The 263,940-nt window shown below is 36.9% G+C and overlaps 4 protein-coding genes across 6 annotated transcripts; 1 reads left to right on the top strand and 3 right to left on the bottom strand.

Annotated features, from left to right (window-relative positions):
* Window positions 1-10,312: 10,312 nt before the first annotated feature.
* On the bottom strand, window positions 10,313-15,784 carry LOC132543441 (mucin-1-like). Its single transcript, XM_060206941.1, has 5 exons — window positions 15,720-15,784; window positions 14,601-14,987; window positions 12,782-13,184; window positions 11,398-12,678; window positions 10,313-10,498 (listed from the first exon to the last, which is right to left on the bottom strand). The coding sequence occupies exons 1-5, from the start codon at window positions 15,782-15,784 to the stop codon at window positions 10,313-10,315; spliced, it is 2,322 nt and encodes a 773-aa protein (XP_060062924.1).
* Window positions 15,785-16,818: 1,034 nt separating this feature from the next.
* On the bottom strand, window positions 16,819-35,143 carry LOC132543458 (peregrin-like). 3 transcript variants are annotated; one of them, XM_060206959.1, is made up of 17 exons: window positions 34,476-35,143; window positions 33,372-34,234; window positions 32,272-32,310; window positions 30,133-30,286; window positions 29,442-29,573; window positions 28,202-28,330; window positions 27,684-27,872; window positions 26,755-26,872; window positions 26,050-26,142; window positions 25,659-25,772; window positions 24,328-24,564; window positions 23,404-23,979; window positions 22,779-22,874; window positions 20,281-20,862; window positions 19,754-19,860; window positions 19,347-19,489; window positions 16,819-18,904 (listed from the first exon to the last, which is right to left on the bottom strand). In XM_060206959.1, the coding sequence occupies exons 1-17, from the start codon at window positions 35,118-35,120 to the stop codon at window positions 18,694-18,696; spliced, it is 4,428 nt and encodes a 1,475-aa protein (XP_060062942.1). In that variant the 5' UTR covers window positions 35,121-35,143; the 3' UTR covers window positions 16,819-18,693. The 3 variants fall into 3 exon arrangements, with proteins under 3 accessions (XP_060062942.1, XP_060062940.1, XP_060062941.1); XM_060206957.1 differs by lacking the exons at window positions 20,281-20,862; window positions 22,779-22,874; XM_060206958.1 differs by lacking the exons at window positions 20,281-20,862; window positions 22,779-22,874; window positions 32,272-32,310.
* A 25,369-nt stretch (window positions 35,144-60,512) lies between these two features.
* On the top strand, window positions 60,513-214,492 carry LOC132543467 (A disintegrin and metalloproteinase with thrombospondin motifs 9-like). The gene is made up of 40 exons (XM_060206969.1): window positions 60,513-60,621; window positions 60,732-61,069; window positions 68,682-68,847; window positions 106,807-107,033; window positions 110,334-110,417; window positions 132,937-133,061; window positions 162,196-162,236; window positions 169,423-169,528; window positions 172,325-172,471; window positions 172,938-173,094; window positions 173,411-173,521; window positions 177,440-177,582; window positions 178,011-178,074; window positions 178,674-178,788; window positions 178,998-179,134; window positions 180,277-180,403; window positions 180,765-180,860; window positions 181,106-181,272; window positions 182,312-182,435; window positions 184,296-184,431; window positions 184,661-184,868; window positions 185,202-185,366; window positions 185,842-186,006; window positions 187,261-187,674; window positions 187,870-188,037; window positions 188,827-189,057; window positions 189,973-190,131; window positions 190,337-190,513; window positions 204,173-204,337; window positions 204,629-204,802; window positions 205,058-205,228; window positions 205,776-205,967; window positions 206,118-206,253; window positions 206,550-206,641; window positions 207,093-207,187; window positions 207,302-207,441; window positions 207,883-207,977; window positions 208,238-208,342; window positions 209,416-209,522; window positions 209,808-214,492. The coding sequence occupies exons 1-39, from the start codon at window positions 60,513-60,515 to the stop codon at window positions 209,506-209,508; spliced, it is 5,865 nt and encodes a 1,954-aa protein (XP_060062952.1). The 3' UTR covers window positions 209,509-209,522; window positions 209,808-214,492.
* Window positions 214,493-224,117: 9,625 nt separating this feature from the next.
* LOC132543442 (uncharacterized) lies at window positions 224,118-241,344 on the bottom strand. Its single transcript, XM_060206942.1, has 7 exons — window positions 241,077-241,344; window positions 234,924-235,055; window positions 234,375-234,529; window positions 230,362-231,288; window positions 228,599-229,990; window positions 225,710-226,058; window positions 224,118-225,457 (listed from the first exon to the last, which is right to left on the bottom strand). The coding sequence occupies exons 1-7, from the start codon at window positions 241,342-241,344 to the stop codon at window positions 224,118-224,120; spliced, it is 4,563 nt and encodes a 1,520-aa protein (XP_060062925.1).
* Window positions 241,345-263,940: the final 22,596 nt, after the last annotated feature.

Raw genomic sequence — 263,940 nt, forward strand, 5'->3', positions numbered from 1 at the left:
AATTTTAAACATTTCTGCTGAAGGAGCATCATATGATCTGTCTAAAATATGGCGGCACACTTTTGAGCTTTTGACAGTTTGCTTAGAGAAGCTTCTGTACTTCCAGATCAGACTGTGTAACAGTAAATGAAATTAGGAAAAAACCCACAAACATTGTAAAATTTCAAGCGGCCTTCTATTGGTAAAAAACTGGTAATGCGCCGTAGTAACCCTAAACCTTGGTTGATGTTTATCACACTCATTCATTCATCTTTCTGTAGTTTATCACACTCACTCATCTTTCTGTAGTTTATTACACTCACTCATCTTTCTGTAGTTTATCAATCTCACTCATCTTTCTGCAATTCATCACACTTACTCATCTTTCTGTAGTTTATCATATTCACAAAACTTTCAGTAGTTGATCACACTCATTCATCTTTCTGTAGTTTATCACACTCACTCATCTTTCTGTAGTTGATCACATTCACTCATCTTTCTGTAGTTTATCACACTCACTCATCTTTCTCTGATTTATCATACTCACTCATCTTTCTGAAGTTTATCACACTCATCTTTCTCTAGTTTATTACACTCATCTTTCTGTAGTTTATCAAACTTATTCATCTTTCTATAGTTTATTACACTCATTAATCTTTCTGTAGTTTATCACAAACTCATCCTTCTCTAGTTTATCACAAAGACTCGTCTTTCGATAGTTCATCACACTCACTCATCTTTCTGCAATTCATCACACTAACTCATCTTTCTGTAGTTTATCACACTCATCCTTGTGTAGTTTATCACACTCACCCATCTTTCTGCAATTCATCACACTAACTCATCTTTCTGTAGTTTATCACACTCATCTTTCTGTAGTTTTTCACACTCACTCATTTTTCTGTAGTTTATCACACTCACTCATCTTTCTGTAGTTATCACACACTTTCTGTAGTTTAGTTTATAGTTTATCACACACTCATCTTTCTGTAGTTTATCACACTCACTCATCTTTCTGTAGTTTTCAAACTCATCTTTCACTCACACTCATCTTTCTGTAGTTTATCAAACTTATTCATCTTTCTATAGTTTATTACACTCATTAATCTTTCTGTAGTTTATCACACTCATTCATCTTTCTGTAAGTTATTACACTCATCTTTCTGTAGTTTATTACACTCATTCATCTTTCTGTAGTTTACCACAATCACTCATCTTTCTGTAGTTTATCAATCTCACTCATCTTTCTGTAGTTTATCACACTCACTCATCGTTCTGTAGTTTATCACACTCACTCGTCTTTCTGTAGATTATCACACTCACTCGTCTTTCTGTAGTTTATCTCACTCACTCATCTTTCTCTAGTTTACCACAATCATTCATCTTTCTGTAGTTTATCACACTCACTCATCTTTCTGCAATTCATCACACTAACTCATCTTTCTGTAGTTAACACACTCATCCTTGTGTAGTTTATCACACTCACCCATCTTTCTGTAGTTTGTCAGAGTCACATAAATGTCAGTAGTTTATCACACTCATCTTTCTGTAGTTGATCACTCTCACTCATATTTCTATAGTTTATCACACTCATTTTTCTATAGTTTATTACACTCATTAAACTTTCTCTTGTTGATCACACTCTCTCATCTTTCTGTAGTTTATCACAAACTCATCCTTCTCTAGTTTATTCATCTTTCTGTAGTTTATCACAAACTCATCTTTCTGTAGTTTATTACACTCACTTATCTTTCTGTAGTTTATTATACTCACTCATCTTTCTTTAGTTTATCACTCTCACTCATCTTTCTTTAGTTTATCACACTCACTCATCTTTCTTTAGTTTATTACACTCACTCATCTTTCTGTAGTTTATCACAAACTCATCTTTCTGTAGTTGATCACAATCACTCATCTTTCTGCAATTCATCACACTAACTCATCTTTCTGTAGTTAACACACTCATCCTTGTGTAGTTTATCACACTCACTCATCTTTCTGTAGTTTATCACACTCATTCATCTTTCTGTAAGTTATCACACTCAGCTTTCTGTAGTTTATCACAAACTCATCTTTCTGTAGTTTATTACACTCACTTATCTTTCTGTAGTTTATTATACTTACTCATCTTTCTGTAGTTTATCACACTCACTCATCTTTCTGTAGTTTATCATATTCACACAACTTTCAGTAGTTTATCACACTCATCTTTCTGTAGTTTATCACACTCATCTTTCTGTAGTTTATCACACTCACTCATCTTTCTGTAGTTTATCACACTCACTCATCTTTCTGTAGTTTATCACAAACTCATCTTTCTGTAGTTGATCACAATCACTCATCTTTCTGCAATTCATCACACTAACTCATCTTTCTGTAGTTAACACACTCATCCTCACACACATCTTTCTGTAGTTTATCACACTCACTCATCTTTCTGCAATTCATCACACTAACTCATCTTTCTGTAGTTTATCACACTCATCCTTGTGTAGTTTATCACACTCACCCATCTTTCTGTAGTTTATCACACTCATCCTTGTGTAGTTTATCACACTCACCCATCTTTCTGTAGTTTATCACACTCTCATCTTTCTGTAGTTTATCATTCACTTTCAGTTTTCTGTAGTTTGTAGTTTATAACACACTCATCTTTCTGTAGTTTATCACAAACACTCGTCTTTCTGTAGTTTATTATACTAACTCATCTTTCTGTAGTTCATCACACTCACTCATCTTTCTGCAATTCATCAGACTAACTCATCTTTCTGTAGTTTATCACACTCATCTTTCTGTAGTTTATCAAACTTATTCATCTTTCTATAGTTTATTACACTCATTAATCTTTCTGTAGTTTCACATCACTCATCTTTCACACTCATCTTTCTGTAGTTGATCACACTCATCTTTCTGTAGTTTATCACAAACACTCGTCTTTCGATAGTTGATCACACTAACTTATCTTTCTGTAGTTTATCACAATCACTCATCTTTCAGTAGTTTATTATACTCACTCATCTTTCTGTAGTTTATCACACACTCATCTTTCTTTAGTTTATCACACACTCATCTTTCTTTAGTTTATCACACTCACTCGTCTTTCTGTAGATTATCACATTCACTCGTCTTTCTGTAGTTTATCACACTCACTCATCTTTCTGTAGTTTATTACACTCATCTTTCTGTAGTTTCACACTCACTCATCTTTCTGTTTAGTTTATCACTTTCACTCGTCTTTCTGTAGTTTATCACAAACTCATCTTTCTGTAGATTATCACATTCACTCATCTTTCTGTAGTTCATCACACTCACTCATCTTTCTGTAGTTTATCACAAACTCATCTTTCTGTAGTTTATCACATTCACTCATCTTTCTGTAGTTTATCACACTCACTCATCTTTCTGTAGTTTATCATATTCACACAACTTTCAGTAGTTTATCACACTCATCTTTCTGTAGTTTATCAAACTCATTCATCTTTCTGTAGTTTATTACACTCATTCATCTTTCTGTAGTTTATTCACACTTACTCATTTTTCTGTAGTTTATCTCACTCATCTTTCTGTACTCTCACTCATCTTTCTGTAGTTTATTACACTCACTCATCTTTCTGTAGTTTATCATATTCACACAACTTTCAGTAGTTTATCACACTCATCTTTCTGTAGTTTATCATATTCACACAACTTTCAGTAGTTTATCACACTCATCTTTCTGTAGTTGATCACACTCATTCATCTTTCTGTAGTTTATCACACTCACTCATCTTTCTGTAGTTGATCACACTAACTTATCTTTCTGTAGTTTATCACAATCACTCATCTTTCAGTAGTTTATTATACTCACACTCACACTCATCTTTCTGTAGTATTCAGACAACTTTTAGTTTATCACACTCATCTTTCTGTAGTTTATCACACTCATTCATCTTTCTAGTTTATCACTCACTCATCTTTCTGTAGTTTTCATCTCACTCATCTTTCTGTAGTTTATCATATTCACAAAACTTTCAGTAGTTGATCACACTCATTCATCTTTCTGTAGTTTATCACACTCACTCATCTTTCTGTAGTTTATCATATTCACTCATCTTTCTGTAGTTTATCACTCATCTTTCACTCACACTTTCAATGTTTATCACACTCATCTTTCTGTAGTTGATCACTCTCACTCATATTTCTATAGTTTATCACACTCACTCATCTTTCTGTAGTTTATCACACTCACTCATCTTTCTGTAGTTTATCACACTAACTCATCTTTCTGTAGTTGATCAAACTCATTCATCTTTCTGTAGTTTATTACACTCATCTTTCACTCATCTTTCTGTAGTTTTCTGTAGTTAATTACACTCACTTATCTTTCTGTAGTTTATTATACTCACTCATCTTTCTGTAGTTTATCACACTCACTCATCTTTCTGTAGTTTATTACACTCACTCATCTTTCTTTAGTTTATCACTCTCACTCATCTTTCTGTAGTGTATTACACTCACTCATCTTTCTTTAGTTTATCACTCTCACTCATCTTTCTGTAGTCATTCATCTTTCTGTAGTTTACACACTCATCTTTCTGTAGTTTATCACACATCTTTCTGTAGTTTCTTTCTGTAGTTTATCACACTCATTCATCTTTCTGTAGTTTATCACACAGTTATCACACTCATCTTTCTGTAGTTTATCACACACTCATCTTTTCTAGTAGTTTACTCATCTTTCTCTAGTTTATCACAATCATTCATCTTTGTGTTGTTTACCACACTCACTTTTCTTTCTGTACTTTATCACACCCTCTCGTCTTTCTGTAGATTATCACACTCACTCATCTTTCTGTAGTTTATCATACTCACACAACTTTCAGTAGTTTATCACACTCACTCATCTTTCTGTAGTTTATCACACTCACTCATTCATCTTTCTGTAGTTTATCACACTCACTCGTTTATCATCTTTCTGTAGTTTATCACATTCACTCATCTTTCTGTAGTTTATTATACTCACTCATTTTTCTGTAGTTTATCACACTCACTCATCTTTCTGTAGTTTATCACACTCACTCATCTTTCTGTAGTTTATCACACTCACTCATCTTTCTGTAGTTTATCACAAACTCATTCATCTATCTTTCTGTAGTTTATTATACTCACTCATCTTTCTGTAGTTTATTATGCTCACTCATCTTTCTGTAGTTTATTATACTCACACATCTTTCTGTAGTTTATTATGCTCACTCATCTTTCTGTAGTTTATCATATTCACACAACTTTCAGTAGTTTATCACACTCATCTTTCTGTAGTTGATCACTCTCACTCATATTTCTATAGTTTATCACACTCACTCATCTTTCTGTAGTTTATCTCACTGACTCAACTTTCTCTAGTTTACAACAATCATTCATCTTTCTGTAGTTTATCACACTCACTCATCTTTCTGTAGTTTATCACAAACTCATCCTTCTCTAGTTTATTACACTAACTTATCTTTCTGTGATTTTTCACACTCACTCATCTTCCTGAAGTTATCACTTACTCATTTTTCTGCAGTTCATCACACTCACTCGTCTTTTTGTAGTTTATCACACTCACTCATCTTTCTGTAGTTTATCAAACTCATTCATCTTTCTGTAGTTTATCAAACCAAACTCATTCATCATTCTGTAGTTAATCACACTCTCTCATCTTTCTGTAGTTTATCACACTCACTCATCTTTCTGTAGTTTATCACATTCACACAACTTTCAATAGTTTATCACACTCATCTTTCAGTAGTTTATCTCACACAGCTGTCTTTCTGTAGTTTATCACACTCACTCGTCTTTCTGTAGTTTATCACACTCACTCATCTTTCTGTAGTTTATCACACTCACTCATCGTTCTGTAGTTTATCACACTCACTAACCTTTCTGTAATTTTTATCACTCACTCATCTTTCTGTAGTTTATCACACTCACTCATCTTTCTGTAGTTTAGTTTATCATATTCACACAACTTTCAACAGTTTATCACACTCATCTTTCTATAGTTTTTCACAGTCATTCATTTTTCTGTGAGTTATCACACTCATCTTTCTGTAGTTTATCACAAACACTCGTCTTTCGATAGTTCATCACACCCACTCATCTTTCTGTAGTTTATTATACTCACACATCTTTCTGTAGTTTATCACACTCACTCATCTTTCTGTAGTTTATTATACTCACTCATCTTTCTGTAGTTTATCACACTCATTCATCTTTCTGTAAGTTATTACACTCATCTTTCTGTAGTTTATTATACTCACTCATCTTTCTGTAGTTTATCACACTCACTCATCTTTCTGTAGTTTATCACACTCACTCATCTTTCTGTAGTTTATTATACTCACTCATCTTTCTGTAGTTTATCACACTCACACATCTTTCTGTAGTTTATCACACTCATCCTTGTGTAGTTTATCACACTCACCCATCTTTCTGTAGTTTATTACACTCACTCATCTTTCTGTGGTTTATCATATTTACACAACTTGTAGTAGTTTATTACACTCATCTTTCTGTAGTTTATCAAACTTATTCATCTTTCTATAGTTTATTACACTCATTAATCTTTCTGTAGTTTATCACACTCACTCATTTTTCTGTAGTTTATTACACTCACTCATCTTTCTGTAGTTTATTACACTCACTCATCTTTCTGTAGTTTATCACACTCACTCATCTTTCTGTAGTTTATCACACTCACTCATCTTTCTGTAGTTTGTCAAACTCATTAATCTTTCTGTAAGTTATCACACTCATCTTTCTGCAATTGATCACACTCATTCATCTTTCTATAAGTTATAACACTCATCTTTCTGTAGTTTATCACACTAACTTATCTTTCTCTGATTTTTCATACTCACTCATCTTTCTGAAGTTTATCACACATTGTAGTTCATCACATCTTTTGTAGTTTATCACACTCATCTTTCTGTAGTTTATCATTCACTCATCTTTCTGTAGTTTATTATACTCACTCATCTTTCTGTAGTTTATTATACTCACTCATCTTTCTGTAGTTAATCAAACTCATTCATCTTTCATTACACTCATCTTTCTGTAGTTTATTATACTCACTCATCTTTCTGTAGTTTATCACACTCACTCATCTTTCTGTAGTTTATTATACTCACTCATCTTTCTGTAGTTTATCACTCATCTTTCTGTAGTTCATCACACTCACTCATCTTTCTGCAATTCATCAGACTAACTCATCTTTCTGTAGTTTATCACACTCACTCATCTTTCTGTAGTTTATCACACTCACTCATCTTTCTGTAGTTTATTATACTCACTCATCTTTCTGTAGTTTATCACACTCATTCATCTTTCTGTAAGTTATTACACTCACTCATCTTTCTGTAGTTTATTACACTCACTCATCTTTCTGTAGTTTATCACACTCACTCATCTTTTTGTAGTTTATCATAAACTCATCTTTCTGTAGTTTATCACACTCACTCATCTTTCTGTAGTTTATCACACCCATCTTTCTGTAGTTTATTACACTCACTCATCTTTCTGTAGTTTATCATATTCACACAACTTTCAGTAGTTCATCACACTCATCTTTCTGTATTTTATCATATTCACACAACTTTCAATAGTTTATCACACTCATCTTTCTGTAGTTGATCACTCTCACTCATATTTCTATAGTTTATCACACTCACTCATCTTTCTGTAGTTTATCTCACTCACTCAACTTTCTCTAGTTTACCACAATCATTCATCTTTCTGTAGTTTATCACACTCATCCTTGTGTAGTTTATCACATTCACCCATCTTTCTGTAGTTTATTAAACTCACTCATCTTTCTGTAGTTTATCATCATCACTTATCTTTCTGTAGTTTATCACACACTGATCTTTCTTTAGTTGATCACACTCATTCATCTTTCTGTAGTTTATCACAAACTCATTTTCTGTAGTTAATTACACTCACCTATCTTTCTGTAGTTTATTACACTCACTCATCACTCTGTAGTTTATCACACTCATTCATCTTTCTGTAGTTTATTCACACTTACTCATCTTTCTGTAGTTTATCAAACTCACTCATCTTTCTGTAGTTTATCTCAAACACTCATCTTTCTCAAGTTCACCACAATCATTAATCTTTCTGTAGTTTATCACACTCACTCATCTTTCTGCAGTTCATCACACACTCATCTTTCTGTAGTTGATCACACACAGATGTCTTTCTGTAGTTTATCACACTCACTCGTCTTTCTGTAGTTTATCACATTCACTCGTCTTTCTGTAGTTTATCACACTCACTCATCTTTCTGTAGTTTATTACACTCACTCATCTTTCTGTAGTTTATCACAATCACTCATCTTTCTGCAATTGATCGAACTAACTCATCTTTCTGTAGTTTATCTCACTCACTCAACTTTCTCTAGTTAACCACAATCATTTATCTTTCTGTAGTTTATCACAAGCACTCATCTTTCTGCAATTGATCACACTCATTCATCTTTCTATAAGTTATAACACTCATCTTTCTGCAATTGATCACACTCATTTTTTCTGTAGTTTATTATCATCTCATCTTTCTGTAGTTTATCACACACTCATCTTTCTGTAGTTTATCACACTCACTCATCTTTCTGTAGTTTATCAGTTTATCACACTCATCTTTCTGTAGTTGATCACTCTCACTCATATTTCTATAGTTTATCACACTCACTCAACTGTCTCTAGTTTACCACAATCATTCATCTTTCTGCAATTTATCACGCTAACTCATCTTTCTGTAGTTTATCAAACATATTCACACAACTTTCAGTAGTTTATCACACTCATCTTTCTGTAGTTGATCACTCTCACTCATATTTCTATAGTTTATCACACTCACTCAACTGTCTCTAGTTTACCACAATCATTCATCTTTCTGTAGTTTATCACACTCACTCATCTTTCTCTAGTTTATTACACTCACTCATTTTTCTGTAGTTAATCACACTCACTTATCTTTCTGTAGTTAATTACACTCACTCATCTTTCTGTAGTTTATTACAGTCACTCATCTTTCTTTAGTTAATTACACTCACTCATTTTTCTGTAGTTTATTAAACTCACTCATATTTCTGTAGTTTATCATATTCACACAACTTTCAGTAGTTTATCACACTCATCTTTCTGTAGTTTATCACACTCACTCATCTTTCTGTAGTTTATCAGTTTCATCTTTCTCATTTATACTCACTCATCTTTCTGTAGTTTATCACACTCACTCATCTTTCTGTAGTTTATTACACTCACTCATCTTTCTTTAGTTTATCACTCTCACTCATCTTTCTGTAGTTTATTACACTCACTCATCTTTCTGTAGTTTATCACACACTCATCTTTCTGTAGTTTATCACACTAACTCTTCTTTCTGTAGTTTATCACAGTCACACAACTTTCTGTAGTTTATCACACTCATCTTTCTGTAGTTTTTCAAACTTACTCATTTTTATTCAGTTCATCACACTCACTGGTCTTTTTGTAGTTTATCGAACTCACTCATCTTTCTCAAGTTCACCACACTAACTCATCTTTCTTCAGTTGATCACACTCACTCGTCTTTCTGTACTTGATCACACACTCATCTTTCTGCAGCTCATCACACTCACTCGTCTTTCTGTAGTTTATTATGCTCACTCATCTTTCTGTAGTTTATTATACTCACACATCTTTCTGTAGTTTATTATGCTCACTCATCTTTCTGTAGTTTATTAAACTCACTCATCTTTCTGTAGTTTACCACAATCATTCATCTTTCTGTAGTTTATCACAATCACTCATCTTTCTGCAATTGATCGAACTAACTCATCTTTCTGTAGTTTATTATACTCACTCATCTTTCTGTAGTTTATTATGCTCACTCATCTTTCTGTAGTTAATCAAACTCATTCATCTTTATGTAGTTTATTACACTCATTAATCTTTCTGTAAGTTATCACACTCATCTTTCTGTATTTTATCACACTCACTCATCTTTCTGCAATTCATCACACTAACTCATCTTTCTGTAGTTGATCATTCACTCATCTTTCTGTAGTTTATTATACTCACTCATATTTCTGTAGTTTATCACACTCACTCATCTTTCTGTAGTTTATTATACTCACTCATTTTTCTGTAGTTTATCACACTCACTCATCTTTCTGTAGTTTATCACAAACTCATATTTCTGTAGTTTATCACATTCACTCATCTTTCTGTAGTTTATTATACTCACTCATTTTTCTGTAGTTTATCACACTCACTCATCTTTCTGTAGTTTATCACACTCACTCATCTTTCTGTAGTATATCACATTCACTCATCTTTCTGTAGTTGATGATATTGATTCATCTTTCTGTAGTTGATCACACTCACTCATTTTTCTGTTGTTTATCACACTCTGATCTTTCTTCAGTTGATCACACTCACTCGTCTTTCTGTACTTGATCACACACTCATCTTTCTGCAGTTTTTCACACTCTTCATCTTTCTGTAGTTTATCTTTCTGTAAGTTTCACACTCATCTTTTTGTAGTTTATCATAAACTCATCTTTCTGTAGTTTATTATACTCACTCATGTTTCTGTAATTCAGCACACTAACTCATCTTTCTGTAGTTAACACACTCATTCTTGGGTAGTTTATCACACTCACTCATTTTTCCGTAGTTTATTAAAGTCACTCATTTTTCTGTAGTTTTTATCATCTTTCAGTTTATCATCTTTCTGTAGTTTATCACACTCTCATCTTTCTGCAGTTCATCACACTCACTCGTCTTTCTGTAGATTATCACATTCACTCATCTTTCTGTAGTTTATCACACTCACTCGTCTTTCTGTAGATTATCACATTCACTCATCTTTCTGTAGTTTATCAAACTCACTCATCTTTCTCAAATTCCCCACAATCATTAATCTTTGTGTAGTTTATCACACTCATTCATCTTTCTGTAGTTTATCATATTCACAAAACTTTCAGTAGTTGATCACACTCATTCATCTTTCTGTAGTTTATCACACTCACTCATCTTTCTGTAAGTTGTTACACTCATCTTTCTGTAGTTTATTATACTCACTCATCTTTCTGTAGTTTATCACACTGTGTATTCATCTTTCTGTAGTTTATCACACTCACTCATCTTTCTGTAGTTTTCATCAAACTCATCTTTCTGTTTATTTGTTTATCTTTCTCACTCATCTTTCTGTAGTATTATCCCAGTTGGTTAAAGTTTCTTTCTAGTTTATCACACTGTCACTCATCTTTCTGTAGTTTATTAAAGTCATCTTTCTGTAGTTTATCTGTGTATCACTCATCTGTTGTTTACTCTGTGTATCAGGTATCATTAAAGTGGATCTTTCTGTTTACTCTGTGTATCAGGGTCACATCATCTTTCTGTAGTTATTACAGAGTCTTTCTGTTGTTTACTGTGTGTATAAGGTTCAGATGATCCCGGGTTGGTTAAAGTGGGGTCTTTCTGTTGTTTAATCTGTGTATCAGATACAGATGATCCCGGGTTGGTTAAAGTGGAGTCTTTCTGTTGTTTACTCTGTGTATCAGGTACAGATGATCCCGGGTTGGTTAAAGTGGAGTCTTTCTGTTGTTTACTCTGTGTATCAGGTACAGATGATCCCGAGTTGGTTAAAGTGGAGTCTTTCTGTTGTTTACTCTGTGTATCAGGTACAGATGATCCCGGGTTGGTTAAAGTGGAGTCTTTCTGTTGTTTACTCTGTGTATCAGGTACAGATGATCCCGAGTTGGTTAAAGTGAAAGCTTTCTGTAGTTTACTCTGTGTATTATGTAAAGATGATCCCGGGTTGGTTAAAGTGGAGTCTTTCTGTTGTTTACTCTGTGTATCAGGTACAGATGATCCCGGGTTGGTTAAAGTGGAGTCTTTCTGTTGTTTACTCTGTGTATCAGGTACAGATGATCCCGAGTTGGTTAAAGTGGAGTCTTTCTGTTGTTTACTCTGTGTATCAGGTACAGATGATCCCGAGTTGGTTAAAGTGGAGTCTTTCTGTTGTTTACTCTGTGTATCAGGTACAGATGATCCCGAGTTGGTTAAAGTGGAGTCTTTCTGTTGTTTACTCTGTGTATCAGGTACAGATGATCCCGAGTTGGTTAAAGTGGAGTCTTTCTGTTGTTTACTCTGTGTATCAGGTACAGATGATCCCGAGTTGGTTAAAGTGGAGTCTTTCTGTTGTTTACTCTGTGTATCAGGTACAGATGATCCCGGGTTGGTTAAAGTGGAGTCTTTCTGTTGTTTACTCTGTGTATCAGGTACAGATGATCCCGGGTTGGTTAAAGTGGAGTCTTTCTGTTGTTTACTCTGTGTATCAGGTACAGATGATCCCGAGTTGGTTAAAGTGGAGTCTTTCTGTTGTTTACTCTGTGTATTATGTAAAGATGATCCTGAGTTGGTTAAAGTGGAGTCTTTCTGTTGTTTACTCTGTGTATCAGGTACAGATGATCCCGAGTTGGTTAAAGTGGAGTCTTTCTGTTGTTTACTCTGTGTATCAGGTACAGATGATCCCGGGTTGGTTAAAGTGGAGTCTTTCTGTTGTTTACTCTGTGTATCAGGTACAGATGATCCCGAGTTGGTTAAAGTGGAGTCTTTCTGTTGTTTACTCTGTGTATCAGGTACAGATGATCCCGAGTTGGTTAAAGTGGAGTCTTTCTGTTGTTTACTCTGTGTGTAGTTGGTTAAAGTGGTCTTTCTGTTGTTTACTCTGTGATGATCCCGGGTTGGTTAAAGTGGAGTCTTTCTGTTGTTTACTCTGTGTATCAGGTACAGATGATCCCGGGTTGGTTAAAGTGGAGTCTTTCTGTTGTTTACTCTGTGTATCAGGTACAGATGATCCCGAGTTGGTTAAAGTGAAGTCTTTCTGTTGTTTACTCTGTGTATCAGGTACAGATGATCCCGGGTTGGTTAAAGTGAAGTCTTTCTGTTGTTTACTCTGTGTATCAGGTACAGATGATCCCGAGTTGGTTAAAGTGGAGTCTTTCTGTTGTTTACTCTGTGTATCAGGTACAGATGATCCCGAGTTGGTTAAAGTGGAGTCTTTCTGTTGTTTACTCTGTGTATCAGGTACAGATGATCCCGAGTTGGTTAAAGTGGAGTCTTTCTGTTGTTTACTCTGTGTATCAGATACAGATGATCCCGAGTTGGTTAAAGTGGAGTCTTTCTGTTGTTTACTGTGTGTATAAGGTTCAGATGATCCCGGGTTGGTTAAAGTGGAGTCTTTCTGTTGTTTACTCTGTGTATCAGATACAGATGATCCCGGGTTGGTTAGGTCGACTTTGTGAAGGAGTTTGGTGTCGATCTGGGTCGGCGGTGTGAAGGAGTTTGGTGTCGATCAGGGTCGGTTGTGTAAAGGAGTTTTGTGCCGATCTGGGTCGGCTTTTTGAAGGAGTTTGGTGTCGATCAGGGTCGGTTTTGTGAATGCGTTTGGTGCCGATCTTGGTCGACTTTGTGAAGGAGTTTTGTGCCGATCAGGGTCAACGGTGTGAAGGAGTTTTGTGTCGATCTTGGTCAGCTTTATGAAGGAGTTTGGTGTCGATTAGGGTCGGTTTTGTGAAGGAGTTTGGTGCCGATCTTGGTCGGTTTTGTGAAGGAGTTTGGTGCCGATCTTGGTCGACTTTGTGAAGGAGTTTTGTGTCGATCAGGGTCGGCTTTGTGAAGGAGTTTGGTGCCGATCTTGGTCGGCTTTGTGAAGGAGTTTGGTGCCGATCTTGGTCGGTTTTGTGAAGGAGTTTGGTGCCGATCTTGGTCGACTTTGTGAAGGAGTTTTGTGTCGATCAGGGTCGGCTTTGTGAAGGAGTTTGGTGCCGATCTTGGTCGGCTTTGTGAAGGAGTTTGGTGCCGATCTTGGTCGGTTTTGCGAAGGAGTTTGGTGCCGATCTTGGTCGACTTTGTGAAGGAGTTTTGTGTCAATCAGGGTCGGCTTTGTGAAGGAGTTTGGTGCCGATCTTGGTCGGCTTTGTGAAGGAGTTTGGTGCCGATCTTGGTCGGCTTTGTGAAGGAGTTTGGTGCCGATCTTGGTCGACTTTGTGAAGGAGTTTTGTGTCGATCAGGGTCGGCTTTGTGAAGGAGTTTGGTGCCGATCAGGGTCGGCGGTGTGAAGGAGTTTGGTGTCGATCAGTGTCGGTTGTGTGAAGGAGTTTTGTGCCGATCAGGGTCGGCTTTGTGAAGGAGTTTGGTGTCGATCTGGGTCGACTTTGTGAAGGAGTTTGGTGTCGATCTGGGTCGGCGGTGTGAAGGAGTTTGGTGTCGATCAGGGTCGGTTGTGTGAAGGAGTTTTGTGCCGATCTGGGTCGGCTTTTTGAAGGAGTTTGGTGTCGATCAGGGTCGGTTTTGTGAATGCGTTTGGTGCCGATCTTGGTCGTTTTTGTGAAGGAGTTTTGTGCCGATCAGGGTCAACGGTGTGAAGGAGTTTTGTGTCGATCTTGGTCTGCTTTCTGAAGGAGTTTGGTGTCGATTAGGGTCGGTTTTGTGAAGGAGTTTGGTGCCGATCTTGGTCGGTTTTGTGAAGGAGTTTGGTGCCGATCTTGGTCGACTTTGTGAAGGAGTTTTGTGTCGATCAGGGTCGGCTTTGTGAAGGAGTTTGGTGCCGATCTTGGTCGGCTTTGTGAAGGAGTTTGGTGTCGATCTTGGTCGGTTTTGTGAAGGAGTTTGGTGCCGATCTTGGTCGACTTTGTGAAGGAGTTTTGTGTCGATCAGGGTCGGCTTTGTGAAGGAGTTTGGTGCCGATCTTGGTCGGCTTTGTGAAGGAGTTTGGTGCCGATCTTGGTCGGTTTTGCGAAGGAGTTTGGTGCCGATCTTGGTCGACTTTGTGAAGGAGTTTTGTGTCAATCAGGGTCGGCTTTGTGAAGGAGTTTGGTGCCGATCTTGGTCGGCTTTGTGAAGGAGTTTGGTGCCGATCTTGGTCGACTTTGTGAAGGTGTTTTGTGTCGATCAGGGTCGGCTTTGTGAAGGAGTTTGGTGCCGATCTTGGTCGGCTTTGTGAAGGAGTTTGGTGCCGATCTTGGTCGGTTTTGTGAAGGAGTTTGGTGTCGATCAGGGTTGAATTGGTGAATTAAGAAATCTGAAGTCGATCGAGATTGAATTTTTGCAGGAATAAGGTGGACTGGATTGGTTTTGTGAATACAGAAATTTGGTGCCAATTGCGATTGGCTTTATTAATGAATGTGTCTAGATAGGCTATGTGAAATTTAAGATAATGCGGTGCTCTTATAATTTGGTTTTGGGACGGGACACTCTACAAATGGGATTGTCTTCAGAAATGTTGTTCCGGTGGTATCGATTTTTATATGTCGGAATGAGATTCAGACCAAGTAAGGCATTGTTACAGAATGTTATGTCGACAGGATTGGCTTTGCAACCGTAATGTGTTCAGAGAAAAAAATGAGCTTGTCGGCAGGAATATGATGCCACCGGGTCGATCTGTGGTGACCGAATCGTTATTGGCAGAACATGAAAAGCATTTTTAAATCTTGCTTAGATTTGTTTTTAATTTCACAAAAAAAAAAAAAAAAAAAACAACAAAAAAACGTTTTACACCAACTGTAAATTTGTTTTTGAAGTGCCTTTACAATTCGAATAGCATTTTATCAAACACAAATGTTGAAAATATTTCATAACGGAGCTGGCAATCGGTAATCAAAATACATGCATCACAACACAACAATACGGGAAAGGTATTTTAGATAACGTGAAAGAGCTTCATGTACCTCTCTGTAGCACCTAGCGTCTCGTCCTCGTCGAGCGTGTTGCTGCCCGAGACCCCGGGGTCCATGTCCGCCGAGCGACCCAGCAGTATGGTACAGCCCTGATATCTCACTGGCCGATTTCTTTTGTCATATGATTTTCATCGTGTATAACTATCACACTCGGTCCCAACCTTGAACTGACCCAACGTTAGATAGCATATCTGCTGGAATATAAGTCAGCGAAACATGATCCTAGTTTCTCAAGCGTTCATTAATGAATTTTAGGATGCGTTTCCTTTATGGGCTGGTCATCTGTTAAAATCAACAAGACTGATTTCCGATGTAGAAGGTGGTGACTACCTTACCGAACGTCATGTGGAAGCCCGCCACAATTTAACCAAAGGTAGGCCTACAGCGGTTTTTCCAAGGAACGACCACAAGAGCATAGAAAGATCGGTGATCTCAACTAGATGACAAATATAGAGCGCCCCGATTAAGGGTACACAACTAGGATCATCACTTGAGGTTGTAAAGCTCTGGTGCTTTACCAACTGACTTATTGTAGCACCTGGAATTTAGGGAATAGATTAAACATATCCTTGTTTTTAAATACACGACTTTTCTATTCTTGATCCATACACTGAAGATTTTCTACTGGTGTTTGATTATAACCTAGCTGAAATACTAAGTGGACGGGATCCTCTAGGCAAATATTGGTTATCTGAGGCAACCAATTATATCAGTTCTGGATCCCTGCTGTAGACATAAAGTTAGACTACCCTGATGTAATGTTATCCTATCATTATTTAGGAAGATTCTTTTCAATAAATCAGTGTATTCAATGATTATAGACACGAGTTTCTAACCAGGTCACCAAAGATCAACATACATGTACTTGTAGCCAGTATCTCCAGATAACACTGGTTATCTGCCATGACAAATGTGTATGTAATCGTGTGAAATATTAGTCACAGCCTGCGGCTAGATCGATCTAGTCAGCCAGTGGTCTGTGTTTGAATCCTAGTAGTGGAGGCATTGAAATAAATAATGATCACTTCTAGATCTGTGGTTTGTTAATAAATGGCAACAAAATGTCAAACTGAAGACATCAACCAAATAATAATAATAATAATTCAGTATTTATTAGATTTTTCAATATTTTGATACAGGACTTTCATGTACAAATAAAATGATGTTTACAAACTGTAAATATACAGAGTATGTTCAACAGTTGTACATTTGATCAATGATAACTAGGAATTGTGATGTTATACATAGAATTGGGATCAATTTGTTCGCAATGAATGACTAATGAATGGTCCATGTACAGATGTAGTTATGACAACAGTATCTAATATTCTCGCACTTTCCAGCCACAATTTAATTACAACTATTGAACTGTACATCAATATATATATTACTTTTTCTAACAATTAAACAGATGATGGTTTGATAGAACTATGAACACAACAGTTGAAACTTCATAATTAATATTCTCACATATAACAAACATTTAAACAACCACCCAACTGAACAAATGAGAACATATTAACACAAAGACACAATGGTGGAACAATGTTAGCGTTCACCTTCAACAAGACTAGAAACAACATTGGAAAGTATCCCAGTTTCTGTACCCTTACAAAGAAACACGGATTCAATAATACTCACATTGTATGTAATATTGTCATAATCAATTAAATGATTTAATAACCCAACTAGATGACAAGTCATTTCATTAAATTATCAATATATTAACTTTTACAATTTTATTACCATCAAATCTAAATACTATGAAGAAGGCTTTATCAAAGCATTCATCAATGGACAGAAGATGATGTTATTCTGCGAGTACACACCTGTAAACATTCAATTATGCAGATCTTAATATATCTCTACAAAATTTCATTTCTTCAAATTCTGGATTTATCTGTATGTAACTGGGATCCATGAACTATTAAATTCATTTCATTTGCACCTTTCTTGGGCTTATATTGGAAAAAAGGACTTTTTTTACTATTTCTTACAATACCTCAATTTGTATGCACTTCAGCTGCTATTTGAAATTTACTTGTCAGAGTAATTGATTTCAAAGACAAATTATACAAACATTGCAACTATTTCATTTTATTAACAGCATAAAATATGGAAAGAGTCATCTAAAATCATTTATAAAGTGAAATAAGACCTATCTCAACTGATTACAAAATAAATATATAACAATTTACATACAACTGATATCATATCTCGTTACACATTGTGTAATATTTTCCAGACGCTATGGTAAAATTCAATATAAAATAAAGGGTAATAATTTATGTCAACATAGAAAAATGTATCTGAAATACACATAAGCCTTCACTTGTGTTTTGGTGAAATAATAATGAAATCTCACTAAAGTTAAGATAACCTTGACAACTGGATCAAAACCTGAAGAAAACTAAGTGGACAAATGGACAGACACTGATTGCCTCTCCACTATCGGATAATAAACAAATTTTTATAGGCAGTAGATAAATCTGACTTTACGCCAGGACACGAGAAGTATTCTTTATCACAGAGGTAAATATCATTCACCCGGAAACGACAGATATACAACAGAAACATTAAACTAATGACTCAAAATTTATTCAAATATATAGCAGATTTTCCATCAGTGAAACAGAGCCAGTTTCATGACAGGTGTTTATTTCACAATTTTAAGTGAAACCAACCAGGTATTTCATCAACACGAACGACAATCTTACATTAAACTTTCATCTCCATAACATCTATGAATGCTATCAATGTAAACTTCCAACAGTCATTTCATTACCACAAATCACACACAAGTAGTTCTATATTACATCAAACATTTAGCACAGATCTTTTATCGTCAAAATTACCTCATGTTGTTTCTGACCTGCAGTCTTCTATCAAGAGAAGAAGACTATTTATCTCAACCTATCTAGAAACGAATGTAAAAAAATATAAACTGTGACAGCTGATGTTTGCACTATTCAGCAAGCTCTGCAATTTCCTCATTGTCCGAATCTCCAGAGAGTGGGTTTGGCTCCCCAGTCACACTGCACCGATGAAGGATGGCCTTCTCGTAAGCCTTTTGAACAGCCTTGCGCACGTTGGGCTTCCTGTTTTCCAGCAGCTTGGCTTTGTCCAGGCCAGAGTCCACTCCAAGTGGTTCTAACTTGTTTCGAGGTAGCCATTGCCTATTAAACATAAGACTTTCAAATGTAATCCTGATTTTTATTTTCTTTGGTAACAGGTGGTATGTAAATCAAATACTACTGTCTTTCTAACAGCACAGTCAAATATGTCATTTTATTTGCGGATATTATTTTATTTCAGTCTAGATGCAGATAAAATATTTTCTTCTTAACCATATTTCAGTGGTTATAGCACTCAACCTCAAAACTGAATGAAGGACTGTTTTTGTTTTATTCCTGAGACTGAAGTAGCTAGTTTCAAGTCATACCAGGCCACTTGTTGTTAGTGTTAAAATGTCAGGTCACTAAAACTTTATAACTTGGATTTAGAAACATTTCAGCTCATCTATAACACACCCAGTTACATAGCTTGGGGGTAAAATGCATCTTTCAGTGACATTTTACATATCTATGACTTTTTCATGAAATTACTGTCAGAACTGACCATGTGCGTTTGGTGTCAAAGAAGAGAATGAGATAAACTGGCTCATCATATTTGCGCTGCAAGAGAAGGACATCTTCCGGCGGTACAGGAATGGGAACACCGTTGTGAAAATACCCAGTCTTTGGCATTTTTGGATTAATGATCTTAAAACAAAAAAGAAAACAAGCTTATTGGAATCAATCAAATTAATGTTTAAAAATTATTACACAGAAAACATTACACCAATTGTAGCTTCTGTATCAAAATATTGAAGATGCATATTTATCATCATTTATTGTACTGTCTATTTCCCTAAAAGAAATGAAATGTTACAATTTGATGGCATGAAAATAAAAATATACTTCAAATAATTGATTTTGTTCATAACAATTCCATTTGAATTTACATAAGAGAAAAATTCTACATACCAGTGCAGGATACCAAGGGTAGCCTCTACATTTAGCCCAAACAAGGTCCAAGGGTTCTAAAGGAATCAATTCATCGGAGTCCACGCTCGTACTGCGGTGTGCTCGTGCTGTAGGAAGATGAACATATTTTTCCTTCTTTTATTTATGGTAACAGAATGTGTATCATACTGCTGTACTTTCACACATGTAGAGCAGAATGTTTGAAAGTCAATATGTAAGGAAAATTTCACTTTCTGTCCAATATCAATACTCTATTTGAACATTATAGACGTCTTCAACTTTCGCCAGCAAACTTCCAATCCAAGATCTTATCAGAATAGCTCTTCAATTATATACACATCTCGTGGTTAAATAGTTTTCTTTCTGGAGAAAACTTCGAGTGATGTAACTCAACTGAAAAACATGGCCAAACTTCAAACTAACAAAACAGTCAAAACGAGTTAACAAAACACAAACACCACAAACCATACTAAAAAGCCAACCAACAGGATAATAAAATCTAAATCAACAGCATTGTTCATATCTACCTACTATCTGTTTCTTTAAGCCAGTGATACGCTTCCCTGGACCTTTAAACTCATTCCTGTGGACCAGCTTTCCTGAGCAGCCAGCAGCACAAGAGGCTTTAGGCTCTATACATTTGGATCGTCCAACTGAGTCACAAGATCTTAAGTGTCGGACAGATTGGGACGGATGTTTGGTGGCAGGAACATCTGTCTGATGAAGCCTTTTTGGTTTACCAATGGCCGATTTCTCGGCATGACTAGACCTACGGGTAGCTACTCTGCTGCCACAAGTTTGCATCTCATATTGTTTGGATACCAAATAATTACTTTTCTTTTGATTTGATCCCTTTCTTTTCACAATGCCTAAACATTTTTCCTTTTTCGAATCACAAAGAATCCTATTGCCATTTAACTTATCAACTTGAGCATTAGCACTATCATCCAACCCATCAGACAGGCAGAGCTCATGGAAGTTTGCATCCTCAATAAGCAAAGCATGCAGAGAGGTAGTAGAAGCATTATTGGTCTGTAAGCCGCTGGAAGCTGTAGAAGGATTACATGCAGGGGATCTTGGGATACCAGTCAGCATGCTTGCATCAGTAACTGAAGTCCGTCACCAGATACATACATTGAATTATAGGAAATCAGATTAAAACTTCAGACTGCCTTCAGCAACACAAGCATCTGTCATTTATGTTAAAACAAGTAAGAAATGAATGGATTAATAAAATGAAATATTGACAAAGTCCAGGCCCGAGAGACATTGACCATTTATACACCAGCAGTACTTCCAATGACCTGCCAAAAAAGCAGTATTTTATTCTAAAATTGTAACACATTTTGATATCTGTTACTAACAAGTTAATAAAATTTGAGTATAAATAACACTGATCACAAGTCATTTCATAACAAATCCATTCATAATTGAGGTATTGTTTGGAATGTGCACAAAAAAGGAGCAGTGATTTCCCCAGAATATGTCAACAAACAGCCAGCAAAAATGTGGGAAAATCTGTGAATGGAATAAGTTAAATGGCTCTGTATGTTATTGTCTAAAATGACATCCCAACTCTCCCCTTACAAAGATATAAATTCAAATGTGGCTTAGTGTTGTCCACCTGTCTACAGTCGTCTACGAGAACCTGGGGAAAACACTGTAAAGAAAAGTAGACACAATCAGGTAACCCTGTCATCTTCACAGTGGGTTGTGCCATCAATTATCTGGACACCACCCATCACATTATGTGGGGATGAGAGGGTTCACAAAAACAATTGGTTGTGCCAATATGGGATATATTTCCAATTTTCATATAAGCATAGTGTACATATTATAAAGTCAGGTGAAGCAGTGAGAGAAACTTTGATTTAAGATTGACTTGTAGTGATCGTGCCGTGCTAGTCTAGCTCCCTGATACACAGATACATGTGATACAGAGGATCATGATCTGGAGTATTAGTGGGTAGGAGAGAGAAAAAGGAGCTGAAGGCAAAGCCAGGGAAGGACAGAGTGATATTACAGCAGGCTGGGGGAAACACATCTCCTGTCATTTATAATACAGTAAAAGCTATGTAACCTTCATTTGTTTACAATGATTGTAAGGAATCAATCATACTCAATATTTTTCTACTTCAGAGAATTGTGACATTATGACATTAAGTTTTCAACAATCACTAATTAGTTTTTTTCTCATTATTGATAAAAATGCAATCTAATATAACAGAACAAAGAAGAATCCTGGGTGTCCACCATCACAGAATCATTCGAGGAATAGGATCTTATTCTATTTATTTCTCAATGCTGTAAACAACTGATAATTATGTTACTCCATGTTTGGGGACATATTGTGTTTGTTCTTGTTTCTTCCACAAATCCTGCTTTATCAAATTCATACAAAGTTTTATTATTTTGACAGTCTAGGATTCCTGCTTTATAACAGCCATATGAAGGACAAAGTGGAAAATAAAAAAAGGACTTTCAGAAAGATCCTTTAATCTGACTTTAAGATGACTGATCGTTTATGTTTTTACTAGTAGTCTCGAAATGTACATAACTAAGGTCTGAGAATGATCGGAATATTTGTGTCATATAAGTGGAGATATTTTTATAAAGTTGCAAGTAAGACTGAAAATCAATTTTAAAGAACAAGTTGATCTTCATTATTTCCTTTTTATACAGAAAGGAAATCTAGATCAATTCCAACAACTCATAGATTTCATAACTAATCGTCAATTCTAATACTTCAAATTTCATGACAACTTGTGAATTCTACTGACTAATATTTCATGACTAACATAATGGGGAGAAAACAATAAAAGATGACAAATTCCTAAAATAATTTTACAATAAAATAAAAGTCTAGTAAATAAGCAAAGCTTTTTCTTTTAGAAGGTAACTACTACATACACACAATAGCATTATATTACATTAGTGTTCAAATACAGCATTGTTAGAAGCAAAGTCTAAAAACTGTGTTGGTCTAGTGAATACTAGTGGAAGAGATGAGAGGGCAGGCTCATACCTTTTTTCCTTGCAGTGCCATTGGAGCCCGGGGACCCGGAGTACTCACTCTCTGTACCATCTTCTGAAAGCTTTGGCATTCCGTTTGAATTTAACTCTACACACGAACAGCACACAGCAAGGCATGAAAGAAGCAGGCACCAAGCATAAGTTTAACATGCCACAAAAGTGTTTATCATGAATGAAGCAAGCTAACTGTCAACTTTTTAGCACAAATCATATTAACGTTGCTATTTCACCAAAATAAAAAAAAAAATAGTGATAATGTGCAAAGAAGCAAAGAATTGTTTGCAACTAAAATGAATTTTCATTACAATGTAAACACAAATGGAATACATCAAATAATCTGGGTATTAAAGGGGGAAATACGCACAAGTAGATATCAAGTCAAAAGCCATCGTTAACGATATGACGTAAACTGTGGTGGTAGAAGACAGAACCAACAATGAGCAGTCATGGGTCAAAAAGCAGTACACACACAAAAAGTTAAGGTTTCCCCAAAACCAAATACGATGGAATTTGTGACAAAATAAGACACATGCCATATTAAATGTGCAGACACAGATATATTACATCTATATAAAGGTGAGTATGTCTGTACCGCGGAGTGTTAGGTGACTCCTTACCTGATCGACTGTTACTGCTGGAGGTTCCACTCGAGGTCTCAGAGATGGAATCATCACTCGTACTGATCATAGAGGTACTGTCTGATTCTGATGAACTTCTCAGGTTATCAGGACCCCTATATACCATGAAGCTATCTCTCTTTGTCAGGTCTGGTGGCTCAGCAAATTGTGACAAGGGTTCTGTTAGAGAAGAGGTACGTTTGGGAGGTGATGGCCTACCCTCTCGATCTGGTGATGTTATTGCACTGTGTGACCTTTTTCTCGCAGCTGGACTACTCGCACCTCTGCTTCTTGTTGATGGACTCATCGGTTCAAGAACAGGAGGCTGTGGCGAGTCAGACTGATCAATGTTTTTTTGTCTTGGAGGTCTGCCAGCTTTTCCTTGTTTCTTGGGAGGGGTACAAGGACTGCTGGGATTGGAAACATCTTGCTTGCTGCGGAACACCTTCTTACTAAACAATACTGCTGTTCTTCTATTCACCCCACTTGTTGTTGGTTGGGATGAATTACTATCCTCATTTTTTGATGAAACTGATGATTCTGTGGTACGCGAGCTGTCAGATGATCGTCTTTTGTCTACAATGAAACCATTAGTTTGATAATTACCAGTCTTTTTTTGTTTGGATTTAAATTGATAAGAATAAACTGCTCTGTTGTTAAATCTTCTTTAACAGTGGTAGTACAGTAAGCTGTGCTTCCATTGAAATGAATGTTCATTACCTTGACCAGTGAAACAATAGATTCAATATTTCTTTTAGCAGAACATTGTTACAGCTTTGACAGAGTATGATATATATGAGATTAAAATTGACTGTCAGAAGTCAGCAAGTCTAAAGTCACATCAATACAACAGAGAATTACGAAGAGATACAAAACACCGAAGAAATACACGATATCAATAAATTTACCATCTGAATGACACACCTAATTCCTTTCCTAAATGTTTGGGCAGTATCACTGACTCCGACTCAGATTCACTCTTGCTGCGACTTGTGACCCTTCCACGTCCCCTGCCTCTCCCTCGTCCACGCCCTCTACCAGATGGTGTATCTTTAGATGAAGATTTACCAGCTGACTTATCAAGAGAAGAGGATTTTGAACTACGGACGGGGGTCTCTTCTTTTGTTTCTTCAGCCATGGAGTCATCATTTGGCTCTGAGACTGCAAAAGAATTGATTCTAGCAGTGAAGTCTATTTCCTACTACCTAAGGTCTTAGAAACATTCCATTGAATGTTAGAAATTAATACAAAAGCAGAAAGGGTTATGAAAGATTTTTAACAGGAATACACACAAGATAAGTAGCCTGAAAATACAACATTTTACACCGAGAATTATGATAACAATACCATTAATATTGATACAATATTCCATGACTTCCAGCAAAAGTATTTTTACTGCATTCATACAACAACAAATAATTTACATAAATATTAATGTTCCAGCAGATTCAAAATGATGTTAATATGCTGTAATATGGTCAATTTGGATAATGAATATTCATAAGCCAATTTTCATTTCTTGAGACTGCATAATAATATGCCTGTACTATAACACATCTTTTCGATATCCAATGGTATACTTAGTACAAAATACTATTGTTAGAACAGGTCACAAGCCAATCTGAAGCAATGATACGTTCACCAATAGTTTGATTACCCCACTGCACTACAATGGTTAATGAAAATACCATATGTTAGTGTTGGCAATTTGGTTGTATTTTCATGACTGACCATCAGATCATCTGTACTGTTTAATGACTAATCATCAATTTTGGTCAGATAAGAAAGACATATATCTCAATTTATGCTATGATAAATTGATATCATCAAAAATAAAGAATTTAAAAGTTACGAGTGTTATTTACTTCTGCATTTTCTTCTGTAGAAAATCATAAAGAGTGATTAAATTTCTGTCCAATACAAATTGGAAAACAATTTTATTAAGCGCTTCAGCAGCTATGTTGACTTGTCTCCTTCTGCCAGACACTTGATCACTCGTAATGTTCATTGACAGGATAAAGATTCAAGACTTTTTTTCTACTAGGGAAACATGACCGTCACTTTTTATTTTACTGATGATCAATCCGGAAAGATTGTAGTCAATTTATTATTTAATTGGTGTAACCAACACATACATGACAAAGTTGATAAATTGAAACATCACTACCATGTGTGGTCTTACTAGTTTCCTTAACAAATCATTACAAATAAATATCTGAACTATTCGGCAGTAGAGAACCTCTTACAAAACTTACCTGTACCTATGCTGTCATCCAGATCACTCGCCTGTAAGCCTTCCTTTTGAATGGCAAGTTTCTTTCTTACTTTGATAATCTCTTTCTTTATTCTTTTAGCCAGACTAGATTGTCCTGAACAAAGAACAAAACATTTTGCTTACTGATGAAATAAATCAAGGTGAACAAATGTTTTTCTAGCTCATTATTTGGTACACACCAATTTGTAGTAAGTTCAATACAATATAAACAAATTCTTTTCATACTTTTACCAGTTTCTAGATTTCAACACTGTCTCAATTCTTTGTATCTTTAGGAAAATATTATAATCTTTATCTTGTCTAATTATCAATAAGGTACTGTTAATTTTGTAGATCAGTTTCGATCAATACTGAAGAAATCATATGTTTACCTTTTGTATTGTTAGCCATGTCCATTTTATCTAACAGGATACGTAACTGCTCGTCCAATGGAAAACTATCTCTCTTTTCTTGGAAACTATCAACTGCAGAAAATCAAAGATGTCATAAAGTCTCTAAACAAAGACCATGATATGTCATCATAGAACATTCAGAAATATGTACCAACAATTCATTATTGGATTAGTCTTGTGGAGTCATGGAATTCCAAAATTAATCAAAGTAGGTAAGTCAGTACTATTCCCTGCTCTAACTGATCATTATAAACCAATCTACAAATTCTTTAGTTCTCTTGGACCGAGTTTGAGTTACCTCATTTCTCTGTCAGAACATTTGCTGCATTGAAATATCAATTATTGCTATGTAAATATTTTACATTTCTAAGATATAGCCTCACCACTTACAGTCCTCAAAAATGTAAATATTCTACATCTCTAAGATACAGCCTAACCACTTACAGTCCTCCAAAATGTAAATATTCTACATCTCTAAGATATAGCCTCACCACTTACAGTCCTCCAAAATGTAAATATTCTACATCTCTAAGATATAGCCTCACCACTTACAGTCCTCCAAAATGTAAATATTCTACATCTCTAAGATATAGCCTCACCACTTACAGTCCTCCAAAATGTAAATATTCTACATCTCCAAAATGTAAATATTCTACATTTCTAAGATATAGCCTAACCACTTACAGTCCTCCAAAATGACTGGTTCCTTTTCCTGGGGAGGTTTCTCTAGATGAAGTCCTGTGTCAGGGTCGTAACCAACTCTCTCTGCCATTCTTCTTGATGCTCGAATAACCATGCCGCCCTTAAATAGGTTCAACAATATAAACAAAATATTAAAAAATTTTATTTCTGAAATCCTTGCAGTTTATGAATGTATTTCCCATATTTGTTCTGCAAAAGTTCAAGTGTTTTAAAAACAAAAGAAAAACTTCTATCTCAAAGTCCTGTGTTGGGCTCATGATAGGTTCATAAAAGAGCATTGGTTTACTGAGTCAGCAATGATGTGACTGGGTTTATTATCATACATAGACTTATTTCTGAAAAATACAATAGAATTTATTGAAACAAGGACCATAAAAAGTCCCTAAAAATATCTGTGATTGAATGTTGTGGTAGATCTGCTACACAATAGAACTCAACTGTGATGCCCATTTCTAGATTTTAATTTATTTTTGGTGAAGTATAGAAAATATAAACATGGTAATTTTAGGAATTTATCAACCTTTTCTGACAACATAAAACAGCTTGTCTTCAAAACTCAATGTGTGGATATACTGTAGCTTGTTTTAAATAAACATGACTGAACAAATTTCAGGTCATCATATGTGTGGTACAGGTCAGACATGGTTATACACCAGTGTTACTATTTTTAACATTGCACTGCATGATTATCTCCAGAAAACAAATACAAACTGCCAGATGTGATATGACTAAATAACATGTGTGATACATTTCTAAAATAGACCATCTAGTGATGTTACAAACATGTACTTTACAGTGATCTAAAAGTAGTAAATATGTTATTGTTTTTTTTAAAAATATGTTTGGAAACGGAAACCCACCATTACAAATATATTAAGGAGTGTTTTTGTACTATAATTAATAAAATGTACCTGGTCTCGTAAACGTGTAGCTGACCTATAGAACATGGTGTCTTTAGCATTGTACATGAGGCAGTTATTGATGATATTTTCAAAGTCAAGCTCAAATTCATCCATTGTTTTGTACTTGTGACTTTCAACCTTCTTCCTCATTGTTAAGAAATCCATTGGTGTTTGGATGTACTCCAAGTAGTCTGGCACCTTTAAAATAAACATTTCAAAATCTCTACACAAACAAAGAAATAAATCACATTTGTTTTCATTATCTTTATCTATTTACCATTAATTCATTTTCTTATACCAAGTTACATCATTTAAAAGCAACTGGAATGTGGGAAAAAGAAGACAAACAAGATTTTTACAATATAAAGTACACAAAAACTTTGAATTCAAAATAAAAAGCTAAAAGCTAAATTTATCTAGAATAGAAAACTTATCTACATGTGCCATATCAGTAAGGTTCAGCTGACAGGAATTCCATACGATGAGCATTTTTTTAACTGATATTGATAACACAGATGGCGACCTACCTCTTCCAAAGACACAGGTTCTGCAAATATGCTGGCAGTATCTCGTTCCTGCAGCTGGTCCAGTGTGTGTCGGAGGAGGACTGCGAATGGCTGCAGCTGTAACTCCAGAGCCAGCTGGTGGACTTTGACCTAAAGGAACATAAAAAAAATCACCATATATAAAAATTTAATAGAATGAAGGACCAACATCAATAACTCATAAAACAAGGAGGAAATCTTTCAAATCAAGCAAAGGATCCTCTTACCATTATACCTTTATGAAACCTGTGTATTATAATGATATTGTCTTTGAGTTATGAACATTGATCAATCGATCAAGAGCTTAAAATATAACCTACTTTCAATAATTGTAAAATTCATTCTTCATATTTAAGACAGGTATCCTCTTAAAAATTAAATGATAAACAATACAACACAATGTGCTGAGGTTTATTATAACACTTTACCCTTTATTACTGAAATTCTTCATCAGGACATCTTTGGATATTTTCTCTGATTTATTCACAACTGGTTACTGCTACTGAGCAAAATCACAGTAACTTCTCATTCCTGATCTAAATAGTTTTTTCAACAACATGAAAGTCGTAGTTTATTTGATATGCTTTGCAATTCTATGTGAATTGGCCAGATGAACAAGATCTGGAGCATAAACCTATAAAATGTGAAGCCAACTGATGGCATATGGTCACCTTCCATATACTAATGCATGTGTTACACATTCTGACATGCATGTGCTGGAGCATTAAATCACAAACCAGTCAGAAATGTAGTCCACATTTGTTTAACAGGTGAAGAAACAGGTTTTAAGAGTTTTTTAATGTCTGTAGAGAAGATTAACAACAGCACTTTAATGTTTTTACAACAGTGAAGGTCATAAGAAAATAGTGTCTATGGATCACGTCACTGCAACATCATCAATAACGGAGGTATATGATACCACACCTCTGCCACAGTAAGTTCCTACTATCAGTTTTCAAAAGATTTTCATTGTTCAATTCTAAAGCAAATTTAAATATTTAAGTATTTTCTATCAAGCAAAATCATAAATTGTACAAACTAAAGTATAGGTTTCAAATTAACTAAACACCAAACTGCCGACACTCCTTAAAGCTCACATTTAAATTGAGTTTTAATTGAAATGAAAAACATAGGCAAAAACCTTAACTTTAAAGGTAGAAAAGTGCCTTGTTCATGTTAGAGGACTTGTCTTCATGGTAGTTACAGGCTGAAGATGACATACCTGTTCTCGTTTTAGTTTCTCCCTCTTTCTGATCAGCTCCACCAGCAAGCGAGCCTTCTCTAGGTCTTGTCTCAGTCGTTGCCAGTACTTCAACTGTTCCTTCAGTGCATTGCTCTGTTTGTCATTTTTCACCTTGAAATTGAACTATGCCAATTATTGCATAAAATGGAAACAAACCATTAGTATTCTTCTTTTTTATTAACAAACACTTCAAAATTTGAATAAAATCTAACAAAATCAACATTTTTCTACTTAAGTGGGTAAATCATCTGTACAATTTGGAATTTCTTAATTCACACACATGACTGAAAATTTTGTTACCTGTGAAAGGCATGACAAAAATAAAAAGAATTTACATGGATGTGAAGATCTTTAATTTCGTACATCAATCTCTATTTGGATTTCTACAATGAGGAAGACCTATTTTAGATGGTAGAATTTTAAAAAAATGAATTAGAACATATTTAAATCTTTGGTCAAATTGCTGGTTGATTAGAGGCTCTATGTTCCTGGCCATATAACCTTAAATGTTAGTCATCAGTGATCATATTGCTGTTGATAAGGAGACAGTGTTCAGCAAATATAAAATGAAACTAGATTCACTCAAGTAAGTTACATGTTTGACAGAAACATTCATTTGAACGGGAAGTTTCTGACGGTAGGTTACCATGCTAGATGTCCTTTGACTCACCTGTTCTTTGTTTCTGGTCATGTGATTGGACTGCAGTCGACGCAGAAGAGGTACTCCATTCCTGGACTGTCTCTTCAAAGTCCAATAACTCAATAATCGAGACAAAAACAATTGTTTCTTAGGGAAGACAAATAACTGACCTATCTTGGACAACCTGAAAGAACCAAAGTAATCATACCATACAAATTTCACACACAAAAGAAAAGACATATACAACACAAAGGCAAATTACATACAGGCATCATTTGATTTCACAAATTTTGTTCAGACCTAATTTGTAAATTTTACCTGATTTGAAATTTTTTTCAATTAATATATGAAGATTCCTTATTTGTACATGCATTTCTTATTTGTATTTGGTGGTGTAAAAGACCTGACAGATTGTAAAGTGAACTACAATCAATTTACAGATAGACAGTAAAATAAAAATACATGGATACAAACACTTTTTGTCTCTCACAGCCACCACTACACAATCAACAACACCACCATCCCCTCCCCCAAATACTGATCCAAGTTATAGCTGTTATATATCTATTTCACCTTTACTGTTTACTGAGCAATATGATGTATTTCAAATGTGTCTGGCAATCTGACATGCCTGCTAGTAAAAATATGTTTCTGGCAATTGTAACAATTTGGTAAAGGAAAAAGAAGTGACATGTCTTCTTCAGTCCGATAATGTGGAAACTGGGCCAAAGCCAACTTCATAATAACAGAATACTCATAATGAAGTGATCATTTTTTAATAAAAAGATTTCAATATATATTATGTGAAATGTTCAAAGTGTTTCTCAAGGCTAAGCACTTGTAAACCTTCAGACAGCTGTCACACACACCATCACTGAACAATCTTGAACTTTTTCATAAAATTTATTTAATCATATATTTTACGACAGAATATGACTACAAACTCTTTATCAATAAAAAATTGTGAGATATATTGCACAATTTGGACCAAATGCAAAAATAAGCTATAACCACCCTAAATAAATGGTATTCTGAAGAAACCTGATGTTTGAATATCATCTCAGAATACTACAAACTTAATCAAACATATTAATAATGAACACTTAAAAACTCTGTTACTTAATTCAACATAATAATTATAAACACCCAAAAACTATGTTACTTGTAGTGTAGTATTACATGTAGCTGTTAGCCTTGTTACTGGCTTCGCTTGCAGAGCTTTTAACTTTCAATAACATTGTAGATTGAGTTGCTGTACAATACTGTGTAAAGTTGATCATGGATTTGATTTTATTCCTTTCTTAATGTGATCAGGAGAAGCTACTTAATATTTCCAATGGTGATAACATTGGCCTTTATAAAGAATACCTGTTGGCTATCTCGCATGGGGGGTAAAAGTTTAGTGTAAGATTCTTTTTTTCCCTCCACTTTACTTATATCTATCAAAAAAATAGTACATGACAAAGACAACTGTGGCATAACTTACTGACATCACCTAATTTGTATATGTATCTTATATAACCTTAAAACCTCCCATACACCTGCCTGGTCCATATCAAATGATTTGTTGTGGGAATTTCTATTGTTAAAATGATCTTTCTCTAATACACAATATACATGGTAAACTGCACCTTCTCATGATGTGCATGCAAGTACAATTGACTTTGTTAGTATATCTATGTATATATATATATATAATCAAAGAAGTTATAATGACAATACTGACAGATGAATTGTCACATTTCCAGGCAATCTTCTCCTTTATCAAGACATCAATATTACATAAACCACATCACAGACATAGAACATAAAACAAATACAAAGTTATAGAAGATAAATTGAGAGCGGTAGTGTAAATTTAGGTGTCTCAATAATTATTGACCATGAAAATGTTATTGTATATATTTGCGACACTAAATGGGATACAAACTTTGTCAGTTTGGATTTATTCTGCAATTTCATCAGAAATTCAAAGTGTGAGGTTCTATTCCTCTCTAGGATGGATAGAGTGTATACTATACAGTTAAGAAAAGTCAAATTCAAATGTCACACAAGAATTCGGAATGACAGATTCAGGTTAGTAAAGTGATACTTAAAACTCCAAGAGCAGTGTGTGTCACCATGATAGAAGAACAAGACAGAGGAAAGTAGACAGAAATTCAAAATTACATGGATTTGGATATTACTGTGTGGATCTTGACCTTTGACCTGGAGTAAAATGGAGAGAAAAAAAAAGGTTATTTTTGAACTGGATAAGAAAATTCAATGTACGTGAAAATTATGTCATATGTCATATCAATCCAACCTGTTGAAGTTTGACATCTCTTCACAATAGATTATATATGGTTCAAATTTTCTTTTCTGTTTCTTTACTTCAAATCACTTGTCAAGAATGTGTAACTTGTAAATATCACTAAACTTTTAACAAAACAAACATGCATCTCAGGGATTTACCAAATAAATGGAGGAATCCCATCACCAATTACATTGTAAACGCTGGAAAAGGCAGATCAAATGAAGCATTTTCATCAAACTGGCCATTGACAGGAAGAAAATAGGAAATTTAAAGGGAAAGGAAGGGTTGGGCTGAAGATTCACCTATGAATGATCAACAACTTTTCTTATTACTGTTATTCACTTGTTTCTGGTTACTTGTGAATGGCTTGTCAACACTTCCCCATGTATAAGTTCATTTTTCTGATTGAAAATTGCAGTATCATTAGTCTGCAGCTTCAGGTTATTAATTATTGTCAACTAGGAAGGTTTCTTGCATTTTTCAGGGCTACAGTATCAGTCTCCTTTCAAGTGTGATATCACATCCAATAGGACTTGAGAATTGACAACAGCTAAAAAGAAGGTACAAATGTTGTCATACAGAAAACAAATTATTAGCAAAGAATTAACTACACATTAAGTTTATTTTTTTGTTGTCATTTGCATTATGTAATCTAGATATCTTCTTATATCACTGTCGTTATTACGAACAATTCCACAGACTTTGAAGCACCTACTGGTACTTAGTGCAAACTGCTTTCAGAAATGAAATTTGTATAACGTTATCGGGAGATGTCATCTAGTGTCATGTCAAAAGGGGACCATTGAGATCAAGCCAGTCATAATATTGTTCTATAATGGGAAGGGATAGGGAAGGTGATGGAAGGGCTGGGAGGAAAAATGATAAATCCCTGTTTTCACATTACAATTATGAAACAGCACAAAACATCTAAAGCCTTCAGGACAATATCTTCCTATACTGTTTACACGCTTACCTTTGCTGAGGTATGATTGGAATTGATACAACTGGCATTGCATTTCGTTTCTCGGCTAAGATTTTTCTTGCTTTTCTCATTTTAATACGGGACTTTTCCTTGGCTTTCTTTGCTGAGGCTGATTTGTCCTCTTCTGAACTTTCTGCAAGCATTGGCATACAGTCTGAATCAGCCGGAGTATGTACATCACAGTAGGCAGTTTTCCTAACTGTCAATGTTGGACCACTAGCACTAGGTTCTTTTACTGGTTCAATTTTCATGTATAATCCTGCCTGTTGTGCACACGTGACATGAAAGGCTGTATAACAGTTTGTTTTATGACACTGTATACAGGCACCTGTACCACGCTGTTTGCATATGTAACAAGAAAGTTTCCATCTTGCTGCAGGTATATGGTCCATGCTGTCTACAGGTTCAAGAAAAACAGTATTTGCAAAACCTACTTCTGGAATCCAAAGGGCACACACCACATGAGCCCACCTTCCATCATCAGTCTGTTTGAAAGCACCACCTTTATTTGGACAGAGACAACAATCTACTGCCCTCGAAGGCGACTGAAGGCAACGTCTACATAACCACTGTCCCTCTGGAATGTATGGAACACCATAACACTCTTGATGGACTGCCAGATTGCACATATCACAAAATAAAATAACATTGCTGTTTTGACATTCACCATCCATACAAATAGTACACACAGCATCTTCATCTATAGGGGGACCAACATCCTTGCCAGAAGTCTGACTTTGAAAAAATGCTTCTTTTTCAAATCTGTCCATGAGCATTTCAAAGTCCTCCTGTTTCACAGAACCAATGCCTTCATTTTTCCGTTTCTCATTGACCAATGTAAGCCAAGAATGATCCTGTAAAATGAAGAAACACATCAAAAGCAATTGTTACTCATTTATTTGGCTTTATTTCTCAGTTTTCCATTTGTTATTCAGTCATGCAGCATTTTAAATTGATTTGACAAGCTGCAGAAAATAGCAGAGGAACCAAATTATTTGTTCAAATTTGAAAGTAGGCAAGTATTTTGAAAACACTTCTTTCTTATATATACATATATATGACACGGTATACAGGCACCTATATATATATACTTACCTCTTCATCCATGTCATATTCAACTTCATTGTCCAATTCTTCAACAGACTTTTCTATATATCTGTAATAAGAATTTGGTCTTGGCTGAATATGTGAAGGCTTGATGAAGTCTTCAATAACCTTGTACTGGGCTTCAGGTAACTTTGAAGTGGAATTTGTATGACTAGGAACACTGGGTTCTTTTCTTGTTTTTGACCCTTCAGATGATTTCATGTGTTTTACTGGACTTTTTTCTGCTTTTTCCTCCTTTTCTGTGTTGTGATGATTGTCAATTTCATCTTGAGAAATTATTTCAAGAGGTTCATATATATTAATTCTATGAATTCTTCCTTCAAGGTCTACTTCTACAAGCCTTTGAGCCTCAGCATATGTTAATGTTTCCCTTCTCGTTGTTTGAGTAAACTCTGGTGGTGTTGGTGATCGTCTGTTTTGTCGGTGATGCCATTTTTGCTTTTTCTTGCTAGGTGGTTTTTTGGCGGGAGAAGCATTATTTTCTGGATTGTCATGATCATAATTATACATATGAAACTGTATCCCACAATAACTCTTGTACACTTTTCCACAGGATTTCACAGGACATTCATAAGGAGGCTTGGTTGCCTTCAAATTCTGACAAAAGGTCTTTACGTCAAAATCGTACACCATTTTGACGTTTTCCTTCCCATAACATGTGTAATCTGCAAAGAAAAATCAATAATAATTCTGATATCCAAAATTCATGTGTTGACAAAATCCACATTTGTGTATCTAAATAAAAGTATGAAGATTTAGTGTCCTAATATTGATATTAAAGCTAGATCATAGTGACATATTAACGCTGTTCATTTGTCATAGTGACATATTATCATTTGTCTTGTTTAATGGATCAAACCTTACATAATACCTGTTCACAAGACACCATCAATATCTAAACTTTATACTAAACTAATTACTTTGATGTATTTCAATCACTGTTGCTGATCTATATAGAATGTTATGGGAATATATAATACCATGTAAAAATGCACATAGACATATGACCCTTGAATGTATACCATTTTATATCCTGTAAGGTAATTGTGTGTATTTGGGTGAAATTGTGCTATCTTCTACATCAACCTATCAATTAACAAATTATATAAATGATATTTTTCTATTGAAGAAAGCTTATCATACATTACTATCTCTGAAGCTGAGCAAGTTATCAATACTTCTAACATGACTAAGTAAGGTCAATGAAGTCAACCTTGTTTTTAAAATTATATTCGGAGTTTTCATACAAGATTTTTTTCTCTGAAAATCAAGGCTTTTGAGGTTGTTTGTTATAAATAACGTTTTTTTTTTTGGATGAAGTAGGTCCTTGATTATCATGTTATTATATACCCTTATTAAAATACAAAATAAAAAAATATATAGTACAACTACCATTTTAATCCAAGATCCAATTCTTGTCTATATACTCGAAAGTAATTTTGTTCTCTTCTGTTACATAATGCATGCTTTGTCAGTTGAGTGGTTACATGCCCTCCCCCTACCAAACCCAGGAAAGAACTTTGCCTCAATATTTCAGTTTTCAGTGATTCCTTTGGGATCAAGCCAAGTACAATAGGCACAAATGTAATAGAGTGGGGAATAACACATTCCTGCTAAGTATCTCTAGCTGAATCGAACTTAGGTCTCTGGGGTTAATGATCCATGGCTCTACTATCTGGGACAAAGCATGCTCAATTAACTGGGTTACAGACACTATTTATACCTTTTACACTTATAAGGTTCATGGAAAAAAAATTGAATGTATATAACTGCAAAAGTAAATCCAACAACCTGGCTTGAACAGCTGGGACGCAGGAACTTTCATAGAATGATGGACTGAGAACTAGACTTATTCTAATGTATCATTGACCTTTAACCTTTAAGCTTCCATGTAGGAAAAAAACACAAAACCTAAAAGTCAACCAAACAAACATAGACAACAATGATTTGAAAAGCATACTGCAAAAAAAAAAAAAAAAAAAATGAAGATGATTATGAACATATCTAATTTTCGGTTAAAGTCTCAGTAACACAGTACCAAAGGATCAGGATTTGAATTGGCAATTTTACATAATCAGGAATGATATTTGTTAGTGATACTGCATTTCATTGTAATGAATGCATAAGTACAGGATTATTTTAATTCGGTTATGATTGTTAATGAATTTCCTTTTAAAATATGTATAATGTACTTTAAAAAGATCTAATAAAGTGCATCTTATTGATAACAATTGTATCGACTCTTCAGCAGTTCTTATTTTAAATTCGAAGTATATGTAAACAATCAGTCAATGTCAGCTAACTTGTATCTAACATACAACAATCCCTGATGAACACCACCAAAGAAATGTGTTTACAATCTAAACGTGTAACTTTCGCATTTGATAATAACTTAGTAAACAAGAAAACCCAAGGAAGTTCTATCTGCAGTCGGTAGATTATCAATACAAACCGTTTATCGACTTGTACAACCGACAACTGCTATACGAATTCAACTATGCCTATTTTTAGAAACAAAACATGTCTTCCTCGATTTCCGATTCCGGTGTGCTTCCAACCACAGTCGGTAGAAAAATCTAGAGTAACTCTGTATAACAAAACAACACAGAAAAAGAATGGCACGTAACACACAAATAGATAAAATAGCCAGTTGATAAAGGTATGACGAGGAAATTATTCAACCCGGAACTTGTCTTAACACGATCTAAACAACACACAGGCTGCAACGATCGCTATCCAGGACAATGAAAGGCTAGGCGTCCCTAAAACTACAGTGTATTCTATACATATAATCATAGTTCTATGTGTAACAACGATGTTGGTAAGAATCCTGAGTTCCTTAACACTCTTCTCATCAAAGTTTCTCGTGAAGAAACCTTTTCAAATTGTTGAATTATTGGAATTCGTAACCTACAAACCCTACTCACCAGGCGTCTTCCATGATATTGGTAACACTGCGCACAATTCTGCGCATGAACAGCCGGTTGAAACTATTTCCGGTTTTGTGGCGGGAATCGATCCACAGCTCGTAGTGCCGGGCGGACCAAGGTCATGTTGGCCTACAAAATTCACTTCGTGCTGCCAGCGCCAGACAGAAATGAACGCAGCCAGCTTGCAAACCTGGCTATGTACAAGGATAATGTTCTGGGTAAATTAAACATAAACCCCGTGCTGTTGTAGCAAGAATTTGATGTCCTTCCTTGTGCTGTGGTCTGAAGACATTACATATTTACAGGCAGTGTAGACACGTCTATTCACAGAGCTTTGTCTTATTCCATGATAGAGTCTAAAAGCAACGTCTCGTTATTAGGGAAATTTATGAAAATCAGCAACAAGGCAATACGGACATTTTCTGTCACGCGAGAGAGGTTGATATATCAGAATCTGAACTAGGCCTAACTCTAGGCTGAGCTGAGTATCGAGCAGTCTAGATTTCCAGTTGGGTGTCCCTTCCAGCCGGAGTCACGAATAAAAGGCGGAACGAGGTTAATCTGAATTGTTATTATAATCTATTTCGAGAAACGTTACAACACGGTACAGCAGCGTTGAAGGATTTGTTATATATACTAGATAGACTCCAGTGGTTGAAGAATCTAGAGCATCGTGATAAAATTTTCAGGTCCTGGGAGATGAGCACTGACCGATCGCGAGGGTTAAGTCCTGTTCGTACCATGCAATTTGCCTGTTGTCTAGATAACAATCAGTTTATAAAAGTATTGCCAGGGACGTATTATACGTCACTGGTATTGCGAAACATTTTTGGAGGTTGGTAGGTATGAGACAAAATTTTCCTATTATTAATCCTGTTCATTGAAGTGGAAAACGGCGGCGAAATCGCGATAACATTATAGCGAAAACTAGGTCTATCTATGGCAAGGCCGAATCAACTTTCTTGGAATGATGCATCAGATGTCCTATGTACATATGGAAGATCACCGATTCGACCAGCTATCTCGTCACACTATTTTCAACCTTATACGTATGAGGTTATAGTATGGACGATACGTCCTGCCGATTCATTACTATCTCGGACACCATTCTCCTCACGGGTCATTCGAGCAGGTTACGCTCGCTCGCTTAATTTGCATGTCCGCCATCTTGTTTCTTAATATACTGTAAAGGTAAAGAAGGAGAACAGAAAACGGATACATTCTTAAAGTTAAAGTGGCCGGGCACATTTTCACCGGTCACTTTTTTCACCTGACACCGTTCCGTGTGCATTGATATAAAAATAACCATTATGTTATTTTTCCGAGGTTGCCACTATAATCACAAAATGATGCAGTGAGCGGTAATCTTTGTCGTCATGTGACAAAAGTGCATGTTATCACCGTTTTCGATGACTTTGGATGACCTTACCGGTAATAGATACACAACCGACTCGATGTTTTCAGATTCCAGAAACAATATCATGGAAGAAACAGATTATAAGGTTTGAGGCCTGTGAAATGGTCAATTACTCATTTATGCTCGAAAGTTGAAGGGGTCAGCAAGGGGGTAATTTGCTTATAGCTTACAGGAACGGAATGATAAACAAAAGCGTCAACTGATATTCTGAACCTGTTGTCATTGTTCAACCAGTCTACATCTAATATTGAATACATAGTATACATTTAGCGGGAAAATATATTTGTACACCTTCCTACCTCCTGTTTTCATGTTTGTTGCCTCCTGGGTATCGATGACGTCACAAATATTTTGACGTCATTATTTTATGAATATTAGTTGAGGCATTCCATTTCTCCACATGTAAATTAATCAAAATCAAACTAATGATGGTAATACAAACAGAACCGAAATTCAAACTCGGATTCGATGTACCATGAGCGAAATTTGAAGAAAACAAATACTCGGAGAATCGTGTGAATGAGACCAGGTGTTCCGGAAGAGTAGGTGTCTTGTGCTTCATCGACGAAATCCGCCACGCAAATCCCGGTCAATTCAGGGGAGGAATGTCGTGTTACCAAATAGAACACTGTAAACAACAGAACCAGTTACTATCAGGCACACCAAATACATCCGACCTCGTATTATAACATTATCATTATTACGACCCTTTGGTGAGAGAAATTCATCGAAACCTCGCACATTAATTTCTCAAAGGTTGTATTTATGTAAGAGTTTCCATTCTATTTCAGAGCTGATTTTTATCAATTATGGAACTTAGATTAAGTCCATAAGGTGTTTTACCGACTCGGTAAAGACGAAGAGGGGAAAAAAAACCCACCAAAAACCAAAATTTGGCAATATTTTCTACCAGGTTGATATATGACGCAGTTAGCTATATTCGAAACATGTGCCCATGCTCTTTCTGAGACCGAATGGATTTAGATGAAATAGTTGAAAAATTTCCCGCTTTTGTTTGCTGTCCACCAGACTCCGTCCTATTCGGTAAAGGCGATAAAGGGCTGATTTAGAAATCCTATACAATAACGAAATAATTGAAGGAGAATAACGAGCGGCCACGATGGATATCTTAATATAGACAGTCAACAAATTATTAAAAAGCATGGGAACATCCACTCTAAGGAGTACAGATTTCTCCATACTACAGCGGGACCTGTTGAACCGGTAATAGACTCTAATTACAGTACAGTTGATATTCTATATGAAGATCGGTATAATTTTAATGTCTACATTCCATATACAACTTGACAGTGGAATTAAAACACACATTTGTTATGAGTCGTATTTGTTTCTGATTTTTTTTTATTTTTCAAGTTTTTTCAGTACTTGTACATAGCACCAGAACATTAATACACACCCTCAAACTCGCTCATACACACATTCACAAGTCATTTGGAATATAATATCATCATCATCATCATCATCATCATCATCTTCATCTTCATCATTTGATTATAAAAGCATATTTATTTATACAACAACTCGGACTTAATTGATGCATTCACTAAAACACTTGTCACACGCTTTTGTACAGAGACACAAAACATAATTAGAAAAAAAACTACCATGAATCATACTGAAGCCGTCAGTCCATGTTAGAACATAGTATCGTGACAGGGTCACGTTTTAAAATATAGTGTGACAGGACCACGTTTTAAAATATAGTGTCGTGACAGGACCACGTTTTAAAAATATAGTATCGTGACAGGATATAGTGTCGTGACAAGACCACGTTTTAAAACAGTGATGTGACAGGACCAAGTTTTAAAACAGTGATGTGACATGACCACGTTTTAAAACATAGTGATGTGACAGGACCACGTTTTAAAACAGTGATGTGACAGGACCACGTTTTAAAACAGTGATGTGACAGGACCACGTTTTAAAACATAGTGATGTGACAGGACCACGTTTTAAAACAGTGATGTGACAGGACCACGTTTTAAAACAGTGATGTGACAGGACCAAGTTTTAAAACATAGTGTTGTGACAGGACCACGTTTTAAAACAGTGATGTGACAGGACCAAGTTTTAAAACAGTGATGTAAAAGGACCACGTTTTAAAACAGTGATGTGACAGGACTACGTTTTAAAACATAGTGATGTGACAGGACCACGTTTTAAAACAGTGATGTGACAGGACCACGTTTTAAAACAGTGTTGTGACAGGACCACGTTTAAAACAGTGTTGTGACAAGACCACGTTTTAAAATATAACGACGTGATAGGAACACGTTTTAAAACATAATGACGTGACAGGACCACGTTTTAAAACAAAGTGTTTTGACAGGACCACGTTTTAAAACAATGATGTGACAGGATGAAGTTTTAAAACATAGTGACGTGACAGGACCACGTTTTAAAACAGTGTTGTGGCAGGACCACGTTTTAAAATATAGCGACGTGACAGGAACACATTTTAAAACATAATGACGTGACAGGACCACGTTTTAAAACAGTGTTGTGGCAGGACCACGTTTTAAAATATAACGACGTGACAGGAACACGTTTTAAAACATAATGACGTGACAGGACCACGTTTTAAAACAAAGTGTTTTGACAGGACCACGTTTTAAAACATAGTGATGTGACAGGAAGAAGTTTTAAAACATAGTGACGTGACAGGACCACGTTTTAAAACAGTGTTGTGGCAGGACCACGTTTTAAAATATAATGATGTGACAGGACCAGGTTTAAAACACACAGTTTTGTGACAGGACCACGTTTTATAACATAATGACGTGACGGGATCACATTTTAAAATGTAGTGACGTGACAGGACCACGTTTTAAAACAGTGTCGTGACAGGACCACGTTTTAAAACAATGTTGTGACAGGACCACGTTTTAAAACAGTGTTGTGACAGGACCACGTTTTAAAATATAATGATGTGACAGGAACACGTTTTAAACATAATGACATGACAGTACCACGTTTTAAAACATACGCTCGTTCTCAGTAATATGCCCCATGTGGGGTTTCGAACTATCTGAAAATTAAAGTTTGAGCTAGAGTTTGAACTTTGTTGTTTATAAACTCTCTTATATTAGTTGCAGTTTTACACCAAACGATTTCAAGTTAAGTGTTCTAGTTTACATGTCATATGCTGTTAAACTTAAGGTGTCATTCTTATAAAAAGTTGAAGTGAAACATACGTTTTTCAGTATCAGCTGTTTACATCACACCGGCTCAACTATTTAATGACCTTAACTAAGTGTAATACTACTTTTTTCAACATATTGGGTATATACAGTAGATGTATAGAACAGTTCCGTGTTCATATATAAAGTCAACTCAGAGATAATGAGTATCAACAAAAAACACATTTATCTATTTTCGAAATATTTGTTAGCGCTATGATAAACACAACGGAATCAATTAACTTGGAATGAAAAGTAGAGTAACCATGCCTTTAAATTATTCTTTTTATTATAAAACGTTCATTCAGTTCAACACAAGGAATTCCAAAAGTGACTTAAATGAAATACTAAACTACTTTTCACTTGTTTCAAATTTTAGGTAAAAGGTAATGTATGTTTCTTAATTTAACCCTTACTAATACTTTTCATTTAGTTTGTAACTACAGTATTTGGAAACACATTTTTCGTCAAATAATCATAAAATAACTATACTTATAGATAACAAACAAATATTAAAATGTATTTTACAAACATTACTCAACTTCTTACAAATTTTTGAACATTTTTATCCATATATTTTCTCGTTTCACGTGATTTTGCATTAATTTAATATATCAAAACCGCAATACTAACGCTTTCCCGATATGTTTCAATGAAAACAAACTGTCTAAATAAAACACAAGAATGTTTTATGAACGTTAATCTTAAATGATAACAATGACCACACAAACTGGAGTGTAACGAATGCCCATATTACGTTCATGGTAACGTAGTTTTTTCTATATCTACGGAAACAAACATAGCATTCATTTTCGTAATTCAAACAATTGAAGAATCTTGTCTTCGTCGTCATCATTTAGTTTGAACATTCGACGAGACTTTCCGGATGGAAGTGGAGAGCTGACTAGACACTGGACATCAGAGACCCCAACCCAAATAACATCTTCGGGCTTAGGCCATTGAAACATGCGTTTCTTTTGTGTCATGAATGAAATTTCATATTCAGGGAATTTTTCGTCGACGGTTTGTATTTTGCCGATGTACCATTTGCGCTGATACAAAGCAGCCACGTAATCTCCAACCTGGAAGGATGAGCTATGGTTGGAATCTGGAACGACATTCAATGATGGTGACACTGTTTGTATTTCATGGCCGGATTGCGATCTATCGGAATCTGGAACGACATTCAATGATGGTGCCACTTGTACTTCGTCAGCAACTCCCGAAGTATCATCTTGGGGTACTTCAACCTGTCGCCAAGTTTCACACCTACCGCCATTAAGACACGTGTCACAGTAACATGATGTTTTCTTAACAACTAGATTGTTTTCATATCTAGACACTGCATGTCACTGCGTTGTCCCTGAAACGGACGGGGATTTTGACTCCTTTTCTTTGATGTCACTTTCTTTGCATTCTGCATCCGACACGAAGAAAAATGACACACCTTTCATACCGAAACTTGACTTGCTCCAGGAGTAGAAATCATCTGCGTCCTGAATGATAACGTTGCCACAATTAACAGCCGCATCAACCGTACGTTTTACAGAACCTCCAACGCCATCGCAAGGCCCCTTGCGGTGCCCGGCTTCAAAATAATTCCATGTGCATTTTGATCCTCGAATTCGTTCATGGTTACAGATGGATTAAAAAACAGCGATTCCTGTACTGCGATGAAGGGTTGTCTGTACAGTAGTGAACACACTTGGAATCCTGATATTCTGGAATCCGCAGGTCATAAAACGTATCCAGAATTTTTACTACAGTAGAAGCATAATGGGTCTTAGTATCGGATACTGTGACGTAACTACGATGTTCAACTTCCTTTGTATCCTTGTTCCTGTGGTAATCGGATGAAGCGTCACCTGACTGGTACTAGTATTCCAGTAAGCGCTTTGTCTTTCGTTTGCTGACTTACAGGAATAGTTTTCAGCGAAGTCCATGTGGAAAATAAGCGCGTTCTCGGGAAAATTCTGTTTCAAGTGTTTTATTTGCTTATACTGTTCTTGAACTTTATCAACGTGATCCTTGAACTCACAAACCTCTTTCTCCCACAGTGGGAAAAAATTCACAAGTGAGAATTCCTCTACAAGTTTCATTTTTGTCTTTTTCTGATCACCAACTACCACTCTTTTCCAGGCGGAGAAAGAAACTTGAGCTGGAAGTTTATCTTTTGGCTCATCTACATTGTTTTTCACAAATTCATCTGGATTTTGGCTGACATTCGGTATACCTTCTTTCCTCAGCATCTGAAGCTTCAGCGCAAAGTTTTGGTGTTTCGTACACAAGCAGGTTTGTCGACAGAGAAAATTGGTAAGCTGGATGTACCTTGGCCGTATTCTACAAAAGCTTGCAAATGAAATATCCACTCCGGCATTTTCTCAGAGGTACTTCTGGTGTAGATTTCCCATATAATCTGTTAGTACCCTTTTCTGAACTTGACCCTCCTCCATTTTAACAGAATCTCTTTTACCCAGTTGTACTCGGCAATTATCTTCTCTCTCTAGAAACTGTATAACACTGTCTTAGTACTTTCAAATAATTCTCTTTTCTATTGCTTTCTAAATCTACTTTTTCCTTTATGAAACTGGAAAGTTTTTTCCTATCAATACTTGTTTCCTTACTCAGCTTTGCTACACATCTGTACTTTTGTACAATTTTACCTGCGAGTGTGCTATACAACATGTTTTTCTTCATTCTATCCTGTTCTATTCCACTTTTCTGTCTCAGCTGTTCAGTGATGACATTACTGAATAAGAGTTGCTTTCTGATTTTAGATCTGTGAGGTTCTTTGAGTCCAAATTCATTCAAAATTCGATCAGTTTTCCTGCGTGGTGTGAGTAGATTTTTTCTTTAATCGTTGTAATTTTCTTTGCGTTGTTTTCAATTTTTTGTGTAAGTCTGTTGTTTTCCTTTTGCAGGTTTTTTATGTTTCTGTGCGCAGTGGATAAGGCTCTACTTAATCGTTTCTTTGGACCGTTCCTTCTTGCATTTGGAAGTCTCACTATTAATTTCTGCGAGCAGCTTGATTCTTGTGTTTCGTAACCACTAGTAACTTCAGAACTCTCATTCATTTGAACACGATCCTCTTGCAAGCTAACTTTCTTCTGAAATCTGTGTTTTTGTTTAACTATTTGGCTTATTTTTTCATTTCTTTTCTTTCTTTGGGAAATTGTTAAGGAAGCTGCAGGGACATAATTTTTCCTTTGTCTGGCTCTTTCTTTGGCTAAATACGCGTCGCCATCCAGTGCCTTTTTTCTCTCCCTGTATAATTTTTGAATTTCTGCTATGGAGAGAGTCATGTTTGAGCTGAAAAAGGGCGGACATTTGATCATTCATTTCATTTGAAACATACGTTACATTTATGTGAAAGAGGTTTATGAGTTGGAAGTATTCATCAATAGTTTTGCTTGGGGGACCCTACACTTTTTTCGAAGAAGAGTGCAATGTTGTTTGTAGAAATAAAACAAAATTTTGTGAGAATTTTAATCTGAAATTTCTTTTTACATTAATTAGTGTCTAATATGTAAAAAAAAAACACCCTTATTATTCAATGATTTGTAAATATTCTTCAAGAATACGATACAAAATGTCAATCTCACTATAAAAGCAAAGGATAACAGCAAAATTTAATTGTCCACTGTGTTTTAATATTTGATAAAAAACATGAAACATACGTTACAGTTAGTAACGTATGTTTTTACTGTACAGTTTCTTTACAGGCAACATTTCACTCACTACATAGGTTCATATTTTCTTTAAACATTTTCAGAAATATATAATTTTGCTTGTTAAGAAATTTCGGATATGAACAATAAGTCATAATGGAGTAAGCTTAGCACGCTGTGACACACGAATCTTTCAGATTTTTGCCAGGATGCACTGGCTGATGATTTGCGCATCTCCCTGCTCCAGTTATCTTATTTACTAATGGCGCTATCAATCCAAACACGTGGAAAGATTGGTGACGTCAACATAAAGTTGTTTTGGCATACTTTCGTATTTTACGGTCACGGAGGTTTCAGTAACGTAGGTTTCAATCAACGGTTTTCTATACGCAGTGTTCTATTGTGAAGATACTAACAACTCACGGCAACATAGTTTTGACTACAAGGTTGCTCCTGAACTTTTACAAAGTTCTATCAACATTTGTATCAATATAACAAACTACAAAACGCAACAACGTATGTTTCACTGTTATCCATACGCTTTCATACACGAACAAAAGTGCATGTATGTTCTAGGATTGTGACCCGTCTCTGTTTAAAACTCTTTAACAACATTATTAACATTGGTTTACCGAATATATGACCGAAGGTAGAGCCTCACATATTAGAATTTAAACGACAATACTTATGTTTTGTTCTGGGTAACGTAGGTTTCACATAAGTTGGCGACGCTTGATCATCCATACATAAAAGTTTTCATAAATGAATAATTCAATCAAAACACCTTCTTGTAATCAATTTAGGTCTCAATTTTGAAAAATAAAAGTTCATATGTGATGATATGTGCCTCAAATAGAAACTTATGTTCAAATTCAAATCGATACAGAGTCTGGCGACAGTAACGAATGTTACGTTTCAGTACATTTGCCAACATTTTTTTGGGAAATTTCTGTCTTGAAAACATACATTTTCATCTGTAAATGCTCAGATTCATGAGTTCTTCGATTTTATGAAAGTAAAATATTCCGAACTATATTGGTATTTTGTACTAGTTCCAGCGACATCGATTGGGGCATATTGCTGAGAATGAGCTATAGTGTCGTGACAGGACCACGTTTTAAAACAATGACGTGACAGGATCACGTTTCGAAACAGCGATCTGACAGGATCACGTTTTAAAACAGTGTTGTGATAGGACCACGTTTTAAAATATAATGATGTGACAGGACCACGTTTTAAAATATAGTGATGTGACAGGATCACGTTTTAAAACATAATGATGTGATAGGATCACGTTTTAAAACATAGTGATGTGACAGGATCACGTTTTAAAACACAATGTCGTGGCAAGACCGCGTTTTAAAACATAATGACATGACAGTGCCACGTTTTCAAACATAGTGTCGTGACAGGATCACGTTTTAAAACATAGTGATGTGACAGGATCACGTTTTAAAACATAATGTCGTGACAAGACCACGTTTTAAAACATAATGACATGACAGTACCACGTTTTCAAATATAGTGTCGTGACAGGATCACGTTTTAAAACATAATGACGTGACAGGACCACGTTTTAACATACAGTGTTGTGACAGGACCACGTTTTTAAAACAAAGTGTTTTGGCAGGACAACGTTTTAAAACAGTGTTATGAAAGGAACATATTGTAAAACATAATGTTGTGACAGGACCACGTTTTAAAATATGATTATGTGACAGGACAACGTTGTAAAAGAGCGTCGTGACAGGACCACGTTTGAAAATATAATGTTGTGACAGGATCACGTTTTAAAACGTAATGACGTGACAGGATCACGTTTTTAAATATTTTGAAATGACCGGACCACGTTTTAAAATATAGTGTCGTGACAGGACCACGTTTTAAAACACAGTTTTGTGACAGGACCACGTTTTAAAACATAATGACGTGACAGGATCACGTTTCAAAACATAATGACGTGACAAGACCACGTTTTAAAACATAATGACATGACAGTACCACGTGTTCAAATATAGTGTCGTGACAGGACCACGTTTAAAAACATAGTGATGTGACAGTACTACGTTTTAAAACAAAGTGATGTGACAGGATCACGTTTTAAAACATAGTGATGTGACAGGATCACGTTTTAAAACATAATGTCGTGACAAGACCACGTTTCAAAATATAGTGTCGTGACAGGACCACGTTTTAAAACAGTTTTGTGACAGTACCACGTTTTAAAACGTAATGACATGAGAGCACCACGTTTAAAAATATAATGATTTGACAGGACCACGTTTAAAAACATAATGACATGACAGGACCACGTTTTAAAAAGCTGGATGGTACGAACCATTTGTGGCTTTAGTGTTTGACATACGAGAGCTGGCTGGATGGTACGAACCATTTGTGTTTTTATTTGACATACCAAAGCTGGCTGGATGGTGAGAACCATTCGTGTTCTTTGTTTGACATAACAAAGCTGGCTGGATGGTAAGAGCTCTTTGTGTTTTTATTTGACATATCAAAGCTGGCTGGATGGTAAGAACAATTCGTGTTTTGTGTTTGACATATCAAAGCTGGCTGGATGGTAAGAACAATTCGTGTTTTGTGTTTGACATACCAAAGCTGGCTGGATGGTAAGAATAATTCGTGTTTTGTGTTTGACATACGAAAGCTGGCTGGATGGTAAGAACAATTCGTGTTTTGTGTTTGACATACCAAAGCTGGCTGGATGGTGAGAACCATTTGTGTTTTTTGTGTTTGACATACGAAAGCTGGCTGGATGGTAAGAACCATTTGTGTTTTGTGTGTGATATACCAAAGCTGGCTGGATGGTAAGAACCATTTGTGTTTTGTGTGTTTGACATACTAAAGCTGGCTGGATGGTAAGAACCATTTGTGTTTTGTGTTTGACATACCGAAACTGGCTGAGTGGTAAGAACCATTTGTGTTTTGTGTTTGACATACCGAAGCTGGCTGGATGGTAAGAACCATTCGTGTTTTGTGTTTGACATACCGAAGCTGGCTGGATGGTAAGAACAATTCGTGTTTTTTGTGTTTGACATACCGAAGCTGGCTGGATGGTAAGAACCATTTGTGTTTTGTGTGTGATATACCAAATCTGGCTGGATGGTAAGAACCATTTGTGTTTTGTGTGTTTGACATACCAAAGCTGGCTGGATGGTAAGAACCATTTGTGTTTTGTGTTTGACATACATTTGTGTTTTGTGTTTGACGAAAGCTGGCTGGATGGTAAGAACCATTTGTGTTTGTTGTGTTTGACATACCAAATGACATACCGAAACTGGCTGAGTGGTAAGAACCATTTGTGTTTTGTGTTTGACATACCGAAGCTGGCTGGATGGTAAGAACCATTCGTGTTTTGTGTTTGACATACCGAAGCTGGCTGGATGGTAAGAACAATTCGTGTTTTTTGTGTTTGACATACCGAAGCTGGCTGGATGGTAAGAACCATTTGTGTTTTGTGTGTGATATACCAAAGCTGGCTGGATGGTAAGAACCATTTGTGTTATTGTTTGACATACCAAAGCTGGCTGGATGGTAAGAACCATTTGTGTTATTGTTTGACATACCAAAGCTGGCTGGATGGTAAGAACCATTTGTGTTTTGTGTGTGATATACCAAAGCTGGCTGAGTGGTAAGAACCATTTGTGTGTTTTGTGTTTGACATACCAAACTGGCTGAGTGGTAAGAACCATTTGTGTTTTGTGTTTGACATACGAAAGCTGGCTGGATGGTAAGAACCATTTGTGTTATTGTTTGACATACCAAAGCTGGCTGGATGGTAAGAACCATTTGTGTTATTGTTTGACATACCAAAGCTGGCTGGATGGTAAGAACCATTCGTGTTTTTTGTGTGTGACATACCAAACTGGCTGAGTGGTAAAAACCATTTGTGTTTTTTGTGTTTGACATGCGAAGGCTGGCTGGATGGTAAGAACCATTTGTGCTATTGTTTGACATACCGAAACTGGCTGGATGGTAAGAACCATTTGTGTTTTGTGTGTGATATACCAAACTGGCTGAGTGGTAAGAACCATTTGTGCTTTTTGTGTTTGACATGCGAAAACTGGCTGAGTGGTAAGAACCATTTGTGTTTTGTGTTTGACATACCAAAGCTGGCTGGATGGTAAGAACCATTTGTGCTATTGTTTGACATACCAAAGCTGGCTGGATGGTAAGAACCATTTGTGTTATTGTTTGACATACCAAAGCTGGCTGGATGGTAAGAACCATCCGTGTTTTTTGTGTTTGACATACCAAAGCTGGCTGGATGGTAAGAACAATTTGTGTTTTTGTGTTTGACATACGAAAGCTGGCTGGATGGTAAGAACCACGTAATTTGTAAATCGTTATAAAGCTGCCATTCCATGTTAAAACATCGCGCCAATAATCAGTATTAAGGTCAATGTGAGATATTAACAGTTGAGAGTGGAGGTTAAAAATCACGCATTTTATTGTCATGTTAGAGATCACATTAAATTGTTAAGAGCTAGATTCTTATGATACTATTATTTAAAGTAGACAACTACTTTATTGTTACCAATATCACGATTTTCATGCAAGATGTCCGACTGACAAACTCATAGCACAGGAGAGTTCAAAATATGCAGGTTGATGAAATTATGGGGGAGTTTTACGGTCGTCAAACTGATCACATAGAGAAATATTCTATTTCTTTGTGCAATATGAAGATGGACGTGTCTAATGCTCAGCAGTTTGTCGGTTGGTTCAGTTTGTGTATACATTGTTCTCATTTGAGAAAGTGCATTACTTACTTCGCTTGACCAAAATTTACCTGGCGGGTGTCGTTGATGAAGTAGAGGAGGTTTACTCTTGTGGAACACCTGGTCATATTCTGCTTTTATGTTTTCAAGAGTCTGTACGAAAATCTTTCTTTTGTTCATATTTTGCCCTAGTTTTATTTAGGTTAGATTGTGTTATGTTCACAGACATGCTGGTGATTTCTAGTTGTTTTTGTGTCTGTCATACCAATGTTCACAATCCATATTCATATTGTGTTTTTTTTTTTTTTATTTACTGGGGTTATCGTCCTTGAACAGCCAGAGCAACTACGATAAAGTATTTCGCACAAAAACAACTCTAAAGGAGAGTAAGACCCGCGATGTCGCCATTACGAGGAACAAATCGTCTCGTGCAGAGATCGAACAACTCGCCTGGGATCTAAAGTCAGTCAGACGATCAACCTACTTCATCACCTTGTTTGTGATACAGTGATACTGACGATACCTGTTGATAAAGAACCAGATATTTTGAACCAGATTGAATCAAAAACTCCATGTAAAGAGCAACGCATCATTGATGCTAATAAAGTCAGAAGTTCATGTTCACGTTCATATATCATAAATTTGACAATCGGTCCACGCGTTGTTTGTATGATTTTAAAGTCGATTCCATGTTTATACATGTATGTATCATATAAATGACAGTTGGTGATTAGGATCAGGTGCGATATGCATGAAATTATTATCGACTCCACTTGAAGAATAATACCTTTCATGCATGTATCTTCATCAATTTTTGTTCTATATATCATTATTGTGATATTAAAACCCTTACCTCCTTACGACCATGTGTTAAGCTGCTCTACACGCTGTCCCCATTGCACGATCCTTTATAGGCTACTTACATTTGGGGTCTATTCTTTTGGTTTTTTTTCTATAAGGCAACTTTGTTTTTCCTGACATCTCCATTCATATCACTTTTTTTTGTAATTTAGTTAAGTAATCGGCCCAGTAAGGTGTGTTCCCGGACGAAACATACCAAAGTCTTATTGTCATGCTTGGTGTCCTGCTGGGTGCCTTTGGCGGTGCACTTCAGTGTGATAACACTTTCACAAGGAAGGTTAAACAAACATGATAGTAACAGTCACCAGTGTATGATAAGGACCAAGGATGTCTTAAAATCGATTCCTTGTTAAGAACCATACACTACGTGTTCATATAAGATTGGCAGGACCTAAGTGTTTATAGTACACAGAACTGTCATGCGTGTAAAAATCCACAGTAAATATTAAGGACCGCATATTTTTTAATATTATGTCCATAGATTCCAGTCTCGGTTGTAAGTGTTGCAATACCCTGTGCTCCGTGTCAAACGCCGTGACCTTTGCACAGGATCAAAACCATATTGTCTGGTTGTTACTTAATTTTTTATTATTTGTATTCCATTTTAACAGCATCACGTCAAAGGATGTTATCTGGCTGATAAAGGGAAGAGTATTATGGTCACCGATATTTTATATATCATTCCCAGACAGAAAGTTGAGACGCACCTGGTACAATCATCCGTCAACCGGAACTAATATCAAGTCAGATGGATACATCAAAGGTCAAGGTCACCGTCAACTTAAATTGTCAGACAAGTTCAAACGGACATAGACTAAACATCCATCACATGCTGTTTATCCAGTGTGTCAGCTCTCGGGTCTCGCGAGAACATCGTGGACGTTGGTCGGGAAAGCAAACCTGTGTTTATGCACAGTCATTGTCAATTACCATCAAAGTCGCTTGTGGACAAAACGAATTATTTGTGCGCATTACAGGGCCTAGTTTATGTTAGGAGATAAGATAATATTTGTGAAGCGCGGTTATTGTAATGACACATTGGCTCTATATATGTAAGGTACACGGTATGAAATACTCTCATTATTTTCATTAGGTACGTGTGTAATAGACCGCGATAAAACCTGCACCTTGTGCTGGACTGGTATATTTTGGTATGAACCATGGTCTGTACTGTATCCGATAACAGACCCTTTGTTTTGTCATCTGCAATCACAATTTCAGTTACTGTGTTTTACAAGCTTTCATTTTCTGACTTATAAAAATTAGTAATTTACAAGTAACAGGTCATTTTGAAAGACTTGATTAATTACACTAGTTATAAAAACTGTCGCGTCTTACTCTAGAAAGTCCTAGTTCTAGTACTAATCCACGACGGTATTGGCACATCATCTCAATAATATCTCACATCCGACTTTTTATGGTTTATCTTCCTCGTTACCTCTATTTTCTTTATCAAATTAAGCAAAGTCGTTACTTTCCCTGTGTCGTCGATCCTAGTAAATCACAGTCATTACTTTCCCCCGAGTCGTCGACCCTAGTAAATAACACGGTCGTTAGTTTCCCTGAGTCGTCGATCCTAGTAAATCACACGGTCGTTACTTTCCCCGAGTCGTCGATCCTAGTAAATCACACGGTCGTTAGTTTCCCTGAGTCGTCGATCCTTGTAAATCACGCGGTCGTTAGTTTCCCCGAGTCGTTGATCCTAGTAAATCACAGTCGTTACTTTCCCCGAGTCGTCGATCCTAGTAAATCACAGTCGTAACTTTCCCCGAGTCGTCGATCCTAGTAAATCACAGTCGTTAGTTTCCCTGAGTCGTCGATCCTAGTAAATCACAGCCGTTAGTTTCCCTGAGTCGTCGATCCTAGTAAATCACAGTCGTAACTTTCCCCGAGTCGTCGATCCTAGTAAATCACAGTCGTTAGTTTCCCTGAGTCGTCGATCCTAGTAAATCACAGTCGTAACTTTCCCCGAGTCGTCGATCCTAGTAAATCACAGTCGTTAGTTTCCCTGAGTCGTCGATCCTAGTAAATCACAGCCGTTAGTTTCCCTGAGTCGTCGATCCTAGTAAATCACACGGTCGTTAGTTTCCTGTTGTGGTCGATCCTAGTAAATCACACGGTCGTTAGTTTCCCGGAGTCGTCGATCCTAGTAAATCACAGCCGTTAGTTTCCAGATGTCGTCGATCCTAGTAAATTACACGGTCGTTAGTTTCCCCGGGTCGTCGATCCTAGTAAATCACAGTCGTTACTTTCCCTGAGTCGTCGATCCTAGTAAATCACACGGTCGTTAGTTTCCCTGAGTCGTCGATCCTTGTAAATCACAGTCGTTAGTTTCCCTGAGTCGTCGATCCTAATAAATCACAGCCGTTAATTTCCTTACATCAGTTGTCCTAGTTTACGTCAGCTGTCACAATTTTCGTCAGTTGTCACAGTTTACGTCAGCTGTCACGGTTTACGTCAGTTGTAACAGTTTACGTCAGTTGTCACATTTTACGTCAGTTGTCCTTATTTACCTCAGTTGTCCTAGTTTACGTCAGTTGTCACAGTTTACGTCAGTTGTCACAGTTTACGTCAGTTGTCCCAGTTTACGACAGTTGTCCTTATTTACCTCAGTTGTCCTTATTTACGTCAGTTGTCACAGTTTACGTCAGTTGTCACAGTTTAAGTCAGTTGTCCTAGTTTACGTCAGTTTTCACAGTTTACGTCAGTTGTCACAGTTTAAGTCAGTTGTCCTTATTTACCTCAGTTGTCCTAGTTTACGTCAGTTGTCACAGTTTACGTCAGTTGTCACAGTTTACGACAATTGTCCTAGTTTACGTCAGTTGTCATAGTTTACGTCAGTTGTCATAGTTTACGTCAGTTGTCACAGTTTACGTCAGTTGTCACAGTTTAAGTCAGTTGTCCTTATTTACCTCAATTGTCCTAGTTTACGTCAGTTGTCACAGTTTACGTCAGTTGTCACAGTTTACGTCAGTTGTCACAGTTTACGTCAGTTGTCACAGTTTAAGTCAGTTGTCCTTATTTACCTCAGTTGTCCTAGTTTACGTCAGTTATCCTTATTTACCTCAGTTGTCCTAGTTTACGTCAGTTGTCACAGTTTACGTCATTTGTCACAGTTTACGTCAGTTGTCACAGTTTACGACAGTTGTCTTAGTTTATGTCAGTTGTCACAGTTTACGTCAGTTGTCCTAGTTTACGTCAGTTGTCACAGTTTACGTCAGCTGTCCTAGTTTACGACAGTTGTCAAAGTTTACGACAATTGTCATAGTTTACGTCAGTTTTTACAGTTTACATCAGCTGTCACAGTTTACGTCAGTGGTAATAGTTTAAGTCAGTTGTCTTAGTTTACGACAGTTGTCACAGTTTAGGACAGTTGTCACAGTTTACGACAGTTGTCACAGTTTACGTCAGCTGTCCTTGTTAACGTAAGTTGTCCTTGTTAACGTCAGCTGTCCTTGTTAACGTCAGCTGTCCTAGTTCACATCAGTTGTCCTAGTTTACGTCAGTTGTCACATTTTACGTCAGTTTTCCTAGTTTACGTCAGTTGTCATAGTTTACGTCAGCTGTCCTTGTTAACGTAAGTTGTCCTTGTTAACGTCAGCTGTCCTAGTTAACGTTAGCTGTCCTAGTTTATGTCAGTTGTCCTAGTTTACGACAGTTGTCACAGTTTACGACAGTTGTCACAGTTTACGTCAGTTGTCACAGTTTACGTCAGTTGTCCTAGTTAACGTCAGCTGTCCTAGTTCACATCAGTTGTCCTAGTTTACGTCAGTTGTCATAGTTTACGTCAGCTGTCACCGTTTACGTCAGTTGTCACAGTTTACGTCAGTTGTCCTAGTTTACGTCAGTTGTCCTAGTTTACGTCAGTTGTCCTAATTTACGTCAGTTGTCACAGTTAACGTCAGTTGTCACAGTTTCCGACAGTTGTCACAATTTTCGTCAGTTGTCCTAGTTTACGTCAGTTGTCACAGTTTACGTCAGTTGTCACAGTTTACGTCAGTTGTCATAGTTTACATCAGCTGTCACCGTTTACGTCAGTTGTCACAGTTTACGTCAGTTGTCCTAGTTTACGTCAGTTGTCCTAATTTACGTCAGTTGTCACAGTTAACGTCAGTTGTCACAGTTTCCGACAGTTGTCACAGTTTACGTCAGTTGTCATAGTTTACATCAGCTGTCACCGTTTACGTCAGTTGTCACAGTTTACGTCAGTTGTCCTAGTTTACGTCAGTTGTCCTAATTTACGTCAGTTGTCACAGTTAACGTCAGTTGTCACAGTTTCCGACAGTTGTCACAATTTTCGTCAGTTGTCCTAGTTTACGTCAGTTGTCACAGTTTACGTCAGTTGTCATAGTTTACATCAGCTGTCACCGTTTACGTCAGTCGTCACAGTTTACGCCAGTTTTCCTAGTTTACGTCAGTTGTCACAGTTTACGTCAGCTGTCACAGTTTACGACAGTTGTCCTAGTTTACGTCAGTTGTCACAGTTTACGTCAGTTGTCACAGTTTACGTCAGTTGTCACAAATTTCGTCAGTTGTCCTAGTTTACGTCAGTTGTCACAGTTTACGTCAGTTGTCTTAGTGTACCTCAGACGTCCTAATTCACATCAGGTATTGCATCTCCTACAACACCTTCCGGAAAAAGTCAAAGCGTATTGTTAATTTAGAACGTGTAATGAGATGTACTAAGTTACCAATTAAAAGTGGTCCGATAAATCGCGACAGTTTTAATATTTATAATGAACTATGTCCAACAATCGATATTCAATGATAGACGAAAATATACGTCCTGGTATTGTTAAGATTTTTTAGGTTTTATCTGTACGTCCCTCCAGCCCGTCACATACAACTGGTATATCTCGTGGGGTCTCGGGGCACAAACTAAGGGGAGAAAATCGGCGGAGCTTCGTCGAGATAGCACTTAGAATTAATTATCGATATGGTTGTTTCAGTTGTTATAAGGATATTCAATCGTTGTCCGATGTAAGAGCCGATGTACTATACCGAACACCAATTTCCGTCACCAAAGTGTTACCGATGTTGTACCGAGATGCAGAATGAACAACAGTATCACATCACTAAGAGCAGGACAACGATGAAACATCGGTTCCAGTACGTAAAACCGGAGAGCCATTACGGAGACTCCTCTCCCACCTCCCATACTTACATTAACGACCCAGCATTCAATTAACATTAACGAACCCATGCCGATAGTACTCCCTTTGTAATCCCCGCGCCGTGCGCCAGCAGACACCTTCGCCTGCCAATGCTAAATTTGTCTCCAATGTTCAGACGATGTAGTACTGTTCTATGTGGTACCGTTGTGCTGCCGTACTAATTCCGATCCCCAAAAATCGACAAGTTTGTGCTCCGGTATGGCTCCGGCGAGCCAAATCGCCTTGGTGTCGCATAGCTAGATATGTTTCCAAGGTTACCTTGTGGTTAACGACAAGGATTATATGCGCTTGTACTTTATATTTTTAAGCAACTGGGTTTTGTAATAAAACAATATTTGAAAAAAAAATTGAAGCGTAGGAAATAAAGGATACTATATATTTTGTTAATAATTTTGTCCTCAGTCACAGTAATATGTGAAACAAGAGTTCATAATGTTAAAATATTTTGTACACCATGTCGGAATTTTATACATCAGTAAATAAAGGGTTATACTATAGCATCACTGAAGAGCTGAGTACTTCAAAACCAAGTAATATGTTCAATGAATGTAAACACAGCTATATTGTCTTGAGCACTCTCTCCGAGGACACCGAGGAAAGTGGTCAGCCCAGTGAGTCTCTTTAACCAAGCGAGGTGCTCAATGTTATCATAGCTATATTGTCTTGAGCACTCTCTCCGAGGAAAGTGGTCAGCCCAATGAGTCTCTTTACATTACACATTCTGTTAATAACACTAGGATTTCATCATGTTAAGATACAGGATATATCAGTTTGGTCTAAATTCCCTCTTATTGATTTGTATCTTGGTTTTCACACACAAATACAGAGTGATACGGGACATCTTCTTCCCTAAACACTTATCGTTAATACATGTAGGTTCCCCTTGGATGAGTGTATTGTACTTTTTGGGACCAGAACATTAAGATGGCTAAGCTTCGATAGATCGTTGTCATATTTCATATGTAGGTTCCCTAGGTCCCCAGTTGCGCATTGTTTATCGTTTTTGGATGATCGGAATGTCATTCTCAAGCTTTGTATATCAGTTTTCATAGTGTAATGACAAATCACGTGCACATTTTAGAGTATAGAGAAAATATCTATCTTATATTGAACGCTTGGTTGGCACTACGATCTCCTGCAGACCATCGTTTTAACGTATAACCGTAACCACAATGTCGCTCGCGCGCCGGAAATACATGCGAATTTATATTGGTGTTTTTATATTGATATATAGTTTTCCGAAATGAAATGTTTATAATGTGACGTGTAGATTTACATAAGTAAGGACTTTCTTATGGTTCCAGACAAGTAACACGATTTCACGTTATCTGCAATGACCTCGACCTTGGTGCACGTGCATCAAGATGATTCCGTTTGCTCTAGCTTGATAGATCATATTTAAAATTAGATATGAATGATATTTATGAGGGAGACAATTATGGTTGTATGATGTACTCTTTTTCTTAACTCATAAGAACAATCACGTGATACTGTATTATTCACAATAATCCTTTAGGTATTCTGTCGACTTTTGAGTTATGAAAACTCGAGCAGTCGATGTTATGGTGTGTACACATGGAAAATGTACTCGATCACTCCCGCGCGCCGTGACGTCAGTATTTGCCACGTGCACGCCGGTAGTAATGGAGCGATCAACAAGGGGCGGTGTTGTACGGGTATCTGGGAGAAAGTAGGTGTTTACGGAAGTGGAATGCTGGCTTTCGTCAATAACAGTGTATAGGGGGTCTTGTTGTCTGGGCACATGCAAATTATACAGTGCAATAAACCTACCATAGTGGTTGGTGATATCTCTGATGGCGAACTTTTTATTGGGGGACGTCACCGGGGCTTGTAGTTCCGTATTCTAGGTATTTGACGTCAGGGGCAAGGGCAGATTTATGACACTTAACCCAGATACAATGTACCCGTTTTCAGTCTAGAACATAGAACTTGTGAGAAAGGGATGAGGTTGGGGTGAGGGTGTGTGTTTGTCGTATTTCTGGGTGTCTTCACGTGTGAAGTCTTCTATTAAACATCTCAGTGTTATGAATATGAACGGAAAGGGAATTGTTATGAGGATAAAACCGGAACTGAGGATACGAAGCCTTGACATCTGAAAAACCAGTCCTTTATTTTTTTTATGTTTCTTTTCACATTATTTGCCCTTATTTACAACAATTCAGAGTCCATCCCAAATATCTCCATGTTCCAAATGTACGCTTTGTTATTTGGTCGATCTGGGGATCGAACCTGGGACCTCCGCACTAGTAGCTATATTTTAGGCATCCCTAGACGAATCGGACGCTTCAGACGAAATTTGGACGTATGAGACGAGATTTGGACGCATTAGACAAAAATTAGATACACGGACGAAATATGCGATGCCTTAAATATGGCTACTTACTTTTCCGACGGACATTTTAAACATGTTTTCCACCTGGTCTCTACATTTGAAATCACAAAATTCCACTGTCGATACAGTAATTATGTCACTGCAAATCAAAGGAAAAGGGATAGATGGCATTTGATCTGTGAAAGACACGCAACGATTACAAAGAGACTACAAACCCCAAATGAATTACGTTTTACACTAAAACTCTCGTGTGGTATCTTACATCCTGTCTAAAAGAAATTACAAGTATGTACAAATCTCGTGCAGGTTCCTGACAAGACAATCCATAACGTGCACGATGTATGATCATGTCCTTCGATTTCTCGACATCTTATTGGACTGCATTGACCTTCTCTGTGCTCGGGATTTTTTTTATCGTAACGTTACAAGTCTAAGGACCCTTTTCAAAAAGTTGAGATTAACAAAATTCTAGGTTATCTGAAAGATGTTGGTCTGTACTATAGATTTTGACTTACAATTTCAATCTATTGTGATGATATAACCATTTAAGGTTTTTTAACATTTGTCTTTTACCTTTTGGTTTGTTTGATGTTATTTCCGTTTTGGATCGCTGTATGTTTTACTAGCTAGTTGATGGACCTAATGATCTTTTATGTGTTGACGGGCCGTTAACAATGTCGCGATAATGATGATAATAATAATAATTCTCTGTTTCAAGGGTGAAAGTACAACTATGTAAATTGACAGAACCTTTTGATTTCTGAGATGTGACGAAACTGTTCTTTCACCGGTCCAGTTTCGGAACATGTTGACGTTCAGGCGAGGATGTCCGAATCTACCAACCTACAAACCTGTCGATAATATTGATTTATATTAGGATTTCATTTCATTCTAAACTGTTTCGATTTCTTTATGTTCATGAGATCGGTTGAAGATGAGTTTCTCATAGTACGTCGTGTTTATGTTTTTATCTACTCATCAAACAACAAATTTGTATTTGAGTAAATTTATTTACGCTTCAACTGATTTATTGATTTATTTTTGAGTGATTGATTGATTTTTGCGACTCTGCATTGCAGCGTGTTCTGACATTACACCTGGTTGAATGCAATTTTAGGAAATAGAGTAAAAAAACGCTTTTCTGATTGTAGGCTTTAGATAAGTTGAAGAACTGGTAAGGGTTGTCTCCCTTGCCCCACTTTTGTTCATCGATTGCGCGCATAATGTTTTATGTGCGAAAGGTGGTTCCTAAAACTGCAAAATTACTATTTCCTATATTTTTGCTGTTTTTGCTAAAATAGAAATGATAAATTGAGAGAAAAAACATAACTGTAATAAATATCGATTTATTTTCTTGGTGTTCCAGAGATGTATTTACTATGCGAAACAGTGTGTGTACTCCGTATGTACAGTCTGATAGCACTAATCATTTGTGTATATACTCATAGCAGGTTGTTGGTTCTAGTAGTTCTGTACAAAACGGCTAATACACCAAGTTCCGAGCCGTACTGCGTGCGAGTACTCTCCACTACTGTAGCGGCTAGGCAATATAGTTTATAAGTCGACCAATCAGGATGGGGTGGGCGTGGCTATAAGTTCTCTATACTTGGTGTACTCAAAATGATGGGTTTGTAGTATTGGGTGTGTAACGGGATGATCGGCCAGGATTGACCATGTGCAATTACGATGGCTGTGGTTGTGCGGTCCAAAATCCGTGTAAACTTTTTAATGTTGACATTCTTACGACTTGTGATAAACTGTCGACCAGAGACGGAACTGGACTACCGGCAAAACGGTCAGTAATTTTCTAATTGATTGCATTTTATCATTTAAATCTAGCCATTTGATTTTGAAATTGTGTTTTTATTTTATTTGTTCAATGATTTCTTGTTTTATTTGTAATAGATGCGAGGGATGCTGGGGAGGTTGTGCACCCTGTTCGTTTGAATGCAGCGAGTAATAATCAACATGTCATTCACAAAAGGGATATTAATTTTAACACAGATAATCTCAACGAACAAAAAGTGTTGTACATGTTCCCAGCCTACGGAAGGCAATTTTTATTTGACTTGAGTTTTACTAAGGATTTCATTTCGTCTGAAAATGTTTTAGTAGAGAAACATGAAGGCAACTATACATGGAGTGAGGAAGGATTCGAGGACAATTTGGAAAACTGTTTTTATACTGGAACAGTTAACAATGACAGTTCCTCCAGAGCTGTATTCAGCCTGTGTGATGGCATGGTAAGTCTATAGGATTTTGTTCAGCCTATTGATGGCATTGAAGGACGAAAGGCTTGTATTCAACCTACATTATGACTTAGTAGATTCAGAGGCTTGTGTTTAGTCGAATAAGTAAAGCTCACGTGAGGGCACGATAAAAGTTTAGTCTGTTTGTGACAGAATAGGCATATAGGCTTGTGACATAGTAGGCATATAGGCTTGTGACAGAGTAGGCATATAGGCTTGTGACATAGTAGGCATATAGGCTTGTGACATAGTAGGCATATAGGCTTGTGACATAGTAGGCATATAGGCTTGTGACATAGTAGGCATATAGGCTTGTGACAGAGTAGGCATAAAGGTTTCTGACATAATAGGCATAGAGGCTTGTGACAGAGTAGGTATATAGCCATATAGGCTTCTGACATAATAGGCATATGGGCTTGTGACATAATAGGCATATAGGCTTGTATTCTTACTACCTGGTGGAATAACAAATCTGTATCCTCAAGTTTATACGATGACATGTTAAATCTACATGCAAGAAAGTTTGCGTTCAATTTGTTTGATGACATACAGAACTGCAGTAAGTTTTCAGCCTGGACGGTTATCTACACAGCACGTGTATAGTTATCTTGGTAGAGTTAGTGTATAAGCATATTTTCTATCAATGTCCCGATTTACATATTGTTGGATATCTCTTAAATTTAAAACAAAGATGATGTAACAATTTCTGTATAAATATTGTATACTGGTGTTCCAGTTTTATAAAGTTGTAAAGAGAAGTTGTAAAACACTTGACTCACTCGTTTGACGGGCTTCTGTTTGTAGTATTTACTGCCTGATAGATGGTCGTCTTACTTAACGAACTGACAAATCACTTGTATAAAACAACAGCACTTTCAGACAACATGTTAGTACAATACGCTTTCTTCTTGTCCGTCTCAATGTAATGTCTCGTGGTCAAGGAGATTCCGCGACATTTTCAGCTCTCTGTCCGCATAACTATAATTAGGGTCCGTAACTGCAACGATCGACGGGACTAAAAAGGGACCCATTGACGGCCGAAGTGCGGATTTTGTTGTCCCGGTATCGGTTGAATTGAAGCACCAAGTAGGATTTGTCCTCGGTATAAGATCCTGTGAACGTCCATGTCCTATCTACACGAGCTGCGAACTTTGCCTTCATTGCGTATGAGGTAACAGAATTTTATTTGTTCTGCGTAATCAGCTTTTTCTCGTGAAACGGTACATCAAACGCCCCGATTATAGATTATCACGTACATAATCGCCTCGGCCATGCATCCTATGATATAAGTATCGATACTGCCGGTGTAGGTGACGACCGCCGGAACACTTGAGAGAGGCCACGGGAATCTTTATCAAATACATTATGGATGCATTAAATAGTTAAGTAGTTATAGAACTTCGTAAAAATGCGTCTTATAAGCTGAGTCAGCAGTATTCTATAGGGTTTCCTCTTAGACACAATATAAACACGAGTTCACTGATAGCCAGCAGCCCCAGTTACGAACCACCGACTGCTAAACCGCGCGTGTGCACGTGGGGCAGGTGTATATACCGTTATGTATGTTGTATATGATGAATCGTGGATTACCTACATGCGTAGGAAATGATAACTTTCTAATTTTAGTTTGTATATATACTTTTTGGAAACCCAGAGCTGGCTTACATACGAGTGTAAAATATGTATAGCTAGCCTTGCTCGGCCAAATACACCGTAAACTGAGGATCCTTTCCAAATGCGAGGTATGTTTGATACGAGCAAAGGTTACGCGAAATGTGCATCCCTGTTAGCGATACGTCTGCACGCGGGAAACCTGCGCGTGATGCAGGATAAAAGCTTCAGGGAACATTTCCTTCTACCTGAACGGGTGATCTGTAACCTTACAATAGAATTAGTTAGTGAAAGGGGTTTAACGAGAAATCGTCAACGATAACTAATGTTGGTGATAATGTAGGCTTATCTTAGAGAGCGTGGGCACGTGTAGTGGCCTACTAAATCATGAGGTAGGACTGGAGATGTTCGTCAGTACCCATCTATACCCTGTGTACAGATTACATACCCATGTGTTCATCGTCTAGTGTTAAAACATATCTCTTTAGGTACCAGGCCAACTGACCAATTCTTTATTATTTTGAACACGTGCTAGTATTTTGGACCTCCGCTTTGTACCATTGCTTGGACGCCGAGTAACGTCGTTCTTCCTTACTCGGAACACATGGGCTGTCATATTCTTAAAGACAATGACTAGGTACTTGAACTCAGCTGATCGGATTTATTAACGGTGGCAGACCGAGTAGCTTCTGCGAGAGGCACGCCGTCGAACAATTAAACTGTCAGGAAGGCAACAGTCGGTAATCCCGACTCAAGACCCTGTATTGAGTTCGACATTACTACAGCCCTAAATGTTCACGATTTCCGTATATTAAAAGACCTCTTTAGAACAATGCAACGAATTCCTTCCTACAGTAGCTGATGACACAGGACGACCTACCAAGACTCGACTCTGGTGGCACTCGTCGGTCGTCAGTGTGTTTTGAATTCATTTCTTAGCTGAACGTCCCGTGTCAAAACAAACCTGATGCATGAGTAAGACATTAAATACACAACAGATGTCCAGTTGGTCTGTCCAGACCGGACGAAAACTGACCTGACGCTGGACGTTAACGAGCACAAGACAAACGTACCTGTCTCATGTGTGTAGGAGGGAGGGAAGGTGTAGAGAAGGCCAGGCCAGGTGACAATGTGATGTGTACTGGGTAGTTCGGGGACCGCATTCCGCATACACATTTTTCACACTTAAACTGTGCTGTTGGTGACCACCTACCAAATGACTCTACACATCGGTTAGTTGGGTTAATTTGTAACGTATTGTCTGATTGATTAGTGAGAGCTCTTGATTATGTTAGTGAGATTACTGTGGGTTATCTTGCAACACCATACCTGATAGGTTAGTGAGAGCTCAGTATCAAGTTGAATGTAACACCGTATCTGATAGGTTAATGAGAGTAACACCATGCCCGATAGGTTATTGAGAGCTCAGTATCAAGTTGAATGTAACACCATGCCTGATAGGTTAGTGAGAGCTCAATGTTAGGTTGATTGTAACACCGTATCTGATAGGTTAGTGAGAGCTCAGTATCAAGTTGAATGTAACACCGTATCTGATAGGTTAGTGAGAGCTCAGTATCAAGCTGAATGTAACACCATGCCTGATAGGTTAGTGAGAACTCAGTGTTAGGTTGATTGTAACACCATGCCCGTTAGGTTAGTGAGAGCTCAATGTGAGGTTGACTGTAACACCGTATCTGATAGGTTAGTGAGAGCTCTGTATCAAGTTGAATGTAACACCGTATCTGATAGGTTAGTGAGAGCTCTGTATCAAGTTGAATGTAACACCGTATCTGATAGGTTAGTGAGAGCTCAATGTTAGGTTGATTGTAACACCGTATCTGATAGGTTAGTGAGAGCTCAGTATCAAGTTGAATGTAACACCGTATCTGATAGGTTAGTGAGAGCTCTGTATCAAATTGAATGTAACACCGTATCTGATGATTGTAACCAGGTCTGATGAGTTAGTGAGAGCTCAGTATCAAGTTGAATGTAACACCGTATCAGATGATTGTAACCAGGTCTGATGAGTTAGTGAGAGCTCAGTATCAAGTTGAATGTAACACCGTATCTGATAGGTTAGTGAGAGAGTATCAAGTTGAATGTAACACCGTATCAGATGATTGTAACCAGGTCTGATGAGTTAGTGAGAGCTCAGTATCAAGTTGAATGTAACACCGTATCAGATGATTGTAACCAGGTCTGATGAGTTAGTGAGAGCTCAGTATCAAGTTGAATGTAACACCGTATCTGATAGGTTAGTGAGAGCTCAGTATCAAGTTGAATGTAACACCGTATCAGAGGATTGTAACCAGGTCTGATGAGTTAGTGAGAGCTCAGTATCAAGTTGAATGTAACACCGTATCAGATGATTGTAACCAGGTCTGATGAGTTAGTGAGAGCTCTGTATCAAGTTGAATGTAACACCGTATCAGATGATTGTAACCAGGTCTGATGAGTTAGTGAGAGCTCTGTATCAAGTTGAATGTAACACCGTATCAGATGATTGTAACCAGGTCTGATGAGTTAGTGAGAGCTCAGTATCAAGTTGAATGTAACATCGTATCAGATGATTGTAACCAGGTCTGATGAGTTAGTGAGAGCTCAGTATCAAGTTGAATGTAACACCGTATCAGATGATTGTAACCAGGTCTGATGAGTTAGTGAGAGCGGAATATGAGGCGTGATGCCAGTTGTATAATACGTCCTTTCTGTCGTAATCTGGAGGGCTGATGCATATCTTTCTCCATACTACACGGCTCGTATGTAAAAACTGATCAGTCAAGGTGTGACGCCGCATTTTTACACGGGCTGATGAGAGGGAGGGGTTATAACAGACTTGTTACATGCTAGACCCAACTAATTACATGTTTGAGGTACATCACTGCTTTCGATTACGTCATATCGCGGAAGACTAGCAATCTCCCGTCGTGATACAGGGACCATTCCATGTTACCGGGCAGTAATAATGTGAACATTGTAAACAGATCTTAGCGTGTCGTCACGGATAGAAGGCCATAAAGACTGCACTCGACGGGCGCGCTAACCTCGCGCTTGTTTGTAAATAATTATGTAAGTGTCGGTGTTGGTAGGTGTAAACTGTTATTTATAATACGTATGATGACAAATTATTATCACTAAAGTATTACTCCAAACGTTCTTTGACTTGGTGACGGAGTGACAATTTCGACAACAAGGTAACGGACCTTGGCTTATAAATATGCTTACATTGGCTGTTCATTCCTCGCTGACGAGTCACTGCAACTGTAGGATAACCATGTTGTAAAACGTTCTGCAATTATTTGCGTAAGGTTAATCCTTCGTGATTGCCACCTTGTAATGCGCTGTCTAGTCACCGACAACACGCCGTAAAGTGGGCCGTATGGATGGGAGTGATGTAACCGCTAACACACACAGGTGTATAACGATAATCAGTGGTAGAACCGACTCGATAACTAAACACTGACCAGAACTGACCGATAAGGACACTACATCGCCAACGGGAGGGTAGTTAGTGAAGATGAGACTTTAGCCATTAGGTTGTAAAGATAACACGGACATAGCGTGCGGTATTGTGATGGAGCTTGTCAAGTCCCGATGGCTTAGTATGATAGTACATGTTCAGCCTGGTGATGTAAAACGCCGTGTTCGCGATGAATACTGTCAAATTCACTAATGTTGTCGATGACTATCACAACACGTTTGTTTGTATGTATATGTGTGCCGATATCGGTTATTGTGTGAGGTCATTAGAATCCATTTTAACGACCGTCACCAGATCTGTCTGTCTGAGTGTGCAGAGGAAACACAAACCTGTCGGTACAAAACGCAACACACATATCTTTCAAGCGAGTTTTAAAATAACATCTAACAATGCCCACAGTACATATTATATGCCACTTTTTTCAGAATAATTATAATATTAGTGCGATCAACACCCGACCTCCTTCAAGACAACACAACAAAATCGTAACGTCACGAGGTCGCGTCTATGACGTCATAAGTGTAACGATTTACGTAGGACCCACTATTAATCAAGTTCTACACCGTTACAATTATAGATGGTAGCTTTGTACCAATACACATAAACCAGAAAAATATTCCGAAGAAATATTGGCGTTTTGGCCTAGATAAAAACGAGTTCAGTAGAGCATTAGGGTGTTGAGAGGATAGCTCTCTGGCCCAAGGTTTGTTGCCTACTGGGAGGGGAGGGCAAGCCTGAAATCTAATGCATACCAGCACAGCTCTTGTTTACATACCTGTTTCATCAGCAGATTCTCTTGAATTGGGTCCAGACTTTGGATTTAATACTGTGTAACAACATTACAGCAAATATCGTTACTGTTATATACATCAAAACTAAATAGCTTATTGCTTTCAGTCCTCCTTGATAACTGACATTACTAGAGAGAGAGAAAATGTTTCACGGAATAGAGGAGTTGATCAATAGCAGCAGGACTTTTCAGTTAAGAAACACACAGATAATATCCATTCAGACCATTTTTGAAGGTGCTTCCGACCTCTATTCAAAGCTTTCTCTACTGGAGTCGTTTCATTTTAGACGTCATTAATATTAGTACCCATCCATCTATGAGAAAATTTCTCTGCTTAAGTTAAAGGCTAATTTAACCAGAAAGAAAACCGCAATGAATGAATTGTAACAAATGGTGTTTGTTGGTGGATGTGTCAGCTCCAACAGCTCACAACTTATACAAAACACCAATAGTTCTAAGATGTGATAACCTACCCAACAAACTTGTAGTACCCAGAGGTCATGACCTATCAAAGAAGAAGCTGATAGTACCCAGAGGTCATGACCTACAAAGAAGAAGCTGGTAGTACCCAGAGGTCATGACCTATCAAAGAAGAAGCTGATAGTACCCAGAGGTCATGACCTATCAAAGAAGATGCTGGTAGTACCCAGAGGTCATGACCTACAAAGAAGAAGCTGGTAGTACCCAGAGGTCATGACCTATCAAAGAAGAAGCTGATAGTACCCAGAGGTCATGACCTATCAAAGAAGATGCTGGTAGTACCCAGAGGTCATGACCTATCAAAGAAAATGCTGGTAGTACCCAGAGGTCATGACCTATCAAAGAAGAAGCTGATAGTACCCAGAGGTCATGACCTACCAAAGAAACTAGGAGTACCAAAAGGTCATGATTCATCCCAGAGACTTAGTACCAAGAGGTCAAATGACTTACCAAAAAGACTGTTAGTACTCTGAGGTCATAAGCTATTAAGAGAATGGCAGAACACAGGTCATGACATATCCAAGGAAATGTTAGTGATTCAAAATCTCTGATAGGAACAAGAGTGTTACTGCTAATGGCAGAGATTCTATTTGCCAGCGACAAAACGTCTTATCTAATAGCAACAGAGAGTCTTTCTGATAGTGACAAAGAGTCTTTCTGATAGTCTTTCTGATAGCAACAGAGAGTCTTTCTGATAGTGACAAAGAGTCTTACTGATAGTGACAAAGAGTCTTTCTGATAGTCTTTCTGATAGCAACAGAGAGTCTTTCTGATAGTGACAAAGAGTCTTACTGATAGTGACAAAGAGTCTTTCTGATAGTGACAAAGAGTCTTTCTGATAGCAACATAGAGTCTTTCTGATAGTGACAAAGAGTCTTTCTGACAGTCTTTCTGATAGCAATAGAGAGTCTTTCTGATAGCAACAGAGAGTTTTCTGATAGTGACAAAGAGTCTTTCTGATTTCTGATAGAGACAAAGAGTCTTTCTAATTTCTGATAGAGACAAAGAGTCTTTCTCATTTCTGATAGAGACACAGAGTCTTTCTGATTTCTGATAGAGACAAAGAGTCTTTCTGATAGAGACAGAGTTCACGTTATAAAGAAAGAAACATGTTAAAAAGCCTTTTAAGAAATTTGAAAACATTTTCAAATCTTATTTTGATATTTGCGCAAACATTTGTCTTTTGTAGATAGTTCTGTGAGAAATTATTGCTATCTTTGAACTTCTGTGTTTCTGTCTTCCAGTCAGGTATGTTTGATGTGCAGGGAGAGCGGTATACCCTCGAGCCATGCTCCTCTGCTGAGGGGTGCTATCACACCAGCAATAAGGGTGATATCAAACCTCACTTCATCTATAAACATTCTTCATCATTTAAAAAAGATGCTGACGAATCTCACTGTGGATTAGAAGGTAAGGAATTTGACCAAATTTTGTTTGTAGCAAACATTTACACCACAGAACATGCAGGTTTCCAATAACATTATAGCACATATTTCTACCAATCACTGTACAGTATACACATTTTAACCAATCATAATATATCTTGCATATGTCAACCAATCACAACAAGGTCAGGTTTTTGCATGTTTTCATCCCAAGTTCGTATTAACATTGAAGTGGAAGAAACATTATTGAACTGTGCCATTGTCATTCTGTTCTATTTGTGAATTTATTAATAATTGGAATGAAAGGCATATTTTTTATCAAAGGAAATGAATATGTGGTAGCACTTATTGATTCATAGGTAAAATATTTCAAGTAATAATTTCATGTAAAACGAGACGGTTAGAATGTTTGGAAAACAATGAGCTGAGAAAGGGCTACTGAAATGGGCCACAGGTGACTGAACAGATCTCTTTGTTGCTTTTTGCTGCAATTTTTCCATTTTCAGTGTCATGCAGTGAAAATATGTAATTTGAAGCTGAGTTTTTGTGTTTAGAATAAAATTGTTTACATGATAAACTGATAAGTTTACATGTACAACAATACAGATTTAGGATCAAAAGGTATGGAATGATGGTATTTGATTTCTGTGGACTATAGTTAATACAGTTTAATTGGATTCGGTACAAAATATCATTAAGATGCCTCGGTAGGTTTTGGGGACACATGTGTTTCCGTGTAAATGGCCGAGGTGTTGGAATATGGATGTTTCTACAATAAGTTTTTTGATAGGGCACTACAAATCTCCTAAACTGTAATTGTTTGGAAAGTTAAAGGCCATTTTGATGGGAGTTACACCAGGTACAGTGAAGTGAACCATGAACCTCAATGGATACCCGATCAGTAATACATTTATTGAGAGAATGATTATCAGTGGTGTATAGGAGTCGTTCACGATCTGTAGGATTGAGCTTAATTATAGTAGTATTAAATTGGGTCATTGTTTTCTGGATGTGAAAACACTTGTACTGCTGGTCAATTTGGTAGGTAAAGCTGTGGTGCTTGATGGTACCTGGTACTGTTAGTTGACGCAATATCGGAGTCAGATTGAGCATAACATCAACAAACACCATTGGTCAACTAGCCAGTGGACTGTACAGAGATCCGTTTCTATCGGATACAGGAGCAGTCCCATCGCTACCACTGACCGTAAGTGGACGACCATTGAGCCACTGACCGTAAGTGGTGGGGACAACCAATGGGATTTTTTCCAGTTGTACAGACAGGCTTGTGTTCTGTCTGTCCATATTTATCCAGATCATACAAGGCTGTGTGGAAGTTTTAACCACAAGTGGAAGTTGTTGATGTATTTTTTCTTGTTAGCCTAAATTAGCCACTTATCTGTCACTGTAGCCACAAGTGTATACCCAGGAAGTGTAACACAGTACACCATAGGGAGTGAACCATAACATCTAAATAAAATAAACAATCCTAAAGATCAGACATTGTATCAGACACTTTCCTGTTTATTTAAATGATCCAATATGGGTAGCATTCCCAATCAGAATTCTAAAATTTTTCCAATTCAGACAATTTTTTTCCAATCAATCTGAAACATCATAGATATTACTAAATCTTCCCAATATGGTCTCCAGTGGAAACTTCCAAACTGGTTACAGAAAGTCCAGGCTTAAAAGCAATTTGACTTCAAAATATTACTAAATCTTGCCAAAATGGACTCCAGTGGAAATTTCCAAATGGTTACAGAAAGTCCAGACTTGTAATGTTGGTGTTGATGTTTGATAATTAATTGTTTGTAACTGGTATTTCTCTGTAATCATCACATCAATAAAGCACCAGTACATACTAACCAGCGACCCTCTAGGTGGGAGGTTGTCAAGCCCCATTAGGGAACACAAACAAACCAGTAAATGAGTTCATACCTTAGGACAGAAAAGATACATAAACTTTAATCAAATTGAAATTTCAATTCTCAAAAGATTTTTTTCCATTTTCTAGTTAGGTTCATTTAATGGCCAAAAGAAAAGTTGATTGATTTTGCTAATTTAACTGAAATCAGAAAGGTGAATATAGGTAATTGGTAAAACGGATTTTCTTTGAAGTACAGGTGCAAAATATTCATGAAGCAATTGCGTTATTGGTAGAGTCCTGGTGAACTTTAAGTACTCTGCTGGTGTATTTTATAGACTAGGACAGATACTGTGTCCAAGCAATGGTGTGGATAGAATTATAAAGATCTTGACCAGGTGATTCACTGACCTCAGCTGGTCATTTACTTTCACTAGATGTAATGGATATGGGTCAGTATACACATCTGTGTATTTCCTGATCAGGTCAACTAATTCTACAGTTGACATTTAATGGTAGAATTATTTTTTAATGTTAATCCATAATTAATTTTATTTTCAAACATCCAGAGGAATGCTGGCCAGATTTCAAACAGCTTACGGGAGAATTAAAGTATATTTAGTACGGTAATTGATTTGGTGTATTATTTGAAAGTTGATTGTGTCCGTGTGTTGAATTCTACACCTTTCACTGTGTGTGGTTCAACAGCACATTATGCTTGTCACACAGAAGGTCAGAGCTAGCCACAGCATGCGAGTATTGTATTTATTTGTTTTTGTTTATAGGGGCTAGTATATCTCAAACTGATGGAGTTCTTCAATGAGAGCAAATCAGGCATTTCTCTACCTTAAACAAAGATCTACATTATCCTACACCAATACATTATTATACAAAGACTTACATTATCCTACATCAATACATTATTATACAAAGATCTACATTATCTTACATCAATACATTATTATACAAAGATCTACATTATCCTATCAATACATTATTATACAAAGACTTACATTATCCTACATCAATACATTATTATACAAAGACTTACATTATCCTACATCAATACATTATTATACAAAGATCTACATTATCCTACATCAATACATTATTATACAAAGATCTACATTATCCTACATCAATACATTATTATACAAAGACCTACATTATCCTACATCAATACATTATTATACAAAGATTTACATTATCCTACATCAATACATTATTATACAAAGATATACATTATCCTACATCAATACATTATTATACAAAGATCTAAATTATCCTACATCAATACATTATTATACAAAGATCTACATTATCCTACATCAATACATTATTATACAAAGATATACATTATCCTACATCAATACATTATTATACAAAGATCTACATTATCCTACATCAATACATTTATACATTATTATACAAAGATCTACATTATCCTACATCAATACATTATTATACAAAGACTTACATTGTCCTTCACCAATACATTTATACATTGTTATATAATTATTTCATTATATTGATACCTTATTTTATGTTAATATACATTGTTACACGTTTTTTGTTACACAATGATATTCTACACTGTATATTATATTGACTTTGTACATTACAAACAGTATACAATGATATACATTACATATATATCATTTATTCATCATATTATCATATAAGAAACAAACCGTTTCACATTGTTGTGTTAACCATATAGTATGTCTACTGGTTGTGTATGGCTGATGTAGTCAGGGTCACATACGTACATGGTTGTATGTTGGGAACACATTGTTGATCAGACAAGTAATTACTAAAGACATTAATAATTACCGAGGCGAGTAGAGGAGCCTTGCTTATAACTGTAGAATGTGGCTGGCCTTGCTCTCAACACATAGTTAGGATGGTATTTCGGGGAGTCCCTGTCGGGTCATCTCACAATGGTTCCAATCTCACTATCTTGTCTGCATCTTCGGGATATGTAACATGAAGGGAGGCTCACAGCTATATATATTGGTGACAGAAATAAAGAAAAAAACCCAAAAATCTGACCAATCACAGATACATGAAGGACCAGTACCGCATAGAAAAAACAAAAGACACGGAAACCGATGATGTACATAGCCATTATCTGGGGGATGACATGTTTTAAGGGTGTATACAAGGGAATCACATGGAAACCCTTGGATTTTGAAGATGTAGACAGCTTTAGCATCTATTTTCACTTTGATATTTGATAAGTGTTTGATAGATCACATGTTTTTCTTGACACAGATTTTGACTTGAACTATTGTACAGTTAACCCCAACTGGAGTCATCAGTCCTGTGTTATATACCTCTCTGTGTTCCTAAAACCAACACACACTCTATTGTCAGCGGAATCATGGATGAATTAATTCAGAGACCTGTTTAAAAGAAATCCCAGGACATTTGTATTTTTTTATTTGAGAGATGTATATAGAATGTCTTGTGTGAAGTGTAGAGGGATGATCTCATTGTTTTACAGACATGACTGGGTGGTTTGTCCCTCGGGGTGACTACACATACACTTTGAAGTATAATATGGTAGAATGGTTGTATGTCTCCAACATCAAACAACTACCAATGATAACAAATATGTAGAATGTTACAAGCACTTGGCTGTTAGCACTCATTTAGTATTGAGACAACGAATTATTGAATGCTCCGTTCCATTACAATATTTGGCTAAATCTATTATTGTCTACTTTAGCACCACTTAGTACCTAGATGGGTTAGATATGTAGACATTCTGAAGCCACATAGTGGAGATTACTGGCCTATTATCAAGTTTGGCGTACTATGTGTGTAGGTACCAGTCTGTGAGATGGGCACACCGTGTTGGGACGACCCTCTTGTTTCTGTTACACATCCACAGGGACATCGCTTTGTCCCTCAGTCAGTCTGACATCTTATCAGGGCTAACTTGTCCCTATAAGAACCAATCAACCTTAATTTAAATGATATCTTACGGCCCTGTTTTACTGTTGACAGTCGTGGAATTTTAATCAGATTGCTGTGGATTTATGGGGGTTCATTATCCGGGGTCATCAGAGCTTCAGTCCACACTTGACATCATTTCCAGGTGGGGCAGTTGTCTGTCGCCCCTCTCACAAGAAAGGAAAGTAGAGATTGGGATAGGGTTTGGGGACTGAGACCCACCAGTCTCTGCTCAGACCTTCCCCTGCTGATTTCATCATTAGAGTTACCATGCTATCACCAGCTCATTAACATTCCATGTCGGTATATAGTTATCTGGCTGACAGTGTGAACCATATGGTTAAATAGAAATCCAGCCAGAAATTAAGTTATGTTCCAGAGTGGCTATTTATTGCTTATCAATTTTATTTAAGTAATTAGAGGTCAGGAAAGTCTTTACAAATTTTTGAAAATATTTATCTAGTAGTATACTTGACAAAATTGATGATTGTAAGAATTTTTCACGTTATAAAGCAGGAATCGTTTATGGCACGATATCTGGTCTTGAAACAAGCTTTGTATGTATGATATACAGCTGTCAGTTTCGGACATGTCCTTTTTCTTTTATTCTGGGAAGGAAATTTTCTTCTGTGGAAGTAAGCATTCAGGAGTAGATTATAGAATATTAGTAATTTATACGTAAATATCAAAATGGTTTTCATTATTGGACCCTAGAAAACTGATGGTAATCTTTGACAATATAGAACTTTTTGGTTCTGAAGATTTCCAACTGGACTGTCTATGGATCGGAAATACTGTGATAGTACAGCGTTACATGTACAAGGACAGATGTCAGTCGTTATCAGGTCATTATACACTGATAGAAGTTCCTACCACAGATGTTCCGAGGCCTATTGTTTGGTTGACCCTGGAATTGTCTCAGGACTTCTGGCATTACTTGTTTATATGTATGTTAGTGTATCTTACTTACGCTGGTTGTTGATATGTTTACATCTACTAGACCTTGTTTGTACTGGCACCCAGTAACAATGGAGATGGAGCCGATGGAAAGGACCGAGATGATGGTGGTCATTAGACAGGTCAAGAGAATAAACTAGAGAACAACAACCCAAAAATGTCTATTCTGGTGGTCTGTTGTTTTAGGTTATAGTATAGTGACATCTGACTTGGAGGGAGGCTTTGGTATGTGGCCATATGTTTTGGAGATAATTTGGGTATGTGGCTCTGTGTTTTTGGGATAATTTTGGTATGTGGCCATATGTTTTGGAGATAATTTGGGTATGTGGCTCTGTGTTTAGGGGATAATTTTGGTATGTGGCTATATGTTTTGGAGATAATTTGGGTATGTGGCTCTGTGTTTTTGGGATAATTTGGGTATGTGGCTCTGTGTTTTTGGGATAATTTTGGTATGTGGCTATATGTTTTAGGGATAATTACGGTATGTGGCTCTGTGTTTTTTGGATAGTGTGGGTATGTGGTCTATGTTTTCAGAGATGATGTTGGTATTTAGTTATGGGTTTGATATTGATAAGGTTGAGGTGTGATTGATGGAGACCCGCCTCCTAAGACAGAGTCTGCTTAAACACAAGTCTGGTCATCCAAATTGATGAGAATTGACCAGAACTTGTTTGATACTGGTACAGAATGTTGAGGTGTTGCTGATGGGGACCCATGCTGTAGAAGCTGGAGATCTTGTCTACCATTGACATGTCTATCTGATGGGGATTAAATGGCAGCTATCTTCAGGGTCAATTACAGCCAATTATGTGAGATTATTGTTAATCCGTTTTTGAGTAGGAGATAGTGTAGGTTAGATTGTAGAGAGAACCCCACATGTGTCAGAGGTAGCACCAGCCACCAAAACTTGGTCACTGTGCTGCTGTCGCTCAAGGTACATCCAGCTTGTCTCTCAGGTGGATCTCCAACCAAGAATGGCGAGATTATTGCACAGATAAACCTGTTTTTCTCTCACAGGATACCAGATTGGCGATGCAGCTTTAAAAGAAATTAGATGTATCAGCATTTATTTGTGCCAACTAGAAGTTGGTTTTATGTGGTTTATTTGAGAAAAATGATGATGAAGAAAATCTGTCATTAATTGTACAAAGGGAGAGTTGCTATTTTTGCAGTCTTGTGTTGAGGTAATAGAAATAATGAGAATCGTGGTTTGTGGAAGTACACAGAACAGTGGTTTGTTTGCAGAGCTGTATATTGACCAGATAGGGAAATATTTTTAGGACCAAAAATATATCTTCTGCTGCAGTTACCGTAAAACTATGATCCTACATCTATTTATAGATTTGATATGTATAGAATCCATGAAAGATAAATTTGATGAAACTTTATGAAACATTGAGTAGAATGAGAAGTCAAATGTATGGTTTTATATTATAAATTGGCTGCATTGGCACTTTGGTGTAGAGTCTGTGTGTTTGTGGCTGTAGTACTTTGGTGTAGAGTCTGTGTGTTTGTGGCTGTAGTACTTTGGTGTAGAGTCTGTGTGTTTGTGGCTGTAGTACTTTGGTGTAGAGTCTGTGTGTTTGTGGCTGTAGTACTTTGGTGTAGAGTCTGTGTGTTTGTGGCTGTAGTACTTTGGTGTAGTCTCTGTGTTTGTGGCTGTAGTACTTTGGTGTAGAGTCTCTGTGCTTGTGGCTGTAGTACTTTGAACTCCTTATTTACTACAGGTACTGAGAAAAATATGTTGAGGTAATGAGAACAAGGAAGAAGGCACTAACAGTAATTGATATATAAAACTGCCCCACCTTTCCTACAGTAATTAGGTATAGCAGACTGACGTTTTACTGTTTTTCATATAGTGTTTACATGTATACTGTAACTGTTGCTATTTTGTATGGTTCAAACTTTTGGGAAACAATGTCTGAAGCATAAGGAATTCACAGAAATCAGGAAACAGCGTATGACTTTCTCTTTTCATGGTCTCTCTTATTTGCAGCTTTATACCATCCTGGTATGTAGTGAAAAATAGGAGCTCTCCATTACAGTACTTGGTGAAAAAGTGAGTTATATAGAATGGTAACAGTGGTGCCCCCTATAGTCGGTCTGAGTTATATAGAATGGTAACAGTGGTGCCCTCTATAGTCAGTCTGAGTTATATAGAATGGTAACAGTGGTGCCCCCTATAGTCAGTCTGAGTTATATAGAATGGTAACAGAGGTGCCCTCTATAGTCAGTCTGAGTTATATAGAATGGTAACAGAGGTGCCCCCTATAGTCAGTCTGAGTTATATAGAATGATAACAGTGGTGCCCTCTATAGTCAGTCTGAGTTATATAGAATGGTAACAGTGGTGCCCCCTACAGTCAGTCAGAGTTATATAGAATGTGAAAATGTTGGTCCAAACTGACAGAGAGAATAAATGAGAAGGAAAGGTGAAGAGGGAGATAAACTATGAGGGACCTTCATGAAAGACAGAAAGAAGGATGAGAAAATATTGTTCAGGAGAAAGATATGGGAGAATGTCTAAGGTGAAAATGGTGAACATTGGTAGAGGTATTGGACAGACAGGAGTTTTTCTGACTGTGTAAAGGGAATGTGTCAGTACCTTCAGGACTTCGACTCTTTCACATAGTCATCCTCAACAGAAAGATTGATATCAATAATTGTCCTAAAATTAGTTTGATATTGAAATAAGACTGTAGAGAAGAACATATGGAGTTAGGGAAAGGTGATACAGATTTCTGTCTGAGAAGGGGAGGCTGCCATACTACAGGGTCATCTGCTGTTAGTGTAAACCTTCAGACATACACAGGTCAGACAGGGGCCTAAGCATGGCCAAGTGCCAGCACATTCAACTTATTTTATTACAAACCACTAGGCATATCACACCTTGTAGTACTTTGATATGGCCAGAGGGTCCTACACCTTCTAGTCCAGGGTACGTGGATTCCCTAAGCCCAATATTCACACAGTGTTCCTTACATCATTAGATATACTTTATGAAAAGTATTTATATATTTTACACATCTGTTAGAATTGGAGCATGCACACACATTGGCTTTATTCTGGAAGTAATGAATTTTTGGTATGTATGTTAAAGAAATCGTTTCTGTCATTTGTTGGTGTTTTTCAAAATTTTTGGAAAAATTCTTGAGATTTTTGTCGTAGGCTGTTATTAGAGAATAATTGGGCAGTTGTGTGTGGTTTTTGCATACATTTGATGTAATTGTGTAGTCCGAGTGAATCAGCAGACGTGGAGGCCCGGGAGACTTATTGGGGGGCCCTGGGGTTGCATGTTCTAGTGTAGAGGTCATAACTAGTGAAGGGTATGTGTAGGGACAAGGTCATTATATTATCATTAATACTAGTGCATTGCATGATGTCATCTTCACCAGAATGTTTTACTGGTGTTAGATTCCAGATTCTTACGTTTGTCTCCATTTCTGTGCCATGTGTAATGTCTGCACCTTTGCTAATCGAGGGATACTTTGATGTCGCTTCAACTCGTCTGATCAGGAACTTAGAAAAAATTTTGACTGTCAGATCAAAGCTGGGGCCAGGTATATGTATGAGTGGTGAGTAGTAGTGGGCCATGCTACCCCTCTATTAGGGGGCGGAGGGTGTCACTACTTGAGCGAGGGTATTACTGTAATGTGTTAGAGGGGTGGTGAAGGGGGCGACACATTTGACAAGGAAGGTGGTTCTCGGCAGACACCTGAGCACCTAAGTACACAACACGGTGATGGGGTCGTAGAGATATACGATTGTTGTTGTTAGCTCATGTCTCTCACCACTGTTTTCTTCTGTCCCTTATTTCTATTCCTTTTTCTTTTTATGTCAGTTTTGTCAGCAGATTGAAAAGCCCATCTTCTGTCAGGCTTTGTTGCTATAGCAGTCCTGTCACTCTATTTCTGACAGGGACTCGGATCATATTTATGGCCCATGGCTTCAGACATTAAGTCACTCTACAGATTCTCACCATTGTTAAGTACATCAATACATGCAAAACAAAAAGTTAAAATTGTAACAAAAAAAATAAAGAATGAATTTTTCAGTGTACAAAAATAAATACCGCGATAATTTTTGGCTGTCAGAGAAGATGGTTCAGTTTGATGCTGTTTGAAGCGATTATATATTGCTATCAAGGTGTGAGATCTAGTGTTATTTAACTTACCTCTGTAATACTACAGCTAATTTATAGCTTATGTTGTTATGATAGAATATTAACGTGAAATATGGCATGGAAATCAGTGAGAGATGTTTAACTTAAACCTGTCTCAGCAAAGTTTTGATGATAATTTATTTATATATGTAGTTTAAAGGTGAATATTTCAACAGGAAATAATCTTAGCTGTTTGAAAGAAGTTAAAAAAAAAGCGTTCCTGATACGCCTATGATATGTATCACACATTCCTATTGAACTCCATCAAATATTGATGACCTGTTCTACAGAGAGAGAACATATGTCATCAATGTGAAAATACCCCAGTTTTGAAAAGTGTTATGCAGACAAAGAAAGTCTTCAGAGTCTGAAAGATTCAGCAGATATTTCTATTTTAAAAAAATGTTTTGTCAGAGACTTATTACATGGAAAAGTAAATCTTGTATCAATCAGATATTTGTTATTGAGGCTTCAGTCACACCCAAATAATGTGTAAAGATTAAATAGTGTATAGGAATCGGAAGGAAAGCACCCCCTGTCCGAGCTTTTTAGGATTTCTGATTGGTACACTTTAGTTACTCAAATCCTTTGTAATGCAGTGTATGGACACATATATAAAAATTACCGTGGAATATCATTTAGGAAAAGTATGATAATATTATACAGATTTGATTGGCTTGTTTTCGCAGATTACAAATATCTTTGAAAAACATTGATGTGGTAATTTGAATTGGCTGTATCAATATTGACCCTATTTGAGGACTAGTAGTATATCGTAGTATGTGTATCTCACCTGTGTGCTGACACCTGCGATAGCGTGGCCCTTTAACGAGATACGATACAGGTAGATAGATAGGTAAGATACAGGTAGATAGATAGGTACACCCGTTTGCTTATCTTACTCCTCTCTCCACAGATATCTATATAATATATGTGTGTAATGGGGAGGGACACATGTGGTCACTAAATACAGGTTTAATCCACATCTAGTTGGCCAACAGTGTAATTATTTTGGTAGGGGATTTCCAGACCAAGATGACCCTCTCTTTAGTGACAGTGAGAGGGACTAAAGTGTGAAATAGATGTTGTCTGGCCTTTCCCTAGTCTCTGTGTCTGGGACTGGACACAGCGGACTGCTAATGGTCAGTCTAGCTTGTGTGGTCAGTATAATGGGTCATTTTGGGTCAGAAAGGTGATATAATACATGAGCTTGTCTGTATTACTGATATCATGTCATCATTATTCCCGCAAAAACACAAGGTGTGTGTATGTTTTTGATGGTGATGGTCTGACTGCATTAACGGAGTTTGTGTACTGGTATAAGGACAAGTATGGTCACTGTTGTGTACCTTGATCTAAACGTAAAAGTGTAATACAAAACAGAATTAGAAAAGTATATTACTAATTGATGGTCCAAGCTAATGTTGAAGTTGAGAAGCTCAATTTGCTGTGTGTAAGCTAGCTAGATTTTGAAATTTGTTGTTTAGGCTCTGTAATGTATGAGATAACCTTTTGTTGTGTAAGATCTAGGTTTTGCTGTTTGAGTCAAAATGTTTGAATGTATATAAATACTTTAATAACTTTTTCCTAATACAAATAGATAATTATATCTTTGGTTTCAAGACAATTATCTACAAGATTTATATTGAAATTTCAAAGGGATAATAATTCCTTTTAGGGTCATGTGTCTGTTACCTGTAGATTTCAGTGTCTTTATCAAAATGCTGGTCAAATTATGTCCGGACATTATCACTGTGTAATGGTCAGTATCGAGCAAGTGTTAGAAAACCTTTAGGGGTTGTGCACTTGACCACTGAGATGTGAATCCAGTGAGGGAATTTCTAGGGACCCACAAAGGTATTAGCTGTCCCTTTAGGGCCACAGGAAGGTGTTTAGACAGATTAGGCCTAAACTGCCAAAAGGATATGTTTAACAAGATCAGATTAATGTTAGGATGTCAGAATGTCGTTTCTATCTTCTCTCCCTAGTAGTAGTATTGGCCCAGTGATAATGTAGATGGCTGCCTCCCAATCACTCAATGATCTAATGGGTGGTAATTATCAGGTGAGCTTGTCATTCACTGGAGGGAACAGGTGTAAAACTCCCCATGTGTACTCCTGGCCTGCTACTGGCCTGGTCTCGGCCTGGTCCCAACCTTCTCCTGGCCTGGTCTCGGCCTGGTCCCAACCTTCTCCTGGCCTGCTACTGGCCTGGTCTCGGCCTGGTCCCAACCTTCTCCTGGCCTGCTACTGGCCTGGTCTCGGCCTGATCCCAACCTTCTCCTGGCCTGCTACTGGCCTGGTCTCAGCCTGGTCTCAGCCCGGTCCCAACCTTCTCCTGGCCTGCTACTGGCCTGGTCTCAGCCTGGTCTCAGCCCGGTCCCAACCTTCTCCTGGCCTGCTACTGGCCTGGTCTTGGCCTAGTCCTGGTCTGCTCATGGCCTGGTCCAAACCTGCTACTGGCTTGGTCTTGGCCTGGTCCCAACCTGCTCCTGGCCAGCTACTGGCCTGGTCTCCGCCTGGTCTCCACCTGGTCCCAACCTTCTCCTGGCCTGCTACTGGCCTGGTCTCCGCCTGGTCCCAACCTGCTACAGGCCAGCTACTGGCCTGGTCTTGACTGGGACAAACATTATTCATCAGGTATATGAAAAATCTCGGTTTCAAGGAATGTTTTATTTTTCAAACATTGCAGGCTGTTATGGAAAGTTTAAACTTTATTCTAAATTATATCAGGTTTGAAATACTATCTGGTGCTTTAACCCGTGGGTGATTATAACTTAAAGGAGATAAAGAAATATACTAACTTAACTAAAATGTAAAATCATTGTGGTAAGTTTTGGATCAGTGTCATTATAGAATCAATGTGTATGACGGCAGTTGTAACCCATGGTAGTTTTGGTTGAGTTGTGATTGTTGAAGCAGTAGCTGGTAAAACACATTGGATTATTACACCCAAGTACACCTATACTTTTAACTTAAAAAAGTATTAATCATGATATGGATTAGTTTTGATGTATGACTCACTCTGCTGGCATATACAGTCTATTATTGGAGCTGTCACCCCCTGATAATAACATGGACTCTTCCCTGATCAATGAAGGAAGTATCCACATTGATTTAAAAGGTAACAATGACCCACTTTTTAATGTTTCAATGGTTGAAATGTTATAGCAGAAGTGACTTTGACATGTTTGTAGGTAGAAATGTTCCTAAAATCTGGGTAAATTTGTTCCTACAGCATTCATTGCTTGGCTAATTTGAGCCTTTAGCATTTACCATTAAAAACTGAACTGATTTAGCTTGTATTCTAGTTATATTGAGAGCTAGGTTTCAAGCCTGTATTACTTGAGAAGTTTGGGCTAACTTGAGTCAGTGCATTTCCATATGGAAAGCATTGATTTAGGGTTATTTGAGCCTAGCTTTTCTACTTTAAAAATAATGCTAAATTCATCCAGTAGCATTCTGTATTGAGTACAAGCCTGATTTGAAAATGTAGCATTTCTGTTTTTTAAAATAATGCTAATTTTAGCATTGTAGCATTTATATATTCAGAAAAATGCTAAATTTATCCAGTATCATTCTGTAATGAGTACAAGCCTGATTTGGAAATGTAGCCTTTGTATTGAGAGTCTCATATGGGCACATTGCATTACTATATTAATTTTATATTGTAGCATTTCTTTGTTAAAAATTAATTTGATTTGTAATCAGTGGGCTGTTGAGGGGGGAGATGCAGGTGGTTCAACAGTAAGTAGGTTGATGAAGGGGGAGATGAAAGTGAGCAGCCAGTATGCTAAGACAGGTTTGTTTTTCCTTGAATTCAGGTGTATCAGTGAGTCAGTGTTTCGATATCATTAATGTGAATATGAATTGATATGACCTAGATACACGGAGAATTAATTTGATTGTTTGATGAAGGCCAGCGATGATTTATGCCACTCAGACACTACATAGCATAAGAGTGGAAAGGTCTAAGGACAAGGTTTTAGGACAAGGTATTATACATAGTCGTGACCCCCACACTCTATAACCAGACTTGATAGAGCTGTGCACTTGAACAAACCTTAATATCATTTCATGAAAAAAAGGAAAAACATTTCAACTCCGAATTCAAAAACAGTTCTCAAAATATCAAATGTTTCAATCTAAACCAGATAATTTGTAGTGAAATGTAGGTGTAATGAGATAAGTTTAATGGAGAGACATTCCTGTTGTATGACTACACTAATCGGCAGCATCAAACATGCACTTTGGGTGTAGACAGAGCCTACAGGGAAGGTTTGGTGTAGAGTTAGGTATGACATTAACAGGTAAAATTATAACAGGTAAAACCAGGTATATTATAACAAGGTATATTATGATAAGATATGTATATTATAACAAGGTATATTATGATAAGATATGTGTATTATAACAGGTAAAATTATACAGGTAAAACTAGCAATATAATAGGGTACATTATAACAGGGGGCATTATAACAGGGTACATTATAACAGGGCCCATTGTAACAGGGCACATTATAATAGGGGGCATTATAACAGGGTGCATTATAACAGGATGGGCAATATAACGGGGGGGGGGGGGCAATATAACAGGGGGCATTATAACCAGGTACATTATAACAGGGTACATTATAACATGGCACATTATAACAGGGGGCATTATAACAGGGTACATTATAACAGGGCACATTATAACAGGGCACATTATAACAGGGGGCATTATAACCGGGTACATTATAACCAGGTACATTATAACAGGGGGCATTATAACCGGGTACATTATAACAGGGTACATCAGAACTGGAGGCATTATAACAGGGTTTGTTATAACAGTTGAACAGACATCTGTTTCCAGGACACTATAGTAGTAATGTACCTGATGCCTGATACATCTGTGTTCCCTGTCAGGTGCTGCCCTAATGAGGATCCAGTGTCTGATTGGCTACCTCATTGTAATTTACAAGGAATGATAGATGGCCATGTATTTAGAGACATACTTTACAGAATGGTGATTGTTATTGAATGAGACTGTAGTGTACTACAAACTGAAAGCACTGCTATTTTTACAGGTGTTTTATCAATAAAGTATGTATATATTGGTGATTATTGTAGAAATGAATTGATAATTTATATCAGACCTTACATCAGTTTTATAAAGTGGTGGAGTTTCAGTGCATCGCAGGCCACTAATTCTTCTTTAAAGGTGCTTGTAATCCGACACCTGTTTTACAGACACCTGTTCAATGACGAGATATAGGTAGACCATCTATTACTTAGGTAAAAGATCTACGTTTGACCTGTAATCCATGACCTCCACTCTCAGCCTATTTAAGTAATAGCTTTATACTTTCAAAAACAAGATAAGAAGTAATTATATGATTTTAATAACTGAAAGAAAATGTGATTTCCCTCGGTGTTTGATTCAAGTTTCATGTAAGATCTAACTGGTTTAGTTTGAAGGTTTATTTTTGTCTTCCCAATGACCTTATAGAAATGATTACATGTATTGATAATTAAGTTTCAGCATTGGTAGTCACAGTACATAGAGAATTCCACTCTCTATATTACCAATTCCACCACCTCTGAATGTTTGCACTGGTGGTCACATTAGAAAGGCAGTTCCACCACCTTCTGAATGTGTGCCCTGGTGGTCACATTAGAAAGGGAATTCCAACACCTCTGAATGTGTGACCTGATGGTCACATTAGAAAGGCAGTTCCACCACCTTCTGAATGTGTGCCCTGGTGGTCACATTAGAAAGGGAATTCCAACACCGCTGAATGTGTGCCTTGGTGGTCATATTAGAAAGGGAATTCCACCACCTCTGAATGTGTGCCGTGGTGGTCACATTAGAAAGGGAATTCCACCACCTCCTGAATGTGTGCCGTGGTGGTCACATTAGAAAGGGAATTCCACCACCTCTGAATGTGTGACCTGATGGTCACATTAGAAAGGGAATTCTACCACCTCTGAATGTGTGACCTGATGGTCACATTAGAAAGGGAGTTCGACCACCTCTGAATGTGTAATCTGGTGGTTACATTAGAAAGGGAGTTCCACCACCTCTGAATGTGTAATCTGGTGGTAACATTAGAAAGGGAATTCCACCACCTCTGAATGTGTGACCTGGTTGTCACATTAGAAAGGGAATTCCACCACTTCTGAATGTGTGCCCTGGTGGTCACATTAGAAAGAGAATTCCACCACCTCTGAACGTCTGCCCTGGTGGTCACATTAGAAAGGGAATTCCACCACCTCTGAACATCTGCCCTGGTGGTCACATTAGAAAGGGAATTCTATCACCCCTGAATGTCTGCCCTGGTGGTCACAGTTCACCAGTACAGCAGCCGATGATTGAGTAAATTATTTTCTACTTCCCCAGAACTATCCAACAGATGTATTATTTAAATACTTCCTTTCCTACAGATGGGTTTTGCAGTATTGGCAGTGGTGTGGAACTAGCTATATATGAGAAATCTAAATGGAGATATCTGTGTAGATTGCCTGGTTCCATTTTCTTCCATCTCTGCTGTTCAGAATCCAAATCTTCTCTGTATCTCATACTTAACTCTTTGCACATCTAAACCAAACAATGTGCCATCACATGCATGTGCAAATTGATTTTCTCTTATTCTGTAGACTGTTAACTGTAGTTCAGGGTGTATTATCAACTTACCCAAAAAGGTAAGTTTGTTTAGTCTGTTTTCCCCTAGGTTTGTGTGACTGCACTAGGTGTTTATACTGTTGTGATGGACAGTCATTTACCTTCTATCTGGTCTCGTGGGAAAAGGCCAAGCCAAATACAAGAAATTGTTGATGGAAAACGTAACAACTTAAAAGATAAATATTATCTGGTTAAAGAAGAATGTGACATTGATAGATTTAGTTAAAACGAGAAGTTTCTAGTTTTTATGAGTACCATAATATAATATTGGTTTTATAGTTCTCATAAACACATTATCTTAATTGAAGAGGTAGATAAAATAAGTTGTTAGAATTATATCAGAACTGAATCTACTAAATAATGGTCAAGGTCGTGTGCCAAGGTTAGGAAGATTTGTTGGTTTTAGATAGACGAGCTTGTAGAAGAATGATGTATGAATTATCTCGGGTTACACACTAATAGTATTAATATATTTGCTGAAAATGAAGGTTTTAGCCAAAGGGGTGATTAGAGGCAGATACCTGCTGTAGCATTCCTCTTAGTTTTGCTCATTTAATGATGTTGGAGGAAGATTTTGATTGAAAAAAAACAAGCAATTGAGGTGGAATGTTGTCCTAATTCCTACAAAGTCTACACTCGTGCACAAAAGTACTTTGAAGGGGAAAGTTGTAAGGAATGCCTCATGTGTTATATTACCAAATTGCACGATTCAAATTTTACGGTTAATGAAAAGAGTTAGATAGGTACTACGTAAGTCAGTCAGCCGTTTTTGTAGGTAGAAATGTATATCTAATTGTATAACATGTAAGATCCGATTGTGGAAGCCCTCTGTGGTGGGAGAGTGCAGCTAGTGGCCGTAGTCAGTCAGCTGGTGGTAGCATACAGGTGGCCTAGCCTCTCTCTGAAATCAGGGCGGATGATAAATCGGGAATTTAAATGCATAATTTACTGAAATTAGTGTTTCCTCCACCATTTATAAATTAAAGATGTCTTCTATTATTTATAAGATATTAGGCCCAGAATTTTTTGCTTATAATTGATTTTTTCAAAATTACTACATTCGTTTTTACTGATTGAATCTCAAAAACCAAATGTTTAATAGTTTCATATTCCATATAAATTAAAATTTGTAATCCTAAGTTAGTGTTATGACGTTTTGATGGTCTATAAAAGTACTATAATAACTTTCTCTTCTCTCCATCTTGATATCAGCATGATGACGGCTTAAGTAAAAGTAGGGTTCATGACTTTGGAAACTGTGTTGCACACTTACTTCAGGGTTTTCTTTCATATTCAAATTTTTGCTGTACAGCAGTTGCAAAAAGATTTTTTTTGTAGAAATTTTACAGAAATTTGGAAAGGGACCACCGTTTCCTTCATCAATGTTTCTTATTTTTCTGAATTTTTAGTGCATCTTATTTTCACAAGTTTGCTTTATTCAAGTAAGTTCCAAAATAAAATCTATCAAAAATACAAACCATTACTACAGGGCCTCAAGTATTCACTCTTCATATAAAATGTCCCGTTTTGAAATAATGTTTTCAGTTTTTTGTTTAGGAGAAATAAATGGTTATCATTGGTTAGGTGTAAGTATTGGGATATAATATTCTGTAATGATTCATACTTCAGTTGTTCAATAAATCTTCATAAAATTGAACTTTTTTTCTCTCTCTGTAATCCTTAGTTATGATAGAAGCTCCAGATGTATTGGATGAGAGTTAAGTTTGTCTATTTCTCTAATTGAAATGGGTTTACACTTTCCACCATTAACGAAATGTACATTTCAGACAGGTTCAAGTACAAACGTAAAGAGGAAATTATCCTTGACATAGAAAATTAGGGAATGTGGGTTAGTTCAGTACAAACCCCGGTACAGAATGGATTATGTTTGGGTGTAAAACTTTAGCGTATTATTTGTCGATTATGTGTAGATTTTGATCTGTGTTGTGGTTGTATCTGATGTCAGTATTATCTGTCCAACACTTCCACGCCAATGCTAATGTTCTGGTGAGTATCCGCCTGGTCTGGGTTAGATAAGCAGCGTGCACACCATCTAATGGTCATTATCGCACTTGTCAGCAATACTAGGCATGGAGTGGTTCCAATTTCTAGGTCATGTGATTGTCAATGTCTGTGATCAACTGTTGTAACCTGGTGCAGCAGACACAACAGCCAATCAGAGTGTTGGACACTGGCCAGCCCAGTGGGTAGCTTTGATGGTCAAACATCTCTTGGCACCGCCTTGATCACTTACAGCCAGTATTAATCCTAGCTGTACTTTTATCTGTTTCTAACAAAAACAAGAAAACATGGAAAGTTGCTTGATAGTTGCATTTTCAAAGTCATATGTCAAGGTCATTATCTCTTGAAGTACATACAGGCAGACTAGTATCAGCAATATCTAAACAACATCAGGACATTTTGTTTGTATGCAGAATATTCTATTGGAGAATGTCAAGGTCATGGCATCAAGGTTATTTGAGGGATTATCTGAAAGCATGCTTCATGAAGAACTTCAGATGGGAACAAAAAGATTGAAATAGAGCATGGGAAATCAGAAGTTTGGTCTGATTGTTCAGATGTTGCTATGGTAACTGATGTGACAAATGCAGATGGAACTGGATGTTCAGATGTTGCTATGGTAACTGATGTGACAAATGCAGACCGAACTGGGAGGTCAATTCAACGGTTCATTTATTGAAGTAAAGAAGAAATTTAAAAATACTAATCATCCTGCAGAAGCCCTACAAATTTAAAGGAGAGATGTTTGTCGTTTGTCTGGTGAGGTTGGGGAGAGGAAACATCATAGGGGTGCTTTAATGCAGTAGCCTGTGATTACAGTAAAGGAATCTTATATGTTACCACACAGATAGCCAGGGTTTCATCTCCATGTTATAATGTTCAAACTTTCACTAACCAGATTTCAGTAACAATCAGAGGAACAGAAACAACTTCATTACTACAGAAGTTATTATGTCTCCGAGAGATTGATAGTTTGGTGTGACCATTTGGATAAGGTTATATGTCTGACCATCTATAAACATTGCCAGCTTACTGGACACTCTCCAAACTCTGTCTGTCTGTGATAATGAGGTACAGAAATTGCGGTTCTTCTGTAGCCATGTCAGCAGATTTCATTGTGTTCATTTTTTTTTAAAAAGATGTCTTCAATTTTACAGAAGAATATTCTCTATGAGTCAGAGCAGACTCTAAGGCTATCGGTCAAAAGTCTGTAGTATGACTGTGATTGGAGGTGTGATGTGTCTGTAGTGTGAATTTCAAATGATTTGTGATCAAACTCTCTGGTAACTGGTCGGTGTATGATGGTGTATGATCAGTCTCTAGTATGAATATTGTATGATGTGTGATCAAACTCTGGCAATGTGTCGGTGTATGATGAAGTACAAATATAACAAGAGCGTGTTTGGTGTATCATCTCCTGTGTTCTATTTGAGAATTCAGGACTGCTTATATCTTCTCACATTAGACTATATATAAAACAATATGAGGTGTCTGTTATGACTCATCAATCTTCCCGGTTTTAGCTGAAATTATGAAGTTTTGATTCATTAAAAGATACATTTGTATAACCTTATATTGGCAGTGTACATTTTACTGCAGTTTTTATGTGTTTTCTACAAATTGAGGATAGGTCCAGAATATCAGTGAATGGACAGTATTTGATTCTGAGATAATGGAAAGTTTGAGATCTTTTTTAATATAAGAACATGCAGCATGATCGCTGACTAAGCGACTTGTACACCATTGACCTTCAGGATGTTACATGTACTTACAACCTTGTGAGTTTCATGATCCCGTTTTCACCCATGTGAAACAACGGTGCTGGTAAGATGATTTGCATCTTGAGTCGGACGTGCATGCAGTGTTCCAACACTTGATATCACCAACTCTACAACATCTCCTGGCAAACCTATTACCAACAGATACGGTTTGCTTGTGTGTTGAAATCTCGCTGTAGGTCTTGGGGGCAAAAACAGAAATTCAATGATATAATAATGACAGAGAGTGGGATTGATTTTACTGCCTATGACCTGTCAGGGTCACAGATTACAAAATCTTGGGAATGTCGGAATTAGGGAGGGTAAGATCTTTTCTCAACTCCAGACTTACCACAGAAATTATGCACATTAATATTTGAGCATAGAAATCTGTCGTCATTCATGATAAATTTGGTGATTAAGATCTGCTGTGTCCCTATAACGATCAATTATCATATGTATTGATATCCTGATGGCTGACGAGCTATACACCCTACACTATCACACTCTGCACTTGATGCCTAAAGCACACATATTTCATTTATGCCACACTTGAGACAGTTACTTACATGCCTGAATTTAATTTGCATAATAATTTTTAAAAGGTAAGATTAAGCTGTTTCCAATGCTCTTGAATTTCTATGAAGCTCCCTAGAAATTGATACAAACTGAGATAAAGCATGTCAGGAGCAAAGTTTATCTACAACATCAAAAGTACAGCCTAACCTTTTCATTGCCAACACCAGAAAAAAATAGAATCTCTTTTCTTTATTGTTTCAAGTCCTTTTTTTGGTCATATTTATCTTATCAATTCATTTAAGTCAATATTCAGTGTAAGGTCTGCCATTGTCAGATTTTCTGACTTCCATTCAAAATTAGACAAGACGAATGTCAAATTTTTTTTTGCTGAATAATTCTTATAATTTGATACAACTTATGGTTTACATCTACTTACTGTATACAATCATTATTTTTTGTGGATGATTTATTTTCAATGATGACATGGGTATGCTTTTTATCCATGAATTCATCTGTCCATGAACTTTAAGTAGATCTATTGAGCGACATTTATCCAAGAAATGAAGTGTCCCTTAAAAAGTAGTATTTTGAAAAACGATGAAAATTGAGCCCTCCAAAAAAATAAGATTTACAGTAAGCAGTTTGTAGTTAGTACATAGTTATCCAAAGAAGCTTGAGAAATAACATTCCTGAAATAGTGTGAAGTGTTTTGAAATTACTTGAACACTTATGAAACTACTTATAAGCATGTGCAAAGGAAGAATGATTTTAAGTCTTGTAAACAATGATTAAAGATAAAATTTGGTGTCCCAGATTTGGATTTTGGACTCTTATATAAGGATGCTACTGGGAAGGATGTGTTTATCAGTGTTCAGAAGAATAGGATCATACACACTGTTCCTTTACATTTTAATTGGCCTAGTTTGGTGAACTGGTACACTACATGGGGTATGTGTATTGTTAAAATCTTACAGTGGTCAGTGAGATTTGACTGACTGGCCAGTGGCCAGACATTATCAGGGTTAAATGACCTGTAAGCTGTGCGTGGTGGAGACTGTCTCCTCTTGTTTCACCTATTTAGGTTGTAATTTATTAATCTGTTTATAAACACCAGGGTATAGTTCGATCTTGTCACATATCCATGTTCTTGTCAATCATTTCTGACTAAATACTCTCAACACTTCTTGATGAGTAGTCTAACCTAATCACTTCTAACTCCATACTCTCTACATTTCATGATGAGCAACAAACCAACCCAGCTTTCCAACACCTAACCATATCTGTACAGTCCAACTCAATACTCCAACACTTCTGCCCCAGCTCCAACATATTTTTGAAAATATGCTCAATATCTGTACTTGATATTTGTCCTGATGCGGTCCGTAACTTACCCACAGTGTTATTGTTCTGCTACTGTAATAACTGTTCATCGGTCGGTTTGTTCTGAATTCCTGCGGGATTAACTCAGCCTGATAAGACAGAAAAAAAATGTAGATTATCAGGAAAAAGAATGAAATATTTGTGTGAATTTTTCCTAGTTTGTACATCTGTAAGGCTGTGTGTGATTGGTATGAATTATTGTTCTATAAAAAAGTTGAATCGCTATCCGAGTTTGATAGGATCTGCTCTACATTGATATAAATGTGATATAAGTGCGCCTCGGCCAACACAAACCTATATTATTTTTGATTTAGGGCACACATGGGTTTTTGGAGGTGCTAAACTGAAGATTAAAACCATCTCTAGGCTAATGGGTGACCCAGTCATCAGCAGTATGGAACAGGATTATCCATACCCAGCACCAACACCCTCTATCCACTCATGCAAAGCTATTCTAATAAGGATTTATGCTTAGTTGGTAGCGGGGGAAGTTAAAATAACTGGGAGGTCTGTTAGGAGGGTAAGGATCTGCAATAACAGTGCTTTCCTAGCATGTTCTACACGAGATATAGGTTAGGATCCCCAATAGGTGAACACCACACTGCAATATCACATGTATTAGACTGATGTCTTTACTGACGGGCCGAGATACAAAATCAAGATACAAAAACAGGGAAGGAGGTCAGAGGGCTAATTCTGTTATAAAATAAAGACTAACAGACTAATTCATTAGGGGATAGGGGTTAGAGGCTATAGGCACAGGAGGACTGGGGCTTGGGGGCTAATTCATTAAGACTTAACAGAACAATGGCTGGTGGAGACAGCTCATCGTGATTGACTCGTCTTGTGTTGGGATTATTGGATTTTGATACGGCTTCATATTGTTTTTTCAAACAAAACCATCTTGTTTGATTTATGATGCAGTCATTTAAAATTGTACTTTTGAATTTCAATATGGTTGAAGTGTGAAAGAACAGTAAGGGTAGGAGACATCGCTGGGTTTACGCAATCCAAGTTTTATAGAATAATCAAAAAGCAGGCATGTATTGGGTCCTAACTGTGATGTCGGATCACTGTGGCCTGATGTGACTATGTCATGTCAGTGGTCATTAGCCTGGCTTATCTGCCACTGTCCCAGCGGTGTTAGATCGGGTCTAATTAGGCAGAACAGTCGGCACAATGCAGAGTTTGCACTTAATCACTAAGTGTACATGATCCGGGGCATAATGGCCAGGTTGTTGCAGAAATACTCCTCACGTATTGATCTTGCTCTTTTTCTGTCCGATACACATGTATTATAAAGTCATGTAGTTGACATTATCACGGGTAGTGTGTCAGGTTTGTGTTGACTCTATAGACTCCACTACACCCATACTGCTACTGTGAGGAGAGAAAAAACCGTGGCTATGTCAGAAGGGTATTGTGACACATCATTGAAGGATAGCGTGTGACTCCAGAAATCCTGTCAACTAGCACAAGGTCACCCTAATCTTGTCTAATATCCACTGTATCAAATCTTTACAATTCCAACATGCAAACAGCAAACAAAAAAAAAAAAACAAAAAAAACTCAAAGCTAAATCTTCTCTTTGAAATGCGATAGATTCACAACTGTATAATATATATCTAAAGATCAAGATGAGAATTCTGTCATAGATTTCTGAAACGTATTAAGTAATTGAAATTAATCCAGTTGCTACGTCATGTTTTGTTGATTATAAGACAGGCTTGCTTTGTCATATAGGACACATAGAATACATACATTATCAGTAAACACCCTGTTGATGTCTCACTGACAATCGTTGATAAAACTTTTTTATTATCTGAAATACTGGAAAGTGACCAGGCCAGGACACACATTACACATTTTTACCTGTACATGTCCAGTTTGTCCTCAACTTATGAATGGGACTGGGTCGTTAGGCCAAAACACAGCAAATTATTTATAGAGCAGACTTGGTATCCATGACAACAACAAACTGCGGATATCACTGGAGTACAAATAGTAAAGTTAAAGACCTGATCTAGCCATTGTTATATGTGATCTAGTCATTGTTATATGTGATCTAGTCATTGTTATATGTGATCTAGTCATTGTTATATGTGATCTAGCCATTGTTATATGTGATCTAGTCATGGTTATATGTGATCTAGTCATTGTTATATGTGATCTAGTTATATGTGATCTAGTCATTGTTATATGTGATCTAGTCATTGTTATATGTGATCAAGTCATTGTTATATGTGATCTAGTTATATGTGATTTAGTCATTGTTATATGTGATCTAGTCATTGTTAGTCATTGTTATATGTGATCTATTCATTGTTATATGTGATCTAGTCATTGTTATGTGTGATCTAGCCATTGTTATATGTGATCTTGTCATTGAAAATCAATGGTATTGGCTATAAACTTTATCAAGTGAAGTTGATGAAGACAAGTTGGTAGTTAGGAAAAGTGTCATATTGTTGCTACTATGAAAATTGTAATTTGGTGGCGTTAATTTGATCCGGAAGTTGAGAGGTAAGAGTTTTAACTGTTACTGAAAGTTTAATGACCTGACAGAATGACAATATTTTGGTTTTTATAACTTTGATGAGAGTTTTTTTATAACTTTGATGTGTGGTTTTTATTACTTTGATGAGTTAGAGAATTACAATGTCTATTTCTCTCATGATAACATGAATTTGGTTGCTGGTGTGTTGTTTGTGTACTTGTTTACCTTACAAAATAAACAAACCTGACGGCCTGTGGTACATTTCCTTCAAATCAGCATTGTTTCAAGTGGCGCAGTATCTGTCTGGCATGTGGATCTAGTATACAGCAAATAAAGTAATTCTATACAGTGACAAATCTGCTATGTTGATCTTGTCTGGGATTAGATATATAGCTTTTAAATCTGTATTTCTTTACCAGAAGGATCCGTAGAGCTTCTATCAAATTCCATTTGTTCAAATTAATTATATTTGCAAACAATATGTTTGTAAAATATTTCATGAGGTAATTTATACCACAAGTATGTTTGCTGAACAATGCACTTGAGAAGTATTACAAAATTTCACGAGGGCTCTATAAGACTTTTCATCGCTGGCTTCATTATAATGAAAACAAGCTGTAATTGCGGACACCTTAGAACAGTCAGGCTGTGGAAGTGATTCTGGCAGAGTGCACCACCAACAGAATAACACAGAGATCAATGTTTTGTATCAACAATTTATTTGTGTATTTCATGTCGCGTATAAGATTTCCTATAATTGATACAACAACTGGTTTCACTGATTTGAATGACATTGAAATAAAAAGAGCACAGTGTTCTGAAAACATGAGGCACTTAGGCTTTGGAACCTTGGGGCTCCAAAACGCTGAAAAAAGATCAGATTCTAAACTTAGGTTACAGTGACGCACGGCACTTCCTGACGTAAATATACAAAGAGGTTCAATGTTATTACACATGTACAGGTCATTGTGTCTGTGATGGGTTGTTAGATAGGGGAGGTCTGGGGTTCACAACCTCTACTGCTGTGGTTTAAAGATTATACTTTGCAAGTTTCTTCTAGGTCGTCATTCATTGCCTCATGATTTTCTAGATTACCAACCCTGACAGAGAATGACGGATGGAGAGAAACAGAAATCAACTTTTGAATGTAGTATCGGTTAACATTACATGATGGATTTTCCACATGCAGTGTGAAATTCTCACTTTGGTTTTTCTTTAGAGTTATAGTGATTTTAACAGACATCCCCAGGAAATCTGTTAACAAGAGAAGTCTATGTAGTCCTCACTTATCTCATAGAGTTTCTGTAATTTAAGACTAGTTGATCTATTGGGATATACTTATCCCTTACATCTCCCTACTCCCGTCTTTGATAATTTGTGTTTATAGAGAGTATTACAAAGGTCACGCCTGGCAAACTTGTATCACTTTGGCACCAGAAATTTACTTTTATTTCATTTTCGTGTTGAAGAGGTGTGGTAGCAGAAGACATGTACGTCAAGGATGTCAATTATAGTAGGCTTTATTAGACCAAGTCTTTACTAGGTCAGACACAATGAGTAGTGTCAGTATCAAGTCTAAGTAGGGTTAAATATTAACCAATAGATTTCATGTGGTCAGTCATGGCGACTCAAATGACATTTAATTGGTCATCAATGGTCATTATAAAGGTCAAATTTTGTCTGTTTCTCTGTTTTGTAGAATTGATTGTTGTAAAAGATTTTGACCTTGGCAGTCATGTAACAGACATGTTATTGTCTAGTCTTATCAAAACATCAATAAAACCTCTGTAGCCCTTATCTCTCCTAAGTGTTTGGAGGATAATACTGTAGGGTGTAACCAGAAATGATAGTGATCTACAAGCTACTAACCACTACAACCTTTCCTAATTACGGATGACAGGTCAGAGAAAACCCCAGTAATGTTACAAGTCTGTGGAGGAGCATTGCCAGGTTGGGAGGGCCCCCAGAACAAAGCCCTCTGACCTTCCCCAGGCCTCCCTATCCCTTGCCAGCGCAGGAGCTGGTGGCATACTATGACCTCAACATTGCCATCTGGCCAGGGATTCATTCATAAAAAACCCAAACATTCTCTGCAGATCCAGGTTTCTGTTTGTTGGCAGTCCAGAGCCAAATCCCATAGCTTCCTGTGCCAGGATATGTATTATAGAAGTACGAGTATCTGTAGTGGTACCTTCCTGTGCCAGGATATGTATTATAGAAGTACGAGTATCTGTAGTGGTACCTTCCTGTGCCAGGATATGTATTATAGAAGTACGAGTATCTGTAGTGGTACCTTCCTGTGCCAGGATATGTATTATAGAAGTACGGGTATCTGTAGTGGTACCTTCCTGTGCCAGGATATGTATTATAGAAGTACGGGTATCTGTAGTGGTACCTTCCTGTGCCAGGATATGTATTATAGAAGTACGAGTATCTGTAGTGGTACCTTCCTGTGCCAGGATATGTATTATAGAAGTACGGGTATCTGTAGTGGTACCTTCCTGTGCCAGGATATGTATTATAGAAGTACGGGTATCTGTAGTGGTACCTTCCTGTGCCAGGATATGTATTATAGAAGTATGGGTATCTGTAGTGGTACCTTCCTGTGCCAGGATATGTATTATAGAAGTACGAGTATCGGTAGTGGTACCTTCCTGTGCCAGGATATGTATTATAGAAGTACGGGTATCTGTAGTGGTACCTTCCTGTGATCAGAACTGGATCAGTATCTTGTCACCTTCAAGTTTATAGTGTTTTCTCACCTAGTTTATAATGTATAAAGTGTCTTCTAACCTACTTATTGATAGTGTCTTTTCACCCAGTTATAGTGTCTTCACTTTCATTTAAATTGTCTTCTCACCTATGGGTTAATAGTGTCTTTTCACCTCCCAGCTTTTAGTGTCTTCCCACCCACTATATCATAGTGTCTTCTCTCCTAGTTTATAATGTCTTCTTCTCTCATCCCAGGTTGTAATGTCTTCTAACCTTCTAGATTGAAATGTCTATTCACCTACTTGTTAATAATGTTTTCTCACCTTCTAATTATAGCAAACTTTCTGTTTATTGACAGGTATAATTATTTTTGTTAGTACAGTCCATACAAGGAACAAATATCAACAAAGTTGTTGGGAATCTATTCCTTTGGTGTAAATAAGCATTCTGACTTGATATGATGACCTTGAAAATTTGCAGCTCATTTAGACCAAGTTATTTATAGAAAGACTGCTGCTAGTTTCACTAAAACAAACATTTGAACTTTCAGTCACCTAACTTTAGAATTAAGGACATAGATTATCACAGAACATGAGAAGATTGATGTAAACATGGGGAGGTCACTAGGTGAGAAGAGTTGAACCTAATTGACAAAAGTGAAAACATAATAGATACAGAGAATCTGTATTAGTATTATAGTCCACCTAACTAATTACTCTCCACCTAACTAATGACCGTCCACCTAACTAATTACCGTCCACCTAACTAATTACTGTCCACCTAACTAATTACCGTCCACCTAACTAATTACTGTTCACCTAACTAATTACTGTCCACCTAACTAATGACCGTCCACCTAACTAATTACTCTCCACCTAACTAATGACCGTCCACCTAACTAATGACCGTCCACCTAACTAATGACCGTCCACCTAACTAATTACTGTCCACCTAACTAATGACCGTCCACCTAACTAATTACTGTCCACCTAACTAATTACCATTCACCTAACTAATTACCGTCCACCTAACTAATTACTGTCCACCTAACTAATTACCGTCCACCTAACTAATTACACTCCACCTAACTGATTACCGTCCACCTAACTAATTACCATTCACCTAACTAATTACTGTCCACCTAACTAATTACCGTCCACCTAACTAATTACCGTCCACCTAACTAATTACCGTCCACCTAACTAATTACCGTCCACCTAACTAATTACTGTCCACCTAACTAATTACCGTCCACCTAACTAATTACTGTCCACCTAACTAATGACCGTCCACCTAACTAATTACCGTCCACCTAACTAATTACCATTCACCTAACTAATTACTGTCCACCTAACTAATTACCGTCCACCTAACTAATTACACTCCACCTAACTGATTACCGTCCACCTAACTAATTACCCTCCACCTAACTGATTACCGTCCACCTAACTAATTACCGTCCACCTAACTAATTACTGTTCACCTAACTAATTACTGTCCACCTAACTAATTACTGTTCACCTAACTAATTACTGTTCACCTAACTAATTACTGTCCACCTAACTAATTACTGTTCACCTAACTAATTACTGTTCACCTAACTAATTACCGTCCACCTAACTAATTACTGTTCACCTAACTAATTACCGTTCACCTAACTAATTACTGTTCACCTAACTAATTACTGTTCACCTAACTAATTACTGTTCACCTAACTAATTACCGTTCACCTAACTAATTACCGTCCACCTAACTAATTACCGTCCACCTAACTAATTACCGTCCACCTAACTAATTACCGTCCACCTAACTAATTACCGTCCACCTAACTAATTACCGTTCACCTAACTAATTACTGTTCACCTAACTAATTACCGTCCACCTAACTAATTACTGTTCACCTAACTAATTACCGTCCACTTACTAATTAACTACTAATGACCGTCCACCTAACTAATTACCGTCCACCTAACTAATTACTGTCCACCTAACTAATTACCGTCCACCTAACTAATTACCGTCCACCTAACTAATTACTGTTCACCTAACTAATTACTGTCCACCTAACTAATAACCGTCCACCTAACTAATTACTGTCCACCTAACTAATTACTGTCCACCTAACTAATGACCGTCCACCTAACTAATTACTGTCCACCTAACTAATTACTGTCCACCTAACTAATTACTGTCCACCTAACTAATTACGTCCACCTAACTAATTACCGTCCACCTAACTAATTACCGTCCACCTAACTAATTACTGTTCACCTAACTAATTACTGTCCACCTAACTAATGACCGTCCACCTAACTAATTACTGTCCACCTAACTAATTACTGTCCACCTAACTAATTACTGTCCACCTAACTAATTACCCTCCACCTAACTAATTACTGTCCACCTAACTAATTACCGTCCACCTAACTAATTACTGTTCACCTAACTAATGACCGTCCACCTAACTAATTACTGTTCACCTAACTAATTACTGTCCCTAACTAATTACCGTGCACCTAACTTACCGTGTTATCTCAATGATTATGCTTACATTGTCAGATCAACCTACTGTCATATCTACTTATCTACCTGTTGTCATATTATTATCATATCTATCTACCTATTGTCATACTATTGTCATATCTACCTATTGTCATACTGTTGCTATATCTACCTATTGTCATACTATTGTCATACTATTGTCATATCTACCTATTGTCATACTATTGTCATATCTGCCTATTGTTATATCTACCTATTGTCATATTTACCTATTGTCTATCTGTTATCACAATAGTCTACCTATTGCCCACCATTTGTCATGTCTCCCTATAGTCTATCTATTGGTATAGCTAAATATTGTCATACCTGTTTATTTTACACCTATTGTCATATCTACCTGTTGTCATACCTACCTGATGTCATGACCCCCCATTGTGATGGACTGGCTTAGTTTTAAGAATGATGGACTGCTCTAGCCAACAGAAGTCAGTTTTACTACTGTTTGATGGTTAATACACACCGTCAATGAAAGTGCGAATCAGTTTTCTGTGTCAGTAGTCAAAGGGTTAGGGCTAAACTCCAGGTATGTGTATCTGTTTCTGTAGTATCAGGATCCCAGTGACTGGTACCATTGTGTAGGGCCCCGCTGCTCTCATCAGATGGCAGATTTCATTCATAAACAGATAATAATCCATTAAGAGTGAGTGATTGTCGCTTGCATCAGTCTCGTTTTACCTGGCGTTTATATAGCGTTTACCTGTATTATACCAGAGAAGGGTCGGTCTACCATTTCAAGTTGTTACACCTTACGATGGGTATCGATATTTCTTCTACATCAGTCTCACTTTAATTTGTACAAAGTAGCTGACCAGTTCTTCATCTGATACCAAAGTTGACAATTCTCCATCATCTCGCGTGTGATAAGATCAGAATCATTTTTGACATCAAAGCTATCTACGTTCCAAGTCAAAAGGGGACTGACTCACAGCTATAAAAGGGGCCGACTCCATCAGAATACCTTACAAGGCAACTCTTTATCACCTGCACAAAAAACCAGGTGTACAAACATTCCCCATAGATCCTATCTCACAACTTAGCTGCATCCTCACAAAGTAAATCACAATGTTATACTTAAGATCACTTTTTTTATGATAACATTTTTTTTGTGGTGTTCGTAGTGGTGATAATTTGATCCCCTTCGTCTGGTTATTAAGTTTTCTTCTGCTATTAACACGCAGCAAATGGGGTGACTCTGTACAAGAATGCAAGCATATGAATCATAGGGCTTCATAACGATGGAAACAATGTTTCAAATATTTAATATAACATTGGAAAATTTCAAAGAATATAAAAATGACATTTCACTAGTATCAGTTCTATCAAACAGATATGAAATATAGTTAAAGATAAATAACTGATCGTCCAAAAAATGTCTCTTTACTCATCAGAACTGATAAACAGAGAAATACTGATCTTTCAAACTTTGTAAATAACGACTCTGTTAATCCTTGTCACTTTTGACCGATCAGTTTATTTGAGGGACATGCAAACAGGAAAAATCCGTCCAAGGGTGAAAGATCAACTGATATTGATTAATACTCAAAATTAATACATAATATGCTTGAAATATGAAACACCGTAAGTCAATGACCTTATTGAAGGAAAAGAAAAAGAATAAAAAATAGATTGAGAGTATTTTGGTATTCATGTGATGTGGTGTTTGCTGTGATGTGTGTGACTGGAGGGATATCCAGGGTGTAGCGTTACTGACTCATTATTCATGGCCTTTTTAGCACTCTTTGGAGAGGTCTTTCTGTCTTCTCAGCTTGTAGGAGCTGGTCAGTGTAAGATTACAGAGTTTCAATTTACTTATGATAACGTCATACGTGATGGCCACAAATGTCCAGTGGAGCCCATGACCGCAGGGCACAAGGTTTCTCCTCATAACATCAGACAAGCCCTAACAAGACACTGACCGCCTGTGGTCACTATCCATGTCCAGGGTTTTTTAAACTTTACAAAGTGACTGACCGCACCTAAATTTCCATTTTGCCAATAAGAGGTGACATTTTCGGGTTAAAATATTCCATATTTTGAAAATGATTAAATGTCCATTTATGTGGCGAATGTGAGAGTTAGTAGTTTACAGTGTCAGATCACTGGGATCAAAGCCGATCTGGCTAGGTAGATCTCAGGTATGACAAGGTTAACCACAGGTATGCAAACAGCACCAGTTCACACATCTGTTGTCAATGAATGAAAATGGAAATTTGTAGAATCGTAAATGTTTTTGTGTTATAACTAGGGTTTTGCTTATGTATGAGAAGATGTCAATGGCTTTTTAAGTAAAAGAAAGTTGTTGGAGATCACACCTGTACCTGAGATTGCCCAGGAGTCTTGACCAGTCAAGTCCTCATGTGCCTCCTTATACAGGTGTCACAAACACCAGGCTCTCATTTAAATTTTAATTACAGGTATGTTGCTTGTAAAAGTATCAACTTGAATCATAGTATTGTCAGTAAGACTGGCATCTTCAATCCAATTCGTCCTCTCGATAGTTCAATGTGGTATGTTCCTTGCTGGTAAAGTGCAGTGTAAACAATTTGGGTATAAATGTTTAAAGTATTTGCATTGTCATCAGGTATATCCTCAAAGTGTAGCTGTAAAGAGAAGAAAAATTATTACTACAAGCTGGAAATATAATGTAAATATGTAGGAAATGTCTTCAATTACTGTGAAGTGACTTGTTAAGTTGTGACTGTGAAATGTTGTTGTTTTGTTGGGTCACGACTTTGGGCAATGCTTCTCAATTGTCAGGTGATAACTTTGGGAAAGCTCTTCAATTGTTGGGTCACGATTTTGGGAAAGTTGGTTATCTTAGAGTCGATGAAATGCTCTTTATTTCAGGGGTCATGACTATGGGAAGTGCTTATGAATCATATGTGGTTCTGAAGACACAAGTACTAGTGTGACAGTGTGAACGGTTGTGGTTGACATGCTTGAGTAGTGAATCTTGTCAGATTGGGCAAAAATGATGGTATTTTGGCTACAGTGGCACAACAGCTTGAATAAAATGGATAGAAGTGCTTCACAGTATCATGAATAAATCAGACAAGTATATAAAAGATATGTATATATAGTACCATGAATTAGTATTCCAGACCTGTGTGCTGTTAATTAATTCATAACGTTTGTGCCTTTAATGAAATCTTGACCTTTGTGCCTTTAATGAAATCTTGACCTTTGTGCCTTTAATGAAATCTTGACCTCTTGACCTTTGTGCCTTTAATGAAATCTTGACCTTTGTGCCTTTAATGGAATCATGACCTTTGTGCCTTTAATGAAATCTTGACCTTTGTGCCTTTAATGGAATCTTGACATTTGTGCCTTTAATGAAATCTTGACCTTTGTACCTTCAATGGATCAGAGCTATATGCATAAAAATCACACATTCCACTTCTCCAAATTCTATGAACAATAAATTTAATGGTGATTACTTTGATGATTATTATCGTCTTTTTCGACTTATTTTACTGAATTATTTAAAAAAATAAAGGTTATTTTTTCAAACAAGGAGTGAATTCCTAAGCACTCTCAAATCCAATCCTAACTGGGTGCTGACATTATAACCCAAACAAATAGGATCTTACTTTTCACTGGTTATTGTAAACGTGAAATAGATCCGAGTGAATGTCTTGGGTGGACAGTTTGAGGGTATTGTGTTTGTTGTTGGCTGACCAGGGGTCATTAGATGTTATCGGTAGTGGACATGCAGCAGCCCTTCATCAATCACCTGTAATAGGACTTTAAATGTTACATTTCCATGACAAAAACTTTGTGTGTGCTCTTTCATAGTCATTGCAGATGTTAACAAGAGCTAATGAAATTTTCGGCATTGTTAATAAAAAATGGAATATTTTCACTGTCAATTATGGTTGAAGTATGAGACCATAAATCAAGTGTTAGCTTAGTACCCAAGGGTTATTGAAGAAAGCATTCTTGTGCATGTTTCAAATATCGTGACAGGAAATGTGGCGGTATGTTTGATGGCATGCAATGGTGTAAAGGAGAGCTCCAGTTAACACTAAAATAGACGGTGAATACCTGATCGTTTGACCCTAGGTTACCTGATGTCATCACTTGAACAAGCTTGAAACTTCTAAAACAGATTCAAAAGCATATAAAATATAGATTGCCTCTGATCACTACCCTAGAGTTCATACTTCTTGTAGCTAGGACAAAAATGGTACTTACTGACCCAGAATTTGTTTTGTAAACTATGTAAAACTGATTTTCCACTCATGAGCAAACATACAACGATTAAAGTCATAATAAGTATGGTGGTGTACAAATCTTTGTGCATCACAATAATAGGGGTTGGCCCAAGATCACTGACTGGGGTGAAAGGTCAGACTAATGATAGAGTGATCAGGAGGGACATACATGAGGGGGAAGCAGTTGGCTGACCCTATTCACTCCTATGGTGGGAATCTAATCGTTATTGTGGTTGTATGTCATGTCTTGTTAGCATAAATCTCCCTCCCACAATTAGGTCTTGAATTATCTCCCCTTTATAAGATGGTTCGGAAAGGTGAATGCCCAGAAACATTTGTATCATCTCTTATTAATGATAATGATATTCTGGAATATTGTTGTCCTCATAAATTTCATTAATATTCTGTGGAATAATGTTCTTTACATCAATCAAATTATCTCGAGGTTTTGGACAAATAACTAAGGATCATGTAAATTCTGATGTGTTGATATCATCACAATGAAAGAATCCCTCAAACAGGAATTACATGAATAGATACATATCTGTTATATTCTGACAAGAGAGTTTATAAGTGTTTTATAATGATAGATCACCGCCTTTGTACACTTTTTTTGTCCTGTAGGATGAGTAACATGGTCGTATTTTGATTGTTTACATGGCTAGTGATCATGGCTGTGAATGAAGCAGTCCCTCACCATCATGATACCACTGTGTTGTGGTGTCGGACGGTCGTCAAAACGGAATCTAGGATTGCTTGTACCTTCTGTGACATTTAATGAAAAGTGTATGTAGCTAATGCTACATGTCGGATGTAGACAATGTTGTAGATATTTTATGTAGTTCATCTTGAGAGGGACAAATTTATAAATTTCTTGAACCATCCTGAAGATGTGTTTATAAATTGTAATAAGAACTTCAAGTCAGATATAATGTGAAGGGTTCCTGGGCTTATTTCAGAATAAATATGGTAAATTTGACAAAGGGATGAAGAATAGAGATGTAAATAAGTTGGAGTCAGATGTAACGTGAAGGGTCCCTGGGCTTATTTCAGAATAAATATGGTAAATTTGACAAAGTGATGAAGAATAAAGATGTAAATTACTTGTAGTAATATACCACACATTTCGTTGTTTTTTGTATCGGATTTATTGAAATTGAAGAAAACCCAATTCAGCAAAAAAACAGAAGACTTAAGTGTATTAATTTGCGTGAATTTTATTTCTGCAACAGATTTTTTTTAATAATCTTCGTCATTATTGGTTCAGTCATATGCAGTTGTTAAGTGTATGAAGCAGTGCGATGATTTGTTATCTACAGATCAACACTGACGACGTCTAGGTGAACAATAATACATGTGTCATTACGGAAACACTATACAATGTACGTAAACCAAGATGAAACCCCTTCACTTAAGACCGATTTTATGTGATAATTTGGTGTGATTTTCCTCTAGAATCATCTGTTGATTATTGATAAGTTTTGAAACTTGTCGACGACCCCTAATGTGTCTGTGTAGTTTCTGATGCGAGTGTTATTGGGTACTCCACTATTATTGTCTGGGTCGCTGCACTGGTGCACACAACTTAGACTTACACAAGTCCCTCCTCAGCCTGTTACTATCTTGTAAACTTTCTGTACTGGAATTGGTTCCTTATAATGTACAGTATTAATATTCTGTCCTTCCTGTTAATAGGAGCGTAAACTCCTGACATTTGTCTCACTTCTAGAACAGTCTGCACATCATAGCTCCTATCTGTTCCCAGTGAACTTGGTGGGCAAAGCTGATAATATACTGCTTCCTGTCTGGTATATTCAGTTTTTTTTTTTCTTTTAAATAAAATTTAGATACATAGGTATGAATTTATAGATTCTGCATAACTGGGGTTCCTCTCACACATGTGAGTTATGTGGCTGACGAGTTTGTATCTCTGCTGCAATTTTAATCCTGAAAGCGCTGCAGGATTTGTAATACTTAGCGGAGATTGTTATTATGTCTAGGACTTTATTTCTCTCTTGGATGAGCTGATCTGTTGAAGAGGCCCACGCCCTTATCTCTCTACTATAAAATAGACACATTATCTGTCAATGTAGCACTTTCACACTGTAAATTTTAAGTGGCTTAATTTGAAAGTGAACTGTTTGAAGATTTATACATTCTCAAGCCTTGTGTACCAATTTATAATATCTGATTAGGCAAATATCATTACATTATTACACTGATATTAAAACTTCAAGTCAGACGTTTTAACTCTTTCTGTTTTGAGGGTGATATGCTGCAATGTTCATCCTGAAGTAAGAATTCTGCATCATTTCTTAAGATCGTATGTTGTGTGGTTACCTTACATTAAAACTGGAGATAGCTCTGTGTATTAAAAAGAACGGTGCTGAAATAACGGTACTGCTTTACTATTCCATCAAACAGCATAATAAGATTTGATGAGAATGTGTTTTGCATGCTTTCTTCCCCATTTCAATCATTACTGAAGCTACAAGTGTTGATATGCCAATGATACTGATAAATGCTACAAGTGGGGTTTACAACATGACTTTATGTGAAAACCCATTGGAGATTGCCAGGCTTATAGCAAGATATCTGTTGCTTCATGTAACAATTGATGTTCCTCTGTCTGGAGTGACAAGTCTTTGTTTAAGATGATCAGTTGGGATACCTGACAAAGTGATTGGTAATAGATACTGTGGTCTGCAGCACCTGTAGGGACTTAGATCTAGAAGTTCAGAATCAGAGTCTGGGTTCAGGGCACCTGTAGGGACTTAGATCTAGAAGTTCAGAATCAGAGTCTGGGTTCAGGGCACCTGTTGGGAGTTAGATCCAGGAGTTCAGAATTAAAGTTTGGGTTCAGGGCACCTGTTGGGAGTTAGATCCAGGAGTTCAGAATTAGAGTTTGGGTTCAGGGCACCTGTTGGGAGTTAGATCCAGGAGTTCAGAATTAGAGTTTGGGTTCAGGGCACCTGTTGGGAGTTAGATCCAGGAGTTCAGAATTAGAGTCTGGGTTCAGGGCACCTGTTGGGAGTTAGATCCAGGAGCTCAGAATTAGAGTCTGGGTTCAGGGCACCTGTTGGGAGTTAGATCCAGGAGTTCAGAATTAGAGTCTGGGTTCAGGGCACCTGTTGGGAGTTAGATCCAGGAGTTCAGAATAAGAGTCTGGGTTAAGGGCACCTGTTGGGAGTTAGATCCAGGAGCTCAGAGTCACGAGTCTGGATCCAGAGCATTGGTGGGGAGATAGCTTGAGTAGCTCAAAATCAGAGGCAGCATCCAAGACACCTGTGGGGAGTTAGATCAAGGAGCTCAGAATCAAAGTCTAGGTCTAGAGCTCATGTGTGGAGGTAGCACAGGGGGTTCAGAATCAGAGTTTGGGAGTTGGACCCTAGAGCTAAAAGAAACCAAATTTGGAATGAGTAACTCCCCCACACTAATTGATAATTGATAATGAGTCAGCTGTCTGCTGTTTATATGGTCTTGTAATGGCTAAGTATCCTATGTGTGAAATTAAACCATATTTATAGCAGTAAACACCCATGCCTTTCTCAGACAGGTAGAATATTTCTATAAAATATGTTGTTTAGGAAACTAAATTGTACAAAATGTGATGAGACAAAGTTTAATTGTAATAATTTCTTTGAAAATTTTCAGGCAATTAAAATTTAATGAACTGTTTTTGTAAATGTTGTTTTCATTTGTATCTTTTCAGAAAATTACAAGCATACGAGGAGGAAAGAGAGTGATGATTCTATATTAAAAAACAATACCGTTTTATCTAATAGTCGTAGTGTGTACAGCAATCATCCCTTTCATCATGTACATAGACGTTCTGCTTCACTAAAAAGACATGTAGAGGTCATGGTCGCCGCAGACTACGAGATGTATCGGTACCATGGCCGTGATTTAGAAAGATATATTTTAACATTAATGGCAATAGTAAGTATATTAATGTGAATTCTGTTATTGTTGTCTGCGTTATTGTAAATTTCGTTATTGTTATCTGTGTTATTGTAAATTCTGTTATTGTTGTCTGTGTTATTGTAAATTCCATTATTGTTATCTGTGTTATTGTAAATTCTGTTATTGTTATATTGTAAATTCTGTTATTGTTGTCTGTGTTATTGTAAATTCTGTTATTGTTGTTATCTGTGTTATTGTAAATTCTGTTATTGTTGTCTGTGTTATTGTAAATTCTGTTATTGTTATCTGTGTTATTGTAAATTCTGTTATTGTTATCTGTGTTATTGTAAATTCTGTTATTGTTATCTGTGTTATTGTAAATTCTGTTATTGTTATCTGTGTTATTGTAAATTCTGTTATTGTTATCTGTGTTATTGTAAATTCTGTTATTGTTATCTGTGTTATTGTAAATTCTGTTATTGTTGTCTGTGTTATTGTAAATTCTGTTATTGTTATCTGTGTTATTGTAAATTCTGTTATTGTTATCTGTGTTATTGTAAATTCTGTTATTGTTATCTGTGTTATTGTAAATTCTGTTATTGTTATCTGTGTTATTGTAAATTCTGTTATTGTTATCTGTGTTATTGTAATTTTTTTTATTGTTATCTGTGTTATTGTAAATTCTGTTATTGTTATCTGTGTTATTGTTATCTGTGTTATTGTAAATTCTGTTATTGTTATCTGTGTTATTGTAAATTCTGTTATTGTTATCTGTGTTATTGTAAATTCTGTTATTGTTATTGTTATCTGTGTTATTGTAAATTCTGTTATGTGTTATCTGTGTTATTTTTAATTGTAAATTCTGTTATTGTTGTTATCTGTGTTATTGTAAATTCTGTTATTGTTATCTGTGTTATTGTAAATTTGTTATTGTTATCTGTGTTATTGTAAATTCTGTTATTGTTTCTGTGTTATTGTAATTTTTTTTATTGTTATCTGTGTTATTGTAAATTCTGTTATTGTTATCTGTGTTATTGTAAATTGTTTCTGTGTTATTGTTATCTGTGTTATTGTAAATTCTGTTATTGTTATCTGTGTTATTGTAAATTCTGTTATTGTTGTCTGTGTTATTGTAAATTCTGTTATTGTTATCTGTGTTATTGTAAATTCTGTTATTGTTGTCTGTGTTATTGTAAATTCTGTTATTGTTATGTGTTATTGTAATTTTTTTTATTGTTATCTGTGTTATTGTAAATTCTGTTATTGTTATCTGTGTTATTGTAAATTCTGTTATTGTTATCTGTGTTATTGTAAATTCTGTTATTGTTATCTGTGTTATTGTAAATTCTGTTATTGTTATCTGTGTTATTGTAAATTCTGTTATTGTTATATTGTAAATTCTGGTATTGTTATCTGTGTTATTGTAAATTCTGTTATTGTTATTGTTATATTGTAAATTCTGTTATTGTTGTCTGTGTTATTGTAAATTCTGTTATTGTTATCTGTGTTATTGTAAATTCTGTTATTGTTATCTGTGTTATTGTAAATTCCGTTATTGTTATCTGTGTTATTGTAAATTCTGTTATTGTTTTCTGGTATCAACAACAACTATTATCAATCAATATATTTACATAGGAAACTGTTTGTTTCCAACATTTTGGAAGATTTCAAAATCATGTTTCTTAACAGCTAAAAGATAATGCTATTAGATGGTTTTGTTATAATTACATAAGATAAGATACAAACATGAACTGTAGGTGATATTATCAAGCCTTAATTATATCATCAATGTCATGCTTTGTTATTTCCTGTGTTTTTAAGATTGTCATAAACACTTTATCGTTTGTTTTGTAAATTTTTTTTTCTAATGCTCTCCCTGCTGCAAATTGTAATGTCATATTTTTTCCTTTTTTTGCAAATGTCATGTGTTCTATCCCGTTTTCCTAAATGTCCTATTTTATTTTGTATGTATGAAGTGTTTTACTTTAGTAACTTTTCAGAGGTAAATGTTATGATGGAATAATTTTTGTCATTCACATTTTTTTATTTCAAAAATGTTGTCCATTTCCTGTTAGTCTAAATCTGTTTCTCCTCAGCTTTCCTGTCAGAAGGCTTTGATTTTGTGGCATTGATGAAATTATCAATTTTCTCTTCACATCTAACCTGACTTATTATTAAATATTAGTGGCATCTGTCGACCTGACCCTGATTCAGCCTGTGTTTCCCTCTGATTAACTTCTATCGCCCTGATTAACTCCATCCCCGTGCGTAACATCAGCGTAACTCTCTAGTGTATGAATGAATTGGATAATAATGTCAGGTATTCCACATATTTCACTGGTTCTAACTGGATGTAGTTAGCTTCAATCAAAATCTAACAGAAAATGGCAGAAGAACAATTTACATTGTAAGTAGATGTTAGCGAGGGGGTAGGGGGCTGACAAATGTCACGATAATTTGAGGTGGTGATGGGCTATGTGTTCGCTCCCTGTGTTCCGAGCAACGAGAGGCCTTGTGTTATCATGTTTTGTTGAGCGTGGGTTATATTACACTAAATTAAGTAATAATACTTGCACTCATAATGCTACGACACTCTGTATTGCTTGTGTCAGCTATAATACAAAAAAACTGGTTTATCTTAATGGTAACTTATAATTTGGGTATATCTTGGTGTGGATGGGTTTTGTAGTAAAAACTCACATTTTCATATCTTATAGTGATGAGGTAATAGAGAAGTGAATGCAATGAAAACACAGGCTGATCTCATCCAGGGCATTCATCACATTTTTGTGTATAAAAGAAAAGTTTTATATTGTAGTGAACTAGATGATATCTGTATTTTTGGTATTTCTAAATTAAAAGAAATGTAGTGAAATACCTGTAACAAACAGTGCGGCTATTCTCATCCTTGTGAGGTAGAAATACAACCCAATGGTCCCGGTCTCCTACACCTAGACTGTTCATAAAAAAAACACATATAGATATATTTGAGAAAGAAATAAAAAACTTTGTTTATTTTACAACAATTTTGAGCCAATTAACTGCATAGCATGGAGGGAGTCAACGGAAATGTATACTTGATACTGATATTAAAAATTCAAATTTCAAACTATGTATTAAAAAAAAACTTAAAGATCTGTCATCACAGATGAGGTTAATCAATCACTCAGCTGATTTATTCATCAGAGTTGTCTAAAAATCACAATTATTTAAAATTTCATTAGGATTTTATTTCCACTATAAAATTTTGTGTATGATATATCTACATCGGAAATATTTACATTTCTTCCACTTTTTATACTTTTTCTGATTGGAATTTTTTATGGTGTTTTTCAGGTCAACAGTGTATATAAACATTCATCTATAGCAAACTTCATCAATATTGTAGTCGTGAAAATCGTTGTGTTTAAAAGTGTAGAGGTGAGTATCATCTTTGTACATTTTATATTGTTGTTTGGAATATACATTCAGTTGTGATATTATGAGATGTTTTGTTCCTATGTAAAGAGCTTTGTTACTATGTGGGATGTAATGTTACTATGTGGGATGTTTTGTTACTATGTAGGATGTTTTGTTACTATGTGGGATGTTTTGTTACTATGTAGGATGTTTTGTTACTATGTGGGATGTTTGTTACTTTGTAGGATGTTTTGTTACTGTGTGGGATGTTGTATTACAAAGTGGGATGTTTTGTTACTATGTGAGATGTTTTGTTACTATGTGGGATGTTTTGTTACTATGTGAGATGTTTTGTTACTTTGTGGGATGTTTTGTTACTATGTGGGATGTTTTGTTACTATGTGAGATGTTTTGTTACTATGTGGGATGTTTTGTTACTTTGTGGGATGTTATGTTACTATGTGGGATGTTTAGTTACTATGAGGGATGTTATGTTACTATGTGGGATGTTATGTTACTATGAGGGATGTTTTTTTACTATTGGATGTTTTGTTACTTTGTGGGATGTTTTGTTACTATGTGGGGTGTTTCGTTACTATATGGGATGTTTTGTTACTATGTAAAGAACTTTGTTACTATGAGGGATGTTTTGTTACTTTGTGGGATGTAATGTTACTTTGTGGGATGTTTAGTTACTATGAAGGATGTTATGTTACTATGTGGGATGTTATGTTACTATGAGGGATGTTTTGTTACTATTGGATGTTTTGTTATCTTGTGGGATGTTTAGTTACTATGAGGGATGTTATGTTACTATGTGGGATGTTATGTTACTATGAGGGATGTTATTTTACTATTGGATGTTTTGTTACTTTGTGGGATGTTTTGTTACTATGTTGGGTGTTTGTTACTATGAAGGGTGTTTTGTTACTTTGTGGGATGTTTTGTTACTATGTGGTATGTTTTGTTACTATGAAGGATGTTTTGTTACTATGAAGGATGTTTTGTTACTTTGTGGGATGTTTTGTTACTTTGTGGGATGTTTTGTTACTTTGTGGGATGTTGTATTACTATGTGGGATGTTTTGTTACTTTGTGGGATGTTTTGTTACTTTGTGGGATGTTTTGTTAATATGTGAGGTGTTTTGTTAATATGTGAGATGTTTTGTTACTTTGAGGGATGTTTTGTTACTTTATGGGATTTTATGTTACTATGTGGGATGTTTTGTTACTTTGTGGGATGTTTTGTTAATATGTGAGATGTTTTGTTACTTTGAGGGATGTTTTGTTACTTTATGGGATTTTATGTTACTATGTGGGATGTTTTGGTACTTTGTGGGATGTTATGTTACTATGTGGGATGTTTAGTCATTATAAGGGATGTTTTGTTACTTTGTGGGATGCTTTGTTATTTTGTAGGATATTTTGTTAATAGGTTCATATGTGAGATTTTGATGTTTAAGATGGTTTGTTGCAAAATAAATAGTGAGATCACTGGTAAGATGGTTTGTTGCTAGGTAAGATGGTTTGTTGCTAGGTAAATTGGTTTGTTGCTAGGTAAGATGGTTTGTTGCTAGGTAAGATGGTTTGTTGCTGAAAATATTTTTCATATTTTCTTTTATTAATTTTTCAATCCTTATTATTTTTGTGAAAAAATAATAGAAGAAGGCAGCAGTGACCTACATATATATGTCTTAGATATAGATGACCTATGTGAGATTTGCAATAGATTTGTGTCATGATAAAGGACATCATACATAAATGACTGCTGATATCATGGACTGGTGTACTGGTATGACTTATCTGCTGTGTAAGTTTTGTGCAGATTTACCATATATTGAATAAGTTTAATGTTATAGGTATTAGTAGCCTACTCATTTAAGAGAAAATTGACCACTCAACAATGACTTGAAATGGGATGACTCATCTATATTTAGATTCTGACCTATAAATAATAATGTGACCTATTTGTAGGTGACAATGACTTGTGTAAAACCTACTATGACCTGTGTGATAGTTGAATGATTAGGTGATACTAAGTGTACCATACGTCATATATGGTCATTATAATACAGTTCTGCTTTGTTTAACAGTGTGCTGAACGACCCTGTGGTCATACAAGGCCTAGCTATATTAATGTCACTTTTATACAAAAAATTGGTGGGAGGCTACGCTCTTGGATTTTATTTATGAAAATTACGTTTATGAATCATTGACAGAGCATTTTATGTCAGTTGTAAGATTTCATTTTAGATGAATTATACAATGGTTTGACTGTAGGTCACCGTCCTCCAAATTACAGCAACATGGACATAGGTCAGCATGGCAGTGGTTAGATAATGCTTATCATCTTCTGTGATGTATTAAAGGAATATAGGGACTTTACCTTAGTGTATTAAAGGAATATAGGGGCTCTACCTTAGTGTATTAAAGGAATATAGGGACTTTACCTTAGTGTATTAAAGGAATATAGGGGCTCTACCTTAGTGTATAAAAGGAATATAGGGGCTCTACCTTAGTGTATTAAAGGAATATAGGGGCTCTACCTTAGTGTATTAAAGGAATATAGGGGCTCTACCTTAGTGTATTAAAGGAATATAGGGGCTCTACCTTAGTGTATTAAAGGAATATAGGGGCTCTACCTTAGTGTATTAACAATATTAGTATTAACAGATAACAAAGTTGTTGTCTTGCAGTAAGTAGGAAGATGTAAAACTGTAAGTAGGGAGTTATCAACAGCCAAACGTAAAACAAGGCTCTGAGTAGGAGATGTCCAGTTTATCTACAGCTTCAGGTGTACTGGCCAGGGTGATTGGAGTATCATCTATGACAGGTGTCCTGCCCAGAATGACCACAGCTGACCACACTCATACCGCTATGGATCCCTCTTCCTGTCCACACAAATAGTCACTTGAACACAATATATTAGAGCTGTCTTCTTCTTCATTTAGTCATTTGGTGAACATAAATAACAGTACATGTATTAGGGGAGGAGAAATTTCATTGTCTCGTCAGTTTCCATTCATCTTGTTTAACACTACATATTGTAGTTATATCTAACTGACCTACATTTTATAGCTTACCTGCATCTCTTTACCTACATCTGAACTTACTTACATGTCATACCTACAGTTCATAAGAATTGCGGTGTCAAATATCTTGTAGTTCACAAGATTATGTTAAATTATCAATTTTTGTGAGGGGATTTATTTTTGTAGATTTTTTTTGTACTTTAAATGCACAAATTCAATGGACTCAAAGTGAAAATGTTGAAAATAGTAGATTTATTCAGCTTTATCAATCTATGAAATAAAGTAGCAATGAAATTAGAATCCCTGTAAGACCATGAAAATTAGACACCATGAAAATGTGTGATTTTACAGTATATCATTAATAATGAATTGAACTGAGGGGATTAAAACTCAACTCCAACAATTATTATTTCTTTCCCAAATTAATAATTCAGTGTAGTAATAAATGAGATAAAGTTGTTTTGGAGTCTGTGGCCTATTTGTTTTATTTCTGAACTGTGAACCTTTGACGTCGTAGCTTGTGCCTTTGGTCAGCATTTTTTAAATGTGGTCATATTAACAAGAAACCTTTATTCAGTGGTGGAGGCCACAGATATAAATGTCACCTTATTTGGATGTTGACAGGCTAAGCTGAGGGTCCCTAGGTACAGATAAAGCAACACTTTTATGATAAATATTTATATGTGTATCTGTCCTGGCTTATACAATAGTTATATGGAGGAGTTAGTGTATATGATTACTTCTACAAGTTAATGTTTCTGTATATATGTATAACAGTGTTTTCTCGTCTATTGTAAATTTCACAGAAATTGTGAGTAATTCAAAAACTATCATAGTGGAATTACGCTGTTGTGATAGTGGTAGACAAGGTTATAAAAAGTTATAAATACAAGGTCAGGGTTGCATCATAGGTCAGAACAAGGTCAAGGTTGTTTGAAAGTTCAATATAGGGTATCCTAATAGTTCAATATAAGGTCATGGTTATATTGTATTTTAATGTAAGTTCAAGGTGATATTATAAATCAATGTGAGGTTAAGGATTTAGTAAAGGTTGATATAAAGTAGTAGATTAAGTGATGGTAAAGGTGAAGGTCAAGTTTTATTGTAGGTCAATATAAAGTTTGAGATTGTATCTAAGGTCATGAAGAGATCAAGGTTAACTTATAGATCAATGAAAAATATTAAAATCGTTGTTTAACTTACCATAACAGTCAGGTTATACCAAATGGTCAATAGAAGACCAGGTTATACCAAATGGTCAATAGAAGACCAGGTTATACCAAATGGTCAATAGAAGACCAGGTTATACCAAATGGTCAATAGAAGACCGAGGTTATACCAAATGGTCAATAGAAGACCGAGGTTATACCAAATGGTCAATAGAAGACCGAGGTTATACCAAATGGTCAATAGAAGACCAGGTCATACCAAATGGTCAATAGAAGACCAGGTTATACCAAATGGTCAATAGAAGACCAGGTTATACCAAATGGTCAATAGAAGACCGAGGTTATACCAAATGGTCAATAGAAGACCAGGTCATACCAAATGGTCAATAGAAGACCAGGTTATACCAAATGGTCAATAGAAGACCAGGTTATACCAAATGGTCAATAGAAGACCAAGTTATACCAAATGGTCAATAGAAGACCCAGGTTATACCAAATGGTCAATAGAAGACCGAGGTTATACCAAATGGTCAATAGAAGACCAGGTTATACCAAATGGTCAATAGAAGACCAGGTCATACCAAATGGTCAATAGAAGACCGAGGTTATACCAAATGGTCAATAGAAGACCAGGTTATACCAAATGGTCAATAGAAGACCGAGGTTATACCAAATGGTCAATAGAAGACCAGGTCATACCAAATGGTCAATAGAAGACCAGGTCATACCAAATGGTCAATAGAAGACCGAGGTTGAAATCATAGATATGCTTGCATCGGTGTAGATGCATGCTGGCATACCTGAAGTACAATGGAATAATCCAGTCAGTCACTTTCATATCATGTGAGATCACTGACCTCTTCCTAATAAGGTTTTAATAATTGATATTTAGACTTTAAATAGCCTGCACACACATAGTATTGTTTCTGTAGTGTGGTGAAATACGATATTTACTGGTTTTGCTCATTTTGATAACGAACCTCTCCCATTTCAAGATTTAAGATGGAAATTTGAATGGTTTCAGATTATTTTTGGTGATTTTTTGTTTTTAATTTTGATTGTAGCATACTACCTCGGTGTTCTGTTACTATATATACATTTATATATTAGTCTCAATACCTTTATCAAATTTCCTTTTCTTTTTTAACTATATATTTTGTAAAATCTACCGATTAATTCTGTCATGTTTAGCCACTAGGTACAGATATGATTCAATTGTGACCTGAGAAATGTACTGGCCAATTAGGTCAGTGTGATTTTGTGGTTTGGTAATTAGCCCAACCCCTGAGGTGTCGGGGTACTTTAGCAGGGTTATTACGCCTGGCTCGTAAACAACAACAGTAACAGGATGGATTACATGCGCTTGAGTACAGGTGTTTATGGGACATGAATTCGTGCGTACTTTCCCTTACATTGACATACTTTGTATTTGTGCAGTTATCATTTCCCCATTTACTTTGTATAATGTCACCGCTGGGGTCATTTTCACACATAAATTACCCCATACATCTTTTTTCTTCCTGACATGACGTCAAATTCAATTTGAAACATTTAGTAACTTTACTGAATGACCAAATTGTATTTAGTAAATGGATTAAAATATTGAAAAATGCTTGAATTTTATGGAAATTTTGAGTTGAATTTTTTTTAAGTGTTTGATGTAGAATTTCAGATGCAAATGGTGCATTTGATGTGGAATTTCAAATGCAAATGGTGCGTTTGATGTAGAATTTCAGATGTAAATGGTGATGAGTAGAGAGGGACCTTAGTTATCAATGTGAAGATTTGAGGATTTAACTGTCTCTGAGTACAATGGTGATCACTAGGCATGGAACTGCTTATGTGACCTCTTCTTAATTGTCATGAAACACTTAACTCCACTCTTTGACAAACTGTTTATCAACAGATGTTGGAACTACATTAGATTGAGATTAACACAAGTTAAATGAACCATTTCACACGATCAGCTGATAGCCGTGTTTTGTCCCCTACCAGCACCTGGTCAAATTGACATTGACAGATTGTTCCTTTTCAACCAGTGATTGTTACACTGGACTTTAGAATGATAGATTACAGGCTTAGTGATTGATTCTAGATTTAACTTTATCAGTGGATGTTGTCTCGGGTAGTTCCAGGTTCCGTTTGTTGTGGTGGTCATTTAGGAAGGTCCAGCCACTTCATGTAGGAGAGTCAAGCCACCCCCTGAGGGGTAGTTCAGTCTTCTCATTTGGGGAGGTCCAGTCACTTCGTCAAGGGTGTTCATTACTTATCAAGACATTTCATAAGGGGAGGCCCAATCTCCTTATTTCAGGAGTCCACCTCTTGTTGGGAAGTCCAGCCACCTCACTTTAGGATTTCAAGTCACATTTTGTAGAAAAATTTATTCACCTTGTGTGGAGAGGTTCAGCCATCTTGTTTGACGAGATTCAGCCACTTTCTGTGGGGAAGTCCAGCCTCCTTGTAGGTCCAGTTACCTTATTTGAACAGGTCCATCCACCTCTTATGAGGAGGTCCAGCCACTTTACTTGGAGAGGTCCAGCTACCTCTTGTGGGCAGGTCCAGCTACCTCCTGTGGGTAGGTCCAGCTACCTACTGTGGACAGGTCCAGCTTCCTCCTGTGGGTAGGTCCAGCTACCACCTGTGGACAGGTCCAGCTACCACCTGTGGGCAGGTCCAGCTACCTCTTGTGGTCAGGTCGAGTTACCTCTTGTGGGTAGGTCCAGCTACCACCTGTGGACAGGTCCAGCTTCCTCTTGTGGGTAGATCCAGCTACCACCTGTGGACAGGTCCAGCTTCCTCCTCTGTATGGTTGTAAGGGGCGGTACAGTTTTCACTCTTTCTCAGTAAAGGGAGGTCAAGAAATGTTATTTGGAAAAGAACAGGTGCTTCATTTGAAATGGATGTGTGGAAATGAATGTGAAGAATAACTAACAGTGTTTACTTATATTTGATGGTGTCTAGATGGTGTGTATATTTCCTGGGGAACTGTTATGTAAACCAGGTCACACTCAATTACAGACTTACATGTACATACACAAAACATTCCTCCTAATCTACACACACAAATATAGATATCAGATATTACTAAATGTAATGAAAACCAGGTTTGTTCTTTATCTCCTGTCATAGTTTTGTGGCAGACAAATTTGTAGGTAACAACCCCAGTTTGTCACCAGGATAAAAGTGTCCAGTCAGGTTTAATCCTTATTTCACACTGGTCACTCAGTCAAATTGAAATCTGACTCCTGATTACATCAAGAGGATGACTGTCTAAAACCTCCAAACTTTGATTATAACATGTTAGAGTCTACTTTGAAATTAGGTCAGCTGATTAGTGATGTGGAAGAATCTGGTGATTTCTGTCAGAATCATGAATAACAGGCTAGGAAGTAATGAAGTATGAAATTTATAAAAACATTTATCATGGGAAATCTGGATGTTAGAGGCTGATTTTTTAAAAGTGTTATCTTCTTGGTGGAGACAGGATGTACACACATAGCAGTATGTATAGAGGAAGGTAGGGTGTGGTTACTACCCCGATCAGAGGTACTGTGTACTCAATGTAGCCATCAGGTCGTGTCTCCGCACACACACTCATTGTATCACTACCTACTAATGAACTAGTCCTGTTTAAAATATAGCTATTAATTTATTTCAAATCACATCCCAACACTGTTTTTAACTTATTCACCAATAATCATGTACTTTTCTCGTTTTGTTATTTGGCACAAGATCAACTTTCGTATTGCCACCCTGAGTTGAACTTGTTAATTAGCTGATGAAACACCCACTGATAAGCAATATCAATAAACGTAAAACCTTCAAATTAATCTGTTGCCTGTATCCCTGTATCAGCAATTTGTACCTACATACGCTCACAATTTAAGAACGTCATAAAAATCATTTTCATTAGATACGGCCCTAATCATGGAGCTATAGTGTAATGAATTCAGACCTCAGTTACATTAGACCTATTGATGCTTCAAGCTGTCTACGTGCATAGCATCTTGTTGCTACGATTGTGGATAATTTTGTTTATTTTTTCTGAAGTAGCCTGCTTTTCTCTGGCCGACAGTGCTTAGATTCCCCACACAGAGGTAATAGTATCCATTCGCCATTGTTATAACTCGTACAAACTTCTTTCATTGGCAAATTACATAGAGGCTTTGCTGCCTGTGTCTTAGGAAGTCTTTGAAATACTACAGATGTTAGGGTTTTGGTGGTAGTTTTTAATGCTATCCTGGGTATTGTTGATGAGATTTGGCCGGTGTCTGTGGTAGGTTAGCTGGCTCAATGAGCCTGCCACTTTTACAGGTACGAGACCAACACCACATAGAAATGTAACAAAGTATTGTACTCTATGATCAACCCATCGCTAATGATTGTGGTCGAGTGGATTATGTTTTCTGATCGCAATCAAACACTTGGCGTGGGACAGACAGAGATTTTATCAATGTTCTTTTACATAAGCCCGCTTATCTCTAGTCTTGGTATGAAATACAATGCTCATCTCACCTCGATTTGAGTGCCTTGGTTTATCATTAACTAAAAAACTTGTGTTTTTATTGATACTTGAAAGGGTCGACATGAACTTGATCACTTTGTCAGGCTCTTGTGTCTGATTAGTGACCAGGTCACCTGGCCCGAGTTGACCTAAAACACTGTGGTAGACCAGATATCTCAATAAATACACCACCCCCCCTCAAAAAAAAAATTCCCAATTCTAATGTTGTCTTCACTATAGCAGGTGTGTCCAATAGATTACATTACACTTAATGATAGGAGTTTCACTCTCTACAATTCTTTTAGAAAACTATTTCAGTCGATATTTTATAATGACAAAAGAAATTCTGTCGATACACACACGTTCTACGACTCAGAGTCACCTGTGTGATCACTATAATTTATATTTACCACCTAATTACTTTCTGATTTTTACTGATTATTTCTAAAATATTTTCATCGGTTGACATATTTCTGCATCAGGTGTGATAATAAGAGCTAGAATTAGCCAAAGTGATCTTACAATACCAAGTATAGCTGCAAGGCAGATCTATTAAAGGCCTTTCAACACTTTGTGCATATAACTGGATTTTTATCTGGAAACGATTTATGGGACATCTCAATCTAGAGTAATTTAGTCCCTGCTGAGAAGTTCATACTTGATATTACGGGTGCTATAAGACTGCTTCAGTCATAAGTGCATGTAGCCATGTGTATTCTGCCTTACAAATAAAAATCTGTATCACCTGTTACAGGATAGATGTTCCTACCATCTTTATTCTTGGATAGGTCCTCCTTGAGGGGGATTAATTTTCTTCATTGGAAACTTGAGAATAAAAGATCCTCCTTTGTCCGCTTTCTAGTAATGGTTTAATGAATCATCACATTGACTCAATGAAAACTCTCAAACTTGTTGCCATGGGTCTGTAGAAGAATAAAACGGACTCGGTCAGAATTTCGGCCATTCTTATATAAATCGTTATTTGACATGAGAAAGGACTGATCTTTTGTTGGACTTTGATGAATGGTATCAGTGATGTAGGGAGAGTGAGGGAGATGTAAAGGGGATGAACCAGGCAACAGTATCTTTTCTATTCCCCGATGTTACAGAAAGGAATTTGCCCCTAAACAGCACATGAAATCTGTCCTCTATGATACACTGTAGCTGAAGTGGGTTCTTTATCCGGAAACTTGGCTAGCCTACATTCTGGATAAATTTCATATGAAGGTGTTCTGGTACCACCTGAAAGGCAGCCATGAGGTATAGGATAGAGATCCTACCCCACACATTCTATGATCTTGGGATTGTCCTAGCACACGTTCCAGTTGCCCTACCTGGACCCAAGGCCTCCTTTCAACACCTGATAGAGTATCTGCCTAAGTCACAGCTGATTCCTTCCCTATCTGGCTATCTCCGCCCTCCAGCGTGCACATGTACGGCAGACACTGGTCGAGCCAAAAGACACCTTCCGTCTGGTAATCACACTTCTCTGGTCGTGTTCTTCTTTACCAAAAAATACATTATCTGACATAGTATCACACGAAGGAGTGTTTCCGCAGGTTCTGAATCGGCAAAAATATCTCATGAGTCCTATTTAACGTGCCGTCTTAGTTAATGATACTGCAACAATACCTCATAAACTTTGATGTTGAAAGTTCAGATAAAGATATACAATCTGATGCTATTAATGCTTCATTTTCTGTAGATTTACATGAAAATTTCACACATAACTCGGTAATGATTTTCTATAATTATCCATAAGATTTCTCTCGGTACAAATGTACCCATCAAACAATTTTTTTCCATGAGAAAATATAACAGGTTTCTGGAAGTCTAAATTTCAAGATTTCTATCTGTCATTCTTAAGCAATGTTCATAATGTTTATACAGACATAACCATTCACAAAAAGTTTTACGATGATTTATTCAGCATTTTCCTGTGTTTTTGTTGAGAGAAGTTGGTCAGTTCATATTGAGGATGTTTTGTGTTTACGGTGTTATAATTGACAGCTAGTATGTTAGTGTTTCTCAGTGGCTATGTACACTAGAGGTAGAGATCTCTCAAACAGGTCCATAAAGCCGGGGTGGAGATTAATGAGCAGATAATCCCTAAAAACCTTGGCGGCACATCCTGTAGCCAACAGGCGCAGCACACTGTTGTGTTACAACATCACCTTGAGATTTGGATTTGTACCTAATTATGACCCTGTTATAGACCTTTTACAGACTTTTTATACACAAGATTTTCGGTACATGGACATAAATATACTGTTTTTTATGTACAGAACTTTTGGTACACAGGACATCAAAAATGCTGACTTTTCTCGTACAAGATTTTGGCATACGAACTAAAATTTCTGATTTTTATGTACAAAATTTTTGGTACATGGTCCGACAATGCTGACTTTTCATTAACAAGATTTTTGGTACATGGTCCGACAATGCTGACGTTTTATGTACAAGATTTTTGGTACATGGTCCGACAATGCTGTCTTTTCATTAACAAGATTTTTGGTACATGGTCCTACAATGCTGACGTTTTATGTACTAGACACTAAGTAGTCTTTCATCAGCATTATTCCGGTCTCCCTGAATAATCAGGTTTTTATCAACTTGCTATAAAAGTTTTTTAATTCTAACTTATTAGGTCAGTGGTTTACCCTACATCAGATTAACAGGTGATGAGTGTCACTGAACCTCACACTTAATACATATCACTGTATCATTGAGTTTTAAACCAGATTTCTATTTTTTATTCCTTCCGCACTTTTTTCATTTAGTGCTAATTATGTGATGTTTAAGGCAATGTTGTGCTATCTGATGGTCCGGACACGTATATCAGATATAGTCTTTGCTGCTGCATGTTGCAAACTGATATGGGGAGTTAGGGGGGATGCTGTCTTTCAAATGCATTTGGTGTGAGATGTGTAAAATAAATGTTTATCATTAGGTACCACTGGCCAAGTCAGTGTGATGGCATCACGGGCCTCGTTAGACGCTGTCTCATTGAGAATGTTTAACGTGCATCTTACTTTGGTTTTGATTACAGTGTTTGATTGATTACCATCCACGACCCCCCACCCCCACCCCCGTTACACTGAGTACTGTATACTGAACATACACAACTCAGGGTTTACGACTTAGATATTAATGAAAAAATTAAAAGCTACATCAAAACTTGTCTTGAAATATGTCATTCACGTTGTCATAGTAAATGACTTCTGTGATATAATGCACTGTTGATGATTGGCCCTAGGTGAATGGATCCGAGAGTTTTTGCGTAACATTTCATAAAACTGACCAGTTTATTATTTCTGTGATGGTTACTGATCTGCCGTCCATTTATATGCCATGCAGGATGTGCAGATTTGTCTCACTGAAACATGTGCAGGCTGATAAATCAGTACCAGGACTAGGGAGGTATTTCATTCACAGAGACATTTAGAATTGTGTGGCCTTTTAGAGATGTGTGTTTATTCATGCTTTGCCTTTTTACTCACATTGAAAGGTCATTGTTTAAACATTTAAAATGTTTATCAGTCATTCAGAACTTAGAAATTTGCTTTTCACAATGGTGCATTTTTTTGTGACGTGTGATAGTTACATTATGGTACTTAACTACATTAATCTCCAATAAATCATACAAATCTTGGCATTTCAACTTTCAATTTCTGCAGAACTGATCAATATGTCTGTAAAATTTAAATGCATGTTTTATAAAATGAAAAGATTTTGAAACTTCTTTACAATAGAAATGACAGGATGGATCTGAACAAAGTAGGCATTTTCACTTGTTTCTATGGAAACAAGTTTTGGTCAGCTAGTAACACATAACTACAGGATTATGGAATAAAAAAATGGATTATAAATTCTTCCTGTGTGGTTTATTGGTACTTATTTAATGTTTGGAGAGTTTTTTATGGCAGGGATTTGAGTGCTTTAGTTGTTATATAGAACTGCTATTGATTGTAAGCCTTCTTTGTATGATATATACAGGAGGTTTATTTTAAAATCAGATGTTCTCGTTTGACTTTTCTTTGTGATAGGCTTCTAAGAGAAAATGAACTTGAACGAAAATAAATGTTCTATTCCTGTTGGTTTAATGGTGTGTAGTTTCTGTCGCCAGACTGGTAGGTCAGGTCTGACATAATAATGTATCACTATAACACTCTCTGATAGCAACACTGATACAGCCTTGTTCTTCACTACTTACCATTGACTTTGGGACCCGGCTGTTGCTAGACAGACTCACCAAGCTTGGTGCATTGAGTTTGACCGAAATAGTTTAAGACAATGTCAGTGGGTGTTTATGATGTAGTGAATGTCAGAACTGATATAGGTCTGTTGAGTGCAGCTGTGCAGCAGGAAGCCCATCACAGCTTTGATACATGGGACAGTTTCAACCAGGTTTTTATCTTGTCTTCTGTTTTATGTTGTCCTGTTCTCCACTTTCCACAGCCTCCAGTGCTCGAGTTTTCTGTATAAAACCTAATGTGAAAATATCTACAATTGTGGAAATAAAAGATTAGTTTTAATTAGTGGGGACATATGTATAAAGTCTGGACACGTGTCTGGATGTCTGTGACCTCTATAGTCAGGTTTTACACTGGATATGTGTGACCCTTATAATCAGGTTAATGTATGGATATGTGTGACCCTTATAGTCAGGTTAAAGTATGGGCATATGTGACCTCTATAGCCAGGTTATATTCTAGACACTTGTTACCTGTATATTCAGGTTAAAGTCTGGACATATATGACCTCAATAGACAGGTTTTAGTATGGACTTTTGTGATCTCTATGGTCAGGTAAATCTTTATAGACAGGTATGACCTTTGTAGGCAGGTTATATAAGGTTTGATCCTGACCTATGTTCAATAATTCCACGTAGCTGCAGTACACCAGTCTGGTGTAAATGTTCACACCTTTAATTTGTCATAATGTAATTCATGAAGTCAGTGAATATCTTAATATAACTGATGCATAGATGTTCCAAATTCACTGATATTAATGAATACTAATGTGAATGGTTGTGATGAATGATAATCATTGATACGCAGGGTAGGTAGATCTCGGGGTTTATGACGTGTGTTCGTCAGTCAAGGACGATCACTTTACACAACACGTATATATAGATAGTCCTCAGCAGCTGGGCTGATGACAAATCACAAGTATTATTAAATACAAGTTGTAACTTTAGGGGGGAAAATGACAATATTTGAACACTTATCAAACTCCATAATTTTGATTTATTGCTGGTGTTGTTCCCAACTATTTGATCCATCGATGAAATATTTTTGACATGTAGATCAAATGTTGTTGACGTCAGTCATCCAGGTGATGTATTACCTGTACACCTGCAAGTAGATTTTATTCAAATCATTTTTAAAATATACAACAGAGCTATTTCTGAAAACAATTAATTCTTGTTTTATATAAAATGAAGCATGGTTTTCTGATTTCGTTATCAGTAGTAGGATTTTTATTATTTAACCTATGGTGTATCGTTTGGCTATTTTTACCGTGTAAGGAGGGTGGTCAGATGGTTACGATATCCCTTACCATGGTTAAATAAGGATGAATTGTTGTATGGTTATGGATTTCAGGATTCAGAAATTTGTGCATTCTCCGCGGGGACGTATGTTTATATTGAATATTTACATACATTTTCAGGTGTATTTAATCTGTTTTAGTTTTCATTCTTCTGAGAAAAATACAAAAGCACTCGACTATGTAGAGGTGGGACAAGCATTGTCCTTATACAAAAGTCTCGCAGCAGATACCAGGTCCTATCAGTTACGGAGTTTGACCATTGGTCATTTTGTGGTCGATAGTGTGGTCGGTGGTGGGGTAATCACTGCCCCAGGGTATTCTCACAATAAAAGGGAAACCATGATATTAACAGCCGTAATCTACTCACAATGACAAGGTTTTAAAACATGATTTACAAATGGTTGAGACCACCAAAATGTGTGAATGATGTTTCCCTGGTCCTTGAATGAACTTTTAATTCCCACTGTAGATCTCTGGAAACTTGGACCAACTATACACTATATCGTACTTAATGAAAGACTGACTGGATAATGTTTGGTACTTAACACAAAAAAAAAAATATTCTTTTGATGAACAAAGAACGAAATTCTAAACATGTAGGAAAGAAAAAAACATACTGCATCAGTAAGAAGTAATAGTACAAAGAAATACTTTATTTGTGTGTATTATCTCTTGTAAGATGAAAGCATTCTAAAAAATGTTAGCTAGTTCACAAATACTTATCTCTTTGTTCTGCAAATTTGTTACGTTATTGTCACAAGGCCAAGATTAGTATTTGCTCTTTACATTTTGACCAGACACTTTAATCAGTTACATTTTGACCAGACACTTTAATCAGTTACATTTTGACTAGACACTTTAATCAGTTACATTTTGACCAGACACTTTAATCAGTTACATTTTGACCAGACACTTTAATCAGTTACATTTTGACCAGACACTTTAATCAGTTACATTTTGACCAGACACTTTAATCAGTTACATTTTGACTAGACACTTTAATCAGTTACATTTTGACCAGACACTTTAATCAGTTACATTTTGACCAGACACTTTAATCAGTTACATTTTGACTAGACACTTTAATCAGTTACATTTTGACCTTTAGACACTTTAATCAGTTTCAGCCTGTTAATTGAAACAGAACCAGATCTGGCGACTCTGGAGGTGGTCTGATGATTGATTTCCCAGTGTCCAGTTCTGTGGTCTGAGATTTGATGATGATTACCATCCCCATCAATAGAACTGTGATTATCGTTTACTTTGACAGATGGATTAAGAAATCTTTCTCTGATAAATTAGACTGTATCCATCACACTGTCATTAACCTGCCCAGATGTATGTAGTCTCCTTAGCCCTCAGTACACTAGGTACCCATCACCTCCTCTAACCTGCCCAGATGTATGTAGTCTCCTTAACCCTCAGTACACTAGGTACCCATCACCTCCTCTAACCTGCCCAGATGTATGTAGTCTCCTTAAACCTCAGTACACTAGGTACCCATCACCTCCTCTAACCTGCCCAGATGTATGTAGTCTCCTTAAACCTCAGTACACTAGGTACCCATCACCTCCTCTAACCTGCCCAGATGTATGTAGTCTCCTTAGCCCTCAGTACACTAGGTACCCATCACCTCCTCTAACCTGCCCAGATGTATGTAGTCTCCTTAACCCTCAGTACACTAGGTACCCATCACCTCCTCTAACCTGCCCAGATGTAGGTACCCATCACCTCCTCTAACCTGCCCAGATGTATGTAGTCTCCTTAACCCTCAGTACACTAGGTACCCATCACCTCCTCTAACCTGCCCAGATGTATGTAGTCTCCTTAACCCTCAGTACACTAGGTACCCATCACCTCCTCTAACCTGCCCAGATGTATGTAGTCTCCTTAACCCTCAGTACCCATCACTAACCTGCCCAGATGTAGGTACCCATCACCTCCTCTAACCTGCCCAGATGTATGTAGTCTCCTTAACCCTCAGTACACTAGGTACCCATCACCTCCTCTAACCTGCCCAGATCAGTACACTAGGTACCCATCACCTCCTCTAACCTGCCCAGATGTATGTAGTCTCCTTAAACCTCAGTACACTAGGTACCCATCACCTCCTCTAACCTGCCCAGATGTAGGTACCCATCACCTCCTCTAACCTGCCCAGATGTATGTAGTCTCCTTAACCCTCAGTACACTAGGTACCCATCACCTCCTCTAACCTGCCCAGATGTAGGTACCCATCACCTCCTCTAACCTGCCCAGATGTATGTAGTCTCCTTAGCCCTCAGTACACTAGGTACCCATCACCTCCTCTAACCTGCCCAGATGTATGTAGTCTCCTTAACCCTCAGTACACTAGGTACCCATCACCTCCTCTAACCTGCCCAGATGTATGTAGTCTCCTTAACCCTCAGTACACTAGGTACCCATCACCTCCTCTAACCTGCCCAGATGTATGTATTCTCCTTAGCCCTCAGTACACTAGGTACCCATCACCTCCTCTAACCTGCCCAGATGTATGTAGTCTCCTTAACCCTCAGTACACTAGGTTCTGTACCCATCACCTCATTATCTTCTTCCCTTTTTCTTCTCTCTCCCTTTCCTCTCTTTCCCCTCTCTTCCATTCTCCTCTACAATTCTTCTCTAATCTCCAGCCTCTTTTTTATTCTCCAAGTCTCTTCAAGGTTTTCTTCCTCTTGTCATCTTCTCTATCATTCTCCTCCCCTCTGCTTTACCATCAATTATGTTGATCTTGGTTACCTGTTGTAGCCATCTCTTGTACTCCTGTGGTTACACAAGGTTACCATCAATTATGTTGATCTTGGTTACCTGTTGTAGCCATCTCTTGTACTCCTGTGGTTACACAAGGTTACCATCAATTATGTTGATCTTGGTTACCTGTTGTAGCCATCTCTTGTACTCCTGTGGTTACACAAAGTTCCTGAGTGGTAGCTGTGAGTTGTAGTAACCATCAGTCATATTTGCCCTGTATACCTGTTTTCTCACTTTACACTCTACTATCTTGATCTTTATTCATCTCAACAAATATCTTCAAACTTTTTTTTTTTTATTGTATCCTGCTTTGCCGGACATTTTGACGTGAAATGGACCAGGAAACCTTGATGGATAGATTGGTGGTCTTTAACAATGGAATTAATTGTTACCCAACTTAGTAATAATGGCTTTTGTAAACTGGGTTCTGATTGGTTAGTTTTATTTGTTCATTTAATGATAGGATGAAAGGAATTTTCACTACAAACATTGTTAAGAGCTTGATTTTGTTCTCCGTGTTTTGAAACTGTTCATCAATTCGTTTAATTTATTTGTTTAGTTGAAGACGAATTACTGAGAAGTGTGTGGTTCACATAGTACTTTTGTATAGATGTTCAGATTCCGTTTTGTACAGGCACGAGTGATACTAGACACACCAGAATATTCTTTAATGTCTTTTGAACAGGTTTTTAATTGTTTGTAGGTCAGGGATGTAAGATTTTTTTTAAGTCTTGGTACAATTGTACTTTTGTATGAAAACCTACAGATACTATAAAAGCTCAATAAAGGATGGTGAAACATGACTGACTCCATTAATGTTGATTTAATATGGCAGTATGGTGTGATGATAGGGGAGGGGCGTGGAATCTTAGGTAGGACAGGGGGCGTGGAACCTTAGGTAGGACAGGAGGCGTGGAATCTTGGGTAGGACAGGGGGCGTGGAACCTTAGGTAGGACAGGGGGCGTGGAACCTTAGGTAGGACAGGGGGCGTGGAACCTTAGGTAGGACAGGGGGCGTGGAATCTTGGGTAGGACAGGGGGCGTGGAATCTTGGGTAGGACAAGGGTAGTGGAAACCTTAGGTATTTGCAGGGATATGATGAGGATGAGGGGTATTGGAAATGGAGGAAGGGATAGGACGAAGTGGAAGAGAAGGGGACGGTGTTTACTGAGGCAAAGTTGTGAGAGAGGTATTTACCAGAGTCATGAGGGAGGGATAGGAAAGCTATATTTGTGGACAAGAAACCTCAGTGTCTATGTATGTATGGTATTAGGCAGGTGGCCAGCAGGTCAGGTATTTTGGGAGTCCTAAACTTTAATGCCGATAGATTGTGTGAATAGTGGACTGAAGGTCTAATACAGAAGGATTTCACACCTGTAGCTGTTTTAAGTACTTAATACCTAATGATGGGGGGATGGAACACAGGAAACAGATGTAACTTGTTTGTCATTAGTAAATAATTCCCATAAAAATGTGAATGGCTTTTTGAGTAATGGTCCATCTCCTTTTGCACTTTACATTTATTGAGATCCTACAAACTGAGTACTCAGTGGTGGGTGTAACTATAGAAGTGGGGGGAATCAGCTAAGATAGGTAATAATTCAAAGTAAATTGGTCATTTCCACTACATATTCAAGCTCATCTTGTGGAAAAGCAAGCAGGTTTCTTGGATAAAATTTGTTGTGATGTGAAGATACAGCAAATATTTTGAAAGAGATTTTTTTTTCTTTCTGTAAATGGGGGTTGCAATGGTTTGTGGGACTGTTTAGGGCTACAGCACCCAAATACCCTAGCTAAAGTACAGAACATTTCCTTACCAGCATAACTAGCATCCTCTCTACGCAGATCAGTCATGGGCAAATTGGTGATTGGACAAAAAATGAACATATATCAACCAATCAGTACTGTTTAAGTCATCAACTCCATTTCAGGCCACTTTGACAAAAACAAGGGTCAGATGGCTCCAGATGGAAGAGAGACAGAAATGGGTTTTCAACCTGTTCATTGAGAGAGTGTTGACAAGGGCCTTCAGGGCATACCCATTCATCAGTTTAACTACTACCTCTCTGTAGGAAAGAAGTTGAAAACACAAAGTCAGGTTCAAATACATCACCAATACCCTTAGTACACAAAGCGAGCAGTATCATGTGCTTCTCATAACACATAGGTGGAATAGTTTCCACACTTTGATGTTAATGTTTGTAAGCTACTACAAGGTATAAAACATATTGATCACTCATGTAGATATGTACATTGTTCTTAGTGTTTAACAAAGGATGTACTTCAGGGATTCACCAATCTAAGGGAAATTATCTTTATTTTCACCAGCAGTTGTTGCACCTAAAACTACAATGCCCCAATCGAGCAGAGATAGGTTAAAACAAGGCCTTTCTTTATGGCACCAAAGAGGCTATCTTCTATTTAAATATAAGAACAAATTTTACCACAGAATTCAGTCAAAAACTTGTGTCTGTTCTCTGTGAACCCATTTCTTTTATTTTGGTGAGAGGAAGGAAGTAAATATAGATTCTTTTTTGTTTGTTTTTTGTTTAAAAAAGTTACAACTTTCTCATCCATTCATCTTCCCCAGGCCATTCATGAAGGAGATCTGTTTGATATCATTTTTAAACTACAACAATTTCAGAAGTTTTAAAAAAATGAGTAGGTGTAAAAAGGGACTAGTGCAGCTTGAATAAAAAAACAAGACAGGAAATCACAGGGAACTGTGACTAGAAAGAATTATGGTGTGTGATGTGACAGGGAACTGTGACTAGAAAGAATTATGGTGTGTGATGTGACAGGGAACTGTGACTAGAAAGAATTATGGTGTGTGATGTGACAGGGAACTGTGACTAGAAAGAATTATGGTGTGTGATGTGACAGGGAACTGTGACTAGAAAGAATTATGGTGTGTGATGTGACAGGGAAACTAGAAAGAATTATGGTGTGTGATGTGACAGGGAACTGTGACTAGAAAGAATTATGGTGTGTGATGTGACAGGGAACTGTGACTAGAAAGAATTATGGTGTGTGATGTGACAGGGAACTGTGACTAGAAAGAATTATGGTGTGTGATGTGACAGGGAACTGTGACTAGAAAGAATTATGGTGTGTGATGTGACAGGGAACTGTGACATGCTATATTTAGTACCAGTGACATGTTTTTATTTTGAGAAACATTGTAAACAAGGTTGATATATGACTAGACAGGAATGCATTCTAGGAGTATTTCATGTCCATATTGAAAGCCTAAAAACTTTGGTTAATGATGAAAGAACTCTATAAAACATGGTATAAAGTAGAGTTATTATTGGAAATAAATTAGAGTCAGGTATCCTTGTTTGTCAGAGTTTTTGTGATAGATTTGTAGGCCAACAGGTGGATTCTCTGGTGTAGACATACCAGTTCACAAAAACATTTATAAATAGTGGCATGACGAGATACAAACTGCCCGAGAGCTGTCACAAAAGGCAGGCTCCAAAACTACAGTGGAAATTTTGTATAGGATTTATATGCTAGTTTTGAGTTTGACATCTATCTTTAGTTTGGCATCCAGTTTATGTTTCATTGAGTTTGATTCACCATTAATATTTCTATGGCTTATTTCTTCTGATCTGTGTTGAACAGGTGCTCTGGTCCAACTCACATGATCTAATTCCTAACGTGATTCAACTCCTCACAGGATCCAACTCCTCAAATGATCTAACCCCTCACATGATCTAACACCTCACATGATCTAACTCCTCACATGATCTAACTCCTCACATGATCTAACTCCTCACATGATCTAACTCCTCACATGATCTAACTCCTCACATGATCTAACCCCTCACATGATCTAACACCTCACATGATCTAACTCCTCACATGATCTAACTCCTCACATGATCTAACTCCTCACATGATCAAACCCCTCACATGATCTAACTCCTCACATGATCTAACCCCTCACATGATCTAACCCCTCACATGATCTAACTACTCACATGATCTAACCCCTCACATGATCTAACTCCTCACATGATCTAACTACTCACATGATCTAACCCCTCACATGATCTAACTCCTCACATGATCTAACTCCTCACATGATCTAACTCCTCACATTATCCAACTCCTCACATGATCCAACTCCTCACATGATCTAACTACTCACATGATCCAACTCCTCACATGATCCAACTCCTCACATGATCCACATGATCTAACTCCTCACATTATCTTACTTCTCACATGATCTAACTACTCACATGATCTAACTCCTCACATGATCTAACTACTCACATGATCCAACTCCTCACATGATCTAACTCCTCACATGATCCAACTCCTCACATGATCCAACTCCTCACATGATCCAACCCCTCACATGATCTAACCCCTCACATGATCTAACTCCTCACATGATCTAACCCCTCACATGATCTAACTACTCACATGATCTAACACCTCACATGATCTAACTCCTCACATGATCCAACTCCTCACATGATCCAACTCCTCACATGATCTAACCCCTCACATTATCTTACTTCTCACTGTGGTTGATAGTGAGTTTTCATCCTACAAATTTATCAGATTTTTATCAACACTTAACAATAATCCAGAGTCATCATTGGTGTGTTTATTTTGTTATTGGCTATTATTTACAAAGTAAGACAAGAGAAAACACAGACAATATCTCAGAGGTGGCATGGATTTAGGAAGAAATATCTCTGATCTTGTCTGCTGATGTCAAATTAACATGGTTACAACGATCCCATATACATATAATTAGCTTCAGTAGATGAAACACAGTGAGAAGAGGAACATTATCTGACTGGGTGGTGGGACTAAGGCAGCTAAATCTAGGACATTCAGGGGTTTCCTGTTACAGCAGCTTCACAAACATACAAACAATGAATTTAGACTCATCATGTATTTTGTGTATTTAATGATATAATCCTGTTTGTCTGTGATAAATGATGTCCATGCAAGTCCATATTTGTAAAGTTAATTGTATATCTTTAAAGGTCGTTGGTATATATGTGAAGGTCATTGTGATACCTACATAGATCACTGATATATCTGTGAAGGTCATTGTTATATTTGTAAAGGTCATTGTTATATTTGTAAAGGTCATTGCTATATTTGTAAAGGTCATTGCTATATTTGTAAAGGTCATTGAAATATTTGTGAAGGTCATTGTTATATTTGTGAGGGTCATTGTCATATCTGTGAAAGGTCATTGTTATATTTGTAAAGGTCATTGAAATATTTGTGAAGTTCATTGTTATATTTGTGAGGGTCATTGTCATATCTGTTAAAGGTCATTGTTATATTTGTTAAGGTCATTGAAATATTTGTGAAGGGCATTGTTATATCTGTGAAGGGCATTGTTATATCTGTGAAGGGCATTGTTATATCTGTGAAGGGCGTTGTACATGTGTATGTATGAGATTTATTGATATTTCTTTAAGGGTTGATATATTTAATGAAATCAATGTTAAGGTTATCATTGTTGTATATTTACAGGATGGACCAAGAATAAATCAAAATGCAGCTCTATCATTACAAGAGTTTTGTAAGTGGCAATATTCTCATAATAATCATGATGACAACCATCCACAGCATTATGATACTGCAGTATTGATGACCAGGTAAGTCTTCTCCCTCAATTGTACACATAGCACAACATACACGCAGCACAACATACACACAGCACAACTTACACACAACACAACATACACACAGCACAACTTACACACAGCACAACTTACACACAGTACAACTTACACACAGCACAACTTACACACAGCACAACTTACAAACATTACAACTTACAAACAGCACATATCACTCCCCGTTATTTACCATACCACTCCCCGTTATTTACCATATCACTCCCCGTTATTTACCATACCACTCCCCATTAATTACCATATCACTCCCCATTAATTACCATAACACTCCCTATTACTTGCCATATTACCACACTTCTGTGCTGCTTCATTAAATATTCGGATGATATAGATCACATTGTTGAACTCAATACATCATTACATTTTAGATTATGTTTATATAACACGAAAGTTCCATAATGATGATTCAAGATACAAATGCATTATATTCTCTCATATAGTTTTTCCCTTTGAATTTCGGTCAAGTTTATTTTTAATTTCCTTTCTAGGAGTGTGTGACACTAAATACTATTGAGATTTCTTTGCCTTAGGAATGGACTTAAGAGATTATTGGTACACGTATTAGCGTTTTAACACTTACCACAAAATACCATTAATCTCAAGGAATGTAAGGACATACTTAATGACCTTCTGAGGCCACAGAAGTAAATACAACAACATTTATAAACAACAGGTTAGGAGTTGTATGTCGGCAGTACATTGGAGGGGTTTTACATGAGAAAGGGCAGTACATTAGAGGGGTTTTACATGAGAAAGGGCAGTACATTGGAGGGGTTTTATGAGAGAGAAAGGGCAGTATATTGGAGGGGTTTATGAGAGAGAAGGGCAGTATATTGGAGGGGTTTTATATGAGAAAGGGCAGTACATTGGAGGGGTTTTACATGAGAAAGGGCAGTATATTGGAGGGGTTTTATGAGAGAGAAAGGGCAGCATATTGGAGGGGTTTATGAGAGAGAAGGGCAGTATATTGGAGGGGTTTTATGAGAGATAAAGGGCAGTATATTGGAGAGGTTTTATGAGAGAGAAAGGGCAGCATATTGGAGGGGTTTTATGAGAGAGAAAGGGCAGTACATTGGAGGGGTTTTACATGAGAAAGGGCAGTACATTGGAGGGGTTTTATGAGAGAGAAAGGGCAGTACATTGGAGGGGTTTTATGAGAGAGAAAGGGCAGTACATTGGAGGGGTTTTACATGAGAAAGGGCAGCATATTGGAGGGGTTTTATGAGAGAGAAAGGGCAGTACATTGGAGGGGTTTTACATGAGAAAGGGCAGTACATTGGAGGGGTTTTATAAGAGAGAAAGGGCAGTATATTGGAAGGGTTTTATGAGAGAGAAGGGCAGTATATTAGAGGGGTTTTATGAGAGATAAAGGGCAGTATATTGGAGAGGTTTTATGAGAGAGAAAGGGCAGCATATTGGAGTGGTTTTATGAGAGAGAAAGGGCAGTATATTGGAGAGGTTTTATGAGAGAGAAAGGGCAGCATATTGGAGGGGTTTTATGAGAGAGAAAGGGCAGTATATTGGAAGGGTTTTATGAGAGAGAAGGGCAGTATATTGGAGGGGTTTTATGAGAGATAAAGGACAGTATATTGGAGAGGTTTTATGAGAGAGAAAGGGCAGCATATTGGAGGGGTTTTATGAGAGAGAAAGGGCAGTATATTGGAGAGGTTTTATGAGAGAGAAAGGGCAGCATATTGGAGAGGTTTTATGAGAGAGAAAGGGCAGCATATTGGAGAGGTTTTATGAGAGAGAAAGGGCAGCATATTGGAGAGGTTTTATGAGAGAGAAAGGGCAGCATATTGGAGAGGTTTTATGAGAGAGAAAGGGCAGCATATTGGAGAGGTTTTATGAGAGAGAAAGGGCAGCATATTGGAGAGGTTTTATGAGAGAGAAAGGGCAGCATATTGGAGAGGTTTTATGAGAGAGAAAGGGCAGTATATTGGAGGGTTTTTATGAGAGAGAAAGGGCAGTATATTGGAGGGGTTTTAGATGAGAAAGGGACATTTATGGCTTTACATTTGCGTCTACAGTGAATGATGTACAATGTAAACCTGTATTTGAGCTACATGTTTAAGATGATATGTACAGGTAAGGTGTTCACAATGAGTTCTACTACATTTATATTCCTACGGAGCTGTAAATGTTGACCCCTCTGTCCCGGGGAAGTGACCCTCCCAGCAGCATAGGTGTGGACATCCAGGATGTACTCTGTACCAAAGGCTTCGGTCACCTGATGAATGTGCTTAAACATAACTCTGTATCCCTGGATTCTGATCTAATGTCTGTCTCACTGGCCATTAATCACTACTCTTCGCTCATCTGTATCCCCAGTGTTGGTTGACTGATTTTGTCCTCTCACCTGTTTCCCCCTCCCCTTTCCTCCCTTCCTAACATACCACCTGTCAGGTAGGAGCTTTTGTGTTAAAGATATGTAATGTATAGGGCCATGCACTTCTGACTGTGTTAATTAGTACAAAGCTTGGGGTTGAAAATTAATTTGAAAGTTGTCATGCTCTATCTGGTTGACGCCCAACCATTACAGCTTGTGTAGAGGTTTTATAGATGTGACTGGACGTTCGACCATTACATATGCCCCAAACTATTACATACGCTGACCATTACAGACACCCGACCGTTACATACGCCTGACCATTACAGGCACCCGACAATTAAATATGCCTAACGATTACAGAGGCCCAACCATTACATAGGCCTGACCATTACAGAGGCCCGACCATTACAAAGGCCCAAACATTACAGACAGGCGCCCGGTCATTACAGAGGCCTGACTTTTACAAATGCCCGACCATTAGAGAGGCCCGACCATTACAGAGGCCCGACCATTACAGATGCCTGACCATTAAAGATGCCTGACCATTACAGAGGCCTGACTATTACAGGCGCCCGACCTTTACAGATGCCTGACCATTACAGAGGCCTGACTATTACAGGTGCCTGACCATTACAGATGCCTGACCATTACAGGGGCCTGACTATTACAGAGGCCTGACTATTACAGATGCCCGACCATTACAGATGCCTGACCATTACAGAGGCCTGACTATTACAGGTGCCTGACCATTACAGTTGCCTGACCATTACAGCCTGTGTAGAGGTTTTATTGATGTGACTGGTTTATAAGTGTTTAATAATAACTTCAGTATAAACAAGATAATATATATTTACATCCTCTATCACTTCATTCAAAATGTTGGAAGTGAGTGCTGTACTGAGGACTGGGAAGGTGTGTCATGTATCAGGTGTCCTAGAACTGTCAATGGATTACATTCATAATGATTACATCCTGACAGGTTCAAAGTCTTCACAGGAAGTCGGCCATGTATGGGCCCCCCATTTACCTCCGCTCAATAAACATTGCACCTTTTTGAGGCTGTTATTAGAATTGCATGACATATGATGTCTTTTTTTTACCTGCGATTGACACCAGGTAATCTGCATCAGGCAGGACTGCCTTGGAGGAGCATATATTAACGTGAGTGTACAGAGTGCCAACAGTGGACAGGAGATGTGGCTAACCTGACTGCTTGGCAGCTTACATCCAAATTTCTCTACTTAGTTGACAGAGAACATGACTTGAATCAACACTTTTTTAGTGTAAATTGTCAGTGAGGGATTTCAGTGAAATAATCTCTGCCCCCTCCCATCGACCTGCACTAGAAATGAAGGTTATCGTTTCTGATATGTGCCTCCTATACCACAGTATGGTCACTAATCTTATTCCAAACCTATCAGAACTATTTAAAAACGCTGGGGTGGACTGGTGTCTTTATTTAGATATTGACTCCCTACTTCACTATAGAGTCCCAGGTATTTCCCCCATGGAGAGAGGTTAAGGTGGCCTGACTTTGACCGTGACTTTATTTGGATGTTGGGATGTACTGGTGTCACTGAGGATGAGAGAATGATGATGAGGGGGATGTAAAGCAGGCGCGTTCTATATTTAAGTAATTTATATCAATCTGATTTCATTCAGACAGATTGGAATGTGGCCGACCTTATCCGTGTCCAGATAAAATAATCCTCGACTTTTGATCTTTATCGGGGAGGAAGGTAACTCAGGACATACCATTCCAATAAAATAAGTATTTGAACACTAACCTAGAACCCATCTTGGTGGAGAAAGTTAACGACTTTTACACTCACATCAGATGCTAATCCAGATTATGTTTTGGTATCAGTTGCAGTTATGACGTTTTCAGCACAAGTTTCTAGCGATCAGTTATTCTTCCTGAACTTTGATGAAAACCTAGAGATTTAATTAAAGACCAACAAAGTTGATGCTTAAATCCTGCCTAGCCTCAAATCCAATTTCCACCTGCTTGGGGTACACAAGTATGACGCATTCTCTGTTCGCATTATAAACTTTGGCAAGTTTTTTTGCTTCCTGATGTAAAACTGCCTCCACTTGCACTGCTACTTCTGGCTGCATTTATCAATGATTATGTAGAGAGGATCACCTGGCCTGGTGGAGGGATCATTCCATAGCTGAGGAGACAAATTCTCCCTCCACATCATCATTATACATTTAAATGAAACTAAAAAAATTCACCTCTCGTCCTTAACCGTGAGTTACGGCCCAACACTTGGCACCATCGACACAACCATTTTTCAAATGTTAATGTGGAATATGTGTTAGTCACTGCTGAACGTCCGTAATTGTTTAAATGTATGCCAGATTATCGAGTTCATCCAGAAGAGTCGTGGGGTCCCTGTTTGCCAGTTAGCAGGGTGGTTTTTGGAGAATGTTCAATTGTTTTTTGAGTATGGTGCCTGTAGATAGACTAATTTTCTGTATGAAATGAAGAAGGACAGGTAGCACTTGACTGTAGTTAACATTTTAGCGGTGCCACGAGCCAATCCTTTGATGTAGAAAATTACTAGAACCTGATATTGTCAAGAAAGGGACAGCCTTTCAATAAAGTAATGACAGAACAGTCTAACACCTGTTTCTGCTTTGTTCTATGGGGTCCCTAATTGGTGGAAATGGGTTTTGTTTGAGGAGAATATGGATGGCCACTTTACTGATCTCACCATCATACCCTGACCCCGTCTCATCACCAGGGTTTCTCCCTCATGCTGAAACTTTCACTCATATTCATGGAATCTATAAATTGATTGATATTTGTCTTGAACAATAAAAAGAAGTTTTTTCTTGGTCTTACTGTGCATTTTGAAGAGTCATATCAAGTTAATTAAAGCATTATTGGTCAAGTTAAAAAAACATGTTTGCTTCCTTATTGTATGTTAAGTGACCAGTGCATGCCCTTCTGGCTCCAGAATCAGGGGTTTCCTTTCTCGTCTCCAGCTGAGGGAGAGTGAGGGAGTTGGACCTACTTCTGTCCTAGCATTACTTAAGACCTCTATATCTTTCTTATCTACCCTGTGCTTTCTGGGACATCCACTAATGAACAAAATATATAAAACCTGAATATGATTTACAATGATACATGACAGAGAAATATGTTCACAGAAATGAAACATTTGTACATGTTTCTATGTAGGTTATAAGGTTTTTACATAATTAAGTGTGGGGTTTGAGCCAACTGTTCTTCTAAAAGTGCATGTCTGGTTTTCAGCATTGTAACCTATGGTAACCCACTCCAACAAGAATTGGAACCTGTGTACTGAGAGATAGGAATATCAATGATGTGTCTTATACTTCTTGTGTACTGAGAGATAGGAATATCAATGATGTGCCTTATACTTCTTGTGTACTGAGAGATAGGAATATCAATGATGTGTCTTCTACTTCTTGTGTACTAAGAGATTTGGATTTCATTGATGTCATTCCCACTTTGTTTTTACTGACAGACGTGGGTAACATGAATGTGGTTCCCACTTCCTGTGTCTGAGAGACATAATTATCATAGGTGTGTTTCCCACTTCCTGTGTCTGAGAGACATAATTATCATAGGTGTGTTTCCCACTTCCTGTGTCTGAGAGACATAATTATCATAGGTGTGTTTCCCACTTCCTGTGTCTGAGAGACATAATTATCATAGGTGTGTTTCCCACTTCCTGTGTCTGAGAGACATAATTATCATAGGTGTGTTTCCCACTTCCTGTGTCTGAGAGACATAATTATCATAGGTGTGTTTCCCACTTCCTGTGTCTGAGAGACATAATTATCATAGGTGTGTTTCCCACTTCCTGTGTCTGAGAGACATAATTATCATAGGTGTGTTTCCCACTTCCTGTGTCTGAGAGACATAATTATCATAGGTGTGTTTCCCACTTCCTGTGTCTGAGAGACATTATTATCATAGGTGTGTTTCCCACTTCCTGTGTCTGAGAGACATAATTATCATAGGTGTGTTTCCCACTTCCTGTGTCTGAGAGACATAATTATCATAGGTGTGTTTCCCACTTCCTGTGTCTGAGAAAACTGGGTATCACTTATATTTTTCCACTTCCTGTTCAGCGTTTTCCACTCCTCTTGTCAGATCTTGGGAGACGTATATAAATACCTTTTGAGACAACAGCTCCTACCCCTGAATCTGGCAGATCTGTACAGTATTATGGAGTCTCCTATGTTTTCTTTGTGGGATTGTTTGCCAGCAGTTGTTGGTGTATTTACAGAGAACCTCCTCCACACGTCATGATATAGGTACAAGGGTCAGGGACTTTGTCAGTGGGTGTTTGGTAAGATTTACATCACGGCTCCTTTTACTTTTCTGAAACAAGCAACGTTGCTTTATGTTAATTGGCATCTTGAACACATCATTCATTTTCTTCATCATCTTTAAGTAATTAGTATATGATAATTTCTGATGTCTTTGTTTCAAATGAATTTCTCTTACAATTTTGAACGCAGACAAGGAAATTTTATTCTTTTTTTATCAGTAACATACAAATATAACAATCTGAGATATATGTACCCAGATCTAGTATCTGACTGATACAAAGTTTAGGGTAAACTTTACAACAAGATTGACAGCTCCATACCCAGATTTGTGATACAAAGTTTAGGGTAAACTTTACAACAAGATTGACAGCTCCATACCCAGATTTGTGATACAAAGTGTAGGGTAAACTTTACAACAAGATTGACAGCTCCATACCCAGATTTGTGATACAAAGTGTAGGGTAAACTTTACAACAAGATTGACAGCTCCATACCCAGATTTGTGATACAAAGTTTAGGGTAAACTTTACAACAAGATTGACAGCTCCATACCCAGATATGTTGTAAGGTGAGTTAAACACCTTACCAAGAAGAATTGACAAGAATTCACCGCCTGTCAGTATTCACCAAATCTTCTCTCTCTGTATTAACTATTATATCATACACCTAGCAATGAAAAGACAACGAGCATAACCTTTGATGGTTTTCATTTTTCAATAAATGGGATTGATTGAGACGTTGATAGCAGCGTAAGTTATATTTATGTCAATGTAATGTGTGTGATCTAATTTGATAACAAGGTATTAGTTCTACATGTGGTGTACATTTTGACAAAAGCTATCAGCATTACTTTTATAGCATTGTATGCTGATCAGTGGAAACTCTCAGGAGCATGCAGGGATCACCAATGTTTCAACCTTCACAAAAAATCATAAAAGTAAGGTGAAGATTCTGTACAGCTCGTGTTCCATGCATTTTGCAGTTTTGTCAATCTTTAGAAGTATTTTTCTTAGATTGAATGGGTTAAAAATATACATTTCAAAGGCAAGCTATCCCGGAAATCTACCTCGATAGATTTAGTTGTGTTCTAGGGTTTCCTGATCAGATAACTTCTCTTTGAGTTACAAGACCTTGTCCATGGTAGCACATGTAGTTTATGAATTCAAAAGTAGAAAGGTTTTCTTTTGATTAGTATAGACATTTATGAGGTCTGGGTGCTGTATTGACTCAGGAAAGGTCAGAAAAGGTCGAGGTGGATCCATCTCCCATTACACATCACACTGCATCAGCCAGAGACAAAGACATCAGGTATTGTGTCCATGTGTATATCAGAACTTGTCTGTGTTTTGGTAAAAACTACACAGTGACAGAAACTTGTAATTTTGTGTGATACCTGAATAGGTTGTGATTGTGAACAGTGATAGACCCATTTGATCTGCTCTTCAGTTTCAAAGGCGAGGGATGTTGAATTAATTTAGCTGTCGTTAAGCAAGCCCTTTAAGTTGTGTTTTTTATCACTCAAATTAAAACATCAGACATGTACCGACCTAATTTACGGACAATGAATCAGAGGTCTTACTTTATAAAGAGATAGTTGTGATTATGATACATTTATTCATTATCTACTTAAAGCTGAAACAAGGATCACTTGTTCCTTGACATAGAAATGTTTATGTTGGCGTTTTGTGTTAGTAACGTCATTGATAGTCTGTGTTATGAATACATTATGATGAATGCTGTGATATTGATCCCTACAAGAGCACCAGTACAACAATGACACCTGTTTTAGAAGTACAAAATTATTCTTTAGAGTCTCTAATACAAACTGATGTGAAAGAAGAAAAAGCAAAAATAGGTAAGAATAAGGCTGATGGGAGTTCAACGTAGGTCTCTGAATCAAGGAGAAATATGGGGTAGCACCTGTCTCTAACTGCTACTACAGCAAGCAGAGACATATAGACCTATATAGAAACAAGTGACCTTTATAGGCAGGTAACCTTTATACAGAGGGACAATTGTTATGGCAAGTATTACATCAGAAACAGAAACAAGTGACCTTTGTAGGCAGGTGGTCTTTATATAGAGGATCAATCTCTATTGATTGCATTGGGAACAAAAATGACCTTTGTTGACAGGTTTATAGTTTTTTTTTATCTATAGTTATACTACAGGTTAGACTTTCGTTATTTGATAAATAGTTTGTAGTTATAAGGGAGGAGGGGATGTTGGGGAGGGGGAGGGGTCTGTAACTCAGGCTGTGGTAGGGAGTAATTAGTTTAATCTTATTTGTCCTTGTCAAACAATTATCCCTCCCTTGGGTTTCAGATAACAGTAATCAACTTGCCATTGTCTGGCAAACCTTTACTGACGTCCTGGTATGAATAAATTTTATAGCTTTAGAGTTTTGAATCCTCTCAAGGTTTGGCTTGTTCCCTTTTTTTCGTTAGATCTATTCTGTACCAGTGGCCAGAGGAACAAAACCCTTTCAGCAGGTTAATGTAGACCCCAAATAGGATTAGTAGGGTTTGCACCTGAGCAGTGGTCAAGTCCTAGTGTTTGTGGTCAGGTGGTTCAGACCATTGGTCAGTTTTTTTCATGGGATTTATACCTCTACTTATCAGAAGCTTAAAACTGATCTCTCTCATGCACCTAACTAAATTACTATTGACCACTCTAATTGAATCTGTCCTTTATGGTCAAGTAAATCTATATCAATCAGTTTGATATCAACAATGGCAGCACCCAAAAGACCTTTGACCTCTGACCTGACATAGGTACCAGCTGCATAAGATCACAATATAAAGGAGATAGGCACAATCAACCTTCCATATCAGATAATTTCTATATGGTAAAAAAATACAGGAATTTGACATGGCCCTTTTAGATGTGTCAGATTGCCTGGTCAAAACTCTTATCTTGTCCGTCAGTTGTCAAACCTGATTATGTATTTCTGATTGAAATTGGTCCACCTTCACTGATAGGTTGTCAACCTGTTCTTTCATTTCAAGTAAGATTTGACAGTGAAGCAATAAATCGCCAATGTTCAATGGATACACTCTATATTGCCATGCTCCACTGAGTATAGCTCTCTAAAGTGTTAATTTGTTAAGTAATTCCTTGGAGACAGCAGAGCCCCTCACAGGGAGCTGTCAAAACCATCTCTTAAGACACCTGAAATGTAAGGGATGGTTGCCTTTTATGAGCAAGCAAAGGTCAGTTTGGGAAGAGACTTTCAGGCACAAAGGTTGTCTCAGCAGTGGGACAGGTTATCTTTGTTTCTACCTCTAAGTGTCAACCCATCCCAACTAGTTAGCTGGCTCTTAAATTGTGGTTTTTCTTTTATCTTTTTTAATCTGTGGTATTATAGTGTCTAGTATGTGACGAACTTTTGTTTTAATGGCAGTGAACAGTCATTCCCCCTTAATCAATGCCTATTATCTATAAACTTTAATGTGTAATAAATTGTTTTGAAGTCCCTGATCAGAATACAATTAACGACAGTCTAAAACAGATTTAGGAACAATTGTTTCATTGACAATCCATTTTATTGTAATGATTTACAATAGATAACTCCATTCAAATTCTGGACATTAATTTAATTGATAATTAAGTATGACAGCACTGTTAGATTTTTTCTATTAATTAAGTAAGCATTCTGATTAAAATGCCATTCCTGTATCAAAGTGTTGTCAATATCATTGTTTTATTAATTGTGACAAAATTACAATTATATAATCAATAACCTTCTGATCTTACGTCTGGAGCTTCGTTAGTGTGATATAAAATTACAATTCCTGTAATAATTACTGTGCAGTTACTTTATAACCCAATTTCTTCTTCACCCTCACATGAGTTTGTTATTTTTTTTTCATTTACAATAAGGTAATATGTTTACCAGGTAAATATTTGTTTTAGCTTGAATATCAAACAATTGTAGCAATATCACAATTGTGATGTCATAATCACATCACTGGTGATATTAGACCAGGACACAGTTGTGATGTCATAATCACATAACTGCTGATATTAGACCTGGACTTACAACTACCAATACAAGGCAGTGCTATTCCTGGCTACAGCTACAAGGCAGTGCTATTCCTGTCTACAGCTACAAGGCAGTGCTATTCCCGGTCTACAACTACAAGGAAGTGCTATTCCTGGCTACAGCTACAAGGCAGTGCTATTCCCGGCTACAGCTACAAGGCAGTGCTATTCCTGGCTACAGCTACAAGGCAGTGCTATTCTTCTCTACAGCTACAAGGAAGTGCTATTCCTGGCTACAGCTACAAGGCAGTGCTATTCTTCTCTACAGCTACAAGGAAGTGCTATTCCTGGCTACAGCTACAAGGAAGTGCTATTCCTGGCTACAGCTACAAGGCAGTGCTATTCCTGGCTACAACTACAAGGAAGTGCTATTCCAGTCTACAGCTACAAGGCAGTGCTATTCCCGGTCTACAGCTACAAGGCAGTGCTATTCCCGGTCTACAACTACAAGGCAGTGCTATTCCCGGTCTACAGCTACAAGGCAGTGCTATTCCTGGCTACAGCTACAAGGCAGTGCTATTCCTGGCTACAGCTACAAGGCAGTGCTATTCCTGGCTACAGCTACAAGGCAGTGCTATTCCTGGCTACAGCTACAAGGCAGTGCTATTCCCGGTCTACAGCTACAAGGCAGTGCTATTCCCGGTCTACAGCTACAAGGCAGTGCTATTCCCGGTCTACAGCTACAAGGCAGTGCTATTCCCGGTCTACAGCTACAAGGCAGTGCTATTCTTCTCTACAGCTACAAGGCAGTGCTATTCCCGGTCTACAGCTACAAGGCAGTGCTATTCCAGGCTACAGCTACAAGGCAGTGCTATTCTTCTCTACAGCTACAAGGAAGTGCTATTCCTGGCTACAGCTACAAGGCAGTGCTATTCCTGGCTACAACTACAAGGAAGTGCTATTCCAGTCTACAGCTACAAGGCAGTGCTATTCCAGTCTACAACTACAAGGCAGTGCTATTCCTGGCTACAACTACAAGGCAGTGCTATTCCTGGCTACAGCTACAAGGCAGTGCTATTCCTGGCTACAGCTACAAGGCAGTGCTATTCCAGTCTACACCTACAAGGAAGTGCTATTCCCGGTCTACACCTACAAGGCAGTGCTATTCCCGGTCTACACCTACAAGGAAGTGCTATTCCTGGCTACAGCTACAAGGCAGTGCTATTCCAGTCTACAGCTACAAGGCAGTGCTATTCCAGTCTACAGCTACAAGGCAGTGCTATTCCAGTCTACAACTACAAGGAAGTGCTATTCCTGGCTACAGCTACAAGGCAGTGCTATTCTTATCTACAACTACAAGGCAGTGCTATTCCTGTCTACAGCTACATTAAGGAAATGCCTTTTCTTTAAGAACAATGTATACAAATATTGGATTAAGAAACTTCTGTGAAATCAGTTTTCCAAAAATGAAATTGTAATAAATTATACCTTAATATATTTTTAAGAAATTTGAAATAAAAGAAATCCTAATCCTATCTGAGCTAAATATTTGAATTAATCTTGTGTGAAAAAGTCTTTGACAAATTCTCTAGGTTAACAGGTACAGTTTAGGAAACAAGGGGTGTGTATGGTAGTGCACTGAAACAAAGGCTGAAGTTGCTGATGCCTAATGCTACCAGAGATAGAGACCAGATGTGGGAATCCCCTAAAACATCACCTCCAGAATGCCTGCTACCTGTCCTTAATAGCAATTAATTTCTACATGTACATATTGTCTGGTCTTAATGTCGGTAACACTTATTTTTTTTGTTTAGCAACACAGACCATAGGTTTGTGTTTAATTTGTGTGGAGAGGTGCTGTGTTAGATACGTACGAAACACTTCCCTAGCATGGGAAGTGCTGCCGTTTCCTGGTGAAGGAAAACTCTAGTACTCGAGATTAAGATAAACCTGTCAGGGCTGTTAAATTCCTGATTGGATTACTTGGGAGGGGCTTACTGTAACAGTATAATCCTGTTATTGATACGTTATGTAACAGTAGATGTGTTATTGGCCCTAACACTATGAAGTCTGACCTGATTAGAGGAATATAGTATGTTAATCTGCTTGACTTTTTGTCCGAGATTTACACGGCCAGTGATCTAAGTCCTACCTGTACCTACACACTGACCAATAAACAGTCCTCTAATCTGACCTGTGTAAATACTGGGTATCTCAGACTCCAGATGTAACACAAAGATCAAGTTTTACTAGTGGTACTATACAATTCTAATATAGAAACAGTCTTATTAAGATTTAGCAAACAAAACCATGTAAATACTGGGTATCTCAGAACAACAGATGTAATAGGGATACTAGTATCCTAAACAGGGACGCAAGTATCCTAAACAGAGACACTAGTATCCTAAACAGAGACACAGGTATCCTAAACAGGGACATTAGTATCCTAAACAGGGACACTAGGATCCTAAACAGGGACACTAGGATCCTAAACAGGGACACTAGTATCCTAAACAGAGACACTAGTATCCTAAACAGAGACACAGGTATCCTAAACAGGGACATTAGTATCCTAAACAGGGACACTAGGATCCTAAACAGGGACACTAGTATCCTAAACAGGGACATTAGTATCCTAAACAGGGACACTAGGATCCTAAACAGAGACACTAGTATCCTAAACAGAGACACAGGTATCCTAAACAGGGACATTAGTATCCTAAACAGGGACACTAGTATCCTAAATAGGGACACTAGTATCCTAAACAGGGACATTAGTATCCTAAACAGGGACACTAGGATCCTAAACAGAGACATTAGTATCCTGAATTTTTACAACTTATGTGGTACCAGCAACCAACATTGATAACGTGTAGAAGGGTTTGGTATTCTTTGACAGGTTATTGTAAGTAGAGGTTTCCTTGGTTCAAAGAAACACATTTATCAGAAAACCTTTCAGTTATTTATTTATTTCTGCTGACTGCCTGCTTATAAAAGTGTTGATTCAGTCTACCCTATCATCTGTCCATCCATCTCCTTGACCACCCATCTGTAAAACATGGTTTTTAGCTTGTCCGTCTGACAGCACATCCATCTGTCCAGTCTGGTCCATACCAGGGATATCAGACTGGCTAAAACTGACCAGTTTAAGCTATCTTGACACCCACTACTTCTTGCTGTTTGAAGAGAAAGATGGCCATTAAGAAATCTAAAGATGATATATGATTTAATCCTTTTCAGTACAGAACCTTCCTGTCCAAAGAAGCCTTATCTTGTAGCTTATCATCAAATTTAGACACAGAAATAAAGCAACGATAAAGATAAATAAACGTATTCATAAAGCCGTTTGAAAATAGTAGTAAAATATTTGAGTTGATTTTATCTTGATATATAAGTTGTAATAGATATGATTTTCCTATTGCTAAGGTTCAGTGAGACAGGGCTAATTACTGCCCTTTGAAGGCTACAGATCCTAACAAAACATATAATTGTGACGGCCACGGGGATATTGCTCACAAATGTTTACACCCACTAAACTCCCTTAGAGAAATCTTGAAGAGGATAGTGAGAAAATGAGAGGCAGGCAGGTGGCTTAAGGAGGAGGGAAAGAATATACTGACATGTTTGAACATTAATTAAGGTATGATGGGTGGGGGAGGGGGGAGGGGAGGGGGGAGGGGGAAGGGGAACAATGAAGCAGGGCGTTATCAGAGGGGGAGGGGGAGTTTTCTGACGTACAAAGGAAGAGTACCATGGCAGCAAAATCTCGCTGGCACCAGCTCCATTCTGGGCAGTTTATATTATTAATCTATAGCTCATGTTTATTGTATTGATGATGTTACACCTTTTATCTACTGTTAACAAATCAACTCTATTTGATTCTGCACCAGTGAACAGTAAACTGCTCCCTGTAAACAAAACACATTTCTCATGTCTTGAAATCCGTAAATATGGCCGTCATTGGCATCCGAGTGTCTGTACCTGTTGACCCTATTTCACATTCTCCTATGTTGGGCAGTAGGATAATGAAAGCCAGGACCCTTCTACTTTAGACAGAAATCCATCTCCTCAGGTTTTCTTACATATCAGCATTCAATAGCTAGTTTTTGGTGGTAGATACAACATTTAAAATAACCGCAACTGACATCCATGTCAGTGAAATTGACATAATGTATTACGGATCATGATTAAAGAAGAAAAAAACTTCTCTAAAGAGAATATGCTGATTCAGGGCTCATCAATGTTAATAAGACTTATAATACTGATATGTACTTCAGGATATCACGGTGTGTCCCGACGTGGGGATTAAGATAGAGCAGGCTACGGAAAAACACATTCTACCTTGATCCAGGCTTATGGTCCAACCACAAATGGGAAATATCGGGATGAGAGATAATAAACAGAGAACAGGTCGATGTTGTTGTAGGTATTGTGGTCAGCCACAAATGGGTGTAGAGATTCCAGATGGAAGTTTGGTTCAGGTCCATTACTGATACCCCCTTTGATAGAGCCATCCCGTACTGGCTATGATTGGCTATGATATAGGAGAGACTGTTGATGTCACTGAAGGAACTGGGTGTGTTGTATATAGGGTGGTTAACTGATTCAGTTTGTGTTTCTGCAGAAATGCTTTATTTTATTTTTGCATACTTTGTCCTTTTTCTATGTTGCTTTTATAAAGATTGGTTTGTTTATGAGTGAAATTTTGTTATTCACTAAGTAATACATGTAGCATGATACATACTGACCACAACACTGTTATATAGTCTTCATGTAACCACAGCAACTTCTACTGCATATCTTGATGATGTCATCATTTGCTGTGTGCATTGTGATGTCCAAACCACAGTTACTGATATGGTAGGGAGAAAACGGATCCTCCCAAAGTCTGGTGAATTGATATTGTAGCTGTTTGATGATGTCATCATTTGTTGTGCATGACATCTCAAACAACAATTCCAGATTTCTGTTTTGGATCTCCTCACTGGCACGTTGTTTGCTGCAGTGGAACAATATACCACCAGTATTGTGGTGATCATGGGTGGCAAGGGGAGACAACTTTGTTCATGATATCTATTTGTGAATTGTTTCAAAGGTTTAGAGAAAGAAATCATAACATGTACAACAAAATAAAGAGCAAAACAGCTTGCAATTAGAGAAGTATGTTCTTTCTTTTTAAAATCTGGTTTGAAAATTTTGATGCTGAATATCTTGTCATACTTTGTACAGCATTACGCATTACAAACATGCTAGCTGACAGTGTAGGACATGATATGTTCAAAGTAAACAGTGTATATTTATCCCTAGAATAAATTACTTACCAATTTTGGCACAGCTTATCTTCCCTTCAATTACCCTTTGAAATGAAGAGAGAATTTGATTTGAAGTTTTGTTGTTGTAAAAATGCACAGATGTCAAGTGTCTGGGCATAAAACAATTTAATTATCTGTAATAATGTATACATTACATCACCCCTGCATGGGAGGGGGAGTCCTACCTTCTAGAGGGATGGAAGGGGGACTCTTACCTGTTAGGGGGATGGGAGGGGTACTCCTACCTGTTAGAGGGATGGGAAGGGGATTCCTACGTGTTAGGGGGATAGGGGGACTACTACCTGTTAGGGGGATGGGAGGGGGATTCCTCTCTGTTAGGGGGATGGGAGGGGGACTCCTACCTGTTAAGGGGATGGGAGGGGGACTCCTACCTTCTAGAGGGATGGGAAGGGGACTCCTTCCTTGTAGGGGACGGGAAGGGAACTGCTATATGGGAGGACCATGGGAAGGGGAATCCTACATGGGAGGGTTCCCTTCATACAGTCATGGGGAAGGAGAATCTTCACATTTGAGGGGAAACCTTTACCATCGTAAGTGATGAAAGACCCCTACAGTTAACAGGGATTTTATACTACTGGTGGGGAGGGGGAAATCCTAAGCAGTGAGAGAAGTGGGGGATCCTCACACTGTATGGCAGGGGGATCTCTTGACAGAGACTAGGGAGGGGAACCCTCAGACAAGGAGGCAGAGTTACACATGATAGTAAATTGTCGGTGTTGTTGTAATTTCGTGTAATTGATAATCAGCTGAACAAATTGCAACACTTGCCTGTTATCACGGGTAATCTATTAGAAACTAGAGAAGAATTTACAAGTAGCTGTCTGGGGAACAGGAATCCCCACCATGGAGGGCGACTGCCTACAGTATAACAGAGGAGTCAAGAACCTGTTGACAATCACACCAAGCTTCAGGTTTCTTCACGCTCTTTACTATTGGCCAAATTTGATTATCATTTGTTACTCATGGTTAATCAAAGAATACTGTTCCAGTGTTTTTCTGGAGAAATCTGTTATGTTACAAGGTTCCGTTACTGACGTAGTTTTGAATAGATTGGGAATGTTGTTGATGTCATAGAGAAGCTTGGTGAAAGTTCTACATAACTTACATGGTTTTCCTGTGGAATTTCGGATTGAAAGTTTATTTAGTGTTACGATTATACAGAAACAATTTGGTTTGGGTTCAAGTGTCTGTAGAGTCGGGTTTGTCGACCATTTGGAAGGTTTGAATGTATGGCGATAGAGTTTACTACAGGGTTCTGTGTACACTTAATATATACAACATGATTGACCTCCCAAGCAAAATGTCAAGGATACTTCAGTCGAGTCCAAACATATGTCCTCAACAGACTTTCACGCCATCAAAATTCTTACAGACATTCAGATTTTTTCACTGAATTTTGAAGTACAGTGAAAATGAAATATTTTTAATAGAATTTTTTGAAGAAAATAAAACTTTAAATCTTAATTTTCATCTTGATTTAGTAAACTTTACATATGGAAACCAATATTTTTACCAGACGAATATGTTCAGAAACCAGACAGATTTCTTATCAGTTACCGCACCTCCTCTGAGATATATTGTGGTATTTCAGAACAAGTCATATTCATATCTCACATTTTTTTGGTGTGTCCATAAAAAGGGCTGATATTCAGTACAAAAATTAAAAGCGAACAAAAAAGAACCTGTTGAAGTGTGGCCTCAAATCAAATTTATTTCCAGAATGAAAAGCAAAAGTTAATGAAATAAATTATGAATTGTTCAATGAATTTTTGATGAAGAAAAAAACAACAGAAGTAAGAGATATGGAAAATTAACAGAGAACTCTAATGAAAAATGTTTTCAGTTGATTTTTTTAAAAAAGGTATTTGTTTTATGATAGAGTGATTTTATAATAAGGAAAAAGACAAAGACCAATACATAAAAGTCATTGTGTATGACAAGGAAATTTGACAGGTTAAATAGTACAATGGATGGTACGTTGATTGTAGTATCAGCAATGATTTATGAGTCACTAGAACGGTCCTCCAACTTTTCCATTATGATCTCGACCACTTCACACCACCTAGATTTGTGTTCTACTTGGTGATAAGGGCTACAGTTATTCCCTTTCAAATCAACAAGACCCTTACTATAATTTATTTAACAAGGCATGAAAAACTGAAATGTGTACAGCTGTCTTTCACAAATTGTAACTTGATGGTCAGTGTTATTTACCTATGTCAGGCAATCAGCTAATTTGAGTGGATATTTAATGTTCGGGATCCATTTAAATTTGTATGTGTGTGTTCACCTTTCAGCTCCTATTGAAAGTTATCCAACTTTTCTTTTTCTCTGCTATTTTAATAGTCTGAGATTATATCTGTGGAGTAGTATATCAATAGATATTTTATCGCTAGAAATCGTTATGTTCAATATCCAAGAGCTCTCTCATGCTAACATTAAATCGTTCAAATCGGGAGACCTAATGCCAATGAAAACGGAAAGCTATTTAACGGAATTGATTCTCAGTCACAACCATTTGTGTTCAATAAAATTTAATACGTTCAGATCTTAATGAATCTTCAAGATATTAGAAATGGAAAATGTATGGAGTAAACCCAAATAAAAAACAAAAAAAGAAATAAATAAAAAGTAAAATTGGAATTAAGTGTATATTTGATATGTCTGGTGCATGTAGCTGGTAATACAGTGAGCGATTATACCGGCTGTGTTTAAGGCTCTTCACAGAGAAATGCTGACTTAGAAAATCTTTATAGATTTAGATCATGATATTAGTGTTTTATTTTTATTGAACAGATTTTGAAATGAAATATACACATAAACCTTTAAGTTAAAATCTGAAATACTTTGACGAATGTATTTGAACTCGGAGGAAAAGGATTCTGAGGTGAAGTTACCAAGTATATTGTTAATGTGCTTATTTGGGTCAATGGCAGCTGATCAACATGTTTTCTGCTATGGAAATATTTCAGTGAAAGAAAATATATTTAATGATGAACTGATTGACCTGGGCTCTATATTAGATAGAGTAACAATATATATGTAACTCTGCCTGCCGTAGGAGTTCAGAAGTAGATGCCTGGATAACGGTATGTTAATAGTCTATTTTCACAATTTGTCTTTGGGATAAACATCTATGGCATTCTTTGGAGTGGAAGATTGCTGAAGAGGTAGGATAGGTGAAGCCAATGGACTTGGCACACCATGAGGATGAAGGTGCACATCCGTGGAAACAAACAGCATAACAAATCTTTATTTAACTGGTAAAGATGAAGAAAACACATTGTAACGGTTCTGTTGTTACGGATGAAAAAAGAAAGGTGTGTTTTTAGGAGACTGAAACAAGTGAACATGTAATATGTACGTATACTGATAGCAGCTAAAAAAGTGTTTGAGTGAGAGGTTTTTGTTGGAGCAAGTCATTTGGGCAATATGTGCTGCATGTCATCCTGTTAGAACTGTCAATCACAGGGCTAAAACAGGTGCATTGGTCAGTGTTTAGCTACCCATCATTGCATTCACAGTTGGTCATTCTTCTAAAACCATTAACACCCAAGTGACCACAAAACTCTAGTCAGCACCTCAGACTCTTCATCCCGTTAAACCAGCAACCAAAATTATGCTGCATCAGTATCACAGCCGAAAATTCAATCACACAGTATGTCTATAAACCTGAAAATATAACCACACTGTATGTCTATAAACCTGAAAATTAAACCACACAGCCTCTCTATCACACCTGAAAATTAAATCACATATCGCTTCTATCACACCTGAAAATCAAATCACGTATCGCTTTTATCACACCTGAAAATCAAATCACGTATCGCTTTTATCCCACCTGAAAATCAAATCACATATCGCTTTTATCACACCTGAAAATCAAATCACATATCGCTTTTATCCCACCTGAAAATCAAATCACGTATCGCTTTTATCCCACCTGAAAATCAAATCACATATCGCTTTTATCACACCTGAAAATCAAATCACATATCGCTTCTATCACACCTGAAAATCAAATCACATATCGCTTCTATCACACCTGAAAATCAAATCACATATCGCTTCTATCCCACCTGAAAATCAAATCACATATCGCTTTTATCACACCTGAAAATCAAATCACATATCGCTTTTATCCCACCTGAAAATCAAATCACATATTGCTTTTATCCCACCTGAAAATCATGACTAATGAATAAGAGATAGAAACTTGATAAATAAAAGATCATAAATTACAAAAATAATTTGAAATTATCACATCTCAGATTGGAACATTAAAATTAAATTAGAAAATAATCGTATGGAGCATCTGAAATCACCTTGAAATAAGAAATGAATTTAAAACAAAATCTGTTACTTTTTCCACCGTGAAAACCTATATTTTCCACAGTGTATGATGTGAAGAAATGAAGGAAGTCTACACATCATACTGTTCTGTCTTCTCTTGTTTTTGGTGGAATTATTGCTTGATTTAAACCCTAGTTTGACCTATATCTCATCATTTACAAATTGATATGAGAATCTTTATGAATGGAAGTTGGACGTGGCTGGAGCTGAGTTAATGTAGGACTGTTAGAGATAGAGGGCAGATAGCAGCACAGCTGCCTTATACATAAGCATACTTGGAATTGTACAAACAGTACCTGCGTCAGAGTGCAGATGGGCATACACTTAGACAAAGTCGGGCAACTTTGTTTTTCTATCAGGCTCTCAATTCTTTCATAAGCTATTTCTTTTTTCTGATCCAAAATTCAGTTGTACTGAACAAAAGCAAAACTTGAAAATTCATTTGATGTCTGAAAATAGGTCAGATCTGCTATTTAAACAAGATTGATCTTTTACATAGGCCTGTATCTGCTTCCAATGATATGCTTTATATGTGTACAAAGTTATTTCTACACAAGTGATTAACTTATTATTAAATTCAAATATTACAAGTAATTAGTTAAAAGCTTGTTAAGTTATTGACAGGTTGCAGAAAGTTATAACCTCTGTGATATATTGAAGATAGGAGACGAGTTTCTACCTTACCTGGAAACTTAAAAGTGCAAAAAAATAAATTAGATTTCAAGGGGAGATAATCCTTGATGTAAGGGAAGATAATCAGTTTTGAGTGACATCATTATTTCTTAGCAGCTGGCCTCCTGGTCTGCTATTTCTGTGATGTAACCTTATCAGGTGTTGCGCCCAACCTGTATCAGCACATTAAACAGGTTTTTGTGCCCCTTGCTGTACACCTCAGTACCCCCCTCTGTTCCGGCTACACTGAGTAGAAATTTTATGTTTTTACATGCAAAGCACTGCACCAGCATCAGAGTGGTATGGAGTGTATAGAACACTGGCAATGACAACAGAACCTCGGGATTAGAGGTTATGCTCAGGATTAGAGGTTATGTTACTCTGTTTTATAAAACCCAGATGAGCTGTATGGTATCAATACATAGGCGTAGGGATATAACACCTGTAACATGTTATGGTGCCATTGTATTTTTGGGTCTCATACTAGATACTTTATTCTGATGGCTGCACATACATGTATTCACAGATGTGAGCAATGATGAAATAGTAGGAAATACTCCCTGTCATATTGTACCTGTTATCACCATAGTTACCAGTGTCTGTCATATTGTACCTGTTATCACCATAGTTACCAGTGTCTGTCATAGTGTACCTGTTATCACCATAGTTACCAATATCTTGTCATATTTTACCTGTTATCACCATATTTACCAGGGTCTGTCATATTGCACCTGTTATCACCATAGTTACCAATATCTGTCATATTTTACCTGTTATCACCATAGTTACCAGTGTCTGTCATATTGTACCTGTTATCACCATAGTTACCAGTGTCTTAAGATTGAAGTATTTGATCATGGAAAATGCCAATAAGCACAGGTATTGTTTAACTGACACATTTTATAAAAACTATGTGATGTACATTGTAGAGTATTTTCATTCATTCAATTAAACTAGAAAAAAAACCATAAATGAATAAAAAAAGAAAGAAAAAAAAAAGAAAAAACATGGTATTCATTGTTTATAGAGAAAAGTCTTTGTAGAGTGATGTATCTTCAGTAATTGAGTGAAATCAAACTTCTGTCAAAGTCGATAATAGCTTGTTCCCAAGAATTTTATTTTGATAATTCTGTAGTATTGTGAAATTATAGTGGTGTAATTAGATATTACCAGCTCGATAAATCATTCAGCTAGGATCACACGTGCTGTAAACTAATTATCCAGTGTAGTTAAGGAAAGGGCTTCCATCTGTCGCTGACCTGGTCTGTCACAGGTCTGGGTGTGGTCACGCATTTAACTTCACAAAGTCTTTTCTAATTTGACACTTTTGACTGTGATAATTATCATTTATACCAAATTTCTCCAATAATTTTCTTCCCTAAAGCAAAACTACACAGTAACATGTTTAGCCAATGACTAGGTTTACTGAATTCAGGAGAATATTTAGTCACAGAACTGGGAACGGGATTATGGTGTCATCTCCGACCATTACACGCAATTGAATAAATCAACTTGAGATGAACCTTGTAAAATAGTGATTTGTGATTAGACGATTTAATATGATACACAGCCACTACGACTCAGAAGTCAGTCATGATGGCAATGACGAGTCTGTGAAGGACCTTACAACACCGTGCTAAACATTTCCAATTAGAGGCATGTTGCATCTAGAATTCAAATTATTTCAATAAACTTCAATTGAAAATTGGATGACATTTCAGAAGAGTGAAAGAGCGAAATTCCTGTGACACGACCAGGAATGTGTCTGGCTGTTATGATGATGTCACTACACAGGAGATCTCGGGTTAACCCTGTACAATGTCCAACTAATATACAGGATTTTTACAGTTTAACAGTAACATTACACTTTTTGTTTTAGCAAACTCAGCTGGATTAAACTATTGATTAACTTCCTTAATTTCTGTGCTTGTTTAATATACAGCATTGCTCAAACAAAAGAATGATATAGCATAGTGTGGACAGAAACCCATGTCTGTTAATAGTGTTATTTTTGAAGGATCTCAATTCTATTTATTATACAACTTTCAACTTAAGAAATAGAATTCATTTTCATGATTATTGATTTGGAAAGAAAACCTAAAGCTGACGTTCCCTGACCCCCATCCATCCCCTGTCATATTAACTTTATTTTTCACGAGAACAATTGAACAATTATGACTTTTTATTTAAGATATCATGATCAATTAAGAGGTTAATCTTGAACTGACCCAGGTCAAGCTGTATGTATGACTAGCCTAGTAGTCATTGTGGCCTTATCCCACTGGGGGAGGAGAAAAACACACAGCGGTTTTGATATGGAGACATAGATGAGAAATAAATCGGCAGTTACGATGTAGGAAATCAGTTGTTGGTCCAGCGTCGGTCAGTGGTTGGTCTCTCTTTCTTAGAGGTCATTGGTCTCCGGTCAGTGGTTAGCCGCTTTTTCTTAGAGGTCATTGGTCTCCAAATTCCTTCTCTTTGGAATCTCTCCAGGCACTTTGTATACATCTCAGGGATCTTATGGCCACAAAGCAATGATAAGTGGTAATTGTCCTCAGGTATCTGATGGTGTCCAAGCCCTGAGGTATCTGATGGTGTCCAAGCCCTGAGATATCTGATGGTGTCCAAGCCCTGAAGCTTTGTTTCAGGACATTCTAAGCTACTTCAGTTTGAAAACAACTGTCCTGGCAGGACTCCCTCCTACCCACCACTGGATTGGCGATGTGGATGAGTTTTCCTCCTTTACACATTCTTGTGTAGTACTTAAGTAATACAGTTGTTTGTGTCTGTCTTCTCAAGGGTGATGTCAGACGTCCCCACAGGGGCCAAAGCTCCAGATAACTGGTCAGGGGTAGATTACTGGCAGCTCCAGGGACAATAACCCTGGGTATATTGACCTGTTGTGTTGGTGTGTCATATATTGACAGGTATGGGTGTGTTGTACTTGTGGAGAGATAGCAAGTTGTCCTAGGAAGAGGTTCTCTGCTGGAGTCCTGCTGGATGGATGGGGGAGAGCCATGATAAATAGCAAACAAATGCTGTAAAAATTATCAATAGAATTTGTGTAAAAAAAATTTCAATTCTTTATATTTTTCTTTTTTTTATCTCAAAAAGAAATAAATTTGTTTGAGGTGGAATACTAGGAATCTGCTGGAGTTATCTCCACTGTTACTTTATCAGTGACCTTTGATTCTATGTGTAAAACGAGACTTTTATCAATGCGAGCATATTCTTGATCAGGAAGCTGACCTTTGAGGTTTTATAGGTGATAACCTTGTGTAGAAACACAAAGTGACCTTGACCTTTATGTTTAATACTAATTAGTTTGTTATGCTTTACTCACGTCAGTCCCCATCTGAATAGATTTTCGTGTTCATGTTATCATTTTGTGTCAAGGTCATTCAGTAAAAAAGTACGAAACATGCTACAATGTTGGCAATGCTTTAAACTCCATACCCGATATGTTTGTGAATTAAATTGTGTCTTTATTACAACCATAGCTACTAAACTTTGGTACAACTCTGATACAATAAGTTGTATTACTATAACTCCATTGTTCAGACAGGTGAGGATTTGTTCTGTAACTGACCTCTATAGACAGGTTAGGATTTGTTCTGTAACTGACCTTTATAGACAGATGAGGATTTGTTCTGTAACTGACCTTTATAGACAAGTGATGATTTGTTCTGTGACTGACCTTTATAGACAGGTGAGGATTTGTTCTGTAACTGACCTTTATAGGCAGGTGAGGATTTGTTCTGTAACTGACCTTTATAGACAGGTGAGGATTTGTGTGTAACTGACCTCTATAGACAGGTTAGGATTTGTTCTGTAACTGACCTTTATAGACAGATGAGGATTTGTTCTGTAACTGACCTTTATAGACAAGTGATGATTTGTTCTGTGACTGACCTTTATAGACAGGTGAGGATTTGTTCTGTAACTGACCTTTATAGGCAGGTGAGGATTTGTTCTGTAACTGACCTTTATAGACAGGTGAGGATTTGTGTGTAACTGACCTTTATAGACAGGTTAGGATTTGTTCTGTAACTGACCTTTATAGACAGGTGAGGATTTGTTCTGTAACTGACCTTTATAGACAGGTGAGGATCTCTAACTGACCTTTATAGACAATATGTAACTGACCTGCTTTAACAGGATAATTAAGGGTTATATTCCTCTCTCTTGGACAGGATTTTTCCCTCCAAAAATGGCTCCTTAAATGTATAGGAGGAAGGAAGGGGAACAAAGTCACTACCTTACTGTACGTACAGGTGGCAGTACTGGTGATGAGTCGCTTGTAGCCCTGCAGTTTTGTAATGCATCACAGTATAGCTACTGTGGATTGGCAAATCCTCACTTTTTATAGGTAGATTAATTTAAAGGTTTCAGGATTTGTTAAAAAAAAGTTTAGGCCATCTGTTCCACTTACGTGTATTTCAGTGCAGAAGATCACTAATATTAGATAGAAATCTTCTGAAGAATAACACATGCTGAAAAAAAAAATTGTTTAATTTCTTAATTCATTGGAGGAAATGGTGATTTTTTTTACAGTGAAAAATTTAGAAACTTGAAGTTGTTTTTATGTTGATATCTTGTAAAATTTCAAGTGTTTTTTAATGTATGATTAATCCATTCCAAAATTCAGTGAACTAACATTTAAGATCAAATCTGTATCCATCACATGAGGGTGGAGGAACACATTCATTATTCTTAACGTACAACATCCTCTGTACCAAGGAAACTAAAACAAAAATTTTTTAATCAGATTAAAAGACATCAGCACAATATGTCTTACATTTGAGTTTACAGACATTATCAATGTCATCGCTGTATGATGAGAGGTAGTATTAGCTCTATAGGTAATGATAGGTTGCTTGTACTTGTCATGTATTTCTACTGTAACTGTCATTGGTATGATGTTGGAATGGCCCTCACTGTTGACACGCCAATACTCTGTCTAGTGGGATAAATCCTAGATAATTCACAGATAGGTTTGTCAGTTTGTATTTAATAATCAGTCTTTTCAATATGTCCAATAGGGTTTTATCTTAAATCTGTAGTTAAAATAACATCTATGTACAACAAAGAAAAAACAAGTAATAAAAATGTACTCTAATTCTGATTTCATTCATAGAATTTTGGGCTTGATAACTTTAGGTTATAAATAAGTTCATGTTGTGAACAGGATTTTCTTCATACATTGTATTGTCCTCCTTTGATCAGGACAGCGTAGTTGAAAGGTCAGTTTAACTTTAATGGCCGAGCAGTACTATTCAACAGTGACACAATACACTGAGTGACCCTAATATCCGTGTTTTGGGTTATAATGTAAATAGCTCCTATCTTGCAAATTCTCACATCAGCAAATATTATTCTACATTCAAATCTCTTAACTTTGCTGAATTTTGTATTAAATTTTTGTCATTTCTTTTGTGAATGAAGGGCAGAGATGGGATCTAAATGGGAGATAATCTTTACATTCACAGAGATATCATCTATTGAGGATGTCTTTCATGGCCTCACTTACTGTAGCACACCGGTGTTTTTCAAATGGTAATATTGTGTCACAACTAAGTCACAGGATTTGTAAATCTTAGATGACTCTTCAGTCTGTTTTTCAATTCCAGAGCTGTGTATTGAGTTTTTAGGGTTGAAATGTACCAGTTGACTTCTGACAGTGACAATAGGAAGTGTGATGGGGCAACTCTTTTGCCAAATTTAATTCTAAATTTCTATAGCTGAAAAATTTGTGATGCATATATTAGTCACCCTGTCAAATGTTGAAAAATTGCTTTGCTTGTCTGTGCTGTTGGTTACAGCTCTTGTTTATCAAATGTTGACAATAACCATTCTTACCCATCAAATTATATCATTGGTACATTCATCAAAGGTGTCTGTAATCGGTTTATTGTCACCTACGTGGCCTGTGATTGGTTCACAATCACCAAGGTTATTTGTGATTGGTTCATTGTCAACAATGTGGTTGGTCTGTGATAGGTTCATAGTCACCTCCATGGTCTGTGATTGGTTCACAGTCACCACCATGGTCTGTGATTGGTTCACGGTCACCACCATGGTCTGTGATTGGTTCACAGTCACCACCATGGTCTGTGATTGGTTCACAGTCACCACCATGGTCTGTGATTGGTTCACAGTCACCACCATGGTCTGTGATTGGTTCACAGTCACTGAGGTGGAGTAATATTCATCCATGTCCACATTTGTTGACTTTCACCGCAGTTTGTCGACATAAAATTTTCTAATGTAGTTTGTATATAAGACATTGTAGAGAAATTTCTCTAGCTTTAAGTCACAAAAAGCAGTTAGGTTTTTTAATTGAATATCGATAATTTCAGTCTCATAGTTCAACATAGGGAAATTACCTTCCTTTGGTTTAACAACCTCAGCTCTAAGAAGCTTGCTTCTGAACACACAGGCAGGAGGCATGTTATTGTTTGGGAAGCTGTAAAAGGCCAGTGCAATAAGATCATTCCAAGGTCATCAAAGGTCATCTCATAAACATGCTTGTCTTCTCAACCACACACCTGGTTTTAATAAAGCCTTTATAGGTTTCTTGAATGAATTACTGACCGATCCATGGTAAAAATGTACACAAACCTCGGCTAATTGTAACAACTGGCCAAATATCTGGATCTTATTGTGGTATAAATATAGTATCATTTCATTCACTGTAAAGATATATTTACACATACTACAATATAGTCACATACTATAATAGTCACATACTACAATATAGTTACATACTATAATATAGTCACATACTACAATAGTCACATACTACAATATAGTCACATACTACAATATAGTCACATACTATAATATAGTCACATACTACAATAGTCACATACTACAATAGTCACATACTATAATAGTCACATACTACAATATAGTCACATACTACAATATAGTCACACTTCAATAAAGTCAAATACTACAATAGTCACATACTACAATATAGTCACATACTACAATATAGTCACATACTACAATTGTCACATACTACAATATAGTCACATACTATAATAGTCAAATACTACAATAGTCACATACTTCAATATAGTCACATACTACAATATAGTCACATACTATAATAGTCACATACTACAATATAGTCACATACTACAATAGTCACATACTATAATAGTCACATACTACAATAGTCACATACTTCAATATAGTCAAATACTACAATAGTCACATACTACAATATAGTCAAATACTACAATAGTCACATACTTCAATAAAGTCAAATACTACAATAGTCACATACTACAATATAGTCACATACTTCAATAAAGTCAAATACTACAATAGTCACATACTACAATATAGTCACATACTACAATAGTCACAAACTTCAATAAAGTCAAATACTACAATAGTCACATACTACAATATAGTCACATACTACAATATAGTCACATACTTCAATAAAGTCAAATACTACAATAGTCACATACTACAATAGTCACATACTATAATAGTCAAATACTACAATAGTCACATACTTCAATAGTCACATACTACAATAGTCACATACTACAATATAGTCACATACTACAAAAGTCACATACTACAATATAGTCACATACTACAATAGTCACATACTACAATATAGTCCCACTGTTCCATCCCTCCACTCCAGCCAACCAGGATCATTATCCAATCATCCCCATGCTATTCCATTCCTCCACCCAGAATTGTTACACATACCTACTGTATCGTCTAGAGTTTACTATGGCGATCCCCATAAAACATTACATAATATGAACATGTTTGATATCTCCAGGAATATTTCATATACATTTCGCTTGATATAAAGTCATATTTTATCTCCTCGGAATCATGATATGGAATACCTTCTTAAGTGTTAATACATAATTTGCATGATTTTGAATTTCAACTTTATCATGTTTTCAATCATTGGAAATATATATATCGTTTTGCTGCTTTTGCCAATCAGTATAGAATCATGTAGGTTTTCAGATAACCATGAGCCAGCCATGTTAGCCCATTCATGTTAACTGTGTGATGCTATCGTATACTGCACAAATAACGGGATTTCTCTGTTTATTTTCAGACAGGATATCTGTAGATCCCCTCAAAAATGTGATACCTTAGGTAAGTATAGTAAGATATTTATTATCATTTCTTGATACCGATTTTCTCAAAATAGATCTAACAGATCAGCATAGCACGTGCTTGTACAGAGAAAATACCACCATCAAAATTTTATAACAAACCTCTGATAAAGATATAAGTTTTGTTTCATTAATTCTTCATCGATCTGCAATCTATTTTTTGCATGATAAAATCTGTTTAGTGTTATCATTGAACAAATACCTGGGCAAATCATATGTACATAATATCTCTGTGTGACCAATATACAGATATAGGGGTAACCCTGTGTGACCAGTATACAGATATAGGGGTAACCCTGTGTGACCAGTATACAGATATAGGGGTAACCCTGTGTGACCAGTATACAGATATAGGGGTAACCCTGTGTGACCAGTATACAGATATAGGGGTAACCCTGTGTGACCAGTATACAGATATAGGGGTAACCCTGTGTGACCAGTATACAGATATAGGGGTAACCCTGAGTGACCAGTATACAGATATAGAATAACCCTGTGTGACCAGTATACAGATATAGGGGTAACCCTGTGTGACCAGTATACAGATATAGGGGTAACCCTGTGTGACCAGTATACAGATATAGGGGTAACCCTGTGTGACCAGTATACAGATATAGGAATAAACCTGTGTGTCCAGTATACAGATATAGGGGTAACCCTGTGTGACCAGTATACAGATATAGAATAACCCTGTGTGACCAGTATACAGATATAGGGTAACCCTGTGTGACCAGTATACAGATATAGGGGTAACCCTGTGTGACCAGTATACAGATATAGGGGTAACCCTGTGTGACCAGTATACAGATATAGGGACAACCCTGTGTGTCCAGTATACAGATATAGGGGTAACCCAGTGTGACCAGTATACAGATATAGGGGTAACCCAGTGTGACCAGTATACAGATATAGGGGTAACCCTGTGTGACCAGTATACAGATATAGGGGTAACCCTGTGTGACCAGTATACAGATATAGGGGTAACAGATATAGGGGTAACCCTGTGTGACCAGTATACAGATATAGGGGTAACCCTGTGTGACCAGTATACAGATATAGGAATAAACCTGTGTGTCCAGTATACAGATATAGGAGTAACCCTGTGTGACCAGTATACAGATATAGGAATTAACCTGTGTGTCCAGTATACAGATATAGGGGTAACCCTGTGTGACCAGTATACAGATATAGAATAACCCTGTGTGACCAGTATATAGATATAGGGTAACCCTGTGTGACCAGTATACAGATATAGGGGTAACCCTGTGTGACCAGTATACAGATATAGGGGTAACCCTGTGTGACCAGTATACAGATATAGGGACAACCCTGTGTGTCCAGTATACAGATATAGGGGTAACCCAGTGTGACCAGTATACAGATATAGGGGTAACCCAGTGTGACCAGTATACAGATATAGGGGTAACCTTGTGTGACCAGTATACAGATATAGGGGTAACCAGTGTGACCAGTATACAGATATAGGGGTAACCTTGTGTGACCAATATACAGATATAGGGTAACCCTGTGTGACCAGTATACAGATATAGAGTAACCCTGTGTGACCAGTATACAGATATAGAGTAACCCTGTGTGACCGGTGATTTAAGTATAACTGGATTCCCCAAAGTCCACATGTATAGTGAGATATTGAAGGTGGTGAGATTCCCCAAAGTCCAGTAGTGTGATATTGAAGGTGGTGAGATTCCCCACAGTCCAGTAGTGAGATATTGAAGGTGGTGAGATTCCCCAAAGTCCAGTAGTGTGATATTGAAGGTGGTGAGATTCCCCACAGTCCAGTAGTGAGATATTGAAGGTGGTGAGATTCCCCACAGTCCACAAGTGAGATATTGAAGGTGGTGAGATTCCCAAAAGTCCAGTAGTGAGATATTGAAGGTGGTGAGATTGCCCAAAGTCCACATCTATAGTGAGATATTGAAGGTGGTGAGATTCCCCACAGTCCACAAGTGAGATATTGAAGGTGGTGAGATTCCCAAAAGTCCAGTAGTGAGATATTGAAGGTGGTGAGACAGACATTTATACAGACCTTGCTCACCTCTGTTGAACCACCAATGATAACAGATGGTCGTTTTCTGATGGAAAAAATGGGGCCTTCCAACACAGATTTAAATACATACTATACACATATCAGCTGAGAGTATTTTCAGGAAGCACACACTGGGTGGTATACCCTTGTATAGGGTAAAGAGACACTAGATTGCTGTATTTCAGTAACAAGTGGTTTTGTGAGGGTTTTAGGTCTTTTCACCAGATGTAACCTGTTTCTGACAGTGAGAAAAATCTGCCCTACTCTATTGTTGTGTGTTGTGTTTGATGTCAGTCATGTACGTTTGGATAAGCTTTGAAGGATATGCCTACCTGATAGGTATGTTGACGTAATGTCTTCTACTGACGTAACATCCCTAATACCTCGGTATGTGTCTTGAAAAAAAAACCCTCATAAAACAATTCAAATTACGTACTTAATCTTGCTGTTTCTATAGACAAATGTCTTTTTGGGGCTGGGGAACTGATTTAGACTTGGTACAGACAAAACAGCTTGTAGCATTATCTAATCAAAAACTTGACACTCGCACTTGAACTTTGACCTTGAGCGGACCCTATCTCCCATCAGCCCTACTTCACAGTCCAGAGCTGTACATAGAAACACCCAGCATTACAGTCAAACTGTTACATTAAAAAAATGGTTATCATTGAACGATTATGTCAGCAATAGAGCCCACTTCAAGGTGATAAATTGCAGTATGATTTTATCATCAAAAGCAGTGTGTGGTATCTAAAATCACTTATTCTTCTTAGAAATAGGGCAATCATATTTTATTGACACAAGATATCTCAACAAGATGACACCAATTTAAACGTTTTCCTGCCCGACGTAGCTTCGTTTGATGCCTGTTGGTAGTGGAGGAGAGAAAGGTGTGTTGCCTGGGTTTTTTCCTCTCTGCTCTGTGTACATTTTCATGTTAATAGATAATGGAAAAGAAGCATTTTTTTTCTCAGCACCAGTGTTGTCCTTTGATGGCTGGGTGTTCGGCAGACCACGTTTGATATTTCACAATGACAGCAATTGTCAAAAGAACATCACTGTAACCAGCTGGACAAAGGATGGTTCTACAGGTGATCTGTAACTGTCATCAAAATGTCCACTGTTTCTATAACAATGCCCAAAAATACAAATGACCTTTGAACTTTATCAAATGTAAAGATGGATATAAAATACAGAAGGTCAGGTCACACAGGCATTTTGGTCAATGAGGGTGTCTTGTTTTCATTGCTTTTTCATTACTGCAATTCTTAATATCAAAGCTTCAACTGTTTTTAACCATATCCATGAATCAGTTAATAGAAAGGACTTTGATTTACTAGTGGCAAAGATGACAGCTGTATTCTCTGAAATGTATTTCATTGTAAAAAGTCTAGCCACACGAGTTATTGAAAGCTGGTCACAGTATGGTCATCAGAATCTGGTCACAGTATGGTTGTCAGAATTTAGTCAGAGTATGGTCATCAGAATCTGGTCACAGTATGGTCGTCAGAATTTAGTCACAGTATGGTCATCAGAATCTGGTCACAGTATGGTCATCAAAATCTGGTCACAGTATGGTCGTCAGAATCTGGTCACAGTATGGTCATCAAAATCTGGTCACAGTATGGTCGTCAGAATCTGGTCACAGTATGGTCATCAGAATCTGGTCACAGTATGGTCGTCAGAATTTAGTCACAGTATGGTCATCAGAATCTGGTCACAGTATGGTCATCAAAATCTGGTCACAGTATGGTCATCTGGTCACAGTATGGTCATCAAAATCTGGTCACAGTATGGTCGTCAGAATCTGGTCACAGTATGGTCATCAGAATCTGGTCACAGTATGGTCATCAGAATCTGGTCACAGTATGGTCGTCAGAATTTAGTTAAAGTATGGTCATCAGAATCTGGTCACAGTATGGCCATCAGAATCTGGTCACAGTATGGTCGTCAGAATCTTGTCACAGTATGGTCATCAGAATCTGATCACAGTATGGTCATCAGAATCTGGTCACAGTATGGTCATCAGAATCTTGTCACAGTATGGTCATCAGAATCTGATCACAGTATGGTCATCAGAATCTGGTCACATTATAGTCATCAGAATCTGGTCAGACAGGTGTGAAGGCCCAGATAGAAATGTAGTTTTAGGTACTGAAGGGCCTGAGAGGACAGAAGGTAAGCAATATGTTAGGTACTTAGGGGCTGAAGAGTCTGATGAGTAGTTTTAAGGGGCCTGATGCGACTGAACATCAAGCAGAACTGTTTTAGTGCATGTCTATAGAACTGGATCAGATGTTAGGTTAGACTTCATGCTGCACTGAACATCTGTATGCTGGAAGGAGATTTCTGACTTAAGATGATGTACTTAATACTTTGATGGATGCAGTGTTTATGGCAGAATTCTTTACCAGGATGTTAAACATCTGTATTACAAGATGGTACAGCTTCCTCCATGTTAGTCCAGACTGATACAGTTGTAGGGGTAGAGGTATAGGGTACAGATATACATACAGTAGGGGTAGAGGTATTGGGTACAGATATACATACAGTAGTAGGGGTAGAGGTATAGGGTACAGTAGAGGTATAGGGTACAGATATACATACAGTAGTAGGGGTAGAGGTATTGGGTACAGATATACATACAGTAGTAGGGGTAGAGGTATAGGGTACAGATATACATACAGTAGTAGGGGTAGAGGTATAGGGTACAGATATACATACAGTAGTAGGGGTAGAGGTATAGGGTACAGATATACATACAGTAGTAGGGGTAGAGGTATTGGGTACAGATATACATACAGTAGGGGTAGAGGTATTGGGTACAGATATACATACAGTCGGGGTAGAGGTATAGGGTACAGATATACATACAGTAGTAGGGGTAGAGGTATAGGGTACAGATATACATACAGTAGTAGAGGTATAGGGTACAGATATACATACAGTAGTAGAGGTAGAGGTATAGGGTACAGATATACATACAGTAGGGGTAGAGGTATAGTATACAGATATACATACAGTAGTAGGGGTAGAGGTATAGGGTACAGATATACATAGAGTAGGGGTAGAGGTATAGGGTACAGATATACATACAGTAGTAGGGGTAGAGGTATAGGGTACAGATATACATACAGTAGTAGAGGTAGAGGTATAGGGTACAGATATACATACAGTAGTAGGGGTAGAGGTATAGGGTACAGATATACATACAGTATAGTAGGTACAGTAGAGGTATAGGGTACAGATATACAGATATACATACAGTAGGGGTAGAGGTATAGGGTACAGATATACATACAGTAGTAGGGGTAGAGGTATAGGGTACAGATATACATACAGTAGGTGTAGAGGTATAAGGTACAGATATACATACAGTAGGGGTAGAGGTATAGGGTACAGATATACATACAGTAGGGGTAGAGGTATAGGGTACAGATATACATACAGTAGTAGGGGTAGAGGTATAGGGTACAGATATACATACAGTAGTAGGGGTAGAGGTATAGGGTACAGATATACATACAGTAGTAGAGGTATAGTGTACAGATATACATACAGTAGTAGATATACATACAGGTAGAGGTATAGGGTACAGATATACATACAGTAGTAGGGGTAGAGGTATAGGGTACAGATATACATACAGTAGTAGAGGTAGAGGTATAGGGTACAGATATACATACAGTAGTAGGGGTAGAGGTATAGGGTACAGATATACATACAGTAGGGGTAGAGGTATAGGGTACAGATATACATACAGTAGTAGGGGTAGAGGTATAGAGTACAGATATACATACAGTAGTAGAGGTAGAGGTATAAGGTACAGATATACATACAGTAGGGGTAGAGGTATAGAGTACAGATATACATACAGTAGGTGTAGAGGTATAGGGTACAGATATACACACAGTAGGTGTAGAGGTATAGGGTACAGATATACATACAGTAGGGGTAGAGGTATAGAGTACAGATGTACATACAGTAGTAGGGGTAGAGGGATAGGGTATAGATATACATACAGTAATAGGAGGGGTAGAGATTAAGTGTTGCTGATGGTTCTAGGTTTTTACAAGGAAATTGATAGTCTAGTGTAGATTGTATGATGGCTACAGACTGAGAGGAGTGTCTGGATGTCACATCAGATGGTCACTGGGGTCCTGTATACCTCAGGTATAATGATGGAGTTAATGACATCTACCTTGGCAGTTAGGGCTACCCATATACACTGGTCGACACTCAAGCTGTAACACACAGCCATGTTTTCTGTGAAAACAGTCTCCCATCACACCTCACTGCCTCAGCAGTTATTGACTCGGGTAACTGGACACCAGAAATGGACCAGGTATCCTTCATCACAGTCCTGTCTGCTACATATTTTGTTTCATGATGTTTGACTTTAAATTATATCTATACATTTATATTTTTAAAGCATCAGTCATTGTAGTCTTTACAGAACTCATTGAAAATGACAATTTCTTGAATAACCTATTAAGACTTTAATATATTATCTATATTTGTGAAAGAATGCTGACCAATCAGATACCAGAGTGTTGATAAATGACCACTGTGTATTTTGGAGGTTGTGACACTGACCACTGCAGTAGGATAGAAGTGTTAGGTTATGCTTTTCTAGGTCATCAAAATTTGACCCTGGGCAAGGTCACTGACATTTTATATAAAAAAGTATTTTGGTGATGTGTTGCCAGATAATAGGAGACTTAGACAGTTTTTTTTTTTTTTACATTTTTCTGATTTCACGTTGTAAGACAATAATACACAGGTCATTGTCCAAGGCTGTCCATGTCCCTGTTGTTTTGTGGAGTATTCCATGCAGTTGGTTACCTTAGACAGTTTAAAAAGTAGGATTCTGTTTATGATCAAACCTAAGTTTGTGCCACTTATTGAGACTGACTCTAACCATACTTTTGTTTTCATATTTGTAACAAATGGCAATAAATTTTGCAATAGATCCTGGAGTCGGTTTACTCCAGAGATTCTGTTATTGTGGTGTCACAAGTTTCTTCAGACACCTGATATAAGATTTTGTCACCGTGAGATTTTCTCATTATTTAACCTTGATTAAATACATGTCTGAGATTCTGTGTTTTGTGTTTAGGTTTAGCAGAGTTAGGAACTGTTTGTGATCCATTAAGAAGCTGCTCCATTATAGAAGACAACGGCATCAGCGCAGCGTACACAATTGCTCACGAACTCGGACATGTGTAAGTATAGGAAGTGTGTTGTAACTACTCAACACCCACAATCTGCTTGTTATGTGAAGCAAGGGACCTTTTTCACCATCGGTTGCCATGACAACAGTTTTGGAACAATGACAGCATTAATGCACGTGTGAAAACATACACTCTTTGTAAAGCGTTGTAGTGCACATCATCACTATCACAGAAGAGAGAACCAAAATCTAATGTGGGACATCACACAGTAAATATTCTACACTTGTTTAACTTTATCAAGGCAGACAAGCTAAGCACATTTCATTTCTTTTTTTTATTATTATTTTTTGTATGTTTTACTCAGTATCCTTTAAGGTCATTTCCATGCTTGACACCTGACCATGCAATATTACAGATTCTTTTTAGTTGTGCCATAGGTAGATTTATTGAAGGGTTCAGAAGGGATACTGAAGGGTTCACAAGGGATACTGAAGGGTTCACAAGGGATACTGAAGGATTCACAAGGGATACTGAAGGGTTCACAAGGGATACTGAAGGGTTCAGAAGGGATACTGAAGGGTTCACAAGGGATACTGAAGGGTTCACAAGGGATACTGAAGGGTTCAGGGTTCACAAGGGATACTGAAGGGTTCACAAGGGATACTGAAGGGTTCACAAGGGATACTGAAGGGTTCACAAGGGATACTGAAGGGTTCAGAAGGGATACTGAAGGGTTCACAAGGGATATTTTCTGTATTTAGTTATGAGTCTAAGTACTCTATAGACAGAGAAGATGATGGGATCAGGGTTCTGGAGGAATTCTCTCAGTACTCTATAGACAGAGATGATGATGGGATCAGGGTTCTGGAGGAATTCTCTAGACAGAGAGGATGATGGGATCAGTTCTATAGACAGAGATGAGGATGGGATCAGGGTTCTGGAGGAATTCTCTCAGTACTCTATAGACAGAGATGAGGATGGGATCAGGGTTCTGGAGGAATTCTCTCAGTACTCTATAGACAGAGAGATGATGGGATCAGGGTTCTGGAGGAATTCTCTCAGTACTCTATAGACAGAGAAGATGATGGGATCAGGGTTCTGGAGGAATTCTCTCAGTACTCTATAGACAGAGAAGATGATGGGATCAGGGTTCTGGAGGAATTCTCTCAGTACTCTATAGACAGAGAAGAGGATGGGATCAGGGTTCTGGAGGAATTCTCTCAGTACTCTATAGACAGAGAAGATGATGGGATCAGGGTTCTGGAGGAATTCTCTCAGTACTCTATAGACAGAGATGAGGATGGGATCAGGGTTCTGGAGGAATTCTCTCAGTACTCTATAGACAGAGATGAGGATGGGATCAGGGTTCTGGAGGAATTCTCTCAGTACTCTATAGACAGAGATGAGGATGGGATCAGGGTTCAGGAGGGAATTTGTAAAGGTCTTAGGGAAGGTTTCCAATGGAACACTGTTAGCATATAAGTGGTTATAAGTTTGACCATCTTTGGGTCAGTAGGGGTGTTGACCAGGTGGAGATTACGGTCCATTTAGTGGTAATCCTGTCACCTTAGGAGGTGAGTCAGTGATTCATTGTGTTAACACAAACCTCAGTCAGAAGAATTTCTTATCTCCAGACCTCCACTCTGTCTACTTACTGAGGGTAGGTACTGTTCTTAGTATGTCTGATTAGCATCATACTCTGTCCACAGAAATATTGATTGTTTGTTTGTTTAAGAAATGTTGAAATTCTTCAAGAATTTTGTAGGCTATTGGCAAATAGAATAAGGAAAAGGCTTCAAGAGTTACAGTGTTTGGTAGATTTTGTAACCTAACAAGAATTTAGAGAATGATGTGCTGGAATGTGCTTTTGGCTAATTGAATTAGTGATATATAATGACGTTATTGTCATCACTGCCTAGTTCACCCGGGGACATATTCCCAACACCTTTAGACCATTGTCCAACACCTTGATATTTACCTTCTACTTGTAAATACAAGGCTTTCCCCATTGTCTGGGGCCGTTTACCTAAACAGGTGGATGTTGACTTCCCCAGGGGGTCGAGTTGGCACACAGTGCTACAACGCCCCGCCCTCCAGGACCCTCCCTCAACTGTTTTTTAATACCACCCATTATGCTACCCGTATTCCATCTTCTCCTCGATTTACAACACGGACCAACACAATACGTCTAAAGAGCTCCGTGAATGCCATCAGCAATGAAAAATATTTCATATTAAATTACAAAAGGAGATTTAATAGAATGAAACATTTAAAGATGGATTAAGTCTCAATTAAAACACAATATATACTAATATTTCCTATTTAAGTGACCTTTTAAATGATTTAAAAGTCAATATTATTTAGTTTTTCTGTCCTTCACAACTGGTTTTGTCGAAAGTGCGTCAGATTGAAACAGATTAGCAGTAACATGGAGGGTATGACCTGTACTTTAATATCATACATGTAATGTCACAAATAATCTCATTTATTTTAAATATTTCTCTTTTATGATCATTCATGTATTGTCACAAATAATCTCATTTATTTTAAATATTTCTCTTTTATGATGACAAAAAACTGGATTCGCTCATTATTATTTTCAAAGAATGAAATGTGTTCTATACATATTGCTGATTGGATTGTAGTTTGGGTTTAAAATAACATCATCCACTTCAAAAGTTTGAAAAAAAAGAAGCAAGCAAGGAGAAAGTTAGTAAATATATAAATATATTTTTTTTATAGTTTTTGAAAATATTTTTGTGTTTTATTTTTTCAAATAAAGATTACTCCTCAATATATGCAGCTGTGAGGCTTATGAAGGAAAATATGATTGCTTATCTCTTACAGATTCAATTTACCTCATGATGATAACTCAAAATGCAAAGACTACCTGAAGGACAAAACAGATCATGTGATGTCCCCCACCCTCGACCACAACACCAGTGCATGGTCGTGGTCAAGGTGTAGTGCTGCCCTTCTTACCCGCTTCATTGAGTAAGTACCTTACACGCTTCATTGAGTAAGTACCTTACACGCTTCATTGAGTAAGTACCTTACACGCTTCATTGAGTAAGTACCACCACAATGTCATACAAACATTGAGAAATGATCTCAATATCAGTAAAGCATCAAATTAAAAGCATTACTTACACATCACAGTACCAAAACATCATCATTTACACCAAAGTGATAAAGAAAAAAACAGAAAAGAAATTGACATCACCTAGGCATAAAAGTATTTATCAATATTTGTGCAGTATGAATTTTCAGTTGTGATGTTACGTTTAAGATTGATAGATCAGTGTCAGAGGTAAAGATAACTTCAGTTGGCAGTAATGACAGACAGAAGAGATAGTTTTTTGACATTGTACGATTTATGATAAATAATATCTGAGCTTTGTTTACATTAAATATGTAAATCTACATAGTTGCCTGACGACATACCCTTTTGATCGTGCAGTGCAGGTTCCGCCGAATGTCTGCTGGACAGACCTCGCAGGCGGAGTCGCTTCCCTTTTTCACGGGTCCAGGCCATCGCTCCAGGTCAGATGTATGATATCAACACACAGTGTGAACTTATGTTTGGCCGTGGCTACAAAAAATGTCCGTATGATAAGGTATGATGCATATCCCAGGTAAAGTACGGTTGAATCTCGTTATCTCAAACTTTTATAAATAGCTAGTTTAATTCAAAGTATTTCATCTCTGATGGATCAAAGTTTTCCAACATCCTGCTGACTTTGAAAATAACAAAGTTCAACTTTATTTAGAAAATGGATGTCTATACAGTACAAGTATATATTAGTCAAATTAACAATTTACGGCTTAAAAAAGAATGGTCAAGTCTATGGTTGATAAAGTGTCTTATTCCAAAACAAAAGGGATGAAAATTGTCATTGTTCACCTTGTAGTTCTAGATATCTTTTCATGCAGCTTGAAACGGAATGCAAGAGATTGTGGTGCACAGATGGGAGGAACAAGAGGAAGGGATGTCGTACCCTACATATGCCCTGGGCAGACGGCACTTCCTGTGGGATCAATAAGGTGAGGGAAGTGGCCATTTCAAGTGAAAATATTGTGAGGAAGGGGTCTGTAGTCAAAGAAAATGCAATGTAAAAAAGGATTCTGTTATGATAATAGTAGCAAGGTTATAGGGATGATTTTATATTTGTAGACATAATGCAAAGTGAGGGAGGGTTCTGTATTCAAAGTAAGTTGGAGGAAGGGTCTGTGTTAAAAGCAAGGAGACAGGGAGAGTTCAGTAGTCACAGCAAAAACAGTGTGAGGGAGGGTTCTGTATTCAAAGTAAGTTGGAGGAAGGGTCTGTGTTAAAAGCAAGGAGACAGGGAGAGTTCAGTAGTCACAGCAAAAACAGTGTGAGAAATCTTTGCAAAGTTAGTTAGAGGAACTGTGTTAAAAGCAGGAGCAGGGAAGTTAAAACACACAGCAAAAACAGTGTGAGGGAGGGTTCTGTATTTAGCTGGAACAAGGCTGTGTTCAGGGAATAGAGTCACAGCAAAAACAGAGAAGGGAGGGTTTGTTCAAAGTAAGTTGGAGGAAGGGTCTGTGTTAAAAGCAAGGAGAAGGGAACACAAAAAAACAGTGTAATTTTATATTTATAGGAATGCTGTGTTAAAAGCAAGGAGACAGGGAGAGTTCAGTAGTCACAGCAAAAACAGTGTAAGTCTGTATCAAAGTAAGTTGGAGGAAGGGTCTGTGTTAAAAGCAAGGAGTGGGAAAGTGGGTCACAGCAAAAACAGTGTGAATATGTATTCATAATAGAACATCTGTGTTAGCAAGACACACTAAAAGAGTGATGAGCATGTGTATCGGAAATGTTGACAGAGGATGTGCAAAAACTGTAAGGACTTGGAGGAATGTCTGTGTTAAAACAGGTGACAGGGAAAGGTGTACAGAACAGTGTGAGGGAGGGTTCTGTATTCAAAGTAAGTTGGAGGAAGGGTCTGTGTTAAAAGCAAGGAGACAGGGAGAGGGTTCAGTAGTCACAGCAAAGGGGGAAATCTTTGCTCATTGAACTATCACTGCAAATTAAAACACAGAGTCAAGAAGAGTTCCATATTTAGCTAGAGCAAGGCATTTAAAATAGAACAAAAAACAGAGAAGGGAGGGTTTTTTGAGCAAAAGAAACTAGAGATTGATCCATATTTAGAGTAAAACACAAAATTACAGATAATTTTATATTTATAGCGAATGCAAATTAAAAGAAGGGTCAGTATCGAGAATGAGGTCAACAATAAGTCTGTGATGATGTGAGGATTTTTACATTGATAGTGGTGAAAGTGGGGCAAGCAACATACTTAATATGTATTCATTATAGATACATTTGTACAAGACACACTAAAAGAGTGATGAGCATGTGTATCGGAAATGTTGACAGAGGATGTGACTGTAAGGACTTGATGACTTGACAGGTGACAGGAAAAGGTGTACATGATCGGTTGTAGGTGGAATTCGTTATTGTAATTGACTTATGATAGATTAATGGGCTGTGTATTGATATGGCATGGAGTGGTGATATTGACAGCTTCTCTTGTTTTATAGTCAAATCATGATCTTCAAGAGGGAAAGAAAATTTAACGCGTTTTAATTATAATCGAAATACAATGATTTTTTTGCCCACCTGGAATGTGTGGAGTAACAGGTGACAGGTATGTGGAACAGATTACAGAAGTTTTATCTGTTAAGGTATCAGTGGTGTGTATACAGATCTTCTGGTGTTAACATGTGTAACACTACTATCTATTATAACCTGACATTTCTACTGATATCACTGACCACCCCCACCGCATTCCTCTCCTCAACATGTACGCTTCACTTTCATTCACCGTACTTCACAATCAAATGGCAAGCAGCGGAACTGTTAGCAAAAAACCAGCTGCAGGTGAAATATCGTAATAAAAAACAGGCTAAAGGTGAAATGTCGTAATAAAAAACAGGCTAAAGGTGAAATGTCGTAATAAAAAACAGGCTAAAGGTGAAATATCGTTATAAAAAACAGGCTGCAGGTGAAATATAATAAAAAACAGGCTGCAGGTGAAATATAATAAAAAACAGGCTGCAGGTGAAATATAATAAAAAAACAGGCTGCAGGTGAAATATCGTTATAAAAAATAGGCTGCAGGTGAAATATAATAAAAAACAGGCTGCAGGTGAAATATAATAAAAAACCAGCTGCAGGTGAAATATTGTTATAAAAAACAGGCTGCAGGTGAAATATCGTAATAAAAAACAGGCTGCAGGTGAAATATCGTAATAAAAAACAAGCTGCAGGTGAAATATAATAAAAAACAGGCTGCAGGTGAAATATAATAAAAAAAACAGGCTGCAGGTGAAATATCGTTATAAAAAACAGGCTGCAGGTGAAATATAATAAAAAACAGGCTAACGGTGAATATCGTAATAAAAAACAGGCTGCAGGTGAAATAATGTAATAAAAAACAGGCTGCAGGTGAAATATCGTTTTAAAAAACAGGCTGCAGGTGAAATATCGTTATAAAAAACAGGCTGCAGGTGAATATTGTAATAAAAAACAGGCTGCAGGTGAAATATTGTAATGAAAAACAGGCTGCAGGTGAAATATCGTAATAAAAAACAGGCTGCAGGTGAAATATCATAATAAAAAACAGGCTGCAGGTGAAATATTGTTATAAAAAACAGGCTGCAGGTGAAATATTGTAATAAAAAACAGGCTGCAGGTGAAATATCATAATAAAAAACAGGCTGCAGGTGAAATATAATAAAAAACAGGCTGTAGGTGAAATATAATAAAAAACAGGCTAAAGGTGAAATATCGTAATAAAAAACAGGCTGCAGGTGAAATATAATAAAAAACAGGCTGTAGGTGAAATATAATAAAAAACAGGCTAAAGGTGAAATATCGTAATAAAAAACAGGCTGCAGGTGAAATATAATAAAAAACAGGCTGCAGGTGAAATATCGTTATAAAAAACAGGCTGCAGGTGAAATATTGTAATAAAAAACAGGCTGCAGGTGAAATATAATAAAAAACAGGTTACAGGTGAAATATTGTTATAAAAAACAGGTTGCAGGTGAAATATGGAGTAAAACAGTTGTTTTCTCTGGTGGGAATATTTTCCCGATTTATGTTGGATTTATTAGTATTCAGCGGGGAAATTTGATAGAGAATTATCATCAATGTTGTGGTCACTTAAAAGGGAAAGGTGGAAATTTTAAGCTGAACAATTTCATATTTCCTGGTTCACCGTATCAATGATAGTGTCATTTAGACTTTAGCCAATAGTATATTCAATACAGCTTTCGGTCACTTGTTGGGTTGTTAGAATTAGACTATTGGTGTGGTCGGTAAGACCTGTGGTCATCTACTCGTAGAATTTGTGGTCAATAACAGGACTTGTCGTCCGAGGTGTAAATACCAGACATTGTTGGTGCCTATCTTATCCATGTTATCAACTGTACTTAAGCAACTATTGTTGTGGAAGGTCTCTATCTGTTTGTCTTCTCACCCCCATATCACTTAATACTGTTGATGATTTACCGAGATTTGCATTGTTTTAATAAGGAATACCAATATCAGGGTCAAGGGTTTACAGGAGAGATGACATCTCTCTGTCGCCGTAAATCATCATGCTGTCTTTTATTTCTTTAAGCTATATCCTCCCCTTTGGAATCCTCTTCTTCAGGTCTTATCTTCTCTATGTAGCTACAGAATTATGTAAGGTTGGATTTTTCAGTGGTTCAAATTTTCGTGGTCTTAACAAAAGCTTTGAACAAAAAGGATGTTTTCACAGATATCTGTGTAGCAACTCGTTGTGTTGTAGTAACCTTACAAAGACTTTCAGTCAGAAATATTCCTGCCACTGGCAAATCATCATTTCTTATTCTGAAAATAGTCACGTTTATGTATGAAAATGATTGTATTTGATGACAACAACACGAACACAAATTAATCTTGTGTTTCAGTGGTGTAGACACGGTGTGTGTCGAGCAGAGCGCCCTCTAGTGACAATCAATGGAGGCTGGGGACGCTGGGAAGATTATGGAGAATGCTCCAGAACTTGTGCAGGTGGTGTTAAGAAAGGAATTCGTCAGTGTAACAACCCAGTGTAAGTCACTTACATCTCAAAGTAGGTCACTGTTGTCTTAGTGTAAGTGAGTCACTGTTGCTTTACAGTATAAACAGGTCACAGTTGTGTTTCAGTGTAAATAGGTCACTGTTGTGTTTCAGAGTAAATAGATCAATGTTATATTTCTGTGTAAATAGGTCACTGATGTATTTTGGTGTAAATAGGTCACTGTTATATTTTGGTGTAAATAGGTCACCTTTGTTTTGCAGTTTCAGTCTTTCACTGTTATATATAATTGTTTAAGTAGGTCACAATCACTGATTCATCCCAGTTCAATAAGTCATAGTATTTGTATCATGGTCACAATTGATTACTAGTAGTAGAAAGGAACATCTTGATTAGACTTATGAACTAAAGTAGTTAACATAAAACTTAATAATGGCACAGGGTATTTTATCTCTCCACAGCCCAGCCCATGGAGGCAAATACTGCACAGGAAGGAGGGTCCGTTACAGGTCATGTAATACCAAGGTAAGATCTGTTAGAGGTCATTTAATACCAAGGTAAGATCTGTTAGATATCATGTAATACCAAGATAAGATCTGTTAGAGGTCATAGGTCATGTAATACCAAGGTAAGATCTGTTAGAGGTCATGTAATACCAATGTAAGATCTGATAGAGGTCATGTAATACCAAGGTAAGATCTGTTAGATATCATGTAATACCAAGGTAAGATCTGTTAGATATCATGTAATACCAAGGTAAGATCTGTTAGAGGTCATGTAATAACAAGGTAAGATCTGTTAGATATCATGTAATACCAAGGTAAGATCTGTTAGAGGTCATGTAATACCAAGGTAAGATCTGTTAGATATCATGTAATACCAAGGAAAGATCTGTTAGAGGTCATGTAATACCAAGGTAAGATCTGTTAGAGGTCATGTAATACCAAGGTAAGATCTGTTAGAGGTCATGTAATACTAAGGTAAGATCTGCAAGAGGTCATAGGTCATGTAATACCAAGGTAAGATCTGCAAGAGGTCATAGGTCATGTAATACCAAGGTAAGATCTGATAGGAGATACTGCTGTCCTTTATGCCTACTACATTTTCATCCTCCTGTGTTGCAGCCATGTGAACAAGACACTCCAGACTTCAGGGAAATTCAGTGCTCCAGATTTGATAATACTCACAAACATCGTGGCCTTCCTTCCAATGTCCGCTGGGTACCCAAATATGCTGGAAGTAAGTGAAGGAAGAAGTGTTTACTTCTGTCTCATTAATCAATTTTTTTTCTGTGATTTTTTGGAAAAAGTTATTTGATATAAAGATAAGCTCTCCTCTGAACATTGGCAGCTTTATATTCACAAACACTATGATACAGTGTAGTTATAGTCAAGATGATATAATTTTTTGTTTCCATTTTATTGCATCTGTGTATGTTTCCATGGCAGTTCGTCTGAAGGATGCCTGTAAGCTGTACTGCAGACCATCAGGGAGCAGTGCTTATTATCTGCTGTCAGACAAGGTTTTAGATGGCACCAAGTGTGGACCAAAAACATATGACATCTGTGTCAATGGAAAGTGTAAGGTAAACATCTGTTTAGCAGTAGATATTGCTAAAAACACATAAAACAGAAAAACACTACAGTATCAGGTTAGCGTACAATGTACAAAGGCTTATTCACCAACAAGTCAGAAGTTAGCTTAATGCCTCAGATAACTGATGACTAATTTGGGGAAAAACAACCACTGACTTAGACATTGGCTCATCAACTCAGACAATGGTTCGCTGACTCAAAATAGATTTGGTAACTCAGACAATGGTTCACTGACTCAAAAGAGAACTGGTAACTCAAACAATGGTTGAAGGATGTTTTCTGACTCGCACAACTTCAGAAGATGCTCAACAGATTCATTGACTAGCTGACTCAGAACATTGCTCGCCTCTTAGAAATTGCTCATTGACTCAGAAAATGACTCGCACAACAGCTCATTGGCTCACATAATCTGTCAACAGATTTTCACATTGATCACTCAAGCAATCATGGAAATTTTTATCAAAATGCTGATTTTCTGAAAGTTTGAGGAGAAGTAGATAAAACAAGGAAAACATGAGTGGGAAAGTAACAAAGAAATGAAAAAGTGAGTCCCAGCGCTCATTCCTGTGGAAAAAACATTACAATGTATACGAATCACTGGCCTGGTGCTGGTTGTCATTTTGTAGCGATATGGTTTCTGAAGAAGGCTATTTCAGCATTGACTGTTCTCAGTGATAAAATGAGATTGAGGTCATACTAATCAAAAGGGCAAACAGATTCAATGCTTTTGTCCTTGAACCTCTGACATGAAATCAATACGATCAGATGAACTGAGACACACCAGTGTCACTCCAACTCACTCTTATGGACATGTAATCAGGCTTTACCATCAGTCATTCTTAATCAATACTTTGAGAATTCAACTTACTCTTTTTGTTGCTGAACAAATACAGACAAAATCATAGTCGCAATAATAATTATTTTGTATTTAAAAATGAACAAAAGAAGACACAATTATTTAACATTCTGCATGAGGTGTTCTGTAGGATTTTAACTTCATTTTTATTTTCAAATCCTTTTAAAACATAAGATATTGAATTTAAAAAGAATTGCTAGTATATACAACATAACCCTATGGATATTGACAAATGCTTATCAACTTATGAGTGTTTGACCATTGTCATGGTTACAGAGTGCTGGCTGTGACAATCGTCTGGGGTCACGACTCAAGTTGGACAGATGTGGGATTTGTGGAGGAGACAACACTTCCTGTTTTATGGAGGAAATCGTGAATCAGTTCAAGCGTATCCCCGATTATGGTGGGTTAAATTTTTCTTTAAATCAAATCAGACTTATAGAATTTATGTTGAAATTTGCCACATTTTACCGTATTTGTCTGCTATGTTGTGGTAAAAAGACAAAAATATTTGGGCTGACTTAAGTAGAGACCTGGAATTACTCTCACTAATTACAGTAATTAATAGCAGCATCGGGTGGTCATTTGCCCCATCATTCTGAAGGCTGTGACAGTTACCCTGGTCTGATTATAATGTAATTGTGGTGGTGACATTGATGGCAGACATTTGACCCAGTCAGGACCACTTTATTACGCTGTTAGTTGTCGTGGAAACTCCCCACTAATAATCAGGTTCTCTCACTGCCTGTACCACTGTGTTCCAGGTTACAACTTTGTGGCAGAGATACCCTCTGGAGCCAAGAACCTTATGATTCAACAGCGTGGCTTTATGAACCTAAAAGAGGATGGAAACTACCTAGGTAAACAGAATACAATTGTGTGTCGCCTGGCTTACAATTTACGCATAATATTACCGTCATCCGCCATATCCTTAATTGAATTATTAGAATTGTAACATTAAAGTACACTGTCCTAAAAGTGTTTTAGGGAGCAAATCTCTAGTAATGACATTAGGTTCAGGGGAGACAACTCTTATAGACGGTGTATATAAAAAGGAGAAGGCTTACTACCCCACAATGATACAAAAATCATTTTTTTTACACAGCTCTTCGGAACTCCACTGGTCACTTTATCTTAAATGGTGACTTTGTGGTGAATACAGCTCGTAGAAAGATCAAAGTGAAGAGTGCCAGTATTGATTACAGTGGGTCAGACACCATTACAGAACGGATCAACTCCACCGGTCCAATAGGGGAAAACATCACACTGATGGTCAGTGAAACATTTCTTATTAGATAACTTAGTTGAATATGTAGGGAAAATGGTAGGAATATGACATTCATGGTTAATATTGTTATCACTAATTAGTCACGTTTGATTGGATGTTGTATCAGTGACTAAGCTTTAGTAGTCTATTTATCTACCTGTAAAATTTGTATTGTGTTAGAATGTTTAATGTTTTCCATAGCTTTATCTGACTTATACCTGATATTGGTATTGATAAGGATGAACTATTTTTTTTTAATTTTGATGATATAAGTTGAATGTCAATACCTACACTAGAAATTATCAGCTGTTATTAACAACATCATCAAAGGCAGGATTGATGTTTTAGTAGCATTGTTAGCTTACTGTATAGGACACTTAACACTCATCAAAATTGAAATCAATATTAAATTTTTTTATTTCCAATGTTGATGTCACCACAAAACATTAAGGGAAGAAAGTTATAATCCAGATAATTAGAGTAACCATGGTTACTTAGTGTAAATTCAATGACAGCCCTGTATGCTGTAGATTTCACCTGACATGTTTATAGATATTTTGTTCATAATTTATGTGACTTCTGTTCACAAGGAAAGGTCAGAGGTTGCCACCAGGTGGCACTATCTGTGTTTGATTGACAGCAAATAGTGTTGACTTCTGGTCACATGTATCATCATATTTATACACAACAAAGTTTTTTTATTTGATTGAATCTGTCAAAGACACGTCATATAGATATATTGGGAATGTCAAAGACAGCTTCAGAAGACTTGTGATGGAGGAATTCAATCTGTCAGAATACTCAACCTTCATTTACATTTCTTTGTCTTTATGATGTAAGGAACTTTGATCATGTCTAACTGTTTGACAAATTTATGTTTGCAGATTAAGAGAGGAATGATCTCAGAACTATATACAATGTTCAGAGCTCCAACATGTATAATCATATATATATATATATATATATTTATACCATAATGGCACTTTTTTTTACTTTTGAATGACTTTTTCACCATGTAACCTTTGACCTTTATGACCTCTACAGGTTCTGTCTGTTGGAAAGCACTACCCACCCAACTTAGAGTACTCATATATGGTTTCCATAGAAACCCACTTTGTGTGGAGCCAAAACCATGGAGTTTGGTCTGAGTGTAGTAGATTGTGTAAAGGTAAGAAAAATGTGCCTCAGGGAAAATAGAGACAAATCTTTCAGGGTTAATACTGTAGAATGATTCATTTTTGTGGGGAAGTTAGGGTTAGGGTTAATACTGTAGAATGATTCATTTTTGTGGGGAAGTTAGGGTTAGGGTTAATACTGTAGAATGATTCATTTTTGTGGGGAAGTTAGGGTTAGGGTTAATACTGTAGAATGATTCATTTTTGTGGGGAAGTTAGGGTTAGGGTTAATACTGTAGAATGATTCATTTTTGTGGGGAAGTTAGGGTTAGGGTTAATACTGTAGAATGATTCATTTTTGTGGGGAAGTTAGGGTTAGGGTTAATACTGTAGAATGATTCATTTTTGTGGGGAAGTTAGGGTTAGGGTTAATACTGTAGAATGATTCATTTTTGTGGGGAAGTTAGGGTTAGGGTTAATACTGTAGAATGATTCATTTTTGTGGGGAAGTTAGGGTTAGGGTTAATACTGTAGAATGATTCATTTTTGTGGGGAAGTTAGGGTTAGGGTTAATACTGTAGAATGATTCATTTTTGTGGGGAAGTTAGGGTTAGGGTTAATACTGTAGAATGATTCATTTTTGTGGGGAAGTTAGGGTTAGGGTTAATACTGTAGAATGATTCATTTTTGTGGGGAAGTTAGGGTTAGGGTTAATACTGTAGAATGATTCATTTTTGTGGGGAAGTTAGGGTTAGGGTTAATACTGTAGAATGATTCATTTTTGTGGGGAAGTTAGGGTTAGGGTTAATACTGTAGAATGATTCATTTTTGTGGGGAAGTTAGGGTTAGGGTTAATACTGTAGAATGATTAATTTTTGTGGGGAAGTTAGGGTTAGGGTTAATACTGTAGAATGATTCATTTTTGTGGGGAAGTTAGGGTTAGGGTTAATACTGTAGAATGATTCATTTTTGTGGGGAAGTTAGGGTTAGGGTTAATACTGTAGAATGATTCATTTTTGTGGGGAAGTTAGGGTTAGGGTTAATACTGTAGAATGATTCATTTTTGTGGGGAAGTTAGGGTTAGGGTTAATACTGAAGAATGATTCATTTTTGTGGGGAAGTTAGGGTTAGGGTTAATACTGTAGAATGATTAATTTTTGTGGGGAAGTTAGGGTTAGGGTTAATACTGAAGAATGATTCATTTTTGTGGGGAAGTTAGGGTTAGGGTTAATACTGTAGAATGATTCATTTTTGTGGGGAAGTTAGGGTCAGGGTTAATACTGTAGAATGATTCATTTTTGTGGGGAAGTTAGGGTTAGGGTTAATACTGTAGAATGATTAATTTTTGTTGGGAAGTTAGGGTTAGGGTTAATACTGTAGAATGATTAATTTTTGTGGGGAAGTTCGGGTTAACTAACTGTAACTAGCTGACTTCTGTAAATCACATTGTGTGTGATTTATTTTTCATGGGGACAATCAATTGCCAGTTCAAATCTTTCATGTACAACGATATCTCGGGATGGTATTCAGGTTGATTCTGTTACTGATATTGAGTCTAACTGAGTCCAGGTCCAGCTCATTGTTTGCAAAATTTGAAGTCATTTCTAGATCAGCATTTGTGAAATTATGTATTTATGTCAGAAGACGTAAGTTTACAAATTGAAGAATTTATGAAATCTATGTGATTTACAGGATACAGATGTTGTTTAACATATTTATCAGACAATAAGCCATGGCTTGGGTTTAAGCTTGTAGTCCTGTAAAGATGTGTTGGTTCTCTGGGATATCACAGGCTAAACACAGTTGGTTGGACATATTAGGTTTTCACATATTGCGGAGAAGGTTGTCATGGTAGGACAACGACTAGGTCATCGTTTCTCACTGATATTGAAATGTTGATGTTTGTGTAACAGGAGAGCAGACCCGTGAGGTGGTTTGTGTGAGTGACGATCGTGATCGTACCATCGTGTCTGACCGTAAGTGTGAACGACTTCGCATCCCCAAACCTTCCAAGCTAAAACAAGTCTGCAACATGAATTGTAACCTCAGGTAAGACATCTCTATGGTAACGGATTATTCTTTGTAGCTAAAGGAACATTTCTGTCATAATGTTGGCTAGCTTTATATACCATGTCCAGATCAGACCTCCATACTCATTGTCAGACCGCAATAATCAGGTCCTTGTACTAAATGCTTCACCACTGTAAAAAATACCCTCTACTCACTGTTTGACCACTGTAAAAAGATCCTAACAATATTCACTGCTTGACCATTGTAGATGGCGTATTGAGGAAGAGGAGTGTTCTACACGTTGTGGGGAGGGTGTGGCTGTCCAGCATGTGGCCTGTGTCAAGAGGAACATCTTAGGTGTAGAAGAAGACCTACCTGACCAGGAATGTGACCACTTAGGGCCACGGCCTGGGGACGTGGTATCCTGTACAGGGAAGTGTCTCCCCACACACTGGCAGTATGCTAGCTGGTCAGAGGTATTGATATTTTTTAGAATTTCTTCAACATTAAATCTGATATAACATAACAGTTACTGTATTATCATATATTTCAGTGAAGCTCAATTTTCATGGTTTTCAGAAATATGCTCTTTTGTTGGCACTTGATTTCGTGGCTAGGTCTTCAAAGAAAAGAAAGATGTTTTTGTTTACTTGTACTGATTTTCAGATGAATGTTGATAACATTTGCAAAAAAAAAAAAAATTTGATGACAGAATTAAGCTTTTGATATCCAGAAAAAGTAATTTATCTTTGATATCTTGATCAAATGAAAGTTGAATTTTTTCTGTATATACCTCCCATTACCTACAGTGTACACAAACATGTGATGGAGGCGTACAACAACGGCGTGCAACCTGTACAGACATCAGTCGAAACGAGCTACCAGAGACAGAGTGTCACTCTGAGGAACGCATCATCACACGGTCTTGTAATGACGATCCGTGTCCAGACTGGCGAACCTTTTTATGGACAGGGGTAGGTTTGAGTGATTGGTAGGTTGTAGGGGAGTAGATGTAGGCTGTTTAAGAGCTGTTGTAGGTCTTTAGATGACTGGTAGGTTGTCAAAGGTTGATAAACTGCAGGAATGCAGGTGTAAGTAGTCAAATGATAGTTAAGTTGTCAAAGGATTGATAGGTTGTAAAGATACAGGTGTAGTTTGTCAGATGATAAGATGTAGGAGAGAAAGTGTTGGTCATTAGATGACATGTAGGTTGTCAGATGATAAGTTGTAGGAGAGAAAGTTTTGGTCGTTAGATGACATGTAGGTTGTCAGATGATAAGCTGTAGGAGAGAAAGTGTTGGTCGTTAGATGACATGTAGGTTGTCAGATGATAAGTTGTAGGAGAGAAAGTGTTGGTCGTTAGATGACATGTAGGTTGATTTTTTTTGTTGCTGAATATTTTGCTCCTACTTCACTCCTTCTTTACATTTTTATCTTCATATTTTGCAGTGTTCTCATACATGTGGCTCAGGAACCAGACATCGCAAAGTTTACTGTTTCCATGGTGACAGGAAGGTGGACGACATGTATTGTCAGAATGAGCGTAAACCAGTAAGCAGTGAACTTTGTAACCGTCAACGTTGTCCTGAGTGGAGGGAGAGGAGATGGGGAGACGTAAGTTCATATTTTCTTTGTTTTAAAAATTGAAGGTAATTTTTCATTGATATAAATATATCAATTGTATTTCATTTCAGTCATAATTATAGAATGTATATTGCTAAATTGATACAGGCATTTTAGAGGAAAAACAGATCCTACCAATATGGGAGAAGATGGTCCCAAAAATATGGGAGGAAAGGGTCCCACAAATAGGGAAAGAAAGGGTCCCACAAATAGGGGCCAGGAAACTGTTCAACAATTGTGATGATCAAGTATTTGGCCAATTCTGTTAAAAAGTCACGGTAAATCTCTCATCTTTCAAAGTGAAGGATATGATTTTAAACATTTTGAGTAGTTAGATCCTTATAGTACAGAGGGTTTATCTGAGGTAATGGAGGGAGACACACTCTCAACTGGTATCTAAAATTCTACCTAAATATCCATGACTTTCCCATATTTGATTCATATGTCGCTCTGACATTTTACACAATTTGATAATGACTGTTTATTGGTTGTAAGTCAATGAGAGTTTGATAAATTGATGAGATTGTGCACAGAAATACCACTTGGTCACAGCCACAAGTGATCGAGTGATCAAACTCTCAATAAATCCATCAAATGGTGTTTACACGTGTCCTATTTCACACATTCCTGTGCCGTTGTTAAGGACAGAAAGTATACAGACAATGTGCATGCCAGATAAAATCTCCTACCTTCATTGTATATTACCATTGGTGTTGACTAATGATATTTATCACAGTTAAAGATTTGTCGATATTGAGCTATAATGATAAGTGATCCGGATACAAACACGTTTCACAGTCCACAAACCAAGCCAGCCACCCGCGACAATGTTATGGCCATTACCTTGTCTGGAGATGCCTAGATATCGGAGTAGACTGGAATGTCTACAGAATGTCTCAGATTTATAAAATATCTATAGAACTATGTTAACTGCACATCACAATATACATATATATATAGGTTACTTCATACTTACATAGACTTAGTTTTCACAGTATCAGTAGATTTTTTTTGTTGATTAAATATCTAGGTGGAATAGCCTAACAGTTATGTTCTGACATTGATGGAACGCCACTATGACACACTAACTTTATAATGAGAAATACTTTGATAAAAATCAATATATCATTAACTTCTATATAAACACATTTTAAAGTATGTTTATAATTCATATACCAGACATGATGATTCAGTCCATGAAAATTTTGATAACAGATGATGCATTAATTGGTTAAAATTTTTCAGTGTTCTGTAACATGTGGACATGGAGTTTCAAAGCGCCGCATCGACTGCCGTCATTATCACGGGGAGATACTGCCTCAGGAATTATGCGACCCTTCCTCCAAGCCTTATGATACACGAAAGTGTTATGTCAGGGCTTGTCCAACTACTACGACCACTACAACAACTACCACTACTACACCTACCACCACCACTACCATCACTACCACTACCTCAACTACTACAACTACTACTCAACTGATGACACAAACTACGACAAGACCAACTACCTCTACGACAACATCACCGGTGACTTCCTCAACATCTACCACAACCCCTTTCCCAGTAACCACTACAGCACGACCAACTACCACCAGGGCATCTCGAAGGACTGCTGTCAGACTGGACACCTCCTGGAAGATTGGCGACTGGACCTGGGTAGGTTTGATGCTTGTTGTTAAATACAGCGAATTAGTCAATTAATAATTGTGTGTAATTATAGTTTTCCTAAAAAAAATTACAAAACTTTTAATCAAAACAGTAGGAGTTATCTCCCTTCTTTCAGAGTTTCCAGTATTGCTTGAAAGACAGAATACAATAAAATTGTGAAATCTTTTGTCGGAATTGTTACAGTGTTCAGCTACTTGTGGACAGGGAACAAGGTTTCGCTACATCAGATGTGAGGATAAATTCGGACACATTCAAAGTGGTGCTCTCTGTAGACACCAAGAAAAACCTTCCTCTCGTGAACCGTGCATCAGAGCTGCATGTGGAATATGGCGATCTGGAAACTGGGGAGAGGTAATTCAGTCATGATTTATAGGAGTATGAATAACATTCTCTCCGTACTGATAAATAATGGTGTAATCCTTTTGTATATATCCTACAATGAAACGCGGTGCTAGATAATTATGTCCGAAGTCATACTCAGGGACTTACTATAGAACAATATTACGTATATAAACCAAGATTGATGTAAAATATTTTTGATATTTTAATCATCATCTTCCATACAACAACTTAAGTTTTTTGTCCCTTAAAAAGGGCCTTTGGTGTCCATTTGCTTAAGGGAATATCGAAACAACTTAATTTACACCACTTTATAACTTTGTATTTGTTTTATGTTACATGTCTGTGGTGTAGTTTATGTAATATTTGTGTCTTGATAAAGGGGTAGGTTGCCTGGAAAATTTGACAATTCACTTGTCCATACTGTCGTTATTACTTTATTGATCATGCATATATACATATTTACAGCATATACATGTCCATGTGTTTACCACCAAACATGGGCATGGTGCTTTATTAGTGTGATTATATATATATATGTACATATTTACAGCCTATACATGTCCATGCGTTCACCACCAAACAGGGGCATGCTGCTTTATTAGTGTGATTATATATATATATGTACATATTTACAGCCTATACATGTCCATGTGTTTACCACCAAACATGGGCATGCTGCTTTATTAGTGTGATTATATATAAATTGTAGATATACTGATTACTTGTCTTGAAAAAGAAATAAAACAAAAGAGTTCTGTTTCATATCTAACTTTTTATTGGGTAATATTTGACCAACAGTGCAGTGCTTCGTGTGGAGAGGGTGTAACCACACGCCAGGTTGTTTGTTACCATGTCAACCGACGTCCTATAGATGAAGATCAGTGTGATCGCAATCTTCGCCCCGAGACCAGTCGTGTGTGTAATGGAGGCGACTGTCCAACCGTCAGTGAAGATTCTTATGAAACAGTGGTTATCACATCCAATAATGTAGAGGGAACCACACAATGGAGGGTAGGACCATGGAGCCAGGTGTGTAATACTGATTGTAGTGAGGGCTGGTTATCCTGGAGGGTAGGGCCATGGAGCCAGGTGTGTAATACTGATTATAGTGAGGGCTGGTTATCCTGAAGGGTAGGGCCATGGAGCCAGGTGTGTAATACTGATTATAGTGAGGGCTGGTTATCCTGGAGGGTAGGGCCATGGAGCCAGGTGTGTAATACTGATTGTAGTGAGGGCTGGTTATCCTGGAGGGTAGGGCCATGGAGCCAGGTGTGTAATACTGATTGTAGTGAGGGCTGGTTATCCTGGAGGGTAGGGCCATGGAGCCAGTTGTGTAATACTGATTGTAGTGAGGGCTGGTTATCCTTGAGGGTAGGGCCATGGAGCCAGATGTGTAATACTGATTGTAGTGAGGGCTGGTTATCCTGAAGGGTAGGGCCATGGAGCCAGGTGTGTAATACTGATTATAGTGAGGGCTGGTTATCCTGGAGGGATGACCCGGATGTGTGATTCTGATTGTCCTGTGTGGGTATCCTGGAAGGATGACCTGGATGTGTGATTCTGATTGTCCTGTGCGGAAGTTTGTGGTCAAAGTTTGTGTCCAAGTTGGATGAATATTATCATGATTGAATATCACAACAATGTGTCAACAAACAGTTATAACCAGCTGTCAATTATTAAAGCTAGTTTATGATTGTGCTTCCTACTGGCATTTTTGTTCTTAATTTCAAAAATTTTCAATATCACAAAAATTTATTTTCTGTTGGGAATGTTCAACATATGTTGTAATGAGGTAGTTATATGATAAATTTGGAAATATTTCTGTTTCTTTATGTATACTTTGCCAAAAGGAAAAAAATTCCTGTAATATTTTTTAAAAATCCTACCTAGGTTTATAAACATGTAAGATAGATAATCTTTACACAGGATGAATTTTTTCTTCAGTGTTCTTCAACCTGTGGATCTGGATGGAGGCGTCGCCAGGTGGTTTGTCAGGACGAACTTGGAGCCAGCGACAAGTGTGACTTAGAACAAAAACCAGATGAGATTGAACGTTGTCAGACCAAATCTTGTGGTACCTGGAATACGGGCATGTGGTCACAGGTGAGAAACAATGAGTTGTCACGTGGTCATTATCAATTATTGATAAACTTTTAGAGAAAATATGAGATGATATATAGTTAAGATTGAATCCCAGATCCCAAATTCATTACTCAGTGAAGAAAAGAATATCTACAATGTTTGTGTTGAGCAGATGAACTACTGAGACTTTTTGTAAACCCGAAACAATTTTGTGTTTGTGTTTCAGTGCTCTGTAACATGTGGTAAGGATGGAGAACAGAGTCGTCGCGTCCTTTGTCAGCTGGATGACAGGACTGTATCCAACACCCTCTGTAACATGACCACCATGCCACCCAATCGCCGCCTCTGTAACAACGGACCATGCAGCACTCGTCGGCGTTGGTACATAGCGCCCTGGTCACCGGTAAGACCTGACAATCCCTGGTACAAATATTACCTCCGCTATAACGCCATAAACCGCCGCCGCCGAAGGCAACGTCAAAGGCAACGCCAACGCCAAAGACAAAAACAAAGGTTACGTCGGCGACGTCAGTAGATGTGCGTTGGCGTCCTTTGACACTAGTTGCCAGAGAAAACAAACATCTTCCTCTTACAACTCTCTTGCCTGCTGTTTTGTGCATGGTGAGGGTGTTAGTGTTTGTGTGCTATAGGATCTGTCTCTTCTCTCTTCTGGACCTGCCAGTATATACATCATATATATACTCAGCTTTCATATAAACTTTCAAAGCTTTCATGCTCTGGAGATTCTAAATGGAAGAAATAATATATTCTTTGTAAACTTACTGTTGTAACACTGGAGCATCTCAATGGAAGCACTATATATACTTACAAGTCTATACTGCTATGTTCCACAAACTTAAGGCGCGGCGGCGTTTCTACCACCTTCTATAACCTGCAAACTAACGGCTGTGGTAGCACTTTTAACTGTGGCACATACATATATATATATATATAGAACTATATCTATATGCAGAAATCACAGATGCTAATACAACTAGTACATTTGACCTCATGCAGGAAAGGTCAAGGACATTTTTTTTTTCTTTTTCAGAGGTCAAGGTCATTATGTAATTTTGAATTGTTTTTTTAAGGAGGAGGGAACTGAGAAATAAGAAGTTATGCATATACCTTGTATTCAAAGTTATATTCATACATTTATGTAAAAGAGAAATGTCAAATGTGTAATTGTTCAAAAAATGTTTACATTTTCATTTTTATTGAATAATATAGAGGTAATTAGTGGGGATATTTTTTGGGAAGAGGTTTGATTGTTTGTTGTTAAAGATTTTTGTCTGCTGTGTGGACATGTGGGTAACATATGCCTCACTACTTTAGAGATATATTTCCAAACTGACCTGCAAGTAGAAGATGAACCCCAGAATTCATATCATTATTTTGTCTACATCTAAAGCTGTGGTTGGCTGAAATATTCATTGTGGCAGTTGACCAAAGAGAGGCTGTAGTTATCACATTACATACACATGACATACATAACCATTTTCGTAGCAAAAACTTTGTAAAATATATGTAGAGTCTTTATCTACATAAGTTTTAATCGATACAGATACTGAATTTGATAAATATTTTTGAACTCAATCACAAATCCATGCCAGATTTTTGTTTGATGTGTGTTTGATTTTTTCGGAGTTGACCATGTTTGTTGTGATATTAACCTGAAGCATGATTGGGTGAATAACTGGCCTCTGCTGCCTTTGGACATTAAGACTGGTTGTGACATTTCTCAACAGGAACAATGCATTTATTTATTGTGATTAGAGATGACTGTTACATCTCATGCTAAAACATGTTCGTGTGTTTTTGTTTTATATGTAGCTTTTTTGTCATTGCTTTTTCTTGTGTTAATTATTTTTGTCGCGCATTTGTTGCTTGTTGTGTCCTCCTGTACATGTGCACTGTTGAAAGTCTGATTATTAATCTATGTGTGAATTAGATTTCTGGATAATAATTGTGATTTGAATAGAGCCCATATTTACACTTGGGGAGAAATAAAACCATCATAATTGCAGTAGATATAATCTGATTCCTTCATGTTTCACAAACTTTGGTATCCTTAACAAACTGAAACACATACTGCTGTACATCTTCACAAATCTTTAAGTAATATTCTGACAACAATATGGCTAGGTTTTGGTTACTGATAAAAAGAATGGAAGATTTTGTGATAGCTGAAGTAAATTTTTTATTTTAGAATGTACTTGTATATGAAAAGATTTTTGTTTTTCATCAGATTTTAAAGTTATGGTTCCAGCATTATAGACATAAATAGATGATTCAGTGTTGGTGGGAATGATACGTTAATTTCTCCAATTCTCAACTAACAACTATCAGCACTAAATTATCCATAAATATACAATAAATGTCTTATCAGCTACAACAAACATGTGGGAACTACATGTGGATTTGAGAATTCACATTTTATAATATGATGAAATCTGACTATAGAGAGTGTGCCAGTGGATGCTATATCTGGTATCTGTAACCAGGCTCCAAGGTAAGATAGTCTTTACGTCCGTGGTAGGCGTAGTTTTGGTATTGAACAGTATGAAGTGGTATCTTAATGTTGCCTTACCCTCAGCGGCTTGGATCACAGATTAGATAGTTATAGCGTTGAAGTCTATTTCTGACGGTGTGTTGAAGCTACCAGTTCACAAATTTTCAATATTAAAGAAACAGGTTCATTAATATACATAGACGTTTATGTATCAGGTTAAAGTTCAGTCATTTGTAACGTTAAAGTGACACAAACTTTTAATCTAAAAGTAACAAGTTCATATTCATTTAATATTAAAATTGCATTTTCATATACTTTTAATATGAAAATGACAAGTTCATGATTTTTTGAAATATTAAAGTGATAAGTTCAGGAACTTTTATTATAAAAATGACAAGTTCAGGAACTTTTAATATAAAAATGACAAGTTCAGGAACTTTTGAAATTAAAATGACAAGTTCAGGAACTTTTGATATGAAAATGAAAAGTTCAAGAACTTTTAATATGAAGATGACAAGTTTTCTTGAAATTGAGTTTGATTGGGGCTGTTAAGGTGACAGATGCTATTTTGAGGGTGTTGTGGATTCAGTCTGATCTGTAGATGGTGTTGTGGATTCAGTCTGATCTGTAGATGGTGTTGTGGATTCAGGCTGATCTGTAGATGATGTTGTGGATTCAGTCTGATCTGTTGGTTGTGGATTCAGTCTGATCTGTAGATGATGTTGTGGATTCAGTCTGATCTGTAGATGATGTTGTGGATTCAGTCTGATCTGTAGATGGTGTTGTGGATTCAGTCTGATCTGTTGGTTGTGGATTCAGTCTGATCTGTAGATGGTGTTGTGGATTCAGTCTGATCTGTAGATGGTGTTGTGGATTCAGGCTGATCTGTAGATGATGTTGTGGATTCAGTCTGATCTGTTGGTTGTGGATTCAGTCTGATCTGTAGATGATGTTGTGGATTCAGTCTGATCTGTAGATGATGTTGTGGATTCAGTCTGATCTGTAGATGATGATGTGCATTCCAGTATTCCAGTGCCTTGTGTATAATATTAACATTGTGTTGTGGATCATTTAGAATCTGTCTGTCTGTGTGTCTGTCTGTCTGTGTGTCTGTCTGTCTGTCTGTCTGAGACTGGTTTTTCTGGTAAAGTTTGGATCTACTTTTAGCCTGTGATTAGACAAACATTTCTACAGTTAGTGAAACCATGTGATGATGTTGTGATTCAGCCAATATTAATGCCATGACTCTTTTTATGATTGTCTTCAGTGGTTGTTATGGTAACAGTTTTATCAATGCAATTTGGATTTTGTTTCTATGGTGATAATTGATAAGTTCATTGATTGGTAATTATGTTATGTATTTATGTTTATATACAGTGTATTGCAATGGTAACAGCTGATTGTTGCTATGGTAACAGTTTATGTTCATATAGCAACAGTTGTAGAACCCTGTACTATATATGTAATACTGTGATGACAGATGAAGAGTTCTGTACCATAGATGTTGCTGTGGTAACAATTGAATGTGTTGCTAGGGTTACAGTTGTGTATGCTGCTGTGATGACTGTTGTATTTTTTTGTTAGGATCATAGAACTCAGTAATACATTTATTAGTTAATTTCTTTTCATTTTAAGGCTAGGATCGACAAGTTAAGTCTAGGATTGACAAGTTAAGGCTAGGATCATCAAGCTAAGGCTAGGAACATCAAGTTAAGGTTAGGATCATCACGTTAAGGCTAGGATCGTCAATTTAAGGCTAGGATCATCAAGCTAAGGCTAGGAACATCAAGTTAAGGCTAGGATCGTCAAGTTAAGGCTGGGATCGTCAAATTAAGGCTGGGATGGTCAAGTTAAGGCTTTGGATCATCAAGCTAAGGCTAGGAACATCAAGTTAAGGCTAGGATCGTCAAGTTAAGGCTAGGATCATCAAGCTAAGGCTGGGATTGTCAGGGATCATCAAGTTAAGTGTACAATCGTCAAGTTAAGGCTAGGATCGTCAAGTTAAGGCTAGGATAATCAAGTTAAGGCTAGGATCATCATGTTAAGGCTTGGATCATCAAGTGAAGGCTAGAATTGTCAAGTTAAGGCTAGGATTGTCAAGTTAAGGCTAGGATTGTCAAGTTAAGGCTAGGATTGTCGAGTTAAGGCTAGGATTGTCAAGTTAAGGCTAGGATTGTCGAGTTAAGGCTAGGATCATCAAGTTAAGGCAGGATTGTCAAGTTAAGGCTAGGATTGTCGAGTTAAGGCTAGGATTGTCGAGTTAAGGCTAGGATTGTCAAGGATCATCAAGTTAAGGCTAGGATCATCAAGTTAAGGAAAGGATCATCAAGTTAAGGCTAGGATTGTCAAGTTAAGGCTAGGATTGTCAAGTTAAGGCTAGGATAATCAAGTTAAGGCTAGGATTGTCAAGTTAAGGCTGGGATTGTCAAGGATCATCAAGTTAAGGCTAGGATTGTCAAGTTAAGGCTAGGATTGTCAAGTTAAGGCTAGGATCATCAAGTTAAGGCTAGGATAATCAAGTTAAGGCTAGGATTGTCAAGGATCATCAAGTTAAGGCTAGGATTGTCAAGGATCATCAAGTTAAGGCTGGGATCATCAAGTTAAGGCTAGGATTGTCAAGTTAAGGCTAGGATAATCAAGTTAAGGCTAGGATTGTCAAGGATCATCAAGTTAAGGCTAGGATTGTCAAGGATCATCAAGTTAAGGCTGGGATCATCAAGTTAAGGCTAGGATTGTCAAGTTAAGGCTAGGATAATCAAGTTAAGGCTAGGATTGTCAAGGATCATCAAGTTAAGGCTAGGATTGTCAAGGATCATCAAGTTAAGGCTAGGATAATCAAGTTAAGGCTAGGATTGTCAAGGATCATCAAGTTAAGGCTAGGATTGTCAAGGATCATCAAGTTAAGGCTGGGATCATCAAGTTAAGGCTAGGATTGTCAAGTTAAGGCTAGGATTGTCAAGGATCATCAAGTTAAGGCTTCAATTGTCAAGTTGTTGGTTCACACATGTAAAGTACATGAATACAAGTTTTTCTAGTTGTGGGATGATGTCAGTTTATCAAGTCAGGTTATGTTTTGCTTCACAGATGGGTCATTTAGAAATCAAGCCAAGTTTAAGTTGTACTGTCAATACAATATTTGTTAATTTAACAAAGTCACTAACTTGTGAATTTGTTTTTTGTTAATAAAGATGCTCATATTTGTGTGTTTTATGTTTTGAATGATATTGTTTTAGTGGTGAAATCATATTTTAATGGACACATATCTGTTAAGTTTCTTATCAAGTGTGTTCCAGATAATGGTATGGAGTGGTGTAATTATGATGTTAAGGATATGTGAGAGGAACAGAATTGATTCACTTTATTGGACATGTTTTTTTTTGAGGTCATTTGTTCTATTTTTAGTCTGTGAAATTTTTTGAAATTGATTTGTTTCAGTTCTAAGATTACTTGTATGTTTTTGTGGCAGGGTATGAAGTTGATAACTTGTATCAGTTTTCTTTATATAACTCTTACAACTATGAAGATTTGTGAAGTTTACCACAGTGTATTTGTGAAGTTCTTTTGAAGTTCTAGGATGTTTCATTGTCTGTTTGAAGTTTATCACTGCGGTATTTTGTAACTTCTGTGCAGTGTACTTTGATGTCTTTTACAACATTTATAAACTTTATAACTGTGAAGTTCAGTGGAGTTCACTCTTTTGTCTACTTTGAGGCTCTGTGAATTTTACTTTTTGTCTTTTTGAATTTCTGTGAAGTTTATGTTTTTGTCTTTCTGGTGATCTGTGAAGTTCATTTTTATAACATTGTCAAGTTTGTGTAATTTACATATAAATGTAATTACAGTGTTTTGTGAAATTCTGTCAAGTTTTCTTTCATGTGTTATGAAGTCCTGTGAAGTTTTCTTTCATGTGTTATGAAGTCCTGTGAAGTTTTCGTTCTTGTTTTTGTGAAGTTCTGTGAAATTTATTTTTATGTTTTTGTGAGTTCTGTAAAGTTTTCTTTATAATGTTTTTGTGAATTTAATCATTGTGTTTTGATGGCAGTTCTGTGGAGTTTACTCTGTGCCTTAATGAAGTTCTCTGTGAAGGTGTACATTTTATCAAATGTATCTTTGTGACATTTTTATTGAAATGATCTGTTCTAATACCTTAGTAAATTATCCCTAAATGTTCAATGTTATAAAATGTAAATGATATTTATACAGCTATATAATGGTTAAGATATTGTTATAAAATATGTTGTTTTTTACGCACATAACCATATTTGGTCATATTTCTAAATGTGAATTTCATGTACACGATTTACTGAGCTAATCATATTTTTTATTTCTGTTTTCATTTTCTCAGATTCTTAAAAAAAAAGGTGTGATTAGTTTTGTTCTAAAGCAATGAAGTCACAATGAAATTGGATAGAAAATGAAATATTGAGAAAATTTTAAAGAAAATAATTTTTCACAAAACAAGATTTATTTTTTGATGCATTTCATTAAAAAATGATAATGATTGATTAGGAGATTGTTGTAAAAATAAGTACACATTGAAATGACTGACATGGTAGTCAGAAAATGCATGTCATATTTGATAAAGGAACTGAAATTGGGAAATACTGTTGTTTAAAAGGAAAGTACATACAGTTATCAAAGTGTACTTCTGTTCTTATGCTTGTTCTCATCCATAAAGCTATTACCATATTTATCAATCAGTCAGTCCACATCCATTCTGATCTCCCAGAGTTACTGCCCTTTGTTTTGAATGGTCCATGCTTGGCATTATACCAATACATATTTATTGCTATTCATTAGAATATTAATTAAATGTGATTTCATCATCCAGCCCCCACCTGCTGATATAATTACATGTAAGTCCGAGCCTGTGTGATGATGGCCTTCTTGGCCTACGGTGGGTTATATGTAGTAGTATGTTTATTATATCTGAGTACATATATCAGCTCCTTATCAATCAAAATGCTTCATTCTTTTTTTAAATCATCAATGAATAAAGCAATCAATGATTTTTTTTAGATTCTATAAATGAAATATCTGGGTCATTGTTGTTATTGGTCCCGGAAGCATGTTAATGACAGCTGTTATTTTCTTTGTTTGACATGAGGTCGTTAGCAAAACTTTGTTGTGTTCAATTGAATTTTTCTAATTTTTAATTCACTCATGTTTAATTTTTAATTTTAATTGTTTTTTCTGATTTTTTATTTTTTGTCATTTTGATAACATTTTTATTATCACAAGACTGATAGCATTAATTTGTATTAAACCACCGTTTATGATCTCCTCTTTTTGTGTTTTTAATGTTTTGTCTTCTGCTTGCATGTAACCAAACTTCCTCACCAGTAATCGTAGAATTACTATGTAAACAGTAAAATCAAAGTTACCTGCCTGTAAGCTGGTTTAGTCCTACAATCCTACAATGTCCTACATTCCTGTTTGTAATTATCGGTAACACAAGGAAAAGTCAACTCTGCTGTTACTTTACCTTGTATTTGTGAAGAAAGTGACAGAAACAGGGAAAATTTCTGTTGATTTTCTTAACCTTGGTTCCTGTCTGATAAAGTAGTCAAATTTCAGAACTGGTCTGGGTACACACTCAATAATACCTTTTACTAAGTGCTTGATTACTTGGATTTTGTCTGAGTACTCTTGGTTCCTGTTGCTGTAATATAAAGCTCTTAGCCCACAGGAGTCAAAAACGTTTTTCAAAAGTCATGTTAAAAAGAATTGACTTTTTTGAAAAAGTACAGAAAGCTAGAAGATTTTTACTAATATCCCACTTTCCTACAAAAACTCATCAGCCACTTTTGTCCTAAATTTCTTCCAGGATCCATCCCTCACCAAAGGCCATATCCAGATAATTAATGTCATCAGGATATCTTTGAAAATGTAGAAATTAGTTTGGACCAAAGATGTTATGTTGAGCGTAGTCCATCTTATATGATACCCTGACTTCTGGAAGCTTGAATTGTTGACCCTATCATATCTTCAGATACATTGGTCTCGTACGTTAAAGCTGGGCAAAATTTATACCAGAAATTTAAGGGTCAGAGAGATAGCAGTGGATTTTCAAAGTGATCAACCTGTGTATATCTAACACTAGTTTTTACCATTCTCCAGAATAAAGATCATTGATCAGGTTTTTTATTTTAGGCAACCAATGGATACATGCACATTACAAAACCCAACTTATACAAAACTTGATGATAACCAAACTTATACACATTAAAAAACTTTATAATTACAAAATTTATACATATTACAAAAAATTATAGTAACCAAACTTAGCACAATATAAAACTTTATAATTACCAAATTTATACATATTACAAAAAATTATAGTGACCAAACTTAGCACAATATAAAACTTTGTTCACAATGATCAAGTTGATACCGACAACAAAATGTTGTTACAACTTCAAACTAACCAAAGTTATTGGAGAAAGATCCAGAGAAGCACATTCCATTGAAGATAAACATCTCCTTAAGCCCCTGTTGAGTGTATTCTCAAGTTTTAACTATTTCATCATGTACTCCTATAATCTAATAACAACCTCCTTAACACATTAGAAAAGGCTTGAATCCATATGGAAACTAGACCATCTATTACATATGTTAACTTGACAGCCATACATTGACATAGCAACCATACACATTGACATGACAACCATACACATTGACATGACAACCATACATTGACATGACAACCATACATTGACATGACAACCAAACATTGACATGACAACCATACATTGACATGACAACCATACATTGACATGACAACCATACAATGACATGACAACCATACATTGACAAAACAACCACATATCATAATGACAACTGTATATTGATATGACAACAATATATTGATGTGATTACCATAATGCAACCATATATAAACCTGACAACCATGTATTGACTTGACAACCATTTATTGACTTGCATTTATTGACATGACAACATACATTGACAAAACAACCACATATCATAATGACAACTGTATATTGATATGACAACAATATATTGATGTGATTACCATAATGCAACCATATATAAACCTGACAACCATGTATTGACTTGACAACCATTTATTGACTTGACAACCATTTATTGACTTGACAACCATGTATTGACTTGACAACCATGTATTGACTTGACAACCGTGTATTGACTTGACAACCATGTATTGACTTGACAACCATGTATTGACTTGACAACCATTTATTGACTTGACAACCATTTATTGACTTGACAACCATTTATTGACTTGACAACCATGTATTGACTTGACAACCATTTATTGACTTGACAACCATATATAAATTTGACAACCATACATTTATCTTGACCAACAAGCATTCTATTTTTTTCTGAGAAAATCATTCATGTAAGGCTTTAAAGAAAAATAGGAATGAAGTTTGACATTGCATCATAATAACCAGAGTTGGTATTTGATGGAGCAGCCATGTTCAATGTTCAAGAGTGACCCACCATATTTACTCGGAGGATCACTGGTTAATTATCATGGTATTCATGGAATGAGAAAAATCCATCAAGACCAGCATTAATGTTAGAGTTTGGGACTCGTACATCATGTTAACAACATGATGTATCACATTCTGTCAGAAAAAAATTACATTGTCCATTTATATAGATAAACATTGCAAAATATTGTTTCTCTTCAATTTATGATTCCGTCAATAAAACTGAACCCATAATTAGTCCTACAACAACCTCATATTTACGATAACGTCTTTCTTGTGGTTAGAAACAGATCTGTTTTTTCTCAAAATGCTGTGAAGAACATCAGAATCTAATCTAAGGAGGTGTTTTGGTATCGGATTCAATCTCGAGTAGAGAATGCTGTTTAGAAGGGTGTGGTTTTGTCTGTACAGATATTACTACGCCTTTGTTGATATGTAAAGCACACATAAAAACCAGGATCATGAGGGTAAAATTCACCGCAGTTCATGAAATAACATCAGTTTTTATCACATAGTTCACCACTTTTCAACAGACCTGTACAATACATCGTCTGTGAAGTTTAACACTAAGGGAAGCAGCAATGTGGTTCTGACAGATAGAGAAAAAACGTTTCTTATAAACTGTATCAGTTTAGTTTTAAAATCATATCACAAATTTTGTTTGATAGGTTAAGTTCTGCTAAATATTTAATTAAAAAGGCAAAATGTTTTGATACCTGTGAAATATATCATTTTGACAGCTGTAAAAGATTGCATGAAACAGTTGAACAAGTGGCTGCAGTTGTTATAATGGCAATTAACAAGAACCCAAAAAAGCATCAATATATTTTAGTATAACTGCCAAGCATGAGAGTTTGTCTGATATAAATATAATGACTGATTTAAAACGAGGATCTTGTCTATTAATGTGAGAGAGTATAGGTAAAAGTGTACTGGACTTACAGCGAATACTGGGAAAATTAAAGGGATGTTGAAAGACAATGAAAATATATATAAATAACATCTCGTGTATATTTAGGTTTAATTGAATCAGATTAATTTGAACCCTCTACCATTACAGTAAATAAGTCAAACCTGCCTTGTCTATATCAAAACTAATTTCACATTTTGCAAATTGTTTCTGTATGTTATTTAAGCTGGTATTCTGTTTGAATATTATCTTTATTTACTGTAAAGTGTTCAAAATAAGTTAACCTTTTTGTACCAAAGTGTTACTTACATTTCTTAAGCAGCCATTCAGATCTGCTGATACCGTATTTATGTCACAATCAGCTCAGTTTATAAGACCACCCACACATGATGGTTTTCTGAAAAATTCTCATTTATTTCATTGTCCTATAATAAGTCCACTCCTGATATGAAGTCAGAATTTGTATGTGATCCCCATAAGTAATGTATTAGTGATATAAATTTTGGGAAATGGAATCCAAATTCTGCCTTCTTTATGTAATTGTTTTCATATAGAATGTTTTCAGTGTAAAAAAGTGGACAAACAAGTAAAGCTTGAAGCTTTGATCTGAAGTCATACTTATGACTGTCTGCTGAGTATTATGTCTTTCACTGTCAGTTTGTCTATTCGTCCATCTGGCTGTCATTTTGTCTGTCTGCCTATCAGCTAAAGTTGATCCGTAAGCTGGATTACCTTGCTGTTTGAGTAGACTGATCTGTCTGTAAGCTGGATTACCTCGCTGTTTGAGTAGGCTGGTCTGTCTGTAAGCTGGATTACCTCGCTGTTTGAGTAGGCTGGTCTGTCTGTAAGCTGGATTACCTCGCTGTTTGAGTAGGCTGGTCTGTCTGTAAGCTGGATTACCTTGCTGTTTGAGTAGGCTGGTCTGTCTGTAAGCTGGATTACCTCGCTGTTTGAGTAGGCTGGTCTGTCTGTTAGCTGGATTACCTTGCTGTTTGAGTAGACTGGTCTGTCTGTAAGCTGGATTACCTTGCTGTTTGAGTAGACTGGTCTGTCTGTAAGGTAGATTACCTTGCTATTTGCAGGCTCATCTTTCTGTCTGTCTGTTGGTGCTTCAGTGTGTCTGTCAGCCCATCCGTCTGTCTGTCTGACAAACTCTGTTTAGTAATCTGGAATGATTTTATATTTGTCTGTTTGTCTACCTGTGTCTGTCAGCTTAAATCTGTCAGTAGGCTGGATTGATTTAGTGTCTGAGTGTATGTCTGTGTGTCCGTCTGTAGGTCTGCCTGTCTGTCTGATTGTCTGTCTGACAAAGTCTGTTTAGTAGTCTGGATTGATTTTATATTTGTCTGCCTGTCTGAGAGCCTAAGTCTATCAGGAATCTGGATTGGCTGTCTGTATAGATGTCCATGTAAGCAGATCTCTCTATTAGCAAGACTTTTTACATTTGTCTAGTTACTGCTGTCTGTCTAGATGTCCGTGTAAGCAGATCCCTCTATTAGCCAGACTTTTTACATTTGTCTAGTTACTGCTGTCTGTCTAGATGTTCGTGTAAGCAGATCCCTCTATTAGCCAGACTTTTTACATTTGTCTAGTTACTGCTAGTCTGTCTAGATGTCCGTGTAAGCAGATCTATTAGCCAGACTATTTACATTTGTCTAGTTACTGCTGTCTGTCTAGATGTCCGTGTAAGCAGATCTATTAGCCAGACTATTAACATTTGTCTAGTTACTGCTGTCTGTCTAGATGTCCGTGTAAGCAGATCTATTAGCCAGACTATTAACATTTGTCTAGTTACTGCTGTCTGTCTAGATGTCCGTGTAAGCAGATCTATTAGCCAGACTATTAACATTTGTCTAGTTACTGCTGTCTGTCTAGATGTCCGTGTAAGCAGATCTATTAGCCAGACTATTTACATTTGTCTAGTTACTGCTAGTCTGTGTTGAGACTTTATATAATCTTGTGTATATATAAGTCTGTTGTAGACTTAACAGCCCTGTTTAGTAGTAGATTTTAGAATCCTGTTTTTAAAGAGTCTGGGTAGAAATATTCCTGTAGTCTGTTTGTATAAAGTAGTCTGAGGCATCTATAATATCCTGTTAGACCTTGCTTTCTCAAGTCCTTATTGCTAGCATCCTGTTTGTACATCTATCCTACCAATCCTCTGCCTCAATTTGTTTGTAAAAACAAGAATGTTTCTATTTAGCATTTTTTAATTGGTAAGACATTAAAGTGTTAAACCTGTTCTGGTCTTGGTAAGGAGTGCATGGGAATTTTGTGATATATTAGATACTGTCAGTAATAATCATAGTGATTTATAATTTCACATGGTACTTGGCTGTTTATATATGAAACTTGAAGATAACTCAGCAATACTTTCAGTGGGAGTGATTTTGTTACAGAAATACTTAGTGTCAAAATCAATTTAAAGTTATATGCTGCCTTATTGCTATCTCCATCCCATAAGAGTTCTGGTATGAGAAGCTGGGAAATGTAAATCTTTCATGAATGGGTTATGTGTGTTTGGTGAATTAACTGTTGGTACAATGAAAAACACACTGAACCAAATGAAAATATCTGTAAGGGAGACAACTCTGAAATAGATCATACATAAAACAATTAAACAAAAATACACAGTAGCATATTTGATCTGTTTTGGACAGAGTTTGATTACGTTTAGCTGAATCATTATAGAACTGTTCTTGTGATATAGATTATGTAAGTGTAAAGAGATTGTTGTATATTGGACTTGGCTTGCACCGTGTTCAGAATGTTTATATTGATTTCTGATAGCAGTTACAGTGACTTGCATGCTACTAGTAATTAACCCGTCTCTTAGCAAAGACTCGTTACAAATTTGGGGTTAATAACAGAAAAGGTTATCTGCATTGTACCCAATAAGAAAGATACAATGATATTTAGTTGGCATGTTAGATACAACAGCCAAGATTTTGATGGAAAATCTTAATATATTCCTGATTTATGAATCGAGAGGAAGCAAACTTCATTTTTGTTCATTTTTAAGATTTGAATTAAATGATGATCAGTTATTGTTATGATTAAATTTCTGGGTAGAGATAAAAATAAACAATATTTGTACATGGACATGTTGATTGCACTATGGTTGACTTTAACCCTGACCTTCCACCTGTGTTACAGTGTTCTGCAACTTGTGGGCGTGGCCACCAGCAGCGTGAGGTTCTTTGTGTGGATGAGGAGGAGAACACACGCCCATCTAATGAATGTCGTGGTAAGAAACCAAGAAACACACGGCGTTGTAAAATGGGAAGATGTCCTAAGTGGAAGGCAACAGAATGGACAAAGGTCAGTGTGTATTTATAGCCCACAATCTACAAATCATCATTTGTCAGTGTTCCAACAAACAATTTCCTCATACCTCTCTTTCTGAACATCTGTCAATGGTATCGCCTGGGAACTTTTGGGACATGTTTAAGAAAGAATCCCACAGATTTGTTTATTGCATTTTAAGCTCAATAACATATTTATAATGGCACCCAGTAGAAATTTAACATCTCATGTTTGTTACCATCTCAAGAACTATAACTGGAATTATGGCGACTTAGAGATTTACATGTTTTATTTATTTCTTTGCAGTGCTCTGTTACTTGTGGAACTGGTATTCGAACCCGGGGCCTCAAATGTAAAGCCAGGCACCAAAGAACAGTTGATCCTAATCTGTGTGCAAACAAGAAGAAGCCAAGACAGAGAGAGGAGTGTGTGAGAAAGCCCTGCTCTAACTTTACCTGGCAGAGAGGAGAATGGTCAGAGGTAATTAAATCTATACTTATCACCTCCTCGTGGGTTTTTTAAATAAAAATATCTTGCCATTCTTGTTGTAAAATTATTGCCTCAAATTTGTTTTCATTTAAAATAATATTTTTCAAGATTGATTTATATTATGTTGATTGAAAATTGTTTTATCAAGTGTTGTTTATAAAGCTAAACATGTATAACTTCCAGTAGCTAACTTGTTTTGTGTGAAGGTAAGGGACATAACTCTAAACAAATCTTTTCTTCTTCCAGTGCTCCAAGACATGTGGGTTTGGTATAAAGATCCGGTCTGTGACTTGTGTGAATGTGGATAGTGAGGAGGTTGAAGAATGGCACTGTGGAGGAGAAAAACGGCCCAAACCTAAACGAAGATGTAGCGAGTTCCCCTGTCCCTTCATTTGGAACACGTCACCGTGGACAGAGGTAATCAACACCTGTCTGGTTGACAAGTCAGGATGTCAAGCTCAAACAATAGATATTTATCTTTTTAACCTATGGTGCCAATGATAGCAATGGAGGTCAAAGGTTAGGTACTTAACAAGCTGTCTGTCTGTCCCTCTGTCCATCAGTCTTTTTCCTCAGTTTCTATAGATTGCTTTCAGATTTCTACAGATGTAACTGATAAACCTTTTTGTGTATTTAATCCAATTTTTTTCACTTTTGAGAATTCTGTCCCTCTTTGTCAGATAGATTTTATTCTAATGATTATCCTGAATGACTTCCCTGATTCAATTTTCCTCTACATATTTGGAATACCCTAAAGTTATAGTACTAAAAAAAGTATTGTTATACCACAATGCATTTTATTATACTGTCAGTAATATCCTGGTCAAAGTTTGAATGTATTAGTATGAAAAGCTGTTATCACAGATATAAGAAACTTTTGTTATTCAGGCATTGAAACAGTATGTGATTGTGTATGGTGAGGATAATTTACAATAGTTTATAAGAAAGTCTTGCTATTTTACAGTGCAACAGAACATGTGGGGCTGGTATACAGGAGAGGAAGGTGGTGTGTCAGGCTGTTACCAAGGAGGGCTGGATCCTTCCTGGGAAAGTACCGTTCACCTGTCAGTCCACTGTCAAACCTCCAGACCAAAGGACTTGCAACATGGGCGAGTGTGGGGCCCGTTACCGCTGGGTGGTAGGGCCATGGGGCAAGGTAGCCATTCACAGCAGATTGTTATTTATAAAATAAATAAGTTTAATTTTTGCGGTATAGAAATCTTCATTTTTTTTAACATCACCTTTATATGTTTTCTGGTCAATGATTTATGGTTAAATATTTGATGTGTGTGTATTTTTTTGACAGTGTTCCTCACGTTGTGGATGGGGATTCTTACGAAGGCAGGTGATTTGTGTGGATGTCTTAGGGAGGAGGCGCTCCAAGAAACGTTGCCCTGAATCGCTAAAGCCAGACAACAAGGACGAATGCTACTCAGGGCCATGTAAGTGTGTGACATCGACCATCAGGTCAAAAATCTCATTTGAAAAAATTAATATTTTTAAAAAAAGTTAGACTAAATGGGTATTAGAAATTTTGAGAATAAATTAGAACCATGTCATAGCTCCCTCAGACAGATCTTAAACAGTAATCCAGGAATTTGGTTCTACTGGCAGATCGTTCTGTGATAACTTGGTAGGACTTATCTCCCTTAGCTTGAAAACTATCCTTGTTTTCAACATGTTGGTTTGCTTTACCTGTTAGAAGAGAAAACATTAAATATATAACATTCCTTTATAGGTTATGCCAAGTCCTGCCAGCAACTTAGAGAAAAAACTTCAATAAGACATGACAACACTTATAGCTTACTTCTCAAAAACAGACTCATACAGGTAAGTATCACAGGGATTTTTAAGTTATGTTTATTAACTGATAAAGGATCCTCTTCATCATACTCAAAAACATAAAAATTAAAATGAATGTGATTGTGACGTTACTTGTTAATGTATCTTAGATCTATAATTATAGAGGAGTTCCTGATTTTGCCAATATTTAACCAGTCTGTTTTTAAATATATTTACGGTCGGCAATAATACCACATTTTCCGGAAGACTATTCTAAACTTTTACAATACGCAAGGATAAATGTTCTTGTGAATATCAGATCTGGAATGTTGTGGAAATGTTTCCAGCGAATGACCTCTTATTCCTTATTTAATCAGGTAAACGCCCAAATTAATGTTGTATTTAATGGTACCACTACTTGACTATAATTATTGTATGTCTTATTAGTAAAACGTGAGAGCAATTAAAAGCTTATAAACCAACTGTTTTTGTATTACAGGTTTATTGTAGAGACATGAGAGAGAAGGAACCAGTTGAATATCTCAACCTGCCGGCTGGAGAAGGCGAGAATTACTCAGAAGTTTACGACAAACGGTATGTCTGTTACCACCTTCGTACACATTGGTATTAATGTTAGTTTCATAATTACACTTATATTTACTTCAACATTTTACCATCAAGTCTCATGTTGTTTTAAATGTTTAATAGGTTACGACGTTCTGGTCACTGTCCTTACAATGGTACCCGAACAGACACATGTAGCAAGTGTCGTCGGACTCCATACAGAGAGGCAGGAAACACATCCTTCTCTAAGGTCAGGATCGACCTCAGTAACCTCCGCATCATGAGTAAGTACAGCCAGTGATAAATACTGTGTCTCTTACCTGTAGAATTTACTTGTAGTATACAAAGGTAGTATGATGTTGTACATTACAGTATCTAACAGTAGTATAGCTAATAAATATATAGTGTTTCAAATTTTAAATCTTTCTGCTTCAGCTATTGTTGAATTTTTTACTTTATTTTTCATCTACATGAATCTTATATTTCTATATAAAAAAACGTTTTTATTCCGTTATCTGAAAGGATTTAGATGGAACCTAGATATTAAACAGATTAATGTACTTGTTTTATTAACAAAATGCAGTATGTGAAATATTGTATGACAAACACCTTTTTGTTGTATGACATATACCAGAAAAGTCCATATGACCTTAGCTAAAACTTGATATAAAATATGTATTTTTGTGATAAAGGCTGCGAGACTGATGATAGATTTTATTTGACAGCTACAGACACAACATTCGCCACTTCCATAAGTGGTAAAATCATTCCATTTGGCACCGCTGGTGATTGTTACAGCTCACAGGCACAATGTCCTCAGGTAACATCATTTTATTGTATCATGTAAAAAATATTGTTTCAAGTTAAAAAATCACTGTAAACACCAAGTCATATTTTAGGTTTCTCAGCCCTCTACCATACGGACTGACTGAAACAAGGGAAATAACTCTGATTTTCTTTTCTCAATGGCAAAAATGGTTGTTACATGAATTTATGCATTCTTTTATCTGTCAGAATTTTACGAAAGGCTCCAATCTGAGAATATAAATCTATAGTTTTACTTATTGCTTGTGATAACAGGGAAGGTTCAGTATAAACTTGACAGGAACAGGATTCGCTGTCTCCAGAAACACAACCTGGATTTTACACGGACGTCATTCCTCTAAAAAGATCCAAATCATGCAGGTAGGCATCCATTTTATGATCTGTTGGGAAACAGTTTTGTGGCATCATATGATAGAGTTGATATTTTTGTTTTCTTCAAGGATTTCATTGAAACTGAATGAAATATTTCAAGTAATATTTTCAAAGTAAACTATGAAAGAACATTATATGGATACATACTTGGAAAAGGTTTGTTTACAAATTATGGATATAAAGTTTTTATTTTGTGCATTTCCTAGATATCAGAAACTTGTTTTTATAAAAGTATCCTTTTTGTTGAGTCAGAGCAATTGTTGTTTGTAGAATGGAGAGGTGGTTCATGGGCTGTATAGAGGGTACTGTGCTGTTTGCTCTCCAGAACTGTTTAATTATGAATGATTTGTTGTTTGTAGAATGGAGAGGTGGTTCATGGGCTGTATAGAGGGTACTGTGCTGTTTGCTCTCCAGAACTGTTTAATTATGAATGATTTGTTGTTTGTAGAATTGAGAGGTGGATCATGGTCTGTGTGGAGGCCACTGTGCCGTTTGCTCTCCAGAACTGTTTAATTATGAATGATTTGTTGTTTGTAGAATGGAGAGGTGGTTCGTGGTCTGTGTGGAGGCTACTGTGCCGTTTGCTCTCCAGACCTGTTTAATTATGAATGATTTGTTGTTTGTAGAATGGAGAGGTAGTTTGTGGTCTGTATGGAGGGTACTGTGCCGTTTGCTCTCCAGAACTGTTTAATTATGAATGATTTGTTGTTTGTAGAATGGAGAGGTGGTTCGTGGTCTGTGTGTGACGTTTGCTCTCCAGAACTGTTTAATTATGAATGATTTGTTGTTTGTAGAATGGAGAGGTAGTTCGTGGTCTGTATGGAGGGTACTGTGCCGTTTGCTCTCCAGAACTGTTTAATTATGAATGATTTGTTGTTTGTAGAATGGAGAGGTGGTTCGTGGTCTGTGTGGAGGCTACTGTGCCGTTTGCTCTCCAGACCTGCTTAATTATGAATGATTTGTTGTTTGTAGAATGGAGAGGTGGTTCGTGGTCTGTGTGGAGGCCACTGTGCCGTTTGCTCTCCAGACCTGTTTAATTATGAATGATTTGTTGTTTGTAGAATGGAGAGGTGGTTCGTGGTCTGTGTGGAGGCTACTGTGCCGTTTGCTCTCCAGACCTGTTCACTGGGCTACAACTTGAGGTTCTTCACTGACACTTGTGATAATGGTAAGTTTATCCAGGATTGTTTCGGGGTACTTCCTTGAATTGAACTCAGATTAATTAACATAAACAGATGATAGACTTCTTTAAATTTCTGAACTAGAAATAAACATATAAAAACATGTTTTTAAAACTTTACTTAACATTTTTATCAAAACAAAAGTATGTTTTTGAATCTATGTAAGGTATATTAAAGTGACACAGTTTAAGTACATTAATTTAATGAGATGAATCATCTTTTCAGTGAGAGCATGACCTATATTTAAAATTTTGATGATATTTCTGTTTCAGGTTGCCATGGAAACACTTTATGACAACCATTGACTCCTGATCAAACTTCAAATCATCCCATATGTTCATTAATATTCATATTCATCATCGTCATGGTAACATTTTGTGTTAAGTTGCGTGTGAGTTGTATGTATATATGTGGACCATGTGTATTTATTTGCGATATATTGAACGTTTCCGTCCGTGTATATAGGAGATGTAATTGTGCAATAATGGGTGTAATTTGGATCGTAAGGATGATGAAAAAGTTTGGAGTGCTGTAAACGTTGTTCATTTCATTATGATAATTTGCATTTATATTTTATGCCTGTTGATATTTTTTATTATAAATTGTTGAATTATCTCAATTTTTACTTACAAATATGTCAATGTTTTAAACTGTGAAAGTATCCAGTTTTGAGTGCAGCGTTTACAAAGATTGAAGATTGTACAAAAACTCCTTAACAACATATACATTTGTATATTATACTGATTTTTTTTTCGGAGATACAAACAAATGCACAAAAAGTCTAGAAACCTTCCAAAATTACCTAAAGGCCTTGCTTCCTCATTGTGTTTGTTCAGCCTTCATGCTAAAATGTATGAGGCTGAATGGATGGACATTATGGCCAAGATTTGATGTCTTTTTTTTTTTTTTGTCTTTTTTTTTTCTCAATATCAGCTTTTATTTATATTGCTACCAATTGCACATCTGAATTTTAAAATTCTGATGGGATTGTCATCAAACTTTCATATATCCAAGAAAACAGTTTTTTCTTCAGAATTTAGTTTGAAAATTATGGTGAAAACGGAAGTTTTTTTTTCTTCTGAATTTAGTTTGAAAATTATGGTGAAAACAGAAGTTTTTTTTCTTCTGAATTTAGTTTGAAAATAATTGTGAAACGTCAACATGAAATCACAAGTGGACGATGTTCTCTGTGAAAGTAACAGGAGTAGTGTCAGATTAGCTCCAGGTGTATGACCAAGGGTAGAATAAGGATAAAACAAGTCTACAAAATCTTTGTTGTACATTATAGGCCAGTACGTATATATATATATATATATATATATTTATAAGTTTTAGGCATGTACACTCACAATTTATACCTATAGTTTGTGTTTTATATATTTTTTCTAAGTTTTAACTTCCATCACTTGACCAAAAACCAGAACAATTCATTTACACTTTTGGTTATGTTTGAGTTAAGATTTGTCTCTATGTTGTACACCTAGATATTGTTTATGTCTTCCAGTTATTAGTAGATATAGGTGAAAATAGACACAGAGTTGTCTGTCCTTACCAAAGGAGTATTTCACCAAACACTGTAAATTTAGATTTCTTGTTTTTGTACATATAATTTATGTATATTTATGTTAAAATTATAATGGTAATTTCACCACATGATGTAAATAGTGTTTTTTTCTTCATATGCATATCAACACAACTTGTAGCTAAAAATGTAAGCTAAATGTTGACTTTGGTCACATGTAAAATACTCAGATGTGCTAATGACCCGTGTTTTGTGTTTTTACACCTCTCGATGTAAAACAAAAAATTGATTTGAATCTGTTTCATATTTATAAGACTGTTCGGACTTTGTGTTTGGTCAGATCTCATTACCATAAGTTCTGTTCCCGATCTTACTTCTGCCATGGTTTACCATCACATCGGAATCTTTTTGACGTTTTTCTTTAGTCGGGTATTTATAACTATCAATGTTGTATTGTTTTCTTAATATGTGAGCCTAATTCAGTTATCTAAATGTCACGTGACTATTTTGCTGATGTTGATTCAGTTTTTTAAATGTCACATGACTATTTTGCTGATGTTGATTCAGTTTTTTAAATGTCACGTGACTATTTTGCTGATGTTGATTCAGTTTTTTAAATGTCACATGACTATTTTGCTGATGTTGATTCAGTTTTTTAAATGTCACGTGACTATTTTGCTGATGTTGATTCAGTTTTTTAAATGTCACATGACTATTTTGCTGATGTTGATTCAGTTTTTTAAATGTCACATGACTATTTTCCTGATGTTGATTCAGTTTTTTAAAATGTCACAAGATGTCAGTTTCCTGATATTGACAAGTTTTTGAAATGTCACAAGATGTCAGTTTCCTGATATTGACAAGTTTTTGAAATGTCACAAGATATTTTATTGGTCTCGATTCATTGTTTAACAAATGAACTCATTTTTGAAAAAAAAAACTATGTGACATTCTTTTACCAATGTTAATTCAATTTTCAAAACATCTTGAAACTTTGTTTTACAGCTTTTGGGTTTTTTTTTAAACAACAGCAAACACTATTGATTTATTTCTGAAACTGTTATGTGATGCTGCTTTACAGAAATTGATTCAGTTATTCAACCATCATGTGACCTTGTTTTAAAACTGCTGATTTGGTTATAACACCATCATGTGACCTTTGATGAGGTTTTTCACTACCACATGACGTTGTTTTTCTGATCTTGGGTCCGGATTTTTTTGTCCCATACGAACTTACAGTTTATGGATCAAGGCCACTGTACAATCTTTTCTCAGGATATTTTTGTGGATTATCTCCCCTTGAGGGGATTTTATTCGTTTTCATGTTCATTTGCAGTTGATTCTTGTCGTGTTGGCATTTGTTACAATGTGATTCATATTGTGTTTACAGTGACTGTTAAATTATTATAGAGACCTCTTTAAAGGTAAACGATTTTACATGTAACAGAGAGTATTTACCAGGGTTACTTACAGGTGTCAATATTGTATCACAAACTGCATTTAAACTCTATTACTGGTTAATCTACAAAGAATAATGAAATATGTTTGTTGTAGGTCTGTCACACCCTTTTAAATGTAGGTTTTTGCCAAGTTTAAAGTTACCGGGATCCCCAAAACAGTTTTTATAAGTGTTGCCAAATTTAATTTGGTGTTAAAAAAATTGCCATTATTTTTAATCATTTTGTCTGGGCTGTGTTTCAGAAGTTTGGATCGGGAATGTACTGTTATGCATGTCCACCTACATTGTACATTTATCACTTAGCTAGGGGTAGACTCTCACTCTGTATGTGATACCTATGTTAATATGTTACAGGGATATTTACTTATTTACTCACATTTAGAACCGATCAGAATATTTCATACGAATTCATCAAATCAAGAAAATCATTTGGTTATCTGATAACCCCACAAAAATCTGTATCCGTGTCCTGTTTCTATTGTTCCCTGTAGAAAAAATAGTCTTGATGGTTTTTGTAAAATTTCTGAACGTGACCAGTAATATCAACATTTGCTCACGTGATATGGATGTTAGTAAGTAATATTAGCACAGTAAAGGATCCGTGCTGCTTCTGAAGGTAACATATTTCAGCTGATATGGAAGGCAAAGATATTATTTTCCACTGTGAAAACATTTGTCTGTGTTTAGCGGGGAAAATTTGGAAGGCAAAGATATTATTTTTCTCTGTGAAAACATTTGTCTGTGTTTACCAGGGAAAATTTGGAAGGCAAAGATATTATTTTTCTCTGTGAAAACATTTGTCTGTGTTTACCGGGGAAAATTTGGAAGGCAAAGATATTATTTTCCACTGTGAAAACATTTGTCTGTGTTTACCGGGGAAAATTTGGAAGGCAAAGATATTATTTTTCTCTGTGAAAACATTTGTCTGTGTTTACCAGGGAAAATTTGGAAGGCAAAGATATTATTTTTCTCTGTGAAAACATTTGTCTGTGTTTACCAGGGAAAATTTGGAAGGCAAAGATATTATTTTTCTCTGTGAAAACATTTGTCTGTGTTTACCAGGGAAAATTTGGAAGGCAAAGATATTATTTTTCTCTGTGAAAACATTTGTCTGTGTTTACCAGGGAAAATTTGGAAGGCAAAGATATTATTTTCCACTGTGAAAACATTTGTCTGTGTTTACCAGGGAAAATTTTCCCTTTTGTAGTTGTTCTCTTTTTTATCAACAAAATCAATTTCAAAGATATTTTTATAATCTATGATTAATTTATTACAAGCCGATTTTTACACAAAGGAACGAAAGTAATTTTGTTTTGTAGCATATCTTTATTTAAGTCATATTGATTAAAAATCATTCACCACGATCAGTTTGTTTATAAGAATGTAATAATAACTAGTGTAAAATATTAATGATACAGAGACGATTTATGGTCTAGAAAAGAAATGAGGAATGATTATTACAGGGTATGTTTCAATAAATGTACTTTTGTTGCAGCATTTAAAGCCACTAAACCTCGGAAGAAGTTGTTACAGGTGCCTCCAAGTATCCAATTTAACTGTCTTTTATGACATTTGGTACAGTAACATATTGTAGCTTGTCCATCACGCACAAATCATGTGGAAGGGGTACCACATCAGTGTATCGTTAACTGTTTTACTAGAAACGCATTTATAGAACTACATAATACTTCATACTGCTTATTGTACTCTTAGATTTGTAGAAAGTTTCGGTTATTTTTATAAGTAGATCATTATAATGATGAACCTGCCTCGGCTAATTGGCCCGATACTCTCGGTACCCCTCTCACTTTAATATGCTACACGTGTTTGGTTAAAGGATCTCACTGGCGTAAATGGTCGTATGAACTATTAACGTGAATCTGATTAATATTTAATATTATGTTACAGAATGTATGCATAAACTAATTATGCAATAACTGGCTAAGACTTTTTAAAATATATTTTCTCTTATGAAACTTATGAGTTTTGTTGTTTTTTTTACTTCTGCCAAACCATTTGACGACCAGACTATATTTGAGATACATAGTTTGTTGTTTTGCTACTGTCAAACCACCCGAGAACCAGCAACAAAACTCTTTACTGCCGTGACACAACATTTCAACTATAGCTACATCGGAATTCATTTTATGAAAAAAAGACCAAAACTGTTGACTACTAATGATAAAACCAAACCTGACCCGCACCACTGCAGCAACTCTTCATGTCTTCGACTAAAAAAAATAACGCTATACTAAATGCGACACATTATGTTCAACATGAAAACCGGAAGTTGTTGAGGGTGACTTGTGTGGGAATCCGCTGTAGGATGCAGCTGCGAAACCGGATGTGATGGATGTAGACAACACCCGGAAATGGCCCGACCGATCCAGGAGGTCCATCCTGGCAACCCTACACAAACAAAAAGTATGAACGCAAGACCCTGAAAAAGGTTGGACTATACTGGTCGGGGTAAAATTTCACGTTTCAGTCGTCATGTTGGCAAACGTCAAACCCAGACAAAATAACCGACAAATCTGATGTCCAGTGAACAAGGAGGAAGTGGCTAGGTAGCTAGGTGACCCATTATATTACAAAGGAGAGACAAAATATTGGTAATATTTCAATAAAGTTAAAATTTTGTGATAAGAATATGCTTGTGAAGTGATAAATAATTTCACACAGTTGGTTACGTTAAGCTGACAATACATGTTATAAAACTGTCCTATTGAGATGTTTCTGTTTCAAAGTACTTCGGAAATAACTCCTATGATTACGGTGTCATCCGATCATCGTAGTTAAGGAAGTGGCAGACATATTAGTTAAAACTCCGTTAGAAACGAGCACATTTTTATTTTGACGGGATTTCAAGGTCCAATATTAAAACCCTATCAAATAATTTTCGAACAGGAAATGGTTGGGTTTCCATGGTTGCGAGGCTGTCCTTATAATAAAGAGAAGGTCCCGGAAGTATTCTTATGTCGATATCATAAAGAGAAGGCCCCGGAAGTATTCTTATGTCGATATCATAAAGAGAAGGTCCCGGAAGTATTCTTATGTCGTTATCATAAAGAGAAGGCCCCGGAAGTATTCTTACGTCGTTATCATAAAGAGAAGGTCCCGGAAGTATTCTTATGTCGTTATCATAAAGAGAAGGTCCCGGAAGTATTCTTATGTCGTTATCATAAAGAGAAGGTCCCGGAAGTATTCTTATGTCGTTATCATAAAGAGGAGGTCCCGGAAGTATTCTTATGTCGATATCATAAAGAGAAGGTCCCGGAAGTATTCTTACGTCGTTATCATAAAGAGAAGGCCCCGGAAGTATTCTTACGTCGTTATCATAAAGAGAAGGTTCCGGAAGTATTCTTATGTCGTCATCATAAAGAGAAGGTCCCGGAAGTATTCTTACGTCGTTATCATAAAGAGAAGGTCCCGAAAGTATTCTTATGTCGTTATCAACATAAAGAGAAGGCCCCGGAAGTATTCTTATGTCGATATCATAAAGAGAAGGTCCCGGAAGTATTCTTATGTCGTTATCATAAAGAGAAGGCCCCGGAAGTATTCTTACGTCGTTATCATAAAGAGAAGGTCCCGGAAGTATTCTTATGTCGTTATCTTAAAGAGAAGGTCCCGGAAGTATTCTTATGTCGTTATCTTAAAGAGAAGGTCCCGGAAGCATTCATATGTCGTTCTCATAAAGAGAAGGTCCCGGAAGCATTCTTATAAGATATCATAAAGAGAAGGTCCCGGAAGTATTCTTATAAGATATCATAAAGACAAGGTCCCGGAAGTATTCTTATGTCGATATCATAAAGAGAAGGCCCCGGAAGTATTCTTATGTCGTCATCATAAAGAGAAGGTCCCGGAAGTATTCTTATGTCGATATCATAAAGAGAAGGTCCCGGAAGCATTCTTATGTCGTTCTCATAAAGAGGAGGTCTCGGAAGTATTCTTATAAGAAATTTTTATCTCAATATGGGATTGTTGTTGTGTCCTTCACGTTCAGGTATATTAGTGATGTGTTGTCTGAAAACAAACCTATTAACTATGTCAAAAGGGACTGAAATCATCAATAATTGGAAATACACTTCACTATATGCTCTCTTGTCAGAGCCGATTGCTTTGATCTTTACCTGTTCATTGTTACACCACAAATATTATACCAAGCTGCACGGTAAGCGTAATCATTTTAATTTACCAATCATGAACTTTTCGTTTCTTGATAGTAACTCACTGTCTTCTTAGACTTTGTTGCTGAGATGTCATAGTTGCTTCGATATTTGAGATAATTTTTCATATATTGCAAGTTTATTGGATCATGTGGACAGTGGTAAGTATCATATTATCATATTTAATTTGTTTGCAGTTGTCGCCATGGTGTCCTGAAGTGCGTGGTTCGAACCTTACTCCCCTCGGGTTGTGTTTCTCACGTGAAGATCTGAAGTGTGTGGTACGAACCTTACTCCCCACGGGGTGTGTTTCTCACGTGAAGATCTGTTCCCTCCAATACCACACCCTCCGACAGGAAATACTCAAACACCAAAATGAAAATATCAAATATATTTATTGTAATGAGCGCATAATCGCCACTGACCGACAGTTTCACAATGTAAGTACAAATACATTGATAACACACTCACTTACCAATCTATCTTTCAACTTCACGACAATCTAAACATCCTGTCAACTCCGTAATTCATACAAAATCAGTTTATTGAAGTTTTAAATTTATTTATCGAAAATTATCTTTAAAATCAAGTCATGTGCACTGTCGGAGCGACTATCGCTGAATGACCCGACAGTCACCGACACCTCGTGCACGTGCATTCACAACACCCCCTATCGGAAAGTATGACACTGAAGGGAAAATAATTATCGGCTAATTCTGTACCATCAAACTCCGATAATTATATTTCCCTCCAATACCACACCCTCCGACAGGAAATACTCAAACACCAAAATGAAAATATCAAATATATTTATTGTAATGAGCGCATAATCGCCACTGAACTAAAAGAACGGGAAAACTAGTCTTTGAATTTACAAGCCTAAACTCTCAGAAACCTTAAGACGTTCTGTAAAAGAATCTTCCACATAGCCATCCTTGGCATTTTCACTAACCCAGCGACCATGACGTTTAAACAATCTATCTTCGATACCATTCTTGGCAGCTGCTGTAGCTCCACCAGCACGCAAAGAATGCAAACAAAATTGAGAAATATCCTCAACAAGTGGTTTAAACGCTTCAATAAACAACTCTCGTAAAGTAGTATAAGACAGATTTGTTGTCCGATCTCGCCTTATAACCATCTTTGGTTGCAGACAAACTACAAAAAATATATTGATCTGAATTCTCCTTTAAACTGGCCCAGTCAAAAAACAACTTCAAATTTTTTACCGGACACAAACACGTCCCAGTCTCAGCAATCATCAGCCATGCACCATCTCTATATTTGTCAGTCTTACTTGATTCAATGAACACACTCATATATGCACTGGCAAACATGACGTCACACACTGATACGTAGCAGCTCATCACTCCTCAAAAACCCAGCAAACGCAAGAAAACACGCACATATAATTCTTTGATTTTTCAGATTATCAACACTGAACTTACTTTTACACATTGACAATAATAAGTCCACAGTCATCGGTTTCTTTTTTACAACTGGTTTGGCTAATCTCCTCTTTGACGCCTCCAAAACATTTCTCACCAAATTGGATTTAGTAGGAGAGTCCAAATCATACAAATCATGAAACCACTTTAAACTATAATAAGCATTCACAATTGGACTTGGTGTATTTGCAGTTTGTGCCAACGAAACTAAATATAGAGCAACATGGAATGCCTTGGCCGGCAAAGCGTCCCCGATTCATAACCCACTTGCCAACAACCATCGTTTCCAACGCTGAAATCCACGCGTATAATTTTTCGACGTGTTCACAGCTCGCGAATCTTTGAGTAATTCCGGAATCAGGGCAACCTCACCAGACAAAACTCCCGGAAGCTCTTCGATCTCATCAGCGTAACACTGAAAAAACATCTTTAAAAAAGGAAAATAATAATTAAAAATCAAGCAAATCAATCAAAATAATTAGATATTTAAAATCTCGTTATGTACCACAAATATCCCACAATTGTACCTCACTAACATACTATTTCGTCCTGTACTATATACAATTATAATGCCTAGCCAACGCTTCACTTGTAAATATACTATATATATCGTAATTCAGCCATGCGACATACTTATATCTAATTCAGCCAAACGGCATACATGCATGAATTTAGCCATGCTGCGTACAGCACATGTATCTAATTCAGCCCTGCGGCATACATATATCTGATTCAGCCATGCGGCATACATGTATCTTATAAAGCCATGCGGCATACATGTATCTAATTCAGCCATGCGGCATACATATGCCCAATTCAGCCATGCGGCATATACTTTAGTATATATTCAGCCATGCGGCATATATGTATCTAATTCAACCAAGCAGCATACATATATCTAATTCAGATGAACTTATGTCTCATTCAAAAATACGGCATACAAGTAACTACATAATACAATTATGGCAAGCAGCAAATAAGTTAGTAACACTAATACTGTGCAAAATAAGTCACAACGAACCACTCAAATTACTGTAGTAAACCATTCGCCATAGTCATGACTTTACAGTCCATAAAAAGTGCTAACATTCGGAACTTCAGATCTGAATTACCAAAAATTCCTACACCACTCTTACATGGTGTGAACCACTCCTTTGCTGTAGGTAAATCGATATAATCTGAAATCTGTGGTATAAATGTACCATCTTTCTTAGATATAACGGACCATAACAGCTGATTTCCACAACGGAATTACCAACACACCCTGTGCTTTTTCATAAATCATCTTTCTCACAACTCGTAGAATCAAACAAGGTGGAGGTACGAACAAACCTCTACTATCTCCCCAATAATGAACAAATGCATCCACCCCTGTGGAGCCCTCACTCCAAAATCTTGAGAAAAAGACTGGTAGCTTTGCATTATGTTCCGATGAAAACCAGTCAACGTCAAGTGTTCCCCATCTCTGAATAATGATATTTAAACTATTGATGGAAATTCCCCAATCATCTTTTTCGAGAACCCTTGAAAGATAATCTGCCCTATCATTTAACGTCCTTGGTATCCATTCCATTTCCAATGAAATAGCATACTTAATGCAAGAATGAAATATGTCCGTCGCAACTAACTGCAAATCAAGTTTCATAGAACCCTTATCTACGATTTTACAGACCCCTGTGTTATCCGTAAACCATTTCACACGATGACCGCTTAATGTGGTTCCTAAAGATTTTAAAACCCTCAAAACACTAACTAACTCCCGCCATGTTGAAGATTTACCGCTCTCCTCCTCTGTCCACACCCCATGTGCTACACCATTCACTGTATTAACCTCGTACCCACCGAAACCAGAACCACTTGCGTCACTGTATATTATTTTAGAACATTTTTCAACCTCACTCAGTGTTTTGACATTAATGTTGTTCACGTTTTCTCTCCAGAATTTAAGTTGTAATAGGCTCTCGTCGGACAACTTAATATAGGCACTCCAAGAAAAAGCCTGTGAAACATCCATGCTGATATACCTCGTCATAATCTGAGACACACTACCAATCACAACACTCATAGAAATAATTTGTCCCACCAAACTGGCCACTTTCCTAGCTGGCACCCTCCTACTTTTCCTGACTGTCTCCTCGATATACTCTAAAGTTTACAGAATCTTTTCAACCCTACTCTCTGTAACATACAGAATAAAACGCTCCGAATCAATAGTACAGCCTAAAAACTGCAAAACCTGAACCGGTACCCACAACGATTTTTCTGCCTTTGGCACAAAACTGGACTTTAGCAAGTCTGACTTGATATCATGTGCTAAACTCTGAGTTTCTGAAAAATCTTTTCCACATCCAAAACCGTCATCAAGATACATCAACATCAACTTTCCCTCCCCTCTCCACTTTGCTATTAAAGGACGACATAGCTTTGTAAATATGTATGGGGCAGATGATAACCCAAAAGGCAACACCAAAAATTTATAGTATACAGTTCTACCATCTTCATTTGTCCAGGAAAATCCTAAATACTCGGTATGTGGTAAAAATATCTCGAGAAAATGATACGCCGAGTGTATATCAAATCATACATCAGTGCTACATGGATGTCGTCATATTTTACACTCTGTTTCCATAAATGTTTATTTACTACTCGTAAATCCAAAATCAATCTCTTTTTAGAATTACTCTGTATGGAAACTGTCAATGGATTGACCACCCGAGGTATTTGACTACACCTGACTATTAGATTTCTCTGCAAAAGTTCACTTATAGCTCCTTCGACAAAACTAGATTCAGTTAACGCAGACTTGTTATTTTTTAAAATACAACTTTCAGGATTTGAATAAAATTGTATCTTATATCCACTGAAAATAACATCTAAAATGTACTCATTAGCCCCAATACTTTTCCAAAAATCAAAATTTTCTCTCAACCTCCCTTTTACCAAAATCTTCTTACCCCCCTGTTCATATTCGTAATAATCACGTGTAAATTGTGTAAAATACTCATCTTCCATTTCATCTCCGGTCATCGCTGCCCTCTCCTTTTTTCGTTGGTACCGCTACTCCTCCTTTGTAAGGACAGTCCCGTCGGAAGTGTGTAAATTCACCGCAGCTGAAACATGCTCCTCCTCCATACGACCGTAACGACGTCCCTGGCCTGAGGTAGGCAGGCTGACCCCCGGGACCTCTGGGGTACCTGCTTCCAGGAAAGGGCTGTCCAACCGCCTTAACCGCTCCCTGGCCTCCCAATACACCGCTACTGCCACTAGTAATACCAGTACCAGCAAACTTGAACCACTGAGATTTTTTCCGAGACGCATCTTTCTTCTTCTTTACGGCTCTTGCTTCCGCCCTCCTAATTTTGCTCTCGTCGTCAGAATCACTAGCTACTGAGTGGGACTCGTATTGTCGAACTGTTTCCCACCCTCCTTCTGAGGTATCGGCTATACGTATGAGTTTGTTACGCTGTTTAAGCTTGTCAGACACTTCACTAAACAGTTCACGAGAATATGAAAGCTTGTTATTGTCCAATGCCCACACAGCCTGTGTCACACTGTCCAAAATATCACTATTGAACTTGTATTGGGTTTTATTACCCTCGAAACGCCAATTAAAATCAGAGTCCGTTTTTAACTTTTTAACTTCGCAACTTACAGTGAATGCCGAACCACGTACTTCATTCCTAAGGGAACACAGCTCTGCTTTCTGACTCTTAACTTCGTCAAGGAGTTGGGCTAACGTACTGGAAATGTCCCCTTTGCCACGTGTCTCCTGGCCCTCACTATCCATACCGTTGTTCAAATCAAGTCATGTGCACTGTCGGAGCGACTATCGCTGAATGACCCGACAGTCACCGACACCTCGTGCACGTGCATTCACAACACCCCCTATCGGAAAGTATGACACTGAAGGGAAAATAATTATCGGCTAATTCTGTACCATCAAACTCCGATAATTATATTAGTGCGTGGTTCGAACCATACTCCCCACGGGGTGTGTTTATCACGTGAAGATCCCTGGGTACCTTGTATGTTGTTGATCACATGCCACGAGCCTCCTGCATGTTGTTCACCGAGGTACCAATCTTCAGTCTTTATATAGCCCTACTGTCGACACTGCAATAAACCCTGTAATAGGTATCATATCAAAAGATATTTGCCTAAAACTGCTCGTCAGGAAAGAAGAACGGGTTCGAACATTTCTTTATTGTTTAATCAACATTACATATATTTTGTGTATATATTACAAACATATACGGTTTCACACTATATATTTCTTAGTATTTTTAATACAGTTTTGGCACCATGATGATACATGAAAATTGCTTGTAGATATAAAAATGTTTGAACATATAACCAAATATATAATATCAATGATGCTGCAACAGACCTTGTTTCTAAAAGGCGATAATACGATACATGTCCCGGTAAATATATCGGTATATAAGGGAACCAGGAGGCCTTAGTTGGCACACAACAAGGCATCGGTATACACTAAAGGACATCGGCACATTGTACCGCAGACAGAAAAGCACGTGCTTTGCTACACAGAGTAGGACATCGGCACATAGTACCGCAGACAGAAAAGCACGTGCTTTGCTACACACAGTAAAACATCGGCACATTGTACCGCAGACAGAAAAGCACGTGCTTTGCTACACACAGTAGGACATCGGCACATAGTACCGTAGACAGGAAAACACATGCTTTGCTACACACAATAGGACATCGATACATTGTACCATAGACAGAAAAACACGTGCTTTGGTATACACGACAGGACATCGGCACGTAGTACCACAGACTGAAAAGCACGTGCTTTGGTATACAAATTACAACATCGGATGTTCTAACTGTCGACCGTATTGTACTAAATAAAGAATTGCTAATACAACTTGAGTGATATTTTGACATATATTATTCAGAAGAACAAAGATGTATACTTCTTGCCGTCTAAAAAATGTCACGACATTTTTTTATCTCTTGACAGAAAACACAGAAATCCATCGTTTTTTTTAAAATTAAGATATGACCACTTGATAATAAGGTTAGATAGTTTTGAATGTAAAGACAGAAGGAGTTAATTTGAGCTTTTCCTAAAATTAAAGAATACGTTTGAGATATAGAGTATTTACAGTTTGGTTGTAAAAATACACATGTATATATATTTATAAACTACATATCAATTGCAGTTGTAGTCCAGAAAGGAAACAGTAAAATCCCTTGATATCTAACTTGTGATAACTATGGTTACGAACTTAAAACTTCTCTAAAATTGCTAAAATATCACTAATTTTAACCCAGAACTACACTTTCATAGGAACTTATTTCTGAATACCAGTCAAAAAATGAACGACATCATCACGGTAACAAATCACTTAACCAGCAATTCCAATTAGGAACAAATTCACAAACATGAACACATGTGGGCACTTAGGAAAGGTTACTTCCTGTAAAGCTAGTTTTTGGTGTGTAGACACAGATTTGAGACTGCCTAAATAGTAATCTCCAACACCATGCAGATATTGTTCTGAAAAATATGAAGCCTACATATTCCCGAGGGCAACATGACTTTTCCAATTTTGCCAATTCTAAAGAGGATTGCTTTGAAAATTCTTAATAAAATCATTTAAAGATAATTTTAATGAACAAGAATATCATCCGTTGACATACATAGAAAGAGTACTGCCACAAAGAACTGCACTGGAGCACTAATTAACATAAAATATCAATAAGTACCACCAAAAGAGGCCTAGAACCCCTCACCTCTCATTACAGGCAATTTAGGGACCAGGCCAATCACGTGTTTTATCAGTTCTTACATAGGTACACAAAACAAAACATCGTGTAGGATTATTTGTTCAGTATAAATGATACTTTATAGACTCCCCAGCATTCGGTACACTCTTCAGGTAAAGTGCATTTTGTCTTCACTAATGGTATCACGAAGTAAACAGAAACTAGAACATAATAATATCACGTGGCACATTTTATATGATAATAACCTCCCCATCGTCATCATCTAGAAAGGAAGGAGAGAGATGAGAGGTTGAACCACTTCCACTGGACGAATAGGACTTCCTTGGCACAGGGCGGTGAACATTAGAAGACATAGTAGAGGGAATGGATCCTTGTTGTCTGGGACTACCATTTTGTTCTATTGGAGATACCGGATGTTGCAAAGGGACTATACTCTGATGTAACTTGTTGTCCGTTTGACCTGGTTCTGCGGCCGTATGTTTATTTTCTGTTGGGAAGTGTGCCATTGGAATTGGTCTTTGATGTGATGAAACAGTAACGGGAGGGTCGCTTATGTGTTGTGATAAATTACTTTCTGTAAATATACGGGGGACGCCATTCTTGTCAAATATCACTAAAGGACTTGATTGAGGAGCATGTCCTCCATTACGCATAACATTTTGTGGTGTTGGTACTGGATCTAAATATAGGACTGATTCACGGTTTTGATTGTTCGCCAACAGGTATAACTGATTCGGATTAACAGCATGGCTTACAGGTAGGAATTGGTTCGGTGGAACATGAGACGGATGGTTCTGTGGAACATTAGACGGATGGTTCTGTGGAACATTAGACGGGTGGTTCTGTGGAACATTAGACGGTTGGTTCTGTGGAACATTAGACGGATGGCTCTGTGGTAATGCATGAAGATACATCGACTGTAACTGCTCTGCTGAATGAGCATGTTGTGTGGGATAATGTAAATGTGTATTAGGGGAAAGAACTAATGGAGTATTAGAAAGCTGGTGAGCACTTATCCCAGGAAGAGTTTGAGGTCGGTCAGGCCTGTACACATTCCCAGAGGTTATCGGCAGTGGTATATTTTCAGGTGGCTGGGGTTGGTTTGCGCCCGCCTCTTCATCCAGCTCCAAGTAGCTCGGGGGAGGAGTTGCGAGCACGTCCTCATCAACCAAGGCAAGGTCTCCAGCTGTAACGTAAGTCAGATGTTTACGGTCTCCCAGACTTGAGGCACCAGAAGTATCTGACATTGCCGAACTGTTTTTCTCGGTAGCCCGACTTCCTCTAGAAGGAACACTACTGGCGTCACCTCCGGAACCGGAAGCTGATGATGAAGCCGTTCGTGGGACAGTTGGTTTTGTTAGATCAGGAAGACTCTGTACCACATCTGAATACTCAATTGAGGAAGACTGTTTGGTCAAGCTGCCGCTAGGCTTACCAAACGACCCATCCCTAAAGTCCCTTGAATTGAAATTATTCATTTCGAAACCTTGATTTGAAGTACCACGCGAGCTTCCTACTTCTTCGTACATATTATCCAAACTTCGCATGCTGGCAGTATGATGGCTTTGTACTGAAAAACATGAACAAAGGATAAATACAGAGATAGTTCATTTTATGACCTCAAACAAAAACACTGCAAAGCTTTTAAAAGAGTTTAGTATTTTTGGCTACACATCCAAATTAATACGTGGTCAATTTCTGGTGCTATTTGATATTGGTTGTTGATGAAAGTCAATCGATATTTTACCAAGAAAAGGAATACTTTTAACGAGCAAGAAAAACTCACGTCACATAATTTTATATACAATGTTTACAAACTTACTAGATGCTTTCTGAATGGACATTTCTCTATTGGTATTGTGTTGACGGAAGAGCAACAAAATGAGGAGAATAAGGATGACAAACATCAGCCCAATTACAACACCCATCACTATATTATCAGTTCTAATGGAGCCGTCTTCGGGGGAAGGTGTGGGAGTGACAGGTCTTTCTGTGGCTGGGACCATTGTCGTGTTGGGGGTAATTGGCGCAAACTGGCAGATACCCTGACACAAATCAGGTTTACACGTAGCCTCAACACCGCGGATTTGCAATGGCTGCCCAAACGAGTCGTAAAATTGTATCTGGTCCATTTCTAAATTGAGATGTCCCTCCTCACTATACATCCCAACCTAAAATGTTAAATAAAGCATCATTAAGATTGATGACATTCATCACCGAAACAGTAGCTTTATAAAATTCAGTATTTGCAGGTGTGTAGACTTACATCAGGCTAATATAATCTGGCGATACTCATCTTTTTATAGACTAATACAATCTAGCGATACTCACCTTTTTGTTGGCTTGTTTAATCTGTTTATACTCACCTTTTTATAGACTTGTATAATCTGGCGATACTCGCCTTTTTATAGACTTGTATAATCTGGCGATACTCACCTTTTTAATGACTTTTATAATCTGGCGATACTCACCTTTTTAATGACTTTTATAATCTGTCTATACTCACCTTTTTATAATCTTGTACATTCTGGCGATACTCACCTTTTTGTAATCTTGTATATTCTGGCAATACTCACCTTTTAAAAGACTTGTATCATCTGTCTATACTCACCTTTTTAATGACTTTTATAATCTGGCGATACTCTTATTTTTATAGACTTGTATAATCTGGCGATACTCACCTTTTTATAATCTTGCACATTCTGGCGATACTCACCTTTTTGTAATCTTGTATATTCTGGCGATACTCACCTTTTTAATGACTTTTATAATCTGGCGATACTCACCTTTTTATAATCTTGCACATTCTGGCGATACTCACCTTTTTGTAATCTTGTATATTCTGGCGATACTCACCTTTTTAATGACTTTTATAATCTGGCGATACTCACCTTTTTAATGACTTTTATAATCTGGCGATACTCACCTTTTTATAGCCTTGTATAATCTGGCGATACTCACCTTTTTATAGACTTGTATAATCTGTCTATACTCACCTTTACATAGACTTGTATAATCTGTCTATACTCACCTTTTCATAGACTTGTATAATCGGGCGATACTCACCTTTTCATAGACTTGTATAATCTGGCGATACTTATCTTTTCATAGACTTGTATAATCTGGCGATACTCACCTTCACATAGACTTGTATAATCTGTCTATACGCACCTTTTTATAGACTTGTATAATCTGGCGATACTCACCTTTTTAATGACTTTTATAATCTGGCGATACTCACCTTTTTATAATCTTGCACATTCTGGCGATACTCACCTTTTTGTAATCTTGTATATTCTGGCGATACTCACCTTTTTAATGACTTTTATAATCTGGCGATACTCACCTTTTTATAATCTTGCACATTCTGGCGATACTCACCTTTTTGTAATCTTGTATATTCTGGCGATACTCACCTTTTTATAGACTTGTATAATCTGTCTATACTCACCTTTTTATAATCTTGCACATTCTGGCGATACTCACCTTTTTGTAATCTTGTATATTCTGGCGATACTCACCTTTTTAATGACTTTTATAATCTGGCGATACTCACCTTTTTATAGCCTTGTATAATCTGGCGATACTCACCTTTTTATAGACTTGTATAATCTGTCTATATTCACCTTTTTATAATCTTGTACATTCTGGCGATACTCACCTTTTTATAGACTTGTATAATCTGTCTATACTCACCTTTTTATAATCTTGCACATTCTGGCGATACTCACCTTTTTGTAATCTTGTATATTCTGGCGATACTCACCTTTTTAATGACTTTTATAATCTGGCGATACTCACCTTTTTATAGACTTGTTTAATCTGTCTATACTCACCTTTTTATAATCTTGCACATTCTGGCGATACTCACCTTTTTGTAATCTTGTATAATCTGTCTATATTCACCTTTTTATAATCTTTTACATTCTGGCGATACTCACCTTTTTATAGACTTGTTTAATCTGTCTATACTCACCTTTTTATAGACTTGTATAATCTGGCGATACTCACCTTTTTGTAATCTTGTATATTCTGGCGATACTCACCTTTTTATAGACTTGTATAATCTGTCTATACTCACCTTTTTATAGACTTGTATAATCTGACGATACTCACCTTTTCATAGACTTGTATATTCTGGCGATACTCACCTTTTCATAGACTTGTATAATCTGTCTATACTCACCTTTACATAGACTTGTATAATCTGTCTATACTCACCTTTTCATAGACTTGTATAATCTGGCGATACTCACCTTTTCATAGACTTGTATAATCTGGCGATACTCACCTTTTCATAGACTTGTATAATCTGGCGATACTCACCTTCACATAGACTTGTATAATCTGTCTATACGCACCTTTTTATAGACTTGTATAATCTGGCGATACTCACCTTTTCATAGACTTGTATAATCTGGCGATACTCACCTTTTCATAGACTTGTATAATCTGGCGATACTCACCTTCACATAGACTTGTATAATCTGTCTATACGCACCTTTTTATAGACTTGTATAATCTGGCGATACTCATCTTTTCATAGACTTGTATAATCTGGCGATACTCACCTTTTCATAGACTTGTATAATCTGCCCATACTCACCTTCACATAGACTTGTATAATCTGTCTATACGCACCTTTTTATAGACTTGTATAATCTGGCGATACTCACCTTTTCATAGACTTGTATAATTTGGCGATACTTACCTGTTTATAGACGTATTTGTTGTCTGATTGTTGTTGTATGTTAAATATCGAAAGGCCCATGCAGCCGTTCCCATCTTCTCTGAAGAGTTTGAAGGGCTTGCCGTCGATCGCTGTAAGCTGAACGTTTTTGATAGAGTTCGTTAACTGCTGAGCAAATACTCTGTCAATAGATGAAGTTAAGCATTTGGGCGATACACTACATCCTTTCCAAATCGCGTTGACAGCATGACTCACGTGCATCACGCGCTGATAATCGCTTAAATAAGATGCAAAAGTCTGATTTATTCTAGCGGTCATTGGACACTCGGGTTTGCCTGTGTATTTCTTGTCAGTTGACCAAGGAAAGTCACATTCCAAGAGATTTTCCCATAATTTTTCTACCCAAGGTAGACCTGTATCATTCTTGGGCGAAATAGACATCAGATATGTCTGTAGGTGATGATCTGTGCGGTGCGTTGTGTCTGTTTGAAACACCAGAGACCCTCTACTTTTCGAACCCGTCTGTTGTGTGATGAGGTCTGGGTCTTTACCCCATGCCTCGCTGGCGATAAATACATACGGGTTATCGAAGTTGTCCAGCATCTCCTTGGCAACTGTAGAAATGCCGTAAAATACAACCACCTTGACTACGTTCTGCCTTAATGTCTGCTCAATCTGAGGATAACTCTGGTAGTTACTAGTGACCATTTGTTTGTCGATGATACATATTCCATTGTCACTAGCCTTCTGTTCAACATCCAGTATCCCATTGTACCCGTAGGCGTCATCCAAATAGATACCACCAACGAAGGAAAAATCCAGGCGGGTTAGAATATCAACAATTCCATCAACTTGGAGTTTATCGCTCGGAACAGTCCGGAGGAAGTACGGATAGATGCGTCTGTTGTCCAAAAAGGCAGAGGAAGCACCATAAGAGACCATAGGTATATTCAAATGTGTTAAAAGATCAGCAACAAGGAGAGTGACGTCACTCGATACAGCACCGACAGCAAATCGGACTTTAGACATGTCTATGATTTGTTCAGATGTCGATGTTTTATATTTTAGTGTTTTCTTTCCACTAAATAACTCTGTTAAGAAATTAGAAGTGTTCAGTGATGCATAACAGTCGTCAAATGCTAATCCCCCGATTCGTTTCCCGCCTATTGGCGATAACTGTTTGATAGTTTGTATAAAAGCTAGCGCTGTGACAATGGCCTGGTCGTCATCTCTAAAACCTCCACACCCAAAGTTACCATCGGCCTCTCGTATAGAGAACAATCCCAGGATAAGGATATCACCGTCCACATAAGCGAACTGGACCTCTTCTTCTTGAATACACGCATTACACTGGTCTTTACATATTGAGAACATGTCCTTTCCAAGATGGAGATTCGTTCCTGGATTTCCAATCTACAAAGTGAAATGAAAATGTGAAACGTAGTTAGATATAAAAAAAACACGTGAAAAATCGATGTACATATTTATTGTGTTTTATCATAATTTGTATAAAATGTTTATACTTTAAAACATGGTTATTATGAAACATAGAAATTGATATGTGTTTCAGGGACATTTTTATGATGTTTGCAGCAAGTTTTAAGTAGATTTAACTGTGTAAGTCACATAATGCAACTCTAATCACTCTAACAGCCCGATTTAGAACAGATCTAAGGAATACAAGAGATAGTTATTGCCCTAACGCTGTCAATAATTCCTATCAATTTAAAACTCATCACACTTGCTCACTTGATTAAAAATTCACCCCGCCACACCGTTTCTACCTTATCGAATATCACTCTGGTGTTGGTGCTGTTGTATTTGAAGAAGTTAACCATGGTTGTCCCGTCTATGTGGAAATGTCGGTCCACTGTCAGGATAGAAGTATCCAGAGAGGACAATTCCTGTGGTAAGAAGGTGGAACTGGAAGTAAGATTGATCGAAGTAGATTTTAATTTGTCTCGGACCAGTACATGTAAATTCTTTTTCTGAAGGTTAGGACACACACCAATCTCGTCCCCACAGTGGTCAGAGTGCACACTTTTGATGGCGGAGGCCAGAGCCAGGACGGCTACTACTGCACTAACCGAGTTGATATCCTGTTGGTAACCTTGCTCCAGGGCCTGTCGGTTACAGTTAGGTAAACAGTTGGAGTAAACTCTGGACTTGTATTTTTCAAACCAAGGATAGTATCTTCCATCGGGATCGCCACTTGATAATATATCAATAAAAAAATCTTTAAATGTGTTTAATTTGACAAAACCGTGCGGTGAAACTGCTACCAGAAATATATTTAATTTATCGTTTCTTTCCGCTGATGTCTGAATCATTGAGATAACCTCCGAATCTGTTTTGATATTTGCCAACATAATCCACTGTAGATTCCTAGCCTGTGTGCTCTTCTCGTCAATAATGCTCTGAATGATATGCCTGGCCGCGATTGTTCCTCCCAAATACACAACCCCCATCTTTTCATTAAGAGTGTGACTTTGTTGATTTTCCAGATAATTGATCAATTGTTTGACCTCAGCTTTCACCACGTTCACGTCGTCTGCATATTTAATAGCAATCTCTTTGATCCCTCCTATACAGACTTTTGTCTGTTTTCGTTGTAATTCAAATTCTTCAAGATAGAGTTTTCCAATGTCTTCGTCTGTATGCAGAATGACAATATAGTACCATCTCAATGTCTGCATCAGTTGATAAGCTGCCTAAAAATACACGAACGCAAATTTTATTTGATTATGACTGGTTTTGTTCTACAACATTCAACAATAACAATTATAGTAAAGAACATCTTGAACGTACCAACATGTTAAAAAACGGATTTCAAAACAATATCGAAAACTTTGAAGACAAAAAATATTTACAAGGAGGCTCATGAAAAAATACGAGGAGGATAAGACCAGATGTGTTCCGGAAGATTAAGCGCCTTCTGCTTCAACGTTAACACCAACCATGTGAAACTTGGTAATTCCAAGTAAGTGATGTCACGTTCAATGAGGTCTTGGCGATGATTAAACATAGTCGTAGTTAAGCTTACTTATATACAGGTAACAATACAGATAAACAATAGTAACATCAATTATAACAAAGAAGAATTAAAGTGTTCTAACAAGGGTATGGTATATGTGATTAATGAAGCGAGCAATAAGTGGAGAAATAATGAAATCTCACAACAAATAAAGGTCTTTCGCAGAAATCCTATTTATCACGAAAACATACACCATCAATTATGTTGATGTAATAAATTATATTTTTTTTACATTCGCATGCGTCAGCTTATTAGCGATGCCATCTAGAGAAATTAACATCCAGTTGATATTCTGTATGTCTCTATGTGTATATTCATGTGTGATAATATCTAAAGTTAAAGTAGATACAGAGATAGGTCAACTCTAAAAGCATGAGACTGGCTTGATTGATATGATTCATAAATAACCTGCTTGATTACACCTGACACTTGTGCAATGAAATGTTCAAATATAGAGCATTAGAAAAGGTTTAATTACTGCCGTTAAAGCGACAGAATTAAGCTCAGAAAAAATCCGATTGTCATACCTCTATAAACACAACCTAGTTCAGGAGTACCAGGTACCTGAATTGGAATATTTTTTTTTCAACATCAACTAAAGAAACTTGCCAATGTGCTGTATCTTTAAAGTGTTTAAATTTGTTACCGAAAAATATGCATTTATTTGACGATTTCACTCGTCAGGACGACGGAGTTGTACTGCATCACTTGACTGGTTCGCCTTAATACGGACCATCAGTGTCGTTAAGGGTCAAAAGTTTGCTGAAAATTATCTATATTTTATGCAAATTGTGTCATAGAATTTTTTTTAAAACTCCGTTGGGTATACCGACATAAATACATCCTGTCACCTCAGATTAAATAGTGAGATACAAATGCTTATTTTAGTCGTCATCACGTACCAGTACAATACTAAATATAGAAAATTCAATATCGGGTCCACTACTGAATGGTTGCTTTTGGGGGACTTTTTTGTTCAAGGTTAAAATAAAAATCGTAAAAATATATTATTTGGGAAAAAAATCTTAATGGAATTTAGTATATTTCTTGTGTGATATGAATTAAGATGTTTTGATACTCTTTAACATGTATATGGTACCTCCCGTGTTATTTATTTGGTTCTCATTATGAGAACATGACATTACTGTAGATTTACCTTTCCTGGTTCATTTCCTTCATACTTTTTACAGAGGTCTTTCGTAATCAAATCTTATAAAGATTTATTATGAAGAGTGAACAAAACTCACAAGTGAATAGCAGTTTTGAATATAAACATTTTAAATACAATACAGTATAGTCGAACAATAAATTAAACTATATCATACAGCTGTTTCGCCTTTCTATGACTCGTCAGTGATTCATCATACATCTGTTTCGTCTTTCTAGGACTCGTCAGTGATGCTACATTATATAGCTGTTTCGTCCATCTAGGACTCGTCCGTGATGCTACATCATATAGCTGTTTCGTCCTTCTAGGACTCGTCAGTGATGCTACATCATACAGCTGTTTCGTCCTTCTAGGACTCGTCCGTGATGCTACATCATACAGCTGTTTCGTCCTTCTAGGACTCGTCAGTGATGCTACATCATACAGCTGTTTCGTCCTTCTAGGACTCATTGCTACATCATACAGCTGTTTCGTCCTTCTAGGACTCATTGGTGATGCTACATCATACAGCTGTTTCGTCCTTCTAGGACTCATTGGTGATGCTAAGTGCCTAAATGATGAAACTCTGAGATTACTAAAGATTTTTTTTAAAAATCTAATCCCATAACTCAATCAATGTATGTTCTCTGAACCGGGCCACTATTCGACAAGTTACGGCAAAACTAGGGGACTAAACGTCCACCAACAAGTGTCTACCACCGGCAAGTGTCTACCACAGGCAAATGTCTTCCACCGGCAAATGTCTACCACCGGCAAGTGTCTACCACTGGCAATTTCGAAGATTGTACAGGAGACACACAAGTATCTACCATAGGCAAGTGTCTACCACTGGCAAGTGTCTACTACTGGCAAGTGGGCAAGTGTCTACCACTGGCAAGTGTCTACCACTGGCAATTTCGAATGTTGTACTGGAGACACACAAGTGTCTACCACCGGCAAGTGTCTACCACTGGCAAGTGTCTACCACTGGCAATTTCGAAGATTGTACAGGAGACACACAAGTGTCTAGCATAGAATATATTCATGGGCGTCTGCCGATCAGAAGAAAAGTAGTCAATCACATCAAATGCGTAAAGATACTAGTGTTATCAGAAACAACACTTTTTTACCCAACACAACTTTGCTTCGTTTTTATAACCATGTTTCTCTGCAGAGAATAATAACAGTGATTATATCCCTTTTTACTATAAACAGATATACATATCCTTGGTTTACTAGTCTCGTTAATGAAATTCCTTTTAAAGCTACATTTCATAGTATGTTAAGTGATCCGTGTAGCGACAATGTTTGGGAGACATAATATCTTGACTAGTTGTATTTCAGAAATTTGGTGGGAATGAGTAAAAAACATTAAACAGTTGTTTAAGACGCTGTCTTATTCCGTTCTTTTGCTGGACATTTCTGGGATGGGTTGTCGGATGAGGAAAGAATTGCAAAAATCATTTAAATTTTAGTAACAAAATAGAAAAATATATTTTTTTAAATGCAGAATAGGCTTGTCTTGGTATATATAAAAATTGTGGTTATTAGAGTCAGTGACCCCTAATGACTCGGGTTTTAAGTTACAGAGCCGTACAGTACATTAACGCAAATACCTTTACTTCTTCCTTTATGGACGGCACGGTAAACAGGATATTGTCTTTCATTTCCAAGGTCGGAGAACGCGCATGCCCACTAATGAAGGGAATGTTTCGTCCCACGATATCCGATAAGGCGACAGAAGATTCAACAGATGTCATAGCAAGGACTCCTGGAAGGAATATTAATTGATGATGTAATTAGAACCTTTCAGATGTTGTAATGATACTTACTTATGGAACCTAAATATATGTAACACTGAACTTATATGATACAGAATTGTTATGTGCTTTACGGGATAAACAACATGTTTATCAATTCCTCGAAAGTCACCATTAAAATACCACAAACGGTTTTTTGTATTGAAAAACTTAAAATGAGAGAATATACACATGTAGGTATACAAAATATATATGTAATATGCATATCAAGTGCATACAATTAAGACTAAACATAGACGTCATTGTCAACGTTGCTTTCATTGTCATGACGTCACTGTGCACGTCAACCGCTTCATGTTTTACCCAAATGTTTGACGTGACGTCATGATACACGATATCACCTACCTGTAAATGTTGATGTGCTTGATGACGTGATATCACACGACACAAGATCTGCTGGTTTTCCATCGGGAATGATATCGATGATGGCGTCGGTGGCCAAAGCGGGAAGTCCACAATCATCATAAATTTCGAACCCTGAAAAACAAGAAGAAAATACCAACATGTCAACATAATCATAATCTGAACTCAAATTCCAATAAAAGTAGGGCAACAAATGAGTTTCACGGAGCCTACTGAAAAACACAAGGAGAATAAGATCAGGTGTTCCGGAAGAGCAAGCTTCATCGACGACATCCGCCACGTAAACCTTGGTCAATCCAAATAAGTAATGTCACGTTCTCAAATGAGAAAAACGTATAAAACAAATGTTTACGTCTATGTTAAGTATTTAAGATATTATAATGTAAATTCCATTGATTACAAATTTTAACAACACACATTGTATATCGGGAGGTTATAATGAAACTTATTCTATTATTACTGAATAAATTAAGAATGATAATTATTGCAGCATTGACACGACAATTAATTAAAATTTCTGTATTCTTGTGAAAAATGTCTTCCTTGTGGCTAACGACATTTGTTATTGGGTGATATGGCGATAACAATGTCTACTCATCACCACTCCTTTGATTTGTTATTTTGAAGATTTAAGGTTGTAATGTGCACAGAAATCAGTTGATTACCGGGAAACTTTTTTCTGTGTTAAGAAAACTTGACACTTGATAAATTTACCATCCCTAGTTCAATATCATATTTACAAAAAAAATATTTAATGTAAAACATACACCCACTCCTATATTTTTTACCAAACAAGTTATACATGTAATTCTTGTACGTTCATTAGTCAGTAGTAATTAAAAACTAGACAGGTAAATTCCTACTTCACTCCTACACTAACTTACAGTTATAAGGACAATTAATGTTGCCCTCTAAAACACATCCGTGGTGGCGAAACCCAGGAGATGCTAGATTAGAACTATTTCGGCATGGTTCATTATTCTCCTACCGCTTGGAATGAAACTTTTAATCGGAAATTTAAAGAATTTCTGCTATCTGATGTAAATATTTTTTGTTTACTTTGTTATAAAAACCTCCATGTATAGTATTTATGTCACGCACCCTTACAATGTGCCACGGTGATGACATTCAAGGTGACCTCTACCTGGGGACATGACCTACTACTTAACATTCAAGTCTCTAATCGTTTGGAGTGTTTCTACTTGATGTCAGTAACGTAGTAAAAGACTGTATTTTAACCTTATTTTCATATCATTATCATAACCAAATTACTGTTTGATCTTTTGCCTTAAAATAAACTTTATGCCTGCTCTTGTAGACTGCATCTACCCGGTAAAATTACGAGTATTGAAAACATCTAATTTCATAACGGACAGGGAAATATTTCCGAAAGAGATTCTGATGACAACCTTAAAACTTTGACATATTTTTATTTTTCATCTTAAATATATATATATGTGTGTGTATGAACACTTGCTCAAAACGAGAGGTCTTGCAGTAATGAGTAAATAGTAGTATATTTATTTGAAACATCTGAAATTATTCTACATAATATTTTGATTTTAAATAGTGTTACCAATAAACTTAACATGACATAGATAAAAAATCCAAACAAAACAAAGCAAGAGAGAGGGGATGAGAGAGAGAGGGGGGGTGAGAGAGAGAGAGGGGAGGGTGAGAGAGAGAGGGGGAGGGGGAGAGAGAGGGGGGAGGGTGAGAGAGAGGAAGGGAGAGAGAGGGAGAGAGAGAGGGGGAGGGAAAGAGAGGAGGGAGGGAGAGAGAGAGAGGGGGGGAGAGAGAGGGGGAGGGAGAGAGAGAGGGGAGAGAGAGGGGGAGGGTGAGAGAGAGGGGGGAGGGTGAGAGAGAGAGGGGAGGGTAAGAGAGAGAGGGGAGGGTGAGAGAGAGGGGGAGGGTGAGAGAGAGAGGGGGATGGTGAGAGAGAGGGGGGAGGGAGAGGGAGAGAGGGGGGAGGGGAAGAGAGAGGGGAGTTGAGAGAGAGAGGGGGAATAGGGAGAGAGAGGAGGGTTGAGAGTGAGAGGGGGGAAAGATAGGGAGAGAGAGGAGGTGAAGGTGAGAGAGAGGGTGAGGGAGAGAGAGAGAGGGGGGAGAGGGGGAGAGAGGGGGGATTAAGAGAGAGAGGGGGAAGATAGGGAGAGAGGGGGGAGGGGGAGAGAGAGAGAGGGTGGGTTGAGAGTGTGAGGGGGAATGATAGGGAGAGAGAGAAAGGGTGGAGGGTGAGAGAGAGAGGTTGCGAGAGAGAGAGGGGGGAGAGAGAGAGAGGGAGGAGGGTGTGTGTGGGAGAGAGAGAGAGAAGGGGGAGGGGTGACGAAGGAAAGCATAGCAGAACATATCTAAGTATAGCATGGTATTGATACAAACATGTACGTAATTGTGTATGCAAGCGTACATTGAATTGTGAGACCAGCTATTATAAATCCAAACACCTAAGTCTGTTGTACACACTGCCTGGTGGTAACAGGGACAGGTATGCATGTATTATACCGAGTCTTAGCTAGGCTATACCAGGTTCTGCACAATAAAATCGAATAATCGTCATACATTTAACTCTCCGCTTTATTTTACTGGTCCATCTCCTAGAGACGAATATAAGCCATTCACAAAGGTTTAACCTGTGTCACAACACGTGCAGGACGCTTGTATTTTAACTGGAGAGCAATGATAATAGATTTGTTTATTCATTGATATTCTATTCGTTCTATAGAAGAGAGAATCAGACTACATTATCAGTATCATGTTACTTTGTAGGAACATCTGTTGTTGTTTACATACAATGACCTCAATCTCTAAGTTTTGACATTTCTTTAGATCAATTTTGGTTTTTACTTTAGTCGCCTTCAAGGTCACAAAAACCTTCGAAGTCCTTCAGTTTCACTTTTAGATATATTGATGATGTCTTGTCTTCAATGGCAGTAGATTTGTAGATCATGTCCATCGTATATACCCACCACAACTGAACATCAAGAACACGACAGCCTCTTCTTCATCAACTACATATTTCTATATTTTCCCACAATGAAATAAACATGGTGTCGTCGATGAAGCAGAAGAAATTGATTTTTATCATTATAGTGTTCACATGCTTGTAGTATCATATTTTTTATCGAAATTTAGACCCTTCGCATCGCTGACGAGTTTAGGATGAAACAGTGGTATGACGATGTTTAAATCATTATTTGTCTCTACTGCACCTAATTCTAAATGTGTACTTAAAACTTTTGTCTTTTGTAATATCTTGAATGTTTTTAGGAGAAAACAGAATGCAATTCTTACAGGACATTAGGGTCTGATTAACAGTGTTTCGTAAGTGTAACATAAGGAAATACCTTACTCATTCCACTGATAGCTTGGGTCAGAGGTCATCATATGACCTTGTAAAGGTCAAATAAGAATGACATAGGAGTAAGTATAAGTTGTTAGAACATTGTTTCCGTGTACATTAATCACGTGGGTATTACCATTTACGTTTAACTAGGAAGTGATGTGTTTTTAACTTCACCATTTGTGTTTATAGTGTCCTAACGCTGTATATTATTTAGTTTTAGTTATGTTCTCAGTGAGTGTTGTCTCCAGTAATAAATTTCTGTGTAAATGAACAAGGATTAAACAATTATATATATATATATATGATGTATAAAACCCTGTGTAATCTGTCACTGTCATATCATCCAGGAAAAGGATCGTGTAAATAAGGTCAGAATAATTGTACATTAATTGTCAATAAAAAATTACTTAAGTGAATAAGCAAATGTCTACATTATTGTTCAAATAACCTTATCTTTATTGAACGATACTGCTCTCGTTAATTTTCTAAATAAAAATTTCCACAATAGTTATTATAAATATCCATCGAATGGATTTTCATGTTTTTCTCAGATTTCTTTGACGTCATCATCCACCCAATCGTTCTTTCTTATCTCGATTAAATCTGCTGTAAACTTTATTTGTACTATTGTACCTGGAGACTGACCTACCACCACTAGTCACGTGATGGTTTACTTTAGATAAAATCTACGTCATTCACCAATAGACACAGCTTTTGTGGTTGAAAATATATTTTGTTTAAAACGGAAAACAAATGTTTATTTTTACAAGTGAAGTACTTACGTTATTAATTACGTCACAAAAGAAACTTCGGTGCTTTAATTTTCGTCGTAATATAACCCTTCTCCTGACACTGAACTCGTATCTATATTTATCTATATTTACAACCTTCTGATGTGTAGAATATCTTATTAAAAATTTACCTGAAAACTGAAAAAAAAACATCTGCTGAAAAGAATGTAATTTTTTTATCATTTCATGACTTCTGTCCTTTTAATGACATGTTTGCCATTCATGTCCTGTATTCTAGTATTCTGTCCATTATGGTTTAATGTAATTGATACATCATATGAATTTTTCTAGTAGTTTATGTCGTGTAGTTCTGGTCTTTATTATGTCAGTAATTATCAACTGACACATTTCTCATATTTTACTTACTCCCAACGTGATAGTAGTAAAAGGATATCACAACGACAGAAGTTTATTATATCCGTGAGAACGACAGAAAAATTAGGACGTAAATTACACTTCCTGATTGGGAAGATAACCGAATCAGGATATAAATATAGCTCAAAAATTGGCCGTAAACAGGTTTTCTGAGAATATGTTCTGTATCAGACGTAATTACCGAGTTATTAACATTATTCAAGAATTTGTGGTAAACATGTTTTCTGAGAATGTGTTTTAGGAAAACATTAATTCAGATGTGAGTCAGACAAAAGGCCACTTGACACAACCTGGAAAACGGAATTTGAAACGAAATTCTTTTTTAACAGAAACAGTGGACCGTAAAGTTTTTGTCAAATTGTCGAAACTATTTCTCTGACATAGGAAACAACCGTTTTCGAATGCTCTCAAACACCATTTCCTTTGATTGTTTCGGTAACTAGAATATTAGTACTATTCTGAAGAATGACGATTCCGAACAGGTAAATGAAATACTTGAAAACGATAAGGTTAGGACAGACAGGTTTTCAGGATAATTTGCAGACCTGAATTAGTTGTAGACGAAGCAGAAGACGCGCACTCTTCCGGAACATTTTTTATTGTTCTACTTGTACTTTTTTCTGGAGTCTCTATGTAAATTTTTCTTTTGTTTATATTTTGCCCTGGTGTCATTGGATTTGAATCATTGTTCCTTGTTGTTATGGACTTCACAGATAATGGCTGATTATCTGATGATAGATGATTAGGCAGAAAATTGTTACCATGTTACCATCTTTAACGTTATTCTTATTACTACAAACAAATGTGAAGTCCGTTAAGTGTGTCATGTCTTACACTTGTGAATGTTTGCTAGGAATGTTAGGCTTTACATTATCTAATGCCCTATCAAAAGGCATGCATTCGAGGTGAGAGCATTCAAGGAAGGACGAAATGAGGGAAGGAAAAAACGAGTGAGGGAAGGAAAGAAGGAAGGAAGGAAGGGAAGGAAGCCTACTTATGCTATAGTTGCAACAGCTGTTTGGTAACCATTTCTAGTGTCAGCATTTTTCCACGAAGGCCTCTAAACGACTTTGTAGAATCAACATACAAAGATTTGGAACATGTACATATTTACACAGAGACACGTAAAACAGCGTAGCAATGTCAGCGTTAGTGAAAAACGCTTTAAAAGTGCTGAGTGGTATTTAAATGGCGTTACTTCCACGTAAAATGGTGAATATAACACACTTTATACTTCGTCAGAGAGAAATACTGAACTAGTGTTTCGAATCTATATACTAGATTTGTTGAAAAAAATTCTGTGGTGGTGATCAGCTTTCAATTTACCAATACTTATCATATGTCACAACACAAGCACTGAATATGTACAGTGTATATATACATTAAAATCTATCAAATTGATAAACTGCATGCTTGTCAGTCATGTTATGAACTATAGCCTGCCCGCTTTCTTAAGTTGAGTGTATGCAAATAGTATTTTTAGGTACATATATGAATACTGATTGATTTGTAGCCCAAATAATGTCGAACCTCTTGTCGGATTTAGTTTTAGAGAGTTGTTTATATACGGTAATAGAGGTTAACCCAGGCGTGTAATAGGAAGTGACTGGGTGGGGGTAGACTTACCCAGAGGTATCCCAGGCATGTAATAACTGTTCACCAAATTTGTAATCCATTCGATGGCCATCGCGGTCTGGAACCCCTGGGGCGATATGTTCCCGCAATATCTACCCGCGAAAGTCTCGTGCATGTTCGCAACGATCGCAATGTTGAATGTGCCATTAGTGGAGATGGTTCTGTCCTTACAGTGGCCGCCCGTATACAGACACTGGTTAGAGGCCAAACACACGACGACATTCGTCCAAATGTAAACAAACCCATAGAACCAGCACATGACGATGGGCGTGTCCGTAATCCCTCCAACTAATAATACTGGTTGAAAACACACTGACCAATGTTGGTCATTTCACAATTCTTAGAAATTTAGTGCCGACTTTGTATCACTATCCTCCGGCCTGGTTTAAACGTTAAGTATTACACATCACGTGGCTCCAGGTGTATCATTTGTCAGGTAACACAGCATGACGAAGGTGAAACCGTAATGGCACATAGTTGTACACATCATGTATATCATGATGTCACATTGGTACAAATACAGGTCCGTCTGTCCGAGTGTTTAACACCGAATAGAGAAGCCTGGAACAGGAACATAATGGACATTTGAATACTCAATATTTCCAAATAATGTTCAACACTCTGGTTTACACAGGTATGTCAAGGTCGACTGGCTATATACTGTCATTACTAATCTCAGGTAAGCTTTAACGAAAACTAGGTGTGTACACGCGTGTTCACTGAAGCGGAAACAGTTATCTTAGCATGATAACCTGCATTGGACAGTGAATAGTTTGAAAAATAACAGTATATCAGAGTAGTCACGCATGTATACATATATGTGATGAACAAGGTCAAAGTGAGCGGAGAAACTAAAAGTCACAGGGACTTTAGATGTTGTCATATTTCCCGATTATAGAAAGCAATACTAAGGAAATTCATCTAGATGATCTATCAATAAAAACGGTGAATCGGTTTTAGGGATAAACACAGTTGGTGTCTCCTTCGTTTATTTTCTTGACGTATCGCTTAATTTTTTCTAAACATTTGACATGTCGTGTGTTGTTTTGTGCCTAGTTAGATTTTATGTTTCGTTGGTTGTTGTACAAGGAAACACAATTTTTAAACCTTTTATACATCATACATTTGATCTAGACCAGAAGCCGACCAACTGATAAAGACTGACACACAAAATGTGAATCTGTATCCACAGGGAGACTGGTATCTATGGCGTAAAAATAATTATACAAACAATGGTTAAATCCTACAGAGGTATACCGGAGTGTAGGAAATGTGATAAACGCTGCGAACCTGAGTGGTATTCAACGTACAAACAATGGTTAAATCATACAGAGGTATACCGGAGTGTAGGAAATTTGATAAACGCTGAGAACCTGAGTGGTATTCAACATACGGGAAATGTAAGGTGAATTTATCCGGAAAACAACAATAATCGTGTCACACCCCTTAGCAGGGGTATACCGATTCGGGGTAAACAAATATTCCTGATACCAGAAAACCTGAAACGGGCCGAACACGATCTCGCAAACACAACTTGGATCACAGAATCCAATGTTCCCCTGTCGGTCGAGGATAGGATAACAGCTTTGGAGGAGGAAGAATGCGAAATTATTCAAATGTAGTGAGAGAAGCTAAGGATTGATTGTGACACAGGGGATATAACATTATTAAAAAACCCTTCAAAATCACCTGCTGAAAAAAATGATCATGGGAAGGTACTATGGTACTATCTGTTAGTATGGACAACCACGTGGTCAACAAAACGATATACACAATAATGATAAATATAAAAGATGTTTTGGAGAGGGTACAGCGGATAACAGGAATAAATCGATATGTCTGTTTCCTTCTCTGCAAAGACAAAAGGCAAGACTGCTCTAAACTAATGAAAAATGAAGGTGAAAAACAAAAACACAAACTGAGGGTTGACGACGAAGAACGACTCAGAAAGCAAAACAGAAAAGAAAAAGACACAATGCACAAAGAAATCTGAACGACCAAATGAAAAGAATGATAATCGACACCGACGAGAATAGGTTTTACACACCAAAGAGGAGTCCGTGGAAAACTCGCACTCCTCCGTCACCGACAAGTAAAGAAAAAACACAAGTAACTAAAAATGTAATTCACATTCTTTCTTTAAATCCCCAAGGACTGCGGGACAAAGGAAAGAGGTTACGTTTGTATCATATCACAACTTTGATATTTGTCTTTTTCAGGAGACACAGTTAACAGAGAACTTATATCCTTCGTTAAAAAAGAATTGGAAAATTGTTCAATAGCTTATCACAGCTTTGAGGAACAAAATAGTTAAGGGGTCAGTATCATTTTGAATAATTAAATGCGAATGTTGTAAATGTTTGAAAAGAAACAACGGATTTTTTTTTTTTTTTAATATTGAAGTAGAAGACAAAATACTAACAGTTGTAAATTTCTAAGCCCCTCTTAATCATCAACAGAAAAGAAATGTTTGTTTCTTTTCAAATCTTCGTTAAATGATGTTAAAGAAAACGGTACAGGAATGAACATAGTAGGAGGAGACTTCAGTGAGGTCCTAGATATTTGTGATTGAAAAAGTAAGACACAAACCAGAAATTAAAACACAAACTACGGTCTCAAACATTTTTTAAAAATCACAAAGACTTGTAGATACATGTATATGAGGAGCAAGAAATAATCTAGTTCAATCTTCAGATATTCGAAGGAGCGCAGCTAGGTAGAAGGAGGAGAGAACAATACAAAGTACTTTTTAGGCCTATCAATAATCAGACAATCCAAAAACGTCATAAATTAACTTGAAATCAACAACGGTGATTTAACACAAAACCTTAAAGAAATATTACAAACAATCCTAGTCCGAAAAGTCACCCGAAAGAGAAATGATTGAATGCATACAAATTACAAGTGGAGTAACAGATACTTCCTGGTTCCTTGTAACGGTAAACTAGCAGATAATGAATGTTTAAATGCTTCCATAATGTGAAGAAAAATGTAAGTCATTGAATATTGAATATTACTGAATATTGACTATAGAATTGCTGCATCTGCTTTAGTAACAATATTGAAATTAGTTATGTCAAAAATTATTCATATAGATCAAAACATAGACATAGAGAACACAACCTTTCATCAACATCTAGGCTTAACATTTAACAAAAAAGGTACTTGGTCTGATCATATTTCTAAAATTTATGAAAAAGCTTCATCCAGACTTAACATACTTAAAATTCTCATACATACAGTTGATAGAAATACCCTTAAAACAATTTACATATCTTATATCAGACCTGTTTTAGAATACTCCGATATAGTTTGGGATAACTGCTCAAAAGCTGAAAATGATTTATTGGAATCTATTCAAATTGAAGCTATGAGAATTATAACTGGACTAAGAAGGGGTACATCACACAGAATTATTTTCTCTGAAACATATTTAGAAACATTACAAACTAGAAGACATAATCACAAACTTACACTAATGTTAGATATTATCAATAATTAGGCACCCAAGTATCTTTTTAATATCCTTCAACCTTCCATAAATACAAACAATAATTATGCATTTAGACATGAAAGATTCTTCAATGTACCTTCTGCCAGGACTAACAATTATAAAAACATTTTTTCCCTTCCACTATGAATAGTTGGAACTCTCTTGATGATACTATTAAAACTCTATTTTAATCTCTAGCTTCAAATCAAAACTAAAAACTGTATTTCCGTTTATAGTTTCTGATATTTTCTTAAATTGCGTCCCTAGAAATCTAAATATTATTCTTTGTCAGTTACGAAACAGTGCTAGTGATTTAGATTTTGATAAATTTATGGATCATTTGGTTGATGATGGTTCTTGTGCATGTGGTGCTGCTACAGAGAACTCAGTACATTACTTCTTCCAATGTCCCCTTCATGTAAATTACAGGCATCACATTACCACTATTTATAATCTTCTCGGGTTTGTGAATCTTCAAGTTTTATAATATGGTGTCATTGGTATGACTGACGGCGTGAATAGAATTATACCCGAGAATACTAGCTCCTATCTTAAAAAACTAAACGATTTGTAAATCTCAAGTAAAATATCATTGCAAGTTCTAACTGAATTTCATTTACAGTACATGTATGAGAATGAGTGAGAATGTGTTTTTATTTTCATATTTATGCTCATTATTCTTCTCAGCTTCCGTCCTTAAGTTATATTATACTCTAAAATAAAATAAACAGTTCCGGTAACTTGTAACTTGTAGGAAAAGACTTATATAGGCTTTAAGCCTGTTGTCCAATTCCTTTTGTTAATACATCTATACTGTACTTTATTTTGTAAATTCAATTATTGTAATGTATAGGTATTGACAATAAAATATTTTGAAATAAGACATAGATTTATTGGTTTTAATATTAGGCTAATCTAAAATATCATTGATTTTTAAGAAAACAATGACATTGACAATTGAATGCATTTTTTGGATTTAAAAATAGTATTGATACTATAGAATAGAAATTTGTGTATGCCTGGAAAAGTGTGGATTTCGACAGTCATTTATTAATTATAACATTTTGTATGAATATCAAATTAATGGTTTTGCTTAAAACAATATCTGGTTTACCAAAGAAAGGTCAATAAATCGACGAATTAGACAGACCTGTCCACTATCACGCTCAATTGCTATAATTAAGGTAGAATTATTTGTAACTAAAAAGATAAAAGATAAAATGGGGAAAATATCAAAATATCACAATTAGTGGATGGTATCACTATGTTTCTAAAACAAAGAGCTATCAAACATGCCATCAAGATGGTTGAAAGTTTCGGAAAACTGCCCGGTTTGAAATCAAATAAGAACAAAACAGAAGGGCTGTTACTAGGATGCAATAAACGAAGACGTAATACATATGAAAGAATCAAGGGGAAACCTGGAATCCAATCATTAGGAGTATATTTCAGTACTAATACCAAGTCTACATGAATCTTAATTGGGGAAGCAAAAAGACAGATATAGACGACTATTTGACAAATAGGATGAAGCGAAAATTAACATTTGTTGGTAAAACGGTTATAATTCCATCACTGTTGATACCAAAAATAACACGTTTAGCAAACGTACAAAATATTTATAGGCAAAATCGTACAGGAATTAGAAAGAAGCTTTTTCGAGTGTTTTGTGGGACGGAACAAGAGAGAAAGTCAAAACGGTTATAGGCATAGAGGAAGGACTACAGGTAAGAGATTGAAAATTTCACGTTGTTCAGAATTAAATTGATGAGAAGGATAACTGACGAGTCTCGGGCCAATTGGAAAATTATTTTATTTGATAAGCTGGAAGAAAATAAACATAACATGTTTAAATGGAAATTTCTGCGCTGCATTAATAAAATAATGAAATAATGTATTAAAATACAATGCACCCAATGTATTTTGTTTTATTTGGTTCCTTCCTTCTAACGAAATCAGCACGTCTTTTTGTCGAATGTGTCTATATATATTAACGATTGATCTATAACAAACTTAATTCTCCCCTAACTTTCTGCCATGTTTGCCATTGGGTCTTGTCCGAAGCCAATGTTCCCTACTCATTAGTAGGTCTTGTTCAAACCCAATGTTCCCTACTCATTAGTAGGTCTTGCCCAAACCCTTTGTTCCCAACTCACTAGTAGTTCTTGCCCAAACCCTTTGTTCCCTACTCATTAGTAAGTCGTGCCCAAACCCTTTGTTCCCTACTCATTAGTAGGTCTTGCCCAAACCCTTTGTTCCCTACTCATTAGTAAGTCGTGCCCAAACCCTTTGTTCCCGACTCATTAGTAAGTCTTGCCCAAACCCTTTGTTCCCGACTCATTAGTAAGTCTTTCCTAAACCCAATGTTCCCTACTCATTAGTAGGTCTTGCCCAAACCCTTTGTTCCCTACTCATTAGTAGGTCTTGCCCAAACCCTTTGTTCCCTACTCATTAGTAAGTCTTGCCCAAACCCTTTGTTCCCTACCCATTAGTACGTCTTGCCCAAACCCTTTGTTCCCTACTCATTAGTAAGTCGTGCCCAAACCCTTTGTTCCCTACTCATTAGTAAGTCTTGCCCAAACCCTTTGTTCCCTACTCATTAGTAAGTCTTGCCCAAACCCTTTGTTCCCGACTCATTAGTAAGTCTTGCCCAAACCCTTTGTTCCCGACTCATTAGTAAGTCTTTCCTAAACCCAATGTTCCCTACTCATTAGTAGGTCTTGCCCAAACCCTTTGTTCCCTACTCATTAGTAAGTCTTGCCCAAACCCTTTGTTCCCGACTCATTAGTAAGTCTTGCCCAAACCCTTTGTTCCCGACTCATTAGTAAGTCTTGCCTAAACCCAATGTTCCCTACTCATTAGTAAGTCTTGCCCAAACCCTTTGTTCCCTACTCATTAGTAGGTCTTGCCCAAACCCTTTGTTCCCTACTCATTAGTAAGTCTTGCCTAAACCCAATGTTCCCTACTCATTAGTAGGTCTTGCCCAAACCCTTTGTTCCCTACTCATTAGTAAGTCTTGCCCAAACCCAATGTTCCCTACTCATTAGTAAGTCTTGCCCAAACCCTTTGTTCCCTACTCATTAGTAAGTCTTGCCCAAACCCTTTGTTCACTACTCATTAGTAAGTCTTGCCCAAACCCTTTGTTCCCTACTCATTAGTAAGTCTTGCCCAAACCCTTTGTTCCCTACTCATTAGTAAGTCTTGCCCAAACCCTTTGTTCCCTACTCATTAGTAAGTCTTGCCCAAACCCTTTGTTCCCTACTCATTAGTAAGTCTTGCCCAAACCCTTTGTTCCCTACTCATTAGTAGGTCTTGCCCAAACCCTTTGTTCCCTACTCATTAGTAAGTCTTGCCCAAACCCTTTGTTCCCTACTCATTAGTAAGTCGTGCCCAAACCCTTTGTTCCCTACTCATTAGTAAGTCTTGCCCAAACCCTTTGTTCCCGACTCATTAGTAGGTCTTGCCAAAACCCTTTGTTCCCTACTCATTAGTAAGTCTTGCCCAAACCGTTTGTTCCCGACTCATTAGTAAGTCTTGCCCAAACCCTTTGTTCCCTACTCATTAGTAAGTCTTGCCCAAACCCTTTGTTCCCGACTCATTAGTAAGTCTTGCCCAAACCCTTTGTTCCCTACTCATTAGTAAGTCTTGCCCAAACCCTTTGTTCCCGACTCATTAGTTAACCTTTCTGTTTCCTTCCCGCTCATGATGTTCACGTTTCCTATTCTTAGTTGTCTTTAACAGCTTCATCATCCCTCCTCAATCCTTTGTTGTTATCTTCTTCACTTACAGTCCCACTTGAACATCCCATTAACATTCATCGTATTTATCTTCTGATCATTTTTCTTTCTCATTTTAATTGTTTCTTCTTCATAATCCAGTCCTTTTGTGGATACTTAAAAAAACCTGCATGTATTTTTTGTTCTGTCCGTCCGTCTGTCCTGCAGTCCGCTCGTCCGTCTGTCCTTATTTCGTATGACAATCGCTGTTAACTCTTCCTTCATCTCACGTTTACTGTAATTTGTCATACATTAATAATAATTTTAATAGATATCAGTAGAATAAAGTACATATGATGAAGATAAAACTTTAAAATTACGTCTTAAAAATATCAGGTTTTGTTCGGGTTAACAAAATCTCCTTATAAGTGCGCAAATAATAGACAATGAAACAAACTATATTGTAAACCGGTTCTTAAAACAGTTGGTATACAAAAGATGAGAAATAAATAAATATGTTTCTGTTCAAAAGATCAATACCCGATGATTGTCGATAACTATTAATGGATATTTCTTTGTATTTCCTCTGTGGCATCTACAGAATTTGATTGTGTACATTATTAATTTACTAATTGTGATAATAAACATCTATTTCAAGACACCTTCAACAGTTCTTTATCCGACACGCCCGAGATACTTAGTATGAATACAGTACAATGAATAACAATTAAACGGTCACAATAGTAAAAGTACGTACCTATTTCTACCAAAAGGAGTTACCTGTACGAGCGAGCAGGTAATCAATCCAATATGTTTCATGTAAACTAAACAAATAAAAAACACGCAAGTCTATTTATTTCTTTAATTCTAGTAACAGACTCATATTACATCACGTCAAAATGGTATTTATATATTTTTATGTTATTAGTTATATCATGCATTCAGTTTGTGGTTTGAGAAAGCAGGATGTTTCCAATGTTATTATAGTGGCATGGTCTATGTTTGTACATTTGTGTTATTACAGTTAAATTGATACCACATGTTATAGATACAGATTTAATTCACTCGACTAGTGGCACGGTTGAGAATATACACATGTTCTGGACACTGTTCTGCTATATCATCTCATAAAATAAATTATGGGGTGGCTACTTCACCTCCCCGTCTAGATTTTGACTTTTCTTTCGATCACTTTGGATTTTCCTAATTCGCCTCCTAGGCTCCAACATTTAGGCCCTTAGCATCACTGACGAGTCCTAGATGGAGGAATCTGATGGATGAATCAGTTTATAGTTTCGCTCTACAGTATCTTACTCTAAATTATCAACAACAACAAAAAATGTTATTCGCCTGTGTGTCCTTTGTAAATGCCTTTAATGTCTGTTAAAAATAAAGTGAAGAAGAGTGTGATAAATATATCTGGTAATATTCAAAAGCAGGCGGTTGCGTTAGACCATGTGACACACTTGCACGTGCTCGTGAGTTATGTAACAAGAAGTAGCAACAAACAGTGAGAGGACAAAAACTGTTGAAACATCTCCCAAAGACTTCCGACTTGGTCATTCTGGGTACAAAAGGACAGCTAAACTGCTGCAACATTTCCTACACCCGAAGACAGGTATTCTGACCAGGTCATTCTGGATACAGAACGACAGATAAATAGGGGTACCTCAACCACACATCGGCCCGGAAGACGTAGACATCAATGTCGGATGTGGTGATAGACACCTGCATGGATAAAATAGATTAGTAGGGACACAAACGCACAGGTATGGTGTTGACACCTACAGAGAAAATCAATATTAAAGATATGGTGATGACAGATACAGAGAAAATCAGAATCAGAGATATGGTGATGACAGCTACACAGAAAATCAAACTCAGAGATATGGTGATGACAGCTACACAGAAAATCAAACTCAGAGATATGGTGATGACAGCTACACAGAAAATCAAACTCAGAGATTTGGTGACGACAGCTACACAGAAAATCAAACTCAGAGATATGGTGACGACAGCTACACAGAAAATCAAAATCAGAGATATGGTGATGACAGCTACACAGAAAATCAAACTCAGAGATATGGTGACGACAGCTACATAGAAAATCAAACTCAGAGATATGGTGACGACAGCTACACAGAAAATCAAAATCAGAGATATGGTGATGACAGCTACACAGAAAATCAAACTCAGAGATATGGTGACGACAGCTACATAGAAAATCAAACTCAGAGATATGGTGACGACAGCTACACAGAAAATCAAAATCAGAGATATGGTGATGACAGCTACACAGAAAATCAAACTCAGAGATATGGTGATGACAGTGATGACAGCCACACAGAAAATCAAAATCAATATTAAAGATATGGTGATGACAGATACAGAGAAAATCAGAATCAGAGATATGGTGATGACAGCTACACAGAAAATCAAACTCAGAGATATGGTGATGACAGCTACACAGAAAATCAAAATCAGAGACATGGTGACGACAGCTACATAGAAAATCAAGCTCAAAGATATGGTGATGACAGCTACACAGAAAATCAAAATCAGAGATATGGTGATGACAGCTACACAGAAAATCAAACTCAGAGATATAGTGACGAGAGCTACACAGAAAATCAAACTCAGAGATAAGGTGACGAGAGCTACACAGAAAATAAAACTCGGAGACATGGGGACGACAGCCACACAGAAAATCAAAATCAGAGAATACCTGGATATGGTATTGTTTACCGTGGAATGATCAAATGCTTTATAGAAAAGATATTTTACAGGAGTGGATGTTCAAGTTTGAAGTCTATGGAATCCCTCAATATATACATAAATTTCTTTTCTGGAGCAGAATATATTACAATCTATCTGATTTGTTTGTACTGACAAATTTTTTAAATTGAAAAAGTATGGCATTAGTAATAACATGTTAAAGTGGTGTTCATCTTATTTAACTAACAGGAGACAGAGAGTGGTCTTGGTAGATACAAGTCCAACTGGAAAACATTACAGGCTGGGGTCCCTCAAGGTTCAGTTCTTGGTCCTTATCTGTTTTTGTTATATATTAATGATATTGGTGATGATTTACTATCTAATGTGAAATTATTTGCTGATGACACATCTTTATATGGCTTAATTGAGGGCGACAGACAAGATGCGGCTAATATACTCAATAATGATCTTCAAAAAATTTCTAGGTGGGCCAATAGATGGGGTATTATTTTTAATCCTGACAAGACAGAATCCCTACTTTTTTCAAGGAGAGTTGATTCGGAGATGTTGCATCCAAATCTGTACTTTAATGATTCAGTTATTAAAAATGTTACCTTCCACAAGCACCTTGGTCTAACTTTTAATAGTCATGCTAATTGGTCAAACCACATAAACTCTATCTATGAGAAAGCTTATAAACGAATAAATGTACTTGGAATGTTAAAGTATAAAATTGACAGAAAGTCACTTGAATTAATATATATTACATTTATTCGTCCTATTTTAGAATATGCTGATATTGTTTGGGCTAATTGCACAGAAAGGGAATGCAACATCTTAGAATCAGTTCAATTAGAGGCAATTCACATTATAACTGGCCTAAGACGGGGCACCAGTCATGCAATTCTATACAATAAGTCTGGATTAATACCCTTAGCTAAAAGAAGACACTTACATCAAAATATCCATTTTTTTAAAAGATTTTAAATAACAGATGCCCTCCTCTTGTATTTGATTCTATCCAACCTTTTATAAACAATAATACTGCTCCTTATCCACTTCGACACAATTGATTGTTTGATGTGCCCCATACAAGAACTTGTCAATATAGCACTAGCTTCTTTCCAAAACTCATGAATGAATGGAATGGCCCATCTTGTCTGTATCCCTCATTAACTTCTATTTATGCGATAAAAAAATCTTTTTTATCACAGCAGGCTACCATTCCTCCTTTCCACTGTAATGATACTTTCAAATATAAAGGACAAAGAAAAGCTAACATAATTTTATGTCAACTAAGAAACTCTGCAAGTAATCTGAATTTTGATTTATTCAATTCCCTTAAAGATAACCCTGCCTGTAACTGTGGCCACCCAGTTGAAGATTGTACCCACTTCTTTTTCCACTGTCCCTTCTTTACTAACCAGAGACAACTCCTCTTTAATTCCCTTTCTGACCTTAGTGATTCTATACCTCCTACAATTGATACATTTCTCAAAGGTTCTCCTATACTTGATGCAAACATGAATAAATTTATTCTTGATATAGTTCAGAGATTCATAACTGACACTGGTCGTCTATTTTAGCAAATGTACATCCCATTCTATACTTCTATCTTTTCAATCTCTCATTTGTATTTGATGTCTCAAGTGTGGGTCCGCCTGTCCATTTTAGGGACTCAGCTCAGGATTATGTGCAAATGGACTGTTTGAACCTGCAGCCTGTCCCACCACAAATGGACATATTTTGACCCAGTCTTGTAATATCTTGTGATACCTAATTTGTATTTTTTAGTTTATGTTACTGTTCTGGAACTCAATAATACAAACGATGGTGATGCCTATTTTGCATTTCGGTTATATAATCATCCATTTGAATCTATCTTCTACATTCTTATTCCTAATATTATTATTATCTGTTATCTCTAATTTTGATTGATGTGTCTGTATACTTGTTTATGCACTGTAAGGAGAGGGCTTTCATAGGCTCTGCCTGTTGCCCAATTCCTACTGTCAATACCACCATGACAATAAAATATTCTGAAAGACAATGGGAATAAGTAGTCTGGTTAAATAACTTAGACGAGTCAGTGTTTATATCGTATGAAGTTTTGGAATCTTAATTACCGTTTTGAGATGCCAGTTTGGTTCTCCTCTGGAATTGTCGTGTCCAATCTTTATCTGACTTAGTTTCCCAACATTTGGATATAAGCCCTGAAGTAGAAATATTTTCAGACAAATAAATAAATAAACAAATCGGTATTAACACAGACAGTGTTTACATGTTGGTTTATTTACTAATAGGATATTTGAATTTTTTAGGTTAAATAAAATTGAGCTTGCTTTAAATGTACCTAAGTATAAATTTGTAAAGAGTTGTGATTTTTACTCGTATGACTTTTGCACAATCCGGCAGCATGGAATCGTACCGAGTACTTTGTAGTCATTCCAAGAGGGAAGATAACAGTGTCTGGAAAATCCAAGATGAAGTTTCCATATTCACCAAACAGCTCTACATATACAGAGGCATTCGTCGCGGCGAAAGTGATATCAGAGGTCGTAATGGCGAAGTCGTATTTGATAGATATGGGCACACCTGTCAACATATACAAAGTAACACCTGTCAACATATACAAAGTAACACCTGTCAATATAAATAAAGTAACAACTGTCAATATATACAAAGTAACATCTGTTAATATATACAAAGTAACACCTGTCAATATATACAAAGTAACACCTGTCAACATATACAAAGTAACACCTGTCAACATATACAAAGTAACAACTGTCAATATATACAAAGTAACAACTGTCAACATATACAAAGTAACACCTGTCAACATATACAAAGTAACACCTGTCAATATAAATAAAGTAACAACTGTCAATATATACAAAGTAACATCTGTTAACATATACAAAGTAACACCTGTCAATATATACAAAGTAACACCTGTCAATATATACAAAGTAACACCTGTCAATATATACAAAGTAACACCTGTCAATATATACAAAGTAACACCTGTCAATATAAATAAAGTAACACCTGTCAATATATGTAAAGTAACACCTGTTAACATATACAAGTAAACCATTGAGCTTGTGGATATAACAAGATCCCAGATCTTTTCAAAGACATCTACTATAAACCGGGAACTTTTTGGAGCAGCTTCACTTTGACTCGTTTCAACCTTTAGCCAATAGGACGAAAAGGAACAGGAATACTAGTTCGCCCTAATTGCTAAAATGCATGTTTTTAAATATTTCCCTGCGAACACTGGGCAAAAATAAACAGTTTCAATACCGTAGGCGATTGTAACTTCGAGTACAGATTTTTCAAGGCAAAGCAGTTTAAAATGCTGATTTGGAAAACTTCTCTGAACTTTCATCTCATTCTGCCATGTCTTATTATAAAACTTATAATTTTAATGTTTTAACACTAACCTAACTGTTTCAATTAGGTTTGGAAATAATATTGTATCACTGATCTACCATTACTTAGTTAATTAATCATGATAGTATTTGTTTTAATTCATTTATTTAAATTGTCATCTAACGAATTCTGTACTCGCTACAATAACATATGACGTGATAGAGAATATTGTGGACATCTTTTCACGACAAGAATTTCCAAGAAATGTTGTTAAACTGTTGTTTCTTCAATAAGATCGTTGGATAACAGTTCTTTTTCAGCAGACTGTAGTAATCGCCCTTACAGTCGACGTCATTGGCGTTCGGCCATGTCTCCCCTGACTGACAGGAGAGCGAGTCCAGTGAATTTCGGTTGACGTGGTCAGGTTGACAGCTATATGTAGCCTCACAGCCCGTGTACTTGACCAGATTGGCGTTGGCAATCTCCCTCGGGCTGGCACATTCTGTAACACAGTGCTCTATATGTACATTTGATTGATTAATATGTGGGTGATTAATGCATGCCGTCTATCATAAAAATGTTTATTTCTTTTCTATCATATTCCAGCTGTAAAATGCACACCGACAATTCCTCGACAGAAACGTTTGCGAACTTGCAACATGAGCTTCATTTTCAAAGGCGAACATTCATAGTCTCGAAAATAGCATTAGGTACAACGACGTATAATGCCTTGATAGGCAAGAACGATGGCAAGAAGGATGGTAATCCCATTTTGGCATTATGTTTGCTAGATCTTGGAACAAATTTCCCTTTCTGGCACAGATTAAATATTTTCTATTCCACTCAAATGAGGCTGAATTTATCAAAGAACTTTTTAAAACAAGACAGCTTACATAAAATCTTCATTATGTCTTTCCTCAACAAAACAATTCTATTTATATCGACAATGTCGATTGTATAACCTCAGTTAACAAAAAGACACACCAGTGGAAATCACCTTCTAATGATTTAAAGTGAGATACAGTAGAACCAAACAATGAATTAAACTGCATCATACAGCTATTTCGTCCTTTGCAGTGATACTAAGGGCCTATTGTTAAATCTAGGAGGCGAATGAGGATAATCCCAGTAAAAAAAGGACTGTTAATCACGTAGACAGATGAAGATGTATTCGCATCCCGTATTGTGGACTATCTTTAACTATCTTTCCTACAACAATCTTAAACCCTCGTGCTGTTCTGTATCAACCAAAATACTTTCATAATCTATATCATCCTACCCCTTTATACACCACTTCAATCCGATATATACATATCGTTCTCAGTATCGACCTGAGACCCCACATGAAACATTTATAGTCTGCCTAACATTAATAAATATACTTCATTACACTTGAAACCCATGGAAAATTGTCAATATCGCTGTTTCCAGTATGAAACAGACACCACATTTGCCAAACAAAAGCTACAACTTTGCACAGAGATAAATTTTGTTAATTCTAATGTGTTGGTGTCTCAAAATGGCTTTAAGAAAAGGGTACTGGTTTGCTGAAGTGATTTTACATCAAAACATGCTGTTTTTTGTTTACATGATTCCGTGTACGGAATCGTCGGTAATACTAAGGGCCTATGTTATTTACCCGTGATTTTGTTGGCTCCCGTGCTGGTTCCGTTTCCACTGGTGAGAGTCTTGGTGAACATGTGACATATTCTACTCATGTTGTCAAACAAGAACGAGGAACACTTACATTCAAGTTCCACACAGAGAGACGCACATTGTATTGGACTTGTGATGTCCGTGGTCAGTCGGGTAAGGTGTCCAAAGTTGGCCTCCACAGAAATGTTGCTGATTATTTCAAAATGTCTTTGTACAAATTCATTTTGCTTTGCATCTGTAATGAGATTTTCCTTGTAGATATAAGTAATGAATAAACTTACAGACTCCCGATATTTATGTATCAATGTTTAATGCAAATAAGTTTCTATCACCTAAACAAATCATTTCTTCACTTCATAGTTCATTGGTATGTAAATAAAATCTTCACAAGAACAGAACTAAAGTTTAGAAAAATTACCAACTTTTACTACCGTGTGTTCCTTGGAAAATATTTGCCCTGTTGTCTGAAGCTTCTGGTCAATATGATGCCAAAATACAATAACCAGTTTTTGGTATTCAATAATGGAATAAAGAGGAAAAGTCACTTATATCATTTTCCACGGCAATTAAGTGTTTTAAAATATACCTGATTTTACGATTAAAATCCAAACGACCACGGAAAGCAGCATCTTCATTGCCAGGGTTATCGTTCAGAAGTACAAGGCCACAAGTACAAAGCACATCTGATAGTTATTTAGTTAAGCCTTGCATTTTAATACGTACATCTCCTCTTTTATTGACGATTGGAAAACCCATTTTTCATAAACACATTTGATATTTTAATGGCGAACGAAAAATCGCATTTTAATAAGCACACCTGAAATATTATCCGCTATTAAACTCTTGCATTTCAATCACCTCTTCAGCTGTTTTTTTTTTTTTTTTTGTCATCAATAGAAATATTTTCCCGTAAAGAGTATAATTATGATGGTGTCTACTTTAGATCGATCGTAAACAAAATAGACAATGCTGATGTTTGTCGTTACATTATCACCATAGTGTTCATTATCCAGGAAGCATTAAGGAGAGATACGTTTCGGATAACAATGAAAACCATTACTTTTGCCAGTGAAGAAACAATTGAAATCCATCAAATGGTCCTACTAATTATGATTGTTAGATACTTACTGGTAAAATTTGTTCCATTTGGAAACAATGATCAGTAACTGTTTTATGTACATGAAATAAATATGAACTTTATTCAGGTGACCCTTTGCCCTTTCACGTCCGTGCCGGGAATCGAACCCAAGGCGCCTAGGTGAAAGGCGGTTGTGTTACCACTGCGCCATCCGACCATCCAGATCTAATATGTGATGTATGTTGCAGGTAACATGGGATGTAAATAAAAATGATTGGAGACGGGGGTCGTATCCTATACCCATTCCACGGCATCTTCTTTGTGTGTTTTTGTAAACTCTTATAATACTTGGTTGTTGTTGAAGTATCATGGCCACGATATATCCTCGGGATGGTCCAGATGCTAATCCTTTTATGTAGGGAATGGCTCTTTATTCTCCTTCTCTTCACCCTTCCTACCTCGATGTCTTTGTCCATCCACGTTATATCTACAAACTTTCATGGCGATAAGGATGTAGTTGTGCCCTTGTTGGTTTTGTCCTGTTGTTCCATGGCTCCATGTATCACATCTGTGCTATTACCGATTGCGTTTTCCGTCTCTTCGTTTCAGTATTCCGGAACCGTTTTCGGGTTTTTGCTTTGTCTACAATATATCTGTTTGTCTGTTGGCGCTCTACAGTTTTTTGTGCCTTATACACCCAAGTTTAAATAGTATAAACATGTCGGTAATGCTGATTATATTCTCAGCACACACTCTGCCTAAATATCTATTCGTAGCTCACGTATTTTTTTAGTAGATATGTAATTTGTTTATAAGTGAACACCCTCGTGGTACTGGTCTTACACCGGAAGTCTTACTTAGTATTCTTTCACATTGTATATTTTCAGCTTTTTACCATATCGTGTAACTCGTAGGATCATATCGTGTAACTCGTAAGATCATATCGTGTAACTCGTAAGATCGTATCGTGTAACTCGTAGGATCAAATTGTGTAACTTTAGGATCATATCGTGTATTTCGTAGGATAGTCATCTCCTGTAGTTTTATGTATCTATGACGTCATGAACTGTAACACTTATGCATAGTCGCATAATCTTGCGGTGTGTCTACAGTACACGAATGGTGTATATAACTGCAATATTCTTAAACCAAGAAAATAAACACTTATAGTACAAGTTATGTATTTTTGTCGTGTGGGAAAGAATAAGGCAGTAACACATCTATTAAGGGGAATTGGTATAACGCCCAACTTCTGGTGTAAAGGTTGGTGAGACCGGAAGTTGGGTATAACGCCCAACTCCTGGTGTAAAGGTTTGTGAGACCGGAAGTTGGGTATAACGCCCACCTTCTGGTGTAAAGAATGGTGAGACCGGAAGTTGGGTATAACGCCCACCTTCTGGTGTAAAGGTTGGTGAGACTGGAAGTTGGGTATAACACCCACCTTCTGGTGTAAAGGTTGGTGAGACCGGAAGTTGGATGTTGGTCTGTAGATGTCTTCTGTAGACAAAAAAATTTGACTGCGCCGTCAACTTTTGTGCAAGAAGGGTGTCAAGGTCACTGATTTCTTCCTCGAATCTTGATTTCTCCACTTAATTGATATGCGGATCAAATCCTTATGTGACCCTTTTTGACTCTAATATATGTCTGTAATATGGCTTTGCTTTCTCCGAAGGCAGTGGCTATAGTTTCTGTTTTTTAAATGTACATATGTGAGATCAGCCATTTGACACTATATCACTATATCTTATCACCATCCCTCACACTACTTTCTACCTTGGTGAATATATGATTATTATAAAGCCAAAAAACAATGATGATTTCATAACCATCTCGTCCACAACATAATCAGTGCAAATACGCTTCATACAGGTCCTTTGTCCGATGAAGGTGTCAGTGTTGCCATCGAAACGGCACACACATTACCTAATAGTTGTGTTATAAGAACTTATATTCAATATATTTTACCAATCTAGAGAAAATGTTTCAACAAAACCTCAATCATAATTATCTCTTACAACTTGAAATGATCTTATATGGAAATAATTTTGTAATGTATAAAGTTTTGTGGTCAATAACCCAGTGTTTGTGATATTATGTGAAAGTGACCTATTTCTACTCTACGATATCATTAATAAAGTAGAGGACGAATATCTCATCAGGACATAATAATCATTATATATACATTTATTTCCTTTTCTGCTTATTTCGTGCTAGAGTTGTCGACCTTGAGTAATGATTAATTGTTATTGAACAGTTATTTGTTTACATTATGAAATGTGATCTTGAGCAGCCCCTTAGTATAGGTAACACTGATAAATGGTTTATCTTTCTGTCGTTATTAGGTCATTTATGTTGTTGACAGTAGTGTTTTTAGATACCGAACTTTTACAGACATATATTGATGACTTGATACAGAAATATGTCAAAATTATCAATTAAATGTGTACAAGGCCTATACCAACAAGGACATCAAGCGTGAAAACGACAGAAAGAAAGAACAGACGAAGAAGAATGAAAGGAAAGATGAAGATTCCGGTTATTGTGTTTGGGGCAACAGGTCAGTAAGCAATAACCTGCAATCATCTGAGTACACTTGTTTAAATTTGTACATACTTGCATTGATCAAGATTGACATGGCGGGTGTTGTCGATGAAGCAGAAGATGTTTTCTCCTCCGGAACGCCTGGTCTTATACTCTTTGTATCTTTTCTTCGTTCATATTTTCAAACTTAGATATACAAGACGTATATAATCAGGACTACTATTCAGTACTTTTCGAGTGATATATTCTTTATGTAATATCAACAAACGAGACAAAAAACTAGAGCTGTGTTACAGGTAATAAGAATTAAGTGTTCAGTCCTGATGGGAAGAGAAACATATGGTTCAAACAAACAGTTTTTAAACAAGTGGAAAGGATATTGTGTATTGTGCTTGTATTATGTATTACTGCGTTTAATTACTAAGGGAGGTGAATCGAAAACGAAACAACATATCTACTACTCTAGTTACCTTTTGTAAAATATATAAAAAAGATTGTTACGTAATGACATACATTTACATCAAAGTCGCGGACCTGAATAGCAACAAACATGCTCCACATCTCAGTTAGTGTGAACAAATATTTAAACAGTTGTTGAATCGCAATAAAAAAGACGTATAAATCTGACATAGATGTAACGAGCGATCTGTTTGTATCTGGAACAGAAACCACCATAACGACATGTTACGATGAGATAGCCTACTTTGGTATTTAACCACACTGATCTTTTAAAAAATTCAAACAGCCTCATTGTATTTTAAATAAAGTACCTGTGTAGCACCTTGATGGACAGTTGAAGTGTGACGCTAACCTTACGGACAACCTCACATTATCGGGTACAGCGACATCTAGCGGTATTCAGTAAAATTCAGCACACAGCTTTGATCAATGACAGCAATTATCTGCATCACTTTAACGTTTGTTTTGTTATCGATTTCTTACACTTTAAAACAGAATCTATAATCCACATGGAAAAAATGATGTCGTCAGAAGCATGGATTATATTCGAGTATATCTACTTGAAATTGTGCCGGGTTGACCGTACGGTTGCCATGGTAATTCTGAGGCGGGGTCTCCTTATACATGTAGTAGAGCTGGTAACTTCCTCGGCAGCAAAACCAAATGGGTTATATTCTGTCCAAGGATATAACATATGATGGCAGGTGATCTCATTTTCCAGAGAAACATAACCTACCCCAGGTAGAGACCAAACAATTAGAAAGTTTTACGTCAGGTTACACTGTGTTTTACTCAATAATCTATCGCAGAATTTGATGGTCAGGTCAAACAGCGGGATAACATAACAAACAAGTGAACGTCGCGTAGTAAACATCAGATTATCGTTAGTTAGTGTGTAATTAATTACAATGCGCAGAAGTCAATATATACAGGTACCATTGGACATGTTCAGACCTATCCTATTTTACATGACATATATACATTTATTATACAAGTAGCATAAGCTCCAATATTGGTTAAAAAAAGAAACAAACCCACACAGGTTAGAAATATGAATGGAATTAAACCATTTTCAAGATATAATTCATTAGTGCTTATAACATTTTTTGAAAACCAAAGCATTATATTGTAACGGATGCGTACTGTCAGTTCGTTACCAAGTTCTATCTTGGACCCAGTAACTGTTTAACAAATAGTAAAATGCCCACAATATATATACAAAATACTGGCCTGTCTACCTGACTCAAATAATGATATAAACTATACGAATTCAATAACTATACTCTAAACTACACCCGGTAGATAACTAACATTTATTGCACCTTAACACTGACATGTATAGAGTCTCAATACCAACTAAAACACTATATCACATATATACCCGCCACCCTGTGTCGGTAGTAAATAATTAACCTTTTACCACAACACCCGTGACTGTACAAACTTGACCGTGACACACTTTGACCACGTCAGCCTTCACCGCGACACACGTGCATTGACTGCGTCACCTTTTGCCTCAACCACTTGGACCAAGTCAGCTATACACTGCCTCGGCAAAACTTGTGCCTCGGTACCCTGTCACTGTACCTGATCAACTACACATTACCCTGTACTGTGATCTCCCGTGACTTTGTACATTTGTATAAAACGTGTAAGAATTATTGGTTCCGATTTTAAAGGATTACAGTGGAGCCCTAACTTATTCAGCTAGGCCCAAACTTTTTCAGCTTGGTCACTGTTACCTTTTATTTTCAGCTAGAGAGCCTTTACGTTCGTCTGTCAGCATCCGAGAGAGAGCTTTTCGCCTGGTGGAACCTCTATTTATACGACTACCCATCTAATGAAATGCCTTCTTTCAAACAACCAATCAAAAGTGCCCTTTCTTTTTCAAACTACAGAAATAACTATTACAAGTCTACACTGCTATTCCTTTATTGTGTAATGTTGTAAATCACATGGAATCAATCGTTTCAATATATTAAATATCAATATGTTAAAATCAAGTTCTTCTCGCCTTACCACGACCATAGCGTCAAAACACAGGATAACAGCAACTATTGGCTTAAGACACAGAAAGAATAGCGATGTCCATACGAGTCTATAATAAAACTGAGTTCCCACGTGACTTATGTCCATACGAATCTATGATAAAACTGTGTTCCCACGTGACTTATGTCCATACGAATCTATAATAAAACTGTGTTCTCACGTGACTTATGTCCATACGAATCTATGATAAAACTGTGTTCCCACGTGACTTATGTCCATACGAATCTATAATAAAACTGTGTTCTCACGTGACTTATGTCCATACGAATCTATAATAAAACTATGTTCTCACGTGACTTATGTCCATACGAGTCTATAATAAAACTGTTCCCTCGTGACTTATGTCCATACGAATCTATAATAAAACTGTGTTCCCACGTGACTTATGTCCATACGAATCTATAATAAAACTGTGTTCTCACGTGACTTATGTCCATACGAATCTATAATAAAACTGTGTTCTCACGTGACTTATGTCCATACGAATCTATAATAAAACTGTGTTCTCACGTGACTTATGTCCATACAAATCTATAATAAAACTGTGTTCTCACGTGACTTATGTCCATACGAATCTATAATAAAACTGTGTTCTCACGTGACTTATGTCCATACGAATCTATAATAAAACTGTGTTCCCACGTGACTTATGTCCATACGAATCTATAATAAAACTGTGTTCTCACGTGACTTATGTCCATACGAATCTATAATAAAACTGTTCCCTCGTGACTTATGTCCATACAAATCTATAATAAAACTGTGTTCCCACGTGACTTATGTCCATACGAATCTATAATAAAACTGTGTTCCCACGTGACTTATGTCCATACGAATCTATAATAAAACTGTGTTCTCACGTGACTTATGTCCATACGAATCTATAATAAAACTGTGTTCTCACGTGACTTATGTCCATACGAATCTATAATAAAACTGTGTTCTCACGTGACTTATGTCCATACGAATCTATAATAAAACTGTGTTCTCACGTGACTTATGTCCATACAAATCTATAATAAAACTGTGTTCTCACGTGACTTATGTCCATACAAATCTATAATAAAACTGTGTTCTCACGTGACTTATGTCCATACGAATCTATAATAAAACTGTGTTCTCACGTGACTTATGTCCATACGAACTATAATAAAACTGTGTGTTCCATACGAATCTATAATAAAACGTGACTTATGTCCATACGAATCTATAATAAAACTGTGTTCTCACGTGACTTATGTCCATACGAATCTATAATAAAACTGTGTTCCCACGTGACTTATGTCCATACGAATCTATAATAAAACTGTGTTCACACGTGACTTATGTCCATACGAATCTATAATAAAACTGTGTTCTCACGTGACTTATGTCCATACGAATCTATAATAAAACTGTGTTCTCACGTGACTTATGTCCATACGAATCTATAATAAAACTGTGTTCTCACGTGACTTATGTCCATACGAATCTATAATAAAACTGTGTTCTCACGTGACTTATGTCCATACGAATCTATAATAAAACTGTGTTCTACGTGACTTATGTAAAACTAAAACTGTGTTCTCACGTGACTTATGTCCATACGAATCTATAATAAAACTGTGTTCACGTGACTTATGTCCATACGAATCTATGATAAAACTGTGTTCCACGTGACTTATGTCCATACGAATCTATGATAAAAACGTGACTTATGTGTTAAAACTGTGTTCTCACGTGACTTATGTCCATACGAATCTATAATAAAACGTGACTTATGTCCATACG

This window comes from Ylistrum balloti, unplaced genomic scaffold, assembly GCF_031769215.1.
Source record: "Ylistrum balloti isolate Yb309-2 unplaced genomic scaffold, AGI_CSIRO_Ybal_v1 Utg369756, whole genome shotgun sequence".
Classification (NCBI taxonomy): Eukaryota; Metazoa; Mollusca; class Bivalvia; order Pectinida; family Pectinidae; genus Ylistrum; species Ylistrum balloti.

Excerpts from the sequence above, each read along its gene's own strand:
- LOC132543441 (XM_060206941.1), bottom strand. The coding sequence starts at position 15,784 with ATGGACCCCGGGGTCTCGGGCAGCAACACGCTCGACGAGGACGAGACG. Across the intron at positions 12,679-12,781 it reads TAACCAACCCGGGATCATCT|AGTAAACAACAGAAAGACTC; the intron begins GTACCTGATACA and ends AACTACACACAG. Across the intron at positions 10,499-11,397 it reads GTAAACAACAGAAAGACTCT|AAAGATAAACTACAGAAAGA; the intron begins GTAATAACTACA and ends TGAAACTTACAG.
- LOC132543458 (XM_060206959.1), bottom strand. The coding sequence starts at position 35,120 with ATGGTGTACGATTTTGACGTAAAGACCTTTTGTCAGAATTTGAAGGCA. Across the intron at positions 32,311-33,371 it reads CCAATCATACCTCAGCAAAG|GTCAAAGGTCAAGATCCACA; the intron begins GTAAGCGTGTAA and ends ATTTTACTCCAG. Across the intron at positions 26,873-27,683 it reads CTACACGTTTACGAGACCAG|GGCGGCATGGTTATTCGAGC; the intron begins GTACATTTTATT and ends AACCTATTTAAG.
- LOC132543467 (XM_060206969.1), top strand. The coding sequence starts at position 60,513 with ATGGCTGTGGTTGTGCGGTCCAAAATCCGTGTAAACTTTTTAATGTTG. Across the intron at positions 60,622-60,731 it reads ACTGGACTACCGGCAAAACG|ATGCGAGGGATGCTGGGGAG; the intron begins GTCAGTAATTTT and ends TATTTGTAATAG. Across the intron at positions 162,237-169,422 it reads TCAAAAATGTGATACCTTAG|GTTTAGCAGAGTTAGGAACT; the intron begins GTAAGTATAGTA and ends TTTTGTGTTTAG.
- LOC132543442 (XM_060206942.1), bottom strand. The coding sequence starts at position 241,344 with ATGTGCTGGTTCTATGGGTTTGTTTACATTTGGACGAATGTCGTCGTG. Across the intron at positions 229,991-230,361 it reads CCAGAGTGATATTCGATAAG|ATTGGAAATCCAGGAACGAA; the intron begins GTAGAAACGGTG and ends TTCACTTTGTAG. Across the intron at positions 225,458-225,709 it reads GTCCATTCAGAAAGCATCTA|TACAAAGCCATCATACTGCC; the intron begins GTAAGTTTGTAA and ends CATGTTTTTCAG.